This window comes from Peromyscus leucopus, chromosome 1 (genome assembly GCF_004664715.2).
Source record: "Peromyscus leucopus breed LL Stock chromosome 1, UCI_PerLeu_2.1, whole genome shotgun sequence".
Taxonomy (NCBI): Eukaryota; Metazoa; Chordata; class Mammalia; order Rodentia; family Cricetidae; genus Peromyscus; species Peromyscus leucopus.
Window position 1 is genome coordinate 76,965,863 of NC_051063.1, and position 281,634 is coordinate 77,247,496.

At 46.4% G+C, this 281,634-nt stretch overlaps 12 protein-coding genes, 1 long non-coding RNA gene and 2 other non-coding genes across 31 annotated transcripts; 6 read left to right on the top strand and 9 right to left on the bottom strand.

Moving 5' to 3' along the window:
- The first annotated feature begins 18,339 nt into the window (after nt 1-18,339).
- On the top strand, nt 18,340-26,993 carry Znf629 (zinc finger protein 629). Of its 2 annotated transcripts, none has more exons than XM_028885591.2 (3): nt 18,340-18,886; nt 21,253-21,359; nt 21,510-26,993. In XM_028885591.2, the coding sequence occupies exons 2-3, from the start codon at nt 21,287-21,289 to the stop codon at nt 24,041-24,043; spliced, it is 2,607 nt and encodes an 868-aa protein (XP_028741424.1). In that variant the 5' UTR covers nt 18,340-18,886; nt 21,253-21,286; the 3' UTR covers nt 24,044-26,993. The 2 variants fall into 2 exon arrangements, with proteins under 2 accessions (XP_028741424.1, XP_028741426.1); XM_028885593.2 differs by lacking the exon at nt 18,340-18,886 and adding an exon at nt 19,245-19,482.
- Nucleotides 26,994-29,947: 2,954 nt separating this feature from the next.
- Rnf40 (ring finger protein 40) lies at nt 29,948-46,267 on the bottom strand. The gene is made up of 20 exons (XM_028885589.2): nt 46,164-46,267; nt 45,852-46,055; nt 45,303-45,470; nt 45,086-45,227; nt 43,595-43,801; nt 42,996-43,117; nt 42,750-42,896; nt 42,591-42,665; nt 41,721-41,840; nt 41,456-41,635; nt 39,300-39,435; nt 38,175-38,296; nt 37,658-38,085; nt 37,460-37,577; nt 37,157-37,306; nt 36,772-36,984; nt 36,569-36,694; nt 33,206-33,346; nt 33,021-33,122; nt 29,948-31,094 (listed from the first exon to the last, which is right to left on the bottom strand). Exons 2-20 carry the CDS (start codon nt 45,981-45,983, stop codon nt 30,918-30,920), a joined length of 3,006 nt encoding a protein of 1,001 aa, XP_028741422.1. The 5' UTR covers nt 45,984-46,055; nt 46,164-46,267; the 3' UTR covers nt 29,948-30,917.
- Nucleotides 46,268-46,662: 395 nt separating this feature from the next.
- On the top strand, nt 46,663-52,271 carry Ccdc189 (coiled-coil domain containing 189). Its single transcript, XM_028885588.2, has 9 exons — nt 46,663-47,209; nt 47,485-47,516; nt 48,043-48,108; nt 48,515-48,684; nt 49,684-49,754; nt 49,913-50,029; nt 50,121-50,181; nt 50,259-50,348; nt 51,757-52,271. Exons 1-9 carry the CDS (start codon nt 47,000-47,002, stop codon nt 51,933-51,935), a joined length of 996 nt encoding a protein of 331 aa, XP_028741421.1. The 5' UTR covers nt 46,663-46,999; the 3' UTR covers nt 51,936-52,271.
- Phkg2 (phosphorylase kinase catalytic subunit gamma 2) lies at nt 52,039-63,331 on the bottom strand. 3 transcript variants are annotated; one of them, XM_028885586.2, is made up of 10 exons: nt 63,125-63,330; nt 62,649-62,761; nt 57,911-58,086; nt 57,592-57,646; nt 56,269-56,334; nt 56,019-56,182; nt 53,146-53,236; nt 52,906-53,059; nt 52,704-52,829; nt 52,039-52,611 (listed from the first exon to the last, which is right to left on the bottom strand). In XM_028885586.2, exons 2-10 carry the CDS (start codon nt 62,741-62,743, stop codon nt 52,318-52,320), a joined length of 1,221 nt encoding a protein of 406 aa, XP_028741419.1. In that variant the 5' UTR covers nt 62,744-62,761; nt 63,125-63,330; the 3' UTR covers nt 52,039-52,317. The 3 variants fall into 3 exon arrangements, with proteins under 3 accessions (XP_028741419.1, XP_028741420.1, XP_037066209.1); XM_028885587.2 differs by having other exon boundaries at nt 52,045-52,611; nt 62,649-62,870; nt 63,125-63,331; XM_037210314.1 differs by lacking the exons at nt 57,592-57,646; nt 62,649-62,761; nt 63,125-63,330 and having other exon boundaries at nt 52,045-52,611; nt 57,933-58,040.
- A 6,348-nt stretch (nt 63,332-69,679) lies between these two features.
- Tmem265 (transmembrane protein 265) lies at nt 69,680-73,520 on the bottom strand. Of its 2 annotated transcripts, XM_028885585.2 has the most exons (3): nt 72,947-73,520; nt 71,510-71,680; nt 69,680-70,171 (listed from the first exon to the last, which is right to left on the bottom strand). In XM_028885585.2, the coding sequence occupies exons 2-3, from the start codon at nt 71,675-71,677 to the stop codon at nt 70,010-70,012; spliced, it is 330 nt and encodes a 109-aa protein (XP_028741418.1). In that variant the 5' UTR covers nt 71,678-71,680; nt 72,947-73,520; the 3' UTR covers nt 69,680-70,009. The 2 variants fall into 2 exon arrangements, with proteins under 2 accessions (XP_028741418.1, XP_037066251.1); XM_037210356.1 differs by lacking the exon at nt 72,947-73,520 and having other exon boundaries at nt 71,510-72,019.
- A 61-nt stretch (nt 73,521-73,581) lies between these two features.
- Nucleotides 73,582-124,015, bottom strand: LOC114704376 (Snf2 related CREBBP activator protein). 4 transcript variants are annotated; one of them, XM_028885583.2, is made up of 34 exons: nt 123,929-124,015; nt 122,133-122,208; nt 120,716-120,978; nt 117,943-118,194; nt 115,705-115,890; nt 115,135-115,275; nt 111,568-111,790; nt 111,180-111,454; nt 108,983-109,076; nt 108,452-108,538; nt 107,277-107,459; nt 106,841-107,196; nt 106,561-106,738; nt 105,667-105,803; nt 105,266-105,435; nt 104,933-105,125; nt 100,700-100,836; nt 100,420-100,606; nt 97,099-97,268; nt 96,485-96,750; nt 96,015-96,302; nt 95,276-95,440; nt 94,819-95,004; nt 94,332-94,598; nt 92,517-93,994; nt 85,075-85,340; nt 84,735-84,937; nt 82,093-82,262; nt 81,739-81,935; nt 81,550-81,664; nt 81,244-81,363; nt 76,952-77,146; nt 76,714-76,797; nt 73,582-76,612 (listed from the first exon to the last, which is right to left on the bottom strand). In XM_028885583.2, the coding sequence occupies exons 3-34, from the start codon at nt 120,767-120,769 to the stop codon at nt 73,934-73,936; spliced, it is 9,702 nt and encodes a 3,233-aa protein (XP_028741416.1). In that variant the 5' UTR covers nt 120,770-120,978; nt 122,133-122,208; nt 123,929-124,015; the 3' UTR covers nt 73,582-73,933. The 4 variants fall into 4 exon arrangements, with proteins under 4 accessions (XP_028741416.1, XP_028741413.1, XP_028741415.1 ...); XM_028885580.2 differs by having other exon boundaries at nt 108,452-108,541; XM_028885582.2 differs by lacking the exon at nt 123,929-124,015 and adding an exon at nt 123,610-123,698 and having other exon boundaries at nt 108,452-108,541.
- On the bottom strand, nt 109,472-109,601 carry LOC114704442. The gene has a single exon (XR_003736259.1). It is a non-coding gene; the product is annotated as a small nucleolar RNA SNORA30/SNORA37 family (small nucleolar RNA).
- Nucleotides 123,323-126,126, top strand: LOC119088908 (serine/arginine repetitive matrix protein 1). 4 transcript variants are annotated; one of them, XR_005092667.1, is made up of 3 exons: nt 123,323-124,284; nt 124,546-124,652; nt 124,742-124,888. XR_005092667.1 is itself a non-coding variant. In XM_037210342.1 (2 exons), exons 1-2 carry the CDS (start codon nt 123,535-123,537, stop codon nt 124,591-124,593), a joined length of 798 nt encoding a protein of 265 aa, XP_037066237.1. In that variant the 5' UTR covers nt 123,323-123,534; the 3' UTR covers nt 124,594-124,888. The 4 variants fall into 4 exon arrangements, 3 of the variants coding, with proteins under 3 accessions (XP_037066237.1, XP_037066245.1, XP_037066242.1); XM_037210342.1 differs by having other exon boundaries at nt 124,546-124,888; XM_037210350.1 differs by lacking the exon at nt 124,546-124,652 and having other exon boundaries at nt 123,323-124,261.
- A 19,375-nt stretch (nt 126,127-145,501) lies between these two features.
- On the bottom strand, nt 145,502-145,670 carry LOC114704440. The gene has a single exon (XR_003736258.1). It is a non-coding gene; the product is annotated as a U1 spliceosomal RNA (small nuclear RNA).
- Nucleotides 145,671-160,110: 14,440 nt separating this feature from the next.
- Fbrs (fibrosin) lies at nt 160,111-173,631 on the bottom strand. 2 transcript variants are annotated; one of them, XM_028885579.2, is made up of 18 exons: nt 172,142-173,630; nt 171,673-171,852; nt 170,882-170,917; nt 170,762-170,791; nt 168,586-168,634; nt 168,196-168,496; nt 166,575-166,876; nt 166,178-166,380; nt 166,015-166,059; nt 165,728-165,823; nt 165,433-165,501; nt 164,597-164,626; nt 164,151-164,222; nt 163,681-163,798; nt 163,510-163,590; nt 162,395-162,478; nt 162,054-162,261; nt 160,111-161,936 (listed from the first exon to the last, which is right to left on the bottom strand). In XM_028885579.2, the coding sequence occupies exons 1-18, from the start codon at nt 172,589-172,591 to the stop codon at nt 161,342-161,344; spliced, it is 2,949 nt and encodes a 982-aa protein (XP_028741412.1). In that variant the 5' UTR covers nt 172,592-173,630; the 3' UTR covers nt 160,111-161,341. The 2 variants fall into 2 exon arrangements, with proteins under 2 accessions (XP_028741412.1, XP_037066267.1); XM_037210372.1 differs by lacking the exon at nt 166,015-166,059 and having other exon boundaries at nt 172,142-173,631.
- A 1,698-nt stretch (nt 173,632-175,329) lies between these two features.
- On the bottom strand, nt 175,330-180,624 carry Prr14 (proline rich 14). 3 transcript variants are annotated; one of them, XM_028885576.2, is made up of 12 exons: nt 180,488-180,624; nt 179,635-179,706; nt 179,339-179,507; nt 178,570-178,694; nt 178,310-178,499; nt 177,717-177,760; nt 177,419-177,624; nt 176,480-177,065; nt 176,274-176,343; nt 176,109-176,200; nt 175,799-175,870; nt 175,330-175,709 (listed from the first exon to the last, which is right to left on the bottom strand). In XM_028885576.2, exons 2-12 carry the CDS (start codon nt 179,655-179,657, stop codon nt 175,433-175,435), a joined length of 1,854 nt encoding a protein of 617 aa, XP_028741409.1. In that variant the 5' UTR covers nt 179,658-179,706; nt 180,488-180,624; the 3' UTR covers nt 175,330-175,432. The 3 variants fall into 3 exon arrangements, with proteins under 3 accessions (XP_028741409.1, XP_028741411.1, XP_028741410.1); XM_028885578.2 differs by having other exon boundaries at nt 177,419-177,528; nt 180,488-180,623; XM_028885577.2 differs by lacking the exon at nt 180,488-180,624 and adding an exon at nt 180,188-180,326.
- A 21,376-nt stretch (nt 180,625-202,000) lies between these two features.
- Nucleotides 202,001-209,059, top strand: LOC114704370 (zinc finger protein 689). The gene is made up of 3 exons (XM_028885570.2): nt 202,001-203,242; nt 203,439-203,552; nt 207,339-209,059. The coding sequence occupies exons 1-3, from the start codon at nt 203,035-203,037 to the stop codon at nt 208,592-208,594; spliced, it is 1,578 nt and encodes a 525-aa protein (XP_028741403.1). The 5' UTR covers nt 202,001-203,034; the 3' UTR covers nt 208,595-209,059.
- An 18,149-nt stretch (nt 209,060-227,208) lies between these two features.
- Znf688 (zinc finger protein 688) lies at nt 227,209-229,847 on the top strand. Of its 4 annotated transcripts, none has more exons than XM_037210397.1 (4): nt 227,209-227,505; nt 227,617-227,667; nt 227,798-227,911; nt 229,158-229,847. In XM_037210397.1, exons 1-4 carry the CDS (start codon nt 227,310-227,312, stop codon nt 229,667-229,669), a joined length of 873 nt encoding a protein of 290 aa, XP_037066292.1. In that variant the 5' UTR covers nt 227,209-227,309; the 3' UTR covers nt 229,670-229,847. The 4 variants fall into 4 exon arrangements, with proteins under 4 accessions (XP_037066292.1, XP_028741406.1, XP_028741407.1 ...); XM_028885573.2 differs by having other exon boundaries at nt 227,620-227,667; XM_028885574.2 differs by lacking the exon at nt 227,617-227,667.
- Nucleotides 229,848-259,318: 29,471 nt separating this feature from the next.
- Nucleotides 259,319-268,229, bottom strand: LOC114704373. The gene is made up of 4 exons (XR_003736256.2): nt 268,141-268,229; nt 266,459-266,549; nt 259,671-259,933; nt 259,319-259,436 (listed from the first exon to the last, which is right to left on the bottom strand). It is a non-coding gene; the product is annotated as an uncharacterized LOC114704373 (long non-coding RNA).
- Nucleotides 268,230-270,368: 2,139 nt separating this feature from the next.
- On the top strand, nt 270,369-273,151 carry Znf764 (zinc finger protein 764). Its single transcript, XM_028885571.2, has 3 exons — nt 270,369-271,068; nt 271,213-271,326; nt 271,764-273,151. Exons 1-3 carry the CDS (start codon nt 270,885-270,887, stop codon nt 272,675-272,677), a joined length of 1,212 nt encoding a protein of 403 aa, XP_028741404.1. The 5' UTR covers nt 270,369-270,884; the 3' UTR covers nt 272,678-273,151.
- Nucleotides 273,152-281,634: the final 8,483 nt, after the last annotated feature.

A 281,634-nucleotide genomic window follows, 5' to 3' on the forward strand; every position in this document is an offset into this window, starting at 1 on the left:
GCTGGGATTAAAGGTGTGTGCCACCACCGCCCAGCCTAAATTTTTATATATAAAAAACAACCAGTCATTTCTACTTTAAGTCCCAGAGTGCACACCTACTCATCAACAACTTTTTATTAAATCATATCAGGAAGCTGAGGGCAAAAATGGGTAGAAGGAATTAATCATCACCTTTGATCACCAACCCATCCTAGCAAGAAAGGCACCTCAGCAAGCAATAACCAGGCTGCCATTGTTCTTGTTCCCTGACCTCAGTGAGTCCCTCGCTCAACTAACAAGAGTGTGCCTTTCTAGACTTCAGATTGTTCCCCAAGAGTTTCTATTTCAAAGCCCCTAACAACAACGTCTTAACCTGTTTACTAACAATCTACATCTCTGAATTCTTTCTAAGGGTGGTGGTTGAATCATTAATCTGCTCCAGCAGCAATGGTTGGAAAAAGTCAATCACTGTTATTGTGAGTACCAGTAACACTGGCCAGTGAGGACTATAAACCCCCTTAGAATTTTCATACAACTTATAGATTATGAGGGACGTGGTGACCTCGAGGGCAATAAACAGAGCTGTGCTCAATAACAGCATGGGGTCCTCAGGAAATGGAGTCCTCCAGGCTCTGCCTCTCCAAGGCCCACCCACTGTGATTGTGCTGACTGAGCTGTTTTCCATGAGTTCCAAAGCTGCTTGCTGTTCCTCTTGCTTGGCCTGGACTTTTTTGTTTTTGTTTTTCGAGACAGGGTTTCTCTGTGTAGCCCTGGCTGTCCTGGAACTGGATCTGTAGACCAGGCTGGCCTTGAACTCACAAAGATCCGCCTGCCTCTGCCTCCCGAGTGCTGGGATTAAAGGCCTGCACCACCACCACCTAGCTGGCCTGAACTTTTTTATTTGGGAGTTTTTTTTAATTATTGCTTTAGTTTCATTACTTGTTATCAATGTGTTTAAATTGTTTGCCTTTGGGGGCTGGAGAGATGGCTCAGCAGTTGAGAGCATCTGCTGCACATCATGATGACTAGAATTCAGGTCCCTGGACCTGTGTACACATCTGGCATCCAGCACACATATGTAACCCTAGTTTTTAGAACAGAGACAGGAGGGTCTGTGGGGCTGCCTAACTTCCTGTTTATCTGAGAAAAATGCAAGCCCTGCATTGAGGGAACAACCCTACCTCAAAACAATGGGTGGAGGGTGACAAAGGTGGACGCCCCACACCCTCTTTTGACTTCTACAAATACACTTAAACATACGTGTATATACACTCACACATACACATATATAGACACATATCTAAATGAATAAAATCAATATTCTTCATTTTAATACTATATTTGTGTGAGTGGGTGCATGCATGTCAGAGTTTGCATATGGAGTTCAGGTGACAATTTGTGAGAATTGGTTCTCTCTTTTTTTTTTTTTTAATTTTTTCGAGATAAGGTTTCTCTGTGTAGCCCTGGCTGTTCTGGAACTCACTCTGTAGACCAGGCTGGCCTTAACTCAGAGATACACCTGCCTCTGCTTCCCTAGTGCTGGAATTAAAGGCCTGTGCCACAACTGCCCAGTCATCATGGTTATTTTTTTCTAAGAAGCAACTCTACCTTTCATTCTTCATATTTTTTTCATTCATCATATTATTCAAACATCATTAATTTCTTCCCTGATCTTAATTATTTCTTTCCACCTACTGAGTCTCAGTTTGGCTTGTTTCCAAAGCCCTACGGTATGTATCATTATTTATTTGAGTTACCGGTTAATTCCTTAAAACAGACAACTACTGCCACAGATGCCCCTCTTCCCGCCACTTTCACTGTGACTCACGGGATCTACGGTATTTTCATTTTCATTCATTTCTAGAATTCCTTCCTGACTTTTTGAAGCAGCCATGCTCACTCAGTACTGTGCTGTTCAACCTCAGGAGCCTTGTCCTCTAGGGTCTTTAGTTGGTTTGATGTCTATGATGATCAGATAGAATGCAAGCAATTATTCAGTTTTCCCATCCTTGTAAGGCTTCCTTGTGTCCTAGTAGTAATTTATTTTTGAGAAAGTTCTAAGGGCAGCTGAGAAGAACACATATCCTGCGGTATTTGGAACCAGCCAAATGCAGGATGCAGATGTCTGTCAGGTCTCACTCTTTCAGTTGTCTATTCTTGGTTGCCATGGCGACAAACGTTGAGGCCGCTTCCCTCTATTACTGTCCTGGGGTGAAACCCATTTTAAGTAACACTGAGCAACCTGTGGCTGGAGCCACATCTCAAACTGCAGCTGAATGCCAAGCTGAAGGGCTTGGGTCTGAATTCAGACAGTGACCACACAGTGGTCCCAAAGTTCTGTGGACAGGCAGAAGAGTCTATCTGGCGTCTCTATGAAGTAAAGGTAGAAACAGCCAAGACTGCAAGTGACACTGGTTTGTCAAGAAGTGATGAAGGGCTGGAGAGATGGCTCAGAGATTAAGAGCATTGACTGCTCTCCCAGAGGTCCTGAGTTCAATTCCCAGCAACCACATGGTGACTCACAACCATCTGTAATGAGATCTGATGCTCTATCATGTCCTTCAGGCAAACAAACAGAACACTGTTTACATAACAAATAAAATAAATCTTAAAAAAAAAGCCCAATTAAAAAAAAAAAAAAAGAGCTGATGAAGGGGAGGCCTGGGAAGTTGGACGAAGGCGATGATTGTCGGAACCCAGAAGTGGCTGACTGGCAGGTGGGAAAGACAGCTGGATATGAATGAGCAGGAATCTCTAAGCCCAGCACGTGGGAATCTGTGGTAGAAGCCTTGGCTACATAGCAAGTAGTCTTACAAACAAACAAACAAACAAACAAAGCTATCTTTTCTGAGCAGGGCCACCAGCCTCCTTAGAAAAAGTGACCACACTAACTCCCCACGATGCGGAGAGATAATGAGACCCTGAGCTAAATGTCCGGACACGGGCTTGGCTCCTCCACTTTCTGGATGAGTGACCTCAGCCATGCCAAGAATCAAACCTTACAGCCGCGAGGCCGGGACCACCTCCGTCTCTGGCTGACCACGAAAGGCGCCAGGGAGCGGCTCCCAAAGCTCGGATGGCAGCAAGGGTGAGCAGAGGACTGGAGCGCCCGGCCCTCTCTCCGGAACCGGCCCGAGGCCTCCGGTCCAGAGCCCCGCGGGCCCTTCGCTGTGGTGGTCGGAATCCAAGATCCTGCCCCGGGAAGCCGCGCTCCTCCCGCCCGCCCGCCCGGCCCCGGGAAGCCGCGCTCCTCCCGCCCGGCCCCGCTCCTCCAGCCAGGCCCGGGAAGCCGCGCTCCTCCGCCCGGCCCCGCTCCTCCGCCCGGCCCCGCTCCTCCAGCCAGGCCCCGGGAAGCCGCGCTCCTCCCGCCCGCCCGCCCGGCCCCGCTCCTCCCGCCCGGCCCGAGAAGCCGCGCTCCTCCCGCCGGGCCCCGCTCCTCCCGCCCGGCCCGGGAAGCCGCGCTCCTCCCGCCCGGCCCGGGAAGCCGCGCTCCTCCCGCCCGCCTGGTCCCGGGAAGCCGCGCTCCGCCCGCCCGCCCGCCCGGCCCCGGGAAGCCGCGCTCCTCCCGCCGGCCCCGCTCCTCCCGCCCGGCCCGGGAAGCCGCGCTCCTCCCGCCCGCCCGCCCGGCTGGCCGCTCTAGCTGCCGAGCGCCCGCGTCTCAGTGGGAATAACCCCTTCTGCTCCGCAGTCTGGCGCTCTCACTTTCTTCCAGGGAAGAAACAAGGTGTCCTCTCGATGATGCTGGGGCTACCTGTCTGGCTTATATCCCCGAATCGTTTCTGTTGAATTCTTCGGGCAAATTAATGCATCACCTCGCTTTTGAGACAGGGTCTCATGTACTGCAAGCCAGTCTGGAACTGAACTTCGGATCTTTCTGTCTCCATCTCCTGCGGTTTATGCGGTTGCTGGAGGATGGACTCCCCGGGCTTCATGCATCCTAGGCAAGCACCCTACCCACTGAGCTACAGCCCGGGTCCGACCCTCTCCGCTTTCTTCGCTGTAAAAGAATCACATCTGCCTTGAGGACTGATTTTAAGATTAGGCTAATTAGACCACTTGCTCCAAGAGCATAAGGCGTGCTGTGGGTGCTTTACAAATGCCAGAGCATGGTGGAGGACACCCTTGAGCTCAGCGCAGATGATCTCAAGTTCACAGCCGCCCTGATACTTTCACCGTTTTTATTACTTCAAAAATGAAGTACCGTTATGAAGAGTCAGCTTTGTGACATGATGAGAGTTGCTTGCTTTCAGCTTCCTGTGTGCCAAGGTCCTTATATATGTGACCCCTGTGACCTCCTGGGGCTCTGTGAAGTGTTGTTATTACTCGTACCTCATAGAAGAAGAATCTAGGATCAACAACCTACTGTCTGTCAGTCGGATTCCAACACAGCCGCTTCTTTCTGAACTGCATGCCTCATGTTCTACACTGAAGCATCCAACCCATGAGGTGGTTGGTCAGCATGGCTGTCTGTCTAGCCAGAGAAAAGGAAGCTGGAGTCACCTTATTCCTACAGCAGGATAAAAAGTCTATTGGGGGGGGGGTGCAATTGGAGAGGTGACTCAGAGCTCAGCACAGGCTTCTCTTCCAAAAGACCAGGGTTCAATTCCCAGCACCCACATGATGGCTTACAACCATCTGTAATACCTTCTGATTTTTGAGGCACCAGGCATGCACATGGTACACACACACACATACAAGCAAAACACTCATAGACATAAAATAAATCTTAAAGAAACAACCTATTGGAAAACTGAGTGTGATGTTCCATACTGTAACCCCGGCACTGGAGAGCGTAAGGCAGGATAGTCACAAGTTCCAGGGCCGCCCGGACTGCATAACAAGACCCAGTCTCAAAAAACAAAAATAATAAAATACATAAGTAAACTAAAAGGTCAGCAAGATGGCTCAGTGGCCCTGCTGCTAAGCAGATGAATAAGTTCGATCCCTGGAACCCACATAGTAGACGATGAAACACCTCCCCCGGATGTTCTCTGACGTATACAAGCTTGTGTGTGCACATGCGTGCATGTGTGTGTAACTAATAGAATTTTGTTAAAAACTTAGGGGCTGCCCAGGTGTGGTGGTGCACACCTTTAATCCCAGCACTCGGGAGGCAGAGGCAGGCGGAGCTCTGTGAGTTCGAGGCCAGCCTGGTCTACAAAGGGAGTCCAGGACAGCCAGGGCTCTGTGACACAGAGAAACCCTGTCTCAAAAAACCAAACCAAAAACAAATAAAAACCTCAGGAGCTAAGCTGGGCATGGTGGCACATGTCTTTAGTTACAGCACTCAGGAGGTGAATCTGAGTTCAAGGCCAGCCCAGTCTACAAACAGAGTTCTAGGACAACCAGGGCTACTCAGAGAAATCCTGTTTCAGAAAAACAAAAAACAAAACAAAACAAAAACAACCTACCAATCAATCAAGAAAAGGCTGGAGGGATGGCTTAGAGCTTAAGAGCGCTGTCTGCTCTTTCAGAGGACCCCATTTCAATTTCCAGAACCCACATGGCAATTCACAACAGTCTGTAACTCCAGTTCCTGGGAATTTGACACCCTCACACAGACATATATACATTCAGGCAAAACAGCAGTGCATATAAAATAAATAAATCATTTTAAAAATAAAACAAAATAAACTCCAGGGCTAGCTGGTTAAAAACACTTCCGCCACAATCATGAAGACTAGAATTTGGATCCCAGCACCCCGGTGACAAGCCAGATGTCCCCAAATGCCTACAACTCCAGCACTGATAAAGGACCACTGGGCTTGCTGACTCCCGGGCTCTAGATCAGTTAGAGCCCTGCCTAGGGCTAGGCAGAGGATGCAAGAGGCCGACCCCCAACACCCTGCCTCACAGAGGCACATACACGCACCTGCACACACAGACATAGACACAGACACACACACACACACACCTGCACACACAGAGACATATCACACACACACACCTGCATACACAGACACACACACACACTCCTGCACACACAGTTTAGGGAGGGGTGAGTCAGGGTTTCACTGTCTAACAATCATAGCTGTCCTGGATCTGGTTCTGTAGACCAGACTGGCCTCGAACTCACAGAGATCCACCTGCCTGTCTCCCAAGTGCTGGGATTAAAGGCGCGCGCCACCATGCCCGGCAATAAATAAGTATTTTTGAAATAAATGGCGCCTGCTCCAGTATATCACTACCCCTGCACAGAGGAAATTCTGGGACCCTGAAAGGTGTTTTCAGAACGCAGTAAAGCGCGGATTCTGTTCTGGTTATTGTTTTGTTTGAAAAGCCATGTAGTCATGACCAGTCTGGAATTGTAGAGCAAACTGGCTTCAAACTTGAGGCGACCCTCCTTCCTCTGCTGCCAAGCAGCTTCATAGCATCGTGGTCACATGTTCATCACTGTGTTCGGCCATGCCTGGAGCCCCTCATAAACTCTTTGATCCCTTACTGGGTCCGTGTTGCCACAGTTTCCTCAAGGAGGTGACGCTGAGGCGCTCAACTAAAGTTTGAGGGTCTTCTATGCTAATATACTAGCACTGTTCAAGATTGGACATTTCGTGGTTATTTTAATTCTTTTAATTTTAATTGAATGAGTATGAGTATTTTGCCGGCATGTACAGATGTGCACCAGGTGCCTCTCCTCCTGCCACAATACAAGCTATAGCACAGTTTGCCTGCTCATCCCTTGGTGGGCATCTGACTTCTTTCCACCGTGGGGCTGTAAGCAGAGTAGTCCTGAGCCTTCACAAGCGTGTGATTGTGTGGGCATGTTTTCACTTCTCTTGTGTGGAGAGCTAGAAGCAGAAATGCTGAGTCCTCTTCCTCCTCTTCTTCCTCCTCTTCTTCCTGTTTGTACCTTTTCAATTCATTTTTTATTTTCTGTGCGCTTGTGCTTTGCCTGCAAGTATGTCTGTGGACCATTTGTGAGTTTAGTGTCTGAGGAAGCCAGAAGAGAGTATGGGATGCCCTGGAACTGGAGTAACAGACATGTGTAAGCCACCATGTCCCCGCTGGGAACCGAACAGAACCCAGGTCCTCTGCAATAATAGTAAGGGATCTTTTTGTTTGTTTGTTTGTTTCTCTGTGTAGCTTTGCGCCTTTCCTGGATCTTGCTCTGTAGACCAGGCTGGCCTCGAACTCACAGAGATCCGCCTGCCTCTGCCTTCCGAGTGCTGGGATTAAAGGCGTGCGCTACCACCGCCCCGTGGGCTCTTAACCTCTAACAGCAAGAGCTCTTAACCACTGAACCATCTCTTTTGAGGGAGTCTCAACTTAAAAGTTCCTAAAACACTGGGCATGGTGGCGCACCCCTTTAATCCCAGGACTGGGGAGTCAGAGGCAGGCCAATCTCTGAGTTTGAGGTCAGCCTGGTCTATATAGAGATCCTGTCTCAAAAAAACAAAACAAGCCGGGCAGTGGTGGCGCACGCCTTTAATCCCAGCACTCGGGAGGCAGAGGCAGGCGGATCTCTGTGAGTTCGAGGCCAGCCTGGGCTACCAAGTGAGTTCCAGGAAAGGCGCAAAGCTACACAGAGAAACCCTGTCTCGAAAAACCAAAAAAAAACAAAACAAAACAAAACAAAACAAAACAAAAAACAACTTCCTAAGAAGGTTACAGAATCACTATAGGACTCAGCATTTCCGCTTCTAGCTATATGCCCAATAGAAATGAAATGAAAACATGCCTCCACACACAATTACAGGATTGTCAAGGTTCAGGACAGCTCTGTTCTCAGCCCAAAGGTGGAAATAAGTTAGATGCTCACTAAGAAATAAGCAGGTCAGCAGGCAAATTGTGTTATAGCTTGTATTTGGGTGGTGGTGGGGTGTCTTCTTTCTTTCTTTCCTTTCTTTTTTAAAAAAGATTTATTCATTTATTTAATGCACTGGTGTTTTGTCTGCATATATTCTGTGAGACAGTGTTAGATCACCTGGAATTAGAGTTACAGACAGTTGTGAGCTGCCATGTGGGTGCTGGGAATTGAACCTGGGTCCTCTGGAAGGGCAGTCAGTGCTCTTAACTGCTGAGCCATCTCTCCAACCCCTCCCTACCCCGCCTCTTTCTTTCTTCCTTTATTTCTTTTTTTCTTCCCTCCTCCTCCTCCTGTTTGTACCCCTTGCTGGCCTTAAATTCACTATAGCCAAGGATGTTTCAAGTTTTGTGGGGTTTTTTGTTGTTGTTTTGTTTTTAGACAGGGTCTCACTATGTAGCCCGGGCTAATCTGGAACCTGCTATGTAGACCAGGCTATCCTGGAACTCATTTCTAGAAGTCTGCTTGCCTCTGCCTCTCAAGTGCTGGGATTAAAGATGTGCATCACCACATCCAGATGACTTTGAACTTCTGATCCTCCTGCCTCCACCTTCTGGGTACCTGGATTACAGGTGTGTACCACACACCCATTTTACAAAATGCTGAGATTCAAAACCAGTGTCTCCTGCAATCTAGGCAAACACCCTACCAACTCAGCTCTAACTCCAGCCAGTGGTCAGGATCAGGCGTTTCCAGGTTCTTGACCTCTTAACCCTAAAACTGAAAATAAGGATCCTAAAAGTGCAAAGTAGCGGGTAGCTTTATTGAGAGCAAAGTGAGGGACAGCTCAGAGAGGGTTTGGCAAGGCTGGTAGCAGACAAGGGGACACCCATGGCTCCTTGTTACTGACTGTTCAGGGTTTCCTCTTATGGGGTTCAAGAGAAGGAGGAGTTTGCTCTCTAGGGGCAGAGTCACAGTGGGTCTCTGTTTTGGTTGATAGATTAGGTAGGTTTTTTTTTTTTTTTTCTTTTTTTAATAGAAACCTGAGAGACCAACTCCCAGGACTGCACCCAGGGAAATAAGAAGAATGCCTTCAGAGTATCCGGACTTAGGAATAGTTATTTATCTGAGGGAATAAGACTCACACACGTACTGACCAGACCAGTTGCTTTATTTTCTTTCAAGTTCTTCTTTTCCTTTCTCTTTTTTTTTTTTTTTTGTTTTTGTTTTTGTTTTTGTTTTTCGAGACAGGGTTTCTCTGCGTAGCTTTGCGCCTTTCCTGGAGCTCACTTGGTAGCCCAGGCTGGCCTCGAACTCACAGAGATCTGCCTGGCTCTGCCTCCCGAGTGCTGGGATTAAAGGCGTGCGCCACCACCGCCCGGCTTCTTCTTTTCCTTTCTTATATCCATCCCATCCAAAGGAAAAAAGTTACATCTGAGGGAGTGAGTAACCATGACAACAAGTTGCTGAGGAATTTTTGTAGGGAGTAGGTCTTTAATAGCCAGACTTAGCAAGCAGGTAACTGGCACCAAAGTTGCTTTGTGTCTGACTTTGGTTTCACAATTAGACATCTGGGAATTTGTTCTTGTGTATTATCTGGGAAGGTCTAACTTGTGAGGCATTTAGTCTAGTTTGAATTTGTTTTGAGGCCTAAAATAAGCTAATTGTATATATCTTGTCTAGACCTGAGAAGAAATTGCTGTTTTCTTTATGTCCGTCTGAGCTAGTGATAAAAAACAGGGCCTAAGTGCCTTACAGTCCTTGTGGGATAACAGACCTAATTAGACGCATATCCTAGGATATCTTTATTCATCAAAATTATACAGCTTAAGAAGAAATCATCTTTCTGACCATCCACAGATACATGTGTCCAAAAAGTACAAACCACACCACCAATGGGCTGTGGAAAGAACCCCACAGCTGTTTTTAGGGAATAACATGGTAGCACAAGAGAAAAACTGGTTACAGACAGAAGCAACCAGTTTTCAGAGACCGTGGTCCCATAAGCCTTGCTTAACGAGATCCCTTCATCAGAGCTACTCCTCTGGTGGGTTGCTGTCTGAACTGTCACTTGTCATCTACTGTGTGCTCTTGTGGCCTCTGGTAAAGCTGTTGCTACCAGCAGCTTTCAGCCTTTTCTACTGCACAAAGTCCCATCCCATAACACATCTGATTTTAATCACATGGATCCCCAATTATCCATGGGCCTAAGAGGGTAAGTTGGGGATTCCCTGTAGAAGTTTACCTAAGGATACAGTTTGCCTTATTGGGCATGCTCCCAAAACCAGCTCAGGCCAATGGGCCCTTGAATTCTTCATGCTCGGATATGTTGGGAATATATTAGAATAGAAACTGTCTAAATTTGGTTATTGATATGGCCAGAAAAACTTATGTTATTGTTCAGAGAAGGGTGTATAGGTAACCTGAGTCAGGTGGATCCAGGGAGTACGGAGGTTTCTAGGGATGCTGTATGGAGAGGGATCTGTGTGTAGTTCATGCAGGTGAAGGCTGTAGGCTGCCAAGCGCATTACTGGAAGAAGAGGGGAGGCTGTGTAAGTACACACCAAGTGAAGCCCCAAGATGCTCAATTATTCCTATGCCTGACCACCTTGCCGACTTTTGACTGAGGGTCGTTTATAGGAATTTTCTATTGATTGCACTAACATTGAGTTTTCTTCTCTGATTTGTATCCCTCCCCCCCTCCTCCTCTTTTTCTTTTCTTAAAGGCAGGGTTTTTCTGTGTAGCCCTGCCTGTCCTTAGAACTCACTTTGTAGACCAGGCTGGCCTTAAGATTCACCTGCCTCCGCCTCTGGAGTGCTGGGATTAAAAGTGTGCTCCACCATCGCCAGGCTCTTTTAATTTTTAAATGGGGTCTTAATGTACGTGGTCCTGAGTGTCAGGATTAGAGGCATGCATCACTATGTCCAGCTTCAGAAATATCTCCTTCATTTAAGAAAATTAATTGCTGGGTGGTGGTGGCTCACGCCTTTAATCCCAGCACTTGAGAGGCAGAGGCAGGCAGATCTCTGTGAGTTCAAGGCCAGCCTGGTCTAGAAATCGAGTTCCAGGACAGCCAGGGCTGTTCCATAGAGAAACCTGTCTCAGAAAACGGAAAAAAAGAAAGAAAAGAAAAATCAGTGAAATAAAGAAAAGTGTGATTAATAGTGCAACTGTGTAACCAGATGTGGAACTATGCAGAAACCCCGTAGTCAGACGAGGCCAAAGGAGGCAAGGTTCAACTGTTCTATAAAGGTAGGAGCTGGGTGTGATGGTGCACACCTGTGCAATCCCTAGCCCCGGAGGTAGGAGCAACAGAACCAGGGTCCAGCTCACTCTTGGCTACAGAGTGAGTTTCAGGCCAGCTGGGATGCCCCAGATCCTGTCTCAAAAGAGAAGACAAACAAACAGAATGTGGAAGCCCTGGGTTTGGAGTTAACAACCAGAACATCTGAGACCTGAAGATGCTAAGGTCTCACAGTGGTCTATCTACAGAGCCGAGCTCTTACCTCCGGCTGGAGAGATTGCTCAGTGGTTAAGAGCATTGGCTGCTCTTCCAGATGATTCAGGTTCAATTCCCAGCACTGGCATGGCAACTCTCAACTGTCTATAACTCCAATTCTAGGAGATCCAATGCTATTACACAGACATACATGTGGACAAAACACCAAGGCAAATAAAATAAGTTTTAAAAATTTTTCTTCTTTGCAATCCTTTCTCAGAAACAACTATTATTCACAAGCACCTCCTGCCCCTTCAGGAATCAGGTCCTACCAATTATTCCAATCAAGGCTCTTAGTCATTTTGCAGATGACTAAGGCTCAAAATGGTGATATGAATTGTTTCAGATCATACCTTGATGCAAACATTTGATTGAAAGATAACACACACAAGTTTTATTTTGCTTATATTTGTTTTTATTTGATAGTTTTTCTACAGCTCAAAATTATTTTGACTTTTAAAATTTGTGCTGTGTAGTCTCTCACACCTGTAATCCTGGCCAGGCTGGGGCAAGGTCATCGGTCAAAGGTCACCATGGCCAGCCTGAGCATTGTGACCCTGCTTCAAACAAATAAAACAAAAGAAGTAGCTGGTGGTGGTGGTGCACGCTTTCAATCCCAGCACTCGGGAGGCAGATGCATGCGGATCTCTGAGTTTGAGGCCAGCCTGGGCTCTGTAGATAGACCTTGTCTCAAAAAATTAAAACAAATAAATATTCTATAGTCACCCCCCACCCCCCACCCCCGCCAACTGCTGAAAGGCCAGCTTCCAGCAGGTCAGGAATTGAAGAGGAGGTTTGGCATTCAGTGGCTAATCATACAATAGACCTTTTTCTCTGAGGGAGCAAAACTTAATTTTCTGGGGCCGGTGAAAAAGGGGGAAACACACACACACACACACACACACACACACACACATACACACATACACACACACACACACACATACACACACACACACACACACACACACACACATACACACACACACACACACACACACACATACACACACACACACACACACACACACACACACACACACACACACACACACACACACACACACACACACACACACACACACACACACACACACACATACACACTCACACATACACACACACACATACACACACACACACACATACACACATACACACATACACACACACGCACACACACACACACACACACTCACACATACACACACACACACATACACACACACACACACACACATACACACACACACACACACACACACACACACACACACACACACACACACACACACACACACACACATACACACACACACACACACACACACACACGTCAGGATCTCTATTCTCCCTTACCTCCTTCCTGATGTCCCCTTGACACCTTTCCTTCTACGGTTTTCCTGGTATTTTCCTCCTACCCTTCTCTTCCCTTACAATTTATACACCCCAGCAAAACACTTCAAGCAACATAAAAATTACAAGGCGGTTACATTCTATTTTTTAGGTGAATGATTACAATGAATACAAGTAAAAAACAGCATTTCCTCGTTTCCCATACATGATTAAACATTTTACATATCCCAGGTGAAAAACAAATTATTCCCAAGGACCCACATACATTCATGTCCAAGCAACTTGTTACAGATTTACAAAGTGTAAGCAAGCAAGGAACTTTTCTCAACCAGTTCTTTTATTGGTAGGCTGTATTTTGTGATTACAAAGAAAGGATCAATCATTTTATTTATCTCAAAAGGTAATCCTATAAAAATTCTTAAGAGAATCACAAATCTAAACTTTTATACATATAAAACAATCAGTCATTTCTTTCTTTTCTTTTTTTTTTTTTACCACGCGTCCTTTCTACTTTAAGTCCCAGAGTGCACACCTACTCAATAATTTTTTATTAAATCATATCAGGAAGCTGAGGGCAAAAATGGGTAGAAGGAATTAATCATCGCCTTTGATCACCAACCCATCCTAGCAAGAAAGGCACCTCAGCAAGCAATAACCAGGCTGCCATTGTTCTTGTTCCCTGACCTCAGTGAGTCCCTCGCTCAACTAACAAGAGTGTGCCTTTCTAGACTTCAGATTGTTCCCCAAGGGTTTCTACTTCAAAGCCCCTAACAACAACGTCTTAACCTGTTTACTAACAATCTACATCTCTGAATTCTTTCTAAGGGTGGTGGTTGAATCATTAATCTGCTCCAGCAGCAATGGTTGGAAAAAGTCAATCACTGTTATTGTGAGTACCAGTAACACTGGCCGGTGAGGACTAGAAACCCCCTTAGAATTTTCATACAACTTATAGATTATGAGGGACGTGATGACCTCGAGGGCAATAAACAGAGCTTATTGGGGTCCTCAGGAAATGCAGTCCTCAGGCTCTGCCTCTCCAAGGCCCGTGCACCGTGTTGGGTGACTTCTAGCTCTGCCGGATTCCATGAGTTCCAAAGCTGATCACTGTTCATTTCGCATGGCTGTTCACGTCGCATGGCTCCCAACACCCCCCACCTGAGTTTTCCTCTGTTGATAATTAGGGAGCGCGGGGGTGTCCAGAGGGAGCTTCAGTGGCCTGGGGCAAGGGCTGGAAGATGGGTGCAGGTGGAGGCACCCAGGCCTGGGACAGCTGAAGGACTGGCTTTGGTGTAGGGAGATAGAGCCGAGTTCTGAAATGTGTTGCCGGTGGAGAAAGGGGCAAGTCCGGGAGACGGCAGGGGCTGTGTAGCTGATGTTGATTTCAGAATGGACCGCATTGAACAGGAGGTTTCTGAGGCAGAGCACACAAGGAAAAGCGTTGGGGATGTAGAGAGGAGTATATAGGCCTGGAGCCATTACAGGCTTCTTTTTTTGTTTGTTTGTTTTTCGAGACAGGGTTTCTCTGTGTAGTTTTGGTGCCTGTCCTGGAGCTCACTCTGTAGACCAGGCTGGCCTCGAACTCACAGAGATCCGACAGGCTTCTTTTGAGATAGTCTTTCCGTGGAGCCCTGGCTGACCTGGAGCTTACTATATAGACCAGGCTAAACTCAGACTTCCCAGGATCATTCTGCCTCTAAGGTTGGGATTGAAGCATGAGTCATTATACCCAGCTCCACTATAGGTTCCTTTTTTTTTTTTTTTTTTTGGTTTTTCGAGACAAGGTTTCTCTGTAGACCAGGCTGGCCTCGAACTCACAGAGATCCGTCTGGCTCTTCCTCCCGAGTACTGGGATTAAAGGTGTGCGCTACCACCGCCCCGGGCAGGTTCCTGATTTTTAAAAGTGCTTGGTTCTGGAATCCCTGCCTTGGGCATAGAAGCTCTTTTATTAGAGCATCATACACTGAAAAGAAGCCCCTAGCACACCTCATTGAGCACACACATCTCCAGGAGGGAGGCTCCATCCTTCCCCAGTGACGACCCCAGGAGACCACTCGCCTTGCAATGAGGCAGCAATCTTGGGGCGGACAGCATGCGTCTCCTTCAGCTTGAACTCTTGGCCCTTCCATCCCGCCCTCTGTGGTGCTGCTTCTGTGGAGCAGAGGGCTTGAGCACATGACTGTAGGCCCCCAAGTCCTCCAGACATGGTTTTGAGGCTCCCTGCTCTCCTGCCTACAGGCCAAGGGTCATGACCTTTAACTGCATAAGGTTAACTGATGCCCTCTTCTGGGAAAGGAAACTAATTCTTGCCACATGCTCAGACTAACACTATCTCATTGGGCTGCGTACCCCCTGACTGCTAAGGCCCATCCTCCCAAGAACAGGCAGCAGTATCCGTGGCCTGGGGGCACAGGACATGGACCAGGTCCAGTCCAGAACCCTGTACTCTCACAGCAACCTTGCACTTGGGGCGTGAGGTCAGTATTTAGGTCCTGTGGGAGGATGGTAAATCGTTTCTGAAATATGGCCAGTGGTTTGTCCGTAAAAGGCCTGGGAAAGGGTCCCTTTACCCTTCCCAAAGCCAGTTTGTGACAAGTGAGCATATTGAATGTATTCTTATTGTCGGGCCCCAAAGGAACCCAGGAGAAAAGGCTGAGGGGCCTCGTAGCCCACCAAAGTGCACACCGGCAGCCGGGCTCACTCAGCCCCTGTGGCCCTCGCTGCTCTTCTCCCCCTCCTCCTGCCCTCCACCTTCCCCCGGCTTCTCTTTCCTATACAACCCTGCCATGTTGGCTGCATGCTCTCTCGGCCCTCTTGAATCTCTCTGTGATCTTGTCTCCCTCCCTCCCTCCCTCTCTCCCTCTCCACCCCGCTCTTACCCATCATGACCTGGTTCAGTCTACTGGCCATATTTCGTCTACGTCTTTCTTTCTCTGCTCTGGACTCTGCGCTGCCTCTGGCTGTACATTCCCTCAGATCTACACTAAAATCCTTCTCCTCAACCATAACTTGGAGTGGGCATGTCCTCGCTCTCACTCAGTTACGCCTTTGGATTTTCCAGAGAAGCAGGGAATTCGGATGTGAATCTTGGGAGACTGTCTAACTGTGTTGTCCAAACTGGTCTCAAATTTCTAGACTCAGGTGGTCATACTGCCTCAGTTTCCCAATTTGGCTGAGACTACAGGTGCAAACACTACACGTCGCTTTTATGTACTGATTATTAAATGTAGCAATTAACCCAGCTAAACCAGAAAGCAAACAAACAAAGCTTCTGCTGGACTAATTAACCTCTTCTCTGCACCTCCAGCCAGCAGCTCTCGGGTTTCTCCCCGCCCCAGGGCTGGGCCCAGCTTTTGCAGTCTGTTCAACAAATTGAGCATGCTACAATAGTTGTGGGCCCTGGGGACACAGCAGTAAACTCTAAGGCAGAGCCCTGCCCAAGCAAAGCTGCAATAGCATGTATGTAGGGTGACAGGTAAAAAGGAACATTTGAGTTCCCTGTCACAGGATGTGAGGAACAGGGGAGGTGGGGAACCAAGGTGAGCAAAGGTGTGATTGTGTGGAGGAGTTAAGGAGACTAGAACCAGAGACAAGCTAGAGAAGTGCCCGGTGGAAAAGCGGGTAAGGGAGCTGGCGCTGGGGAGCCTGAAGCCACATCTAAACCCTAGATACCAAGAGAACTGCATCCCTTTGCCATTTCTGACACTTGGGTTGTTAGATACTCAGCTCTCCTATTACCACCCTGGTCTGATGCTCCTTTCCACATTCTCTTATGATTTCTTTATGCATCGCGCACATGTGTGTACACCATACATGCACTCACACACACACACACAGTCTGTTATGGGTCTGGGGTCTTTCAGAGATTCATCAGTCTATTAGTGTTTTGTTGTTGGGTTTTTTTTTTTTTGTTTCGTTCTGTTTTTTAAGACAGAGTTTCTCTCTGTAACAGCTCTAGCTGTCCTGGAACTCTATTTGTACATCAGGGTAGCCTTGAACTCACAGAGATCCACCTGCTTCTGCCTCCCGAGTGCTGGGATTAAAGGTGTGTGCCATCATACCCGGCTGGTTTTTTTTTTTTTTTTAAATAAATAAGAGGCTTTATTAAAAATTACTGGCCAGGACCACAGCAGAGACTTGGAATTTTCTGCCTATGGTCTGGATCCGATGTTAGTACAGTTTATAAAGGAAACACACACACACAAAGTTACAGTGTTTTTTCTCGGGGGAGGGGAGTCAGGGTTAGGGCATAAGCTCACATCCTGCCTTTGTGTAAGCAGTGCCTAATTTTATAACAGACATCCCGAAGGTGTCTTAGTTCTCCAGCAAGCAAGCAGTTTTTAAAACACCAAAGCGAGTAGTTAGTTACCAGGACCCATTGTCCTTCAAGAACAATAGAGGCAATTTCTTAATATTAGCTCAACCAGTCTGGGAAGTCATCTATCCTGGGCAAGATCGCTGACAGGGGCGGGAGGGGGGTACATTTCCCAAACTAGCCGCTTATAAACTGAAGCAATTTTCTCATGGATTCTTCAGGTAGAGCAGTCTTTAAATTTTGAACATGTTAGCCAGGCAGTGGTGGCACTCACCTTTAATCCCAGCACTTGGGAGGCAGAGGCAGGTGGATCTCGGTGAGTTAGAGGCCAGCCTGGTCTACAGAGTGAGTTCCAGGACAGCCAGGGCTACACAGAGAAACCCTGTCTCAAAAAACAAAGGAAAAACTTAAAAAAAAAAAAAAAAGAAAGAAAGAAAAAAAAGAAAGAAAGAAAGAAAAGAAAAAAAGAAAAACAAAGAAAAAAAACTTGAACATGTTATTCACTATTAACAAGTCAGTATTTATTTATTGGTGTTTCAACACAGGGCTCTCACTGTGTAGCCTAGGTTGGCCTTAAATTTACGGTGATCCTCCTGTCTCAGCCTCTAGAGCGCTAGCATCACAGCTCTGCACTCCCACACTGGGCCTGGAACTTTTTTGTTTGGTTAGCTATGGTTTAAGATGGCTCTGTTGTGTAGCCCAGGCTGACCTTGAACCCCAGCTCTTGATTCTCCTGCCTCAGCCTGCTAATGGTTGAGGATTACAGGTATGTGTCACGAAGCCTGACACTACTGTTAAACTTTTTGAGGGTAGAAAGCTCAACTCCTGTTCAACTCGGGTCTCCTCACTCCGGAATTCACTTAAAATGTGGACTTACACATTCTACCTCACACCTCAGGTCTTGATCGCCTTGTCTGTAAAACGGATGATTCAGAGTTCTCTCTCCGGATTGTGGTGGGGAGAAAATGAGACACAAGGTGGAGAATTTGGGGAATCCAGTTACCTGGGTCCCGGGAGGTCGTTGTGTTGTTTTGAAACAGGGTCTCACCATGTAGCCCTGGCTGGCCTGGAACTCTGTGGACCAGGCGGACTTTGAATTTGCTGATGCTCCTGCTTCTGCCTCCAGAGCAATAGGATGACAGGCATTCATCACAACCTCTGGCTTCCTAGGCTTTTGGAAGGATTGCCCTGCTGTGAATTGATACCTTACCCTGGGATGCAGGGAATAATGCTTGCCCACCGTCGCCAGGGACCCTACACTGACTTTTCTGCTGCCACCCAGGGTCTCAGTTTCCTCCTCTAAGGAGACAGGACGGGAGGAGGGGGGGGATGGAAGGGGTAGGGGGGTAGTTGGACAAAGGGGGTGGGGGCGGGGCCACGTAGCCCAGGCTAGTCTTGCCTGGTCTTTCAGCTTCTGCTCTTAGGCTGGACCGGGTCTGGGCCACCTAACCTTTGCTCCTCCTAGTCACTAGCTCAGGCATACCAGCCCCCTCCCAGGGTGAGTCCAAACAAAGGCCGGTCTCAGGGGACCCACCGCGGCCGAATCCGCGATCAGCTTAACTGGGCGGCTGGCCGAGCCGTTAGAGAGAGAGAGCACGGCCAGAAATCCAGGGCCCCTCGCCGGCCTCTGAGCTCCCGCAAAAGCCGATCTTGCGCGACCCCGCTAGACACAGGCAGAGGGGGCGTCACCAGCCGCCTTCCTTGCTTCCGCGCTCCCCTCCCCATTCTTTTCCCATGCTGTGGGAGGCAAAGGGTTAAATCCCATAGAGCTGATGTTCTGACTCCAGGCTAGAGGGGCCCGGGAAGCTGGGGTCACTTCCTGCTCCGTCCCAGTCACCCTGAACTGGTCCCCGGGTCCTCAGCCGGGAATCACCCCTGGAGCAGGACCCTGGCGTTCTCGGCGTCCAGCCGGTCCCCCGAGGCAGGGCACGGAAGGGGTTAAGTCCCCCGGGGCTGGCCTCAGTCTTCCGGCTTTTCCCGGACCCCACAGCCGTGAGTTGGGGCCGCCTGGGTTCCCGGGGTGGCCTGGAGGCCCGGGACAGCCGCCGGGGAACAATAGGGCCAAGGAGGCGGCGACGGGTGCGGGGCGCGGGCCGGGCCCGGGGCGGCGGGGGCGGCGGCCGGGGATTGTGGGAACCGCGCGGGGGCCGCCGCGGGGGCGGGAGGCGCGCGCGCGCCGGGCGAGCGAGTCCGGCCGGGGGCGGCGGGGCGGCCGCCGCTCCCCGGGACCCGGGAAGCCTGGGCGATCGCGGCGGGAGGGGACGCTGGCGGCGCGGCCGGCCTTTCGGAGCCGGGGATCGGGGTCCGGCGCTGCGGGCCGGGAGCGCTGGAGCCCGGGTCCGCCCGGGGCCGGGGGGCGGCGTCGAGGGCGGTCCCGCTGCCTCCTTGTCAGGGTCACCCTGGGCCGCGCGCACCTCCTCCGCGGGAAGGCAGCCGCCTCGGGCCGTCCTTCCCGCCTCGGGCCTCCCGGGGCCCGCGGGGGCCGGAGGCTGGCGCTCCCCGGCCCGGGCTGCTTCCCAGGACTTCTCGCCTCCCTGCCCTCGCTACTTCTTGGCTGTGGCCTTGTCATTAACCCTTTCCCTTCTAAGGTAGGCCCCAGAGTTGAAGTTTCTCGCTCAGTCCAAGTACCTGAGCTCCTACCGGTCCTCGGTCTGCTCAGCAGAGTACCTTTCCCCCCTCCGGGGAGGCGCCTCCAGTGGTCTCCATCTCCGCTAAAGACACAGGTCGGGGGAGACTGGAGATGACACTCATTTCTTCCATTAACTTCGGTGTCTGCGGCCGCTCCTTTGCACTGGTCAGCTAGCTGTCTGTGGCTTCAACGGCTTCACACACCAGCTGCCTCCTGGAGAGCTTTTGTGCACAAAGTACCCATCCACACTGTCACCCCAAGGCTAGGCCGTTCCAGGGATCTGTTACATGTGTAAATGTGAGCGCCCTCCTGCAGTTTGCTCCTGTGGCCCTGTTCCCTCTCCTGGGAAGCATCCCTGATTTTGAGCCCCAGGGGGCTCACTCTGAACTTGCTTTCCTTTTCGGACGTCCCTTTGCCAACCGATCGATCGTTAAAGACATTGAACCAAGTAGGTTTTCCGGGAGCAAGGGGTGTCTATGTCTAGTTCATTCAGTCATCCAGCGAAGTTTTTACTGGCCACCCGTCCTAGGCATGTGATAAAAAAGCATCGACCAACTGAGCGGGGCAGAAGGATGGGTCCCCGGGCGGGTCTGGTAATGGATGGCTTTGGGGAGCTCAAGAGACCCATTTTCTCCCACCTCATCACTGGGTCCAGCTGCTCCCTGGAATTTCTCCAGCCCATTCTCACAGTCGGGGCTCATTCGGAGCCTTACTCCTGGTTCTTCTGCCAGTAGCCCACAAGTTTGCGTCTCATGTGACTGTCAAGGTCACTGGGTGCTTTCGCACAGGGGCAAGCCAAACACAGAGCACTGCATGTGTGGTCTTAGCGCTGTTATTTTCCAGGTTGGGCCGGGGAGTTATCTCCCCCAGTGCTGCTGTACTAATCTCTAAAATGGACAAATGATCCCCGAGTCTCCCAAGGCAGGGAGAGAAGCAGGGACACCTGATGGTCACCGTGCCCTCCCGGTGGATACTTGCTCACCAGCCCGCCACCTTCCTTCCTTCCCCTTCTCCTTCATTTTGTTTGAGACAAGATCTCATGTAGCTGAGACTGACCTTGAACTTCTGATCTTCCTGTTTCTATCCCCCAAGCATGCCACCAAGCCAGGCATCCCTTTTCCTCTCCCTTTCCCTTCCCCAAGTCCCCAAGTCTTCTATAGGAGCCCCAACTTCAGACCTCACCTTCCCACCCCGAGGCTGACCCCCTTTCTCTGCTCAGATGATGGCAAAGCGCTCCAGTCTTGTGAGTCTCTGTCCCTTCAGGGAAACTTTTTTTTTTTTTAACCCTTTAAAAGCTGTCAGTCTCAGCTCTCTCTGGGGCTCATAAAGGAAGAGTTTATTGGTCTCAATTAGCAGTCCCATAAAGGAAGAAAATTGGAGTCTTAATGAGCTTTGTCTGATTTGCAAAATAACACGTTTCCAGGCCTCTGGGCATGGGATGTGTGGGGTGAAAGTCTGCCTCCCCTGTGAATGTTGGATAGCGCTCCAGCCTTCAATCTAGGTACAAAGGGTTATGACTGACGAGTTTTTAATTGACTCTTTCCATTCACTGAGTTACTTCATTGAGGTCTTAAGATCTACAGTGTTTGGAACCAGTCCTCTGGGGCACGGGGCTCAGGGAGAGGCGGTGCCAGAAAAAAGGGCAGCAGGCCACTGAGAGTCACATCAGCGGAGGCACAAAGAAGAGCACAAACCCAAGTGGAATTGTGTGGCCATCTCTCCCCACCAGAGTCCCTGGAACCTTCGCAGTCGGGAGCTCTGGGATGGAGCCCGAGACGGTGCTGTGGGGCCCAGATCTGGAGGCTCCTGAAGAGATCCAGAACAATGCTCACCCAGGTGAGGGGCACAAGGGACCGTGGCTCTGCTAAGACAGTGGCCCCGGCTCGGGGAGGGGCCAGACTCTGGGCAATCCCAGGGGAGGGAAGAGAGACCAGATGCCATGTTGTGAGAGGAGATGAGGGCTGGAGACTCCCTTTCTGTCTGTAGGTGCTGAGAGTGGGAATGAAGAGGAGAGCCCTCGGCAGGAAAGTTCTGGGGAGGAGATCATCCTGGGAGATCCAGCTCAGAGTCCAGAATCCAAGGACCCACCAGAGATGCCCCTGGAGAGCCCTTCCCAGGATGCCTCAGCCCCTCAGGATTCCCCAGCCACACTGGGTTCTTCCAACCCCTTAGACCACCAGACCCCTATGGACCCATCAGCCTCTGAGGTAGTCCCTTCCCCATCTGAGTGGACCAAGGCCTGTGAGACCAATTGGCAGTGGGGAACCCTGACCACCTGGAACAGCACCCCCGTAGTCACGGCCAGTGAACCCAGCCTGCGAGAGCTGGTGCAGGGCCGCCCTTCTGGGGCTGAGAAGCCATACATCTGTAATGAGTGTGGCAAGAGCTTTAGCCAGTGGTCCAAACTGCTCCGGCACCAGCGCATCCACACCGGGGAGAGGCCCAACACATGCTCCGAGTGTGGCAAGAGCTTCACGCAGAGCTCGCACCTAGTGCAACACCAGCGCACACACACAGGGGAGAAGCCCTACAAGTGCCCCGACTGTGGCAAGTGCTTCAGCTGGAGCTCCAATCTGGTGCAGCACCAGCGCACGCACACGGGTGAGAAACCCTACAAGTGCACGGAGTGCGAGAAAGCCTTCACCCAAAGCACCAACCTCATCAAGCACCAGCGGTCCCACACTGGCGAGAAGCCCTACAAGTGTGGTGAGTGCCGGCGTGCTTTCTACCGCAGCTCGGACCTCATCCAGCACCAGGCCACACACACAGGCGAAAAGCCCTACAAGTGCCCCGAGTGTGGCAAGCGCTTTGGTCAGAACCACAACCTGCTCAAGCACCAGAAGATCCACGCAGGGGAGAAGCCATATCGCTGCACCGAGTGCGGCAAGAGCTTCATCCAGAGCTCAGAGCTGACGCAGCACCAGCGCACGCACACCGGGGAGAAGCCCTACGAGTGCCTGGAGTGTGGCAAGAGCTTTGGCCACAGCTCCACGCTCATCAAGCACCAGCGGACGCACCTCCGGGAGGACCCCTTCAAGTGCCCCGTCTGTGGCAAGACCTTCACGCTGAGTGCCACGCTGCTGCGCCATCAGCGCACACACACCGGCGAGCGGCCCTACAAGTGCCCCGAGTGCGGCAAGAGCTTCAGCGTCAGCTCCAACCTCATCAACCACCAGCGCATCCACCGCGGGGAGCGGCCGTACATCTGCGCGGACTGCGGCAAAAGCTTCATCATGAGCTCCACGCTCATCCGCCATCAGCGGATCCACACGGGCGAGAAGCCCTATAAGTGCTCCGACTGTGGCAAGAGCTTCATTCGCAGCTCGCACCTCATCCAGCACCGCCGCACGCACACGGGCGAGAAGCCCTACAAGTGTCCCGAGTGCGGCAAGAGCTTCAGCCAGAGCTCGAACCTCATCACGCACGTCCGCACACACATGGACGAGAACCTCTTCGTGTGCTCGGACTGCGGCAAGGCCTTCCTGGAGGCTCAGGAGCTGGAGCAGCACCGCGTGATCCATGAGAGAGGCAAGACACCTGCCCGGAGAGCTCAGAGTGACAGCTTGCTAGGGCTTGGGGATCCTGCCCTGCTGACCCCGCCACCAGGAGCCAAACCCCACAAGTGTCTGGTCTGTGGAAAGGGCTTCAATGATGAGGGCATCTTCATGCAGCACCAGCGGGTTCACATTGGAGAAAACCCCTACAAAAATGCAGACGGTCTCATAGCACACCCGGCCCCCAAGCCTCTGCCGTTCCGCTCCCCCAGGTTCCCCTTTGGAGGCAATTCACACCCAGGTGCTCCGGAGGGCAGAGCGGACCCCCCAGGACAGTCCTTGAAAGTGCCAGAGGGTCAGGAGGGTCTCAGCCAAAGGCTGGGGCCACTGTCCTCCAAGAGCTATGTCTGTTCCCACTGTGGAGAAAGCTTCCTAGACAGGGCCGTGCTCCTGCAACATCAGCTCACCCACGGCAGTGAGAAGCCCTTTCTCTTTCCGGAGGGTAGGACTGGCCTCGGGGAAGGGGCAGAGCCCAGTCCCTTCCTAAGTGGAAAGCCCTTTAAATGCCCAGAATGCAAAAAAAGCTTTGGCCTGAGCTCTGAGCTGCTGCAGCACCAGAAAGTCCATGCGGGTGGCAAGTCCCGGAAGAGCTCGGAGCTGGGGAAGAGCTCCTCCGTGCTGCTGGAACACCTCAGGAGCCCCTTGGGGGCCAGACCCTACAGCTGCTCTGATTGTGGGGCCTCCTTCCTCCATCGACTAGCTCTTACCCGCCACCAGGAAACCCACACTCAAGAAAGGGCCCCCACTCCTGAGGACCCCCCTTCAGAGCCAGCTACCTTGTCCACAAACCAGGAAGATGAGGGAGAGGCCTCTACCCCCCCAAAGAGCAGCAGCCACAGGGAAGAGGAAAGTCCTAAAACTCTCTCAGAGGAAAAGCCCTATCTGTGCCCTGAGTGTGGAGACGGCTTCACAGAAGTTGCAGCTCTCCTCCTCCACAGGAGCTGTCACCCAGGTGTCTCCCTGTGAAGTAGATTTGGAGACCAGGGTCCTCTCTCTCCTGAGAAATTGTGGGGAAAGAAGGCCGACCCCATCAGATCATAGAAAAGTGGAGGGTCAAGAACCCTGGGAAGAAATAGTGCATTTGCATCAGCAAAGAGAAGCCTATGAGATTGTGGGTGGGAACCACTTACAAGCCGTAGAGAAGAACTGCTGGGCTAGAAGCCCTATAAATATGTAGGAAACAAAGCCCTTTAAGTCTGTAGCAGAGAAATCCTGTAAACCATAGTGGGGAAAAGCCCTATTAATTGTAGGAAGAGGTTCTAACACGTCTCTAGACAAACCCATAAAAGTGTATCAAAATCCTTATCAGAATCCTCGGGTGGGAGAGGTGTAGGGAATACAGTCAGCACTGACTGGTGAGGTGCCCTGGATGATGGAGGAAACACCTGAACTCTTCCTAGTATTTATTCTCTCCCGGCAGCCTTGGCCAGAGGAAGGTGCTCAGCAGGGAGCTTGTGTGGGAACTCAGCTGAGCTAGAAGAGAAATGGGGAGGAAATGACTAGGGGCTTCCAGACCCACAGGTGGGACAAGACTCCATTGCACTGGGGGATTTTGGTGAATCGTATGTACTAAGGGAAGGAAGACTGAGGGGGGGTAAGAGCCCCCCAAAATGACAAGCCATTTTAAGGGCTGGAGTTTGGGGTGCATAACAAACCTTAAGTGTAAGAGTATTGAGAAAATGTTGAGAAACCACCTCAGCTATTAGGGGAAAGTTATGTTTGTTTGAAGGGAAGCAAAGCATGGTGGAGAAACTGCAGTTGGGAGCTGGCCAGTTTCTCCTCCCTCTGGGAGCTTGTTAAACTTCAAGTGCAAGCAGATCCCAGTTCAGGCCGTCAGGGTTCTCCTCAGACAGGCAGGACCAGCCTCTCCCCAGCCCAGCTGGAGATGTCTACTCTGAGAGGCCTCTGGGCTTTCAAGGGGCCTCTGCCACATTCTCAGGTCTCACAGGTTTTACCTGAAATCTAACTGCCACAAGTCTTACTGCAGTGGCGTCCCGTTTCCTCGAATTCTGTCCTCAGTGGAGAGCCACTCGCTGCTAGTCAACTTCCAAAGAACAAATTCCTTCAGAGACTCCAGGCTTGTCAGTGCTTGTCCTCCCTGGACTTCTCCAGGTGCACGAGAGCCACTTGTGGGATCTCTGTGGTGACCAGGGATGGCAAGACAACACAATAGACAGACAGCTTTGGTTCACCAGCAACATGATCTAAACCTCAGGCTTTTGTGTGAACTCTCCGTAAGGCTGCCTGCAGGATGAGCCAGGCTGCACAGGCTGGATGTCCTGACACGGCACAGACTGGACCAGAGTCCCTGAAGAGACAATGGAAACTTGACCACCTTCCTCATCCCCAGTACTTGGATGGCCTTGAGATGGGGTGATCAGATTTGATCCTGGCACTGGGAAGGGACAGACTCCACCTGATTCTTTTGGCATTTCTCTCCTTAGCCAGAATCCAGTGGAGGACATGGAAGGATGAGAACCGCTCCCTACCACACCCATCTCCTCCTCAGACACCACAGGCTAGACACTTCATTAACCCAGCCAGACCTGCTCACATGAGCTCTGTGACGGAGCAGACAGTGGTCCTATTAAGTGGTTGAAGAAAAACGTGGGCAAGAAACATCTGTAACAAAGACCCTTTAAGATGGGAAGGACTCTCCCCCATATTTGGGTTGCAGAGGGGGTGTCCTTAGCCCAATGCTGGCATTAGTGACATTCTGTCCAGAGTAGGAGGACTAAGACACCAAGTGATACGATCTTTAGGAGTCCTGTGCCCTGAAGAGTGACCTCGATCCCCATAAAGCTGTGGAAAAGACCTCTAATTCCATTACCTAAAAGTTTAAAAGGTAGAGACCCATCATTCTTCATCTATCCTGTCCCCAAGTGGATGGCCCTCAAAATTTAAAGGACCAAAATTGAGAATACTGGGAGAAAAATGCCGGTCCTCCTGGTGAGAGGGAAAAGGCAGGCCTTATACAATTACAGAGAGAGCCTTCCTAGAGACCCAAGTACCAGCTAGGGGGAGCACCATGGAGTCAGGGAGGAGCCTGTCTGTATATTGACAGAAATGCTGGTAAAGGGGGTATCCCTATAAAATGGAGTAGATACTCTCCTAAGTATAAGCTGATTCGTCTCCTTCTAAGGTGGTAGCAGAAACTAGAGAGAGAGGCATCCTTTGTAAAACCAGGAGCAGATTCCCTCAGACCCAGGTCTGAAAGTCTGTCACTGCTGGGGGAGGCGGTCAGTGTAACATGGCTGACTAAACTATTGAGGACTAAGATGTAGCATATGTAGCAGGATGCTCACATGTCCTGGAGACAAGTGAGGGCTATGGTCTTGACTTCCGTTCTAAGTGGACCATGTGGATAGGTGGTGGACTGGGTTCCTAGCAGGAAAAGAGCAGAGCAGAGAGCTCGTGGTGAGACCTGTTCTCCTGGCCACCTCCCTCTCAGACCTAGCTACACCACAGAGGGAATCTGCTGCAGGACCCAGAGTCCTTGTCACTGGCTCAGGAAAAGGTCTCCCAGAGTTAAGTCTGGAAGGCATAATGGAGCCAACTCCACACTGGGCCAGCCCTCGGAAGTGCCCCAGCAGCCACGGGCAAAGGGGTACAAGCATTGGAGAGGGTGGGGCTGCTCTGCCCCAAGGGGAAACCTAGAGCTGTTGTTGAGTGTGGAGGTCAGGTAGAGCTCATAGAGGAACCGTGAGTCGGGGAGAGGACTTGAAACCATTATGACCCCCCAGTCCGGGGGAGTGGCTCCCAGAATCCTTTGCCCTCACAGAGGAAGCCCCGCTCACTTGACTTCTCCCTGTGGAGTGAAGGGAAGCCCCGTTTTTGAGTGTCGTGTGTCAGTGACAGTGTTGTGTCCCCAGTGTCATGTTGAGTAGTTGAAGAGAATAAAGGGAGTCAGATTTCCCGAGTGTCTTCTTCTTCCTACGTGTTCAGCCAACAGTGAGCTCAGAAGATGTGTCCTCTCCCGGAACTAGGGCCCATGAGGACCCTGAAACTCGGCATTGTCCCAAGCTTGCCCCTTTCCCAGGGCCCTGTGCTCCCTGGCCAGTGTTTGCTCGTGGAAGGTTGACAGGTTTATCGTGAGATAGAGAAACCATTGGTAAGCTGGATGGCTGCCTGGTGGCTCTGGTACTGGTTATTTTGGGCCCAGCACTGCAGCCTCCCAGTACCACAGGGAAAAGCTCCCAGGACCTAGCTCTCAGAGCTGCCAGCTACCTCTCTAGGGTCTCTGGAGTCCTGGGCCTAGCTCAGCTCTCCTGTGACCTGTCCTCTTTAGGAGGTCTGTGGTGCCCTGGCCTCGGTCTCATCCCCAGGATAGCCTAGAGCTTCTCCCCATGGGAGGGGCTGAGGCTCTAGGAGTGCAGCCACTTACCCGGGCCCACAGGAAGTCATGTGGGAAGTCAGAGTGGCCTGGTGGCCACCTCCACACCAGCCACTATTTTCTCCTCGTAACGGTTGGGCCTGTTGAGAACTAGGTTTCGTCTAAGGCAGGTGGGATGACTCCAAGGAAGTCCTCATGCCAGGCTGGCTTCTGTCTGTCCTACTGAGTCTGGCCCCCCAAGGGGCTGCCTGTGACCAACACTAGCCACAGCCTGTCTCTGGTCTGTTACGGACTCTTGCTGAAGACACAAAGGCCTATCCCTGACCTTTCTCTTTTTAATTTAAAAACATTTTTGATGTGTATGGGGTTTTTATTTGCATGTGTCTGAGCATCCATGTACATGCAGTGCCTGCCAGTGGAGTTACAGACAGCTGTTAGCCGCCATGTGGGTGCTGGGAATTGAACCCAAGTCCTCTGGAAGAGCAGCCAAGGGCTCTTCACCCCCGAGACATTTCTCTAGCCTTCTCTTGGACATTATTGTACCTCTAGCCCACATCCCAGAATAAGCTCTCTCCCTTTCTGTTCCTGGAATGGGCAGGTGGGCTGGGGAGGGGGACTTGCCTTTTCATGTCCCTGGAAGAAATAGACCAGTCTTTGTCCTGGAAGAGCTGGGCAAGGGACTCCAATGGGAGGGGGACCAGAGCAGTGACTGATCGAAAGGTCATGCCTGCCACAGTGAAGTGGATGGCATTTGGAGTAACTCCAGGGTCTAGGGGTCTTAGGAACAGGGGGTTCTTTGTATAGACGTCAGGAGTGGGGTGGGATAGAGGCGGCAAACAGTTGGGCATTGACTTAGAGCAGCAGGTCTCAACATGTGGGTCATGACTTTTTTGCATTGAAAAACATATGTACATCACGATTCATAACAGCAAAATTACAGTTATGAAATAGCAGTGAGCATAATCTTATGTTTGGGGTCACTACAACATGAGGAACTGTTGTAGTGAGGGTCACAGCATAGAGAAGGTTGAGAACCGCCGCTCCAGAGCATAGGGGAGCGATGGGGTGCAGCCGGGGGCGGGGCGACCTTGGGGAAGAACTGCAGGAGCTGGGTTTCAGTAGCTGTAGCCTGGGCCCTGGATAAACACCTCAGAGAAAGGCTAAGTGCAAAGGGAAGTCCGGTTATGGTTGAAAGAAGAGATAGAAGGCGGTGACCATGAGGCAAGCCCGCTAATGTGGCAGCCAAAGCCTGAGGTGCGTTCTGGGAGTTGTCTCCATCAAATGCTGAGGCAGCTTTAACTCCAGCTTGCCCAGAGTTGGCCAAGGGAGAATTCTGACTAGCAAAGAAAGCTTATTGGCCATTTAAGACAGATCCTGCACCCATGTGACAGACTGATGGTTTATTGTTTTCCCTGCCCTAAGGTGGCAATACTGATTTAAGGAAGTGGTATGCTCTACTTTATCCACCTCACATGGAGGTTTGAGTGCCCCAGCCCTGAGGACTTGCCTCTAAGGGAACGGTGTGCATTTACTTAAGGAGCCATGTGGCCATGACTTGGGAGGACGGATCATGCTGGAAGAGAACTGGGGACCAGCTGGCGCACAAGCCTCTCAGGCACTCCCACTAGCTCGGGTGGCTGTCTTTATGATGTCATACTTTGCGTTCCTCCCACCTTAACCACTCCAGTTGGGGCGGCTTTCTTGGTGGCCCAATGTCATCTCCCGGGGCGACCCGTGCTTCTGCGAGCGTGCCCATCACTGCCAGCTCCACGCCCGAGGTCACAGTGGCCCACATTTCTGTCTCCAGTCCACCTTGGTTCAGCCACTGCGACCCATCTGAAACCAGGCGGGGTCAGAAAGCAGAAAGGGCTTGTAGTCTTCACGAAGGCAAGACGGCAGGAAAGGCCGAAGAGCCCCCAAAAGGCACTGCTGTTCCTAAGCCTGAGGCCACTACCATGGTTATGACCGCCGCTTCCACACCCACCCCAACCCCGCTCAGCACCGGCCATGGCTCTAGTCCCAGGGTGACTTCCAGGAAAGCGCCGCCGGAATAGCGGACAGCACTCTGAATCCAGAAACAACACGCCACATGTTTGGGCAAACGTTCTCCAAGGGCCCAGATAGTGGCCAGAGCAGATTACAATGAAAAATCACCATGCTGAGGTGTGGTGGTTTGTGCGTTCGCAGAGTGGGGGGGGGGGGGGTAAAATTAAAGATTCGCCTGCCTTTGGCCAGCACAACAGGGAAACAGGACGAGGTAATGGACTACATCTCCCAGGATGCAACCCAAAAGCTGTTATCTGAATGGCCAATGACCGCCAAGGGCGTGGCCAACCCTTAACCAAAGGCTTCTCCAGTGTGAGCTGGGTTGCATCGCTCCTTGAAACAGGTCTCTGCAGATATGCCCGCCATTGTTCACTGGGGCCCAGTTATTGGGTGGACTGAAGCGGGTTCTCAAATGTGCCCAGTTCCCAACCCCAGATCCACACCAACCCAGGTGTAGCACCTAGACTTGTGTTTAGACCAAGTGGACTGGGTACTCGGCAGCCTAGGGTTGGGTATTTATTCATAACAATTAGCAGCCCATACACAACACCTCTAGAGTAGAGGCTGAGTCCAAAAGACCCTGTAGCTATCTGCAGGGCATCTGCCAGCTCCATGGGTCTTGTCCTCACTGCTGCGTCTGTTCAGGCAGGTACTGCGGGGAGTATCTGAGCACAGGCTAGCCACAGGACAGCAGGCAAAGCTCTCTACCTGGAATGACTGGAAGTGCTAGACTGTCCCTTCCCTCCTGGCAGGCAAGCCGCACCTCCACAATTCAGACCACCAAGGTGAAAGCAGGGCGGACCAGGCGCTCAGGGAGCAGCAGGGTGTGCGGAGAAGGGTCAAGAGGGCCCGGGAAGAGTGGCTGGCTAAAAGACAGCGATGACCCTGAATCAGCACAAGGAGGCGGCAGTGTCTGTATCTGCAGAGCTTCCCTGAATGGGCAGACACCCAAGGCTGCACCTTCTTCACACAAAAGCTACGCCAGGGTACAGGAAACTCCACAGGAGGGCGAGAGTCCTGCCCAGGCCTGGAGCCAAGTAGGTGAAGAAAGGCTCCCTGGGCCCAGGACCCAGTGCCAAGCAAAGGGTCCCTGGTCATCACTGAGGTCGTGTAGGCAGGTGGTAAGCCCTTTCCTGGTGGAGGAATTCCCCTTTAGGGGTAAGGATGGATCTGTCTCCCCAGCAGAAACAGAGTTAGGCCAGCTCCTAAGGCTCCAGTTGGGTGTTGTGAACCTGGGGAGTGCCCTAGGCTGCAGACCTGACATTCAGGAAAAGATGGTACTCAGCTTGGTCAATTCCACCTCTCCTGCATGCACCAATAGCCCCAAACCATCTAGGTACATAGGGGCTGGGTTCATGGAGTCTGGAAAGGAGGCTGGGGCCATTGCCCCTGGGGGAGTGGGGAGCTGGGGGCACAGCCCCTAGGGTCTATGGGTGTTTCAGAGTCCCCTGAGTTTCGGGTTCAGCTGATGTACACACGGTGGAAGTCATGGGCACCAAAGGCCGCGTTGCACTTGGGGCACTTCCTCTGGCGGGCCTCGTAGCGGCCGCGCACACACTCAAAGCAGAAAACGTGGAAGCACTTGGTGAGCACGGCGTCTTTCTTGCGAGTGTTACAGCAGGGGCAGGTCAGCCGCGCCTGGACCAGACAGACAGACAGACACCATGTTTAGAGCAACCCTGACAGTGTCCACACTCTAAGCTAACACCAGGAGTTCCAGGCCAGGCCCACCCAATGGCAGATGATTCTAATTCTGACCATAACTTCTGAAAGTGGGAACCCACACGGCATGGATGAGGAGTCAGGCTCAGAGACCAAGTTTCCAGTCAGAAAGGAGCTAAGAAGGGCGGCTCACAGCTGCAGCCCCAGGACTTGGGAGGCGGAGCCTGGAGCACTGCTGTAGTCTCAAGGTCAGCCTGGGCCACACAGTAAAACCCTGCTTCAAAAACAAGAGGAAACCAACCAACCAAACCCAAAGAAAATAAACAAAACGACAAAGCAGCAGAGCAGCTGGCTCTCCTGAGGACAGGGATCAGCCTGAACTCCTCATCTCTTCCTTGTTTGCGTTTTTGGGCAAAAGCCCCAACTGGTCCGCCTCTTCTCTGTGCCTGCTAAGCCACTACTGAACATGGTAGTCATGAGAAGCATGCCGCTCTACACTCATTTAGACCTACCCCGGTGGGACCCCCAAGATCCTGCTGTGGACCTTCTCTTAGCCTAACGCCTACCTCCCAACTGCCATTAGGAGGCCCTTCCTTCAGCTCCAGTCAGCCACTTCCTTGTGTCAGCCTGCATGGCGTGTGTCTGACCTATCTGGGGTCCCAGCCAGCTAGCCCAGCTCCCTCAGATCAGTGTTTCTCACTCTCTCAGGACTCTGCCAGCCATGAGCACTGGAAAGCCTTTTCAAGCTGTCCATGTCTGCCTCTTCCTCCTGACGGCCCAACTGCCACAAAGGGATCCCTCACATTACTGACCGTCACCTCTTCACTACAGTGGCCCAGGTGATCTGACCACCCTTGTTCCACCCAAGTTCACCAAGTCCTCGGAGCCCTGCACAGGGCTCAGGTCACGCTCCTTCCTCATCTACTTCCCATCACCTCTCTCCCAACCCTTGGGTGTCACTTCTGCCTGCCACTGAAATGTTGAGATTCCAAGGGGAGAAGACAGCCCTGCTCTTCTTGAAACCGCTGCTCTCTACGCCCAGCCTTTGGCGTTGAGTGCTTTCCCAGCCTCCCACGTGGGCTCAGAGGCAGGGTGTTCTCATCGCCCTTGAAACCACTCCCCAGCCACTCGTGAGGGGTGTCCACCTAGTTTTGCCACCCAGAGCCCGAGCCTCCCTGGTGTCCCTCGTCCTTCATTCTGGCCAGGTGACCTTCCCTGAGTCCGGCAGTCCACCTCCTGAGTACCGCCTGAGCCGATCTTCCGTGTCCGTGCCTCCTTCCCTTAGCCACGTGTTCACTTCTCACTCAGCGCACTGCTCTAACGACTTCCCTGACAGCCCCCCCCCCCCACCGCAGCTCCGTTAGCCCCACATCTGACCTTGGGTGGAGCTGAGCATACAGCTTAGTGGAGAAGCATGCTCTCAGCTTGGAGAAGGCCCTAGGTGTAATCCCAGGCATCACACGCTCCTCCACCTCCCCAAACCTGACAAATAAAAACCTCTTCTCTGCTTACAGGCTACCAAGCCTGCCCCACAGCCTTCAGGTTCTGCTGATGCTCCTCACCCATCTCTCCTCCGACCACATGGCTCATCCTGGGGCCTTTCCCTTCTCATAAGCTCTCTCATCCCCGTTCTTCAAGCTTGGGTGACAGGGCTACTCTGGAGACTTCCCTTGGGTAAGTCCTCCCTGTCTCCGACGTCTGCATCACATTCCTTATCACTGAGATGGCAGCATTACTATAAATTAACTGCTGGGGACAGGGTGCAATCCCTCTCCTGCCACATGGCATATATACAACCAATGCTTGGCCAGTCTGACTCCACAATCAGGGCCTTCTGCTCTCCTGTCTGATTGTTGAGCCCCAGAGACTAGCCAACCCCCACCAGCAGTCACCACATCCCACCTTGTACTCCTTGATCTCCTCCTGCAGGATCTCATCAGCATCTGCATAAACCTCCACCTTCCTCTGTTTCTCCAGTTTGCGCCGCAGCCGGGAAATGTCCTCCTGGAGCAGCAGAAGCCAGGCTAAGAAAGTGCATGCCTGCATGCCTCCCGCACCGTGACTACGGGCCCTCCCCAGGCACATACCTGAGCCCTCTTGAGATTGAAGCTCTCTTTCTCGCGGGCAGCCCGGCTCTCTGCCAGGCACGGCTGGATCTCTCGAAGCCGAGTCTGCACATGTTCCAGCTGCACCTTCAGGTCCTCAGCCAGCTGGGCTGCTTCTACAGCCTGAGGTGGGGGGAACAGGAAGGAGAAGACTGTATGCCCAAGCTTGGGGGCCAGAGTCCACAGATGACCCTGCCTTGTGGTGCTCGGCCTCATTTCTTCCTACTCTTTTCAACACAGCATCTTACTACAGTAGAGTGCTCCCTCTGGTCTTTGAGCCTCCTCCAGGCTCTTGTCTCTGTTGCTATCAACTCTGACATACTCACTCTCCCTTGGGACTCAGCTCTGAAATCACGTCCCCAAGGAGCGCTATTATTCTTTCACACAGTCTTAGTTTCCTTACTCAGACTGTCTGAACCAAGTGTAGTGGCAGGTAGTTGTTACTCCAGCAGTTTGGAGGTTGAGGCAGGAGGATCACTGAGAGCTCCAGGCCAGCCTCGAATACATTAAGAACTTGTTTTAAAAAGAAAAAGAGCCTGGTGTGGTGGTGCATGCCTTTAATGCCAGCACTTGGGGGGCAGAGGCAGGTTCTCTGAATTCAAGGCCAGCCTGGTCTCCAGAGTGAGCTCGACAAGAGCCAGGACTAACTACATAGAGAGATTATGTCTCAAAATCAAATGAACAAAGACAGACAAAGAGAAAAATGTGAGGGGTGAGCAGCATTACTTCTTTGTGGGATTACTGGTAGGGAGGTAGGGCTCACCCAGTGTTGGTGAGCACAAAGCCTGACATGTAACAGGGACATGAAATCCTGTTTTACACAAATGAATTCACCAGAAGACAATACCCCACTAGTTATGAAATCAATATTAATCTTGTCTTTTAAAAATTCTTTTTAATAGTTTATTTCTATTTTATGTACACTGGTGTTCTGCCTGCATTCATGTCTATGTAAGGGTGGTGGACCCTCACAGACAGGTGTGGGATGCCATATGGGTGCTGACAATTGAACCCGGGTCCTCTGAAGAGCGGCCATCTTCACACGGAGCCATCTCTCCAATTAATCCTCTATCTCAATCCACCTTTCAAACAAGGTCTCTAAAAATCACAGCCCAAGTTGGCCTCAGACTCGCTGTGTGGCTGAGGATGACCTCGACTTCTTGATCCCCCGCTGACCTTTCCAGGGCTGAGTTTGTAGGCCAGTTTATACAGTACTAGAAACTGAACCCAGGGTCTGATGTCTGCTAGGAAAGCAGTCTGCCACTGAGCGACATCATCAGCCCAGTTTTCTTAGGTTTCATATAAAGCCTGTACTCTCAGCACCTGGGAGCCTGAAGCAAAAAAATCAAGAGTTCAAGCTGGAGATGGCTCAGTGGTTAAGAACACTTGCAGTTCTAGCAGAGGATCTGGTTTCAGTTCCCAGCACCCACATGGTGGCTCACAGCCACCTATAACTCCAGTTCAAGGGTATCTGATGCGTCTTCTGGCCTCTTAAGGGCACCAGGCAAGCTTGTGGTACAAAGACATACAAGCAGGCAAAAACATCCATGCGCATAAATTAAAACCAGTAAGTCTAAAAAAGTGGCCATGGTGATGCATGTCTCTGACCTCAGTGCTCGGGAGGCTGACCTCTGAGTCTGAGGCCAAAGGCCACAGGCCAGCTTGATCTACATAACACTTCCAGGACAGCAGGCGCTAAACAGAGAGACCATGTCACTAGACAAACAGACACACACAAAGAGTTCAAATCTATCATGATCCCCACAGTGAGAAAACAAAAGCAAGCCAACTCTCAAGAAACCGCTATAGGGCTGAAGGGATGCCCTGGCTGCTGAAGTGCTAAGTATGAGGACCCGGGTTTGATTCCCAGAACCCACATTAAAAAAAGAAAAAAAGAGGGGCTGGAGAGATGGCCCAGCAGTTAAGAGCACTGGCTGTTCTTCCAGAGGACCTGGGTTCAATTCCCAGCACCCACATGGTGGTTCACAACTGTCTGTAACTCCAAGACCTGACACTCTCACAAGATATACATGCAGGCAAAATACCAATGCACATAAAATAAAAATAAATAAATCATTTAAAAAAGAAAGAAGAAAACGACTACCACCCTATCTATTTGAAGTTACCCAGTGACTTTTAATTATTATTTATTTATTTGATTTTTCGAGACAGAGTTTCTCTGTGTAACAGCCCTGTCTGTGCTGGAACTCACTTTTGTAGACCAGGCTGGCCTCAACCTCAAATTTTTTTTTTTAAATGACTCTATTGGGTGTATGTGTGTGGGCATACATGGCATGCCACACCCATGGAAGTCGTCACAGGGCAACTTGTGAGAGTTAGTTCTCTCCTTCCAAATAGATCCCAGGGATCCAACTTGGGTCATCAGGGTTAGAGGCAAGTGCCTCTACTCAACTGAGCCATTTTGCATGCACAAATGAGTGGTTCTAGCCCAGTATTCAGGAACTTGGCATGGATCTCAATCCCAGCTTTATTTGTTCCTGAACAAGTCAACTGACATTCCCTAAGCTTCAGATCCCTCAGTTATGAAACAGGGTGGGCTAAAGAGACTCACTGCTTAGAGCACTGGCTGCTCTTGCCGAGGACCCGAGTTTGGTTCCCAGCACCCACCTGGCAGCTTACACTTGTCTATAACCAGCTCTACCAGATGCAACACCATCTTCTGGTCTCCTGAACACACATGCACACAGACATACACATTAATTAAAAACAAAAAACTCCCACAGACAAAAACAGTAATCCTGGTAGGATTACTGTTAAGTTTAAAACAGCACCAAAAGAAGCTGGGGAGTTGGTTTAGCGGGTGAAGGACAGGCAATGCGAACGTGAGGCCAAATGTACTGTACTGGACCCCAGATGACCCATGGAAAAAGCGAGGACTGGCAGTGCATGTCTGTAACCCAGTGGAGAGGGGCAAAGCCCAGGGATTCACTCACTAGCCAGCTTGCCTAGCTAGAACGGAAAGTTCAGTGAGAAACCCTGTTTCAAAACCAAGGCTGAGAAGCAACTATGGATGATATCCTGATTACAATCCCTGTTCTTCAACCCTACCTTCATGGGAGAGAAAAAGAGATGGGGAGAGAGGGAGAGAGAGGGAGAGGGAGACACACACACACACACACACACACACACACACACACACAAATAAAATGGGATTAATCATGCCTGAGTACAAGGCCTGATAAATAGTAAACATATACTTGTGAGCTATCCAGGAAGCAGAGCCCAGCTTCACCCTGGGTCACCTGGGTCAGGATTGCCAGGCAGAGCTAGCGGGAAAGACATGAACCAATCATACACGTGCCATGCCCAAAGGCCCAGCCTTACCTTCCTCTTATTAAGCTCCAGGGCCTGGCTTCGCAGCGTCAGCTCCTTCTCCACACCCCCAAGGCTGCCTTGCAGAGCACGCTCCTTTTCCTCAAGCTTCTGCACTGTCAACAGCTGGGCATCCACCTGAGGACGGGAGGCCTCAGTACTGGGGTGCAGCCTCTGCAGCTTCACCCACAGGCGTCACACCACAGCTGCCGTACCTGAGACTTGAGGCCAAGAACCTGCTCGCCCAGTTCATCCTTCTCCTCTCGGAGCAGCTTGTGAATCTGGTTGGCTTTGATCCGCTCCGACATGAGCTTAAAGTTGGCGTCGTCCTTTTCCCGCAACTGCTGCAGCAGCCGCCCATTTTGCTCCTGCATGTCTTCAAAAGCCTGGCCTGTCACATCCATCTCTGACAGCAGGGCCTCCTCCTCCTGCAAGTGGGAAGGGAAGACAGGAAGTGGTAGATAAACAAGTTCACTGTTGGGGAACTCCCAAGAAAACAGCATGTGCCCAGACCATCAAAATGCCCCGCGCTAAAGGCACGTGACAGAGGGCTAAGGGAATCCCAGCACTTAGAAGCAAGGAGACCACAGGGCATTTCACCTGCTTGGTGGCACCCAGTTTGCGCTGCAGGTGTTCAATCTGCTCCTCTGCCTGCCGGATTCGTCGCAGGGCATCTTCATCAGCAATCTTCTTGCTTTCTCTTCGATCTCTTTCCTCCAGTTCTCGGATGCGGCTCCGAAGCTCATCCACCTGCATCCATGGGAGGGAAGCCCTCAAACACTGGTCCACACAGCAACACCACTACTAGCTTGCTTCGCATAGTGAGAGAAGAAGAAGAGAAGCTGACCCACGGCTCTGAAGCCCTGGGCGAGACTCTGCATGCCCCCCCCCCCGTGCCCTCACCTCAGCCTTGGCCTTCCGTTCAGCTGCCATGAGCTGCACCTTATCCCGCTGCTCCTTGGGTGCTGACTTGTACATGTCCAGCAGCAGCTTCATCTCCTTCTGGCTCTCCTGGGCCTTCCTAGAGAAGGGTACAGGAGGGGCTCTTAGTAAGAAGAGCTGAACGCTACTTGACAGGGAGGGAGAGCGACATGGCCTCACTTGAGCTCTGCTCGGAGACCCTTGAGCAGCTCTGACTCCTTCCTCTTGGCTTCCTCCACCTTGGCCTTTTCTCGATCAGTCCTCGAGAGAGCTGAGGCTACGGGTGGAGGCCCCAGGCTGGGCCCTTCCCGTTCCCGAAGTTCTCGCTTGGGTCTGGCCTCAGGTTCTCGGCCCCGAGGGGGCAAGCCCTGGGTCCCAGGGGTCAGGGCCTGGGCATCATCTTCAGAGGAGACCAGCTCCTCCTTCTTTACTGAAGACGCAGCGGAGATGGTTCCAGGCACTGAAGCCATCTCCTTTTTGCTGTCGGGGGTACCTCCAGGGCCTGGCCCACCATCTTCTTTCCCTGGGGCTAGGGCATTGAGGCCAGAGTCGTCTGGGTGGTTCAGGCTGGGAATGCAGTGGGAAGAGCCACTGGCTTGGGCCCGGAGCTGTAAAGATGGAGGAAAATAGGAACGAGGTGAGCCACTGCTCACTAAGATCTCTCGAAGGCTTTTCCCAGGCAGCTCCCTCTTCTCACTTTGCCAATCTCAGCCTGTACTTCTCGGAGTTTACGTTTATATCGCTGGGCATCCCCTTTTAGCTGGTGGTTGTGATTCTGGAGACTGCTAATCAGGTGGCGCATCTCGCGGTTGATGGGCCCTGGGAAAGAAAGTGGATACGTAGGACAGTCTCTTCCCAACTCTCCTACTCCCCAGAGGGGAGAGAAGCCGAGCAGAGCCAACACTCCCATTATACAGAGGGGGAAATAAAGCCTCAGAGAGGCTGGACACATGGCCCGGTGGTTAAGAGCATTGGTTGCTCTTGCAGAGGACTCAGAATCAATTCCCAGCACCCACATGGTAGCTTACAACTGTCTGTAACTCCAGTTCCAGGGGATCCAGTGCCTTCTGGCCTCTGTGAGCACCAGGCACACATGCATGAGGTACACAGACATACATGCATGCAAGCAAAATACTTATACACATAAACATCAGTCTCTTTAACCGGTGAAGTCTATGTGTAAGTGTTTTACTTACATGTATGTCTGTGTAGTGTAGTGTCCCCACAGGCCAGAAAAGGGTCTTGGATCACGGAGAATTGTGGGTACTGGAATCAAATCTGAGTCCTCTGGAAGAGCAGTCAGTGTTCTTCTCTCCCCGTCCCCCCACCCCCCAGAGGGTTTCTCTGTGTAGCCCTAGCTGTCCTGGAACTCGCTCTGTAGACCAAGCTGGCCTCGAACTCAGAGATCTGCCTGCCTCTGCCTCCTGAGTGCTGGGATTGAAGGTGGGGGCATCATGCTCGGTTCCTGCTTCACTTATTTTATTTTTCCTTCACTGTCTATCACCCCTCTACTGGACTCACTCCACAGTAGCAGAGATTCTTTGTTTATTGACAAAACCCTAAAACCTAGAACTGAGTGTGGCTCATGGGGAGTACTCAATAAACCTTTGTGAACAAATCTCTGAGAGAGAGGTCAGCAGAGCTCACAGGCGTCACCGGCTCAGCGACCCATCCCAGCTGCTAACAGCACTGGGAGTGGTACAGGTAGTGTGTACCGCCTTTTTTTCTGTGGGGACTGGGGCTCTGAGAAACGCTCAAGCTATTTGCTCTAGATAAACAGCCGAAAGGTTCAGGATTCCCTCCACCCAAGCCCACCACGTACCAGCCTGCTCGTTGGCCGCAAGGTTCTGTTCAAACTCAATGCGCAGCATCTCATACTCCTTGCGTACCTGGGCCAGGGTATCCTCCAACTGGATAACTTCTGTGCGCAATTTTTTCTGCAGCCCCAATTCATCACTCTGTGGGTTGAGGCATTAAAAACATGCAGCCTATGAAAATCCTACCCTCATACTAATGAAAAGACCTAGTTTTTGCTTATAAAGAAATAAAGCTGTCAGGTGGTGGTGACACATGCCTTCAATCCCAGCACTTGGGAGGCAGAAGCAGGCAGATCTCTGAGTTCAAGGACAGCCTGGTCTACAGAGTTCCAGGACAGTCAGGGATACACAGAGAAATTCTGTCTCAAAAAGAAAAAAAGAAATAAAGCCAGCACTGGTTACTTAATCTCATGTCTCTCAGAAAAAAAAAAGGACTCTAGTGAATGAATGTAAGACCGATAAATACACCAAGCATTATGGTATATGCCTTTCATACCAGCACTCAGGAAGCAATGGCTTATGGATGTCTTGCATGGGAGGCCAGCCTGATCTATGTAGTTAGTGAGTCCCAGGCCACCCAAGGCTATATATTGACACCTTGATAAAGAGATGGCTCAGCAGTTAGAGCGCTGGTTGCTCTTCCAAAGGACCTGTGTTTGGTTTTCAATCCACACATGGCAGCTCACAACCCTCTATAACGCTAGTCCCGGGGGATGCAATACCCTCTTCTGGTCTCTGCAGGCACTAGGCAAACTGCTGCACATACATATATGCAAGCAAAACACTTATACCTAAAAATAAAACTGTAAAAAAGGAGGAGGCATTGGAGAGATGGCTCAGTTGTTAAGAGTACTGGCTGCTCTTACAGAGGACCCAGGTTCAATTCCCAGGACCTACATGGTGGCTCACAACCATCTGTTAACTCCAGTTCCCGGGGATCTGATGCCCTTTTCTGGCTTCAGAGGAAACCAGGCACACATGTGGTGTACACATCAACATGCAGGCAAACATCCATATATGTAAAAACTTTAAATGATACATACACACACATATGTAACGTGCTTGGTTGGTTTTGTTTGGTTGGTTTTGTTTTTTAAATAAGAAGACATGTATGCAATCCTTATTCCACGTCCTGAAATATTCGACACTAATATTTCTTTTTGGATATCCAGCTCTATTTCTTCTAATGTTAACATGATTAAAAACTAATAGGAATAAACTGAAATTCATTCCCATTGCCATGCAGAGTTGCTGTTTTGCTCCCCAGAAAATGTGGGTAGAAACTGGACTCTGGAGGCTTTCCTTGTTATGTTCACTGCTTCACTTAGAGAAAATGTAAAATTTGACTGGAGACAAGTAACTGTAAATGCCATTACCAGAAAACATCCGAGTCATTAACACTGGGACTTCTGGAGAGAGAGCAGCCGAAGGGGCTCAGAACAAGCTCTGTCTATGTGTGGTCTTGGATCCAGTTAATACGCACAAGCAGAAAACTATGTTTCCAGGGTGCACCTGCCCTAATGCAAACTACTTTCTACCAGAACCAGATGCATGAAAAACAGAAAACAAAACCAGCTCCTTCCTGCAGCCATTAAAGCAGTTTGTGTTTAAATGGGCTTGTATTTTACTGTGTTACTTCACATCGGATTATTAAAGACACAGTAAAGGCGGCGGCCGCGGCAGCGGTTCATGCTTTTCATCGAACATAATCGTACACTCAGGAGGCAGAGGCAGGAGGATCTCATGAGTTTGTTCTTTGAGCCCAGGTCTTACAGAACATTTATGGTTATTATAATGGTACTTAAAAAAATATTTTGTAAAATAACGGAGTTAATGATTAAAATTGGAAGAAAAACAAAGATATACATCCCCCAGTCTCACCCCTGGCCAAGGAAGATTCTAGGCCCAAAGGACTCTTTTTTTTTTTTGATACAGGGTTTCTCTGTGTAGCTTTGTGCCTTTCCTGTAACTCACTTTGGAGACCAGGATGGCCTCGAACTCACAGAGATCTGCCTGCCTCTGCCTCCCAAGTGCTGGGATTAAAGGCGTGCGCCACCACAAAGGACTCTTAACAGATTCATAAGGACCCACGGGAGCTCAGGAATGTCCCAACCCTACAGGTCTAGTCCTCACCCCAGACCCAACTATTCCAACACCATACCTCCATATGCTCAATGTGTCTCAAGTGGGAGTTCTTGGAGGCCAGCAGCAGCCCCCTGGCCTCATCCAGCTGGGTCTTCACTTGCAAAGACTCATTGTAGAGCAGGGAAAACTGAGCCTGTAGCATGCGGTACTCCCCTGTCTCACGAACTACCTCCTCAGGAAGGCTCCGCAGGGCCACCTGGCGAGGAAGGCGTCCAGAAGGGTCCGATTAGCGCCAGGATCTGCGGCTCAGTCCAGGCCTCCCAGTCTCAACCACAGCCTACCTTGAGCCGTTCGTTGGTCCGGACAGCCCCCTGAAGCTCGGCCTGAAGCTTCTCTAGTTCCGCCATGCGGCTATTGGCCAGTTCCTGATTTTCTTCCAGCTCTGCATTCAACATCTCAAACTAAGGAGTGGAAGGGGCTGTGGTAGGCAAGACCAGGACGGGCAGTATGTCCCCCACAATCCCCATGCATTCCTCCCAGGCTCCCCTGTGCTGAGCACTGACAGAGGCAAACCAAGGGTTTGCCAAAGGCTCTGGGGAAATGGAGAAAATCAGCCCTGTACGGGATATCTTTCCTGTACTTTTTCTTTATGCTACTCATTACCAACTTATGTACTATTTATTACTTGTATGTTCCCCCGAATAGAACCTAACTTCCATGGGAGCTTTATTGCTCCCTCATACGAAACAGAGTTGGAGTTCATTAAGAAACCGATTAGAAGTATGGCAGTTCAAAGCCTATAATCTCAGCACTTGGGAGACAAAAGCAAAAGGATCAGTCACCCTCAGCTACACAGCAAGTTCCAGGCCAGCCTGGCCTATATCATGAGATCCTGCCTCAAAATCAAAGGAGCAAAACATAAAGTCTGTGCAAACACAGACTGAAGTCCAGCGTCAAGGCGGAGGGAGATGCTCAAGAGGACCGAGCATGCTCAAATATGCACAACGGCTTCTCAAGACAAAGTCAAGTCAAGCTCCGGCTGTCACCGGTGCTCTCTAGTCGCCTAGCTCCTAGCACTTAACTCCTGAAATTGTTTAATAACTAAGTATGTAAGTGAATGAAAGAAAAAGGTGCAGCAGGGAACAGTCTCGGACACAGATGCTTGCCCTCAGGGAAGGTCCAAGGCTGGACTGGAGGAATGCTGCGCTCACCTTCTGCATGCTAAGTGTGATCTGGCCTCCCTGAAAGCCCGAGGAACTCCCAGACACATAGTAGCCAGAGTTGAGCTGCAGAGAAAACAGACACAAAGCATGTGAGGGGCGGAAGTCAGAGTTCCAGAGTTCTCCATTTGGCTCCATCCGCTCGCGCACCTGCTCCAAGGCCTCTGCCAGGTGCTTATTGAGCTTCTGTTCTCGCTTGCGCAGCTTCTCAATGTCCCACTGGAGGTCCTCCACTGTCGTCTCCATCTCCAGGACCTTGGTCTCTGTTGATGTCACTTTATCTTGGAGCTCCGAGTACTGGAGGCAATGGAAAGTGGCTTGGTTTCCTGAGACCCTTAGGTGGCAAACCAAACCCTGCCCTGGTTCTAACTGCATCCAGAAGCCCCTGATCCCCACCTCCAATGAGATGCGGTGATGCTTCTCCTGCAGCTGGGTGGCCAAGTCCTGGAGTCGACGGTTCTCTCTGCCCAGCTCCCGGGTGCGCACCCGAGCCACCTCCCCAGGGGCTTCACTGTCCCCTAGGAATGCAGAGCCCAGGTTGAGAGTCAAGCCCTGGATAATCCATCCCGGAGTTTCCGCGCTGAGTGTGGTGCCCCAGCTGTCTCAGCAAAGCTAGCTCAGGAATAACTGCTGGGCTGACACTAGGTAGGGGGGCTGACGATAGGAGAGAGAAGCCTGCTGTCACAAAAAGCTTGGGTACTTGCCTCTTGGAACAGTGGATAACAGGCACCTTTGAGGTTTGTACAGTGTTTCAGAGAGCCCTCTCACTCGAGAGGTCTGACCCTACCAGAGACAACAGTTCCTCCAGTCATCTCTCTGGGGTCCCACTTCAGGGTCAAAGGTGAAATCCCCATCTGGAACTCAGTGGTTCCAACAAGAACAAGGCTGACTGTTCATTGGGAACTCTGTCCTCAAGGAATTACTGAGATCAGGGAGGGGACTCCTAGGCTGCGGGTGGGGACGGACTTCTCTAGGACAGTGTCTGCAGAACTAACCCCGGCTGTAGACGCGCTGACAGAGTTCTTCCACCTGCCGCTGGAGGCGGTCCGAGGCCTCCACCACCCGAGACACGGCAGCCTTGGAGAACTCCATCCGTCCCTGCAGCTGCAGCTCCACCTCCTCGTTGCTGCTGGCCCCCAGCGCCACCACAAAGGCCAGGGCTGGCTCACTGAGAGGGGTTCGAAACTGCATTGGCATGGGTTCTGGAAGGGACAGAGAACCCCCATAATAAAGGGAATAAAAGCAGCAGTGACCATCAAACTGTACCATGTTCCAAAGTGAGCTCTTCAATCTCAAGAGCTAATTAATACAGCCCGCAGTGTACTCTTGTCCTATCTTAACAGGGAGATACCTAAAATTTAAATAACTAATTTCCTTTCTTTTCTGAGACAAAACAGGATCTTATTTGGCCTCATTCAAGCACACAGAGATCCACCTGCTTTTGAGCCCCCAGGGCTGGAATTAAAGGCGTGCGCCACCATGTCTAACAATAGTTAATTTTCTTAAGGATCAGCAACATCACATCCTCAGAGAAGGCTCCTCTGCCTTCTCAATCTAAAGTAGAACCCAGCCTCCTACCACATTTATTCCTCTTCAGCAGCCCCAATTCTTTTTACTTACTATGGTTATATAGTTTCCTTTATGGCAAGAATATATTTCTTTCTGTTTATTTTGATCCCTCTATGTCTAGAATAAACCCATAATTACTACTGAGTATTCCTTTTCTTTCTTTTTAATTTTTACACCTGTGATCTGTTTAAGATTGCCAAAGACTCAAGTCCAGTTCAGTTTTGTTTTGTTTTTTAACAACAGAGGCTGGGCAGTGGTAGTGCAAGCCTTTAATTCTAGCACTCAGGAGGCAGGAGGATCTCTGAGTTTGAGGCCAACCTGGTCTATAGATGGAGTGCCAGGACAGCCAGGGTGACATAGACCTTGCTTCAAAAGACCATAACTGAATAAATAATTAGAAAAAAATAGGGATCTACCTGCTTCTACTTCTCGAGTGCTGGGATTATGAAGATCCAGTTAGAGTCTAAAACTTTGTTGTTACTCATCATTTAATTTTTTTTTTTTTTTTTGGTTTTTCGAGACAGGGTTTCTCTGTGTAGCTTTGCGCCTTTTCTGGGACTCACTTGGTAGCCCAGGCTGGCCTCGAACTCACAGAGATCCGCCTGGCTCTGCCTCCCGAGTGCTGGGATTAAAGGCGTGCGCCACCACCGCCCGGCTATCATTTAATTTTTTTAATTGTTTTTGAGACAGAGTCTCACCATGTAGCTAAGTAGCCATGGCTGACCTATAACTCTAGGAGAGAACCACCAGCTTCTGCCTCCTGAGTGCTGGGATTAAAGGTGTGCACCACCACAGCTGGCATGAAATCAACTTTAAACAGCTGTGGGTGGGGTGGACATTTCAGCAGATCAACATCAAAGCCACCTCCTTCTCCAGACTTTTCCCAGAAATTAAGGACCCCAGGGCTCTGGTCCTACCCCTCAGATCTGATGTCCCTGGGTCTGTTCGAGGGATAACATCACGGGTTAGCCCCTCCTGGAACCCAGCTGCCTCTGTTCCCGAAGACAGCTCTCTCTGGCGCTCATGGCATCGGAGAAGGGCTTCTACGGTTTCATCCAGCTGAAAGAAGAAAGAACCAAAGAGGTTATGAATGCCTCAGTGCCTTTTCCAGCAGGGCGGTCTTCGGGCATCCACCTGGGCCCAGTAGCGGTTGACAATGAGGAGCGTGGCGTCATCAGTGGCCTGCCTCTTTTCCAGTTTCTCAATCCTCTCCCGGAGCTCATCCTCACAAGCTTGCCGCTGCTCCAGCCGCTCCGCCAGCTTCTTGTTCTTGAACTGCAGGACCTTGGAATCCATCTCCTCCTACCAGGGGGAAGAGACGGCAGGAGTGTCAGGCAGTGAGCCATCACAGAGACAAGGGAGGGCGACTAGATTAAAGGGGAGCGGTATACTAAGGCTAGCTACCAGTGAAATCCAAAGACTCAGACATATACAGAGAGCTTCACATTCTGTTTCTACCACTATCTTTTTCCTAACAAGTTTTTTAACAAATCGCACGACTTATGGGAACATATTTATGTATGAGTAGGAGAGAACGACTCTACAAAGTTGTCCTCTGATCACACGTGTGCCATGCCCCCCCCCCCGCCCCGATGTGTGTGTACACACACACACACGTGCACACACAAGATTCTGAACGCTTTGGGCTGAGGCCAAACATGACTTTAGCAAAAGCCCACCAACCGTGGAAGAGATGCCCCCAAGACGAATGGGCTCGATTAGAGTGGTCGTGGTCTTCTCCTCGCGGGTCAGCTTCTTCTCTGGGGGTCCTGAGCCCCCGTCGCCGGCGGCGCGCTTATTGCTGAGGCCAGACATAGCGGCGGCGGCGGCGGGGCAGCTCCGGGCTCTCCGGGGCCGTCAGGCGGGCGGAGGCGGCACTTCCGTCACCTGCGGGGAACAGAGGGCAGAGCTGTGGACGCGCCCGGGGCTCCGGAGCCCCGAGCGCCCCGCGGGGCTCGCCAGCCGGACCCCGCCCCCGCTGGCCCGGGTCCGCACCCACGGTAGGGTCAGCCGAGCGCCACCATCTTGGACTTCACCGGACGTCACCGGCCGCCAGACGCACAGCGCAGGCGTCAGAGCCGCTCCGGATGTGGCGAAACTTATTTCCTGTTTCTATTGGTGGCTCTTGGTTCCGCCTCTTGAGTCTTCCAGTTTTTTTCGCGATCGACTGTATGTCTCTCAATGATTGGCCAGCAGGCTGTTCCCATAGTTACCGACACCGCAGTGGCCCTGTGCAGCCTAGCAGGTGAAGAGGTGGATCTGCAGCCGGAGACTTTACTGCTATTGAGAGACCCGGTTCACGACCACCTGTAACTCCCGATCGCCGTCTTCTGGCCTCCGTGGACACCCGCGCGCGCACGCACGCACACACACACACACACACACACGGTTTCTCTGTATAGCTTTGCGCCTTTCCTGGAGCTCACTTGGTAGCCCAGGTTGGCCTCGAACTCACAGAGATCCGCCTGGCTCTGCCTCCCGAGTGCTGGGATTAAAGGCGTGTGCCACCACCGCCCGGCCACAGTCTCTTTTTAATTAAGTCTTTAAAAAGAGTGACCCCTACAAGCAACTTTGAAGAGGCACGTGCAACTTGTTACGCATGCGCTCTATCTTCTCAATGATTGGCGTGCGCTTGTATTTTCTACTTTTCCTTAACAACGGTCACCGGGGAGACTAGATCGGGAAGACGCCCCCTGTGGATTGGCTGCCACTCGCTTCACCGCCTGTGGAGAACCACTAGAAGGGGCAGGTCCGGGCACTGCAGCGGGAGAGCTGGCTGTCCCAGATCCCAGGCAAGAGAGCGCCTGGCTGTGGCTCAGAAGGACGCAGAGATGATCAGCCCCACATCCAGCCAGATCATGGGTGTCAAGGTGCGGTCGGAATCTGAACAGCTCCCCAAACTGCAGCAGGAACTGGAGAGGTGTCCCAGCTCGGTGGGTGGCTTGGCCATGAGGACTGGAACAGACTTGCCGACCGAGTCCGCTGCATCGGCCACTACCTTTGTGGACCTGGCTGAAGACCCTGGAGCCAACTTATTCCCGGTGAGGGCCGGACAGAGTTGTCCACTAGTGAATATTTATAACAGGTTTCCTGGTGAGGCGCCGCCAGCCACTATGTTTACTAACGTTCGAGACATTTCTGGAGTTGCCGTGTTAATAGGCTGCTAAATAGTATTTAAAGCCCACCAAAACCAAGCCTCGCCCCCTTTACTACACATGAAATCCTAGCATTCTCAGACCCGCTAGACATTCACGACGGGCCATGGGGCCGCGTACTGTAATAGCTCCTCTTTCTATAAGCTGTTTCCTCTCCACAGCCGCCGCTACCCCAGCCCCGGATCTGTATGTGGTGAGTGTGGAGAGCCCGGGGGGGGGGAATCACACCTCTCATTTTTATTATTCCTTTAAGGTCTCCCCAACAGTCTTATCCAGCTGCCAGGGCACCCCAGTTTTACAGATGAAGAGACTGAGCTGAGAGATGCTCAAGGTGACTAAGTCACCAGTGTTCCAGGCTCCTCAGTCCAAGGTGGCAGTGTGAGAAGACAGACAAGTACCAAGCATGTAAACATGATGGAGCACTGTGCAGATTGATACCAAGACCCTGAGGGACTTCACCATGGTCACACACAGCAAGACAAGAACTCAGATTTTCTTATCATTGGATTTATAGATAAAAGGTTTCCTAAGGGTTCAGCTAGAGTCTAGATCCTAGACCATAACGTTCTTCACTTACAGTGGAAGTGAGGCCCACAAAAATGACTTAGCAAGTTAGCCAAGCCTCAACTCCTGATCCCCAATCCAATGCCCTAGAAGTCATGGCCCCATTGGGGAAGTTATATGAGCCATCAATAATTTGTCTCATCTTTTCCTGACAGGAAATACCTGGACATCCATTCTATGCACAGACTGGAGAAGGCAGCCACTGTGGAAGAGATGAGAGAGTATGGTTTGAGTTGGGAGAGACAGAGCTGGGGCGGGGGGGGGGGGGGGACGACGGGGGGGGGGGACGGGACACACACACAAGGAATGGCAAGGTAAAGCATAGAGTGTCAGGTGATGGGATGAGGAGAGGCTTGTGTCTAGGGCTGCAGAGGCAGCTCAGTGGTTAAGAGCACTGGCCGTTCTTCCAGAGGACCCCGGTTTGGTTCCCAGCACGCACATGGTCTGTAATTCCAGTTCCCAAGGATCCAACACCCTCTTCTGACCTCCCTGGGTACCAGACAAACACATGGTACACATACACACATGCAGGCAGAATACCCATGCCCACATAATAAAACTAAATCCTGAGGTGAGGGTGGGTGGGGGAACCCGGCTAGTCACTCATTCCTTCCTCTCCCTCCCAAGGGTTCTGGCTGAGCTCTTGGAGCTTGGCTGTCCTGAGCAGAGCCTACGGGATGCCATTATCTTGGACCTCTTTTCCCATGTGCTCATCTTCTGCCGCCAGCAGGGCTTTTCACTAGAGCAGACATCAGCAGCTTGTGCCTTGCTCCAAGATCTTCACAAGGCCTGTGTTGGTGAGAGGGAGGCAGCCACCGAAAGCTTTGAGCCCCAGGAGAGGAGGCTGGGCTAGCACAAGTGACTGTGGGAAGCAGAAGTAGGGAGACTGCCATCAGGGACTTTTGTTCCACTCTAACTAGTATTACTGTACCACGTTTTTATCACCTTTGAGGTCTGTTTCCTTATTGATAAATGAAACATATGTTAATAGTGTTATGGGTCTGTTCTGAGAAATATATAAATTGGGGGCTGGGGATGTAGCCCAGTTAGTAGAGTGCTTGCCTAGCATCTGCAAAACCCGGGGTTCAGTTTCAGCACTGTGTAAATCAGGTGGGGTGGCACACACCTGTGAGAATCAGAAGTTCAAGGTCATCCTCAATTATGAAGTGAGTTCAAGGCTATCCTGGGCAACAGGAGACCCTCTCTCAAAAACAAAGTACCACGAGGCAGTGGTGGTGCAGGCCTTTAACCCCAGCAGTTGGGAAGCAGAGGCTGGCGGATCTCTGTGAGTTCGAGGCCAGCCTGGTCTACAGAGTGAGATCCAGGACAGCCAAGGCTACATAGAGAAACCCTGTCTCAAAAAAACAAACAAAAAAAAAAAAAAAAAAAAAAAAAACCCCCCCCCCAAAAAAAAGAAAAGGAAAGGAAAAAGGAAAAACAAAAAAAAGAAAGAAAAAAAAAAAGAAAAGAACAAAGTAGCTTCCTGATGCCAGGTCTGGTGGGCTCAAGCCTGAAACCCCTGTGCTCAGGAGGCTGAGGCAGGAGCAATGCCATCAGTTTGAGGTCAACTTGAGTTACACAGTGAGCTCCACACTAGCCTGAAGTACAGAATGAAACGCTGCCTCTGAAACCTCCTAGGAAAGTCTATAGTGAGAACTTGATATTTGTTGAGTGAATGAACGAAACAAGCCAGGCCTTACTCTGAGATCTGTCCACTTCTGAACCCCCTGCTCTGCAGCAGTGGGGTGAAAGGGCAGGGGGCAGAGGGCTGACCGCTTCACCTCGCTTTCTTCCAGCCACCCCTTTGGGCAACGTGGAGGAATGCTACCGCTACTTTACCAGCAGCCTCTTTTGCCATGGAGTCAGGGTAAGGGCTAGCCCAAACCCCTGGTTTCTCCCACCACCTTCTTCCTCTGAAGGTGCCCTGGGGTCCACCCCTGCTCACAGACAGCTGTGCCTTTGGAGGCCAAGCTAGGTGGGCTTCTGGAGGCTGTCAGGGCACTTAACTCCTAATTGCCATCACAGCGGCCCCCTTTCAGCATCGACCTCTTTAAAGAGGAACAGCTGCTGGCGCTGGCAGACTATGTGGTCAACACCTACTTCCGCCACTTCAAGCTCTACAAATACGTCTTCACACCCCAGGTACTGTGTACAGGCATCGAGTGGCCCCGTCTCCCCTTCCTCTTCCGGCAGGTGCTGTCCTCTCAACCTCCCTCTTCCCTTGTTTCCCCAGGTTCGCCTGGACCTATCTTTGACTTACATGGGGCTACAGCTACCCAAGTCCTGGCCAGAGGGTAAGATGGGTACAGATGGGCCAGGCTGGGACTGTGCCGGGGCTGGGACTAAGGCCTCTTCCTGCTCTGGCGTGCAGAGAGAGAAGATGGTGAGGCCGCAGGAGAACAAGGAGCTTCTCCACCGGAGGAAGAGCCAGAAACCGTGACCCAGCCAGAACAACAGCCAAGTGAGCACCGTTAGGGGTTAAGGTGCCCTGGGACTCTGGGTCAAGGTCAAATGAAGGGTTTGGGTCTATTTGAGTTCATTGCCCTACACACACCATTTTGTTTTCAAAAAAACAAATACTGGGGGATGAAATTAGAGCCGTTGCTTAAGTATCTTACCCCAAACTGTGTATCCTCAGCCCACCCCCCAACCCTCTCTTTTGGGGACAGGGTCTATTTAGTCCTGCCTGTTCTGGAACTATGTAGATCATGCTGGCCTCAAACTCCTAGGGACCCTCCTGCGTCTGCTGCTTAACTGCTGAGCCATCGCTCCAGTCCCTGGTTTTATTAGAGACAGAAAGAGAATGTGTGTGGAGGTCAGAGGGCTTTGGGGGTCAGCCCTCCTTCCACCTCTGTGGCTTCTGAGGACTGAACTCAGGTGGTCAGGCTTCTAGAGCAAGCTCTTTACCCACCGAACCCTCCCGCCAACTCTTGTTTTATCTTTTTTCTTTCTTTTTTTTTTTTTTTTTGGTTTTTCAAGACAGGGTTTCTCTGCGTAGCTTTGCACCTTTCCTGGAACTCACTTGGTAGTCCAGGCTGGCCTCGAACTCACAGAGATCCGCCTGCCTCTGCCTCCCAGAGTGCTGGGATTAAAGGCGTGTGCCACCACCGCCCGGCTGTTTTATCTTTTTGAAACATGGTCTTGCTGTGTAGCCCAGGCAGCTTTGAACTCAAGACCCCCTGTTCAAGCTCCTGAGAGATGGGGTGGTTGAAATGCTCCACTATACCCAGCTAGGGACGTAGTTTCGGTTCTTGTGTCCCCTAAAATTTCTTGAGATTTGTTTCTTTTTATTCCATGTGTCTGGCTGTTTTGCTTACATGGGCATCTGTGTACCACATGTGTGCAGAACCCACAGAGGAGAGAAAAGGTCTGAATGCCCTTGGAACTGGAGTTACAGATGGTCGTGAGCGCCATGTGGGTGCCGAGAACCGAACCTGGATCCTCTGGAAGAGCAGTCAGTCCCCTGAACCACACTGAGCTGTCTCTCCAGCCCCATGTCCCTCTCTAAATAATTCCTTATGCCAAAGTCCAGATAACAGTGTGACTCCCAGGGTGTTGCTATGCGTAGAAAAGGTGACCCCACAAAGAGAATGACGGGAGAGGGCTTGACAACAGCAAGTACAGACCTGGCAATGCTAGGGTCCAGAATGCCTGCTTCCAAACATGCTGTGCATATTAACTCAATCCTGTGGTCAAAGAATAGGTACCATGCATGTTTTTCATGAGGAGGCTGCCTGATGTCAGACTCACGTGCAGTCAGAATCGGAATCCAGAGAGTGTATTTGGCCACTGTGCCCAGCTGACAGAACCAAAGCAGCACTCGGCATGGCTCATCCCCAGGTTAACCCCGTCCCCTCCTCTCCCTGCAGGTGAGGTGTGCATCCTCCAAACCTATATCAAGACCCAGCTGAGCAAGGAGCTGAGGCAGCTGCAGCAGCTGGTAGAGGAGCGGCTCAAGGAGAGCGAGGAAAGGATGAGCAGCAAACTGGCCGCCCTGGAGCGGCCCTCTCAGCCCCCGCCCAGCAAAGGCAAGGCCAAGACCAAGTGACCCCCAGCATCTTCTCCAATAAAGACCTGGCCAGAGCAACCCGTCCCCCGCCTTCACGGGCACCCTCGTGCTTCCCGGTGCAGCCGGACCGCAGACATGGCGCTGGCTGTCCCAGGCTCGTAGCAGTTTTATTTCAGATGCATCACAGACAGCGATGACAAGGCCAGGCACAGCGTGGGGAGAGGCTCCCTTCCACCTCAGCCCTGACCTCCCAGTCCAGGGTGGGTAGAGGTGGAGGGCTGGTTTCTGCGACGAGTAGCATTATCAGTGGTAGACTTGGCAAGGCAGGGCTAAGGTCTGAGACCCAACAGGCTGGAATGATAAAAAAAAAAAAAATCTCCTCCTGGAGAGTCCTGCTTTCTGGCTTGTCCGAGATGAGGTCCTAGCCCAGCACCTGTGCAGTCTCACCCTCTGTGATGGCGTTGGAGTCCCCTTCTTCTTCAGGGGCCACACCAGAGAGAGGCCTCGGAGGCTGGTGCTGGAAGAGGGCGGCCCGGTTCTGCTGCTCGCCCTTCTTCACCCAGTGCCCGTAGAGGCGGAAGGCACAGTTGTCGATGAGGCGCCGGACTGGCCGCAGGGCGTAGGGGTCTCTCAACAGTGCAGTCTTGGTTAGCGGTCGTAAACGGTGAGTGCTTAAGGCCACTCGTCCAGCGGCCAGTATTGTCCACACTGCCACCTGGGGAAAGGGACAGTATTTGCCCCACTAAAGCATCCAGCACAGGGAACAGGGCAAGGCCCAGGCGTAGACCCCGCCACTCTCAGGCTTACCCGGAACTTCTGTCGTGGTGTGAGGTTCCAGGGTTGGCTGCCTTCACAGCGCTCAAAGAAGGGATGCTGCAGGGCCTGCTCGGCCGTCAGGCGCTCCTCGGGATCCACCTGCAGCAGCCTTGAGATCTAGAGAAACCTTAGAGCATCAGAGTCAGATCCTGGGCCTTCCCTGGCGTCCTCTCACGGCCCCTCCCCTACTCACCAGATCTTTGACGGTGTTTGAACGATCATCCCACTCGGGGGAACTAAACTGGTATTGACCTTCCATGATCATGCGCAGCATTAGGATCTGGCGCCGGTGCCAGAATGGTGGTGAGCCAGCCAGAAGTGTGAACAGGATCACCCCACAGGCCCAGCTGAGAAGGAGACCATGGTTAGGCTGGCCTGGGTAACAAGCAGGACATGACACACAGAAGGGGACGGAAAGACGACACAAACTCACAGGTCGACTTCCTTGCCGTAGCCCGGATGGGTTTCATCCATGGAGCATCTAAGGATCTCTGGTGCTAGATACCCTGGAGTCCCACACAACTCTGGGGAGAGAGGGCAGAAGACCGAGGGAATGCCACCAGCCCTGCACAGAGCCTTCTCAGTTCTGCTGAGCCTCAGAGCAAGGCCATGTCCCTAGCTAACCAGCTCCATCCCTGCCGCCGCTGACAGGCCTGCCTAGGAATGCGCATACTCAGTTTGGGAAGGGACTTCAAGGCCTTCCTCAACCACATCTTTCCCCTCCTCCACCTTCAAGCCAAGCCAAGCTACACACTCCTCCATACATCTTGTTACCACGTTATTAGATACGTAATACACGTGAAAAGCAAAATTCAAAGTTTGGCTGCGTTACTTTCTGCCAAGCCTATTCTCCCTTTCATAGGCTCCACTCTGAGTGGCACCCCCACCCAGCCAACGGAGAGCAAACAGAAACAGGGGTTCTTTTTGATTCTTTTAAATTTGAAAGACAGGGTTTTTTTTTTTCTTCTAGGACCTAGGGTTTCATACATACTAATCAAGTATTCTACCACTGAGCTCTATCCCCAGCCTGGGATCTTTTTTTTTTTTTTTCAGACAGGATCTTACTGTGTAGCTTTGGCTGGCTTGGACCTAACTCATTATGTGGAGCAGGCTGCCCTCATACTCAGATCTGCCTGCCTCTACTTCCTGAAAAGAGAGCATGCTACCACGGCCGGCCGGCACAAGCCTGGAACTCCTTAAAAAGCACATATGGAGCGGGGCAGGTAGTCTCTGTTTAAAACCCTTCCTTGAGCTGCATATGGTCTACATGAACTATGCTGCTCTACAGAGCGAGTCCCAGGACAGACAGGGCTGTAGAGAGTCCCTGTCTCAAAACCAAAAACCCCACAAAACCCCAAAACCCTTCCTTGGTTCTCTATCATGGCATCAGGATTGGGTCTAGGTTCCTCCATCACTTACACAAATCTGTATTTTTGGTTTCTTTTTACCACTCAAAGGTAACAATTCTTTGATTTCAGAAATTCCAAACTATTCCATGTTGTACTTCTAAGAGAATTTAATAAGCCTAAATGGAAAAAGACTGGGAACAAGTATTTGAGAATCTAGCACATACTAAGAGCTCAATTAGATGGTCTTGAGGTAGACGTACTTTTCCCAAGCTTACTATCTTTCAGGAAGCAAGAAAGAAGTAGCAGAGTGTAAGCCATGTGATAAAAAAAATACAAAAACAGGGGAACTTCCCTGAGTGGAGGTTTAAGGTGAAACCCTAATCAAGCCATGAAAGAGGGTGAAGCAGGCAGGCAAAGGATTCCAAAGAGAGGTGTGTGGAGACCCAAAGGGAAACGAAGTACAGCATCCGCAAGTTACAGTCAGGCTGTGCAAAACCTGGGTGAGCGACTTGGGAAGTCATGTCATGTCTTCACGCCTAGTTATAGAAAGGAGACTCCGACGCTATTTATCTCCCGCTACTGTTGAGATTAGGGAAGTAGGCCACAGCACAGAAATTTGGTGTGGTATCTGCCCATGGTAAATGCCCATTATTTCATAGCTATTAGTACGTGCAGTGCAAAACCAAAAAGGGCAAGATAGCTTATGAATAGCTCTTGGAATTCTTACACTTGAATTTGCTTAAAGTTTTCCACCTGCATTAGAAATTGTGTGTGTGTGTGTGTGTGTGTGTGTGAGTGAGACATGTGTAGGCCAATGCTGACATTGGCCATCTTCCTCAGTTGTCTTTTACTTTATATATTTAGGCAAGATCTCTCACTTGAGCCCAAAGCTCCACTCATTCAGACAGTCCAATTAGCCAGTTTACTCCAAGGATCCTGTCTCCTTGCCTCCTACCTGCTGGTACTTCCATGGCGACTGCCATCTAAACTCTGGTCCTCAAACTGACAGGGTAAATGCTTTATCTGCTGGGCCATTTTCGCAGTCCCAGAAATATTTCTTTCTTCTTCTTCTTCTTTTTATTTATTTATTTATTTATTTATTTTTTTTAAGTATTTATTGTGTGTACAGTATTCTGCCTGCATGTATGCCTGCTTGCCAGAAGAGGGCATCAGATCCCACTATAGATGGCTATGAGCCACCGTGTGGTTGCTGGGAATTGGACTCAGGACCTCTGGAGGAGCAGCCAATGCTCTTAACCTCTGCGCCATCTCTCCAGCCCCCCAGAAATATTTCTTATCACGGTGAATGCAAAACATCGTGCGAGCTCTGGCTCCCAGGCCCCAGGTGAGATGCTCTACAGGGCTGGCTGGCTGCACAGACCAGGCCCTCCCAGCAGTGAAGCACCACACAGAGGTCTTGTTTTAGCTACACTTCAAACAAACTGCCGGGTCCTTCTAGCCCCACTCTTTCTTTCCTCCTAGGACAAAGTCCAGCTCGGGAGGCCCCCCCTCTGTGGATCCCTCAGGTTGAACAGTGTTCCTTTCTTCTAGCTTCCTTGGCATAGTCTTCTGCTTATCCATCTCCAATCTCCCAGGTAAAGAAGGCCACTGAGTTGCACAAAGCCTTTTTGCATCAAGAGGATACTCAGCACTGGGCGGTGGGGGCGCACGCCTTTAATCCCAGCACTCGGGAGGCAGAGCCAGGTGGATCTCTGTGAGTTCGAGGCCAGCCTGGTCTACAGAGCGAGATTCAGGACAACCAAAGCTACACAGAGAAACCCTGTCTTGAAAAACAAAAAACAAAACAAAAAAAAAAAAAAAAAAAAAAAAGAGGGTACTTAGCATGTGTTCACTTTATTTTCCTTGGCATCTGGGACTCAGTTCTCAACCTGGCCAGCCACCCTCAAGCATGGGTCTCCTTCCCTCCCAAGTCTCGAAAGGCACCTGGTCCCCTCACCTCGAAGCTTTTCACCAGGTTCCAAATGGCAGGAGAACCCAAAATCTGAAAGGCGGATCTGCATATTGTCGTCTAGGAGAATATTCTCAGGCTTCAGGTCTCGGTGTACAATGTTGTTGGCATGGAGAAAGCTCACTGCTTCCAGCAGAGACCTCATGATGGACCTGGGTGAGGCACAGACTAAGTCCTCTTCTGTTTCTCCCGGCACCACTCCCCTGGACATCCCAGGGGCATTGGGCTCTACCAGTACCTGGTTTCCTTTTCTGAGAGGGCCACCTTCTCCGTGAGATAGTCAAATAGCTCTCCTTTCCGCATCCTAAGGGAGGGGGGGAGGGGGAGAAGAGGCAGATGCACCCTATTGAGAAGAGGTCAAGGCTAGTGAAGAGAGAAACCTCTGTGGCCAGCAGAAGCATGGGAGAGAACATTCCAGGAGTGAGCTGCATTCCAGGGCAGTTTTTGACACAGTGGGTCAGTGGCTGAAATGTCCTTAATGTGCCATGAAGGGACACTTTTAGTAAAAAGAGTGATTTCTTGTGACAGTAATTCACAGGAGGTCTTTCTTATCTGAGAGGAACTATAGCTGTAAGAGACCTCTTAAAGTTAATATTTAGAACATGGGCCAAAAGTTCAATTAACACTTACCAAAAGGTAGAATGAAACTATTTTGGAATTTGCTATTTTATCATTCTTTAAAACTGAGGTCACAGCCAAGTGTGGTGACACACACCTTTATCCCAGCATTTGGGAGGCAAAGGCAGAAGGATTTTTGTGAGTTCAACACCAGACTAGCCAGGGCTACAAAGTGAGATCCTGTTTCTAAAAAACAAAACAAAACAAAAAACCAAAACCAACCCCCACCCAAAATACATACAAAAATAAGCATAATAAAATTGAGGTTATAATTACAATTCTGATCAACACTCAAAGCAGATTGTCATTGACCTGCAACATTTCCTATTTCCCCTGAGATTTCTGCAGAGGGCCATTTGACAGCTTCGTGAATGTTTTTCTGGAGGTCTCTGTTCATCTTTGGTATTGAGATGACTCCCTCCTCTTCCAGACACAGGGTCTTGGTACGTAGCCCACGCTGGCCTTGAATCTGCAATCCTCTTACCTCAGCCTCTGGAGTACTGGGATTACAGGCACGATGCCTGGCTAAAAAACACTCTTGAAATCCGTTGCGCTCTATCATATAACAGAACATCAGATCCAGATCAACCAAAGCAAAAGAACCCACAGGCAGAGGTGGGCAGCAGTGCAGTATGGTAACTGAGGAAAGACTGCTGAGTGAGGAACTTTTATAAGGAATTAGTTCATTGGTGAATACTTGGTGCCTAGTCTTTTCCATCCCAGTCATTTTATAACCATGAGGTGCTGGGACAGGGACCATTTTGATTGATCACTCTTGAAATATTTGCCTCTATCATGGCACATAGAAGAAGGCCTGCACCTTGGGCTTTCAGGGAGGCAGAGCAAGACGTAAATAGAGTGGTCCCTGCCCACAGGGCTGTAACACTGGGACCACACATGGAGGCAAGGAATAGGCTTCTCGGATGGGCGGGGTGATACTCACAGGTCAAACACCAGGAACATGAAGCTAGAAGACTCGTAGGAATCGATGAGAGTGACTGGGGAAAGAGGCAGAAAGGCAGAGAGAGATGGAAAGGATACACATCACAGGTGCTTTTCCACCCAAAGGCAGCACTAGACTATCATACTGGGAAGGAAGGAGTACCAAGGAGGCCACAGGGACCCAAAGACTGGCCGTTCTTGGAGGTAGAGAGTGAGGAGGAAGAGCAGAGAGGCCTACAGGCAATTCTAGGGTTTGGGTTAGGAACAGGGCTAGCAGACATGGGGGTGTCGACCAGCAGGGACAGGGAATGCAGCCTCACTGATATGGGGGTGGCCAGCGACCTGGCGAAGGATGTTCATCTCTCGCTGTGTGGCTTCCCGAACCTCCTCCAGCTGCTCAGGACTCAGCCGCTCAGCTGTCACCTCCATGATCTTCACCGCGAACTCATCACCAGTAGCCCGATGGACGCAGCGGCGGACCACAGAGCTCACGCCTCTAGCAGAATCAAATGATTGTCAAGTCAGGCCCCCCTACTCTCTTCAGCTTCCTCACCCTTTTTCTTTCCTCCCTCTCTTCCTCTCTTCCTTTATTTTAATTAATTAATTGCGACAGGGTTTCACTGTATAGTTCTGGCTATTCTGGAACTAACTATGTAGAACAGGGTGGCCTCGAACTCAGAGATCTGACTGCACTTGCCTTCCAAGTGCTGGGATTAAAGATGTCTGTCACTATATCCACAAGACTGAGTCTTGTTATGTTGCTATGTAGCCCAGCCTGGCCCTGAACTCAATCCTCTTGCCTCAGCTACTTAAATTCTGAGATCACAAGCAGGCACCACATCTGGCTTTTACATCCTTACCTCCATATGTAATCGAGCCTTTGGACCATTGTACTTGCTACACCAGACTCTGAAGACCTATGTGACGACAGCACTTGTACCAGAGGGACAAACCCTGCCTACAATAGCTTCAGTGTCCTCCGGCAGGTTCGTACCAACCAGCAAGTTGCCACACAAAGCCCACAGGAACTCCGGCAGAGAACTTGGGTGAAATACAGACTAGATCAGGCTTACACACTGAGCAAAGCTTTTCACGGTCCCAGAGTTTGCCCCTGGCAGGAAGTGGCAAGAAACTATCTCCAGTCTCCATCCAAACCCCAAACCTGCCTGTACCTTGTCACACTCTACGTGTAAGAAAAGACCTGTTAAGACTAAGACCTCGGGTGTAGGCCCCAAATCTGCCACCAGCTGATCCAGAATGACCCAATGACTCATCTGGACTTAACCTTCTTGTTCTTTTTTTGTTTGTTTGTTTTTGTTTTGTTTTTCAAGACAGGTTTTCTCTGTGTAGCATTGGAACCTGTCCTGGATCTCACTCTGTAGACCAGGCTGGCCTTGAACTCACAGAGATCCGCCTGGCTTTGCCTCCCCAGTGCTGAGATTACAGGTGAGTGCCACCACCACCCGGCTGGACTTTATCTTCTACAACTCTGAAACGTGGACAAAAATATCTCAACGGGATGTTGAAAATGTTAGTAAGATAGGGGCAGGAAAGTCCATTTGGCTTTTGTAAGAGGCACATGGATTTCCATGCGTGGGTTCTGTCATCAAAGCATTTCTTATGCTGATTTCCTGGCTGTCCTTTACATGGCCTTACCTGAGGTGTTCTCTTTTGCATCCATTGCTTCCTACACTAAGTCCCTTTGTTTAGAATCTTGTCATCCATATCACAGTAAATGGCAAAACACAAATTTATTGAGTGTCAGGTCAAATGTAGTGTAGCCAATGGGTCGTTATGTTACCTTTTGGCCATATCTTACCTGGACCATCAATACTTTCACCTCTTCCTACTGTCTTATTCTTGGTCACTTTATGGTCTAATTGGCATGTATGTATGTATGTATGTATGTATGTATGTATGTATGTATGTATGTATGTAGTGGAACCCAGGACCTCACACATGCTAGGGAAGCATTCTACAACTAAGCTACATTTCCAGTCTCTAGTCAACTCATCTTTAATAAACTTCATTTAAGAATCTTGTAATTTCAGGAAGTTCAAAGGCTCAAGTCATCTAGACAGACTAATTGCTACCTCCACCAATCCTGTGTCTGCTGTTCTCTGGTAGAAAGGAACAATTCCCTCCTCAAGCATCCCATAAGCCTTTTATTTTAATATCACTTATTCTTTTTTTTTTTTTTTTCTTTTTTTTTTGGTTTTTCGAGACAGGGTTTCTCTGTGTAGCTTTGTGCCTTTCCTGGAGCTCACTTGGTAGCCCAGGCTGGCCTCGAACTCACAGAGATCCGCCTGGCTCTGCCTCCCGAGTGCTGGGATTAAAGGTGTACGCCACCAGTGCCCAGCTTCCACCAAGTTCTTTTAACACTGTAGACTTTCATCCATGAACAATCTGATACACTTGGAAAAGTGATTTATTAATAGTATCCAAGCTGGGCATGGTGGTGGCCCACGCCTTTAATGCCAGTGCTTGGGAGGCAGAAGCAAGAGGACCTCTGAGTTCAAGGCCAGCCTGGTCTACAGAGTTCCAGGGCTACACAGAGAAACCCTGTCTCAAACAAGACAAAACAAAACAAAAAAAAAAAGAATGCAATTAATTTATTTGTAAGAAAGGCAAGATGTAAAAGAGGAGGAGAAAGACAAGTGGGGGTGCCTCTACAGGAATCTGGGGGTGCCACCTCTGATCTGCCTCCTCCAAAACGACTGTTTCCCTTGGAAGTGGAGTCAATATTTGATTCTTCCCTACAGCTCTTATGCTTTCTGCATCCTCCTTACCTTGTCCCAAATCCTCTGACACCTCAGGATTTGGATGTGGGCTCTTTTCCTTAATACACTCTGTGGTGGTTTGAATGAAGATAACTCCCCACAGGCACATACGTTTGAATGCATGCTCCCTAGGAAGTGGAACTGTTTGGGAAGGGTTAGGAGGTGTGTCACTGGGGATGAGCGTTGAGGATTCAAAAGTCTAGGGCAGGCCAAGTTTTGCTGTATCTGCCAGCTGCTTGTAGATAAGATGTAAGCGGGCAGGCACCGCTCCAGCACTGCCTGCCACCATGCTCCCTGCCAAGACGATGATGGACTGACCCTGCAAAACTGTAAGCAAGCCCCCAATTCAATGCTTTCTTTTATAAGTTGCCTTGGTCATGGTGTTTCCTCACAGCAACAGAACAGTGACTAAGACACAGTCTGTCCCCTGGTGACCTGCATTGGGTCCTAGAAGCTTTAAATATTTATGTGCAACTCACACACTATATTGTCTTTGATCCTTAATTTCTCATTAGAATCCTGGTTCCAACTACTTAATGACATCTCCATGTGATATCGAAATGTGTCTGCCAAGTCTAATGTCACACCCCTGTCTTTCCCAGGCCTCTGAACGTTTCACATAGCAGACCCTGCCAAGCTTCTAAGAGTGGACTCTCAGGTTTTTCTCTCTAGCTCATAGATATCTCCCCAAGTTCCTTGGTAGCTTCTTTGTAAGTGATTGCTAAATGGTCACATGACCCAGGACATGACCCAGCCTTGGCCCCTTTCAAGCTCTCCATTCTCCCTCCTCACAGCTGTTTTTTACATGTTGATGCCTCCCAAATTTATGGCTGTCAACTAGATTTCCTTGAGTTCCAGACTCAAACCCATTTGAAAATGCCATCCACTGGAGCATCTCAAACTTAGTATTTCCAAAATGAAACTCCTGATTTGTTCACTCCATTTCCCAATCTAGTCCTTTCTCAGTCTTCATTTCAGTAAACAGTACTCAAGTGCTCAAAACAAAACCCTAAAAGTCACCTGTCTTCTCTCCTTCCTTCATGACCTCTATCCAGTCTCCTTTGAAACCATGACCTGAACCTGCCCCTCCTCTCCATCTCTGCAGTCACCACTAAACTGCCACCATCACCAGCCCCTTTCCTATCCCACCTCTACAGAAAAGCCAGAAAGAGCTTTTTAAAAAGCTAAGTGTTTTAAGTGCCACCATATGCTAAAAAGTCTCCTAACACAATTATCCAACTCATGCCAAACAACAGCAAAATAGAAGGTGGATTCTGCTTTCACTCTCAGTTAACGGAGGTGCAGGAAGAACCCCGTCCCCGCTCACAAGCGCCCTCACATCATGTTACACAACGTGAGAGCAGGCAGTTGTGCTACAGAAGCCTCAAGTTCCTTATTGTGGCCTGAAGCCCTGCGGTACTCACTTCTCCAACTTCATTTCTTCTGTCTTTCCCGACTCTTACTGCAGTCTAGGCCCCTGCCTCGAGCACTGCACTAAGGGCCCCTCTAAATGAGAAGCCTCCTGCCTCAGCTCAGGACTTACCTGCTCTCATAATTCCAGTTCCTTGGGGCTGAGGAAGCAGCTCTGTGGTAAAGCACTTGTCTACCACGAATGGAACACTAACTTTGACCCCACAAACAGCCAAGGCCTCCTAAACCCCACGCTCCCCTGTCATTTTCTCAGAAGTCTCCTAAAGCTCCTTGTCTGTGGAGGCTTCATTGTGCTAATCCCTGCTGACATTTATTTTTCCCTAACCCTCGCATTAACCTTTATCTTGCTCTCATTCTCTGTCTCTACTGTTAGAATGTAAACTCCAAGACGCACACTTTATGGGTTGGTCCTGTCACCCCTCACCTGGTATCATTAATGTCTAACACAACATAACCAGTATACTATGCTTCTGAAACTAAAACCCATAGAGCATCTGGAGTGATGGCGACCACAGGAGCTTTTATACAGACCTCTACCCAGCTAGCTGGATACCTGGGAACCACCCACGTGCTCCTCTGAACCACTTTAACCGAAATGCAGAGTACAGGCATTGTCTACCCTCTCAGTGTTCAGCTTTGTGTCTGGCGCACAATCAAGTCTGGCGCTTCATTAAGTTTGTTGACTATATAAATGCATGGATTGGAGGGGGAAAGTGTTAACTCAGAATCTAGTTTAGTCACTGTTTTCCACTGACCACTTCCCAACTAGCCAGCCTTCAGAATGAATCGTTTATTCCTGGCTGGGATCCGACTTCGCTGAACCCCTGTATTCCCGGCCACGGCTCACCTGCCAATGACGTCCTTAGGGTCGTACTTCTGGTAAAACTCTCTGGCCGCAGCCCAGTCGGGCAGCTCATCCTCCGGCCCCACGTCCAACGTCATTCTGAAGGATGTGGGGGCCTGCGTGGAGGAAACGGAGGGCAGTGAGGGCAGTGAGGTCCACAGGTTCTGAGACGACGCACATCGTGGCTCCCGGGGGCGCAGCACCTGCGGCTGGGGCGCCAGGGTCCTGGGGGGTGGGGGTGGGGTAGGGGAAGGATCAGGACCGGGAAGACCGCACCGAAGGGCCTAGGGGGAAGGGAGGGTGGCAGGGCAGGGAAGGGGACAGGGAAGGGAGGGGGGAAAGGTGATTCGGAAGAAGGGGGGGGGAAATGGCACAAGTGCGGGCGGCTGTTACCGCGCAAGCGCACTTGGAGACCACTGGGAGGAGGCGCGGGGTCTCGAGCGGAGTGACTCGTGCGGGCAGGGGGAAGGCAATCTAACCTGGGCAAAGACCCTCAGCTGGCTGGCTCGCCCGCGTTTATTCCTCCGCTTTTAACCCGTAGGGCTCCCGCAAAGACTTAAGGCTCCGACCCCGTCACTGCAGCCAATGGGCCCCGCTGCTTGAGGACTAAGCTCAGAAACCCTGCCGATTGGAAAGTGGCAGTCCAATAGAAAGCCGGGAGTCCAGGGCAGGCGAGGGCATTGGAGCGAGAAGTTCCCTAAAGGTCTCCACCATAAGGAGGGGCCTCAGAAACAGCCAATCAATGCATGGCATTTGCTTTTATCCAGTGGTGCTGCAGGTCTGGAAGAGGACACGGAAGTTAGGTTACCGGAAGTGTGGCATCTCTGCAGTAGCTCACGGTCCTCCACTTCTTAATTTGGGACAGGGCCCTCTCAGTTTCCTCCAGGAATCCTCATCGTTTTGTTTTCGAGACAGGGTTTCTCTGTGTAGTCCTGGCTGTTCTGGAACTCGCGCTGTATAGACCAGGCTGGCCTCGAACTCAGCCACCTGCTTCTGCCTCCCAAGTGCTGGGATTAAAGGTTTGTCCCACCACCACCCGGCTAGAATCATCATCTTAATTCGGCTCTTTATTATAATAAGAGCCTGTTCCAAAATTCTTTTATTGTGGAAACTTTAAAATGCGTGTAGCCAGATGTGGTCGCTCACGACTTTAATCCCAGCATTTAGGAGGCAGTGGCAGGTGGATTTCTGTGGCCTGCTTTGTCTACAAAGTGAGTTCTAAGACAACCAGCGCTGTTATACAGAGAATCCCTATCTTGAAAAGCAAAATGAAACAGTATGTATACATAGGCAGCTTTGCTATTTGGTGCCAACTAGGACGTCATCCTGGGCAGCCGACTCCTCCAAGGCTACCGGTCTTGTTCCCAGAAACGTTCTGCTTTAAGTACATTATGTTGTAAGGTTCTGCCTGGAGTGACTTCAAAGCCAGCTCAGTCCTAAAACCCAGGCTCTGGACTAACAGCAATGAAAAAGGTAAAATCCTGATGTTACATTCCAGCAAAAGAGAGATGATAATCTTGTCTTTATTTTTTAGATAGTGTCTCACTATGTAGCCCTGGTTAGCCTCGAGTTTTCTGTGCAGACCAGGCTGGGCTGGACCTCAGCCACTGTCTCCTGAGTGTTGGGATTAAATGTGTGCAAGAGCTCTAGACTTCAGAATGATCTCTCAACAGGGGTTAACCTGGGGATGAGCCATGCCGAGTGCTGCTTCGGTTCTGTCAGCTGGGCACAGTGGCCAAATACACTCTCTGAATTCAGATTCTGACTGCACGTGAGTCTGACATCAGGCAGCCTCCTCATGAAAAACATGCATGGTACCTATTCTTTGACCACAGGATTGAGTTAATATGCACAGCATGTTTGGAAGCAGGCATTCTGGACCCTAGCATTGCCAGGTCTGTACTTGCTATTGTCAAGCCCTCTCCCGTCATTCTCTTTGTGGGGGTCACCTTTTCTACGCATAGCAACACCCTGGGAGTCACACTGTTATCTGGACTTTGGCATAAGGAATTATTTAGAGAGGGACATGGGGCTGGAGAGACAGCTCAGTGTGGTTCAGGGGACTGACTGCTCTTCCAGAGGATCCGGGTTCGGTTCTCGGCACCCACATGGCGCTCACAACCATCTGTAACTCCAGTTCCAAGGGCATTCAGACCTTTTCTCTCCTCTGTGCGTTCTGCACACATGTGGGTTCTGCACACATGTGGGTTCTGCACACATGTGGTACACAGATGCCCATGTAAGCAAAACTGCCAGACACATGGAATAAAAAGAAACAAATCTCAAGAAATTTTAGGGGATACAAGAACCAGTTCCTAGGTGGGCAGTGGTGGCGCACGCCTTTAGTCCCAGCACTCGGGAGGCAGAGCCAGGTGAATCTCTGAGTTCGAGGCCAGCCTGGTCTACAGAGTGAGATCCAGGAAAGGTTCCAAAGCTATGCAGAGAAACCCTGTCTTGAAAAAAACAAAACAAAAAACCCCAAAAACCAAACAAAACAAAAAAATAAAGAAAACCAATTTCTGAACATTGTCTCATTTCTATACGCATGATGGAGCCCTCCCTACACAGCACACAAAACCAATAAAAATGGAATAGGAGAGATGGATCAGTAGTTAAGAGCACTGGCTGCTCTTGCAGCTGACATAGGGTTGGTTCTCAGCACCCATACAGTGGCTCACAACAATCCATAACTTCAGTTCCAGGAGATCTAATGCCCTCTTCTGACCTCTTTGGGCATTAGGCAAGCATATGGCACAGATACCTACAGGCAAGTAAAACACTCGGATATAAAATAAAATTAAAAGAAGGATACAGAAGGTGGAGTTTATTTGCAATTAGGTGTGGTTAATGGAGAGTGGTGGCCACAGCCTAAGTTTAGAGACTGCAGACCCTGGAAGCTGGCTCCAGTGGCAGGTGTAGCAGGCTAAGGCATGAATCGCTGGCCTTGCTCAACTTGGCTTTGGGCCAAGCCAAACAACGCAAGTTAGTTCTGAGATCATTCAGGATGCAGGGGATGACATACATCAGCCCAAAGGTAGTGTCCTAGGAATGAGACCAGATGGCTCTAGGATGTAAATTCTGCAAGGGTACTGACCCTGTCTGTGCTACTGCACCCAACATTACTCTCCCGACGATTTGATTCAAATGTATTACATATTGCTAATGTTTTCAGAGTATCCTCTGCTGGGGTGGACTTCAGAGAGCCCACCTGTCCTCTGTGATAGTTTCCTTATATAATGCTAACCCCTGAATGTCTCAGACTTGGAAAACACCTGGAGGAACAGTAACAACCACAATGGAATAATTTCAACAGGGGCGTCCAGAGTGGTTAGAAAAAGACACTCTTAGAAGCCATAAAGCTTGTTAGATGAAAATCCTGGGGGCTGGAGAGGTTACGAGCACTGGCTGCTCTTCCAGAGGTCCTGAGTTCAATTCCCAGCAACCACATGGTGGCTCACAACCATCTGTAATGAGATCTGGTGCCGTCTTCTGGCCTGCAGGCACACATGCAGGCAGAACATTGTATACATAATAAATAAATCTTAAAAAAAAAAAGAAAGAAAAAGAAAAAGAAAATCCTGCTGCCAAGAATGGGCTGTATTCTCAGAGCTATTGCCAGGAAGGCCTCTGGAGCCCTGCAAATGATGAAGGCCACTGTCACTGCTGTTGGTTGCATCCCAAATCCGTCGTGGAAACATCACATTGGTTGTAGGATATGGAGAAATCAGGCAGGACTGAGCCATGAGCCCCATTCCTGCTAGCTAGCTTTTAAACAAACAAAAACACCAGGAGGTACAATGTGGGTGACAATGATTTCTGCTTATACCCATAAGTTACTGCTGTTGTCAGCCTCGGTTATTACAGGAAACTAAAAAAAAATTACTTTAAATTATGTGTATGCTCATGTGTGTGCATGTATGTAGCTGCCTGTGGAGGCGAGAGAACATCAGATGCCCTAGGGCTGGTTGTAAGCTGGCTAATGTGAATGCTGGGGACTCAACTCAGAATCTCTGCAAGGGTAGTATGGCTCTTACCTGCAAAGTCATCTGCCTAGCCCAGGAAACATTTTGCAGCAGGTGGTACTCAGCCAGTCAAGCTCCTGAAAATAAGTGACTGTTGCTGTGGCAATTCTCAGTCACAAATGGAAGACAAATGACCAGACATTGTTATCATCCATGCCATCCCCTCAAAACAAAACAAAACAAAACAAAAAAAAAAGAATGCCCTCAAAGAGGTGAAAAGAATGTATCAGCACTTAAGGGGTGGAATATTGTGCAGCTGTTCCAGCCTAACTAAAAAATGTTCCCCTCAAGAGAATGGAGGCCCTTAAGAATGAGGACGCTCAAAGGGTGTTAGGACTCATGAAGTCCTTCTCTTAAGTTATACAGTCAGTAAACAAGTGCTGAGGAGGAACCTCTTGGTCAAGGAGCTCCAGGAATGCAGCTTTCATGAGCAACTGTCCATGGTGAGGTGGGCTTTCCAATGACCTAGCTGCCTTTGTGTGACCCATGTTCCTGTAAATAACCCAGTAAACTCATTGGTTCATCATACTAGGCCTGAACTGTTTCCTTGGTCTGCTGGTGGTGTGCTCTCCAGGGTGAACATATCTGTTCCTCTCCCCAGAAGTACCACAGCATTATGGAACACTGAAGACCACCATGTGCTCTCTCTCATCAGTGTATGCATCTCTAATTTGTTTAGCTCTGCTCTTTTATGTTTTCTTTCTGAATTATGATAAAGTCACTCAAAAATTCTATTCGTGAGGCACATGGACTTCAAAAGACATGTCCAAGAGCCAGGCAGGCACGGTGATGCATGCTAAGTAGAGAGGTGGAGGTCAGCCTGGTCTAAAGAGTGAATTCCAGGATAGCTAGAGCTACATAGTGAGACCCTGTGTAAAAAACAGTGAGGGGAGCCGGGTGGTGGCGCACGCCTTTAATCCCAGCACTCGGAAGGCAGAGCCAGGCGGATCTCTGTGAGTTCGAGGCCAGCCTGGGCTACCAAGTGAGCTCCAGGAAAGGTGCAAAGCTACGCAGAGAAACACTGTCTCGAAAAACCAAAAAAAAAAAAAAAAAAACAGTGAGGGGGAAGGGGCAGTACAAGAGCATCTATAGTAGCATGGTATAACGTTCATGAATTGGGAACACCCCCACATGCCACCAACAGGAAACAAATAAATTATAATGTATTCATATAACAAAGCAACAAAACTACAGCTGTACATAATACTCACTACACAACGTTAAGAGTGAAGACAAAAATATATATGACTCCATCTGTTTAAAGTTCAATTTATTTTTATTTACATGTGTGTCCACAGAGGCTTGAGAGTACTGAATGCCCTGGAGCTAGAGTTTTATAGGTAGATGTGAGCTGCTGGATGTGGGTGCTGAGGACCAAACTTGGGTCCTCTGCAAGAGCAGTAAGTGCTCTTAACTCCTCATTGTTTTCTCCAAGCCATAATTATTTCTGAGGAAGGTGCTCTTGTATCACATTAAGATTCTTGTGTGCATGTGAGTATAGCTTTACGCATGAATGTTTTGCCTGCTTGTAAGTATGAGCACCACATACATGCCTGGTACCTGTAGAGATCAGAAGGCAGTGGAAACCCCTGGAATTGCCATTAGAGAGGTGGGAATCACCATGTAGACATGGGGAATGAAACCCAGGTCTTCTGCAAGAACAAGTGCTCTTAACTGTGGAATGTTTCTCCAGCCTTCATATGCATGCTCCCTCCCTGCCCCCTTTGTTTTTTGATACAGGGTGTCTTTGTGTAACAGTCCCAACTGTCCTGGAACTTGCTCTGTAACCAGGCTGGCCTTGAACTCAGAGATAATCCTGTCTCTGTCTCCCAAGTGGCCCCCAGCCTATATATACCACTTTAAACATTTCTTTTTCTTTCTTTCTTCCTTTTTTTCGAGACTGGGTTTCTCTGTGTAGCTTTGGAGCCTGTCCTGAACTCACTGTGTAGCCCAGGCTGGCCTGGAACTCAAGAGATCCACCTGCCTCTGCCTCCCAAGTGCTGGGATTAATGGTGTGCACCACCACTGCCCAGCTTATTTATTTCTTGATTGGTTGACTGACTGTCATCTCTCTAAAGCAAATTCAAGCAAAATTACATGTGAGAAGTCAGAACAGTGGTCACTTGTGATAAGAAATGATTAGAGGGTACTAAGGTCCCGCAGTGCTGACAACAACCCATTTGAATAGTAGCTTTCAGGTATTGGCTAAGCGTTAATTTAAACTGTACATTTGTCTGGAGTCTGCTTGTGAGTTATATTTCCAAACTTTAAGAAAATATTTAAGCTGAGTGTGATGGTGTACATCTGTAATTCTAGCAGGATTAATTCTGTAATTCTCAGGAGGCAGCAGCAGGAGGATCGAGTTCGAGGCCAGACTGGGCTACATGACCTTGCCATTTTAGGAAACAAAGCAGCAACACCAGTCAAGCATGGTGGTGCACACTGGTGACCCAGCACTGGCACAGCGACTTTGAGTACTCAGTCTGACTCAATACGCACACATATAGACCCTAGAAGTTTAAAATGTTATCAGGAGTCCCAGGATACAAATATAAAATATGCTTAATCACCTAACTGTCAGTATACAGGGCGGTTGTTCTTGGTAATCCAATTTCATTCCTCTGGAAGCAAACTGTCTGAATTCAAGCTACCTTTTCTACTTTCTAGCTTTAGGGTTTAGGACTCACAAATACCGGTTTCCTCAACTATAAAGAACAATGGTACCTACTATTGAGTCACTGTGAGGACTCAGAAGAAAGCAGCAGTGCCTGAAGCACAGCCTGCCAGTAACTACTCAATCAATGTGTGTGAGCTACTACTATGATTCCTGTCTGGCTTCAGTCATGGCTGACAGATAAGCTGGGTTTTTTCCAAGGGAAACTTCCCCATAAAAGTTAAAAAAAAAAAAAAAGTCCTAATCCTAGGAAGAGGTTAGAGGCCATCACTTAGATGCCTAGTCTTGCCTTTACCAAAGGCCCAAGAGAAAGCAGTAAAAAGAACAATTAGACAGTATTTCACCACCAAAAAAGGCTTTTATTACAAAACAAATTCTAATAAAATCAAGCCTGGTTTTCAACCCTTTCTCTGAATGGAGGCTCCTAGGATGGAGGGGTAGGGAGACAAAGCAGAGGGTAATGAAAGAAGAGAGCAGGCCGACCTCCCCGTGAAGTCTCAGGTGCTTTGAATAGCCTAGATGAGCTCTTCCAATGGTTCCCGAGAAAGGCAACGTCCTTCCAGACAGGAAGACCCACGACCCACTCCCGTCACCAGAACTGAGCACTGCCGCCGCACTGTTGGATTGGATCCAGGTCTTGACTGGCTCGCAGCAAAGGCCACCCAGGGTTACTCAGCCTGTGCAATGGTGTAGGAGAGTAGCCACAGCAGCAAGGGACCCAGAACAAGGACAGCAAACCAGACAGCAAAACTGGCCAGAATGAGTCTCCGGGCCCGGGCCCCCCAGTATATGGCCTCCTCCGACTGGCCTGCCTTATGCCGCTCTTCTGCCTGTGGGGGCAGGTTCTTGGTTAGATTCTCCCCCTGCTTCTGTCCCAAAGTGCCCACTGCCCTATTCCTCTTCTTGATCTGTAATAGCTCATATTCTCACACCCAAACATTTTACATCCTTTCGTTTGTCTTTCTTGTCTCATCTACAACACACTCTATTCATCGCAGTCCTGCCTACTTCTCAATTGGCTACAGTTAGCTTAGAACATTGCACTTGGGAATGTGCTTTTTAATGACTTTGGTTTGTTTTGTGGTATGATGGAATCAGGGCCTGGGCATACCAGCCAAGTTCTCTGTTGAACTACATTTTTGGACTCGAAAATACTTTTAAGTCCTTCTATTCCCATTCTTTTCTATCTGGAATTTAGAATTCTTGACTCAGTCTTATCCAGTCAAATCTCTCATGGTTCAATAGGCATCATCATTTTCAATCACAAAGGTTCCTTTTTTATGAGTTTGCCCCAGTGAAATTCTTATGGTGACAGAAAGTGTTTCTGATTGTCAAGATACATCCAGGGGGTGATATGATTCCAGAATGGTATTAAGTCAGCTTGAATAGCCTTCCAGTAGGCAAACATGTATGTTGAGCTTAGTAACAATGCACTTATCATGGGTAAGGGTCTGGGCTCAATTCCTAGCAATGCCACCCTGAACCCAAGCACAAAAAAGGGTACAGAGAATCTCTGACAACTACACTGCTTCTTCCAGATCCTGGATATTGCTCTTATCACTACTCAACTGTCTGCCTGTAGTTTTGCCCCTTGTGATTCAACCTCAAAGGAGGCTTTGAGTAGATCTTTCTGAAACACAAATCTGGCCATGTCACTCCTCTGAAATAATTTTTACATTGCTCTCTAGTATTCGAGATAAAGTCAAAATTCCCAAGTACAGAATTGGTGGCCCTCAGGACTCTAGATGTTTGATGTCAATTCTCAGTATTCCTCCTTGAATCCACATTTGTGCTCACTGCTGCCTTTATCTGGACTTCCTTTCACCTCAGGGACTCACCCTCTAAAAGTGATCTTCTTGTGGTCATCTTGTGAATGCTTTGATAGCCACTCACTCTAACAGATTTATCCTGTCTTACACACACAGAGACCTTTCCTTGTTCCTTTGTTTCTAAAGTACCTTTTGCTTCCCCTGTACCGCAGTAATTATCCATTTTTACAACTATCTCTTTCACAAGACATGGGTCCTTTGAAAACACTCTTATTCTTGTACTAAGCCCATAGCTAAGCATCAGTAGGTATTTAGTAACTGTTTAACTGTAGACAGATCAGATACACAAAATCACTTTCTTATACCCACCCCTGTACCCACAGGAATTTTATTCCTCACCTTGATGGCAAACACAAGGGCCATGACTCCCAGGCAAGAACAGCCACAGATAATGCTAGTAGCTGCCAAGTAGCGGAGGCGGAGCCAGCAGCAGTGGATAGGGGATGGAGAATGAGCAGCTTCCATGTTGCTCATCAAGCTCTCCGCTGCCTTCTCCTCGTCCTCCATCACCTGTGGGCGATACAGTCAAGGTACTTTTAAGCCCAACAAATGAGCTCTTGCTCTGGCGTGGTGACTCCACCCTTCTCAAAGCATGCTATCTACTGTTCTAACTCTATACTTAGGAATGCAGTCGTACTGGGAAATTCCTCCAGTGACTCAGGCCAGGAGACTAAATGCGTGGATGGAATCCTTTCCATCAGTTTAAGATTCTAAATCTTTGAAGGCAAGCACCTGTGAATATACTTGTATTTCAGCAAGTACAGAGAAGCATACTGAGAAACAGGACATGGAATCTCAAAACCTTTTGGGTAAGTGCCTTATTTTGTTTTGAGATATGGTCTCACTATGTAGCTCTTCCTGACTGGCCTGGAAGCATGTAGACAAGGCTGGCCTCAAATTCAGAGATCCCCTGCCTCTACTCCCTTGTGCTGAGACAATTTTTTTTGTTTGTTTTTTTAAACAGAGTTTCTCTATATAGTCCTGGCTGTCCTGGAACTCACTCTGTAGACCAGGTTGGCCTAGAACTCAGAGAAATCCACCTGCCTCTGACTGGAGTTCTGGGATTAAAGGCATGTGCCACCACACCTGACATGAAAACAGTTCTGGGGATGAAGGGAAAAATCATACAGTTCTTTTTTGCTGTTTAATAAAAACAAAAAACAAAAAACAACCCCCAAAAACAACTTAAAAACAAACTAACACCTAACCCAGTAGTAGTGGCAGACACTTATAATCCCAATTCTGGACAGGTGGAAGCAGAAAGATCGAGAGTTCAAGACCAGCATTGCTAGCTCAGAGTTTGAGGATAGGAGATCTTGTCTCAAAACAAAAACTAAAACACAACAACCAAAAAGCCCCAAACCCTGAACCTATCTTTGTTATGATGCCTTCTTGCCACCGTCTCTCTCCATTTTAACCCAGACCATACAACACAACCAGATTAGCAGAGAGTTCCAGTAACCTCACTGCCCATACAGAAAGCTGCATAGTGCCTTCTTTACTCACTCAGACCCTCTGTGCACATCAAAATACCTTTCTACCCTCATGTCCAATCATTCTCCTACAGCTTGGACAAAACTAAACCACCTGTGGTTCCCCATGCGCAAATAAAGAAAATGCAAAAAGAGTGAGAGGTGAGAGTCGAGCAAAAGGATGTGTAGCAAAGCTGCAATGTCAAGTTGAGGCAAGAACTGAAGCGCAGCACATGAGAAGAGCTCCAAGATGAGGGCCCAGGAGGTGAGGTCAGAAACTATCAACATGAACATAGACTCTTACCTGGCTATAGGCTTTGAGGGACTGTGAGTTTCGGCTCCTGCCTCAGGTTTGATTTGGCTTGGGTGGAGATGAAGCTGACTCATGGCTCCAAGCCAAGCCAAGGTAGAGTTGTGGGGCCAGCCACCATGTGAAGAGCCCAGGGAGCTGGGAAGGGGCATGGCCAACTCAAACCAGTTTGGCTAGATGGAGAGCAGAGGAGGGCCAAGGCATGAAGCAAATGGAGGATGCCTGCTTTCTGAAGAAAGGAGTGTAAGGAAGCACCTGAGCAAGGAGGTTGAAAGGGAACTCCAAGGTGTTGGAGAGCTGAGTGAGGGAAAGTTCAAGAGTCAGAGAAAAGAGTATGTCTGAGTGGTCTAAAACTGAGACTACGTAGCCTATCAGATCAGATTTGACAATCTTTCCTTTTCTTGACTGAGAGAGGGGTTAAGTTCTGCTTTAAAAGTATATAATCTTGGATTAGAGATCAGGTATGGGTCATTGCAAGAGGGAGGTGAAAAATTATGTCCAAGTCCCACCCAACCCTCCACCAGACCAGAAAATCAGAAGCCTCCTTACACGGATGCTTGTACAGAAACTAAGTTTATTATGTTTTCTTCTTTAAAAAAAAAAAAAAAAAAAAAAAAAAGGAAAAAAAAAAAAAAAAAACCAAACCCATCCCACCTCATTGAAGAAAAGCCCCTCCCCCTTTTCCCTAAGGGTTTGAGGCTGTGAAAGACAGCTGGGGAATCAAGTACAAGGGGGTGGGGACAGAGACTATCTTGCCACCCTTAACACTGCCCAGCTATGTAGGGTAGGAGAGAAGGGGGGTTGTGATGAGCCCCATTTCCATGACAACCAGTTACCTACCCCCTACTTTGGTGGAAAGGGAGACAGCCCCCTATGTCTCCCTGGAGGCTTCCCCCTCAGACTTCAAGTAGTGGTTAACAGAGTCAGGCCTGGGCATGGGGAAGAGACCATGGTGGGACACCTAGGTGAAGGGCTTACCACTCACGTCTTGGCCTTGCGACCTCTGTGACTAACAGTAGGGACAGATAGGTGGGGAGGAGCACTACTACGCAGGATACGCTGGTCCCCTTGGTTGGTGGTCCCAACGAGCCTGCGGGGACCGGTTCGGCGGCGTGGGGTTCCATCTCCTTCCTCCTCGTCACCTGAGGCTTCTGCCTCTGACTCCTCTACTGAACCCTCAGGCCCCAGGGGACTTGGGGGCTGCAAGCGGCCCCTCTTTGCCATCCCAGAACTCCCAACTGGAGCCCCTGACCTTTTGCGAGGCATTTTTTCAGTTTCTAGTGGGGGAACTAGAGACCCTGGACGCAGGCGGGTTGACCGGAACTTGGGAGTTAATGAGACCACAGGTGGTGTCAGTTCTAACCCACTCGGCCCACTATCTGCTAAATCCAGGTCATCCTGAATTACCGCCATCACCATGGACCCTTCACTCTTTCGTCCCCGAATGCCCTCTGCTTCAAGCCGTAGACGGGCCAGGCGGGTAAGAGGGCGGCTTCCATCCTCATCAGAGGAACTGCCTTCACTTTCCGCCTGGCCCAGGGGTTGCCGCCGCACCCCCAATCCACAACTCTCAAGGACAGAAGGGCTGTCGGTGTCCAAGACAGGGCCAAGGCTGGGCCGAGGTGATGGTGGATTCTTGGGAGGTCGGCCTCGCTTCCGCTTAGGTGGGGAGGTTGAAATAGTGACAGTGGTGACAGTGTTGGCGACAGCAGTGGGACAGGCTAGAAGTGGTGGGAGTGGTGTCAGGGGTGCTGGGAGGGGGAGTGGCTGTGTCCGGCTCTCTAAGTTGCCATCCCCTGGAGAGGATATGGTCCCAGGAATGGGCAAATCCCTTGCTTTAGGGGGACGCCCACGTCGTCTTTTTTCCACAGGTGACAAGATGGGCTCTGGTCTGTGAACTGGTTCAGGTCCGAGAGGCTGGGCCAGCCCAGGAACAAACTGGGGCCTGAGGGCAGGCTCTGCAACAGCAGTTACCGTCTCAGGCCCAGGGACTGGGTCAACCCCATTGGTTTTCCCCTTAGAGATGGATGAAGGTGTCTCATCCACCCCTCTCCCAGCATCTGCTGGAGACCTGTTCTTCTTGGGGGGCCTTCCCCTCCGACGTTTCACAGCAGGTGGAGTGATGGTAAGCTCTGCTTCTTCTCCATTCTCTGGGCTGCCCCCACCAGTCACACCCAGTTCAACGTGACGACAAGCTATGAAGGGATGCTGGGTTGGGGTGGACAGTGAGGATGACGGAGCAGCTTCACAGGGCCCACTGCTGGGAGGTGAGGATTCTGGCCCTGACATGCTGTGGGTGGATGGGCTTCCTGGACTGGTGTTAGCTTCAGATACCCCAGGTACTAGGGTGCTGGCAGTTCCCCGATGTCGCCGACGTCTCACAAGTTCTTTTTCTTCCACCACAGTTACCAGCCGTCCTGGCAGCTTTCGAAGCACTTTGGGACCTGGGGGTTGTCCTGCCCGGCCAGACCCCTGACCCCTGATTTCCACATCAGCACTGGTACGACGCCGTGGGGGACGGGCAGGTGAAGGACCCTCAGGAGAGGAGGTGGCTGAAGGTGAGGTGGATGGGGCTGTAACCTCGGCACTAACAAGTTCTTGTGGCTTTTCTGGGTTGGAGATTGGGATCTGAACCTCTCCCATTTCTTCCAAGTTCCTGTGAGCCTCCAACACCTCCTGAAGTGGCTCATCAGATGCTGCCGAGGGTGGGAGCTCCAGCCCATTGCTCTCACTCAGACTCGTGGTCAACCCCTCACCACCAGGGAGCAGTGTGGGACTAGTCCCTTCCTCAGGACCTGGCACCTCTTGATCCTGACCATTGGGGATGTTGTCAGCCTCCAGGGTTGAACTGGGTGCAGGAGTTAGAAGATTCTTCTCTGACTCAGGCAGAATATCAACAGACCCTGGCAAAAGATCCTTTGGAGGCCCAGGACTAACCAGGGAAGCCTCAGAATTGGTCATTCCAGGCAGCTCTAGAGACGCCACAGGTACCAACTCTCGTGCACACAGCTCTACTTCTGAGTTCAAAGGAAGGTTGGTAACCCCGGGAGAGATGGGCACAGGGAGGGAATCAAGTGGGGTTGGTGAAGAAGCGGTCGAATGAGAGGTTGGAGCGGGTGAGGGGGTACAAGTGGGTGGAGGGGTACAGGCAGAAGGAGAGATGCAAGTAGGAGAAGAACAAGCCGGAGGGAGCTGAAGCAGAGGTGCAGGAGTAGGCAAGATATGGACAGGAAGAATGGCTACTGGATTTGGGGCTGAAATGGGTATGGGAGCTGCGGGTAGGGCAGAAGTTACAGGGGGAGCGGGAGCTGGAGTGGGAGCGGGAGCAGGAGCATGTCGAGGCCTAGGCACTGGCCTGGGAATTCGTTCTCTCACAGGGCTGCACTGGGGAGGCATGGAGGTGTTGCAGGTAGGATGGGTGGATGTGACAGGAGTGTGGTTGGCTCCTTGAGTCTCAGCTCGAGCTCCACGAAGACGCTCACTGACACGAGTCCCCAGCCTCTCAGGAGCCTTGACTCTCTTACTGCGCCGGTGGCTGCCTCCACTAGTCCCACAAGACATCTCATCCCCAGCCCCCGATCCTTCCTCTTCCTCTTGGGGCAGTCGAAACACCTCCTCCTTGGCTTGATCCAGGTCTTTTCGGGCAGCTTCCACTTGCTCCTACCAACAACATAGCCAAACACGGTCAGCAAGAGGCAGAGCAAAGCAAGGCAGAGTAGAAACGAGCAGCTTCCACTGCCCCCTTCCCCAGAAAGACTTACTTCTGCCTGCTTGAGCTCCTCTCGGCTTACTTCCTCCAGTGAAGCCTCTAGGAACTTCATGGCATAGCGCTCAATGGGAGTCAGCTGTAGGGAAGAGGAAGTGGATCAACAGAAGGATCTAGAGCTCAGGGCCTATCACCATTATTATCACTAGGGAAGCCAGAAGAAGAAAAAAAGGTCTGAGCCCTGGCATAAGTTATGACAGATGAAGAGAAGTGGTAGCGGATCCAACACTAACCTGTTCTACAAGAGCAGCAATTTCCTGTTCAGCCCTGGACATCTCCTCCTCCTCAGCCCCAGGTCGACTGGCCTCCTCTCCCTCACCAGCAGGAAACACATCGTTCTCATTAAATTCTGCAAGCTCAGCCACTTGTTCGGCTTTGGCCTGGGTGGCTGCACGGATATCTTCTTCATCTTCTGCCCGGCACAATGCCTTCAAGGTGTACAGAAGAAAAACAAAGCATATACAAAATAAGAAATTTAAGAATTTGGAGGCCAGTAAAGTGGCTCAGCAGGTAAAAGCACTTGTCTAGCAAGCCTGACAGCCTGACTGTGATCCTCAGAACCCATACCGGAAGGAGACGGACTCTAGAAAGCTGCTCTCTGACCCCCATAAGCATGTGATGGCACACATGTATATAATGAACAATAAAGAAATTTTCAAGCCAGGCAGTGGTGGTGCACACCTTTAATCCCAGGACTCAGGAGGCAGAGGCAGGAGGATCTCTGTGAGTTCAAGGCCAGCCTGGTCTACAAAGTGAGTTCCATGAAAGGCTCCAAAGCTACACAGAGAAACCCTGTCTTCAAAACAAAACAAAACAAACAAACAAACAAAACCTTTCAAAGAAAAAAAAAGGTAATGGAGCTGGAGAGATGCCTCGACTCTAAAGAAACCTTACCACTCTTGAAGAGGACCTACCAGATGGCTTAATTCCAGCTCTAGGGGGAATCCAATCTCTCTGTTCTCCCACAGTACCTGCACTCATGTGCAAATATCCACTCATGGACATTACATATGCATAATTAAAAGTAAAAAGATTTTTTGAAACAAGAAAGTCAAAAACTTTTCAAGGCATGTTGCAGGTACATGCCCATAAACTCAGCCCTCGGGAGTCACAAAGAGCATTGCTGCAAGTCTGAAGTCAGCCTGCTCTTCACAGACTGTTCCAGGCAAGCCAGAGACATGTGAAAAGACCCTGTCTCAAAACAACACAAAATAAATAAAGTTATTTAGATCTTGTAATCACATTTTATTTATTTATGACAAGGACAACAAGGTCTTACTTACTATGTGACCCTGGTTGTCTGGAACTCAATGTGTAGACCAGGCTATCTTTGAACTAACAGAGTTGCATCTACCTCTGCTCCTGAATGCCTGCATTACATTCCTGCAGAAACACCTGAGGCAGCTGGGTATGGCAACACACACTTTTGATTTCCAGCACCGAGGAGGAAATGGTAGGTAACTTATCTGTGAGTTCTAGGCCAGCCTGGTCTAAATAAAGAGACCCCTGTCAGCCAAGCCTTAACAGTCAGACTCTATCTTAAGTAAAAATCTCTTAAACAAAAAACATTTGAATCCAAATTTATATAAAAACAGAATTATACCTGAACTCAGCAATGTTCTGCAACCAGAATTACCAAAGCAAGTCAATACTCAGCATATGATGGAATGGATTTCACTAGCTCTCCCACTAGGGAACAAATGACTAATTTATTTATTTATTTATTTTGTTAGTTATCTAAGTTAGTTAGTTTTTGTTTTCTTTGAGCACAGGTTCTGTTGTTGTTTTTGTTTTTTCCTAGAGCTGGGAATTGAACCTAGGACCTTATGCATGCTAGGCAAGTGCTCTGCCATTGCACTACACTCCCAGCACCCAAACGACTATTTTAGAACCTCCATCTCTACTTCCTTTCCTGTATAATTTAGCCTTAGAGTTTCTCTCTTTAAAAAAAAAAAAAAAAAAAAAAAGAGTAGGAATGGGTTGAGGGTGTAGCTGGTAGAATACTTGCCTAAATCATTGGTTCCATTCCCAGCAACAAAAACATGAAGAACAAAATCACAAAGTGAGAGGTGGACAGATGGCTCAGAAGAACACTTATTGCTCTTGCAGAAGATCCTTTTAGTTCCTAGAACCTACTTTGAGCAGTTCATAACAGCCTGCAGTAACAGCCTGTAAACTCTAGCTCCAGGGATTCCAATGCTCTCTTTTGGACTCTGAGCACCTATACTCATGTACATGTACGCACGCACGCACGCATGAATAATTAAATTGACATCAAACCCACTATGAGCAGCTGCCTATGGGCCACTGAATTAGCTTAGTGGGTAAAGGCAATGGCCACCAAACCTAATGACCAGAATTGTATCTTTGAAACCCACATTTTAAAAGGAGATTCCCTGACTCCCACAACTCCTACAAAATTGTCCTCTGACCCTCCACATGTAAGCTGTAGCATGTGTTTACCCTCCCCACACACAATAATTAAATAAATCTTAAAAAACAATGTCTAGAGCATGTGTTCAGTGACAACAAAGTATCTGGTAGGTAACCTTCCATGATGCTCTTCTACACCTGTAGTTTATTTTCCATTTTTCTAAGAATTATACAACATACTGCATGCTACATAATATACTGCATACTCTATAGCAAAGGCAGATGACCATAGCTAAGTTGCTTTTTTCATCAATCAATGGCCTCCAAGCTTTGAGACACATAATTACTACTTAGAGATGCACCCATCTCTCCATTAAATTTCAGTTATAAGGAAACAGGCAACACTTTTATTCCTTGATTCCATTAGTAAACCTGGGGATTCATTCAGTGGCTATTCTGGGTTAGATAAAGCAAGTACACCCATGGTGCTGAGTCCAGGGATAATATCAAATCAGATCTTGGCACATTCACCTCAAGTAAAACCCTCCCCCTTAGGCTCACTTAAAGGTAGTTCTGAAAAAATATAAGGGAAAAATGCTTAGAACCAACATTTAAGAAAACAAAAAAAAAAATGCAAAGAACAATATAACTACATCTATGGTTCTATGATTTGAATTATGAGTATTGTTCTGAAGAAGAGTTGTCAGTATTGTTGTATGTTCAATTGTGTTTACTATTAAAAATTATATGCATCTATTTAAAAAAATTATAGTTTAGTAGGTTTTGAAATGGAGGCCCAAGAATCCCCCTTTTAGATTTATGTACTATATGTGCAGTTTCCCTATATGTATGAGATTTATGTACTATATGTGCAGTGTTTCCCTGTATGTATGAGATTTATGTACTATATGTGCAGAGTTTCCCTGTATGTATGAGATTTATGTACTATATGTGCAGAGTTTCCCTGTATGTATGAGATTTATGTACTATATGTGCAGAGTTTCCCTGTATGTATGAGATTTATGTACTATATGTGCAGAGTTTCCCTGTATGTATGAGATTTATGTACTATATGTGCAGAGTTTCCCTGTATGTGTGTGCACCTCATGCCTTAAGGGGTCAGGAAAAGGTACTGGATTCTCTAGAACTAGAGTCACAGAAGATTGTGAGCCAGCGTGTAGGTGCTGAGAATTGAAGCCAGGTCCTCTACAAGAGCAGTAAGTGCTTAACAAACAGCTGAGCCACCTCTCTAGACCCTCCCTCCCCACTTTGAAACAGGTCTCTCTGTGTAGCTGTAGACCAGGCTGGCTGCAGTTCCTGTACTCCAGGAAGTAGACAATGTCTCAAAACAAACAAACAAAAAAAACCTTTAAAATCTGGGCTGGGAAGATAACTCAGCAGGTAAAGATACTTGCTAATTTAATTCCCTGGAATGCACATAGTGAGGAGATAAACCACAAAACCAAACTAAAAAAAACAAACAAAACCAAGCATCTCTACAGAAAACCACAACCAATCAAAATGCAGAGTCATGGAACCCTGTCCCAATGGATACATCCACAAAATAACTCCACATCTAAAGCTCAGGAGACATTTTGGAAGAGGGGGCAAAAATACTGTAAAAGCCAGAAAGATGAGGCAATTTGTTGTGAGACTGTGTCTCTTCGTAATGAGAGAAGCTATAACCATGAAGTCTCACCAATGGCTGCCTAAACATTAGCTGAACCAGGACAACTGCAATAGACGTGCCAAAGTGGATGGGGAAAGACCATGAGGCCACAACACTACACAAAGAACTACAAGCAACTAAGGAATGCTGAGAGCAGGCGGAACAGTCTTCCCCAGGGAAGAACACACCAATTGGTCAGCTCTGAAAACATACGTGAGTAATATTAAATGGACTGAACAGGTTGTACTTATGTATTTCGGAATATACATATAAAACCCTGTCTTGAAAAACCAAACCAAACCCCAAAACAACAACAAAAAACAAAAACAAAAGAAAATCAAACAAAACAAAACAAAAAAACCGCTGATTATAAAGTGGGAACTAGCAGAAGCTGTACTTTCCCCTGACATATTCAAATATAAATGAAAGCCAACATATATCTAAGCATCGGTGCTATTTTAGGATTGACCCCTCTTTTGTTACCTGCTCCAAAATATGAGTCTGCTTACTGGCCACAGCTTCCTCTTCCTCTTCAGGGACAGAAGATGCAGAGGAGCCGGGCGGCTCCTCCAGAGGCATATCAAACAACTCTCGGATGGTCTGCTGTTGGATATAACAAGGGAAGAGGTCAGCCAATGGAATATTACCTCTAGGCCAAAAAACGTTGAGGTATGGAAGTACGACTGAGAGACAGATCTGTGGAGGTCAAAGCACAGCTGTCTAGCAAACAAAGGAACTTTCAAGAACAAAAGTTCCCTTCTGTCTAGACTGAAGGGTTTTATTTTGTACCTGTTTAAAATAGGCTGTAGTGAAGTTGCCTCCCTCGATGGCCATGTCTCCCAACATTCTCTTCTGATTTGCCTTTTTTAGAATGTTCTCCTCTACTGTTCGTTCACTGATAAGCCTAGGAAATGGAAGTGGTGTAAACAGCCAAATATATCAAGGTATCCTGTATATAAAGAGGAAGTAAGGCAATACCTATAGATGTGGACATCCCGAGTCTGACCAATTCGATGACAACGATCCTGGGCCTGAGCATCCATGGTGGGATTCCAGTCGCTGTCATAAAAAACAACAGTGTCTGCTCCTGTCAGGTTCACACCCACACCCCCACTTCGAGTTGAAAGGATGAAGCAGAATATGCGTTTGTCAGCATTGAACCGTTCCATCAAGGCCTAAAAGGAAAGGGAAAAAAGATGGTATTTGGAGACTTATTCCTAAAACAAACCAAAGGCTTTTTAATTTTTAAGGTCCCTTCTCTAAGCTGAAAGCTTGAGAAAAAGAAACAGAAGCTGAGGGGAGTCTCTAGAGGGCTAAGGATGCCTCAGTTACCTGTCTCTGTTCAACTCTAGTAGACCCATCCAGACGCAAATATAGGTGACCATGATAGGTGAGAAACTGCTCCAACACATCCAGCATTCGGGTCATCTGGGTGAAAATGAGCACCCGGTGGCCCTCTGCCTTGAGCTGCCGCAACAACACTGCCAATGTTTGCAACTTTCCTGAAGAAATATGAAAGAGTATAAGTAGTTAGTTACACGATGATACAGAGAAAATAATACTAGAAAGCTACAGTTGATAGGTAATCAAGACCTTATGCAAAGGTTTCAACTAGTCCATTGAATAAAAACATTTAACTCTTCATTTTCTACTTTTTCTTTTCTTTTGTTTTTGAGACAAGGTTTCTCTGTGTAACAGCTCTAGCTGTCCTGGAACTGCTTTGTAGACTAGGCGGACCTCAAACTCATAGAGATCCGCCTGCCAGAAATTAAAGGTGTACACCACCAATGCTGGGCACAGGCTAGGATGTTAAGACGTTTAATGTTCCAACACATAGAAATGATGCTGAGGCTCAAGAAATTGCAAGAGTACTTGTTGCTAGTGCAGAGGAACCAGGTTAGGTTTCTCAGCACTCACACGGTGGATCAGAACCATCTGTAATTCTAGTTCCAGGGTATCTGATGCCCTCTTCTGACCTTCTTGGGCACCAGGCATGCATGTAGCACATATACATACACACAGGCAAAGCACATCAAATCAGTGAACCTAAATTATATTTTTTAATTACGACAAACAAAATAACATTTATATTATTTCTAGTGAGTAAACTAGAAAGAAGACCAATGAGTAAAGATACCTGCTGCCAAGCATGACAATTTGAGTTAGTTTTGGAACCCACATGGAACCAACTCCCACAGATTATCTTCGACTTCATACCTTGTGGTACCCACAGAAAACTAACAAAGTAATAAAAACTTCTGGTAGTGTTGGACACCCTGGAGTTACTTTATTGTCAGCTCAAGTTTCAATACATATGTGTGGTGAGGGGTGAGCTAGGGATTGTATTTAGGGCCTTGTGCATGCTAGGAAAGCACATGCCACTCAGCTGAACCTCCAGCCCAGTTTCAAAAGACCTGCAATTAACCTATTATGGTTTCAGACGTTATTTAAAATGGGGGTGGGGTGGGGAGAAGGAGGCTGCAGAGATGGCTCAATGATTAAAGTATTTGCTATGTACGCTTGAGTGCCTCAGTTTGAATCCCTAGAATCCATGTAAAAGCTGGGATGGGGGTGAAGACAGGAAGATATATATAGCAATCAATCATGAAACTGTATAACAACATGAAATTGCCAAAAAATAAATTTAATCAATTATAGAAAAAAGGTGGAGAGTGACAGAGAAGAATAATTGACATTGGCCTCTGGCCTCCACACTCAAAACATAGGCACATGCACTCACACATACAGAACAGACACATTATATACACAAGAAAATTTCTTTCTCTCTGCCCCCTGCCCCCAGACCAAGTATTACTATGTAGACAAGGCCTCAAACTTATCTCCCTGCTCAAGCTTTTCAGATGCTCAGATTACAAGCATGTACTACCATCCCAGGCAAAAAACGTATTTTTTGGTTTTGTTTTTAACTGAGCAAATATGAGTAAAAATTCATCTTTTCTCACATTCTAGGACATTTAGGAAATTGTCAAGAGTTTTGGCAGTTATCATAACACCATGCAAAAATCAGGAGAATAAATAGGAAGAGAGTTAAGGGGTAAAGATTTCTCTTTTCTTTTCTTTTTCTTTTTTCTTTTCTTTTCTTTTTTTTTTTTTTTTTTTTGTCTTTCTAGACAGGGTTTCTCCATGTAACACCTCTGGCTGTCCTGGAACTCACTCTGTAGACCAGTCTGGCCTTGAATTCATGGAGATCCCATGAGAACTGGGATCAAAGATGTGTGCCACCATTGCCAGCTCAGAATTTATTATGTAAACAACAAATGTTCTTGTGGTTTAAGCCACTGTAAAACTTGCTTTTGTTTCTTTCAGTCAAATGTATTCTATTAAATGAACGGTTCTTGTTTTTAACTGTGCAGGCTAATGTCACCACAAATCATTTCCCATGAACTTTTTAAGGCAAGCTATTGGTTTGTAGTCCTGCTAGGCCTGAAACTTGCTACATAGGCCATACTAGTCTTGAACTTGCAGTAATCTTCTTGCCTCTTTGTCCTAAGTGTTAGGATTATAGGTGTACACCATCATACGCAGCTGCCTTTTTCCATAACTTGTGGGTTTCTTTCAAGACAAGGTTTCTCTCTGCAGCACTAGCTGTCCTGAACCAGCTCCATAAACCAGGACTCAAGAGATCTGGCCTGCCTCTGCTGGGACTGAAGGTTCCTTCCATACTCTGCTCATTATCTCAAATGAAAAGCAAGATGACAAAAGTCTTGATAACCACTGAGTAAATAAATCAATTAACATCACATCCACTTAACTTCCACAAAAGCTACCTCTACGCTGCATCTCTTTGATGTAAATAGTCTTGACACTAAGAGTGCAAAATATTCTGGGTATGCAGAAGTTCAAGGTCATCCTCGGCTCCATAAGCAAATCACTGGCCATCTTGGTACACATGAGACATTGTCTCAAACAAAACTATGAAAATATTGAGGGTCCTGCAACAGCCAAGAACTCACCACAATCATACTGGATGAGTCTCAAGTCAGGGAACTGGGTACGCATATTACATACAATACGGTGCAAAGGACGGGCGCGGGGCCAGAGCTCACAGGCCAACTGCTCCTGGAAGGCTGCCTGGTGAGGGGCCATCCAAGGAGGTGGGTGGCAGGCATGCAGGGAAGGGGGAGGTGCCTCCACAGGAGGCATGACAAAGATGAACCTGTGAAAGGAAAAAAGCAAACAATGTAAAAGACATGACCCTGAAATATCACAGAAGTTAGCACCTTCATAAGCCCTAAGAACAACATCCACTGAAGACCCAAGACCCACTTCCCATCATCACTTAGCCCTGCCAACCTCTCAATGATTTCTGATAGCTGGTCTAGTCGCTGCTGGGGAAACAGTACAGCCTGATGGGCAGCCTCGGTGTAAGTCCAAAAGATGGGGTGGCTGGGGCCAGGAGAACGAGGGCTGATGGGGCTGGCAACAGGTTGGGGCAAAGTACAGAAATCCAGGACTTCAGTCCCATACACGGGTGCCAGGGCCCCATGAGCCTCACTAAGTTGGAAAATCCGTTCCAGGCGTTCAGATCGCTGCTGCTTCCGCTTTTCTTCCAGAGAATCCTAAAGAAGAAAAAACAAAAATTGGTGTACTCAAGAATTTTGAAACAAAACTATAATCTAGATTCTTATAGATGGAGTCTATAGTAATGAGATCTAAGGCACATACTGTGAGCTTTATCATTTTCAAAATTTGTCAATGAAAACTGCTGTTTTCTCAATGTCAAATGAAATCATCCTCTACAAGAGAAAACTCATCTTTCCTTGTATGCTTATTAAAGCAGAATTCCTGAACATCAAAATGAAGACCCACATATCCAACAATTTATAGCATGGCTGATTTGTGGCAATTTTCTTATGTAACATTCAACTTCAGGACATCTAACTTATTTTCTTGTAGTAGGTCCATGGAATGTGAATGAACACTTACATGCACACACACAAATAAATAAATATAATTTAAAGTCAGCAGATAGAGTCAGGTGTGCTGCATTTAATCCAGCACTCTTGAGGGGGTACAGTCTCAAAAAAGGGGGAAAAAAAAGATCAGGGGGTGGGAGCTGACTACAACAAAAAAAATGACAAAGGGAAGAATGGGAAAGCATGAAATAATGAGGGTATTCTTTTGTTTTTGAGATAGGGTTTTTCTCTGTGTAGCAATGGCCATGCTGAAACTCCATTTGTAGACCAGCCTGGCCTCAAACTCACGAGATTCTCCTGCCTCTGCCTCCTTGTGCTAGGATTAAAGATGTGGGCCATCACCACCCGGCTAAGGAGGGGCCTTCTAATGAGGAAGCAAAATCGTTCTGCATGATGGTGGAAGAAAGACTGGGAAAAAGCCAAGAAAAACATGAACGCTTCATGCTTTACTTAGGCGATAACCTAAATGATTTTAGATAAACATACTTTTCTGTATTTTGGGTACACTTAAAAAAAAAAACAAACAGATTTTCTGTAAAAAATTTTTGTTTTCTTTTTTCTTTCTTTCTTTCTTTCTTTTTTTTTTTTTTTTTTTTTTTTTTTCGAGACAGGGTTTCTCTGCGTAGCTTTGCGCCTTTCCTGGAGCTCACTTGGTAGCCCAGGCTGGCCTCGAACTCACAGAGATACGCCTGGCTCTGCCTCCCAAGTGCTGGGATTAAAGGCGTGCGCCACCACCGCCTGGCTTATTTTTCTTACATAATTTAACTTTAATAGTTCATTTCAAGTTCTGTCACTGTGAAAGAAATAAAATTCCATAATGTGAGGTTAGAAACTATACAGTACACATTAATAGTAATTAACAGTAATAGACACTAGTAGCAATACAAACAAATATGGGGTAGGGGTTGCCAATGAGAACTAGTCAAATCACCCACTGTATAAATAAAAGGCTATTTTTTCTTTTATGTACATAATTTTTACCTCAACCAAATAATCAATAGGGTACATAATTAAAATTCCAACTAGCATTATATGATAAACCAAGTAAGTTCAAACCAAATATTGCCTACAAACATTATAGAATACTTATAAAATATTCTAATTATTCATGCAAATTTGTATTTGAAGTTATATAGCACACATATAACTTAAGAGTCATAATTATCAAACTACTCCCATGCTCCCTGACAAGATAAACCATACCCCCCCAATACATATATTTTTAGTATTTTAGCATTCACAAACACATATACTAAGTATGTAGGACAGCACTATTTTTTTAAAGCATAACTTATCAGTGAATTCTTTAATGAATTACAGTAGGAACTGAAGATATACTCTGAAAAGTATTGACAGATATTTCTGGTCCTATAATTCTATAATCCTCATAGTGGTAAGACATATGGTAGATTTAAATGGAGTCAGACATCTCTTCATTATTCTGATCATTTTACTTCTAAACAGATACAGACCTTGGGTTTAATCACCAACACAAAAACAAAAACAATTTTAATGTGGTGTATATGCACAATTGGGTTTTATCCAGCTATAAAGAAAAGTCAAATTGTGAAATATGCATGAAAATGTATGGAACTAGAAATATAATGAGTAAGGTAGTCCAGTCTCAGAAAGATGTTACATGTTCTCTATCCTATTTGTGGATCCTCGTTTTGAAATTTTAAATTTGAAGTGCCTGTAGAGACCAGGAAGCTATAAGGGGGATAGAACACATGACATTAGAGCAGCCATTCCCAACATGTAGGTCATGACCCCTTCACAGGGGTCACATATCAGGTATCCTGCATCAGATATTTACATTATGATTCATAACAGTAGCAAAATTACAGTTAGGAAGCAGAAACAAAAATAATTTTATGGTTGTTTATGACTGTTAAAGGGTCTAAGCATTAGGAAGGTTGAGAACCACTGCATTAGAAGCAGAGACTATCAGGTACGGAAAGGGATGTGGGTGGGGAAAAGGGGAGAACAGAGGATAAAGGGAGAATTAACCAAAACTAAGTGTGAAGAAATCATAAAGAAACATGTAAGTTAATGTAAAAATATTCAGGGCACACATTCCAGGCCAGCCTCCTAAGCTCCAGAACAACAGCCAGGGCTACATAAAGAGATCCTGTTTCAAAATAAATAAAAATAAATGTGTGTGTGTGTGTGTGTGTGTGTGTGTGTGTGTGTGTGTGTGTGTGTGTATAATTAAGGGGTAAGAAATATGACCTAACATTTAAGAGGGCTCGCTCTACAACTGTGAGTACCTGAATTTGGATCTCAATACCCAAGTCACACACTAGTCAGGCACACTAATTAACGCCTGTGGTCACAGCACTGCAGGGGACCAACAGGAGAATTGTGAGGTTTGTTGGTTCCAGGCTAGCCAGGAAAATGTAAACCCCAGGTTCAGAGAGCACCAGGTCTCAAATTAGTGAACACAGTTAGAGGACCCTCGATGCCCTTTTCTTAACTCTCTTTCCCTGTCAAGCACACAAATACATACTTTTGTGTGTAGGTGTTTTGTGTGCACCTATGTCTATGGACCACGTGCATACAGTGTCCCAGAGGCCTGAAGAGGGTGTTGCATCCCCTAGAACTGGAGTCATGGATGGTTATGAACCACCCCATGTGAATGCTGGGAATTAAACTCCAGTCCTCTATAAGAATAGTGCTTTTAACAACTGGGCCAACGCTCCAGCCCATACACATTTGGAAAAAAAAAAGACAGAAAACAAGAAGGCATAAGCAGGTAACTTATTGCATGGGTGGATAAGGCTATTTCTAAAAGCCTTAGGCTAGTTATCAAATGAAATCTAGTTGCCAGGTATGGGATATCTACCTATGAGTTGATTGATGGTCAGGGAGAACCCAGAAGGCTCCTAAACAACACAGGCTGTTCTTAATGCTCTTGGTTTCCCTCAAGACAACATAGTAAGACCCTATTGCAGAAGACTCCACACATTTTGGGTAGGGCCTAGCTGTCATAGTACCACAAAATGTCCAACAAACTACTGGCAGAATAAAGTCAGCAATGGCCTTTTCTGGTTGTGAACCCTACAAGTTATAATACCAACATGCCAGGCAAGATGTGCCTATTAGTTTAACAGTAGTATGCTATGGAAGTATCCAATTACTTTCTGCTTGGGTTTGAGTCATCCTTCACAGGAAGGAGGTTGGTACTTTAAACCTGCCCAAAAGTCCGTGGCTGGGCTGGTAAAATGGTTCAGTCGGTAAACACTGTCACACAAGCCTGACTATGTAGTTGACAGTGCCAAGCTATATCCAAAACATTTCTATGTTTAGATCATCTTGTACTCAGATAACCACAATTTAATAACCACCCCACTCACGCTCATGTGAGACAAATTAAATTCAGTGGGCCACCAAGGATAAAACACAAACAAAAGACTTTAAAGTAGGAGGGGGTCTGCTGTGGAATAGACTATTTGTTTCACTACATAAAGATGTGTTGTTTAACTATGTAAAGATGTGTTGCTGTTTCCCTTGCCTGCCTAAGGCACCTGATTGATCTAATAAAAAGCTGAATGGCCAATAGCTAGGCAGAGGAGGGATAGGTGGCGCTGGTGGAAAGAGAGAAAAGGGGAACCAGGGCTTAGCCAGACAGATAAGGAGGAAGCAGGAAAGCAGGATGGCAGGACATAGGTGAGGTAAACAAGCTTCGGGGCAGCACATAGATGAATGGAAATGGGTTCATTTAAGTTTAAAAAAAAAAAAAAAAAGCTAGCTAGAAACAAATCTAAGCTAAGGCCAAGCATTCATAATTAATAATAAGTCTCTGTGTCATGATTTGGGGGCTGGTGGCCCAAGAAAGGCTGCTACAGGGAACTTGGGGGAAAGGGTTCAACAGGGTTGGGAAGGAATGCAAGATAGTTGTGGAGGGTGAGATGGCCAACACACACAAACACACCTTTTTTAATATCTATTTTTATGTGTATGGATGTTCTGCTTCCTATATGACTGTGCACCATGTATGTGCAGTGTTCACAGAGGTGGGTGTCAGATCCTCTAAGACTGGAGTTACAGATAGTTGTAAGCCACCATGTAAATGCTGGGAATTGAACCCAGGTCCTTTGGAAGAGTAGTCAGTACTCTTAACTGCTGAGTCACCTCTCCAGCCCACTACTTGTTATTTTTTAGGTTTAAAAACAGCTACAGAAAGGCTAATCCCAAAAATTTTGACAAGAGCCAGAAAATAAAATGGGGTGGGTGGGAACTTGCTAACAGTCACCTAGGTATCCTAGAGCTTAAAAGGTCAACTTATCAGCCTGAAAATTGGAAAGACCTTGATTGATTTCTTTCCTATATCTGCCCTTCTGGTTTGTCTTTAAAACTACCAAATTATTGTCAGACATGGTGGTACACCCCCCCTTTAAGCCCAGCAATTGGGAGGCAAAGGCAGGGGGATCTCTGTGGGTTACAAAGCAAGTTCCAGGACAGACAGAGCTGTTACATAGAGAAGCCCTTTTTCAAAAAACAAACAAAACAAAACAAAACTTCTACCTTTTGTAAAAGCATTCATGATGCTTATAGTTTTATGTAATTACATTATCTTCTTTTCACTGAACTGCAAACCTTATATAACATGGCTAATTATTTGGCATAAAAGTAGGTTCTTAATGTTATCACTGGAGATAGTTCTTTGGTAGAACTCTTGCTTACCACACCGACAGTCCTGCATTTGATCCCTGGCATGGAGAAGATGGGAAAAAAAACAAAAAACCTGGAACCCAGGTAACCATTCTGGGGGAAGAAGAGGAAGCCCACCCCAAGTCAAGAAATTATTTTTGATTGGTGTTGATGTTCACACTTTTATTCCTAGCATTTGGAAGGCAGAGAGCTACATAGTGAGACCTTGACTCAAAAACTACCAAAAACAAACAGAGAAGAAGCTATTCACAGTTGACAGCTGCTGGGAAAAACAATGTCAGTTTTGTCAACAGAGTAACACTGGGTCTATCAACCCCACTACAGAGCAGGCCCCAAGATCAGGAGGAGTTGGCCAACACAAATTAGCTCCACTTTGTGTGTGTGTGTGTGTGTGTGTGTGTGTGTGTGTGTGTGTGTGTGTGTCATGGTGGTGATGGGTTGTTACTTTTAACAGAGAGAAAAAACAATGAAGGTGGATGGGTGGGAAGGTCAAGAGGATCTGGTGTAGTTGGGGTAGGGTAAAGAACATAATCAAAAAAAATTTGGGGGGACTGGAGAGATGGTTTAGAGGTTAAGAGCACTGGCTGTTCTTCCAGAGGTCCTGAGTTCAATTCCCAGCAACCACATGATGGCTCACAACTATCTGTAATGAGATCTGGTGCCCTCTTCTGGCCTGCAGGCATACATGCAGGCAGAACATTGTATAAATAATAAAAATCTTTAAAAAAAAAAATTTTTTTTGTTGTTTTGTTTTTCAAGACAGGGTTTCTCTGTGTTGCCCTGACTGTCCTGGACCTCGCTCTGTAGACTAGACTCATCTTGAACTCAGAGATCTGCCTGCCTCTGCCTCCTTAGTGCTGGGTTTAAGGCGTGCACCACCATGCCTGGTGATCAAAATATATGAAATTCTTGAATAATAAATAAAAACGTTAAAAGAGAAGAAAAGAATTCTTAGAACTCAATAGTAGGCAAGCACAAGTGCCCAGGTTTGATCCCTAGAAAATGGAGAGGGTGGTTGACGACCTCCACAGTAATTTAAAATGGCAAATAATCTGAAGACATCTCTTCAAAGAACATACACAAACAATAAACACAATGTGACAAGATACAAAGACAGGCATCTTAGCACAGGTCAGAAACCACAGGAAGCAAACTGAGGCAGGAGGATCATGAATCTACAGTTAACCTAGGCTATGTAGTTAAGTTCCAGGCCAGCCTAGACACATAGTAAGACTCTCAGCATTAAATAGGGGGGATGGGGGGTGGGAGGGAATGTGGAAGGAGCAATGACTCAGAGTTTCGAGATTAAGAGTGCCAGCATTGGCTGGGCATTGTGGCACACATTCCAGGATAGCCAGCTAGCTACAGAGCTTTGTTGTGAAACTGTCTCCAAAAAAGTTGCCAGCGTTTACATCAAGAGGCTCAAAATAGCTTATAATACAGTTCAAGGGGATCAGATGCCCTATTCTGGCCTTAAAGAGCACATGCACACACATGCGCACATATAAAGATATATAACATACACAAAATAAACATTTTAAAAACCTTTTTTAAAAAGGAGGACTAATGCCAGACAGTGGTGGCACAGCACTGGGGAGGCAGAGGCAGGCAGATAGATCTCTGAGTTCGAGGCCAGCCTGGTCTACAGAGTGAGGTGCAGGATAGGGCTACACAGAGAAACTGCCTCAAAAACAAACAAACAAACAACAAACAACAAAAAAACCAACTAACCAACCAACCAAAAACACAAAAAAGAGAGAGCAAGCACTGGTGATATAGCTCAGTGGTGGAATTTTTGCTCAATAAAGAGTAGAGGTTTAACAAAGAAAAAACATCATCTCTGATAGGGAGAAAAAGACAGGATAAGATCTGAAGGGAATAGCTGGAACTTTCTGCTCCTGGGCTATTTAATTTTGTACTGTTGAGTTTACTCTTTGGTGCTGGATACAATCCCTAGCACCAAAACCCAAACTAAACACCCCCGAGAAAGTAAGACATTAATATTTCTGTTTTACAGACTGGAATACACACCCACAAAACAGGAGTCTTATCCAAATGTGACTTGGCCCCTGATAACACTACACTTTGTAACAACACTACAAGAAAAAACTCCATTTCCAATTCCTTTGTGAAAGTAAAACTTACCAGATAGAAAGGGGAACGAGGTGGTGGTGGGGGCTGGCGTCGAGGCCGGGGCCCACTGAACGAGGTAGCAGTGGGAGTGGGGCTGGGAGGACCAGATCGCAAAGTCAGTGTCTCAGGCTCATCCTTGGGAACAGACAGCCGGTTGACCATGGTGGCAGGCAAGGAAGCGGCACCAGATGCCGAAACGACGAGGGAAGACGCCTGGGAAGCTGGAGCCTGTGTTAAGGCTGGGGCCAGGGCTAACGTCTGGGTGGCAGATGGACCCAGAGTGGGCACAGGAACTGGGGCAGGGCTCAAGGTCAGTGTTTGCACCGAAGTTGGGACCAGGAGTGAAGCAGATGATGATGCAGGAGCCAAAGTCAGTGTGTGAGCTGGAGTTGGGCCTACTGGAGAACTTGGAGCCAAAGGGGGTGCTGGAGCCAGAGACAGTGTTTGAGTTGGACCCAGTGGTACTCCTGGTGCTAAAGACAGTGTCTGTGCTGGCGTTGGAGTCAATGACAATGTCTGAGTTGGAAAGGGGCCCTGAGGACTCCCTGTTCCCAAAGAATGTGTCTGAGATGGAGACAATCCACCAAGAGTTGCTAACGTTGGGGTTAGGGTCAATGTCTGAGAAGAAGCCAGGCTTGAGAGAGCTGATGAAGCTGGGGTTGACACCATAGTCTGAGTTGATGAGGGAGCCAACACAGGAGTTGAAGCTGATACCAGTGATGATGAGGGTAAAGGGGTTCCTGGCATTGATGGTGGTGTTACAGATGGAATCGGAGTCTGTGATGGAGCCAGAAGAGGGACAGAGCCTGGTGACGGAGCCAGAACTGACAGTGGAGCCAGAGGAGAAGTTGGAGAAGGGCCCAGGATTGCTGTCTGTGAAGCCACCATAGGAGTCAGAGAGGTGGATAAAGCCTGAGATGTAGAAGGTGCTGGAGCCAGAAGGGAAGCCTGAGCTGGAGCTGAACTTGGTGATACTGGGAAAGGACTGGTTAGAGCTGAAGCTGGCAGCAGGACAGGTGAGCATGCTGGGGCCACAGCTGAGTTCAATCCTGGAACATGTGAAGAGGTGGTAGCCAGCAACAGAGAGTGACCAGATGTCTGAGGTGGGGACAGGGCTGGAGTAGTGGCCAAACCCAGAGCCAAGGCTGACACTGACGGGGAAACCCCAGCTGACGCCAAAGGTGGTCCAGAGCCTGCTGAGACAACAGCCAGTGCTGGAGCCACACTGGTCAACAGAGCTGGACCTAAATCTGAAACAGGCAAGGGTGCTGTGATGGGGATGGTCAGTGGAGCAGAGCCTGGGGCAGACAGTGTGGTAGGGACAGAGATGGGAAGTGAGGATGACACAGGGACTGAGACTGTCGAGGACACAGGACTAGCAAGGGGAGAGGAATTGTGAACTGTCATCGGAGAAGAGGCTGGCCCAGGGAGTGAGGATGGCATGTGCAGAGAAGAAGAAATGGTCATGGGAGCAGCTCCAGGTGCCGATGCTGTGGAGACACAGAGGACAAGTTAGCTTCACGAAGAATTATTTTTCTGCTCCTGCTACTACCTGTCCCAACCCTTCCACTAACCCACAAGCTTCACCAATTTCCCAGAAACCCTTCAGTCCCACAATACGAGGTCAAAATTTTAAGAAGTAAGGTGGTTTAGCCTTTCTTTCTCTAAGATTCTGACAAATGTATCTTAAATAGGTCAAGGCTCAAGACTCATAGTAAATATGCTAACAAAGGGATCTTTTGTGACTTGACTAAGAGACCTTCAGGGCTACCAATGTGTCATTCATCTCTGATAAAAAATTTCTGGCCTCAGCCATTATGAACTCACCACTGACTTCAGGCGAAGGACTGTGGACCAGCTTGAGGAGGGGCCTCACTAGAGTGGGTGTTGGTATAGGGGCACGAGTAGTACCCAGAGTGGGTGTGGTCAGACGGCTAGGGGTTAATGTGGGGCGTGACGTCAACACAGCTGGAAGCCCAGAACTTGAAGGCCGAGGTGCTGGTGCCAGTGGTGGGACAGGTGTCAGTCCATCCCGAGGGGCTTGTCTTACTACAATCTTCACCACGCCTGTATTGTTCACCATGGATGACGGCACTGCAAGAGGAAGCCACATTGAGAGGAAGGTAGAAAACAAACAAAGAGACCCAAAGGATGCAAAAAGTCCAGGGGAAAGAAAAAGTGGCAGACAGATATTGGAGATACTGGCAGGAGACACAACACGGAGGGAAGGCTAGACACACAGTTGGCTCAGGACACACCTGAAAGGACCAAGGCCAGGTAAGGGCTGAGTAAATACAAAGGCCAAGAGCCTCACCCTGGTTAGCAGCAAGCGGAAGGCTGAGGCCAGTGGGGGCAGGGGTGGTGCTGGGGGTCGAAGAAGGCAGCACAGAGACAGGGGTGGGGCCAGGGGTCGGGGCCACGGCCTGGATCAGGGCCACATGGGCAGGCTGGCTGATGAGGTGGTGCTGCCCCCCTGCTGACACCAGGTGCACCACATTCCCTGGGTTAAGGGAAAAGAGAGAAAGAGAGAAAGAAAAAAAGAAAGAAGCACCTATCAGCCTGAGGGCAGAGGCAAGAGCAAGAGAAAGAATAGGCAAGAAGTAACAGCTCTAGAATTATCCTTTCCTATTTTTAGCAAAGACCCCTTCCAACCATTCCCTCTGGCCCTACCCACCAAAGCTAAGGAACATAAAGGCTGACATCTAAAGAGTCACACAAACAAAGACAGAGTAAAGAGGAAAAAGGCAGGACAGGGGGTGGGTTTTACCTACTTTGCAGCGGGCGGGGCTGCCCCACAGCCAGCTGGCGCACCTGGGCACCAGTCAAAGTCAGTTTGTTGCCCTGGATTTGGAAGGTGAGAGGTTTGCTTCCCCCGGCACTCGCCACTGGACGTTGTGCCAAGGAGGCCAACTGCCCGATGCTGACCACTTCTCCAGCTACAAACAGAGAAATCCTTATGCACACAGGACTCGTGCTGTCCAAAAGCCCATCCATCTTAGACCCCCACAAAGCACCTATCTTCCTGAGTCTAAACCTTCCTCCTAATTTATCACGCTCGAGAAACTAAGCCCCCCTGGGAGGGGCCTTTGTGTCCAGTGCCATTTGTCTGTGACTTCCTTCACACGCTCTGTTGGCTTGTGACCAGACAAACAATACTTCTTGCTCTGCACTATCTTTTTACCTTAATTTATTTGTCTCATGATTTTGCATCCAAGAGATGAAACTCAGGGCCTTATACATGCTGGGTAAGTAATTTACCACTGAGTTACACCACCATCCTCCAAATACTTACCTTGCTGAGCTTACCACTATTTACTCATCTATGGGCCATCTCCCCTATGGAATAAACTGTGAATTTCTTGACATCTCTTATTTATGATTTACCATTATCTAGCAAAACACCTAATGTGAACTAGCTGCCTAGAACTTGGTTTTCGTGCTTTTCCTACAGCTCTCTAGCATGTAGCTTTTTTATCCCAAGACCCTCAACACATAGGCCTGATAACTTACAGGGCAGACGAGCCTGCATTTCAGGAGATAAGATGAGGCGTTGTGGTGTAGAATTCGGAGCTGGCACTGCTGTAGTGGTAACAGTTGCTATGGTGGTGGAAGTGGTGGTAGCAGCAACAGGAGAGAAAGTGTAGCCTGGAGGCACTGTGAGGGGCTTCAACAGGCTAGAGGAGCCTGGAGGTGGAGCTGGGCTCAGGCGAACTGGGGCAGGTGGGGCTGGCTTCAGTGACAGGGTTGGTGTGGGAGGCCGTGAGGTCCCACTCATGACTCCCATGGGGGATGGCAACACTGCAGATACAAACATCTGTCAGATACATCTTGACAAACGCCTTAGCTGGGCTGCAAAATCCTCCATACTACCATTCCTTCTAGCCTACTGAACATTATGCTCCCTAATCCTTGAACTCTTTTAATTTCACTACTTTGTACCTAGAAGTAATCCCATTACACTTGGTTCCATTTTAACTCACCCTGGGGGAGAGAACCAGTATTTGGCTGCAAGGGAGACAAGAGAACAGGTCCAGGCGGCCGGGAAGCAGGAACAACTGGGGTTCCGGCAGGCGAAGCTGACACCATGAGTGGTGCTGGCAGCACTGGGGGGACTGGACCAATGGTGGGCTGGGCTAAGACCTCAGGGCCTGGAGGGGGGCGGACTGGGACAGGGCCAAGGGGTGCCCGTGGGCTGTTCACCACCACCACTGTACGGCCTTCTTGCTTGGGCACTGGCTGCAGCATCCTATTACGAAAAATTAAAGGGTTAAGGAGACACAGAAGGAGAATGAGTAACAAAAGAAACTAAGACAAGGCAGGAAGACTATACAAACAAAAAGAAAAAGGAAGAGAGATCCCCTTATGGAGAAAGTGGTACAGAGAACCGGAGATTACCAGAAAGTACCAAGAGAAAACAAACACATCAGCAACACAGGACTCCCTCTCAGAGCTCTCCCATCATTTGCTTCCCCAATCCCTTTACAGCAAGCACACTGAAGCAACCTGTATGAACTAACCTAGCTTACAAGTCTTTCTATTTCAATTCCTCCTTTTCTTTCAAGAAAGGCATCCCCTTATTCCTTAATGCATGTACCTGTTGACTTTCATCTTGACTGGCTTGGGTCGAGGTGGGGGATCAGGAGCAGTAGCTACTTCTAACAGAATGCGGCGGGAAAGACGGTGGCGGGGTAGAAATGTGTCAGCCTCATATCGAGAGACTCTACCCTCCAGGCCAATAAGATCAAACCGACCCATGTCAATGCGCTGCCACAAGAAGAAACACAAGGCATGTTATCAACGGAATCATTTTGGTAATGTCTTGGATATGACATCAAAAGTAAAGGTTAACAAAAGAAAACTGACAAACTGGAGTTTAATAACTAAACAACTGGTTTCATAAAAAAAAATCAGCAATGTCTTGGATATGCACACATTTCTAATGACATAAAAGTGATCAATAAGCACATAAAAAGATGCTGAAGATAATCATTAGGGAAATGCAAATCAAAATTACAATGAAATAATAATTCACATATTAACATAGCTATTACTTTAAAAAATCCTTTGGAAAGGATGTGAACAGAAGCCCTGCAACACTACTTGAAAGAAATGTAAAATATATAGCAGCAGCTATATTAGAAGTAGAATTATCACATGATATAAACTTTTTTTTTTAAACTGGCATTATTTCTTTCTCTTTCTCTCTCTCTCTCTTTTTTTTTTTTTTTTTTGGCTTTTCAAGACAGGGTTTCTCTGTATAACAGCCCAGGCTACCCTGGAACTCCATTTGTAGACCAGGTTGGCCTCAAACTCACAGAGATCCACCTACTTCTGCCTCCCAAGTGCTGAGATTAAAGATGTGCACCACCACTGCCCAGAACAACTTCATTTTTGAGCATAGATTCAAAATAGGAAGCAGGGACTCAAACAATTATCTATACATTTATAGTAGCATTAGTCATAAAAGCAGAAAGGTGGGCTGGGTATGGCAGCGCATGCCCCTAACCCCTGCATTCAGGAGGCTGAGGCAGAAAAGATCTTAGGTTCAAGGATGACCTGGACATAGTAACACCCTGTCTCAAACAAATTTTAAAAACTAAATTTATTCATTCAAAAGGCAAAGCAGGTGCCCACTGAGAGATAACAAAATAAAATGTAGCATTATCCACACAATGAAATTACTATTTAGTATTAAAAAAAGAAATCTGTCTGAGAAGAGCACCTGACGCCCTGGTTTGGCTTTGGCTTCTCCAACAAAAACTCTCACCTGGAATTCCTTGATTTCCACCCCGCTGGCCAGCCCTATAAAAACTCCCAGGCTGCTAGCCCCCACAGTGAGCCAATTCTTCAAAGTCAAAGTAAGGCTAGCATATATTCTGGAAGAGAAGTGAGGAAGTGAAGTGGACAAATTGTGGGCCTCGAGAGTTCTAGTTTCTGTCGCCCTCCCCTAAGCAGGACAGATAATTAGTGTGGAAAAGGAATCCTGTATACCGACTACCCATGCAGTGAGAGGGCACTTCATTCCACTGCAAGGGACATTAATGTCCCATCTCAGGAAATTGCCAACCCTAGCCTCTAAGCTACAAAGGGAAAACCAGGTTTTCTCCACCCGCAGTGGAGAAAAGAGGGAAGGACTAGGCAGAGTTCCAGGTTTCTTAATGAGTCATTCTCAAGGAGCACTATTTAAATGTATGATGGGAATGAAAGGCTATTATTGAAGTTTACATCCAAAATGGCTCCATGATTCTGATGGAGGTCCCAGGAGTAACTCTGCTACCTTCACTCAGTGGTTGACTCTGAACTAGGGACTCATGGGTGATCTGACAGCCTGCCACATTTCCCAGGTTATTTGTAAATATGAAAGCCAGTATCACTTTGCTGGAGCTCAGACTACAGGCTTTTTTTGCACTTCAAGAAAAGAGTAAAGGAGCCGGGTGGTAGCACACATCTTTAATCCCAGCACTCAGGAGGCAGAGGCAGGTGGATCTCTGTGAGTTCGAGGCCAGTCTAGGCTACAGAGTAAGTTCTAAGAAAGGCACCAAAGCTACACAGAGAAACCAAAGAGTAAAGGAAGAACATCTCCAAGGAGCTACTTCTCTCCCTCGCCTCTCTATCCAGTTCACATCTGAGACTGTAAATACATGTTAACAGAGTGTTTTGTGGTGATCTTTTCTCTATTCTCTTGTTAACCACAGCCTATTATCAACATCTTATTTGGGGGAGGAGGTGTGATGTTGTACATAAAGCTTGTTATTTATACTGCTACTAAACACTGGGATTACAAACTATGCCACTATGATCTGAATGATAAAAATACCCCCACTTTTTTTGGTATTGGGAGCAGGGTATCCAAGTCTCAGGTATTGCAGGGCTAGACTAAATCTATATGGTTGAGGATGCATTTGAATTTTTAATCCTCTAACCTCCACACCTCACAAGTATGGACCAGCGTGTCCAGTTGATATGGTGATGGGGATTGAACTCCATGTTTTGTGCATGCTAAGCAAGCATACTCTCAGCTGAGCTATACTCCAGGCCTAACATTCTCTTTTAAGAAGGTATATTAACTTTAAAAATGGGCTGGGGGAGGACTTTTTACATATGCTACAGTGTGGAAAAACAAGTACTTGATGACTTTATTTCATCAAGTACTCAGAATAGTAACAGAGTAGACGGGTAGATGTCAGGGGATTGGGGAAAAGGAAGAGATGTTCAATAGGTACAGTGTTTCAGCTTCAGAAAACAAAAGCAATTCTGAAGATGGATGGTGGAGATGACTGTACACTATAAATGCCCTTGATGTTACTGAAGTGTAGACTTAAAATAGGTTAAAATGATAATTTTGTTGACTATATTTCACTATTACAAAATTAAGGGATTCAGGTTCATGGCACATGTCTGTAATCACAGCATTTAAAAGGTAGAAGCAGAAAGATAGGAGTTTGTGGTTATCCTGGAATAGATGAGACCCTATCTCAAAAGGTGGGAACGAGCAAGCCTGGGTACATGCTTTTGATCTCAGTACTGGGGAGGCAGAGGCAGGAGGATATCTCTTCAGCGTGGTCTATATAGTTCCAAGGATACATAGTAAAATCCTGTCTCAACAACAATAACAAAAAGGTGGAAGGAATAAGAAAAAATAGTATTTACTAAATAATAATAGATATGCCAGACATTTTCAAAAAGTTTAAACTTAATTCTCAGGCACATTGCCTATAATCCCTGCTTTTATGGACAAGGAAGCTTAGGCTTATAATTAACTTGCCAAAGGTCACATGACTAGAAAATAATGAAGCTAGGAAAATAGTACTGAGTTGATGAAATAAATCATGAATATGCAAAAGGTCAGACCCTAAAGAAGAGATAGGAAGGAAGTTTGGATAAGAAAGCACTAACCTTAGGGAAAACTACATACCTGGAGTGGGTGGACATCAGTGGCCCTTAGCACCAGAGAGGCGGTGCTAAAGCAGATGCCTGGGGTGATGAAAGGGGAGGTAACAGGTCGAGGGTCAAATAGATTTGGATGATTGCAGACTTTGCGCAACTGCATCAAAATGTTGATGACACTCATGAAATGGCCTGTAGCTAGTGTCTCCTTAGTTCTGGGGAAGAGAGGAAAAATAAATAAGGGACATTCTAACAGCTCCCTGGATTCTAACCCAGAGTATCAGGGTCTACCCTCAGTCCTCCCTTACGTGGTCTGGGCCATGAAGTCATCATAGAGACAGCGTTGGCGCTTGGAAAGCCGGCATCGAATAACATGCTCATACTTTTTGGGCATCTGCTTCTCAACATCCACCTTAACTCGGCGAAGCAAAAAAGGTCGCAGAACCTAAAGGCAAATAAGCAGGGTGCTAACTAAAGAGTGGGTGCTAAGCTCCCCAAAGTCCATCTAGATGGGTCCCAGCCCCAGAATAGGCAGAGTACTGGTTTAATCCACCAGCAAACTGTCATCAGGCATGTCAGATACCAATTATACATAGATACAACTCTTCCTTTCATGTAACTTACTGTTTACAGAGAAGACAAACACAAAGATAATTATACCACATCATACAAGAGCGAACTAACTTTGAGAGATGACTCAAATTACACTTGGAGGAGTGACTATTTGTTACATGACTGCAAAAATAAGTCAGGCATGACAGCCTGTGTGACTGTAATACCAGCGCTTTGGAAGAGTGAAGCAAGCAAATTATTTGGACCCAGGAATTCAAGACCACTCTGAGCAACTTAGTGAAATCCTTACCAAAGGAGTAATATAAATAAACAAATAAATAAATATCCAGGAGAGAAACTGAGTAAAACTTGTAGCTCTGTGCAATCAATATACAACTCAATGAAAGAGAGTACTCTTAACATGCCTAAGGCCCTCGACTCAATTGCCAATGCTTTAGGGGGGAAAAAGTGGCCCTGACAGTCTAGAATTCTAGAGGCAAGTAAGTATCTGTAATCACAGGGTATAAAAGAGCAAAGGCAGGCTGATCTCTGTGAGTTCAAAGTCAGTCTAATGTATATATGTAGTTACAGGACAGCCAGGGCTATGTAGAGACCCTGGCTCAAAAAAAAAAAAAATTGCTGGGCAGTAGTGACACTGGCTTTTAATCCAAGCACTCAGGAGCCAGAGGCAGGAGGATCTTTTGTGAGTTCAAGGCCAGTGAGTTCCAGGATGGCTAGGGCTACACAGAGAAACTCTGTTTTGAAAAATAAAACAAATCTCATAGGACATAATCTTCAATATATCAATGAAGGTAAGAGTACCAGTTTTGAAGGGTATTGTGGTGCACACCTTTTGAGTTCCAGGACATCCAGGGCTACTCAGAGAAACTGTTTGGAAAAACCAAAACAACAACAACAACAACAAAACTTTCCTGGTTTCTAACTTGGTTTTGTAAAAAGATGGTATAACTTACCAAGATAGAATGATAAACCAGAAATATGTGCTGACAACAAAATGAATTCAAGAGAAGCTATCAATTAAGAGAAATTATCAATTAAAGATCCTATATACAGCTGGGTGTAATGGCACTTGCCTGTAATTCCAACACCTGGGAGGCAGAGGCAGGAAGATCTCTGAATTCCAGGCCAACCTGGTCTACAGAGCTAGTTCCAGGACAGCTTAGGGCTGCTACACAGAGAAACACTGTCTCAAAAAAAAAAAAAAAAAAGAAAGAAAGAAAGAAGAAAAAAAAAATCAAGAAATATCCTATATATTACCTACCCACTCAGGACTGAGTAACCTTAAGTTCAAGCCTTACTTTGGCTCCACATCAAAATCCTGTTTCCATTAAAAGGGGTTGGGGGTAATGGTTGCACACACCTTTCTTTAATCGCAGCACTCAGGAAGCAGAGGCTGATGGATCTCTGTGCGTTCAAGGCCAATCTGTTCTATATAACAAGTTCTAGACCAGCCAGAGATACACAGAGACTGTTTCAAAAAGAAAAAAGGGAGGGAAAGCAAGCAAAATATGGCTTAGTGGTTGAGAAAATGTACTGCTCTTGCAGTCTACTGGAGTTAGGTTCAGAGCATCCACATTGGGTGGCTCACAGCCATCGACACGTGCCAGGAGGTTTCAAACATTCTGAAGACTCCTGCTCATACCTAAGTAAGATCATATTCTCTCATCCTCCCTCTCCCTCTCCCTCTCCCTCTCCCTCTCCCTCTCTCTCTCTCTCTCTCTCTCTCTCTCTCTCTCTCTCTCTCTCTCTCTCATACACACACAGCCAAAAAAAACCCCAACTTAAAAAAAAAAATCATTTTATGTGTGCACAGGTGCTTTGGCTGCACATATATAAGGGAACATGTATGCCTGGTGCTCACAGGTCCCAGATACCCTGGACCCGAGTTACAGATAGGGAAGAGAACCTGGGTCCCATCAAAGAGCCACTTGTGCTCTTGATAACCGAGACATCTCTCTAGCACCCCATTATTCTTTTGGGTTTTTTCTTTTCTTTTTCTCTTTCTTTCTTTTTTTTTGGAGACAGGGTCTCACTATGTAGCTCTGGCTGTCCTGGAACTCACTATGTAGACCAGGCTGACCTTGAACTCACAGAGATCTATCTACTTCTGCCTCCTGAGTGTTGGAATTAAAAACATGTGCTACTATGCCAAGCAATTTTTCTTAAATCTATTTTTGTTGTTTTGAGACAGGGTTTCTCTATACAGGCCTGGTTACCTTGCAACTTACTATAAACACCAGACTGTCCTCAAACTCACAGAGATCCACCTGCCTCTGCCTCTGAAGTGCTGGGATTAAAGGTGTGTCATAAAACATTTGTTTGCTTATTTAAAAAACAAAACAAAGCAAAAACAAACAAACAAACCAAAAACCCAAAAAAAAAAAAACAGCTGGGTGTGATGTCACCCACCTTTCACCCCAGCATTAAGGAGGCAGAAGCAGGCAGATGTCTGTGAACTTCAGGCCAGCCATCACTAAATATTGAGACTTGTCTCAAAAGCAAAAAACAGCTAGTCGGGCTGGAAGGATGGCTCAGGGGTTAAGAGCACTGGCTGCTCTTCCAGAGGTCCTGAGTTCAACACCCACATGGTGGTGCACAACATCTACAGTGGGATCTGATGCCCTCTTCTGGAATAAAGGCATGCATATATACATAAAATAAATGCTTTTTAAAAATAAATAAATAAAAGCAGCTAGTGAAAAACAGAATTCAAGTCAAGTCATCTAGAAACTTAAGCAATTATAAACACAAATGAAAGAGTTATTATCACATAGGCAATAGTCAATGCTTTGGGAATGAGTATGCTCGTGAAATACATAGATGAAGTGGATAAAACAGCCAGAACAAAGGGGGAGAAATTACTCTGTGTTTAATAGTGCATACTGCTCTCGTAAAGGACTGAAGTTCAGTTCCCAGCACCCTTGTTATGGGGTTTACAACTACCTGTAACTTCAGCTCCAGCTGCCTTCTGGCCTCCACAAGCATACACATATGTACAAACACACATACGCACATAAAATAAAATTAAGTTGTCTAGAGGTGATGGCGCACGCCTTTAATCCCAGCACGTGGGAAACAGAGGCCATCCTGATCTACAGAGTGAATTCCAATACAGCCAGAGCTATGCAGAGAAACCCTGTTTTGAAAAACCAAAAGAAAAAAAGAAAAGAAAGAAGGGGAAGGGAGTTTGCAAAATGTTGAAATATAACTGTTAAAAAGCTTGAAGAACCAGAGACAACCTCCACCCCAAAGAGCGAGCCATGAGATAGAGGTCAGTGATAGAGTATTTGCCTAGCATGTGCAGCAAGGCCCTAGATTTAAGTTCCAGTACCATGAAAGGTGTAGTGGCACACGTCTTTAATCTCAGTGCTCAGGAGGCAGAGGCACATGCAGCTCTGTGAATTCAAAGTCAGCCCACCTAGTCTACATATGGAGTTCCAAGGCAATCAGGACTACATGAAGAGACGCTGTCTCAAAAAACAAACAAACCCCAACAAAACACATTAAGTCTAGAATGGGGCTAGAGATGGCTCAGAGGTTAAGAGCACTGGTTGCTCTTACAGAGAACTTGCATTGAAGTCTCCACATTACATGGTGGCTCACAACTGTCTGTAACTCATTACCAGAGTATTCACGCTCTTCTGACTTCCTTCCTTGAACACTAGGCAAAGTGTATGATAAACATAACATATGCAGGAAAACACTATACATATCAAAATAAAAACCTAAAAAGTAAGTTTGTTCAGATAAAGAGAAATCATAGCACATTATCAAGACCCAAAGAAAATAAGAAAAAAACATTCCCAAGTACAGAAAACAAAGAGTGACTAATGCAAGGCTGCTCAGCTTGGCAATGATTATGAACATTACAGCTTGACAACTTAGTTCACCCTAGCACTGACTTCTCCCTCTAAAGCTTTACTAGGTATTGCCCTTAACTTTTACTATACAAACAAGGCAGGCCCTACCTTGTGAAGGCGTTTGACCAGACCTTCATTATATTCTTGGCTTCCCTCAATCATGCCAGTTAGAGGGTTAGAGAACCATTCCTTGAACTCTCGATGAGACTGGAAGACATGTGGCATTAAAAAATGCATCAAGGACCACAGCTCCATGAGGCTATTTTGCAAGGGAGTTCCTGTCAGGAGCAGGCGCCTCTGGCTGTAAAGGGAGAAGGAATTATGATAAGGACAATCTGGAAAATCCCAACTTTCTGACCACCCTTAATATACTTCTTAACCCAGGCAGCCAACCCTTCATGCCAAGACAACTCTCCCATGAATGTCTATATTCATCTTTACCTGTTGAAGTTGAGCAGTGACTGCCACCGTTGGGACTTGAAATTCTTGATATTCTGAGCCTCATCCAGAATGAGATAGCGCCAGTTCTTGCGACGAAAAGCCTGGTGATCCTGTAGCACCAGCTTGTAAGATGTGATACACACATGGAAAGCATTGGGCTTGGTCCAGCCCTAAGAGGTCAAAGAGAAAGCAGCATATTAATGAGGGAGGGAAAACACACAGAAAAAAACAAAGGGAAAGGGAAAGTGTGTTCAAGTACTCAAGGAGAGAATTAGGTTGGAAGAAATGAAACAGTACCAGTAAGAATGGAGCAATAGGAAAATGAGGCAAAGGAATTCATATGAAGAAAGGATCTAACTGAAGGACATCAATGAGGGAAGTGATGACAGAGAAGATCAAACCTGCCGCTTGAGCTTCCTCTCTTTCTGAGCTCCATAGTAAGTGAGGATTTTAAAGCTGGGACACCAACGTTTCAATTCCATCTCCCAGTTCAACATCACGCTGGTAGGAACAATGATTAAATGAGGACCCCAGTTACCTGTTTAGCAAAACAAAAGGTGTATCAAGATTATGAGAACCTTGCAGCTCTGTATAGCCCCAACCATCCTGGAACTGGCTATGTCTGTGTCACCACTGTCAGGGTGCACCCAAAAAAAAATTTTCTAACGCACTATTTTTTTTTTTTTTTTTTTTTTTTTTTTTTTTTTTGGTTTTTCGAGACAGGGTTTCTCTGTGTAGCTTTGCGCCTTTCCTGGAACTCACTTGGTAGCCCAGGCTGGCCTCGAACTCACAGAGATTCGCCTGCCTCTGCCTCCCGAGTGCTGGGATTAAAGGCGTGCGCCACCACCGCCCGGCACGCACTATTTTTTTTAAAAGATTTATTTATTTATTATGTATACAGTGGTCTTTATTATGTATACAGTATTCTGTCTGCATGTATACCTGCAAGCCAGAAGACAGCACCATATCTCATTACAGGTGGTTGTGAGCCACCATGTGGGTGTTGGGAATTGAACTCAGGACCTCTGCAACAGCAGCCAGTGCTCTTAACCACTGAGCCATCTCTCCAGCCCCCCTTGCAGCTCTGGTTCCTTAAACAAAACCCTGATCAGCATCTTCTAATGTTGTGTAAGACTTCAGCACCCATGCTGTCCTCCTTACATAGTTACTGATAAGACTCAATAAGCTACCGAGACTGCAGTAAGAGAACAAATATTTCACTCTCCTACAGCAAAATCACCACTAAATGAGATCCCCTACCAGTGATCAGCCAAGAGGCACCAAGAAGAAGCTACCTTTCTCACAGGCCAAGTGAGCAAGCAAGGAGATGGTCTGGATTGTCTTCCCCAGTCCCATCTCATCTGCAAGAATGCCATTAAGCTTTTTCTCATACATAGTAACCAGCCAGTCAAGGCCAATGTGTTGGTACTCTCGGAGCTGGCCCCGCAGAAGAAGTGGAATAGGTGTCTTCACCTAGTACAGAGGAAATTATCACACATAGTAGAAATGAGGCACTTGTTAGTAGGAAACAGTAAAGTCAAGATATGAGAAAGTAGAACTGTAACCTATAGATACCTGGGTAGTGGCCAAAGTATAACCCTTGGGCTGGAGACTTTCAGCTGCCGCAGCAATATCAGTAATTTCTTTCTTGGGCCCTAGAGTGGTGGTGGGACCTGGGGTCGGAGGCCCACTGCCCCCATCTGCCTCACTCCTTTCCTCATCTCGAGCAAGCAAGTATTCCACCCCAAAATCATCATCATCATCGTCATCATCATCATCTCCCTCATCCTCCTGTTCTTCATCTGCTTGGCTTTGTGACCGAGCATCCTCAGATTCATCAGACTCAGATTCTTCTGACCGTGAACTTCCACTCATTTCTTCCTCCTCCGACTGTTCATCTTCCTCATCCTCACTCTGCTCTTCAGCAGAATCTAAATCATGAGACCAAAGCTTAGTAAGCTGTTCCTCTAACACCCACCCTCCCCAGTCATCCTCTGAACCACATACTTACCTGACTGACTGCTACTATCTTCTTGAGCTGCCTCTTCAACTTCTCTTGTTTCCTCTAGTTCACAGTCATAACTATTGGCTTCAACTTCCTCTTCCTCTTCGCTGTTTCCAGAGCCTGGAGCAGAGGTATCATAGGCATAGGCCCCAGCATATTGTTGCAGTAGCTCCTCCATAGAAAGCTCACCTGATAGGGAAAAGAGAAATAAACATTTGGTTCCTTTACAAGGACTGGGAAATAGTTATTGGAGTGGTACTTGTTTATTTTATCTAAGCTCCATCTCCCAGGCCCAGATCTTTGGGAGAGACTACAGATTTTACCTTTAGCATCAGCTAATAAAACCAATCCTTGTAACAACCATAGTAAGTGTGGCATTCTCTTGATAAGGACAGTCAGTGCCTACCCTTGTAAAAACAAAACAAACAAAGAAAAAACAAAAACACCCAAAACTTTTTTTTCACTGATGGTAACTTATTATCTGTTAGTAGCACACAAACCAAATATTAATTACTCAGAAACAACGTTTCTATAGAAGTGGGTAATGGTACAGGCCATTCACTGGGGGACTGTGGACGTTTAATCTTCAGGTTTTAGACTTTTTATCTTCTTATTCTGCAGCTGCTCAATCTCCTTTTCATGGTGCCTACTCACACCATCCCAGTGTTTTCTCAAGGTGGTCTTTCATTTTCTCTTAGAAGTTTCAATCCTCTGTAGGCTTTTCTCTCTTTCCAAAGGCCCCACTGATCTCTCAGAGAGCGTGCCCTTGTCCAGGCTCTCCTATCAGTCTGCGCTCAAGCCTCAGTTGGCAGGATCTTCACTCCCCAGATACCAAGCCACCTCCAAGCCACCAATGCTGAGCCCACCACTGCCACCTGAGCTGCTGGGCCGCCCTTCTGACATTCTGGACAAACGGTACTCCTCTCCTGCTACAGTCCCTTTCCTTCAGCTCTCAGACCAGTGAGTTCAAACTCCTATGGCAACCACACATCACTTTACTTGTAAGTGCCTTTCATTTACAAACCTGAGTTCTACCTGAGTTACATGAGAAGCATAGGTAATAATCAGTAGCTGGAGCTACAAAGATAAAAAAAATATCTGACATCATCTATTTACCCACCAATGTTCTGCAAAGCAGAGACAGAAAGGAGATTTTCAGTAAAATATCTGCTATATGTCACCTTCTCGAGCCAACTCGCTCAGTTCCATGGCATGGTCCACCTCTCCCTCTAACTGCTCCTCAGCCGCTATGGTGTCCTCTTCATCCTCTGCTACAAAAAGAGAATGGAGTTCCCACTGGTGAGCCCAGAAGGACAGTTCCAAAACCATAGTCTCTCTCTCTCTCTCTCACACACACACACACACACACACACACACACACACACACACACACACACACAGTTCTGGTTAAAAACTCAATGGAAAACAAAACAAAGACATAAATGTAGGAAAGGAATTTGTAGGGAAGAGGGAAGGCTGACAGGGGTGGGAGGGGGGAAACCAAAATGCATTATATACATGTATGGAAATGTCAAAGAATAAACCTAATTACAAGAGAGCAGAGCATTTTGACACATGCCTTTAATCCCAACACTTGGAAGCAGACACAAGTGAATCTGAGTTCAAGGCCAGCCTGGTCTATAGCCATGGATACATAATAGACCCTGTCCCAAGAAAACAAACAACAACAAAAAAGATAAAACTGGTCTGACCTTCATCTTCATTAGCAGTAAACTCTTCATCATCTTCATCAGGATGCCAACGTTGTTGGTTGCACTGTGTTACAGAGGAAGGTGGAGGGTTTACCTGTATGGGAAAGGGTAAAAAAAGTGGGAGGACTTAACATTTGAGCATGAAGTTGGGGTATTGTGGCAAAAGCCTTTAATCCTAGCATTGGGAGGCAGAAGCAACTGTAAACTCAAGACCAGCCTGGACTACACAGTGAGTTCCAGGACAGCCAGAGTCAAACAACAACAACAACAACAAAAAAGTCAGGCTTGGAAGCATACACCTTTAATACCAGTACTTGGGAGGCTAAGGCAAGGTGTCTCTGTGAGTTCGAGGCCAGCCTGGTCTATAAGGCAAGTTTCAGGACAGTCAGGGCTATTACCCAGAGAAATCCTGTCTCAAAAATCCAAAAACAAGCAAAGAAAAAGGAAAAAAGAAAAAGAAAAGCACAGAGTTCAAGATCAGAAAAGCATCACTGTTCCCTTGAGTAACAGCTGCCTCTGGTACAATATCAGGGCAAGGATGTTTTCAAGGGTTTTCTCTCAGCACCAGCTACCAAATCCTGACCCCACTGACTTAGGGAGGACCTGTGAAAAGTGCTAGGAAAGAAATAAAGCAGGACCACATGTGGTGGCTCATATGCCCTTAATCCAAGCACTCCAGAGGCACAGCTCTTTGAATGAGGCCAGCCTAGACCACACAATGAGTTCCAAACCAGCCAGGAATACAAAGTGGGGCCATCTCAAAAAATAAAACAAAGCCAAAAAAGAAAAGGAAAGGAAGGAAGCAAGGGGACCATCGAAATGGCTAAGTGGTCATCAGCAAGCCTAACAACCAAAGCTCAATCCCTAGAACTCATGTAAATACAGGTGAGAATCAACACTACAAAATTGTCCTCTGACCTCTACATGTATACCCACAAAGACAAAATTCCAGTAATTTTTTTTTAGGTCAGTCTAGTCTACAGGAATGCCAGGACCATGTAGCAAATACTCGACTCAAAAAATAAATAAAGAGAATAAAATTTAAAAGTAAGTAAATTACAGGCTAAGAGGATGCCTTATTGGTTAAGAACACTTGCTACTCTTCTAGAGGACCCCAGTTCAATTCCTCGCACCCTTATCAAGCAGCTCATAACCATCTGTAACTCCAGGTCCAGGGGATTCAAAGACTTTAGCCTCTGCTGGCATCTACTCATGGACAGAGACACACAAATCTACACGTAATTACAAATAAAAAAGCACATGACAAGTTTTTAAAAATAACAATAATTTTAAAAAGACCCTTAACATGCAGTAGGACCAATGGTACAAAGGTCCAAAAGAGATTATTTAATTGATTGATTTTTTTTTTTTTTTTGAGATAGGTTTTCACTATGTACCTCTTGCTGTTCTGGAATTCACTATGGAAATCAAGCTGGCCTCCAAGATCTATCTGCCTCTGCCTTCTGAGTACTGAGGTAAAGGTATGTGACACTACATTCAGCTCCAAGAGATTTTTTAAGATGACCATCACAATTCCCGAATTCACATCACCTAACAATTTATATATGTGTGTATACATCTATGTTTGGATGTTTGTGCAAGCTTGTGGAAACCAGAATTCATTGTCTGGTGTCTTCCTGATTTGGCTAGACTAGCTAGCCAGAAAGCCCCAAGAATGCTCCTATCTCTGGCTCTTAATGCTAAGATTCTTGAAACATAACATTGCACATACCTTTTTTATATGGGAAACCGAGGATCGAATTCAATTACTTTACCAACTAAGCTATCTCCCTAGCCCTACCCTAGCAAATGTAAAGTACAATAAATGCTTCCATTATAATTCTAGAAACCTTGCCAAGCAGTGGTGGCACATGCCTTTAATCCTAGCACGCAAGAGGCAGAGCCAGGCGGATCTCTGTGAATTGGAGGCCAGCCTGGTCTACAGAGCGAGATCCAGGATGGGCACCAAAACAACACAGAGAAACCCTGTCTCGAAAAAAAAAAAAACCAAAAAGAAACCTTGCCAATAGCAGGCTGCAACTTGACCCAAACCGTCATCTTCACTCACAATGAAACCCTAATTGTCTTTAATGTGAATTCTCAAAACCAGGGATCAACCTAAGCCCAGGATTTCAGAGCTGAACTCTCCATCTATTTCCCCTCTGAATCTTTCTTTCTGTAGCTCTTCTGTATATACCTCCAAATCCTGAGACGGTTCCTCGTCAACATTTTCTTCAGGCCCATCGTTGGTATCGCTGTCCTGAGACGAGGGTGTCTGAGAGGGGCTGGAAGGTCCACCCAATAGCTGAGGGGGCAGGGAACGGAGCAGCTCTTCCAGTGGCAGTTCTCCCTCATGGCGAAGCAGTTCAATCTCACGCCTCTGCGTCTCTGCATCATTGCCCTCCTGCTGTTCTTCAACCTCAATGGTCTCCTCATCATCCTCTTCTTCCTCTTGGGGTTGGAAGTCCCCATCTGTAGCAGGAGAACAAGGTCACAAAGTCCACGGGCCCTGCAAGCCACAGGGTGGGTTTTCAGCTCTGGAAAGGGCACTTGGGAAAAGCAACAGGACCAAAGAGCACACACACCTTCATCATCCAGCCGAGAAACAGGGGGTGGAGGACTGGATGCTGCTGAGGAAGAACCGAGACAAGGGGACGAGGCAGCTTTGCTGGACGCTATCGGCTGGTTAAGGCTCTGAGACAGAAGGTCTGAATACTTCTCAGTTTGTCCCACAATGAAGTCCAGGTGCAGGTCCAAGGCTTTCTTACGTTTTTCTTCAAGCCGGGACTGTTGTTTAAATTGTACCACCTACCATAACCACAAAAGGCATCATTAATGCATATATTCACTTGTTTATACACTCTTTTAGCCAACTATTTAGGGACACTACCTTTACGGCAGGCTTTGGCCTGGTCATTCAGAAAGAAAAGCTAAAAAATTCTTAAGAGGCTGGTGATTTATATAACACTTCTGAAAAAAACAGAAACTGAATAAACACAAGGGTCAACTTAGTATCGAGTAGCTGGAGAAGATTAGCAAATCTATTTGAAGTTGGACTCTTAAAAAGAAAAAAAAGTGGTTGGGCAGTGATGGCACACATATTTAGTCTCAGCAGAGCAGGCAGATCTTTGAATTCAAGCCCAGCCTAGTCTATGGAGTGAGTTCCAGAACAGCAAGAGTTACACAGAGAAACCCTGTCTTGCAAAAACAAACATAAATAAACTAACAAATAAATAAAAATAGAGTATGTGGGGCTACCAGTGGAGCTCAGGGGGAAGACACATGCCCAACATGAACAAAGCCCTAGTTTGGATGGGGTGGAATGGGATGGGGGTGGGGGTATCTTCTTTAACTACTAACAAGGCGAGCAACAGCAGTACAAAGACCACGAGTAAATGGTCAAGTATGTCAACCAACCTCAAATTAAAAAAAAAATTCAAGCCAGGTGGTAGTGGCACATGTCTTTAATACTAGCATTCAGGAGAAAGAGAAAGAAGCAGACAGATCTCTGAGTTCGAGACCAGCCTGGTCTAGGGAGCGAGTTCCAAGATAGCCAGGGATACACGGAGAAACCTTGTCTTGGAAAATAAATAATAAATTAAAAAAAAAAAAAAAAAAAAAAAAAAAAGCTTGGAGTCAAAACACAGTGACCAAAGTACAAATGTAGCAGCACAAGGCCCTGGGTTAATAAAATTAAAAGGTGACGCACACCTTTAATCCTAGCACTCAGGAGGCAGAGGCAAGTGGATCTCTGTAAGTTGGAGGCCAGCGTGGTGTACATAGTTCCAGAACAGACAGGGCTCTTCAGAAACAGTATCTCAAAAAACCAAAACCAAAAACAACAACAAACAGTAAAAACATGAGGTTGATAAAATATCTTAGTAGGTAAAGGTACTGATTTCCATGCCTGACAACCTGAATTCAACCCCCAGGACCTGCAGAGTGGGAGAGAGAGAGCCAACTCCCACAGGTTGTCCTCCGACCTCAACAAATCCGCTGTGGCTTATGTGCATATACCCGTATGAATAAATGCAATTTAAATAATTTAAATTTTTAAAAAATGGGGCTGGGGGCTGGAAAGATGGCTCAGTGCTTAAGAGCCCTTACTTCTCCTGAAGAGGACTCCAGTTTAATTCTCAGCACCTACATCGGGCAGTTCACAGCTGCCTTCTAGTTCAGCTCTAAATCCAACATCTCTGTCCTACAAGGCCATTAACCTCATGTGCGGATCATATACTCATATACAGATACATTTAACTGAAAAATTATGAAAATAAAGGTCTTTTCAAGATTGGGACTAGAGAGATGGCTCAGAGGTTGAGAGTATGTACTACTCTTCCTGAGGACCTGAGTTTGGTTCCCAGCACTTATATGAGGTGGTTCACAATAACCTCTAACTCCATTTCCCAGAGATCCAACTTGCTCTGGCCTTTATGGGTACCTGCATGTATGTGGTGCACATAAAATTCATACAGGCACACACACATACATAAATAAAACCAATAAATCTTTAAAGAAAAAGTTTCTACCTCTAGACATAGTATCAAACAGCTTTAATCTTCAGCTCTCTAGAGGTAGAGGTAGGTAGATCTCATGGTCAGCCTGGTCTACACAGAAGTTCTAGGCTAGCCAGAGATAGAGAGACTCTGTCTCAAAACAAACAAAAGTCTAGGCAGAGTGGCTGAACCAGGATTTCTGTAAATTCAAGGTCAGCTTGAGCTACAAGAGTTCCAGGCCAGTCTGAACTATAGTGAAGAACTTGTCTCAAACACACAAAGGCAGGATGGCTCAACATCAAGCCTGATGGCCTGAGTTCAATCCTTGGGACTCACATGGCAGAAACAGAAAACACTCCCACAAATTGTCCTTTAACTTTCACCACCGGTGACATGGTGTGTCCCCCAAACCCAATACTCAATAAATAAATGCTAATAAAACATTGTGTGGCTCCAAATAATTTCAAGCCTAGGTGTCATTAGATGGCCCATTCTCAGAACTCAGGAGACTGAAGATGGCTCCATACCATCATAGGCTACATAGGGAAATTCTGTCTCAAAACTACAAAGCAAACATTGCAGCCAAGAATGGAAACTGAAGAAAAGATGAGTTCAAGACTAACCACCAAGATACTATACTCCTATAATCCAGCGCTTGAAAGGAAACAGAGGCAAAAGGATCAGCCTCTGCTACACAGTAAGTTTGAAGCTAACCTGTTTTACATGAAAGTCTTATTTCAAAAATAAACAACAAAGCCAGGCATGGTAGTGCACACCTTTAATCCCAGCACTCGGGAGACAGAACCAGGAGGATCTTTGTGAGTTCAAGGCCAGCGTGGTCTACAGAGTGAGTTTCAGGACAGGTTCCAAAGGTACACAGAGAAACTTTGTCTTGAAAACCAAAAAGCAACAAAAAAGGATACTTAGAAAGTGAGAGGATCAGGAGTTCAAGGTTATCCTTAGCTACATAGCAAATTTGAGGCCAACATGAGTTACATGACACCCTGTCTCAAAACTGGAAGAAAAAGAAAACCAACCTCTGAAATGCAGAAATACCCCTATTTCAAACAACACAGTGTGACAACTATTTATGTGGTAATTTTACACAGTATGCATCACAAACGATCTAGAAATATTTATATCTGTTCATATGTCATATGCATTTTATATACTGGACTTGAGCATCTACAGATCAGATGCCCACAAGAAATTCTAGAACCAATCACACAAACACAAAAAGGGAAAAGCGGGCTTCAGAAATAATTACAACTTAACATATAAGCAGAAGAAACTTTAATGGCATAATCAGGTAAACAACAAACAAGTTTTAGAAAAAACATACTACACACCCTACAAAGAGTAGATGGTCTAGGAGTCAAGGAGTCCTACTCATCCCAAAGATACAACACATATTTTGTCACTAGAAAACAGATCAATGGATGCTACACCCAAAGTTTTAGTTGAGTAGATAGGAAAAGGAAGCCAAGAATTCCTTCCTCCTTGTGACATTCACTGATGGAAAGGTCCAATTTACGGAGAAATGTCATAGAGTTGGAATTGCAGTGTTCAGTTCCTCAGTAAACTTTGGTCAGCCCTATCAACACGCCTTCCTCTAACCTAGTCCAAGACCATCTTTTGTCCAATCTCATTGCTCACCTTCTCCACATTGCTCCAGAACTGCCTGACATCCTTGGCCATGGTAGAAGCAATTCGGCGCAGCTTGGCCTGTTCTTCTCTCCGAGCTCGCTCCTCTTTTTGTCGCTGCTCTTCATGGTGCCGGATTACCATACGTACCACCTATAGAAATAAACACAGTATAAAATCACAGTATAAAATCAATCTCCTTGTCCACCCAATCAAAGACAAAGACAATCAAGGACAAGAAAACCCTGATGTTACTACAGCTTGAAGCACTAAAAAGGGGTTTATAATTTCATCTGCTTCCCTTCTACCTTCCACATAATTCACCCATTAAAGTTTCTTTTTCCATTTTTTGGGGGGTGTGGGAGGGGTAGGGGGTGTTCAAGACAGGGTTTCTCTGTATAGCTGTGGGAGTCCTGAAACTTGTTCTGTAGACCAGGCTGGCCTCAAACTTACAGATTTGCCTGCCTCTGTGTCTCCAGTGCTGAGATTAGAAGTGTGAGCTGCCACTACCACTTGGCTAACCATTAAAGTTTCAAAAGCACCCCTGAAAAATATATGAACAGCTGAACAAACAGGACATACCTTCCGGGCCACACCTCGTTTCCATCGGCGCTCCTGAGCAAAGTCAGCCGAGAGCCACTGCATCTCTTCACATAGATAGTCCCAATGGCCTTTAGGACGGGGAGGCTCTGGCACTTTAGGTAGCCTTTTCAATGACCAGAATCCCTCCTTTCGAAGTTCAGCAATTCGAGTTTCAATTTCAGCTTCCTAATGAGGGGTAACGACATTGACTAAGAGTTTCTGGACATGCAAGTCATCTCACTGCCATGGCTGAATTCCTGGCCCCTGAATGAACTCTGTGTTTTATGCTCCTACCAATTCTACAAGGTAATAGATTCTGTTGAGAGGTGGTGTGGGGAATATCTGGGAAATCAAATGAGTTTCCTGAGATCATACAGCTGGGAAAGAACTGGGATCAAAAATAGGTCGTGAGATTTCTTAGAAATATGATTTCAGTTCAATTTATATAACTGTGTTTGTTTGGTTTGGTTACTGTTTTTTAAAATAGCATTTATCTGTGTAACCTTGTCTGTCTTAGAACTCCCTTTGTAGACCAGGCTGGCCTCGAAGTCAGAGATCCACCTGCCTCTGCCTCTCTCTGCCCCTCTCTGCGCCTCTGCGCCTCTGCCTCTCGAGTGCTAGAATTAAAGCCATGGGCCATCACTGCCCAGCTGTGTTTATTTTAAAAAACATTATTTTGGGGAAAGAGAGCTATAGTTTATACTCAGCAGATATAAGGCTCTCTATTTAATCACTAGCATGGAGGGATAACATGACAAATAGCAGATGGGGTACTTGTCACACATAATAATTTTAGAAAAACTTACTCTATGGGAAAAACACTGAAGATATACATAATCAGATTAATAGTGGTTGCCAATAACAAAAAATTCCCTTTTTTACTAAAAGTTTCTATAATTCATTAAATTTCTGATTAAGAACATTAAATCATTTGAATTTTTTCTTTAACAAGTAGCTTTAAAAAAATTTAGAATAAACCAGGTGTGTGTTAACACCTGTAATCCTAGCACTCTGGGTGCTAAGATGGATGAGCCAGAGGGAGTTACATACTTATATGTTCTAGATTTAGGGCAGCCTAAACTAAAGTTAAGATCCTGTATCAAGCTAGTGGATGGTTATGGTGGTACTGTGTTCCCCAAAATATTGTGCACCCTAATAAACTTATCTGCGGTCAGAGAACAGAACAGCCACTAGACACAGAGGCCAGAAAATGGTGGCACTCACACCTTTAATTCTATCACTTGGGAGGCAGAGATCCATGCAGATCTCTATGAGTTTAAAGCAACACTGGAAACAGTCAGGCATGGTGACTCACGCCTTTAATCCCAGGAAGTGATGGCAGAAAGCAGAAAGGTATATAAGGCGTGAGGACCAGGAACTAGGCAGGTTAAACTTTTAGGCTTTAGAGCAGCAGTTTCAGCTGAGATCCATTTGGATGAGGACTCAGAGGCTTCCAGTCTGAGGAAACAGGATCAGCTGAGGATCTGGCAAGGTGAGGTGGCTGTGGCTTGTTCTGTTCTCTGACCCCAGATAAGTTTATTAGGGTGTTGGGGAACACAATACCACCACAGATGGTAATGTATGCCTTTAATCCCAGCAATCAGGGAGGTAGAGGCAGGTGGATTTCTGTGAGTTCAAGGCCAGCAGGGTCTACAGAGAAACCCTGTCTCAAAAACAAAACAGAAAAAACAAAAAACAAAAAAAACAACAAAAAAAAAAAAAAAAAAAGGAAGAAAGAAAAGAAAGGAAGGTGGGAAAGAGGCAGACAGAAAAGAGTATCAGGAGTTCAAAGTCATCCTCAGGTACAAAGGGAAGCCAGACTAGGAAAGTAAAAACTGTGTGTGTGTGTGTGTGTGTGTGTGTGTGTGTGTGTGTGTGTGTGTGACCATGGAGCAATGTTTGCAGTATGTTTGGACACCACTTGATTGCCTGGTGCACATTGGAGACAAGAGGGAACTGGACCCCCTGGAACTGGAGTTATAATTGTAAGCTGCTAGGTGGGTACTGGGAATGGAACCTCTGGAAGACTAGCCAATGCTTTATACTACAGAACCACTTCTCCATCCCTCAAAGAAAGGAGGGGGAGAGGGGTTGGTTGGCTTCAGGCATTATACTCAAGACAAAGAAGGAATCCACACTCTAAACCCATGGCTAAAAACAAAGACACATAAAATACCCATGGGATAGAGTTAAGACAGACAACTCCCATGAATCTTCATGGGCCTTCCCAATACATACATGTTTAGCTTGTTCTGCAATTTCTGCATGGCTCTTCTCCCACTTTGGGCCCTTGTTGACCAGGTCAGCAGCTTGGGATAAGCTGAGCCCCTCCAGAGGAACTGTGGTACCATCTGGCGGGCCTGGAGGTCCATCCAGAGAGGAATCTTGGGCTATATGTTGCGGGGAGATACCACCTGCCCCACTAGAAGCTGGAGAACTAGATGAGGCAGGGGATACAGGATTGCTCCCTGTCATGCCGTCCGACACCATCTAGAAAAGGGGAAAATCACGGATAAAAAGGATGCTAAGCATTGTGCAAAATGTTTTAAGTACATTTTTCTATTCCATTTTACAAAGAAATGAAACAAAAACAAAATAAAAAAAATCCCTGTAGTGTTAGGCATCACTCTCATTTTTATCAACACAAACACTTTGTTGGTTTGTTTTCTTTTGGGGAGCGGATGGAGGGAAGTTGTTAAGAGTTGAAGACAAGGTCTCACTATGTAGCCCAGTCTAGCCTGGGATTTACAATCCGCCTCACATGTGCTGGATTAATAGGCTAGTGCCACAACATCAGGCTTGGAAATGAAGTTTTTCTTTAAGCAAAGTTATTAAAATGGTAGAGCCAAATTTCTAATAGATAATCTGACATGTAAGACATACATACTGATATACACAACTGCCTAAATTCAAGATTGCCACTACATGGCTAGAAGTATAGCTCTCAAAAACAAAAACTTGTTTTCTAAGACAACTACAATGCATAATTTCTTTTGTTCTTTTTTTCCTTGAGACAGTCTTACTACATAGACTAATAGAGATCGGTTTGTCTCTACCTCGTGAGTGCTGTGTACAAAAGCATATGATTTCAAATTTAATGGTCCTTTTAGAACCTTAATTTTTTTCCCCCCAGACAGGATTTCTCTGTGTAGTCCTGGATCTCGCTCTGTAGACCAAGCTGGCCTTGAACTCACAGAGATCGCCTGCCTCTGCCTCCCGAGTGCTGGGATTAAAGGCGTGGGTCACCACACCTAGGGAACCTTGATTTTACTCCTAAGTACAATAGATTCACCTATGCAATAAATGTGAATTCACTTCAAATAATAGAAAAAAATAGGAAAAAAAAAAAGCCCCCAACCCCCCTTCACTGAAGATGCAGGGAATGGAACCCACACATTACAAAGTACTGAGTATAAAAGCAATAATTGAAAACAATGTCCCAGCCAGGCAGTGGGGTCACACACCCTTAATCCCAGGACTCGAGAGGCAGAGGCAGGTGGATCTCTGAGTTCAAGTTCAGCCTGGTCTACAGAGCGAGTTCCAGGACAGCCAGGGATACACAGAGAAACCCCATCTTGAAAAAAAAGTCCCACTGAAATATGGCAAATGAACTCACTCATGAAATTCACTATAAAACAGAAGTCTAAGTGCCTCAAATTCCTACCCCAGCTAAATGGTAAAAGACTACATATCAAAATTTCCCAGAAGCTAAAAAAAATTCTAAGTATCAAATCCACTGGAGCAATGACAGAGTGCTTACCTACCAGGACTGCCAAGCTCTGCACTCAACTCTCAGAAACATATTTAAAGCCCAAAGGGCTATGGCTCAATAGTAAAGAGTCTGCCTTAGCATGCACAAGGCCCGAAGTTCAAAGGCCAGTACAGCAAATGAACAAACTAGCAACTGAGTTATCTATGGTGGTACAGGTTTACAACCCTAGGACTCAGGAGGCTGGGGTGCATAAGGAAACTCGCAACTCCCTCTCCTTCCTTTTTAGATAGGGTTACCATACACCTCAGGTGAACCTGGAACTCCCTATGTAGCTAAGAATGATCTCAAAATTCTTATCATTCTACTTTTACCTTTCAAAGAGCTGGGATTACAAGTATGTGCCACCATACAACTGTACATACAGTACTGGAATCAACCCAGGGCCCAACCCTGAGCCTTGTGCATGACGAGTATTATACCAACCAAGCTAAACCTCAGCTCCACAAGAAGCCCTGTCTTATTAAAAGGGGGAAAAGCCTATTAAATGCAAATGTAGAACTAATTAATTTAAAAAACACACTTTCCCCCTACTCCACATTCCCACAATATGAGGAAAGAAATAATGTCTCACTTAAGGCTTATCCTGTTCTAGTTCCAAATGAAGGTAAACTATTCTCAAAGCCTACAGTCTTAAAAGCATTTTGCCTAGTCTCCATTTCCAGCTTAGCCTAATTTAACCACTTTAAGAAAGAACTGTGTTTTTTTTCCTTCTTTAAAGACAGGGTCTCACTATGCATGTACTTTTTAATTGGCCTGGGACTCACTAAGTAAACCAAACTGGCCTTGATCTCACAGAGATCTGCCTGTCTCTGCCTCTGAGTGCCAAGCTTAAAGGCATGTACCACCATACCCTCAAGATCTCCACTCTTGGAAATCAGCATTATGTGAAGTAGAAAGTAAGTATCTAAAGCCAGGCATGATGGCACATGCCTTTAATCCCAGCACTTGGGAGGCAGAGACAAATGGATCCAAGTTCAAGGCTAGCCTGGTCTACAGAGTGAGTTCTAGGACAGTACACAGAGAAACTCTGTCTTGAAAAAACAAATTAAAAAAAAAAAAAAAGTAGAAGAATTAACTAACAGGCTTGACATGTTACAGTCCAATCTCTCTGAAAACTAAAGACAGTCCAAACTCAACTACTCAGGTAGATAATAAGACCTGCAACACCACTTCTGTCTCAAAAACATTAGTCCATTAGTCCACAGAGAATAAGCGAAGGAACCCTCCCCACTTTCAAACCTGTGTCTGTAGGATTGGGAGCTGAGAGTGAGCAGGGGAGGGGCTGCTCTGCATGGTCCCACTCCCAGGCTCCTTGCTGGATGCCTGAAGAATGACTGGGTTATTATCACCACTGCTGCAGGCCGAGGGGCTGGTGTCCGGCTGCAGGGCATGCTGGGAGCTGGCCTCATTCTGGGCCACCAGCCACCGGGACCTGCCTTCCAGGGCCCGGGGCCCACCAGGGCGTCCCAGCCTCCGCTCAGGTCCACCAACCTCTGGAGCACCTATAGTTGGATTAAAAAAAAAAAAAAGTAGGAATAAAATTAAAGGCTATTAAAACAGTTGTTTTCTGAGACAGATAGATCTTATTACACCATCCAGACTGGCCTGGGACTTACTATCTATCCTCTTGCCTCAGTCTTCAAAATGCTGAGGTTAAAAACTGTTTCCAGCTCGGGAGGCAGAGGCAGGCGGATCTCTGTGAGTTCGAGGCCAGCCTGGTCTCCAAATCGAGTTCCAGGAAAGGCACAAAGCTACACAGAGAAACCCTGTCTCGAAAAACCAAAAAAAAAAAAAAACTTTTCAGGGATATGGAGGTAGCTCAGGTGGTTGAGTGATTATCTAGCACACATAAAACATGGGTTCAATCATGTTTTATGTGTGCTAGATAATCATAATTTATGCTTCAATCAAAGCATAAAACTAGCAGGGTGGCATGCACCTTCAATCTCAAAGCATGGGAGGTAAAGGCAGAAAGATCAGAAGTTCAAGGTCATCCCTGGTTACATGTGAGTATGAGACCTCAAGCTTATGTTTCCTCAGCATTTACTATGTGTCAAATACTTGGAAGTACTTCCCTTAGCTAGAAGAGGTGGAACATATTTGGGACACTAAGATGAAGAGGATCGTTTGAATTCAGGCATTCAAGATCAGCCTCAGTCATATGAGATCTCATTTCAAAAGAAGAAATATGCTGGGTGGTGGAGGAGCACACCTTTAACTCCAGCACTCCAGAAGTAGAGGTAGGTGGATCTCTGTGAGTTCGAGGCCAGCCTAGTCTACAGAGTGAGTTCCAGGACAGCCAGGGATTCACAGAGAAACCATGTCTCGAAAAACCAAGGGGGAGGAAGGATATGTCAGGTGTGCTGGTTCATACCTATAATCCCAGCACTTAGGGGGCTAAGGCAGGAGGACTGCCATGAATTCAGTTAGCTTGGGTTAGAGACTGAGATCCCTCCCCTAAAAAAGAAAACCAACAGGGGGTGGGGGTGGTAGTGCTGAAGCTCCACTGTTCTACCTCCACCGTCAACCCCCACGGAAACACATGCATAGATCTCAAGTTTTCCAAAGTAAAATCCACAATTAACCTATTCTCATTATCACATAGTGTTTCTCCATTCACATAAGCACACAAAATTGTATCTAAAGGTGAGCTCACCTGTGTGAGCAGAGACCACACCCCCTGTGAAAGTCTGCACTTCCACGGTGCCCTGCTGTAATGAGGGAAATCACACCTAAAACAGTAGAGGAAAGCAGCAGTGAGGAACCAATCCACATTTGTCAATACCATCTCAGTGTACTTACACCAGCTCTCTGAGACTTTTAAAATACACCCAAAGTCAGTTCACATAAATAGTAGGAAAAGCTCATGCTTCAGAAAAAGAAAATAAATTGGGTTAGGTTTTAGTTCATTTAGGCCTGGGGGGTAAGTCTGGAGAAATGTCTCAGCGGTTCAGAGTGTTTACTGCTCTTGCAGAAGCCCTAGGTTTGGTTCCCAGCACCCACATGGCAGGTTACAACAGCTTTAACTCCAGCTCTAGTGGATCCAACCTCTCTTCTGGCCTGTTCGGACACCTGGCATGCTTGTGGTGTGCATACATGCAGGAATTCACAAATACACACAGAAGGAAATTAACTTTTTAAAAAAGTGGTGGCAACAAATGCAAATCGTGTTTTGTGTAGAGAATTTCACAGGGTTGTACGTTCTTGCTGGATAAGGGTAAGGGCAGAGAGGAACTCAAACAACAGAAAGTTTTAAAAGCTGAAGTACTTTAAGCTCCAACCACCAAATGACGGACAGAAACACCACATCCACAAGTTCACAAAGCCTGCTGGATGTCTGACTGCCTGCTTGCATTTTCAGTGGACTCAACAGGAACGGAGTTAACAGGGTGGAGTTCCCAAAAACAAAAAGTTGGTCACAAGAAAAGGATCCTTTGAAATCTGTACACACGGGACGAAACATCCAAGGAACTTTAGAAAGAGCTTTTTCAGCCGATGTAAGGAAGGCAGGCTCCAATGAGACCCATACTCCGGAAACAAGCAGGGTTCAACTAAACGAGGCCCGGAAGTGTTTGCCCGGTTAACTCCTTCTCTAGGCGCAGCGCTGCCTCGATTCGCCCTCCACATTCTGGGGACCGGAGGAAGTCCGAGTCCAAGACGCCTGAACTCTTGACCCGGGTCTTCACTAGAGTTTCCCAAGACCTCTCCGAAGTCTGACCCAGCATGACCCCCCGACCTGGGCCCCAGCTCTCACCCCCCCCCCAGGCGGTAGCCCCGCCCCCGCCGGTGGCCCACCCCACCCAACGTGCGCGCCAGGCGGGGGAGGGGCTCGCGCGCGCGCGCGCGCGGCTGGAGGCGGAGTGAGCCGGCGGCGCGCACGGCCTGGGGAGGGGGGGGGTTCCCGCCAGAACCCAAACCCATAGACCAGGTCGCAGGACTCGCAAGTCCGCGCCCGCCGGCGCCCTCACACCAGCCGACCGCAAAAGGGTCGAGGGAGGACGGGTTGGAGCGCCGAGCCTGGGTCTCCCCTGAAGGGATTATGGTGGGCGTGCGCCCGGATGCTTGGTCTCATGCACCCTGTCCTCTTCCTCTCCCCGGAGGGGAGGCAGGTCGGTGGGCGGGCAGAAGCGCACCTGGGTCCGTCCTCTCGGGGCTTTGCTCGCTCACGCACGCGTGCGCAGAAGGGCAGGAGGGCGAGGAAGGCGCGCCGAGACCCGGGGCCACCCGACCTGACAGCCGCCGCGCCGCCCCCCACCCCCCCGCGACGCGCGCTCGGTCTCCCTGGGCGCGCGCCGGCCGCCTCGCTCACCGGCCCCCGGGCACCGGCTGGCGGTGCGCGCGCAGCACCCCGGGAAGGTGGGGGGGGGGGAGAAGGCGCTCGGAGGTGCGCGCGCAGCCGCCCGCCAGGGGAGGGGGACGTGCGCCGCCGCCATCTTGTCTCCCTCGCCTTACCTGCGTCCTCGGGGGCGTGCTCACCGCCCCCCTCCCGCCGAGGAGGGGGGAGGGCCCCCTCTGGGTCGCCGCCTTCCCCGCCTCGAATTCCCCTCAGGGCCGCCGTGAGAGCCACCCCCGAGCTCGCGCCGCTCCGAGTCACGCCGCGGAGGGGCGATCAGTCAGTTGGAGAAAAAGGAGCCGCGACTCCCGGCGACCCCGCCGCCGCCGCCGCTCCCGAGGCCTCACCAAAATGGCCGCCGCCTTCTCGGCCGCTGCCGCCACTACCACCACCACCACCACCAAGGCTCGTTATCGCTACCGCCGGAGCGGCCCGTCCTCTCGCGATACACAGTAACTGGAGGCTGGAGGGGCGGGTAGGTTCGCGTGCTAGCGTAGGGCTCTTGTCTGGAGCGCAAAGCAAGATGGGAGATGTAGTCTGCTCCCGGGTTCCATGCTCGCCCAGCACGCCTCGGCGGATCCGAAACCACGGAAACGCGTGGTGCGAGTGGGAACAACCTTTGGGTTTGGGTTTTTTTTTTATTTTTATTTTTTTTATTTTTGCAGATTAGTCAGTGACATGAAACAAATTAGTTGTGGAGTTGGGCCTCCAGTCGCTTTTTTTTTTTTTTTTAAAGACAAGGTCTCACCATTTAGCAGTGGTTGACCTGGACTCGCTATTGTAGATCCAGCTAACCTTAAACTCAAGAGCAAGAGATGCTCCTGCCTCTGCCTAGGACCAACGGTATGCGCCACCACTACCAGCTGTAGTCTACTTTGTAGCAGTGATTTCCCAAGATGTAGCCTCCAAACATCTGTGCCATTGGTTTGCAGGTTTCCCACACATTAAGAACCCCTTTGAAAGGCTGAGAAGATAGCTCAGCAACTAAGAATATTGGCTGCTGCTTCTTACAGAGGACCAAGGTTCAGTTTCCAGCACTCATATTCCAGAAGTTCATAAACATCTGTAACTCCAGTTCCAGGGAATCGGGCACCCTCTTCTGACCTCAGAGAGCACTGCACAAACATGGTGCACAGACATACATGCAGGTAAAACACCCGTACACATCAAATAAAAATCCTTAAAAAAATGCCTTTGAGAATCTGATACTCCTTCTCCATCTTAAGGACCTGTTTATTGTCAACAAGAGTTCCAAGAAAGATCTTGAGCCCTTGATTACATAGGAAGACCCTGCCCCAAGACATAACTAATAATGAAGAAAGCTTGTGGGATAAAAATAAAAATAAATCGAAGACGGACATCGGAGAAGCCATTGTGGACAGTGGGGAAATGGCAGTTGAATAGAGACTGGAAGAAAGATTCTTCACAGCTAGGTGTGCTGATATATACCTATAATCCAAGCACTTACTGGTAGAGGCTACACACACACATACACACACACACACACACACACACACACACACACACGTTAATATTCTAAAGTTCAAGATTATCCTGTCTTAAAAGACATGTATATAGTCTTGTAGTAAGTATGTGTCTGCTTTTTTCAATTTAGGACTTTGTAAAAAGTTCAGTGTGTGTGTGTGTGTGTGTGTGTGTGTGTGTGTGTGTGTGTGTGTGTGTTTTACATAATTAGAACACAGGACAGAGGATCAGGGTTTGATTCCCAGCACCCAAATGGAAGCTCCTAACAGTCTCGTAACTTTAGTCTTAGATCTAACACCCTCTTCTGATGCACAGACATAACGTTCAGGCAAACACTCATAAAATAAAATAAAATCTCAAAATTAAAGTCTAATATGAATTATCAGCAAAAAAATTCCCCACATTGTGTCAGTGTCCTGCCCAGAAGTAATCAGTTTGAGTCCCTCATATTTAAATGATACCATACTGTATATTGTTTTATACTTTGCCTTTTCAGACTTGATATATATAATATCTGGAAATATATTTGTAGATAATGGGACTAGGTGTGGCATTCACCTTTAATCCCAACACTCAAGAGGCACTGGCAGGGCAAATCTCTGAATACAAAGCCAACCTTGTTTACATAGCAAGACCCACACACACACCAAAAGAAAGAAGGCAAGAAGAGATAAATGTAGGTAATAGAAAGAGATGGTTCAGTAGTTAAGAGCACCGGCTCAGGCCAGAGGACCTGAACTCGGTTCCTAGGACCAAGAGAGCTTGCAAACATTTTTAACCTCTTCTGGCCCTGTCACTAAAAGCACAAGGTGCATAGACATACACACACAAATCACACATACACATTTTAAAAACCTTTTAATAATTTTTTAAAATTCTGAGTGTGGTGATAACGTTAATCCCAAACATTCAAGAGGCAGAAGCAGGGAAATATAGATATCAAGGCCAGTCTGGTCCACATAGTGAGTTCTTTGTTTTAAAAAGACCACAGACCTGCCTTCAAACACAATAACTTCAAAAAAGAGGCTGGAAATATTGCTCAGTACTCAAGAGCACTTGTTCTTACAGAGGACCTGGGTTCAATTCCACGCATCCACATGATGACTAATGCCATTCATAATTCCAGTTCTTGGGGATCCAAAGCCCTTTCCTCTGGCACCAAGAATGCACATGGTGCACATACATACATGCAGGCAAAACATTCATAATCATATAAAAATAAACTTTTAGCTGGGCGGTAGTGGCGGACACCTGTAATCCCAGCACTCAGGAGGCAGAGGCAGGTGGATCTCTGTGAGTTCGAGACCAGCCTGCTCTGCAGAGCTAGTCCAGGACAGGCTCCAAAGCTACAAAGAACCCCTGTCTCGAAAAACCTAAAAAATAAATAAATTTTTAAAAATTTAAGGGCTGGAGAAATGGTTTAGTTAAGAGCACTAACTGCTCTTCCACAGGACCTAAATTCAATTCTCAGCACCCATATCACAGGTCACAACTGTAACTATGAGATCCAACACCCTCATGCAAACATACATAAAGACAAAATACCAATGCACACAAAATAAAAATAAATTATTTTTTAAAAATTCAATAGGGGATCAATAGGTAAAGATATGTGCCACCAAGCCTGACAACCTGTATTTGATGCCTGAAACCCACAAAGTGAAGCACAATCCTAACTAGACTTACCAATGAAAACCCAGAGTCAAATCAAGGGTGAAAGCTCAAAGTCCAGAGAGGCCACATTCACTTCTTACCTCTCCAAATCCTCTGGCCAAATGCGGGGAGATCCCGTCTCTATGAATCCTCAGACTGAACATGCCCAAGAGCCTGTCTGCACCTACCTTATATGTCTGTCTCCACCTCTCTAGTACTGGGATTAAAGGCCTGAGCCTCCCATGTGCTGGGATTAAAGGCCTGAGCCCCCCCCCCCAAGGGCTGGGATCAAAGGCTTGAGCCTCCCATGTTCTGGTATTCAAGTTGTATGCCACCACTGCCTAGCCTCTGTGGTTAACTAGTGGCTAGTTCTGCCCTCTAATCTCCAGGTAAGCTTTATTTGTCAGAACACAAACAAATTATCACACATTTCCCCATTTTTGTCTAAACAAAAAGTAAAGGTTTTAACTAACATAAAATAACTATATACAATAAGTACAGTAACAATGCAAATATATACAGGCAATAATTATATTAATAATGTCTAGTCTATTGGCATTTGACAAACTCAGGGAAAATATTCCATTATCTTCTTGGTGAGTCCAAAATGTTGTACCTAAATCACTTTCTATCTTAACTTGCATTACCAACCCAAAGCTGTCTTTTTTGTTTTGTTTTGTTTTTTGAGACAGTGTTTATCCATATAGTTTTGGTGCCTGTCCTGGATCTTGCTTTGTAGACCAGGCTGGCCTTGAATTCACATAGATCCACCTGGCTCTGCCTCCTGAGTGCTGGATTAAAGGAGTGTTCCACCACAGCCTGGCAAAGCTATCTTTTTATGTCTTTCAACCTTATATAGTTTACACCTCTTTTGTGAGTTGTTTTTTTTTTTTTTCCTTAATCTGGTAACAAGGAAAACTATAACTTAAACTATCTGTTCTTCAACTCCATCAGAGACCTGAGAAGGATATAATGTTACCTGAGTAAACAGGAAGTATACTGCAAACAACTTCCAAAAATAAGAAATGACAGAAACAGCTGGCTGCCTGGACAGTCACCCAAGGTTCCTCTGTAATTCTGGGGCATCCATCTTTGGCCTACAAGTATAGAATATCTGACAGACTTTTCTGTAAAGCAGGATATTTGAAGGACTGTCCCACCTTGTCTTGGCAAGTTATGCAGTCACTTTTCTGTCCTGCTTGTCCAATTTGGATAGCATACTGTCAGCAGTTGAAGCAAAAGCATTTTCTTGCCCAGTGGTTAACTTTTGCCACAAAGAAAGGAAACTCCATATGGAGTTTCTTCAATGCCCATCACCATGTAGATTGGTGATGCCAGGAGCAGACATGTCTCATTGTCATAAAAAAAGAACTTACATGATTAAAACATCTTAAATGCCATATTCTGTAGATCTCTGAAGTGTTTCAAGACCACCTGTCCATCTAAAATATCTGTTTGACCTTAAAAGCATGCCTAACATGACTACAAGTTTGATTGCTATAGGTGACTACTAACCTTTATTAAACATACCTAACATGACTACAAGTTTGATTGTAACAGGTGACTAACTACTAACCTGCATTTCTTTATTATCTTAAATACTTTGTAATAATAACTTTCAAGGACTGGAAATTTACATTACAATATAAAATGAGCTGTATAGGTACAATACCTTGAATAACAGTAGAAACGTATGCACAGGACTTTCTAACTAAACCTTAAATTTGTATCAATTTACAAAAAATCCATATCAATGTAAAATATTTAAAACTAGTAATTTTTTGGTTTAAAACTAGATTTAATAATCTACCTTTTTAATCTTATCATTTTTATAACATAGCCAGGCGGTGGTGGTGGTGCACACATTTAATCCCAGCACTTAGGAGGCAGAGCCAGTCAGATCTCTGTGATTTCGAGGCCAGCCTGGTCTACAGAGTAAGATCCAGGACAGGCACCAAAACTACATGGAGAAACCCTGTCTTCATGGAAAACAAACACACAAAAAATCAAATTTGTATCAATATATAAAAATCCAAGCCAATGTAAAATATTTGAAACTAGTAATTACTTTTTAAAATAGATACAATAATCTACCTTTTATCCTATGTCTGTATCTACCATTTTTTTTTTCTTTTTAGAACAAGATCCCTGAATCTAATCTCTTTTGTTCAGGTTTTTTTCCTGATCATTACCAATAACAACCTGTAACCAACCCATTACCAATAACAACTTGTAACCAACCCCCCTAAATGCTGACAAACATCTATACCCATTAAACAACCAAAAACCATCCACCCTACCTCTTGGGAATGTGGGCAACGTGTTCTTAAAATTATAACCTACTGTCTGGGGGTGACAGCGTCTTTAGGGGACCCTGAAAAAATGGGATAATTGTCAAGTCCTGGGATAGTTAGGTACATCATTGGTTGTCCAGTCTGTGTAATGGGAATGTGCAGGGCTCGTCTCAAGTCCTGGATATAGCAGTCAGTGAGGCTGGATCATCTCAGCCAGCCACCTTGAAATTGTCCTGAGCAGTTTGTAGTCCAAAGCTAATCTTTAGGTGGTGTTTGTCAGCTTAGTGGCATTACCATAGTCCAGGTGGAATCATGATTGTGAGGCCCCATCATCTTTTTGGAAACTTCAGAGATTGCTGTTAGGAAGTTTATCATTCACTGAAGAAAACTTAAATATCTTTAATATCAAAACAAAAAGTTTAAATTTTAAGATAGTACCACACCTAAAGAAATGTTTTAGGGGGCTGGAGAGATTGCTCAGTGGTTAAGAGCACTGGATGCTCTTCCAGAGGACCTGAGTTCAATTCCCAGCAACCACATGGCAGTTCACAACTGTCTATAACTCCAGTTCCAAGGGATCCAACACACTGACAGACATGCAGGCAAAACACCAATGCACATTAGATAAATAAATAAGTAAATAAATATTTTAAAAAAACAAATGTTTTAAAGAGTCAAAACCAAAGGATCATGAGATTAGTGGCAATAGAATAGTCTTTTTTTTCCCCGTCTTTTGAGACAGGGTTTCTCTGTGTAGCTTTGCGCCTTTCCTGGAACTCAGTCTGTAGCCCAGGCTGGCCTCAAACTCAAAGAGATCCACCTGCCTCTGCCTCCCGAGTACTGGGATTAAAGGCGTGCGCCACCACCTGCCTGGCTAGAATAGTCCTTTAATTTTGGTTTTCTTCTGTCACATATCAGGTGGCTCTTCTGACATGAGACAGAGATTTTGGATTTTACTCTAACAAGCATGCTTGGGTTTAGAGAAGGACAGAGCCATGCTCCAACTCCAAAACCAGCTTTAATTTTTAATTGAACTGGAACTACAAAAAGACCATTTGCATTATGTGTCTGTAGAGAAGAGCAGGAACAAACATTTGGGAAGTTTTATGAAATTCTATACTGTGAAGATGTGATATACCAATAAGCCCATTTATTCTTTTTCTTGAGACATTTTTTCTGGATGATTTGTCCTTTTTCTTCATATGTCTCATTTGTTCAGTGGTCTTCAGATTCCTTAGTTGGTTGCCTTCATTTTTTTCTGGAAGGACAAAAACAAAACCTTGCTCCAACCCTAATTTTTGGGAGTATTGCTTAATCCTAATGGCTCTCCCGGGGGAGGAGGTGAGAAGGCACAGCATCAATGGCACAGACACCGGGTGTCAGTTGAAGGCAAACAGTAAACTAATTCATTTAATAATGGGGAAGGACTTATATACCCTCCCAGCACCCAGTCTGTGTCGCAGTCTTGTGGCATTGCATGGTAATCCCTCATTGGCTGATCACAATCAGGAACTTTTAGAGTGACCAGGATCTCTGACAGCATCTGTTGCTAGGCCCTCAGGCAGACTTCAGGTTGGCTCATAAGGAAATATGTTATGTGCATGCCTTGGCAACTGGTTTGAGCCAATTTCCTGGACCCTATGGGCCTGACCTACTACAGGGGAGGTTCCCTTTTGGCAAGTTATATCTGATCAAATGAAAAGTATTTGTTAGTCTTATAAGTTAGTTTAGATTGAATGGTCACACTGTTTGATGAACTATCACTTCTTTTCATCAAGAGGTCTCTCTTGTTCAAATCTAATCTTTATCAATTTTGATGGTATCCATAGCTTCTCTCCTGTCAAAACAAAAGCAAAACTTTTCCCCCAGTGTAACACATATTCTAGTTTCCATTCTGAGGTCAGTGCATCTTTAAAGTATACAGGCTGATTTTAATTCAGAAGTTTTTTTCTATTATCCAATGTCTCTCCTCCGCTGTTGTTCCTTTCTCATTAGCATTTAGAAAATTCAAAGTTAATAAAGCATTATACAGTCTATTTCTGGAGGTCTTTATTACCCTTTTCTCTTTATTAAGCATATCTTTTAGAGTTTGATTAGATCTTTCTATAACTGCTTATCTTGTAGGATTGTGTAGTATACCTGTAATGTGCTTTATGTTGTAATATGCAAGAAACTTTCACTTTACTAGAGACATATGCTGGAGCACTGTCAGTCTTAATTTGTACAGGTATTCCCATGATGGCCATGACTTCTAATAGATGTGGAATCACAGAATCAGCCTTTTTGGAACTCAAAGCAGTTGCCCATTGAAATCTTGAATATGTATCAATGGTATGGTGTACATATTTTAACTTTCTAAACTCTGAAAAATGAAACACATCCATCTGCCAAATTTCATTTCTTTGAGAACCCTTTGGGTTACTTCCTGTAAGTATAATTATAGTTTTCCTTAGTTATGATAAAAGGTAAATTAGATATGAAACTTTAGACTCACAAAGATAGGACAAATGATAAAGTACTTTCTTTAATTTTGCCAAATACAAATAGACTAAATATTGTAACTGTAATTCCTGCTTGATAATGGTTTTGTTGTATGTAATTTTACTATGTTAAAATGAAAATGTTCCATTTTGTTTAGACAGCAAAGGGGAAATGCTGTGGGATGGTCTTTTTGTATCCTGTGAACATGAATAAAGCTGTTTTGGCCAACAGCCAGGCAGAAAAAGGTTAGGTGGTACATTCAAACTGAAGATGGAGATGAAGGGTGGAGTCAAAGAAGAATGAAGTTGAGATACTCCAGGCAGCTGCTGAGGAAGCAAGAGATATAGAAAATGAGGTAACAAGCCATGAGCCATGTGGCTAAACATAGATAAGAATTATGGGTTAGTTTAAATGCAACAGCTAGTTAGTAATAATCCTGAGCCATTGGCCAAACATTTAAAATTAACATAAGCCTCTGAGTGGTGCATCTGTGTGGTCACTACACGAGTGTGTGGGTTCACGTGGATCCGTGGAATGAAGACACAGAGGCATCTTAAGAATGAATCCAGCCTATCATGGCTGCAGGGGGTCCAGCCTGGAAGGACTGAAGCACTCTTCCCTTCACCTAGGTCATGTTTATTTACTCTTTTTACAGTTTAGATAAGTTAATTTCCATACCTTCAAAGCAACCCAAAAGGAGCTCCCAGAGACCAAATGCCAGGTGCAAATTACTTGATTTCTCAGGTACCTCGGTTTTCTGGATCAAGTTTTGCATAGGCCTTTGATCCTTGGGGGACTCTCTGATCCTTGACTCTCAGACAAGATTCACCTAGGGTGATAAGAGAAACAAAAGGTGTGGCATAACAAAGGAAGGATTAGGGCTAGGTGCTGCTGTCTGGAGTCAAGCCAGGAGCTCAGCAGGAATGCACTACAGAGTGGTTATTCAGGAACTGGCAGGTAGGAGAGAACTGTCTGTCTACAACAAGGTAGAAAGAGAATAGGGGCTCTGCCTCAGTTGGTAGTGCTTGCCTGACATGCGTGAAGCTTTGGGTTCCATCCCTAGTGTCCTTTTAAAGCAGATATAATTGCATATACAGGAAGTGGTGGCAGGAAGATATGAAATTCAGGATTATCTAGCAAGTCTGAGACCAGCATGGGCTACATGAAATCCTGCTTAAAAAATAACTACCCAGTTGGTATAGTACTTGTGTTGGGTGCACAAAACCCTGGGATGATTGCCAGTGCTGCATAAATGTGGTGTAGTAGTGTATACCTGTAATCCCTGTACTTGAAGATGGAGGCAGGATGATCTCTGTGAGTTCAAGGCCAGCCTGGCTGACATTGTGAATTCCAGGCCAGCCAGGGATATACAGTGAGACCCATTCTTAGAAAAAAATAGAGGGTAGGTTGTGGGCAACTCAGTTGGTAGAGGGCTTGCTTCAACTGGAAATGGTAATCCTAGCACCAGGGACATGGATCAGCAGTTCAGAGTTATTCTCAACCACATAACAAGCTTGAGGACAGCCTGAACTAAAAGAAACCCTAACTCAAACAAACACAGTTATGGTACTCTATGTCTGTAACTCTAGTACTCAAGTGTTAGAGGCAAGAGGATTTCAGCAAGTTCAAGGCCAGCCTGGGTTATGTAGATAGATTCAGGACAGAATGGGCTAAGATTACACACCCATAATTTTTTTTTTTATGTGTGTGTTTTGCCTGCCTGTATGTCTGTGCCTCACACCCATGCCTTGTGCCCAAGGAGGCCAGAAGAGGGCATCAGATTCCCTGGAACTGGAGCTACAGACAGGTGTGTGAACTGCCACGTGGGTGCTGGGAACCAAGCCAGGGGTTTGGTTCATATCTTCCTGCCACCACCTCCTGAGTGATGGTATATGCCGTAATAGAAGTTTATGCCATTACATCTGGTGTTTTTGTTTGTTTGGTTGGTTGTTTTTTGAGACAAGGTCTCTCCATGTAGCTCTGGCTGTCCTGGAACTCGCTCTGCAGTCCAGGCTGGTTCGAAGTCACAGAAATCTGCCTGCCTCTGCCTCCTGAGTGCTGGGATTAAAGGTGTGCACCACCACTATCCAGATTATATCTGTTTTAAAATGATACTAGGGATTGAACCCAAGGCTTCATGCAAATAGAAGGTAGGGGTATAAAGATCAGGAGTTAAGAGTTAAGGCTAACTTGGGTTTTATGAGACCCTGTTTCAACCCCACTCAAAGCAACAATGAAAGAAGCCAGGGATGGTGGCACACTCCTATAATTTTAGCACTTTTTTTTTTTTTTTTTTTTGGTTTTCGAGACAGGGTTTCTCTCTGTAGCTTTGCGCTTTTCCTGGAACTCACTTGGTAGCCCAGGTTGGCCTCGAACTCACAGAGATCCGCCTGGCTCTGCCTCCCGAGTGCTGGGATTAAAGGCGAGCGCCACCACTGCCCGGCTAATTTTAGCACTTTTAAGGCTGAGAAAGGATCAAAAGTTCAAGGAATATCAGCAGTCTACAAGCCAGCTGTGATGGTCTTTTGCAACCAGCATAGATAATTGATGAAGACAGTGCAGTTTGGCTTGGAGGATAGTCCTGTACAAATATCACATCTACAGGGCTGGAGAAAGAGGCTCAGTGGTTAATAGCACCTACTGCTCCTCCAGAGGACTCCGTTTTGGTTCCCAGCACCCACGTGACAGTTCACACACCTGTCTGTAGCTCCAGTTCCAGGGAATCTGACGTCCTCTTCTGGCCTCCTTGGGCACAAGGCATGGGTGTGATGCACAAACATACAGGCAGGCAAAACACATACATAAAATCTAAACAAAACAAAGCAAAACAAAACATCACTATATATCCTTGAAAGAGGTCTAGATATATCTGTAATGTATCCTCTTCATATATGTAATGCTTATAATGATATGCAATATTATTACTATAACTCCATACTTATGGATTTTTTTTTCAGTGTTAAGCCTGTGCTCTACTTGAACTCTAGTCTCAGCCCACTATTTTACAGTTAACTATTGTGAATTTCTTCACTACTTCAGAGTCTAAAAGATATTTATTGACTGTTGACTTCCTTTTAAAATGAATTCTGTGTGTGTGTGTGTGTGTGTGTGTGTGTGTGTGTGTGTGTGTGTGTGTGTACACGTTCCTGTGAAGATGGGTGTAAATGTGTGTGGGTGCACTTGCATGTGTGCACAGGAGGAAAGAGGACCATGTCGTACAGACACATGGATGTGGGTGTGAGGATATAAATACTGATTTATCAATTTTGCAACAGGACTATTTCTTTGTTAAGGGTAACTCCACTCATCTGCATCACCAAGAGCACAACTACTCATTCACAACCTAGTTCTGAAGTAGGAAAAGAGAAGCTGGGTCTGATGGCAAGTATATAATCTCAGCACTCTACAGACTGAAGAAGGATAGAAAATTTGAAGCCAACAACAATAGAAAAAAGAAACCAGAGTATAGTTGGTGAGTGCTGATGCACACCTATAATCCTGCAACCCTGAGGTGGTAGGAACTGGAGAATCACTGCAGAGTTCAGCCTAGCCAGGACCACATATCAAAACAAAGAGTGCACGCAGCGGGGGGTGGGGTGGGGGTGGGGTGGGGGGTGCTGCTGTTGACTTTAATCCCAGCACTTGGGAGGCAGAGGCAGGCAGCTAGCTCTCTGAGCTAGAGGCCTGTAGCACTAGCTCTAATTGGTCTTAATAATAGAAACCTGAAGTCACATATTGGGGTAAATGCTGAGAGATCAGAGAAGTAAAGGAGACAGTCACTAGAGAGACTTCTTTTTTTTTTAATGCCGAATGACATTTGTTGAAGGAGGGAGGAGGTCTTAAATACAGGCTTACAGCACAATGGGAGAACCCCGGAGGGTAGAAGTTTGCTACCGATGTTTTACATTCTTGCATCTAAACTGTTGAAGCCCGATATGCAGGATACACAGACAAGGAACTTCCCTTAAGCATTCAGGAGGGTGGAACCTGGCAGGAAATTAGCATAGGGAGGATATCAAGGTCAAGGTCAGCAAGCAAGGCAACAGTTACCCAAAACGGGGGCCATAGCCCTACAGGTCCCCTTTTTACTAATAAATGACCTTCTGACTTAGGTTGTGTGGGACATCAGCAGGTCACCTTAGGCCACACAGGCGCTCTGTCTTTGGTTGGTGAGCGCCCCCCAGGCATTACCCATCTCTGAATACTCATTATATACAGACTCAATCGTGTGTGAGCTGCAGAGTTAACTGCTGCCAAAGATCTCAAAGTGGTGCTGGGCTTGCAATCTGTGTGTTCAACACAGAAAAGACCAACAGAAGTCCTAACCCACCCATAGCCAATAGGTTAAAGGCAACTGAGCCATTCCCTTCCTTAACGAGCCTTACTGCAAATTGGAGTCCTTGTAAGATGGTATCCTAAAAGCAAATGGAACTTGAGTTTATAAATTTATAATTTTCAAAGCCAATCAAAATGTATATAACTACTGAATTAAATTTATCATGCCCAATAGAAGGAAGATTAACTAACTGTGGTAGCTACTTTTGCTGCCAGGGTCTCTACTGTGCTAGCTGTAGTAAGCAATTATGAAATGGTAATTCCAGAAACAGTAGCAGCAGTGGTCGCCACTGCTGTAACAGCAACAATGGCAGCAGCGATGTCAAATTCTCTTCTGGAGCGTGTGGACATCTACTGGCATGGATGCAACTCCAGGAACACGGACTGCCATCCCAGCACAACTTAAGCTGGCAGCTCTGCAAAAGAACAACTAAGAACCATAAAGAAAAAACAGGCAGCTTACAAGGAGTAGAACTAATTGTCTCATAATGGCTACATTCAGGTTCATAAATTTTAAGATATCTTCAAAGGGGGCTAAATGAATTTCAGGAGGCCAATAAATGTTGCACAGAGCCACTCCTGAAAAGCAAATACTACACTAGCTTGAAGAGGATTGTGAAAATGAAAAGGCTTAGCTGGCATGTTACTGTTAACAAATGGAGGTCAGTGACCTTCAGGGCTATCCTTAATCTCCAAGGTGTCTGGGTGACACGTTCTCAAACATACTTGAAAAAGTACTTACCATACATTCATTACCTTCTGGAGAATCCAACCACATGGCTACAGTTCCTAGGCTTACGTTAATGCTTGCCAAAGCTGGCCATATTGGGCTCTCAATCCCCATTGGCATCAGAAGGGGAGAGTTTCATGAAGGCCCAATAGGTCTCTGCCATGTTGGGCTTCAGCAGCAGCCACAGAGTGCACACAGCACTCAGGAATCCAAAGAGAAACCTCATTGTCCTGAAGAAAGACATAAACAGAACCCCGGGCCCACACCAGCACCAGATCAGGTCCCCTCCAAGTGCCAGTAGAAAGATCCTTCCTAGAGAGACTTCTTACCTCTACCAAATACTCAGCCCAAAGGAGGGGGTGAGCTCCTGTCTCTACCTGCCTTATATTCCTCTCTCTGCCCAGCCATATCACTTCCTATCTCCATCTCCCTAGTGCTGAGATTCAAGGCATGTGCCTCTCAAGTGCTGGAATTAAAGGTGTGTGCCACCACTGCCTGGCTTAACTAGTGGTAGCTCTGCACTCCGATCTCCAGGCAGGGTTTGTTAGAGCACAAACAAAATATCACCACATTTCCCCCTTTTGTCTAAAATAAAAGGTTATAACTGATAAATGAAAACTATATACAATAAAAATAACTATATATAATATATATAGGCAATAAATACACCAACAATGTCTAATCCATTAACAGTTGACAAATTTAGAGAAAATACTCCATATCTATCCTATCTTGGTGAGTCCAAAAGGTTACACCTAATTCACTTTCTATTCTAACTTGCATTATCAAAATTATCTTTTAGTGTCTCTCAACCTCATACACTTTACACCTCTTTAGTAAATTTCTTTTCTGAATCTTGTAACAAGGAAAACTATAACTAGTCTTCAACTCCATCAGAGACCCAAGAAGGAAATAATATTACTTGAGTAAGCAGGAAGCTCAAGCAAGTGACTTCCAAAAAATGTGAGAAATGACAGAAATAGCTAGCTACCTGGACAGTCACCCAAGGTTCCTCTGTAATACTGGTGCATCCATCTTTGGCTTATAGGCCTAGCATATCTGACAGACTTTTCTGTGAAGCAAGATATTCTGAAGAGCTGTCCTACCTTGTCTTGGCATAGTTCAGCAGTCACTTTCTTTTGTGTCCTGCTTGTCCCATTTGGAGAGCATGCTGTCAGCAGTTGAGGCAAGGGCATTGTCTTGCCCAGTGGCTAACTTTTGCCACAAAGAAAGGAAATTCCATATGGAGTTTCTTTGATGCCCATCATCTTCTCCAAAGTAGATTGGTGCTGCCAGAAGCAGGCATGTGTCATTATCATTAAAAAAATGAACCCATGTTATTAAAACATCTTAAATGCCATATTCTGTAGATCTCTGAAGTGTTTGAAGACTACCTATCTACATAACATATCTGTTTGACCTTGAAAACCTACCTAACATGACTACAAGTTTAATTATAATAGGTGACTAACTACTAACCTGCATTTCTTTAATATCCTAAATAATTTGCAATAATAACTTTCAAGGACCAGCAATTTGTATTACATTGTTAAATGAGATGTATAGCTACAATACCTTGAACAAGATTAGAAATGTAGGTACAGTATGTTCTAACAAAAATAATCTCAACTTTGTATCAATATACAAAATCCATAACAATGTAAAATATTTAAAATAAGTAGTTGCTTTATAAAAGTAGATTCAATAACCTACCCTTTTTTGTTGTTGTTTTTGAGACAGGGTTTCTCTGTGTAGTTTTGGTGCCTGTCCTGGACCTTGTTCTGTAGACCAGGCTGGCCTTGAACTCACAGAGATCCGCCTGCCCCTGCCTCCCAAGTGCTGGGATTAAAGGCATGTACCACTGCCACCCAGCAATAACCTACTCTTTTTTCCTATCATATCTATATCCCCCTTTTTTCTTTTTAGAGTAGATTCAATATTCTACCCTTTGTCTTATCATTTCTATATCCCCATTTTTCTTTTTTTCTTTCAAAACAAGATCCTTGAATCTAATCTTTTTTTTTTAAACCATTACCAATAACATCTTGTAATCAACCTTCCTAAACAATGACAAATATCCCTAATCCATTGAACGACCAAAAACCACCCAGCCCACCTCTTGGGAATGTGGGTGTCATGCTCCTAAAATTACTTCCTGCTGTCTGGGAGCAATGGCATCTTTAGGGGATCCTGAAAAGAAAAATTTGGGCTAATTGTCAAGTCCTGGAAGAGGTAGGTGTATCAATTGTTGTCTAGTCTCTGTGTGATGGGAAAGTGAAGGGCTTGTCTCAAGTCTTGGCTAGAGTAGTCTGTAAGGCTGGATCATCTTAGATAACCACCTTGAAATTGTCCTGAGCAGTTTGTAGTCCAAAGCTGATCATTGGGTGGTGTTTGTCAGCTTAGTGGCATTATCATAATCCTGGTGGAATCGTAGTTGTGGGCCCATTATCCTTTTGGAGACTTCAAAGGTCTTTGTTAGGTGTGGTCATGGTTCACTGCCAAAAGCTAAAACATTTTAAATGTCATATGCAGCAGATCTCAAAGAGGTTAAAGGATCAATATTTGTTATGTACATCCAGAGTACAAAAACTTAATTCCACTGGCTGGTGGTGGCACACTCCTTTAATCCCAGCACTTGGGAGGCAGAGGCAGGTGGATCTTTATGAGTTCGAGGCCAGCCTGGTCTATAGAGGAGATCCAGGAAAGACACAAAACTACACAGAGAAACACTGTCTCGAAAACAAAACAAAACAGAACAAAAAACTTAATTCCTAGTTACCTGATAGAGACTCAAACTTGATATCATGTACAGGAAGCTAGATGAAGCCTTTTTCTAGAATTAGTTAGTACTCTATATGATCATTAATATCATGATAAAAAGTTTAAAAATATATTATTAATCTTATAAATTTTGAGATAATAGACATACTCTATGAAAAAGTTTTAAAGAGTCAAATTAAGCTGGGTGGTGGTGGTGGTAGTGGCGGTGGTGGTGGTGGTGGTGGTAGTGGCGGCGGCGGCGGCGGCGGCGGCGGCGGCGCATGCCTTTAATCCAGCACTTGGGAGGCAGAGCCAGGTGAATCTCTGTGAGTTCGAGGCCAGCCTGGTCTACAGGATAGGCACCAAAACTACACAGAGAAACCCTGTCTCAAACAAACAAACAAAAAGTCAAAATAAAACCAAAGGATCATGAGATTAGTAACAATAGAATAGTCCCTAAATTTTATTTTTCTTCTGTCCCATGTCAGGTGGCTCTTCTGACATAAGACAGAAATTTTGGATTTTACTTTTAACAAACATGCTTGGGTTTAGAGAAGGAGAGAGCCATGCTCCAACTCCAAAGCCAGCTTTAATTTTCAATTGAAAATGGGACTACAAAAAGACCATTTGTGTTATGTGTCTGTAGAGAACAGCAGGAACAATCATTTGGGAAGATTTATAGAATTTTATCTTGTTTGAGATATGATATATTAATAGGCCAATTTTCTCTTTTTCTTGAGACTTTTTTTTTCTGGATGATTTGGTTTTTTTTTCTTCATATGTCTCATTTGTTCAGTGGTCTTCAGATTCCTTTGCTGGACGCCTTTATTCTCCTGAAAAGATAAAAACAAAACCTTGCCCCAACACTAACTTTGGTGAGGTTCCCTTATGGCAAATTATATCTGGTCAAGTGAGAAGCATTTGTTAGTCATATATATTGGTTTAGATTGAACAGTCATGCTGTTTGATGAACTATCACCTCTTCTAATAAGAGGTCTGTCCTGTTTAAATCTAATCGTTATCAATTTTGATTTATAGTTTCTCATGAAAAAAATTTTTTAATAATTTTTTTTGAGATAGCATTTCTCTGTGAAACAGTCCTGGCTGTCCTGGAACTCACTCTGTAGACCAAGTTAGCCTCAAACACACAGAGATACACCTGCCTCTGCCTCCCAAGTGCTGGGATTAAAGGCGTGTGCCACCCCTGCCTGTGACTCCTGAAGTTTTTTGTTCTCTCTTCTATAGCTGTTCTATCATGTTTTTTTTGTTTTTGTTTTTTACAATAGGCATTCGGGTTTTTAATTGCTCTGGGAAGGAGTTTCCTCCAGGATGACAGGAAATGATGAACTGAATTTGACATGGGTGCCTCAAGGCCTCTCAAGGGTTACCTTCACTGTCCCTTGTTGATATACATTTACTGGTCCAATGTTGTCCTTTGCCACACCTTCTGCATACTCCAGTAGGGAGAGGCATTCTGTTTGGATTATTCTTAGAAAAAACATTATTTCTATGAATGCCCTTTTTAAGATCCCTTTTTAGGTGACCTTGTTTACCGCAATTGAAACATTGATATTTCAATTTTTCTTCAAACCTCTAGAAATCACCTCTCCTATTCAAGTATCATCATGGTTATGAGATTCAATATTGATTGTATCTCAGATCCATTCCTCTAAGGGTGCTGATCTTGCCATTAACAGCCTAATTACCCTTTGCATTGTTCATCAACATTTTCAAAAGCCAGAGATTCAGTTATCATTTGTCTAGCTTCTGAATTTGGTATCATTCTATTTACTGCTGAAGTCAATCTTTGTAAGAAATCAGTGAAGGTTTCTTTGGGGCCCTGTATAACTTTAGTAAATGACTCAATTTTCTTTCCTAATTCTTTGATTCTGTCTCAAGCATTCAAATCTGCTACATGGCATAAAGCCAGGTGTGGTCATCATATAGAGATTGTTTTTGTACATTAGCATAATCTCCCTCTCTAAGAAGTTGGTCTTGGGAGATTTCTATACCTCTAGCCTAATTCATTGTTCATAGGTTTTAGTCTTATCTTTTCACCAGAGCCTCTATTATAATTGAGGACCAGGCTCCAAGACTGCTATAACCAAGTCTCTCCAGTCTTGAGGGATAATTCTATTATAAGTTGACCATGAGTTTAACATCTGCCTCACAAAAGGTGAATGCTTGCCATATGAGACTATTGCTTCTTTGAATCTCCTTAAATCTAACATTTCCACAGGAATCCATTCAGCTCTTACACAGCCTTGTGGATATCTATCATTTGGCAGTTTCTGTAAAGCTCTTGGATAAATTAAAGTTGGTTGTTTGAAACCCTGAGGGTGTTCCTCTCTAACCTTATAATGCAACACTGAGATTGGTTCTTTAAATTCCTCTGTCTGGGTCTAAATATCTCTATGTTCTGTTTTAATAAGTTTCTCTAAAACTTGTATCTTGGCACTTATATTAACAACTTTTTAGTGATAAGCCAATAATGCTTATAATTGACATTAAATAAATCTCATTTAAATTAATTATCCTCTCATTTAATTGTTCTATTTTCAAACTGCCTAGCATATTATCATACAGAGACCTAACTGCCTCCATTGTAATGGTGTTTCCCATTTTTAATGAGGGAAAAAACCCTCTCTCTTTTAACTAATTCGTCCCTTTAAGAAATCTCAATTGTCTCACCAAATTTGCTGACAGTGACCGTGAAAATGTGAGACTGAGTGCTTCTGCATAGAACAGTAGAAGCCCAAATGGGTGTCAAGGCAGCTATGTAGTTTGGCAGCAGCCCAAGGAGGGGTCCAGGGAAAGCCCACAACCCACAGGGAGAAAAGAAGCCAAAGAGCTAGCTGTCTGGATGAGGGAACATGTGAAAGCATCTAACTCATGTGGTGTTTTGGGCCAAATGCCTGTGTATGGAATTTGCTGCAGAATGGCTGTAACAGAAAAATCCTACACTTGCTCAGAGGCTTAGGGGAAAAAGAGAGGAGAACCTAGCAGGCAGGGTAGTGACTCTGGCCATATGCAGCTCAGGCCTGTGTCGGTTGGCTGCAAAGCCACAGGGAAGTGTTTTTGTTTTTTTTTTTTTTGAATTCATGCCCCAAAAGTTGGATGCCAGATGTAGTGTGAATTCTAATTGGTCTTAATAATAAAATCCTGGAGTCAGATATTGGGGTAAATGCTGAAAGATCAGAGGAGTAAAGGAGTCATCCACTAGAGACTTCTTACCTCTACTAATTCTGCAGACCAAAGGTGGGTGGTAGTGGTGAGTTCTTCTCTTCATCTGCCTTATATTCCTCTCTCCACCCAGCCATATCACTTCCTGTCTCCCCCTTTCTAGTGCTAGGATTCAAGGCATGTGCCTCCCAAGTACTGGGATCAAAGGCGTGAGAGCCCAAGTGCTGGGATTAAAGGCGTGAGCCACCACTGCCTGGCTTCTATGGTTAACTAGTGGCTGGCTCCACATTCTGATATCCAGGCAAGCTTTATTTGTTAGAGCACAAATAAAATATCACCACAGAGGCCAGTCTGGTCTATATAGATCTTGTTCCAGGGCTACACAGTGAAACCCTGTGGTGGTGGGGCTTGGACAAAGATACACAAAATAGGCCTGGGGAGAGGTCTTGGTGGGTAAAGTGCTTGCTTTGTAAACATGAGGACCTGAGTCTGGGCCTCCAGCATCCGTATAAAAAGCCTGATGCAGTGATATGTATCTATAACCCCAATACTGGTGGGTGAACACAGGTAAGTCCCAAGGACTGGCAAGCCAGCCTAGCACAAAGGGTTAATTCCAGGTTCAGTCAGAGACCTTGTCTCAAAAATAATGTAGAGGGGCTGGGAAGATCAATGATTAAGAGCACTGGTTGCTTTTCAGAGGACCTGTGTTCAATTCCCAGCATCCACAAAACAGCTCACAATGGTCTGTAACTCCAGTCTTGGGATCTGACTCCCTCTTCTGTCCTCTGTGGATACCAAGCAGGTACGTGGTACACAGACATACATGCAGCAAAATACTCATACACATAAAAAAGAGTCTTTAAAAATATGGTAGACAGCAAAGGATGACTTCCAATGTAACCTCTGGCTCCTACTTGTTCATGTGTCTATGTGAGCACACTCATGCATATACCAGGAGTGAGGGAGGTGGTGGCATACATAGAAACACTCAAAAGTGAGATGACATGGATCAGATCTGGACACCTAACAATCAAATGAAATGGTCAAATCCAGTTCTATAAAAGGAAGCCCGTTGTAATTATTTAGAATAATCATGAGTCTTATTATTTAGGAGGCAGTTAACCATGCTTCAAGTGTTGAGAAGCTGCTTGCTCCATTCAAACCAACCAGCTTTTTTTTTTTTCTTCTTGTCTCATGTATCCAAGGCTGGCTTCAAACTTACTATTCAGCTGAAGATTACTTTGAATTTCTAATCCTCCTGATTGCTGGATTACAGGCATGTACCACCATGCCGGTTTTTATGTGATGGTCTCACAACTAAACCTAGGGATTTGTGTGTCTCTAGGCAAGTGCTCTATCAACTGAGCTACACCTCCAGCCTCTGCATTCTGTAGCAGTTTTGATAAATTGTGTGTGTGTGTTGCTAGGAAATAAACCAAAGGTTGTACTATACGGTTAAGCTATACCCCAAAATTAAGCATAATATTCTGTGTAGGTTTCTTTTTGAGACTGGGTGTTGCTCTGTAGACTAGGCTGGCATGAATTCCCCACTCTTCTCCGTTTACCTTCTGAGTACAGAGGTAGACGTGTGTCACCATACCTGGCTGCCTATCCTCTCCCCAACACCAGTAAATGTTGAGACTGCAGGCATGCACCACCATGCTCAGCTCCAGATATATATATATATATATATATATATATATATATATATATATACATATACATATACATATACATATATATGGATATATATGGATATATACACATATATATGTATATGTATATATGCATGCATGTATGTATGTATGTATTTTTTTTCTGAGACAGGGTTTTCCTGGCTGCCCTGGAACTCACTTTGTAGACCAGGCTAGCCTTGAACTCTCAGAGATCTGCCTGTCTCTGCCTCCCGAGTGCTGAGATTAAAGGCATGTGCCTCCACACCCAGCTGCATATTTTTTTTTAACGTTTTTGGCTTTTCGATACAGGATTTCAGGGTTGGGGATTTAACTCAGTGGTAAAGTGCTTGCCTAGCAAGCCCAAGGCCCTGGGTTCGGTCCTCAGCTCCAGAAAAAGAAAAAAAAACAATTGATAAAGGGTTTCTCTGTGTAGTTTTGGTGCCTGTCCTGGAGCTCACTCTGTAGACCAGACTGGCCTCGAACTCACAGAGATCCGCCTGGCTCTGCCTCCTGAGTGCTGGGATTAAAGGCGTTTGCCACCACCGCCCAGCGTTTCTTTGTATTTTTAAATAATGTAAAAAATAAGTACCAGAGACAGACTAATAGTATTAAGAATTTTTTCCCCTTTATGGAACATCAAGAATTCTTATAGTAACTCCATTGAGATAGGTTTCATTTGCATTCCCATTTTGCAGAAGGAACAAATTTTTTTTTCTTCAGAGATGTGAAGTCACTTGTGTTCAGCGAGTCAGCTCCGGGTTCATTAACTTCCATTAAGCTGAAGGATCCTGAAGAAAGTGAATGGGCAAAGACAAGAAGACTACTTCTAAGACCTAGGCCAGAGCTCCCACTGACTCTGGGAGCACTGTGGGGCTTGATGAAGGCATTTGTCAATCCCACCCGACACTACCCACTGTACTGGGGATAATGACTGCTGGAACTGCTGGAAAGGTCAGTGAATTGGCCATCGTGGCCAATGATGACTCAGTCTCAGCATCAGACATGGTAGCCTCCCAGAGGAGCTCAGCTAGCTCATTGTTACCATAGAATCCTTTGTAAAGTATCCATTCTGTTCCCCCAATTCTTCCCCCACCCCATGGGAGAGTGCAAATACAGTCCCCCCACTATCACAAATTATGCACTCAAGTTTCTTGAATTTGAGGAAATCGCAGGAGTCAGCAAATCCAGAGTGCAGTGTGATAAGCCTCACCCTGGGAAAACCACCACCTTTGTGATCTTGGTATCTCCCTAGCTAGGTATCTTTTTTTCCCCCCTGAGACAGGGTTTCTTTGTGTAATCCCCTGGCTGTCCTGGAACTTGCTCTGTAGACTGGGCTGGTCTCAAACTCACAGAGATCTGTCTGCTTCTGCATGCGCCACCCCTGCCTGGCTCCCCAGTTCTTATTCCTGAATGTTTTGGGGGAGGTAAAAACTTATAACTGGGGATAGGGATTTGGCTCAGTCGGTAGAGTGCTTCTCTAATATACGTAAAGCCTGAGGTTTGGTCCTCAACACTGCGTAAGCTGGGTGTTACGGTGCACGCCTGGACTCCTCAGCCATACAGTGAGAATGATGCTAGCTTTCAATACATGAAACCCTGCCCCCAAAATATGTCATTATGCCAGGCATGGGTCCCACCTTTAGTCCCAGCACTCAGGAGGCAAGCAGACTTCTGTGAGTTCAAAGCCAGCCTAACCTACAGTGTGAGCCTGTCAAGCAATTGTCATTATTTTAAAATTTGTACACACATTTCCTTTTTATTATCACTTTAGAGTATTTTTTATTTTTTAATGATTTATTCTTATTTATATCTGTATCAGGGTGTCAGATCCCTTGGAGTTACAGATGGTTGTGAGCTGCCATGTGGGTACTGGGAATTGAACTTGGGTCTTCTGGAAGAGCAGACAGTGCTCTTAGCCATTGGGCCATCTCTCCAGCCCCAATTATCATTATTATCATTATCATCATCATTATTATTATTATTTTGGTTTTTCAAGACAGAGTTTCTCTGTGTAACAGCCCTAGTTGTCCTGGATCTCGCTCTGTAGACCACCTGGCCTCAAACTCACAGTGATCCACCTGCCTCTGCCTCCCGAGTGATGGGATTAAAGGTGTGCATCACAACCCAACAATTATTATTTTTTAAGACAGGGTTTCACTATGTAACCCTTGGCTGGCCTATGACTTACTATGTAGACCAAGCTGGCCTTGAACTCTTAGAGATCAACCTGCCTCTGCTTCCTGAGTGCTGGGATTAAGGAGTGTGCCACCATGCTTAGATTTTTAAAATTATTTTAAATTATGTGTGGCTGCATGGGGACATGTGGACATGACCGTAAGTACCCACAGAGGCCAGAGGCATCAGATCCCCCAGGAGCTTGAGGTAACTGTGAGCTACCTGATGTGGGTGCTGGGAACCAATCTCAGGACCTCTGGAAAGGCAGAAAGTGCTCTTAATCACTGAGCCATCTCTCTACCTTCTATATTTCTTTTCCTTTCTTAAATTTAAAAAATTATTTTATGTGGAAGTATTTTGTCTGCGTATATGTGTGTATACCACCTGTGCCCAGTGCTCTTAAGAGGCCAGAAGAGGGGCTGGAGAGATGGCTCAGAGGTTAAGAGCACTGGCTGTTCTTCCAGAGGTCATGAGTTCAATTCCCAGCAACTACATGGTGGCTCACAACCATCTGTAATGAGATCTGGTGCCCTCTTCTGACCTGCAGGTGTATATGCAGACAGAACACTGTATACATAATAAATAAATAAATCTTTACAAAAAAAAAAAAAAAAAAAGAGGCCAGAAGAGGGTGTCAGATTCTCTTGGACTGAAGTTACAGATGGTTGTGAGCTGCCATGTGGGTGCTGAGAACTGAACTCAGGCCCTCTGAAAGAGGAGCCAGGATTCTTAACCTCTGAGCCATATTTCCAGCCCTCTATTTTCTTCTAAAAGTACATTGGTCCAGGCATGGTGGCACATGCCTTTAATCTCAGCATTTGGGAGGCAGAAGCATGCAGATCTTTGTGAGTTTGAAGCCAGCCTGGGCTACAGAGTGCTGTGGGATGGTCTGTATGTCAAATTGCTCTGATTGGTCAATAAATAAAACACTATCACAAATTATGCACTCAATTTCCTTGAATTTGAGGAAATTGCAGGAGTCAGCAAATCCAGTGGCCAGGCAGGAAGTATTGGTGGGACTAACAGAGAGGAGAATTGAGAGAACAGGAAGGCACACTTTAACCTTGCACTTGGGAGGCAGAGTCAGTCAGATCTCTGTGAGTTCCAGACCTGCCAGGGCTACATAGAGAAACCCTGTGTCAACAAATAAAATGGCAGAGGGCAATACAACACACCTGACATTGACTTCTGTCCTCTACAGACACAAGAGAGAACCTGAAGGAGAAGTGACTATAGGTGAGATCCTGGAATAAGGGACAATGTGCAAAACCTAAGGAACTCTGATTAAACATAAACTTTAGTTCATAATAGCATTGTTTTGATGAGTCAGTTCTATCACACCAGTGTGAGATGTTCACTGTAGTGTGAACTGAATGTGCTGACTTTGAGAACTTTGCACATTTTCTTTGCAGTTGTTGTAAAATGAGGGTATGGGAGCTGGAGAGGTGGCTCAGTGGTCAAGAGCACTGGCTCCTCTTCCAGAGGACCCAGATTAATTTCCCAGCACCCACATGGCTGCTCACAACAATCTCTAATTCAAGTCCCAGGGGATCTGAAGCCCTCTTCTGGCCTTTGTGGGCATCAGGCACAAACGTAGTATATAGACATATATATGCAGGTAAAATACTCATAAAGTAATAAAAACTTAAAAACCAAAACACTGAGTGTGGTGGGGCATACCTTTAATCTCAGCTCTTGGAAGACAGAGGCAGGTGGATCTCTTGTGAGTCTAAGGCTAGCCAGAGCTACATAGAGAAACACTGTCTTAAAAAAAAAAAAAGGCCAGGCAGTGGTGGCAAACGCCTCTAATTCAAGCACTCAGGAGGCAGAGACAGATGGATCTCTGTGAGTCAAGGCCAGCCTGCTCTACAGTGCTAGCCCCAAGAAACCTTGTCTTGAAAAAGGGGGTGGGAGGGCGGAGAGGAAATAAAAGGATATACAGCTGAGTGGTGGTGGTGCACTCCTTTAATCCCAGCACTCAGGAGGCAGAGGCAGGAGAATCTCTGTGAGTTTGAAGTCAGATCTCATCTACAGAGTTCCAGGACTGTCAAGGCTACACAGAGAAACTCTGTCTTAAAAAACAAAACAAAACACAAATTCCGATTAAGTTTGATTTCCTTATGTTGTGTGTGTGTTCCAGGTGTGTCTTCAGAAGTCAGGTTGTCAGAACAGGGTCTGACTTCACCACGTGCTCCGGGGAGCAAAGGCTGTGGTAAGCCCTTTACTCATAGACCCATCTCACCAGCCCTGTCTTTTGTGTTTTGTAGAGTTGCTAGAGATCAAAGCACACTATGAAAATGCTAAGTTGCTGAGAACTTGACTTGTTTCCTTTGTATGTGTGGCGTAAGGACGGAACAGAGTGAGGGTTTGACATGATAGGCCAGCACTCTAACACTGTCTGCACTGCCATCTTAGAAAACTTAGTTGTAATCCCTTTCCCAAAGGCATTCTTCATCCCTGCTTTCCTTAAGCCATGCCGTGTCTCTGAACCTTAACTTGCCCATCTTTCCAGTACTGGGACTTGAACTCAGGACCTAATGAATGCTAGGTACTCCACCACTGAGCTACATCCACAATTTACCCATTTTGAAATAGTGAAATTATAGCTGGAGAGTTGGCTCAGTGGTTAGAGCACTTATCCATCTTGCAAATGACCCGTTTGATTCCCAATACCTACATGGAGGCTTACCACCTCCTTGAGCACCAGGCATACATGTGGTGCAGTCATACATGCAGACAAAACACTCAAACACATAAAATAAAAATAAGTAAAACAAAACAAAAAACAGTGAAATTATTTTCTCTCTCTCTCTTTGTATTTTGGTCATGTAGAGGGGAACCATAATAGGTAAGTGCTCTACTAATTTGTTATATCACTACTCTATTTCTGGTTTGTTTTGTTTTGAGACAGAATCTCATACAGCCCAGGTTGACCTTGAGCTCAGCTATATAACCAAGATCGACCCTGAACTTTTTGTTTTGTTTTTGAGACAGGATCTCACTATTTAGGCCTGGCGGGCCCCCACCCTGCTCTATAGGTCAGGCTGGCCTCAAATTCACAGAGATCTACTCTGCCTCTGCCTCCAAAGCCCTGGGATTAAAGGCTTCACCACCATGCCTGGCTTGACCTTGAATTTCTTTATTCTTTTACTTCTACTGTCCAGTGCTGGGATTGCAGGGACATACTACTATGCCTGGTTTGATGTGGTGCTGGGATTGCAGGGACATACTACCATGCCTGGTTTTATGTGGTGCTGGGATTGCAGGGATGTACTACCATGCCTGGTTTTATGTGGTGCTGGGATTGCAGGAACATACTACCATGCCTGGTTTTATGTGGTGCTGGGCAGTCAAGCCAGTTTCCTGAATGCTATGCAAGGGTTCTACCAATTTAGTTACATCCCTGGGGCTGCCTCATTTCTTTCTGATCTTCTAAACTACAGCCAGTTTCATTTTGCTATGTACTAAGTTCTGTGCTAAGCACCTGTTAGTTACATGCATTAATTATCTCCTGTGTCAGAGGAACCTGTGTTAGGGTCCTCACTTCCCCCCAGAAACAGACTATATCTAAGCCACAGAACTGGCAAGCAGCGGAGGACCGGAGTTAAAGCTTTCAGCTCCCTTCCCTCTACAACCTGAGAGAGTCTGCCCACCTCAAAGCCAATGTTGAAAGATTGCTTCCCACACAGACTGCATGTAGGTCAGCAGTCTCTTTCACCATGGCTCTCAGATCTGCTTCTTGAGTTTCTAATCAGAAAGGCATTGCCAGGAAGGAGAGCAATCATTAAAAATAGACTACATTTTCATTCATGTGTGTGCAGGCAGGCATGCCACTGGACATGGAGACTAGAGGACAACTTTTGGGAGTTTCTCTCCTTCTGCCATATGGGTCATAGGCATGAACTCAAGTTCTCAGTGGCAAGAGCTTTTTATTCCCTGGGCCATCTCATTCCCCCTTCCTTTTTAAAAAACATGTTTTGTTTTCTGTGAGTATGCATGTGTGTGTATACCCACACATCTTTCAAGAGTTGTTTCTGTCCTTCCACTACACCGGTCTGGGGCTTGAACTCAGGTTGGGTTTATCAGCTAGTGACTTTACCTCAAGTGCCACCTTACAAGCACAACAATCATCCTTTGGACACTTTCTTACAAATTCATACAGAACAGTGGGGCTTCTGGGCACACATTTTTTTTTTTGAGACAGGGTTTCTCTGTGTAGCCTTGCGCCTTTCCTGGAACTCACTTGGTAGCCCAGGTTGGCCTCGAACTCACAGAGATCGCCTGGCTCTGCCTCCCAAGTGCTGGATTAAAGGCGTGCGACACCACTGCCCAGCTTTGTTTGTTTCTTAAGACACAGTTTCTCACTGTAACTCACTCTGTAGACCAATAGAACTCACAGAGATCTGCTTGCCTCTGCCTCCTTAGTTCTGGGATTCTTTTTTTTTTTTTTTTTAAAGATTTATTTATTTATTGTGTATATAGCATGTATGTCTGCAGGCCAGAAGAGGACACCAGATCTCATTACAGGTGGTTGTGAGCCATCATCTGGTTGCTGGGAATTGAACTCAGGACCTCTGGTAGAGCAGTCAGTGCTCTTAACCTCTGAGACATCTCTCCAGCCCCCAGTTCTGGGATTCTTGCATGGGCCATCATTCCTGGCTGTGGGCATACATTTTTAATCCCTTGTACTCTGGAGGCAGAAGCATGCAGATCTTTGTGAATCTGAGGCCAGCCTGGTCTACATAGAGATGCAGGACAACCAGAGCTATATAGTGAGGCCTTATCTCAAAAACCAAAAACAAACAAACAAACCCAAACAAAATTCATACAGCAAGAATCTAGGTGAAACTACTCAAGCTCTGTATGTTGATGTTGGAGAAATGGCTCAGCCCATGGTTAGGAGGACTTGCTGCTCACGTAGAGGACCTGCCCACACATGGCAGCTCACAACCCTCTATAACGCTAGTCCCAGGGATGCAATACCCTCTTCTGGTCTCTGCAGGCACTAGGCAAACTGCTGCACATACATATATGCAAGCAAAACACTTATACCTAAAAATAAAACTGTAAAAAAGGAGGAGGCATTGGAGAGATGGCTCAGTTGTTAGGAGCACTGGCTGCTCTGTCCTTCCCCCCCCCCCCCCCGTAAGACAGGGTTTCTCTGTGTACCTTTGGAGCCTGTCCTGGAACTTGCTCTGTAGACCAGGCTGGCCTCGAACTCACAGAGATCTCCCTGTCTCTGTCTTCCTCACTGCTGGGATTAAAGGCATGCATCACCACTGCCCGGCACACTTGTTCTTACAGGAACCCAGGTTCAATTCTCAGGACCCACATGGTGGTTTACAACCATTTGTAACTCCACTTCCAGTGGATCTGATGCCCTCATCTGATCTTTGAAAGCTCCAACTCTGCATGCTGTGCACATACAAATGTGCAGGTAAAACACTCATAAAATAAGTAAATCTGTGGCTGAAGAGATGGCTCAGTGATTAAGAGCACTGGCTGCTCTTCCAGAGGACCTGGATTTAGTTCCCAGAACCTACAGCAGCTCACCACCATCTGTAACTCCAGTCCTAGGGGACCCAACACCCTCTTCTGGACTCTGCAGCTCCAGGTACACACATGCAGTACGCAGACATCTTGTGGAAATATTAGTTTAAGATGTGTTGCATTCTTTTATGTTGCATTTGTTTAACTCTGTAAAGCTGGGTTATTTTGCCTGTCTAAAACACCTGATGGTCTAATACAGAGCTGAACAGCCAATAGCGAGGCAGGAGAGAGAAACAGGCAGGACTGGCAGACAGAAGAGGGACTCAAGGAGGGAGAGGAGGAGCAAGAAAAGTAGGAGGGAAGGAGGCCAGCGGCCAGCCACAGAGAAAGAAGGAAAGAAAGACATATAGAATAAAGAAAGGTAAAAAGCCCAGAGGCAAAACATAGTTAAAGAGAAATGGAATAATTTAAGTTAGAAAAGCTGGCTAGAAACAAGCCAAGCTAAGGCTGGGCATTCAGAAGTAATAAGTCTCTGTGTATTTATTTGGGAGCTGGGTGGCGAGCCTCCAAACAGTTAAAACAAACAAACAAAAAAACCAACCACACAGACATATCTGTAATCACATAAATAAATGAAATTTTTTAATCTAAAAAAAAATAAACCCAACAACAAACTCCATCTCAATCAAAGCACAAGTAGTTCATGTCTGTAATTCCAGCACATGGGAAGCAAATGACGAGTTCAAAGCCAGACCCAACTATTGAGGTCTCCTGCTTTGAAAACAACAGCTGGGTGTGATAGTTACCCCAGAACTTGAGAGGTGGAAGCAGGGGGACCAGGAGTTCAAAATCATACTTGACTCCACACCAAGTTCAAGGCCAGTCTGCGCTACATGAGAGCCTGTCTCAAACACAGGGACACACTGGGGAGATGTGCCAGCGAGTAGAGCGCTTGCTGCCCAAGCGTGGGGGCAGAGTCTGGGTCCTGAGCACTCGCTCACAGTCATACCCCGGGACGGTGCTGTCCAGCACTGAAACAGCAAACTCCGACTCAAAAAACAAAGTAGAAAAACAATTACGGGGGATATTAACATTAACTTCAGACCTCCAAGGTACTGACAGAGGGAAGCCCACTCATTCACACACACACACACACACACACACACACACACACACACACACACACACACACCAAAACCCCTGCAGCATTTGCTTACTATGTCCAGGACCATGTGTAAGATTCCTAGCAACACAAAACATAACTGTAACCAAAACAAAAAAAACCAAGTGAAAAAATAATTACATCCTCATACCTTGCTGATAGAAAATGGTGGTAGCTGCTTTGGAAATAAACCAGTTCAGCAACTCCTACAGTCTGTATCAGATCTACATTCTCAGGAATATTGAAAATTTGTTCATATGAAAATTAATATGAAGTCACAGCAATATTACAAGTCAAAGGGCAGAAACAATCCAAACATTCATGTACTGAAGAATAAACAAATGTGGTATAGACATAATACAATGGAATGCTGTTTGGTAATGAAAAGGTAAAACAATGCACATTATCTTGATATCATAATGCCAAGTGAACAAAGCCAGTTATAAGACTAGGTGGATTATATAAGAATTATATCTGAAGTTGTCATTTTATTTTTAAACTAAAAAAAAAAATTATTTGGAGACAGGGTTTTGATATGTAGTCCTGGCTGGCCTGGAAGTTGCTATGTGGACCAGGCTGGTCTTGAACTCATCTACCTCATCAGTTTTGGGATTAAAAATATGTACCACCACATATTTGGATAAAAATATATTTTATGTGTGTGTGTGTTCTTGAGTGTATCCATGTGCACCACATTCATGTGTGAGCCTGTAGAGGTCAGAAGAGGTGTGGGTTTCTCTGGAACTGGAGTTATAGATGGTTGTGAGCCACCATGTATGTGGATGTTGATCCTGGGTCTTCTGCAAGAGCAACAAGTGCTCTTAACTGCTAAACCATCTCCTCAGGCCCTTAAATCCCCCCACCCCACATGGTCTCATATATCCTTTGCTGGTGTGGAACTCTATGTATTTGAGGATAACCTTGAACTCCTGATTATGAGTCCTGGGATTAGAGACATTCACTGTTCTGTATGTTTTTGTTTGTTTGTTTGTTTGTGTATGAGTGTTTGCCTGCACGTATGTCATTATGTGAATGCCTGGTGCCAGGAGAGAGGGCATTAGATTGCTTGGAACTAGAATTAAGACTATTGTGAACCTCCATGTGGGTGTTAGGAACAGAACCTGGGTCCTCTGTAAGAGCAGCAAGTACTCTAACTATTAAGGCATCTTTCTAGCCATTAAAAAATTATTTTAGGGGTTGGGGATTTAGCTCAGTGGTAGAGTGCTTGCCTAGCAAGTGGAAGGCCTTGGGTTCGATTCTCAGCTAAAACAAAACAAAACAACAAAAACCAAACAAAATGACTTTGTGTGAGAGTGCACGTAAGTGCAGGTACCTATCGAGACTGAAGGCATCAAATCTCCCAGGAGCTGAGAGAGAGGTTGTGGGCTGTCGACATGTGTGCCAGGAAGCAAACTTGTGCCTTCTGGAAGAGCAGTATGTGCCCTTAACTACTGAGCCATCTCTCCATCCTCTTACGCCTACTTTTATATAGTGCTGGGGATAGAACTCAGAGTCATTCATGGAGTCAAACACTATTCTGACTGAGCTACACCTTGAACCCTGACTCCTTCAGCTTGCTCTAATGGTTCACCACTGTAATACTTGATACCAGGACTGTACCAAAACACCTGGTATGGGGTACATGGCTGCATTTTTAGTTACTAGCAAGAGTCCAAACAATCTTCTGTATTTTCATTGAGCTTCAGGTCAGTGACTTAGACCCCACCCACCCAGTTTTAGATCTGGTTCTGAGTCAGAATAACCTTAATCCACTTTTTTTTTCAAGATAGGGTTTATTTCTTTGCTTTCTGACTTTCTTTCCAAGCTAAGGTCTCACTGTGTAGTCCAGGGTGTCCTTAAATTTATAATCCTCCTGCCTCAGCTTCCCAAATGCTGGGATTACATGAGTACACTACATACACACAACTAGCTTCCAGTCAACTTGTTTTGTTTTGTGTATACACATTTGCACGGAGGCCATAGGTCAGACTCTGATGTTGTTTCTCAGGAACTATCACATTTTTTGAGAAAGGGCCTCTCACTAGCCTGAAGATCACTACACACATGGCTCTTTTAACATGGGCTCTTGAAATTGAACTCAGGTCCTCAAGCTTGCATAGTACACACTTTACTGAGCTATCTCCTCAGTCACTTCAAATTGCTTTAAAAAAATACTTGAGCTTAAAACAAGGGCATATATTTATAATCCTAGTACTTGAGGGGAGCAGCAGGAAGACCTGGAGTTTAATATTAGTGTTGGCCATATAGTCTCTGAAAGCAAACAAAGCAAGAACGTATATAACTCAGTCAGTAGAGTACCTGCCTATAGTGCACACAAATCCCTGAGTGTGTTTCCATGGATCCGTAAAACTAGGCACGTTGGTGCTACAAGTTCAAGGCTAGCCTGGTCTACATGGAGACTTCAGGTCAGCTAGAGTGGGAGACCTTGACAGAGAAAATAGTTGTTCAAGGTCATTCTCAGTTATATATTGAATTCAAGGCCAGTCAGGGATACAAGTGATTCTGCCTAAAAACAAAAAGCTTGTATTTTACAAATAATAACATAACATAGAAACAATATTCAAGGGCAAGAGGGGTGGCTCAATAGTTTCCCAATCCCCGATGGGAGCTCGAAACCACCTGTAATGCCAGTCTCAGGGTTCTGATGCCCTCTTCTGGTCTCCAGGAGCACTGCATGCATGTGGTGGACAAATATACATGCAGAAAAAAATACACATGGAAAAAATCATTTATATTAAACAACAGTATATTGCTCAGGATTCAAGATTACATGCCAGGCGTGGTGGTGTACACTTTTAATCCCAGCATTGGGTAAGAAGAGGCAGGGGGGATCTTTGTGAGATGGAGGACACCATGGTCTATATAGTAAATACCACACCTGCTAAGACTAAATAGTGAGACCCTGTCTCAAAAACACCAACCCCACTAGCCAGGAAGTGGTGGTGGTGCACACCTTTAATCCCAGCACTTGAAAAGCAGAGGCAGGTGGATCCCTGTGAGTTCGAGGCCAGCCTGGTCTACAGAGCGAGTTCCAGGACAAGCTCCAAAGCTACACAGAGAAACCCTGTCTCAAAAGACAAAAATCAAAAAACAAAAACAAAAAAATCCAGCTCCCCAAGATTGAGGATTATAGAACTTTCAGCTGGATATGGTGGCACATGGGAGCCCGAGGCAGAAGGATTGAAAATTTGAGATCAGCTTAGGCTACGAAGAGATTGTCTCAAAAGAATAAATAAGACGTATATATGTATGTGCGGGTTTTGTTTTAAATTTTGGCTTGCCTGGCATTCACTATGTAGAGCAGGTGGCCTTGAACTCACAGAGACCTCCTGCCTCTGCCTCCTGAGTGCTCAGAGTAAAGGCATGTGCCAGCACACTTGGAGCAAAATTACATATATACTCTTTATTTTTATTATTTTAAATTGTGTATGTGTACATCTGGGTATGTGTATTTGAGTGCAGGTGCCCATGAGGCCAGAGACTCTGGAGGCAGAGTTACACACGGTTGTGAGCCACCTAATGTGGGTGGCTGGGTTTAACTCTGTTCCTGTGGAAGAGGAGCAAGTGCTCTTAACTGCTGAGCCATCTATTCCCATTCAAAATTACAAACACACGCGCGCGTGTACTCACACACACACAGAGGCTATTTTGCTGTGACAGTTTCACAATCTGCTGGCTTATTCTGTAGTCTTAGCTGGCTTCCAATTCATAGAGGTCTATGTGCTTCTGCCTTCCAAGTGCCGAGATTAAAGGCATGTGCCAATACACCCAGCACTATGTATGGGTGTTTTGCCTGCATGTGTATGTGTACCACATTCCTGCATGGTGCCCCCTAGAGACCAGAAGAGACTGAAGTTAGAGATGAGTCTGAGCTGCCATGTAGGTGCTGTCAATTGAACGTGGGCCCTCTGCAAAGCAGCATTTCTATTTGTTTCTTGAGATGGTTTCTCTGTGTATCTCTGACTGTCCTTGAACTCCACCTGCCTCTGCCTCGGGACTGCTGGGATTAAAAGTATGCATCATGCCTGTGCTCTTAACTGCTGAGCCAATTCATCAGCCCCCAAATATTCTTAATATTCTTTTGTATTTCAAGATAGGGCTTTTCTGTGTAGCTCTGGCTGAACTGGAATTCACTCTGGCCTCAAACTCACAGAGATCCGCCTGCCTCTGCCTCCCGAGTGCTGGGATTAAAAACATACACCACCACTGCTCAGCATCTTGATATTCTTAATAGCTAGTGTGCTAAGGTAGTTCTAGAAAAAACCATTTCCTAACATCAGTCCCTCTATGGGAACTAATTTTGGCCTAGTTTTCCCTAAATGTTGCTAATTCTTTCTGGAGTTGCCCTGAGCATGGATCAAAGCTTGCAAAGAGAAATCAATGGGAATGGTGGCCAGGAGACTAGACAAAAAAGGCAGCTCTTAAATTCTCTGCATTCTCAGCACCCACATTGGATAGAGGCTCACAGTCATCCTAACTCCAGTTTCAGAGAATCTGACATCCTCTTCTGGCCTCCTGAAGCACCAGGCATGCACAAAGTACTTTAATTTTCTTCACAGTGTTTGTTGCTCTTTTCTCATAATGGAATGCCAAGTGCCAGGTAGGCTGGGATTTGCCCCCGCTACTAGTTTAGGGCCTGGCACAATGGATGAAGTCAATGGCGGTTTAAAGAAAAAAAGACAGCTCAGACTTGAAATCAAGGTAAGAGGAAAAGGGAGCTCTCTGAACTGGGTGCTGGTGAGGTGGAAACAGAGAGGGGTTGGTAGAAATCAGACATATAAGGACCCCAATTGGGGTATCAGAAGTATATGTGGAAAAACACCTGGGAAAGGTTGGATATAGTCTGGTAGGTATTTTACTAAACTTAAGTATGGTGACCCAAGTGTATAAACCCAGCTCTTGGAAGGCCAAGGCAGATGACAAAAGGCTAGCCTGGGATACCTATTGAGACCATGCATGAAACATGGAAAACAAGCCAAGTATAAGATGGAGGTTCAAAACTGGTTCAATCTCATTTTTCAAAATATTTTAAGCAGTCAGAAAAATAACTGGAGGAACCAAGGCCTGAAAACAGTGGTTTTCATCAGAATTAGTGTGTAGTTTTAGATTTTTTGTATCTCCCCATATACCCCCGAGTTTCTAACTTTCTTTACCTTTGCAGTGTACCCACCCCTGACTTGTTTCACAGGCACTGAGGACCTTTCCATCCCAGGGCTCTGCGGACATATGCTGGGCAAACACTACCAGTGAGTTCTGTTTCCTGGGGCTGGGCCTCCTACGTACCTGTGCAATCACTCCTGCCGCCTTTGCTTATCAAGTGCAGGTCACAGGCATCGTCATGCTTGGCTTTTGTTTTTTCTTCTTTTTTTTGAGTCAAGAGTCTCACTGAACTCAAGAGAACCCCTGCCTCTGCCTCCCAAGTGTTGGGATTAAAAGCATGTGCCCCTACTTAGAGCTTTAAAAATTTTATAGTTGCTGGGCGGTGGTGGCGCACGCCTTTAATCCCAGCACTCAGGAGGCAGAGGCAGGTGGATCTCTGTGAGTTCAAGGCCAGCCTGGTCTACAGAGCGAGTTCCAGGATAGGTACCAAAACTACACAGAGAAACCCTGTCTGGGGGGGGGGGAGGATTTATAGTTTTAATTTTTTAGTTTTTTTATGTGTACAAATGTTTTGCCTGCAAAGATTTGTGTGTACCATGCACACATGTATATCAGAAGAGGGCAATGGGGGCTGGGGATTTAGTGGTAGAGCACTTGCCTAGCAAGTGCAAGGCCCTGGATTCAGGCCTCAGCTCTGGGAAAAAAAAAAAAAAAAAAAAAAAAAGAGGGCAATGGATCTTCTGGAACTGAAGTTACAGACCTGCTGGAAATCAAACCTAAGTCCTCTGCAGGACTAACAAGTGCTCTAAACTGCTGAGCCATCTCTCTCCAGCCCAAATTTTTACTATGTTTTTGCTTAAGTTTTTAAATAAAATTTATTAGTGTTTTGCTTGTGTATGTATGTCTGCACCACACAGCTGATGCTCTCAAGAGGCCAGAAGAGGGCAATGAATCCCTTGGAACTGGAGTTATGGATGGCTGTGAATCATTGTGGGTGCTGGCAACTAAACCCAGCTCCCCTGAAAGAGTTGTTGTTTGGAGACAGGGTCTCACTATGTTGTTCTGGCTGGCCCCTAATTATCCACATAGAGTAGGATTCCCTGATTAAAGGCATGTACCACCATGCCCAGCCCTGCAGAGCTTTTTTCTTTTCTTTTCTTTTTTCTTTCTTTCTTTTTTTTTTTTTTTTTTTTGATAGGGTCTTAACAGTGTAATTCTGGTTGCCCTGGAACTCAACTTTGTAAACCAGGCTGGCCTTGACTCAGGGATTCACCTGTCTCTGCCTCCAGAGTGCAGGGATTTAAGGCGTGCACCACCATGCCCAGGCATACAGCTGGCTTTTTAAACAGGTTTTCTCAGCTGGGATTATGAGGTACTTTCCCTCTGTACTTTAAGTTCATGTGTTTGTAGTGACAATGTTGTTTTGGCAAAAATGATAATCTGTGAAAATTATGAGTCTTTCTAACATGTATGCACAGATAAACACAAAGAGAACACACACCAAATAACTGATAGTGACTACCCCTGTGGATGGTTCAATGTCTTTCTGCACTGTTTGAATCTAAAAAGTCAACACCCATCATTAACCAACTCACCCATTCAGAAGTGGCAGAGCTCCCCAGGTAGGAGGGAGAGGGAAAAACCCTCCATCAGGACATGGCCAGTATTGTCCTCATTCCTTCCTCATTCTAGGACCCAGTCCAACCCATTCCAGACAACTCACACAGACTGAAAGAGGAGCCGGGGGATGGGGGTGTCTCATTGTAACACTCATTTTTATATAAATATTCGCAAGTCATGTTACAGAATAAGCCCCACTGGGGAAAAAAATCAAAGTTCCGGTTTTGTTAAACTGAGCCCTGCCTTCTAGTTGGGCCCCAGCCTGGAGGTGCTGCTGCTTTGGGAAGGCTGGGGCTGCTGCTGGGAGGCTGCTGAAGAAGCTGCCTGTGTTGCCCACCCCTGAACCAACCCCCTTCTTTGGTGTGTGTTTCATGGTGACCTTCTCTGGCCACCTCTCCCTTAGTTTGGGACAGGGTTCTGTGGAACAGGGTCCAGAAGTCCTGGGGGCACTTGGAGATAGGGTGGTTGTAGTAGGGACTGAGCCATAAGAGGAGTCTGAGGCTTGAAGGCTGAGCCTTTTAGAGCTGTGGGCCACACAGAATGATTGGGAACCTGGGCTGACAGCCAAATAGTGTTGGCCCTTCCCTCCAGCCTAGATTCCAGGTCCCTTTCCCTGTTGGTCTACCTCCTGCTGGACCCTACATACCCAGGGTCAAGCCCTGGGTTCCTGCCTGTCCCCTCCAGGCTCTTCCCCTGGGACACCCTCCCCCTACAGAGAGGCCAGAGGCTAGGAACACAGCACCAGTCTGAGGATTTAATTAACCAGGAAGGGGATTGTTGGGAGGGGCACCCCTGTAAAAATGTACAAAAGGTCTGGGGGATTTGTGGAAGGGGTGATAAATATGTACATGGAACCCCTTTTCCTTTAGCTCCTCCTTCCTCAGCCCTAGGAGGGCATGGGAATTTGGGTGTTAGGTGAAAGGGAGCGGGGGCACTTTGGCCTCTGGCTTAGTGAGCCCTTGGGGAGGCAGGCCAAGGGCCTAGAGGCCCTTAGAGGGGGCATTGGTGCACCTTAAGTCATGAGCCATAACCTCTGAAATGACCCCCTCAAGCACTCATGCGCGTGTATGCGCGCATACACACATACACACACACACACACACACACACACACACACACACACACACACACACACACACTTCTCTCTAGAGGCTTATGACCTCTGTCCTCCCAGTGACCCCAGAGTCCACAAGATACTTGACCTTGTGGGGGGGTTGGGGATTCTATTCCCAGGTCCATGACTTCAGAGATGGCCATGAGATCGTGACCTTTGCCTTCCAACCCTGGCTTAAAAACTTCAGCCCTAGGACTTTGTCACAAGGAATGGGGAAAGGGGGTGGAGCTCTGCCCCTGCCCCTCACCTCTCCTCACCTGTCAGCCCGGGCTGGGCCAGGGGCCCTAGGTGGGGAACTGGGCCGAGGGGCGGGCACAAGAGGTGGTGGTGCTCCCAAAAGGGCTCCTGGTGGGGTCTTGCTGAGAAGGTGAGGGGTTCCTGGAGTCGCAGTAGGTGGTGGAGGAGGAGCCAAACGGCTGTACAGCAGGGAATGAGTAGGGTCTAGACTATAGAGGCGGGCAGCAGCCATGGCCCCTGGTCCAGTCAACTCCTCACCTGCCTCATAAAAGCGCGGTGGCCTGGCCAGGCGTGGGGGCCCTGCCAACCAGGTTGGCTCTGGGAAGCCTGCACAGCGCTCTGGCAGACTAGGACCAAGAAAAGGGGGTGGCCGGGGCCTCTCCAAAAGCAAGTGAAGGCCCTGAGGCCCAGTGGTTGCAGCAGCAGCGGCAGCGGCGGCAGCAGCAGCGGCTGCAGCAGCGGCAGCAGCGGCGGCGGCAGCAGCAGCCTCTTCTTTCCGCTCTTCCTTTACCCGCACAGACTCTTTGGCTGGACGGGCTCCTTCCTCGCCAGCCCTGGCCTTAGGAGTAGCAGGAGAAACTCGCAGCTGGGGCCGTGAGAAAGGGAGGTCCCTGGTGGGGGAGGTGGGCAGGCACAAGGAAGGGGGACAGAATGAAGGAGTTCCTGTGGCTGACAGCCCTGCAGTGGGGTGGGGTGGGGCGGGGGCTGCAGTCATGTGGAGGACATACCTGTCCTTCTCCTCCTTGGTGACAGAGGGCTCCCTTCGCTCCACAGGCCGCTCCTTGTCTGAGCCCGGTGTCCGGGCAGTTTCAGGGGGTCGGACCCAAGCAGGAAAGGCAAGAGGACTGCGATGCAGGCGGCCCCACGGGTCTGGTGGGGAGGCAAAGGCTGGTGGGGCTCCTGGGCTTTCTTTCTGGGCAAAGACGGCGCTGGAGTCTGGGTAGAAGGTGAAGTAGAAAGTGACAGGGGCCAGGAGGGACACTCCAGAGATAACCGCACAGGCCCCGCAGGAGCATACAGCCCGTAGTTACAGTCCCACCCCCCATTTCCCACCCTACCCAGCACTCACTGAATGTGGGGCTGCCCAGGCCTCCAAAGGCCCCGTTGGAGAGGGCAGCCAAGGAGGCGAAGCTTGTGGGACGCACAAAGGGATCTGTGGGCGGAAAGGGAAACTGGTCAGAGCACAGGGCAGCCAACTTAGGGCAGGCCCAGAGAAACGGTGAGAAAGAGGCAGGTCAGTAAGGAGGCCGGAGCCCTTAGTGGCTTAGAGTTCTGGTATTTGTTCTTGGAAACAGGGTCTCGCTACATAGTTGTGGCTGGCCTGGAACTCACAGACATCACCTCCCTCTACCTCCCCCAGGGCTGGGATTAAGGGCATGTATGACAGCTCTTAGTGATGTAGTTACAACACCCATGGACTGAACAGCTCTTGTGCCAGGCCAGCGACTGCTGTTTAACCCCTTTACAATCTCCTAAGTAAAAAGGACAGTTCCCACTTTCACATGACAAGACAGGCTCAGAGACGTGAAGTGACTTGCTGAAAGTCATCTAGCTGTAAAGTACCACCTGCCTGGGGCACCTCTAACTTTAAAAGTCAAATTCTTATCTGTACTTCCACTCCAGGTATCCGAGACCTCTTGGCAGCTCTCAATTCTACAGCAAACTACTAGCCTGGCATCACCCTATCTGTAATACCTTCTCAGCGTGATTCTAACTTCACACATATCCTAAATCTGTCAGAATTAACTAGTTAACTAGCCCACCCCTCCATGGGAACCACAATCTTCTAGCCAGAAACACCATTATCTGGGTTCAACTCTTTTTTTTTTTTTTGCCCACCTATACCCCAAGAAACTTTCAAGTCCCCTAGGCCAATAACCATGCTCTCTCTCCCTTAGGCCTGCACAGCCTCCTCCTCCACTCTCCCAGGTGGAACACTATCCTCAATTCCTGGCGATTGCAGAGACAGAAGTAGCAGCGGCAGAGTGGGAACCGTCCTGCCCTTCCAGACTCTCCACAGAAGAGGGAATCACAGCCCAGAGTAGGGAGAGTGACTGCCTAAGGTCACAGAGCAAATCAAATCCTATCTACCCAACCTGAGTTGTCTCTTAGGTCTGGTTCCCATCTCTACTTCCTGTTACTAAGAACAGGGCATAGGAAGCCCAAAATTCTCTTGGTTCTTACCAATGTGGGTGCTGGGGCTCAGGAAGGGTCCATGGGCCCCTGGAGCTGTTGTGAAAGGATTGGCTGCAGCATGGACGGCTCCTGGGGCAAAGAGGTGGGAGATTCTGTGAGGATGAGTGGGAGCAAGGTGGACATTGGGCTATAGGCTATGAGGGGGCTGGCCAGACTCACCAGTCGCAGTGAAGAGGGAGGCCGGGTGGGAGAGCTCCTGCCCAGGGGGCAGGGCCCCATAGGGCCCTGGAAGGCAGGGCAAGAGGTCGTTCCGAAAGTCAAGCTTGTGGGAGTCCCCCTGCATGGGACATAGGGAGAGGAGCAGTGAGGAGCTAGGTCTGGTCTCCATTTTTTTTCCTTTTTATGCTATTCTTAGACTCTGACTCTCACTCTTACCCCTAGTTTCCCTCCAAGGGCTAGCTAGTACCAGAAGGAGACTTAGGTACTTTCTACTACCTCTTTTAGCATGTTCTTTAACCACACCAATACCTGGGCAGAGAACCCAGGTGCTACAAAACCGCTCAGCAGTGATGGGGACAGGAGGAAAGGCTTCTTGTTAAAACTGTTCTGAGCTTGGTGGAGGGTCACTACCCAGAGTTCAGACACCCCGACTCTCAGACCCACTCTCCCTAGCCCTCCATGCCCAGTACCTTCATCTTCTCCTGGTGTCTCAGGATCATGTAAGCCACACGCACGTGCATGGCACACCACTTTCCTGGTTTCTGCCGCCCCAGGATGACCAAAGGGAAAGGGAAGGAAAAATGTTCACTCATCACCCATCCCAGGCCTGGCCCTGGGCCGAGCTTTGCCACACAGCATCCTCAACATCATCCCTACAACTGAGGGATGACCAGCTTCATCTTAAAGCCTAGGAAACTGAGGCTCAGAGAGATCAACTGCTTTGCCCAAGGTCCCATGGCCAGTTCTATCAAAGCCCAGGTTGTGACTTCAAAGCCCTGTCCTTTCTATTGGTTTACTTCTGGCTGCCTTCACATCTTCAACTTCATTTTTCCCAAGCGGGACCCCACCCCCCTCAGCCAAACACCCTGAAACCAGCCCCCAGCCTCATGCAGCCTGAGATCCTCACCAAACTCACCCTCAAAGGTGGCCGGAAATGATCAGGGATCTGGGGATGGTAAAGGAGAGATTGGAGGCGATTCAGACCTCTTCACTGACCTGAGTGTCCCATCTCTACAGCAGCACCCTTCCCACAATCTCCCTGAGACTGCGCTCCCTCAGACCACTCAGCAGTGTGACAGCCCCTCCCATTGCTCCTTCCACTCGAGGCATTGCTCCTTCCACATGAGGTTTCTGAGCCAGACCCTAGGGAAGTACCCGCTTGGGATGGCTAGATAGGACAGGTTTCTCTACCAGAGAGCAGTCTGTCTGTCCTCTAACAGCTTCATGCATGGGATCCTTAGGGGAGGGAACCTTTTGAGGAAGTCAGAAAACTTAGTCTATCCTTCAGGAAACATGTTCCATACTTTCTTCAGTGTTCTCAGAGCGCTGGCATCTGAGACATGTGGGGAGCAGGGGAATGACTCTGGTTACTTTATAAGTTTATCTTTTCATTGTTTCCTGGTATGATGCCACTTGGGGGGTGGGGGGGAATCCTGTGACTGACATTTGAAAACTACTACAAAAACCACTGTCTTGCTAGAGATGTAACTCGGTGGTAGAATGCATGTATGAAGCCCGAAGTTTGATCTCCAGTACTACCAAACAAAACCCAAACACAAAACTACTGCCCCACTCATTACTGTGTTCTTGGGACACTGTCCTTAACCTTTTACTCCTCATGCCCCAGAAGACGGTTCTAGAAAAGTTCTCTCCTTAGGCTCCTGAGGGTGGACTGCAGGGAAGAGCCAGGAACTCACCCTCCTCTAGTCAATATACCTTCCGACTCCCCCAGGGCCTGCCCTGGCCCCTCACCTGTGCCCCCTTCTGGGGGAGCCCGCTCAGCACTGGCCCCAGTCGTGGTGGCAGCTCAGGGTTCGTGTTCTGGGAAAGGGGAGTGGAGGGGTCAGACAGGAGAGCCAGTGCCACGTTAAAGGGTCTAAGAACTAAGCTGGGTGATGGGACAGGAGAGGGAGCGTGGCTTTGCAAAAACCTGGGTCCAGAAGGAAGGGCAGGAGGCTAGACACAGTTTTGGGGACGGGAGGAAGGTATACGGGTCCAGGATGTCTGTAAGGGATGGGAAGTAGTAGTTTCTGGGTCAGGAGCTCACCTTGGGCTGGAAGGCCCCCTGCAGGGAGCCAAAGGAGACAGCTGGCGGGAGACCCGGAGGGAGCCCGGGCACAGCGGGAGGGAAGGCCATGTACGGCTGTGGAGAGAAGGGCACTGGTCCAAGCAGGGAATGGAGGTGCAGCACAGGTCTGGTCTATCCATCTTTGGAATCCCCCCTAACACCCCCAAAGAGCTTTCCCAAGCTCGGGGCTCTTGCTTCTGGAGTGGAAGACTGAACTCCACTGATGCATACATTCCCACACATCACACGCCCTCACACACACTCACATTATGTCGGAAAAGGCCTTCCATCTTTCCTGGGTATTTCTCAAACTAGGGAAGAGAAGGGAAGAGTAAGCTGCCAGCCAGGGACCCAGGATCTTCCTTCCCCTGCAGGAGACGCCCTCCCTTAGGCCTCTGAGCCTCATCAGCAGCCCAAGGAGGAGCTCACCATATGGCCGTGGGGAGGCAGCAGGCCCGGGGGGTAGGGGGTGAAGTGCTGGTGGGTGTGCTGGTGGGTGTGCTGGTGTTGGTGGTTGTGCTGGTGGAACTGGAAGGCCAGGGGCCGGGCCGAGCCCCCTGCCCCCACCACCTCAGGGCCACCCTGGGCATTCAGGTAGCGAGAGTTCAGGTCCTGGCCGATCAGGTCCTGCTCTGTGGGAGGGGAGGGGAAGAAGGCTTTAATATCTGGTGCCACCAAGTCAACCTCTTTGGGCCCAGGTGACTGGCCTTCCCTTTAGTCTTGAGCCACTCCCTCCAAAGGCCCTTGGTCCCTGCCAAAGCCAACTGAGCCCATGCTTGGGGCCATGGCCCCCCACCACTCCACCCTGCCAGGACCCCAAACTCACCAGAAAGGGCGTTAGCGGCTGAGGCCCCAGGGTGCCCTGGCACCTGCAGCAGAGGTGGGGGTGGGGGCAGGGTGGGGCCAGGGGAGACCAAGGAGGGGTGGTGGGGTGGTGGTGGTGGGCGCAACCCATGGGGAGGAAAGCTGTGGGTGGACAGAGGCAGGGGCAGTGAGGGCGTCGGGGGCCGGTGGGTGAGCTGCGCGGACGAGGAGGAGGCAGATGAGGAGGAGGAGGACGAAGAGGATGATGAGGGGGGAGGCTGAGCCACGGGAGGGGCCGGGGCCTTGGGGGGCGGCCGTGAAGAGCTGGGGAGAGAAGTGGGGAGATGAGTGAGGGGGTGGGAGGTGCTAGCTCTAACAGGAGGTGGGTCAGAAGCCTGGGTGATGCTGTGGCCTTGGTTCTCCAATATGGGAGATGGTAGAACTTGGCCCCCAGGGACTCCCTGCAGAGAACCAGTCTCAGGATAAGATGCCTCCCACACCCAACAACCCCTTCTCCTCTTTAGATCTGGCTTTCACAAAGATGCCTCTGTCATGTCTTGCCATTTGACTTCCCCTTTTCTGACTAAAGCACAGCACAGCACAGAACATTCATTTTGATGCTTAGTTACAATGGGCCACCAAAGTTCCCACCCTAAGACAGCAGAAGCAGCACCACATTATCCTGTCCTGTCAATCAGGTAGCCTGAACTCTATGCCCGTCTTGCCATGAACACCCTGGGTGACCTTGAGCAAGTCACTGCCCCTCTCTGAGCCTTAGTTTTCTCAGTAATAACAATGATGACGACGGCAAACAACAGTGAGGAACCCACAGCAGTGTCATTGACTCTTCTTACCCTTGAGTGAGTACTTACTGTGGGGCAACTGCTGGCCTCTGCTTTAGAGCCAGTGCAGGTCTCCAGCATGTGGCACCACCTTCCTTCCCCAGTGTTACTGTAGCCATGCAACCATCTGTACTATACCAACTCCTTCTCTAGAACATAACTCACTTTTTTCTGCCCTCATCTAAGCAGTAACATGTTAAATCAAAAAGCTGAGGTATTAATCATATTTTCCTAAAGCAGCTAACTTTAAATATTTTAGAGTTTACCAAACCAAGACCTGAAATCACTCCATGTCCCGCTAATGACGAGTGTACACACTTTGGGAAACACTGCATTCACTTAGAATCAACCCCCAGAACAGCTTTAAGAAAAAGTACTATTATTTCATCTCATAAGAGGAAACTGAGCTCAAAGAGGCCAAGTGATTGTCAAAAATCATACAGCCAGTAAGTTTAGGCAATGCAAGAATTTAAATCTAGGTCTGACCGACACCAAAGTCAGCACTGGTAACCATCACGTCAGTATTTCCCCAAGTATGTTCCCAACAACATTATCTGTAGCAGATGCGCCTTACACAAAGTTCTCACCAGCAAACACAGTTTCGAAAAGGCACAAACTGAATTCCCTTGTACATGAATGTATAAAGGGCTCAGCTAAGCCCTGCAGTCATCTCTTTACATTTATTTTCCCCAATGTCACTCCAACTTTCCAATCTCAGAATCCTCTCCCAAGCCAGACTCATTCCACGTCCCCATCACAGAATGTAGCTCTTGCAGATCAGATCAGACCCTATACACTCACCTGCCAGTGCTGAGGTCCAGGCTGCTGCCATAGGGAGAAGTTCGGAGGCCGAAGGGTGAGACCCGAAGCTGCAGCTGGGGCTGGGGTGGGGGTGGCAGACTGGGGGTAGCTGGTAAGGGTGTAGGGGATGAGACAGGAGGCCGAGGGGCTGGTGGAGGTGGTGGTTCCTTTGGGGGGAAAGGCACTAGCAGCGGGTCGGGCCCTGGGGGCTGCTCTTGGCTCCGCTCCAGGCCCGACACTTTAGGGACCACAGACAGTTTTGCTTCACAGTTCCCATTGAAGGTGCCATGAGGACCCGAGGCTGTGAGGGCAGGATGGTAGACATGCTCAGCAGAGGTTCATGCTCACCCATGTCCCTTTCATGCTTTCATCCCAGCCCTTAGGACCAACCTTTGCTGGTTGAGACAGTAAAGGAAGGGTCGAGGTCATCATCGGAGACCTGGGAGAGAAAGGTAGAGGAAGGGTAGGTTATTAAGCCTCTGGAGCCTGCTATGAACTGGTGGTGGTAGCAAGTCTATCTCATCAGCCTAGCTATGATCCACTGGAATGTGGGCTTTAGGGGGCTTAGAGGAGGAAGTGGGGCACTGAGGCCAAAAATCTGCTATGCCAGGCAGGGATGGCAGAGATGAGAGCAGATCAAAGCTATGTCAGCTAAGACTGACTGCTGGAGGGCTGCAGGAATGGCTGAGTGGTTAGGAGCTTGTATTGCTGTTAGGGAGGATCCAAGTTAGATTCCTAGTACCCATGTCAAATAGCTCACAACTGCCTGTAACTCCAGTTTCAGGGGAATCTGATGCCTCTGGCCTCTGCAGGCACTGCACTCACTTGTATAGACACATATACATAATTAAAAAGGAATAAGATAATCTGTTTGCTTGTTTTGAGACAGAGTCTCACTATACACCCTTGGCTGGCTTCAAACTCACAGAGATCTATCTGCCTTTGACTCCTGAGTGCTGAGATTAAAGGTGTACATTACCATGCCTGGTCCTAATAAAATAATCTTTTTTTTTTTCCTTTGGTTTTTCGAGACAGGGTTTCTCTGTGTAGCTTTGCGCCTTTCCTGGAGCTCACTTGGTAGCCCAGGCTGGCCTCGAACTCACAGAGATCCACCTGCCTCTGCCTCCCAAGTGCTGGGATTAAAGGCGTGCCCGGCTAATAAAATAATCTTTAAAAAACACTATCTGGCCTGGAAATCTGTATGATTTGTGAATGTTAGCAAAACAAAACAAAACTCTACACCATCTTTAAATTGGTTATATTCTCAGAGCTGGAGAGTCCTTGTTAAAACAGACTTGAGGGCCTTTTGACAGTGGCCCCCCATCCCATTCTCATGTGACAATAATTAACTAGAATTGGATAGTGACCACCCCCTTAGGTGGACTACAATCCTCTGGCTCACCACAATCCCTGTCTAAAAACTTTAAGAGAAAAAAATCCACACACATTAGGGTATATAAATGTAGCTACTTATAGGAATAAAGAGGTAGAACATTACCTCCAAGGGCACATTATTTTCCAAAAGTTACTAATAAGACACTGAAACAGACTGGGTAGTGGTGGTGTACGCCTTTAATCCCAGCACTCAGGAGACAGAGGCAGGTGGATCTCTGTGAGTTCAAGGCCAGCCTGGTTTACAGAGCTAGGTCCAGGACCGGCAAGGCTACACAGAAAAACCCTGTCTTGAAGGGGGGTGGCGGGGGAAGGAAACTGAAATAGACCCTTCCAGGATGAGTGCCTACCCTGATCAACCATGGTCTGGTGCTCTCACTGCAAAAGACTCAAATTCTACAGACAGACCTGATGGCCAGAGGGAGGGGCATTCAGTTCCAGACTCATTTTGGACTCTTGGAGAAAGCTAGGAAAGGCTTCAAAGGCTCTGAGAAGGACGCTAGACCAATAGGCAAACTTTCAGTTCTCTGGTTACCTAGCCACGCCCACCATTAAAAACAACGGGTGGAGGGGCAAGAGTATAAGTTTGGAGAAACAGATCAGCAGATGAGAGCCCTGGCTCTTCTTCCAGAAGATCCAGGTTCAACTCCTACCACCCACATGGAGGCTCACAACTGTCTGTGACTCCAGCTCCAGGGGATCTGACACCCTCTTCTGGCCTTCTCAGGCACTGCACACAGGTGATACGCAGACATACATGCAGACAAAACACCCATACACAAACTAAAATGAAAAACAAAAACCAAACCAACCAATCAACCAAACAAACAAAAACCCAAACCAAATAACAGGGCCAGGCCAGCAAGACCAGTCCGCAGGGAAAGGTCTTGCTGGGAGGCCTGATGCTGTCTCTGAGTCCCACCCTGGGACTACATGGAGGAAGGAGTGAACTGCCTCCTGAAAGCTGTCCTCTGACACACACTGTGGCCTCACCCCTCACCCCAGCACCTCCTTCTTCCCTCCCTTCCTCCTCAGAACTTAATCCTGGTTCAACATAACCAACCCATGGTCCCACTCAGGGGAAGGATGTCTGCTGCTTGTCCAAGCTCTGTAAGCTGCAGACTATTTTAACATCGGTAGCGATGCCCACCCAACAATTCCCAGCCCCACTCACCCTCTCATCCAGATCACTTTCTGCGTCACACTGAGAAGGAAAGAGAGAGACATCAGGAGACAGAAGAGGAGTGGGACCCACGGGGGAAGGGAAGGGCCATGCTAGGTGGATAGCACTTACTATATATCCAGCTTCCAGAGAGTGACGGGAGAAAGCCTGAGGAAGACCAGAGTCCAGAGGTAAGGGAGGCTGACTGACCAGGAAACTGTATAAAGCCACAACTCCCAGCAAGGCATTCAAGGACACTTAAAATCTAATCTCAATCACTTTTTCTAGCTTTTTCTTCGGGTACTTCCCACCTCCATTCCCAACCTCTAACTACTTTCATAATATAACAGGTTCTCACGTCTTACATTTTGTTCAAAACAACTTTTCTTCATTTCTTTCCTCAGCAAACTTCTGAGTCTACTTTGGGGCCCAAGACATTCTAGGGGGCTTTCCCTAACCACAACCCTCTGCCCATCCCCCAGACAGAATGAGTGGCTTCCTCATGTGGGTTTCTGCAGCACTTCTAGATCTTTCCCAGATCACTGCCTTGTACAGCTGCTCAAAATGGTCTAGGTGTTTGCTTGTTGACTGTTTCTTTCTCCCTAGGCTGCCACCAGCTAGAGGGAAGGGCAGGGACATCTAATTTATTTATAATTCAACTAAGTGTCTTTGATGTCCTTGAATTATCGGCATGTTTGTAGTATACACAGCACAAGTAAAAGCAAGTGAGTTTGACCATAGTCAAGTCTTTGTCGGCCCGGACTAGAGGGGCTGCTGTCCAGTCAGCTCTGCCTTCCTCTCTGCTCTTAGAAACTGGGATTACTGTTCAGGACGGGCAGTTTCGATGCTCATGGAAAACCAATCTACATGAATGATACTCTGACAGAGGAATTTTGGAAGACTGGGATCTGGGACAGGCTCACCTCTTTCCGTCTTCGCTTATTGGGCCATTTGCGGGGCCTATCCCCAGAGGGCCGGCCAGGCTCACGATCTGAGCTGTCTCCTGGCTCCCCAGTGGCCCCACTGGAGCCCCCCCTTTTCCGTTTCCCAGAATGCTTCAGCCGATGTTCCAGTCGCTCTGGGGGCTGAAGAGATGCATCCTTCTGTAGAAGAGGAGGTGGGACTGAAGTGGTTGGAGAAAGAAAAGCTCCCCAACTCTCTAAGGGTGACCAAGCTACTCAAATGCCTCTCAGTCAGGGTAACTTAGGTAGTCCCCAGAGACTAGCTCTACCTCCTCCCACCCTGGGTGGGGCAGAAGCCAGGCCAGAGGAGCCGGTTGCTCTGGTTTGGGGTGTCACCACTGCCCCCTCAACCCCATGCACTCTGACGGCTGTGTCCTCCTCTGCCCTCTGACCCTCCTCCCAAAGACCCCCAAACCCTATCAGGACACACCTGCAAGGCCTCAAGACTGGCAAAGCTAGCGATGGCAAAGCCATCGATCAAGTCTTCCTCCTCTTCCTCCTCCTCCTCAGGCTCCTCCTCGGCTTCCCCGTCGTCTGCGGCCCCCTCGTCCTCTTCCTCCTCTTCCTCTCCCCGGCTGCCCGAACCGGCAGGCCGCTTCCGAGCTCGCGGTCTTGGGGGTCGAGGCCTGGGTCGGGGCCGCCGCCGTCTCAGGCCCCCAGGCCGCTCTCCCGAGGAAGCTGACGACCAGGGCCGGGCGGGCGGCGGCGGCGACGACGAGGATGAAGAGCCGCGCGGGGCGGCCAACAAGGCCCGGGGCGCGTCACCGCCGGGACCACGGCGGCGCCGCTGCTCCCGATCACGGTCTCGCCGCGAGCAACGTCTGCGCCGCCGCTCCCCCTCCGCTGCCCAGCCCGGGCCTGGGGCCGCGGCCGTCTCCATGGTGACGGCCCTCAGCGCCGCATCCGGAGGCGGCGGGGCCCGGCGCGGCCTGTGCACAGGCCCGGGGTCGCGAGCGCGGAGCTGGCGCTTGCACAGGGACAGGAGAGCTCCGGCTTCCTCTTTGAGACAGGATCCGCTGGCCCCTGGCTTGCCCCAAGGCCAAGGCCCAGAGAGCCGGCGCCGCCCCCGGGGCGACAAGCCTGAAGGCCCCCCCTGTAGGGCTGGCGGGGCCGCGACGACGAAAACTGAGCGGCCGTCCCTTTAAGGCGAGGCCTCAAACTGTCCAGCCCCCGGCCCCTTTAAGACGACTCCACCGTGTCCGGCTGGTCTAGTGCGGTGGCGGCCCCGTGCCAGGGGTCGAGGCAAGTCTCCCGGAGGAAGAGGAAGGGCCACCCCTTTAAAAGGGGCGGAAAGCACAACCTCCCCTTTAAACGCGTCTTAAGTCCTCCGGCTGAAAGAGGCCACCCCTTTAAAGAGTCCGGAGGCTTTCAAACCGCGGGCCGTCCCTTTGAAGAGCTCGCAGTCCAGTTTCCAGTCCGCCACAAGCTGCCACTTCCCCTTTAAGGTGAATTGAAGGAACTTCTTGCGTGGGGCAGGCGGGAGGAAAACTCCACTCGCCCCAGTTCTTCCAATAGGCGTGTCAGCTTCGGCAGGTTTCCCCTTTAAGGCTGGCGTCGCAGTCGGCCAAGTTCGGTGCCCACCCCTTTAAGGAGATTTAAAGAGGTCTACGCCTCCGGGAGCCTTGAAAGGTGCAAGGGGGCGGAGCCTGCCTTCCAAAGCCCCGGATGTGAGGCAACGGTGACGGATGGAGCGTCTCTCCCTGTCCTCCGACATAAAAGACTCTTCCTCCTTTCCGCCGTCCCTGACTGACTTGTGTCGAGAAGGATCCGGAAAGGCCGCTGGGCCGCGAGGAGCTCCACTGTACCCTCCGGTTGTCCTCTTTGGAGTCTCGGGCCTCCCGTCCGCCAGAACTTCCCTGCCCCTCCTCCCTCTTCCTCCTCAGCCAACGCCTCCTTCCTCTCTCCGCCTCCGCCCACTCTCCGCCTCCTTCCCCCTCCCCGTGGCTCAGGCGTTTATAGGTTGGCAAGTAGACGTCAACGCGGGGGGCGGAGTCGAAGTCGCGGGAGTGCCGGATGTAACCGCCCCCAGGTCTCGGATTGGCTGGTCGGACTAGCCCCGCCCTCCCCAGGTCCTGGGACCCGACTGGTCCGAAGTAGGCGTTGGAGCGGTCCCGTAGGCCGCCCGCCTCTTCCTGCTCTCCGGTGATTGGCCGCGGCGCTGGGAGGCGGGGCCTGCAGTGGGAGGGCGCTGGCCGCTGGGAGGCGTGGCCGCGGGGCGCTTCTCCGGCGGGTGGGCGTTCCTTCTCCTTCTGCCGGTTGGCGTTTCGCGCAGGCGCGGGGCGGCAGCACCGCCTGCCGGTCTTGGGGCGGATCGCTCGGTCGCGGCGTCTCGGCGCCCGGAGGCTTCGAGCGGTGGCCTTCCCTTCCAGTGCTCAACAGTAAGACACACCTTGCATTCGTGTGTGGAGTACTCTTTCACGTTAACTCACTTGGTCATGAGTTCGAGGTAAATATTTGCTATTTGCTTTTTTGCTTTTTCTTTCCTTTTTTTTTTTTTTTTTTTTTAAGTTTTTCGAGACAGGGTCTCTCTGTAGTTTTGGTGACTGTCCTGGATCTCGCTCTGTAGACCAGGTTGGCCTTGAACTCACAGAAATCCGCCTGCCTCTGCCTCCCGAGTGCTGGGATTAAAGGCGTGACCACCACCCCTGGCTGTTTGCTCCATTTTTATCGAGGGGATCTGTATACAAGCAGCCAGCATTCTAGCTCCAGGGTGAGGGCCCTGGCCACTGTCCGGCCTTTATGTGACTCTGATCTCTGGTTTTTTTAATGTATCATTTTGTGTGGGTTCGGACCTGATGTGTGTAGGGGCGAGTGTCATATATGCAAGCCGAGGCTCAAGGACAACTTTGTGGAGTCTTACCCCTTTCAACTTTTTTGAGGGTGCTGGGGTTCCACTTCTGGTTACTAGGCTTATGTGCCAAGCACCTTTTATCAGCTGACTAGCTCACTGGCCCTGGCTGTTACCGTCATGTGGACATTTCCTTGACAAACTCACCTTGTCTTCTCGTCGAGGAATTCCCTCATGGGGCTTGTACTGGTCCAGTGTCTGCGGTAGATTGTCCTGGGTGGGTGATTACAGTATTTGGGAGGAACTCAAGGCCTTAGCCTGTTCCACAGACTTTTCATTTCTGTGCTGGAATTGAATATGCATGGGGGCATTTTCTGGTTTGTTTTTTCCTCCATAAATATCACCTCATAAAAGAGTTCTCAAGAGCATCATCTCTGGGCTGGAGATGTAGCTCGGAGGTACAGCAGTCTAGGTTTGATCCCCTAGCACTGCCGGGGATGAGAGTGGGGTGAGGAATCGCTGTGTCTACCCTCCTGTCTGCAACCCTTTTTTTTTTTTTTTTGGTTTTTCGAGACAGGGTTTCTCTGTGTAGCTTTGCGCCTTTTCCTGGAATTCACTTGGTAGCCCAGGCTGGCCTCGAACTCACAGAGATCCGCCTGGCTCTGCCTCCCGAGTGCTGGGATTAAAGGCGTGCGCCACCACTGCCCGGCTGCAACCCTTTTTTCAAATTCTCTGGCACTGTCCCCTTTCTCTACTCCTTTGGTGAGCAACAGAGAAACGTGAGCTGGTATAACTAACTGATCTCAAACTCTGCTGAAGACACAAAGGAATCAGAAACATATTGAAAACTTTATAGAAATATAGAGAAAAAATACAATTGATCCAGAGATTTACCCCCTCCCTGAAGGATGGATGGACAAACAGTTGGAGCTCCTAGAGCTGACAGGGATGTTCCCTGTCTGTCTCCTCCTCCAGGAGCAAGGCATCTAGCTCCTTCAGCCGCTCTTGCAGCAGAGGTCCCACATCCTGACTGGGTGCCCGGCTGGGAGTAAGGGTCCTGCCAGCTGCGGCGCGGACCCCTCGTGATGGTCGGCGGGACCGAGGACGGCTGCTGTCCCGAAATTCTACAGCCCGTCGGAGTTTCTTAGAGCTGGTAAAAATCAGAGTCCCATTGCGCTCCCGGGGTTCCTCAAAGATGGTCTCAAAGGTCCTGGGCCAGGCAGGGAGGAGAAGGGTTTACCAGCATGCTCCCTGGTTCAAACAGCCCTCTACTTCCCCCAGACCTTCCAAGTTTCTCACCTTCTGGCTGTGGGCGATTGGTAATTCTTATTGGTATAAATTTCTTCCAAAGTGAACTCCTTCTTGTTTAACCTGGAAGCAGGAAGCAGAGGGCACTGAGAAACTTTGAGCAGGGGGGCCCTGAGAAGGCATGGGTAAAGCCCGACTGAATTGCAAGAGTCAGAAGTGACATCTGAGGAAGTTATAAGCACAAGCCACATCCTTGCCAAACTTAGTCTTCCAGGCTGGACCACACTCCCTGAGAGGAGACAAGGCTGTACTTCAGGAGTAGGAGTTACCGAGGCAGCTCCTTGCTCTCCGAGCCTCTCACCTGACTGGTCGAGGCAGCCCCATCGGTGTGAGGTTTGGTTGTAGACGGACAGGCGTCCTCCGTATTCTGAATCTAGAAACCTTTCCCATGGTCTGCAAAAATGGGGCAGAGGGTCACAGAAGGGCAAGGACTCCGGCCTCAGCTCGCTCCTGTCTCTATCATTACCTTGGTCTCTGGGTCAGAAAACACCTTGTCCTTTGAGGCTTTCAACTCCTTCCCCTTGGTTGAACCCAATCTGCAGAGATGGTCAACAGTCAGGGACAAGGGAACACACACAGCAATACACCCGTCTTCTGTCACTGGCTACTGAGCAAAGGAGGCCAGGCTCAGGCTGTGGCCAAGGCTTCCAGAGGGTTTATTGAGAGCACTACCTGGGTTCTGCTGCTTCGCAGAAGAAGGCAGTGGATGCAGTGGATGAGCAAGATGTAGTGAGAGAAGATGAGGCGCCCACTCCTCCAAGAGGGAAGACCTCTTTCCGGAGACAGGGCCGAGGAGGTGCTGGGATCCGGGCCATCTCCCCACAACCCACAGTATGTCTCCGAGGCCTGGACTGGCTTGGCTGGGATGGAACAGGAGGCCAGGTACAGCTACCTGGGCCAGGGGGCCCTAGATCAGGGCAGGAGTAGCTTCGGCCCAGAGATAACTTAGGGACAGATGCTGGGGAATTGTCCTGAGTCCGCCACTGGCGGATAGGGGGCCGGGGGCTGACAGATGCAATTCTCTCAGTAGCCCTGGACTGCTCGGCCTCTGAGATAGCAATCTTCAACTCCAATTTCATGGGAGGTGATGGGGGTGGAGGCTGTGGTGCTTTGTTAGGCGTGAGGAAGATGTCAGCGAAGCTCTCAAGCTTGGATCGGACGGAACGGAAGAGAGGGGCCAAGCCCCAGGGACTGAGACGGGGGCGTAAAAGGCTGGACGGTGGTGGGGTCAGTGGGGCCTCCAGAGCAGGATCTGGGGCTGAGGAAAGGAGAGGGTCACAGGTGGGCATTCCTCACCCTCGGGTGATTTAAGCACCACCTCACAAGCCTCAGTCTCTTCCCCAGACACTAACCTGCCTCTAGATGAGTGAACCTGCTCCTAAAGTCCTGTAATTAGGATTGCCTAACACGCACTAAACCCTGGATTTGATCCCCAGTATTGCAAAGCAAAGCAAGAACCCCTCAAGTCCCTGAGGTCCAAATCCCATTTTCGTACATCCTGCTCTACCCTGGGAAGGGGTTAAATCCCACCCTTAGTTCTGCCCCTGGTGTTTTAAGCTCACGTTGGCTACTCCAGACTTTTGAGTCTTACTCCTCTATTCAAGTCCGTACCTGGTAGTGGGCTCTCGGGAGGGTCAGCAGGCAGAGTGGACGGCTGGAATGGAGGTTCTGGTTCTCTGGCTGCAGGCATTGGCTGATGAACTTTTGTCACAGGCTCAGCTCTGGGGTGAAGGGACAAAGTAAGAGATGGGGATGCTTCCAAGTCCGGCTCCCTCCTGGGCCAGTGCTTCCCCTGGCCTTTAAGGCTTCTGAAGGTGCTATAAGGAAGGAGTAGACAAGTAACTCCTGATGCCCCCAGCTAGAGATGTCTGGATGATAGCTTTGATAATCCCTTCCCCAGCCCTCTTACCTTTGTGCTGGGACAATGAAGTTGGGCCTATCTTCAGCGAAACCCTGGATATAAACAGGGAGGTGTTACGGAAAAGCAGGAAGTCATCTTTGGCCTCCCCAGCTTCCCATGTTTGGTTGTACAGAAAAGATTTTTTTCTTATATGCTTTATTCAGGTAGTTTATTCTAGCACAAAAAATGCTGTCATTGGGGTGGTGGCACAAGCCTTTATCCCAACCCTTGAAAAGTAGAGGCAGGCTCTACATTGGGCCAGCGTGGTCTACACAGCAAGTTCTAGGCCACCCAAGTCTACATAGTGAAACCCTGTCTAAAAGGAGGGGGGAAAGGGGACTGGAGCGATGGCCCAGCAGTTAAGAGCCACTGCTGCTCTTCCAGAGGACCCAGGTTCAATTCCCAGCACCCACACGGCAGCTCACAACTGTCTAACTCTTGTTCCAGGGGGCCAATGCTCTCATATATGCAAGCAAAACAGTGCACAAAAAATAAAAATAAATTATTTTTAAAAATTCTGTTGTCCTGTTTTACAGAAATCCACCCCCAGCCTCATGTTTGCCCTAGCTCGACCCAGCTATCTTCATCATACTTTCTTATACCTCAACTGGCTGTCTGGGACTGGCAATGTCTTCCAGGACCACCACCAGGGTGGGTTGGGTGACCTGGTCTATCTTTTGTGACGGGCTCTCTTCTGGGCCAGGGGCTGTCCTTGACCTCATCCTCGAGGTGGGAGAGGCGTGGTGGCTGCGGCTCAGGGGCTCTCGGCACAAATGCAGTGGGTCTGGAGGCCTAGAGGAAGAACGGGGAGATGAGTGGGCCCAGCTGCGTCCAGCTCACTCCCTCTCCATGTCACACTCACCTGGCTTCTAAGTCCCACTTGACCTGCTGGGGGCCCGGGGAAGCAGGTGACTGTCTGCAGACCGAATCCTGATGATTGTTGAGATTCTTTGAGCGGGACGTGTCCTCTTGGTATGCCAGGGGGACCTAAGAGGAGGAGTCGTTAAAAGGAAGCCAAGCTGGGCTCATGCCTACAATCCCAGCACTTGTGAGACTAACACCAAGAGGACTTTGAGTTCCAGGCCAGCCTGGGCTAAAAGGTGAGACCCTGTCTCAATCAGACAAAACAACAAAGAGCAAAGTAATGGAATGGGCCAACTGGACAGGACCTTCTGTGTCTCAGTGTCCCCAGTCACAGAGGAGACGGATTTTGGCTAGAGTTCACTCAGATCCCTAAAGGAAGTGATTTGGGCTGAATTAGGGGTGAGGTATTAGAGTCAGGAGATACAGGTGGGAAATGTAAATGAACGAATCTTCAACCCAGGCTCTGAAGAAATGGAAAAAGAGGTGACAGTTTTCTCATGTCATGTAGCCAAAGACACCACCAGCGTATTTCCCAGGGAGACAGGACAGTCAGAAGAGTTTCTCATCTACGTAGTAGGATGTGGTTCCAGCTCAGTGGAGGGTAGGGGAGGACAGACACAGTAGTGACCCCAGAATCATGCAGAAGTCTTGCATTAAGGAGACTGCCTTGAACGCTGGCATTAGAGATCTGGTCTAACTTTAGTAGGGAGCCTGGGCGGGGGTGGCGGGCAGGGAAGAGAGAGGGGTCTTTAAGTTAAAGGGCTCACCCTGTTTGGAGCCATGACATCTTCCAGCACCACTGCCAGGACCCGCCGAGAGGCCTTTTCCAGGGGCGACGGGGACCCCAAAGGCTGCAGCCTCGGTCTTTTCGGGCTCCTGGCTTCCCATAATGCTCGGGCTAGGGGCTGGCGGCACAGGCTTGACCGTCTAGAAGGGCTGGAGGGTGAAAGAAGTAGAAGACAGTTGCTTGAACCGGTTGTTGGCTCTGTAGTGGTCGGGTACAGCCGCCAGGACCCCTGTGTCCCGGGCTTAAGACAGGCGGGCGGGCGGGGTGCGCTCTCACCTGGAGTCCCCAGGCAAGTCCATGGGGAAAGCGGTGGTTCCGGGGAGTCCCTGGGGAATCCCAGGCTGCAGCCTGGGGCAAAGGGGGGACAGGGGAGTGGGGAATGAGATCCAGCTCCTCCCCCGGGGTTCCGCCCTTCATGGTTCGCCTGTGGCTCCCGGTAGGCTACAGGCCCTTCCTTGAAAGGGCGCCCCCAGCTGGCCGCTCGGAGCCGGGTCCTCCCGCTTGCAGCCGCCTTGATCACTCGGCCCTGCCTGGCACCTGCCGAGACTAAATTGCGGCGGTCACAGCTCTTCCGCGGCTCGAGCCTCCTGAGACCTTTGTCTCTGTAGATGCCTCTCTGAGGTCCTCAGGGATCCGCTGGGATCCCGGTCCTGGGAGGCTCCGTTTCCGCTAGATTCCTCGGTGATCCTGGCCCCGCCAGGCAAGGGCTCCAGAAGAACTGCTCCACATACTAGCCGCCCTCCCTCCCTCCCTCCAGATCGCCTAAATTGGATCTCTATGGAAAGAATCCGACAGTGCGGTTCTTCCAATCAGAAGCCGCGCGACTCGCCTCCTCCCACTGTGAGCTTCGTCTTAACTAAGTTCCACTCGGGGGAGGCCCAAGCTCATCGGCGAGCTCAGTCCGGATTCCGGGGTGCACACTGTCAAACCGATACCCCATTCACGCCAATCCCGGAAGGTCCAGCCCACCGGTCACATCCCACCCCAAGCCCCCGCCCCGCCTGGATCCCCGCCCCGCGTCCTCGGAAGCCCGGGACCAGATGGCTCGAACGTCTCCTTCCCCGCCCGCCTCTCTGCCCTCTCTCCAGCCCGGTCCCCCCCACTCGCACCCCTCCCCTGCGCCGCTCACCGCAGCTTTCCAAGGATCCCGGGTTTTCGACAGCTCCCACCTCCGGCTTCTTTAAAACCAGCCTTACGCAGCTCTGTCCAACCGTCAGAGGCCTTCTTCTCTGTGTCTTGGGCACCGCCCAATCGCCGGCCCCGGTCTTCCGGGGTTAGGAGAAACTACGTGAAACCGCCAGGCGGCCATGATATCTAGGGGCAAGAAGTTAAACTGGGACAGCACCGCCATTGTAATTGAGGGCAGTAAGGCTTGAGCACCAGTCGGCCGAGTAGCGTCATTTTTCAAAGACCGGTCAGCGGTCGGCTACTATGACAGGTTTCTTGATGTATTCGGACAACTGTAGTGAAGCTACAGTTTCTCCACCTTTTGAAAACCTTCTTCCGTATTTTTTTTTTTGTTCCTATGCCAGTAAACATCGAGTGCTGATGACTTGAGAAATCCCCATTCTCTTAGGTTCCTCGGGGTTGAGGATCTGGGAGTGAGGGAAAGAGGGGCGTGAACCCTGAAGATCCAAAGTTAACGATTAGGGCCGGTGCGTCCTCTGGCTTGTTCGCTTTCTGGAGAGACTGGGCAGAGCCTAAGTGGGGAGAATGCTATGAGCTTCATTCTCTGGCGTGTGTGTTCACTTCTTCCTAGAGTGCCGTCTGCAGGTCACTTGGAAGGTTGGTTCAGTAGAGGCTCCATGGCAGGAGACCGGTAGCCAGCCTGGGGTTGCCCGGTGGAGCAGGCTCAGTGTCCTTCCTATTCTGGGCTCGCAGAAGTAACTCTTTGAAGAGGAGCCAGTCCTATGGAGGGTGTCAGGTAGTTAGGAATAAATGGTAAGGAATAGAATGCTAATGTCTGGAGAGCCTGCACTAATAGACCCTTTATTAGGAGCTGGACTGTTGGTGGGGAAGAAGTGGGCATTGACTGGCGTTTTGCACTATGGATGTGCCTTCACCACCTAACCAAAGCCCCTACCTTCCCTAGGATTCCCGGTTCCAAACCAGTGTGTGTGTGTGTGTGTGTGTGTGTGTGTGTGTGTGTGTGTGTGTGTGTGTATGTGTGTGTGTGTGTGTGTGTGTGTGTGTGTGTGTGTGTTGCTATGTGTATGTGGAGGCCAGAAACCATTGTTGGGTGTCTTCCTCGATTGCTCACTTTTTTTTTAAAGAAAGAAATTACTTTTTAAAAAGTATGTTTATTGCTGGGCACTGGTGACACGTACTTTTAATCCCAGCCCTTGGGAGGCAGAGTCAAGGTGGATCTCTGTGAGTTCAAGGTCAGCCTGGTCTACAGAGCAAGAGCCAGGACAGCAAAGACTACACACAGAAACCCTGTCTCAACCTGCCCCCCACAAAGGGTGGATCTTCCCACTTCAAAAGACTTAAGAAAAAAAACCCTCACAGGCGTACCTAGCCACTTGGGTTTTAGTTAATTCCAGATGTAGTCAAGTTGACAATGAAGAACAGCCGTCACAGGGCCCAGGATGGCTGGAAACTCACAGCAATCCTCCTGCCTTAGCTTTCCAAGTGCTGGAATTACAGGTAAGCACCACTATGTATGGCTAATTAATACTTTTCTTGAAATATTCACATATCATACAATTCACCCATTCAAATGTACAACGAAGTAGTGTTTAGTCCTCAGAGCCTTGAGAAAATGAAAAAATAAATGGTTTTTAAAACTTAAATGTGATTTATTTACTGGGGGCGGGGCATGCCGTAGCATGTGCAGAGAGGTCACAGAACAACTTGAGGGAGTCCCTTCCTTCCACCCTGGGGATTTGTCAGGTTTGGCCAGCAGGTGTCGATCCCCGCCGAGCCACCTCAGCAGCATAGTCTCCGAGGACAAAATGCCACTGCAATTTCAGTGTCTCTCCTCTTGGCCATGACTTCTCCCATTCGTCCCTCATGCAGTCCTTAGTAAGCCAGCTACTTTCTTGTTTGCTGCTGGGGTTTTTGTTTGTTTGTTTGTTTGTTTTTTGAGACAGGGTCTCCGTGTAGCCCTGGCTGTTCTGGATCTCGCTCTGTAGACCAGGCTGGCCTCGAACTCACAGAGATCCGCCTGGCTCTGCCTCCCGAGGGCTGGGGTTAAAGGCGTGCGTGCGACGACGACGACGACGACGACGACGACGACGACGACGACAACGATGCCGGGCCACCCTTGCCCCCCATCGCTGTTGTCCTTTGAAAGGGCTCCCTGGTGTGCTGGTGTTCTGCCTGCCTGCATGTCTGGGCGCCATGTCCTGCACCTGTCCACCTTCCATACAGTCTGATTCTGGACATTTTTGTACAAATGCAATCATAGAATGTAGTCTTTTGTATCTAACTTCTTTTGGTAATATTTTTATTTTATGTGTGTGGATGTTTTGTCTGCATGTATGTGAGTGTCCTGTGTCCACAGAGGCCTGAAGAAGGCATCACATCCTTAGAACTGGATTTAAAGACGGCTGTGAGCCACTATGTGGATGCTGGGAACTAAACGCAAGTCCTCTGCAACAGCAGCAAGTGCTCTCAACCACACAGCCCATCGCTCCAGTCTTAGCCTTGGCAGTGTTTTTTTTTTTTTTTAAGGCACCATTTGTTGCAGGATATTTGTTCACACTGAGATTGCATTATATACTGGAAAAACCTGTTTCTAGTTGTGGTGTGGCTCAGCCCTAGTACACAATTTTAATCCAAGAGCTTTTTGTTATTGTAAACAGGATTAAATAAAGTCAACTATAGATCAAGAGGCAGACAGAGCAAGCAACCAGTTGACAGGAAGTGAACAAGAAAAAAAACCATAGAGAGTAAGAGGGAGTCAGGACAGGTAGACACACAGGAAGTAGGAGGGAGGGACATTGAGTTGGAGGAGTGCGTCTTGTTTGAGAAAGGTCTCCTTCTGGGAAGTTAGAGGAGGAGGAAGGTCAGCTGGGTACTTTCTCTGCTTCTCTGAGCTAGCAGGCTTTCACCTCAGCATCTGGCTTCCGAGTCTTTATTGGTAATCCAACATTGAGATTTTGTCAAAGACAACAACCATTTAATTATTCATTATTTATTTATTAATTTAAATTAGTTTTTCAAGAGAATTAATGTATTTATTCTTCTGTCATATATTAAACCCTAACCTCAGTTGCCCCTCTGCCTCTCTTCCCAGCACCCTCCCCACCTCCCCTTGCCCCCAGATCCACTCCTTCTCCATTTCCCTTCAGAAAAGAGCAGGTCTCCCAGGTACGTCAAGCAAACCTGCCATAACGAGTTACAATAAGATCAGGCGCATGCCCTTCTATCAAGGCTGGACAAGGCACCCCAGGAGGAGGAAAGGGGTTCCAAAAAGTCAGAGACAAAGCCAGGTGGTGGTGGCGCATGCCTTTAATCCCAGCTCCAAAACCACACAGAGAAACCCTGTCTCAAAAAACAAACAAACAAAAAAGTCAGAGACAGCCCCTAGATCCCACTGTTAGTACCACATGAACACCATAACTATATGTAGAAGACCTAGGTCAGACTCATACGGGCTCTCTGATTGCTGCTCCAGTCTCTATGAGCCTCTATGAGCACTGGTTAGTTGATTCTGTGGGCCTTGTTTTTGTGGTGTCCTTGACACCTCTGGCTTCTACAATCCTTCCCCTTCTTCTGAGGGACTCCCTGAGCTCTGCCTATGTTTGGCCGTGAGTCTCTGCATCTGCTCCTATCAGGTGCTGGATGAAACTTCTCTGATGACGATTATGCCAGGCTCTGGTCTACGAGTGCAGCAGAATCTCATTAGGAATCATTCACTGGCTTTTTTTTTTTTTTTTTTTTTTTTTTTTTTTTTTTTTTTTTTGCCAGTGGTGTTAGGTTCTATCCTAGGTCTCTGGGCCATCCAGCCTCTGGGTCCTGGCCCTCCAGGCAGTGTCAGGGGTGGGCTCCCTTTCGTGGCAAGGGCCTCAATCTGGACCGGTCATTGATTAGCCGCTCCTGCCATTTCCGCACCATCTTTAACCCAGCATGTCTTGCAGGCAGGACAAATTGTAGGTTGAAGGTTTTGTGGCTGGGTTGGTGTCCCAGTCCCCCCCCCCCACCTGGGGGCCTTGCCTGGTTACAGAAGATGGCCAGTTCAGACTCCATATCCCCCATCACCAGGAGTCTTCACTAGGGTAATCCTGGTAGATTCCAGGGAGCTTCCGATCCAGTTGTCTCTCCCAGTACTCTCTCCCTCCATTCCCCCTGCACCTGATCCCTCCTAGTCCCATCCCCACCCACCCCCAGCCCACACTCGGAATCTGTTCTCTTTCCCCTTCCCAGGGAGATCCATGTGTCCCCCTTGAGCCCTCCTTGTGACTTAGCCTCTCTGGGTCTGTGGATTATAGCACGATTATCGCTTAAAGGTGTGCATGATCAAGCCTCGTTGTGGAATAATCTTTTTGAACACTGTGAATATGTGTTGTGGAATATTAGTTTAAGATGTGTTGCATTTGTTTATGCTGTGGAATATTTGTTTAATGATGCAAAGATGTACTGCATTCTTTTATGTTGCATTTGTTTAAATCTGCAAAGCTGGGGCTGGAGAGATGGCTCAGAGGTTAAGAGCACTGACTGCTCTACCAAAGGTCCTGAGTTCAGTTCCCAGCAACCACATGGTGGCTCACTACCATCTGTAATGAGATCTGGTGCCCTCTTCTGGCCTGCAGGAATACATGCTGTATACACAATAAATAAATAAATAAATAAATAAATAAATAAATAAATAAATAAATAAATAAATAAATAAATCTAGCTAGGCAGGAGAGAGGGATAGGCGGGGCTGCCAGGCAGAGAGACCTAAATAGAAGGAGAAATCTAGGCTCGGGAGGAGAAGAGAGGGAGGAGTGAGAAAAGAAGAGGAGGAGGATGTCAGGAGCCAGCCACCCAGCCACAGAGTAAGAAGGAAAGAAAGATATGTAGAATTAAGAAAGGTAAAAAGCCCAGAGGCAAAGCTTAGAAGAGAAATTGGATAAGTTAAGTTAGAAAAGCTGGCTAGAAACAAGCCAAGCTAAGTCTGGGCACTCATAAATAAGTCTTCATGTATTTATTTGGGAGCTGGATGGCAGGCCCCCAAAAGAGTAAAAAATCCCAGGCTGGAGAGATGGCTCAGCGGTTGAGAGCACTGACTGCTCTTCCAGAGGTCCTGAGTTCAATTCCCAGCACCCACATGGTGGCTCACAACCATCTGTAATGAGATCTGGTGCCCTCTTCTGGCCTGCAGGGACACATGCAGGCAGAATACTGTATACATGATAAATACATTAATTAAAAAAAAAAAAAGAGAGTAAAAAACCCCACAAAACCAACAACAAATATGTGTCACTTGGATTGGTTTAATAAACAACTTAATGTCCAATAGCTATGCAGGATTTTGGGGGCAGAGAGAACTCCAGGAAGAAGAATAGCAGAGTTTAGAGGAGATGCTGGCACTCAGAGGAAGCAGCATGGGCAATACAGGGTAAAGGTGATAAAGCCAGGAGGCAGTAAGTAAGTTAATAAAAATGGATTAATTTAAGTTGTAAGAGCTAGTTAGAAACCAGCCTAAGCTATCGGCTGAGCTTTCATAATAAGTCTCTAGGTCGTGATTTGGGAGCCAGCAGGAGAGACAGAAAAATCCACTAACAAAACCTGGCTTACAGCCGGGCGGTGGTGGCGCACGCCTTTAATCCCAGCACTCGGGAGGCAGAGGCAGGCGGGTCTCTGTGAGTTCAAGGCCAATCTGGTCTACAGAGCAAGATCCAGGACAGCCAGGGCTACACAGAGAAACCCTGTCTCAAAAACTACTGCAGATGCCTTATAAGTAGAGTATCATAGCATTTATCATTGTGACTAACATCATTTAATACCCACAGTGTTCATCCATGTTCAGTATGTGCCAGAAATTACCTTCTATTTTAAGTTGGGTAATATTCCATTGTACATTTTTATTTTGTTTATATATTCAACTATTGATGAGCCCTAGGTTGCCACCATGTTTGGCTACTTACATAATGCCGCTAAGGACATAGGTACACACATATCCCTTTGAGGTTCTGCTTCCAGCTTCCTCCCCTCTCCCCCACAGGCTCTCCTTGTTTATCCCACGGTGACCTTGAACTCAAGACTCTCCTGTCTCATTCTCCAGAATGCTGTGATTACAGGCATGTGCAACCATGCTCAGTAAGTCCCTTTGATGCGCTCTCAGAAGTGGAACTTCAGAGGGTAGTGACACTTCTTTGCTGTCTCTTGTACATTGTAAAGATTTGTCACTCGGATTGGTTTAATAAAATGCTGATTGGCCAGTAGTCAGGTGGGAAGTATAGGCAGGGTGACCAAACTAAGGTTGATAGGAAGGAGAAGGGTGGAGTCAGAGAGTTGCTGGTAAACACAGAGAAACACGATGAGAATGTCTTACTGAGAAAAAGTACCAAGCCATGTGGCTAAACACAGATAAGAATTATGGGTTAATTTAAGTGTAAGAGTGAGCTAGTAACAAGCCTGAGCTATCAGCCAAGCATTCATAAATAATAGTTAAGCCTCTGTGTCAGTTATTTGGGAGCAAGTGGTCAGGACAGTCTGTTTATACTTACTTAAAGGTCTGATGACCTAAGTTTGATCCTTGGATCCCACAAGGTGGCAGAAAAGAACAATTCCTCTACGCTACCCCCCCCCCAAAAAAAAAAAACTTTAAAAAAGAATTTCAGTGTGAGCCAGTATGAAGTAGAGTTGGAGCTTATAAAAAAATTGAAAGGTACCCAGGAAAATTACAAGGTGCACCTGAAAGTAGGTCATGGACTTCTAATAGGAAAGTCACACAGTAGTGACATAAACCATTTTGGTGGCACTCAAGTTACATCTCAAGGGGTTGCTGAGAAGCCTTTTCCTACCAGTCTGTTCTGGTAGAGATCATGGGCTGACTCCATGATGCACTGGATAGGATCACCATCTGACAAGGTAAAAACGTGGGTTAAGGTGTGTGGGGACAGGGGTGGGATCTGGCGAGACAGCTCAGCAGTAGGAGCACTGACTGCTCCTCCAGTGAGAGGACCTGGGTTCAGTCTCAGCACCCACACAGCAGCTCACAGGGGTCTGTGACTCCAGTCTCAGGGGATCTGACACCCTCTTCTGGCCTCCCAAAGCACTGCAGGAATTTGGGTGGTGCACAGACATCCATACACACAAAAAAATTAAGACCAGGATGGACTTGAACTCAGAGATCCTGTCTCTCTGCCTCCTGAGTGCTGGGGTCAAAGGTGTGCGCCATCACACTTGGCTAAAATATTTCTATATAAAAGAATATTGTCTCCTTGTTGTTGGCAGCTTTCATAGCAGATGTTAATTGTGTTGGAATTCTTGCACCTCAGTGAGAGGCTTCAGTCAGACTTGGGAATGAGGACTCTTTTCTTTCCCCTGCCTCAGGAATTTTCCTGTCTTTCTATCATGCCGCAGGTTTTTTTTCTTCCCTTAAATAGAACATTGCTGCTTCAGCTTCAGCAGATGGACCTTCTCTGAATAAAGGTCCCACAGAGGCCTTGTGCCCTGAATGAACATTCTCTGGTGCTGCTGTCCGTCCACACACAACTGCCCCACCACAGCCCGCAAAGACAATTTCATTCTCCCCGTCTCTCTCCCTTCCTTCCTTCCTTTTTTTTCTTTTGCTTTTTGAGACAGTCTCTCTTAACACAGTCCTGACTATTCCTGGAACTCACTATGTAGACCAGGCTGGCCTCAAACTCAAAGAGATCCAAACTCTCTTGTTTTACAAAAAGCAAGAGTAAGAAATGAAAATTGAAGAAAGAAGAATCAAGAATCTTGAAGAAGCCAGATGTGGTAGTGTATGCCTGTAACCCCAATATTTGGGAGGAGGAAGGGGGAGAATCACCATGCATTCAAGGCTGGCCTGAGGTACATAGTCAAACCTTGTTTGAAAGGAGGAGAAAACTTTACCCTGGATACAACCTGTTTAAGGGAGTACTCACCATGGAAGTATGGCAAGACCTTGTGGAGTGACTTGGAGCCATAAGTGCAGGATCTGCAGCTGGACAATGCTTCAGGGATTCTTGGCTACCAGGCCATAATGTACCCATGCTCAGAAGATACCTTCTTTCCTTCTTTCTTCCCTTCTTTCTTTCTTCCTTCCTTCCTTTCTTTCTTTTTCTTTCTTTCTTTCTTTCTTTCTTTCTTTCTTTCTTTCTTTCTTTCTTTCTTTCTTTCTTTCTTTCTCTCTCTCTCTCTCTCTCTCTCTCTCTCTCTCTCTCTCTCTCTTTCTTTCTTTCTTTGTTTCTTTCTTTTTGAAACAGGGTTTCTTTATGGCTCTGGATGTCCTGGAACTCACTCTGTAGACCAGACTGGCCTTGAACTCACAGAGATCTACCTGCCTCTGCTTCCCAAGTGCTGAGACTAAAGGTGTGCACCACCACCACCCAGCTAGAAGATGCCCTCTTTGCTCTGGCCGAGACCCCAGCTTATAATACTATACTTTTTGATTCATTTTTTAACAGTGCTATTGATGGAATCCTGGGTCCCATGCATGCTATGCACGCATTATACCACTAAACTACACCCCCTGGTCCTTGTACCTACTTCTGTCAGAGAGCTCACCTGGTCCAGTGCCCGTTTCTTCATACCGCAGACAGCCTTCACCTTGTGCCAACTTTGGCTGTATTTTCCACCTGCACCTGTCCATGCAGAGATGCAGATGTGTGCAGACTGTGGGTACCACTGTGCCGACCTTTCCCTTCTGGCCAACCACCGTCAAGCACTTTCACCATCATTGCCACCGTTGCCTATAATCGGCCACTCACTATGCAAGCTGGGCAACTTCCTTCCTTCCCAGCTCATAAACAAAGAGAGATGCTCTTCTGGTGACTTAACCACGGGCAGTACATCTGCCACAGAGGCACCTGCAGCCATTCATAGGCATGTGTGGGCACAGGTGACGAATAGGATTAGATACACCCTATGCAGAATTCAGCTTCTTTCAGCCACAGGCATATGACTGATGAGAGGTTGTTATGGTTTGAATATGAACTGTCCCCTGTGGGCTCAGTGTTGAATGTTTGGTCCAAAGCTGATGGCGCTATTTTGGCAGGTTCTGGAAAGTGTTGTGGAATATAACTATGTAAAGATGTGCTATATTTGTTTATGTTGCAGAATGTTACTTTAATGCTGTAAAGATGTGTTACATTTGTTTATGCTGCACTTGTTTAATGATGTAAAGATGTGCTGCTTTGCCTGCCTAAGGCACCTGATTGTTCTAATAAAAAGCTGAATGGCCAATAGCTAGAAAATGGAGGGATAGGTAGGGCTGGTGGGCAGAGAGAAGAAATAGGAGAGAAGTGTGGGAGCCCACAGAGGTTTCCTAGTGAGATCTGAGCTGGCTTTACCCAGAAGGACTGCATAAGAGGGTGATTGGACCATGGGCCTGGATACCAGGTGTTTGGAAGGGGCTGCACTTGGCTGTATATAGCAAGGGGTGGTGGTTTCTTTTGCCTCGCCCCTGGGCATTGTTATAAAAAGCTCTTTTGAATAAAGTTCTGGGCCATTGGGTATTGACCTAGGTCCTCGTGAAGCTATCCTGTGTTTCTGTCTTTAATCAGCCAGGTCTCTCTTTCTACCTAACATTTCTTATCCCTCTTTCTTCAAGAGTACCGTGGGAAAGGTGGGGGTAGGATCCCCCACAGATGGTGCACAATGTGGGGCATAGGTTCAGGGACTCCCACAGAACAGGGACTTGGCAAAAGGAGAGTAGGGGGCACCATGGGAGCCGGGATGGGGGGCATGCCCGGTAATGAATTAATGAATTAAGTTGAGGCGGTGGTATTCTATTTTTCAGGCGTATAATTTTAAATATAAAGCAGAGTAGTTCAAGTTAAGCTGAAGTAAGTAGTTAAAGTTAGGTCTCTGTTTCTATGTCTCGCTCTTTCTACTAAAGTAAGTCATAAGTTTAGTTTGAGGAACGTAGGCTTAGGTGTATTAGGGTAGAATAAAGTTTAGGTATAGGGATACTGTATAGGCTTAAGTAAGACTTTAGTATAAAAGAAATTTAGAATAGTTTTTTCCCCAGAGCATGGACGGGACCTGGGGTGCACAGGGCAGCACCCAGGACCTAGCAGCCACTGCGAACTTGGCAGTCCGAGTGGCTTCAGAAGCTCCAGAAGCTGCCAACAACAGCTGACGCCAGAGCCAGAGCAAGTGGCAGCAGCCAGGCATTGGAAGCGGAGACCTGCGGGGCATCAGCGCAGTGCAGGGTGACAGATGCTTGAAACAGCGTGAGCATCGAGGGTCTGCAAGCCTTCTGCCGTGAAAAGGCCACGGTGAGGAGTGGATAGAGTACAGTAAAGACTTTGGACCCCAGCTGCCGGAGCAGGTCTGTCTCCCGGAGCCGCAGTTCCTGGCGGCTGGAGACCGGCAGAGACGCTGCGGGAGCAGCAGCTGGAGGGCGGCTGAGATGTGCCCCTGCGTGGAACAGCAGTGAGAAATGCCGAGGTGATGGAAGCTGTGTTCCAGGCTGAGCTGCAGAGACACTGGAACCACGGAGCTGCCCTGGGGCTACATTCGGCCATGCAAGCGGAGCAGCACACGGAGATTTCTGGGACCCAGGGTGCCGAGTTCAGGGCCGCCGGTGAAGCCGGTAATGGGACCCGAGGAAGCTGTAGCTCTGTGGTGGCTGGGTTTCCTCCTGGACCCTGGCTGCTGAAAGCAGCGGCTTGTTTGTAGCAGGGGAACCTCTTGAGCCCATGTAGTGTGAGGCGATTGAAAGCCTTCAAGCCTCAAGACTGGGATTGTAAAAGCCTGAACAGAGCTAGCAGCTAAAGCCATGAAGTTTCTGTTTGCTGGCTGTCAGAAGTCTCTTTTGGAAGGACTCTGTCCCAGCCAGCTAATAGCTTTTGCCCTGACGCAAAAATGGCCTTAGGGAAAGGTTACAGACTGCACAGCACAGCGGAGGCAGAGAGCGCAAGTTTCAGAGAGGCTGAACTGAAAAGGTTTGGCTGTGGGACTCCTCATATATGGAGCGGTTTGCTTCAGGGTCATTATGACTCTGACAGCTACACAAAGACTTAAGGGCAGCTGACGAGTCAGACCCTGGTTTTGAGTGCTCAGAACTTTAAGACTGATATCAGAAAGCCTTCTGGAATTTTAAGACTGGTGATAGAACTGTGTTTTTAAACTATTCAGAGTTAAGAAATGAGATGGAGAGGAGTGATTCAACTGGACAATTTTGACTTCACTTACACATAGAAAGTCTACTTATGGACTGTTTTGTGTTAAAAATGCAACAGTTTAATAGAACTGTTTATGTAAAAATGGAACTGCTTTATGGAACTGGTTTTGTGTTAAAAATGGAACTGTTTAAATGGAGAAGTTTGGGTTCTTTCTACTCAGGTTCAAGATACATTTTAAAAACTATAAAGAAAAGGGGGAGTTAATATTCCTCAGTCTATTTAATTATAAAAAATATTTTCTTGTCTCTTGAGTGGACTGATGTTAACTTGTGTTAATGTACCCTATGTTTGTATAGTTCTATTAAGAAATTGCTTTTGGATTTTTGCTAAAGTTTTTAAAGTCTTAGTGGTTATACTGAGAGTATTGCTTTTGTTTTTGTTTTTTGAGACAGGGTTTCTCCATGTAGTTTTGGTGCTTGTCCTGGATCTCACTCTGTAGACCAGGCTGGCCTCAAACTCACAGAGATCCATCTGGCGTTGCCTCCTGAGTGCTGGGATTAAAGGCATGGGCCACTGCCACACTGCAAGAGTATTGCTTTTGTATGAAGGTTTGTAGGAATTGTAATTGCATATAATAATATTTATGTTAGAGTTATTATGTTAACCTGTTGATATTGATGCACCATGGTTTGGTGAAGCTAAGGGAGTCTTTAAGTTTAATGCAGCTGCATCAGGAGTTTATTGATTTATTTGATGTGGTTGCATCAAGAGTTTATTGATTTAAAAAAGTGCTTGATGCAGCTAAGATTTCTATAGATATCTTAGACCCATTCAAAAAGGACATTCCACTGGAGAGGTGGCTCAGAGGCTAAGAGCACTAGCTTCTTTTCTAGAGGTCCTGAGTTCAATTCCCAGCAACCACATGGTGGCTCACAACCATCTATAATGAGATCTGGTGCCCTCCTCAGGTGTACAAGCATACATACAGGCATAACACTGTACACTTAATAAATAAATAAATAAATAAATAAATCTTTTTTTAAAGGGACATTCCATCTTTATCATCCTTTACTCCTTTACTGGGAGATGTGGCAGCCTTAGGAAGCAGGAGTATTGCTGTGGTTATTCCAGCTACTTGCAAGGTCTTAGTGAGAACCTGAGTCAGAGCTGCATAGAGTTAAGCTTTGTACCCCTACTTGAGATTTAAAATATTAAGAAGGGGGACCTGTGGGAGCCCACAGAGGTTTCCTAGTAAGAACTGAGCTTGCTTTACCCAGAAGGACTGCATAAGAGGGTGACTGGACCATGGGCCTGGATACCAGGTGTTTGTAAGGGTCTACACTTGGCTGTATATAGCAAGGGGGGGTCTTTTGCCTCACCCCTGGGCATTGTTATAAAAAGCCCCTTTGAATAAAGTTCTGGGCCATTGGGTATTGACCCAGGTCCTCGTGAAGCTATCCTGTGTTTCTGTCTTTCCTCTCATTGGCTAGGTATATCATTCTATCTACAAGTTTTTCATCCCTCTCTCCTCAAGAGTACCATGGGAAAAGTGGGGGGGATGGGCCTCCACAGAGAAGAGAGGAGAGAGAAGAGAGTATGAGGGAGAAAGAGAGGGAGACACTGGCCAGCCAGACATGGAGTAGAACATACAGAATTTAAGAAAGGTAAAAAGCCCTGAGGCAAAGCATAGATGAAGAGAAAAGAGGTTAAATTAAGTTATAAGAGCTAGTGAGAGAAGCATAAGCTAAGGCCAAACATTCATAACTAATATTAAGTCTCCGTGTCTTTATAGGGAGCTGGTTGATGGCCCAAAGGAAAGCCTGTTACAGGAAAGTTTAGAAAGTCGGACCTAGCTGGCAAAGTAGATTGTTGTGGGTGGGTTCTTGGGGATATATTGTTCCTGGCCCCTTCCTATTTCTCTGTTTCCTGTCTGATGTGAACTGAGCAGCCTCCTCCTCTACATTTTCTTACCTCCATAATGTTCTGCTCAAGTGCATGAAGCCAAGCCACCATGGACAAAACCCTTTGAAATTGTGACCTGAAATAAATTCATCCTCCCTTGTTTCTATCAAGTATTTAATCATAATGATTACAAAAATAACAACTTGCTGTGGAATATTCCTTTACACTGTGTAAATATATGTCACTGTGATTGGTTTAATAAAAAGCTAAATGGCCAATAGCTAGGCAGGATTTTCAGAGCAGAAAGAATGCTGGGAAGGAGAGTGGAGATGCCAGGACACAGCAAGCAGCATGGCATTACAGCTCAGCTTTTGTAATTAATAAGAAGTCTCTGTGTTGACTATTTGGGAGCTGGAAAGGCAGGACAGAAAATCTGCCTACAAATCGTGACCAACATCCAGCCATGTACCTACACATAAGACCTGAGAAGGTTTTAAAAAAAGGTTCTAAACACATAAATCCGGAGCCAAACATGGCTTCCTAGGCTCATGTCTCTCATGCCTGCCATGGTACAGAGACATATCTCCTGGCCGCCATGAGCCACCAGCATGCTGCGTGGCAAGTTTGGGGTTTTGCTCATGCAGACAGAATAGGCTACAGATATACAGTAAGGACAGATCCAGACAGAAATTCTAAATAGGTTAGAGTGTATTTAAAAATATACACAGGCTTGGGAGAGGAAAGAGAAAGAGTTATACAGTCATAGATTAAAAATATAGCTTTAAAGTAATAAAGTAAAAACCTTAAAAAGGGAGCAAAGTAATATAAAAGAAAAATGCCATGTAAAGTTGGGAAGTACACAGAGTCTGGATTCTGTATGTTATTGTGTTGTCTTTAGATTTTATGATTGCTAATGAAGGAACAGCAGCTTCTAAGACACATTGGATTATGGAAACTGCTAGATTAAACCAACCTATATATTTAAATGTCTTGACTTTAAAAAAGAAGCAAAAATAATGTTACTTTAGGGAAGAGGCTTTGCTTTTACATCCACAGGAAATGGGAGGCTGTGGATTCATTCCAGGTTAAAGATGATCAGGTTTCATCAAAGAAGACTGTGGTGATATTTTGAACAAATAAATTTGTCTAAAGATCAGAGGACAGAACAAACCACTAGATTAAACATAGAGACCAGGCAGTGGTGGCCCACACCTTTAATCCCTGCACTTGGGATCACACACCTTTAATCCCAGCACTGGGAAGGTTGAAACAGGAAGTGATATGACTGGGCAGAGAAAGGAATGTAAGCTGGGAGGAGACAGGAACTTGGCTTTTCCCTGCTCTTGCAGATTAAGGAGTTGGTGAGGTAAGAATTGGTGGTTGTGGCTTGCTCTGCTTCTCTGATCTTTCAGCTTTCACCCTGATATCTGGCTCAGGGTTTTTATTAAGACCAATTATGATTCATGCAACAGAAGACCCCCTGAAATCCTGACTACAGACATAAAGAAATAAATCTAGAAGAACTACAAGACACGTGATGTATACTTTACCTGCTCAAACACATAACAAAAAAAACTTTGGCTGATTTGTATACAATGCACAGTCTATACTTGTATTAATGCAGATATGTATGTTACCTTAAAAAGTTTATGTATTTTCAGAGCAAGGGGACCAGACCAGACACCAATAAAGACAGATGGCCCAGATGATGGAACATCTCAGAATGCCTCTGTTGCAGTTTGTGAGTTCTGCATCCGGAACAGCTTCAAGGCTGTTGGCTGAGATGATCCAGCCTCATAGACTACTCCAGCCAAGATTTAACAATTATCCTGATTTTCTCAAGGTTCCCCCCAAAAAGGAAGTAGTATAGAGAACAACACCCACATTCCCAAAATATTGGTAATGGATATTTGTTATCATTTAAGGTAGGATGATATCAAGTTGTTATTGATAATGGTCAGGAAAAAAAACCTAAACAAAGGGGTTAAATTCAAAGATATCTTTGTGAAAGAAAAAAGGGGGATATAATATAGAAATGAGATAAAAAGATAGATTATTGAACCTACTTTCATCCAGAAAACAACTACTAATCTCAAAATATTTTACATTGGTATGGATTTTGGTTTATCAATACAAATTTAAAGTTAATTTTGTTATAATATATGTATGTTTCTACTCTTGTTTGGAGTATTGTATTTATGAAACTCATTTAAAAACAATGTATATTAAGAAATACAGATTAATAACTAGTTATCTATATGACTATAAGTCAAACTTATAGTCAAGTTATATTTTCAAGGTCATAGACAGATACAGTTAGATAGATAAATGGTCTTCATATACTTCAAAAGACCTACAGAATATGGCATTTAAAATGTTTTAATAACCTAAGGCTTTTCATGACAATGAGACATGTCTGCTCCTGGCAGCACCAATTTACTTCAAAAGATGATGGGTATCAAAAAACTTCCATATGGAGTTTGCTTTCTTTATGTCAAAAGCTAGCCATTTGGGCAAAAAAACTGCATTTGCCTCAATTGCTGACAGTTACTGTCCAAACTGGACTAGCAGGATGCAAGAAAGGCAACTGCCAAACTTTGCCAAGATAAGGTAGGAAAGTGCTTCAGATTTCCCTGCTTCTCAGAAATGTCTGTCAGATATACTAGGCCTGGAGGCCAAAGTCAGATGCCCCAATGTTACAGAAGAAGTTTGGGTGACTGTCCAGGTAGCCTGATGTCCCTGTCATTAGGTAACATTTCACCCTTCTGGGATCTTTGACAGAGTTGAAGATTAGACAGTCATAGTTAAAGTTTTCCTTAGTTATGATAAAAGGTAAATTAGGTATAAAACTTTAGACTCACAAAGATAATAGGGTATTTTCTCTGAATTTTCCAAATGCAAATGAATATTTTAACTGTAATTCTTACTTGATAACTGTTTTTGTTACATATTGTTTTACTATGTTAAGGTTAAAAACCTTCCTTTTTTAATTAGACAAAAAGGAGGAAATGCTGTGGAACAATCCTGTACACTGTGAATATGTATTACTCTCATTGGTTAATAAAGACTGACCTATAGCTGGGCAGGAAAAGATTAGGTAGGAGAGCCAAACTGAGAATGCTGGGAGGAAGAAATGTAGAGTCAGAGAAGTCATCAGCCAGACAGAGGGAGCAGGAGATGAATATGCTGTGCTAATAAAGGTACCACCATGTGACAAAAATGTAGATTAAAAGAAATGGGTTAATTTAAGTTGTAAGAGCTACTTAGGAATAAGCCTGAGTTTTGGCTGAGCATTTACAATTATTATTAAGTTTTCGTGTGGTTATTTAGGAGCACTGCTGAGACAGGAGAACTCTGCCTACAACAACCCTTAACTTGTACCAGGTATGGGGAAAGGTTCAAGAAGATAGATGCCCTGAAAGCCCTCCAGTTCACCTGTCTAGCAAAACAGAGGTGAAAGTCGTGGAGATTTCCTGGATAGTCCCTGTACCAGGTTTCATCCTTCAGGTCGGTTTCAGAAATGTGGCTGTGGCTGGCATAGGTCAGGGGCTGTGAAAGAACTCATAATGAAAGATATGTTTTGGAGAAAGGCATAAGTCAATATGCCTGTAGCTGAGCAGGAGGGGAGTGGGGGAGAAGACGAATTCTGTGTAGGGTGTGCCAAACCCTACTTGCCACCTGCACGCACACATGCCTATGCATGGCTGCAGGAGTTGCTGTGGCAGGCGCGCTGCCCATAGTTAAATCACCAGTAGAGCATCTCTGTAGCAGGCTTTCTTTTGGGCCACCAACCAACTCCCTATAGAGACATGGAGACTTAATATTAGTTATGAATGTTTGGCCTTAGCTTATGCTTTTCCCACGAGCTCTTATAACTTAATTTAACCAGTTTCTTTTCATCTACATTTTGCATTGGTGCTTTTACCTTTCTTTCATTCTGTATGTCCTACTCCATGTCTGTCTGTCTGTCTGGTGGCTGCCTGAGTGGCCCTGGTATCTATCCCTCTCTTTCTCCCTCATTCTCTCTTCTTTCTCTCTTCTCTTCTTTCCTCCTATTTATTCTCTCTGCCCACAAGCCCCACCTACCCCTCTACTGTCTAGTTATTGGCTGTTTAGCTTTTTATTAGACCAATCAGGTACCTTAGGCAGGTAAGGTGAAACAGCAACACATCTTTACATAAATAAATGTAACACATCTTTGTGGTGATATATTGTATACCCTAATAAAATTTGCCTGAAGATCAGAGGACAGAACAAGCCACTAGATTAAGCATAGATGCCAGGCAGTAGTGGCACACACCTTTAATCCTAGCATTCGAGAGGCAGAGATCTGTCTGGATCTCTGTGAGTTCAAAGCCACCCTAGACTACATGAGATTGACTCAGTCTAGGGGAGAAACAGAGTCAGGCAGTAGTGGCACACACCTTTAATCCCAGTATTTGGGAATCACACGCCTTTAATCCCAGCACTAGGAAGAAAGTGATGGCAGAGCAGAGAAAATACTCCATATCTATCCTATTTTGGTGAGTCCAAAATGTTGTACCTAATTCACTTTCTATCCTAACTTGTATTACCAACCCAAAACTATCTTTTGATGTCTTTCAAACTTATACACTTTATACCTCTTTAGTGAATTTCTTTTCTGAATTTGTTAACAAGGAAAACTATAACTATCTAATCTTCAACTCCCTCAGAGACCTGACATGGCAATTATATTAACTAAGTAAGCAGTCTCGAACAAGCGACTTCCAAAAAATGTGAGAAATGACAGAAATAGCTGGCTGCGTAGAGAGTTACCCAAGGTTACTCTGTAACATTGGGGCATTCATCTTTGGCCTACAGGCCTAGCATATCTGATAGACTTTTCTGTGAAGCAGGATATTCTGAAGGGCCTTCCTACCTTGTCTTGGCAAGGTTCGGCAGTCCTTTCTTTTGTGTCCTGCTCATCCATTTTGGACAGCATCCTGTCAGCAGTCGAGGGGAGGGCACTTTCTTGCCTAGTGGCTAACTTGCCACAAAGAAAGAAAACTCCATAAAGAGTTTCTTCACTGCCCATTATCTTCTTTGCAAGGAGCAGACATGTCTCCTATGTTTTATGTTATTAAAACATCTTAAATGCCATATTCTGTAGATCTCTGAAGTGTTTAAAGATGACCTGTCTATTTAAAATATATTTCTGTTTGACCTTGAAAACATACGTAGTATTACAAGTTCATTGTAATAGGTAACTAACTACTAACTTGCATTTCTTTATATCCTAATTAGTTGATAATAACTTTCAATGACTAGCAATTTGCATTACATTGTTAAATGAGTTGTATAGGTACAATACCTTGAACAAGATTAGCAAATTGTATACAGTATGTTCTAACAAAAAAAATCTCAAATTTGTATCAATATACAAAATTTGTATACAATATACAAAAATCTTGTCTGAGAGTTTTCTGAAGGTGCAAAGCCTATGCAAAACTTGGTTGAGGAAGAACCCAGAACATCACGGGTAATTCTTGACTGAGAATTTACATTTGGCATTGTATCTTTGGGGAACTTAGATAAGAGGTTTGGGGATATGGAAATTAACTTGCTAAAAGGTGTAAATTGGAAAACAATAAAATTTAAAGATGATGGGACCCCACAACAATTCCAACAGGATAATGATAATGCCATTAAGCTGACAAACACCACCCCAAGATCGGCTATGGACTACAAACTGATCAGGACAATATCGAGATGGCCTACTGAGAAGATACAGCCTCACAGACTACTCCAGTCAGGACTTGTCCATAATTCTAAATTTTCTTTGTATCCTCATAAGACTACTATTGCCCCCAATCAGCAGGAAATAGCCTAAAATCCACACCCACATTCCCAAAAAATGGATTATGGATGTTTGTCTTTGTTTAGGAGTTGGTTAAAAATTCGCCAATCTCTTCCTAAAAGAAGGGCAATATAATATAGAAACATATTATATAGAAATGATAGGATAATATGGTAGATTATTGAATCTACTCTGAAAAAAAGAGGATATAGATATGATAAAAGGTAGATTATTGAGTATACTCTAAAAAAGATATAAAAATGATAGGATAAAGGGTAGATTATTGAATTTACTCTGAAAAGAAAAAAGGGAGGTTATGGATATGATAAGATAAAAAGGTAGATTATTGAATCTTCTTTTAAAGAGCAACTACTAGTTTTAAATATTTTACATTGGATTGGATTTTTGTCAAATGTTTATGCCGGGCGATGGTGGCGCACACCTTTAATCCCAGCACTCAGGAGGCAGAGCCAGGCGGATGGCTATGAGTTTGAGGCCAGCCTGGGCTACCAAGTGAGTTTCAGGAAAGGCGCAAAGCTACATAGAGAAACCCTGTCTCAAAAAACCAAAAAAAATAAAAAAAAAAATAAAATAAAAATTATAGACTGGACATTCTTAATGTAATTCTTGACTGTATATATTATATATACTCATTGTACATACTTTTTCTTATATTAGTTATAACCTTTTATTATTTTAGACAAAAAAAGGGGAAATGTGATATATTGTATACCCTAATGAATTTTACTTGAAGATCAGAGGATAGAAAAAGCCACTAGATTAAACATAGAAGCCAGGCAGTGGTGGCGCACACCATTTTTTTAAAAGATTTATTTATTATGGCCAGGCAGTGGTGGCACATGCCTTTAATCCTAGCACTCAGGAGGCAGAGGCAGGCGGATCTCTGTGACTTCAAGGCCAGCCTGATCTACAGAGTGAGTTTCAGGAAAGGTGCCAAAGCTACACAGAGAAACCCTGTCTTGAAAAAGACACACACACACACACACACACAAATTATTTATTTTGCATACAGTGTTCTGCCTGCAGGCCAGAAGAGGGCGCCAGTTTTCATTACAGATGGTTGGGAGCCACCATGTGGTTCCTGGGAATTGAACTCAGGACCTCTTTAAGAATAGCCAGTGCTCTTAACCACTAAGCCATTTCTCCAGCCCAGTGCTATGCATACTTTTAATTATAGCACTCAGGAGTTAAGACATAGAAGGATCAGAAGTTCTTGGTCATCCTCAGCTACATGGTGAATGTGAGGCCAGCCTGGACAGCATGAGGCCCTGCCTGGAAAAGAAGAAAAGGCAATCATTGCTTTCATTAATAAGTAGTTTTTCTACTTCTTCCTAGGACGGATATTGCTTGTCCTAGTCTGGGTTTATGGTGAGGTGATCCCTCAGGCAAAGGTCTGGGTCCAGGCAGTCTAAAATCAGAGTGTGCTAACATTTAAGGCTGCATTTCTAGGCACTGACACTCACTGAGCATGAACCATGGAGGAAATCTTTGTAAAAATATTTATTTTATGAATAGGGGTGCTTTGCCTGACTGTGTACCACAGGTGTGCCTGATGCTGGTGGAGGACACGATGTCAGATGGTTGTTAGCTACCATGAGTGTACCAGAAACAGAGCTTGGGTCCTCTGCACGAACAAGGGCTCTTAACCACTGAGTCATCTCTCCAGTTCTGGAGAAATTTGTCTTAAGGCTTTTGGCCCAATGTAGAGTTGTTAGTGCTACAGAGAAGACATCCCAGGTTCAGATTTCATTCCTTCATTGCATAACAGATTTTGAGCAAGATGATCAAGATTTGTGGGGGTTTTGTTTTTGTTTGTTTGTTTGTTGAGGTAGCCCATGCTGGCCAGGAACTCACTATGTAGACCAGGGTGTCCTCAAACTCAGATCTGCCAGCTTTAGCCTCCCAAGTGCTGGGAATTAAAGGCATGTGCCACCACACCCAGCTGTCTTATGTTTCTTGTTGTTTTGTTTGGGGAGTGGGCAGTACAGGTAATTAAATTCAGGTCTTTGTGCTGTGGCCTTGTGATAATTATCCACATAAGGACTCTAGACAGTAAGTTTCAGACAACATCTACTCTAGAATTCCAGGTCTTAAGTTGGCTCTCAACAGCAAAAGCACAGACATCTTTGTGTGGCCTCTTAACGTGTGGATCTCCTCCACACGTCTCTACAGTGGGCAATCTTCCTTACAGTTTGTCCTGATATTTATACAAGGGTTTGGTTTCACACCCAGTCCTGGTTATCCATTTTTAAAAATACATATATATTTTTTAAGATTTATTTATTTATTATGTACACAGAAAAGGGTGCCAGATTTCATTACAGATGGTTGTGAGCCACCATGTGGTTGTTGGGAATTGAACTCAGGACCTCTGGAAGAGCAGTCAGTGCTCTTAACCTCTGAGCCATCTCTCCAGCCCCCTAAAAATATTTTTATCCAGCACTCGGGAGGCAGAGCCAGGCGGATCTCTGTGAGTTCGAGGCCAGCCTGGGCTACCAAGTGAGCTCCAGGAAAGGCGCAAAGCTATGCAGAGAAACCCTGTCTCGAAAAACAATATATATATATATATATATATATATATATATATATATAACTTGAGCCTCATGCATGCTAGGCAAATGCCCTACCACTGGGCTACATACCCTTCCTTCAAAAACAGGTTCTCACTGTGTTGTCCATGCTATCCTGGAACTTGCTGATGGCACAACTGCACTATTTAGGAAGGCAACGGCGGAGACGTGACTTCCTGCTTCCTTACAAGTGAAAGGACTAGCTAGCCATTTGTTTTTGTTCCCCCTAGCAATTAAATGTGCATTCCAGGTTTGGGGATTTAGTTCAGTGGTAGAGCGCTTGCCAAAGGCCCTGGGTTTGGTCCTCAGCTCCGGAAAAAGAAAAAAAAATGTGGAAAGAAAGAGTAAGCACAAAGCTATTAGTTTCGCCTCCAAACAAAAGTCAAACTTCCTAAAGCATTGGAAGGTGGGTCATTCATTTCTATAGACTACTTGGGAGCTGCCCCGGGGACAAGGTTAGTCAATTTACCCTTACAATCATTCAGTTTTACCAGAAGTGCCATTTGTGCCTCAAATCGTTATCACTGCTCCCTTCTTTCCTGGGACTTTTCACAATTCCAGGCTGTGACTACTTTATGGTCATAGAAAGCAGCTGTTCAACAGATCCCTGTTGACGCTTTGTGACTTTCCCTAGGGAGACATGTAGAAGCGTCTTCTCCAGCTAGGGCAAACAGACACTAGAGAACATCGAGGGGAGCCTCCTACTCCCCACACTTCTCAAAACCTATTTAGGGACGCTCCCTCCACCTTCTTGCCCTTAAGAATCCGTTGGCTTCATTCAAACGCGCCGCCTTTGCCACCACCCAATCAGAACGTCCGATCTTCAGCTACCGACCAATGAACGAGTGCAATAGGCAAGGGGGGAAAAAGTAGGCATGAAGCCATCTCGCCGCGCCATCACACTTGAGGGCAGGGAGGTTAAGAAGCCGGCATGGCGCTCGGGTCAATAAAATCGATAGCTGGAGGCCGCCTGTGTTCCAGGCAGCGGCGGCGCAGGAGCAGCGCCGCCATCTTCCCCGAAGGCATCTTCCGGTGCCTCTCACCCAAGTTGCAGCGCGGGTTTCCTGAATAGCGGTGTGGTCTGCGGCGGGCCGCTGTCCTCCGGGCCTTCCCGGCCGGGCTCCTAGGTCCGATGGCGCCACCCTCGGCTCCGCTCCCCGCGCGGGCACCCGGAGAGGCCGGACCTCCTCGGAGGAGGAGGGGCAGGAGGCCAAGGGCCTTGAAGTTCGCGGACGTGGCCGTGTACTTCTCCCCGGAGGAGTGGGGCTGCCTGCGGCCCGCGCAGAGGCTGCTGTACCGGGAGGTGATGCGCGAGACCTACGGCCTCCTGGGCGCGCTCGGTGAGGCCCGGCCCCATCGGCTGACGCGGGGCCGAAGGGATGGTGGAGCTTGAGGGCGGGCGGGGTGGCGTCGGGGCAGGGACCCAGGGTCCTGACCTGCCACCGGCTGGTTAGGGGTGGGGGCAGAGCCTCGTCATGTGTTTTTTTTTTTAGCATCCTTTCCCGAGGCCAGCCCTGACTGGTTCTCCTTCCCCAGGATGTGCAGGTCCCACACCAGCTCTCATCTCCTGGCTGGAAAGAAATACCGATGACTGGGAACCGGCCGCCCTAGATCCGCAGGAGTACCGGAGATGGGCGACCTTCCAGAGAAGTGAGTGAAAAATGCCCACCGAGACCCTGCAGCCCTCGTGGTTGACTCCCTAAACTCTGTCGACCCAAGCTTGAATTTTGGCCTGGTTAGGGGTGACCGAGTTGCGTGTACTGTAGTTAGCAAACTAACTCCCTGCAGTCTTCCATTGACATGAATGAGTCACTGAGCTTTGAAAAAAGATCCAGCGTCCCAGGGTCTGGGACCTAGCCTCCATTGCACCGAACTCGGATCCTCTTGACGAGTAGGAAGAGCCCTCAACCACTGAGCCAGCTCTCGAATCCCTGGTTCACTCTTGAATTTAAAAAGGAAAAGAAAAGGCCCATTGATTTGAGTGTGCGCCTAGGCTGTGAACTACTGCATGAAATACACTCCAAGGTCTTTAACGTTGGTTACAGCCGTGGATCCCAAAGTGCTTCTAGACCAGCGGCTGCATATTTGGGAGTTGTATGAAGTCAGAAGTTTCTATGTTGTAATAAACAACATGACCAAAAGCAGCCTGGAGAGGAAGGGGTTTATTTAATTTACATTTTCATATTACAGCCCATCATCAAAGAAAGTCAGGGCAGGAACTCCAGGGCAGGAACTGAAGCAGAAGCCATGAGGAAGGCTGCTGACTGGCTCCTCCCCTGTTTTCTTATATATCCAAGAACACTTGCCTAGGGATGGCACCACCCACAGTGGGCTGGGCCCTTCCACGTCAGTCACTAATTAAGGAAATGCAAGCTTGCCCAGAGACCAGTCCGGTGAGGGGATTTTCTCCGTTGAGTTCTCCCTACACGACTCTAGCTGTGTCAAGTTGACATAAAGCCATCCAGCACAACTGACCCCTTTTCAACTTGACACACAGACACATCCTGTTAACCACAACCTTCCCTTTCTAGTTCATACCAGTGTCTCAATTCAGACACTCCAAAAGTTGGGTCCCCTTACAGTGTCCAAATTCTCTTCCAAAAAGTTTCTCTAGAATATCCAAAATCTCTCTAAAGTCAAATACAGGTTCCTGTAAAAGTAATAATAAGAACAATAAGTTGCATACTTTCTTATTCCAAATAGAATAAATCAATCAAATAAAATCAAAGCAAAACGAAAGCCCGCCAGTATGAAGCTCTCAAGGTCAGACTTGTGAGATTCCCTATCTTTGGGGTCCGGGGGGCTTGGCAGTGGCGTTTCTGTGACTGTCACCCACTGGACGTGCGGCTTAACTAAGCTGAAGCCGGCTCCACAGCCGCTGCTGTGGGTGGTGCTTGGTCTGCTGTGGTAAATGGTATCTGCAAAACGCTGGGGCTACGCCTTCACCCATCTCCTCTTCTGGGCCCCCTTTAGAGATACTGACCCTGCCACATCCTCCCAAGCTTCAGTGTCCCTCCCTGACCCCTTCAGTCATGAGGTTTCTACCTCAGCTGGAGCTGCACATTCCCCAGTGGTCTCTGCTTGCCTGTCAAAGTGCCAAGCGATCGTTATTCTCCATGACCCTTTACGCCTCCAGAAGTAATATGACCTAGGGAACTTACACATAACCAAGTTCAGCTGCCAGTGTGAGATGCAGCCTTGGCCCCATAATGGACCACAGCTCTGTGTGCTGACCTTGAGGAAATACTCCCAGATTTATGATCCTTGGTGATACTGGTATTTTTTTTAATCATGCTGATTTCTCAGACCTAGCTGACCAGCATTAATTGTCCTAGCTAAGCAAAGGTTTCTCTTTAGTGCTTCTTAATTAAAAATGTAACCGGGTGGTAGTGGTGCAGGCCTTTAATCCCAGCACTTAGGAGGCAGAGGCAGTCTGGTCTACAGAGTGAGTTCCAGGACAGCCAGAATAATAGAAACCCTGTCTCGAAAATCCAAAAAAATACATACATATATACATACATACATCCTCACATCCTCACATCCTCACATAAATGGTCTTGGTAGTCTTTAAGGAGTCTCAGACTCCCCGGAACTTTACACGCCAGGCCTCCATCGTTGGCACTGCTCTCGCGTTATCTCCTAAGCTCCCACGGAATAGCCCACGGCACTCTGAGCACTCGGCTTTCCTGCTCAAAGTTGCCAGCACCCTCCTCCTCAGAACACGTGGTTAGGTGTGTCACAGCAATACCCCTCCCGGAGCCACTCTGTCTTAGTTAGGGTTTCTATTGCTGTGATACACACGGTGACCAAAACCAGCCAGGCGATGGAAGAGTTCATTCCCTCATGCTTTTACATTACAGGACATCATCAAAGGGAGCCAAGGGCAAGAACTGGAGCGAAGGCCATGGAGGACTGCTTATTGGCTTCTTTCTCTCGTGGCTTGCTAAGACTGCCTTCTTATATACCCCAAGGCCACCTGTTCAGGGATGGCACCAAAAATGGGCTGGGCACTTCCAACATCAATCACTAATGAACAAACATGGACCACAGGCCAACTTGGTTAAGGCATTTTCTCAATCGAGGTCCCCTCTTCCCAAATGACTCCAGCTTGTGTCAAGTTGACATAAAACAAATACAGGAATGCTTTTAAAATGCAAATTTTGAGGCGGGGAGGCGGTGGCGCAAGCCTTTAATCCCAGCACTTGGGAGGCAGAGGCAAGCGGATCTCTGAGTTTGAGGCCAGCCTGGGCTACCAAGTGAGTTCCAGGAAAGGCGCAAAGCTACACAGAGAAACCCTGTCTTGAAAAACCAAAAAAAAAAAAAAAAAAAAAAAAAAAGCAAATTCTGGGCTGGAGAGATGGCTCAGTAGTTAGGAGCACTTCCTGCTTTTCCAGAAGCCCTGAAGTCAGATCCCAGCTTACAACTGTCTATAAGTCCAGTTCCAGGAGACCTGTCACCACCTTTCATGAAGAGATCCTTAGAATACACACTAAGTGGGAAAAAGGACAGTGCAGTAAAGTGTGCAAAGTTCTATGCTGTGTGTCACCTTTTACGTAGGGAAGGTGTGGGGAGACTGTATGTATTTGTACTGCACCGTAAACCTTGTAAGGCTACCTTAGAGTGCCACCCCCTGGGTAGAATGCCGCCTCCCATGCGCATGTTCAGGGTTGATCTCCAGCACTGCATAAATGAGGTGTGGTACCTGCTCTGATGTTAGCGCTTGGAAGCAGGAGGATGAGACGTTCAAGGTCATCCCCCCCCCCCCCCCCCCGTTACATAGTGAGTTGGGACCCTATCTAAACAAACAAACCCCCAAATACTGGAAGAAAGGAACAGTTTCTACAAGGTTGTAGGGACAAAGGTTTCTGTGTACCCCATAGAGCTACCCCCTTCTATAAAAACATGCAAGGTTTTGTGTTTGATCGTTTTTAAGGACAGTGTCGTGCATCTTAGTAAAGTAAAGCTATGTAGCCAAGGATGAACCACTTCATGTGGTGCAGGATGCAACCCAGGGCTTCATGAATTCCAGGCAAGCACTCTGCCAACCAAGCCAACCCTCAGCCCTCAGACACTGTTTAAAAATCAGCTTAGGGGGCTGGAAAGATGGCTCGGAGGTTAAGAGCATTGGCTGCTCTTCCAGAGGTCCTGAGTTCAATTCCTGGCAACCACATGGTGGCTCACAGCCATCTGCAATGAGATCTGGTGCCGTCTTCTGTATACATAATAAATAAATAAATCTTTAAAAAAAACAGCTTAACCCCCCACCCCATCTTACATGAGGTGGATGAGGAGCTCTACATGCCTTCCACATTTGCAGGCCACCCTTGGCTCACTGACACCAACAGCTGACAGGATCTGAGTGGATTGCTCTTGGAACCTTTACCGTTACTAGGCAAGCATAGGAGTCCAGTATTTAATTTCTCTGTTTCCCGGTAGAAACCCGAACCAGAAAGAAGAATGAGGAGAAGGAAGTGTTCCCACCTAAGGAGGCCCCCCGAAAGGGGAAGCGAGGGCGGAAGCCCAGCAAACCGCGCTTGGTTCCCAGGCAGACATCCGGAGGCCCTATCTGCCCCGACTGTGGCTGTACCTTCCCTGACCACCCCGCCCTGGAGAGCCACAAATGCGCCCAGAATCTGAAGAAGCCCTACCCTTGCCCGGACTGCGGGCGCCGCTTTTCCTACCCGTCCCTGTTGGTGAGTCACCGGCGGGCCCACTCTGGCGAGTGCCCTTACGTTTGTGACCAGTGTGGCAAACGTTTTTCCCAGCGGAAGAACCTGTCCCAGCACCAGGTCATACACACGGGCGAGAAGCCCTACCACTGCCCTGACTGCGGCCGCTGCTTTCGACGGAGCCGGTCCCTGGCCAATCACCGGACCACACATACGGGTGAGAAACCTCATCAGTGCCCTAGCTGCGGGCGTCGCTTCGCCTACCCATCCCTGCTCGCCATCCACCAGCGGACACACACGGGAGAGAAGCCCTACACCTGCCTCGAGTGCGGCCGCCGCTTCCGCCAGCGCACTGCCCTGGTCATCCACCAGCGCATCCACACAGGGGAGAAGCCTTACCCCTGTCCTGACTGCGAGCGCCGGTTCTCCTCCTCCTCCCGCCTGGTCAGCCACCGGCGCGTGCACTCTGGGGAGCGGCCCTACGCCTGCGAGCACTGTGAGGGCCGCTTCTCCCAGCGCAGCACGCTGCTCCAGCACCAGCTCCTGCACACGGGCGAGAAGCCCTACCCGTGCCCGGACTGCGGCCGTGCCTTTCGGAGGAGCGGCTCCCTGGCCATCCACCGCAGCACCCACACGGAGGAGAAGCTGCATGCCTGCGAGGACTGCGGCCGCCGCTTTGCCTACCCCTCGCTGCTGGCCAGCCACCGGCGCGTGCACTCGGGCGAGCGGCCCTATGCCTGTGACCTGTGCTCCAAACGCTTTGCCCAGTGGAGCCATCTGGCTCAGCACCAGCTTCTGCACACCGGGGAGAAGCCGTTCCCCTGCCTCGAGTGTGGCCGGTGCTTCCGGCAGAGGTGGTCTCTCGCTGTCCACAAGTGCAGCAGCCCGCACATCCCCAATGGCAGCCCTAGACCTGTTCTAGCAGGGCCTGGCCAGAGGAGGAGTGTGCCCTTTAGCGTGACGAAGACTGTGGGAGGTCACTTATGCAGGGGTTCGGAGGTCATACAGAGCGGGAAGAGCTAAAGCCCTGGTCCCCGCCCGGCTCCACGTCCGGAACTCCAGTGTTATTCCACCACACTGGCTGCCTTACAGCATGTCTAGAACAGTTCCCAGGAGAGGTGACACCATTTGATTAAAGTTTTCCAAGCTAACCCATCTTAAAATACTGTGGGTGTCTTCCCCCAGCCTCTCAGAGCTGCCTTCTTAGTTCATGTGTATAGGTCACAGTCAGGCAGGAGAACCGCGTTTGTAGAGGGCAGAATCTCCCCTGCTGTCTGTTTCCATGTCCTGTGAAAAGTCACCCCTGCCAAGTGATCGGTCATTGCTGAAAACTGACTGGAGTTCACTACCTCACGTGGCAGGTCATTTCCTTGTGATGGTGCTAATTTTTAGAAGGCTATATACTGCATTCTCCTTTGAAAACTTGGCCTAGAATATGTTTAGTGCTTTATCCACATGGTGGCTCTTCAGAAAACCTAATCACAAGTACTTTGTGCCCAAGTTTGTTTTGTGTGTGTGTGTGTGTGTGTGTGTGTGTGTGTGATGGTGGTCTCACTGCCTCAAGTGGTCTTTAATTTGTGGCTTAAGTGATTCTCACACCTCAATCTTCTGAATAGTTGTGGTGGCTGGTGCCGCCACATCTGGCTCTGTTCAAATGTTTTTTTTTAAAGGTGTATATACATATTTTAACGATTTATTTATTTTTATGTGTTTGAGTGTTTTGCCTGCATGTCTGTCTATGCACGGTGTTTGGGCTTGGTGCCCAAAAGAGGCCACATGAGGGCATCATATTCCCTGGAACTGGAGTTGTGAGCCACCACGTGTATACTGGGAGTCGAACCCCAGGCCCTCTGGAAGAGTAGCCAGTGCCCTTAACCACTGAGCCATCCCTCCAGCTTTGGTCAGTCATTCTTGAAGAGTGACTCAGTTCCCACATGTGAAATCTCCAAGCGTGCTGTTTTCAGTGCCTCTTGTTAAGGGTCATAGGAAAACAACAGTACCGTGGTATGCACCGTGGACTCCTCCAGTCTGTTGTAACTGGGCACTGACATGGGGGATGCCAGAGTATTTGTTGGGTTTCAGACCTCTAAACGCCCTAAGATTTCTTCTTAGAGATGTGATAAAACCAAATCTCCACCACATTCCGAAAATTAGTTCAGGTTGGGTCTGAGGCATCAGCACAGTAAACCGAGCAGTTTGATTGTTCCTTTTTTTGTTTGTTTGTTTTGTTTTTTGTTTTTTTGGAGACATGGTTTCTCTGTGTAGCCCTGGCTGTCCTGGAACTCACTCTGTAGACCAGACTGACTTTGAACTCACAGAAATCCAGAGATCCACTTGCCTCTGCCTCCTGAGTGCTGGGATTAAAGGCATGCGCCACCGCCCAGCAAGAGGTTTGATTTTAAGAAAAAAATGGGGGACTGGACTCTAGCAGCAAGAGGGGACAGGAGCCTGAGGCAGGTAGCTAGTGGCTGGGAAAATCCCTGGGAACTGGGTTTTATTTTTTCCCTGGTTTTCACCAAAATAAGGAAACAGCATGGAACCTTCCATGGGGCCCCATTCAGCTTTTGCTCGTAATTAAAGTGAGGTCATTCAAGGCACCCACCTAATCAGGTGCTCAGTAAAACTTTGCTACTTTTTGCCCTCAGCAGCTGCACCAAAGTGGAATCTCTATGACTTATAATACTCCAACAACATCATCCTCCTGTGGTTGCTTCTTCCTATAGTGCATCTGATCTCAGCATTAGGTGGGGAGCAGATGGAATGCGTTGTTTGTTATTACTTTTGTTTAGATGTTTAGCAAGCTGATTGTAACCGTTTGTTTCTTCGTGGATAATGAGTGCCCTCTGGGCAGGGGCCTTGCCAGATAGTTTCATTAAAATATTTAATGGGTAAATTCTGCTCCTTCTGGAATTACTCTTCACAAAATGTGAATCTAGTTCTTTGACTGAGAAGAAATTCACTGTTATGATGGAGATTGAATCCCTTAGCCCAAGGACCCTGCCTTTCCCTAGCCAGGACCTAGGATGTCTGCCAAGTCTCCATTGTTGGAAGTGCCTCTATCCATTACCACCGACTAGTGAAGTCATTCCTCATACAGGAATTTTACAGTGCTTCTAGGCCCAGGTTGTAACTTAAAAACTTGAAAGCCACAAGGGGTGAGGGTGGGGTGGGGGGTGGCGCACGCCTTTAATCCCAGCACTTTGGAGGCAGAGGCAGAAGGATCTCTGTGAGTTTGAGGCCAGCCTGGTCTACAGAGTGAGATCCAGGAAAAGGCGCAAAGCTACACAGAGAAACCCTGCCTTGAAAAAAACAAAAACAAAACAAAACAAACCTTGAAAGCCATCACGGCTAACTTCCATCATGTCCATGGAGAGCAGGGGTAAGAATGTTACAGGCTTCTTCATTGCCAGGGTCCATTCCAAATGTAATTCTGGCCCCTTATTCAGTGAGGGTTCCAGCATCTTCCCAATAAATTCTCTATAAAATACATGGAAGAAATCACAGTGCTGTTGAGAAGGGCTGTGATCCACGATTCCTTGCCTACGCCAACCTCAGTTGCTCCTCTGGTGTTTCTGATGTCAACAGATATTCTTAGCAATAAGTACCTTTTGTCCACCAAAGACCACAAGGTGTCAAGAGACTATCCACACCCCGCTGCCCTCTCCAGGTCCCCTACTAGTGTACTTGTTCTCATCAGTTCCTGGGGGAGTCCTCCATGTGCAAAGTTCATCAATGAGAGCTGTGCCTGGATTCTGTCCACTTTGACACTTTCTATTATTTATTCTTTTGACAGGGTTTCTCTGTTTAGCCTTGGCTGTTCTGGAACGCTGTAGACCAGACTGGCTTCAAACTCACAGAGATCTGCCTATCATTGCCTCCTGGGTGCTAGGATTAAAGGTGTGCACCACCATCACCCAGCTAATATTTACTCTTTTTCTTCCTAGATTTACGAGAGTCCTCTTGTCTTGCACACATACTCTCTAGCCTATAAACATACTAAGATCTGTCTTTAAAACAATTTTTGAAAGAATTTTCCTTCTGTCCTGTCTCCATTTAGTTTCTGATAAATTTTTTTCTTTTCTTTTCTTTTTTTTTTTTTTTTGAGACAGGGTTTCTCTATGTAACAGTCCTGGCTGTCCTGGAACTCACTTTGTAGACCAGGCTGGCCCCAAACTCACTGAGATCCACCTGTCTCTGCCTCCCCAGTGCTGGGGTTAAAGGCGTGTGCCACCACCACCGGCCTGGTAAATTTCTTATGCAACAGTGTGTAGCAGTAATCTTAAAGAGTCTTATTAATAAAATCAAACCTGTGCCAGGTATTGGGGTGAACTGGAAGATCAGAGAACCAGAACAAGCCACAGCTACCTCACCTCGCTGGATCTTCAGCTGGTCTTGTTTCCTCAGACTGGAGGCCTCTGAGTCCTCATCCAGAATGGGTCTCAGCTGAACTGCTGCTCAAAAGCCTGAATGCTTAACCAGTCCAAATGTTTAACCAGGCCAAATGCTTCTAGTTCCTGGTCCTCACGCCTTATATATCTTTCTGCCTTGTACCACCACTCCCTGGGATTAAAGGATCGCTTTCTGGGATTAAAGGCATGAGTCACCATGCTTGGCTGTATCCTTGAACACATGGATTACTGCCTGGCTCTGCCTCCCAAATGCTGGGATTAAAGGCATGTGCTACCACTGCCTAGCCTCTATGTTTAATATTGTGGCTGTTCTGTCTCTGACCCCAGATAAGTTTATTAGGGTGCACAATATTTCAGGGAACACAATACCACCACAACAGTGCATTCTATTTTCTGCACACTACATTCACTGATGCACTGTAGTCTGCAGCCAACTGTAGCAACACCACACTGATAGGGTGTTTCCGATGTGCCATGCACTGCATTAAGCATTGTATTAGTCAGGGTTCTGTAGAATCACAAAACTCAGGGAATGAACCTCTCTCTATATGTGTATGTGTGTGGCTGCACTCCCTTGGGCTACACCTGGCCCGCCTCCAGAGAGTAGCACCTAGCCCTAATCCATCTTTTGTTTAGCAGACACCTTTTGTTTTTCTAGTTGCCCTATGTGAATCTTGTCTCAGAGTCTCCCAAGAATACAAAGACCTATGCAATACTTGGTTCAGGAAACCTGTAAAACCGTGGTACCTGATGAGTTGAGGAATTTGCACTTGGCATTCTATTTTTGGTAGCTCCTTTCAGGTTTTGAACATATGGAAATCAACTGGCTAAACTGTAAATACAGAGAAAAATAAAAATGCTTTAGGTGAAGGCAAGTGTTTCAGTCCTTAGAGACTGGATCCCCCCTGCAGCTGCAAAAGGCTAAATTCATTCTTAAGGTACCTCTGAGTTTTTTTTCCACAGATCCACATGAACCCACACGCCTGTGCCGTGACACTTCGCAACGTGTGTGTGTGTGTGTGTGTGTGTGTGTGTGTGTGTGTGTGTGTGTACATGTATTATGGGAATTTATTGGAATGACTTACAGGCTGTAGTCCAACAATGACTAGCTGTGAATAGAAAGTCCAAGAATCTAGTAGTTGCTCAGTCCCACGAGGCTGGGTGTCTGAGCTGGTCTTCTGTATATGTTGGAATCCCGAAGAAGCAGGTTCCATGCCAGTGAAGGAATGGATGTGCTGACAAGGTGAGGGCAAGCAGGAGAAGAAGGAACCCTTCCTTCTTCCATTGTCTTTAGATGGGCTTCCAGAAGAAGGTGTGGCCCAGATCAAAGGTGTGCCTTCCTGCCTCGAGATCTGGATTAAAGGTGTGTGTCATCCTACCTCAAGATCCAGATGAAAAGCCTGCGTCTTCCTGTCTCAGTGTCCGGATCAAAGGCATGTTATCTTCATGCTTCAAGATCCGGCTCACAAGTGTGCCCTTTTCTGGATTATAGTTCATTCCAGACATAGTCAAGTTGACAACCAAGAACAGCCATCATAAGCACGGTATGTGCATTCCCATCTATGTTTGCAAGAAAAGAAAAACCTGGTGTGGTGATGGACACCTATAATCCAGATACTTCCAGCTGCATTGACAGAGGGAGGCAGAACCATCAGTCCAAAGCCAGCCTCGGCTACATGATAAGACTCTCATGTCAAAGTGTGTGTGTGTGTGTGTGTGTGTGTGTGTGTGTGTGTGTGTGTGTGTGTGTGTGTTGGGGGAGTAGTGACGCGGGCCCTGGGTACCCCAGTACTGGAAAACACCCAAACAACAAAATGGATGTTAGGAAATGTTCCTCTGTGACATCCCCACACATCAGAGTTTGGCAGGAAAAAAAAATGCAAGGTCCTGCTCTCACATTTGAGCCATCCACAGGTCTAGAATATCTGCCCCCCCCCCAACATTTTTATTTTATGTTATCCTGGGAATTAACCCAGTACCTTGTTCAGGCTAAGTAGGCATTCTGTATTCTAAACCTGAGCCACATTGCAATTCTATGAATGAGGGGAGGATGTGTTCCCTTCATAAAGGACTATGCTACTTTGGCAAAAAGCATGCTGTGTGTCTTTCCAGCTTGCAAAAGGCATTGCAGCCACTTAACTGCGGTGCCTCAGTGTTAGAAGAGGGTAAATAACTAGACTTTTCAGTGATCATTGGGCATTGGATCTAAACTGATTGTAAATCTGAAGTTCTCGAATGCTGCTGCATTCTGCAGAGTGAACTCAGCAGATGTGGGTTGCTCAAAGCCTGCACATTCCAAAGAAAGCTCATCTTCAAGACCAGTACTCAGTCTGCTCCCGAGAATGACTTCCAAACCCTTAAGATATTTTAGGCAATGAGAGCAGTTTTGTGTGTTTGGAGTCTTGACGCATGCTGTGCCAACCTGACTAGATAAACGTATCCTAATGATATTTATTTGCTCACGGGTCAGAGTGAGGAGACAGCAGTCTAAGAAGCTGAGGTCATGCACCTTGCCTAGGCAGACAATAGAACCAACACTGTTGGCGAAGGTGTGGGTGAGGCAGCCCCAAAGTTGTGAGCATGGGAGAGCTGTCCCCATTACTCATCTGTCATGTGGCAGCTCGGGTGGGGGAGAAATCACACCCCCCACACCACATGTGGGAGACTGGCCCTGAGGCCATAGGATCGGGGGACTTGTCTCTGGCCCTCATCAGTGCAGCACTTAAGAGAGTGACCTCTGCACCTTGCGCATCACAGTAGAGCTGGCCCTGAAGGTGTAGGAATAGGAGAACAGACCCCGAGGATGTGAAAGCGGGGGTGGGGTGGGGGTGAGGAAGTGGGGGTGGAGGGGTATGGGGGGCAGGACTGACTCCACCCCTTGATCATCAATGCAAGGGGTGAACTAGCCAGGGCAATGCTGGAGAGCTCCCCCTGGTGGTAAAGACGGGGGAGAGCTGGCTGTTGATATCTGACCCGCCCCTTGAAATCCCACGTGCCTTGGTGCCGCCCTGCGTCCTGACATCAAAGCCTCATTTTAAGTAAAAACCCCTCCTCTTCCTCTCTTCCACCTTTGCCCCTTCCCCGCCTTGAGGTGCACACACCTCCGCTTTCCCTCTCTTCTCTTTCGTCCTGTCCCCGTCTTTCCGTATCTTTCTCTTTATCTCCCATTATAATAAACTCGTTTCTGTGAGGATGCAGCACCTGGATTGTGAATGAATGTCCACCCGCCGCCGCTGCTGTCATGCCCGCATGGCATGTCTCACTCCCTGCAGCCCTGCCGCTGCATCTGCCCAGCATGCCAGCATGTTTTCCCTCACCCGTGGGATACCCTGGCCAGCTGCGGTCCCCCAGGTGCGATATCATAACATTGGTGCCATGAGGTCTGCAGGCAATCACTGCTCTCTCCTGCCTGCCAGCAGCCTGACAAGCTCTGGGACCCTGTACTGCCCACCATTTTTCCTGGCTGGAGCACTGTTGAGGACTCTTCACACTATCGGTTCGGTAAGATTCCTCCTTCCCATTCTTCCATTTCCCCACAATTCAGGATTTGTCGTTGTCTCTCGAAGTTCCGGTGTTCAGGTTTTAAGCCCTTCGGCCCCTGTCCCTATGTGCCTGCACATGGAGACTGGCTGTGCCCACTCAATTCCACGGCCCATAGACTTTGGTACACGGTCCATTGACGATCTTGCGCCATCCATTGGCCCTCGCTGACCCTCTGGGACACTGGAGGTCAGTCTGCTGGACTTTGACCTCACTGGGGAAAATGCACCTATTCCTCCTATGCCCAGCTCCTTCCTCGTCCTCCGCCCCACCATGGCTGCTCACACCATGCCACAGCCCCGGGGGGGCGGGTCCCCCCTCTCTCCCGCCCAGTTGCCCTGCTACATTCCCAGGCCCCTCTGAAGCACCACCTCCGAGCTCCAATTTATTAACCATAAAAGTTTCCCATAAAATTTTTTTCTCCCTCTTTCTTTCAAAAAGTCTATTTCCTGTTGCAAATGTGCCTTATCTGTTGTTTATTTTAGGGGGAAAACCCCCCACATGACCACGTGGTCAGGCACCATATTTGATAAGGGCAATCGTGATTGGTCTTTAATAAGGTCAAAATAGACCTGTCCGTGGCTGGAGCGTGGGTGGGGCACCCGGGGCTCAGGTCATCCGTATGGGAGGAGGTAAGGAAATCGCCTCTTGCTGCATATTGTTTTACAGGCCGAGGAAAATCCTCCAGTCTTGGCCTAGTGTTCCCTAGCTGCCACTCTTAGGCTGGAGTGGATGGGCCCAAGAGACCTATCCTCCCCACATGCTGGTGATATAACCAACTTGCTGGCTCATTTTAAAATTCATATAAACTTCACAGGATCAAAAGAAATCATTGGGTCCATATCACAGAGGTCAAAAAAGCTCCAGATAAATGAGTTTTCAGTTTTCCTCACCCGTCTATTCCTGAGGATGGTATTTCCCTCCTGGTCTCCCTTTTCCAATTACTAAGGCCAAGAGGTTCCAAACAAATTCATAAAATTTTCACTCTTGTCTCTAGTTTGTGTCTGTTTCAGAAGGCTTCCATCTGGCTGACTGACAATCCAGGCATCGGCTACTGACTTCAGCCTCTGAGACAGGGACCTGCTGAAGGCTGGTGGTGGACCAGTCCAGCCAAAATATAATTATTTCTTGTTTCTACAGCTACGTCAGATGACCACATACTTCTGATAAATGCCCCATTGCCTGGGTTCCCTCCTTACCTTTGACTAGCCACAGTCCTGACACCCTGAAACCTGTTTCAGCTTGAAGCAGTTATGGAGAATACATCGTCCTGTGTTCCCTGTTCCCAAGAGAGGGCTAGAAGGCAGGGCAAAGGTAAAAAACCCTGACATAGGGGACAAATGACCATATGACCATTGACATATCAGGGAACTGGACCCAATGTTGTCAAGTGATATTTATTAACTAAAATGGTTCTGCAATAGAATGGGATATTTGACCTTCTTTATGCAGAACCAGGGAGGTAGTGTATGACCTTAAGAAATAATTATTTCTTTAAATTTTTTTGTTTTTGTTTTTTGAGACAGGGTTTCTCTGTGTAGCTTTGCACCTTTCCTGGAACTCGCTTTGTAGACCAGGCTGGCCTCGAACTCACAGAGATCCGTCTGCCTCTGCCTCCCAAGTGCTGGGATTAAAGGCATGCACCACCACTGCCCTGCTTAATTTGTCAGTTTCATTATTAGTAAAAGATACTAGACAATTTTTGCTGGGTCTATTCCTGCTAACTGATAAAGTCTCAATTTTCCTTTTAGGATCAACTCAGAGACCTTTTCCACATAAGTTTTAAATTTTTTACTCTGTTTATGAGGTAACAAGATTCACTCTAAGGTAATATCTTCCCTCTACATTAAAATTCCTGTAGGAGAATAATTAGAAGGCAAGATAACCAGAATTCAATGAAGCTCTGGATCCAAACTATCCACATGAACATCCTGTAATTTCTTTTCCACCAAAGCCAATTCTCTCTCAGCTTCAGCTGATAATTCTCTTGGAGTATTTAAGTCCTTGTCACCATTTAAGGTTTTGAACAAATTAATCAGTTCTTGATTTTCTACTTCAATAATGGGCCGTAGTTTGGAAATGTTTCCTGCAATCTTTGAAAGTCATTAAGAGTCCATAATTGATCTCTTCTAATTTGTACCTTTTGGGGTCTAAATTTTTGTAGACCTATTTCATATCCTAAGTAATTAATAGAATCTCCTTTTTGTATTTTTTCAGGAACAATTTGTAGTTCCCAACAAGGCAAAATTTTCTTCATTTCTTCAAACATTTTCTCTGAAGTATCTACATTTGAATCATCTAGTAAGATGACATCCATGTAATGGTAAACTATAGATTGAGGAAATTGCTTACATATCATTTCCAATGGCTGACTTACAAAATATTGGCACAGGGTGTGGCTATTTAACATTTCCTGTGGGAGAACCTTCCACTGATATCTCTTAACAGCCTGAGAATTATTATAAGTAGGTACTGTGAGGGCAAATTTTCTTTGTCTTTTTCTTGTAAAGGTATAGTGAAGAAACAATCTTTTAAATTGATAACTATAAGAGACCATTATTTAAATAACAGAGAAGACAAAGGAATTCCAGACTGTAGAGAGCCCACTGGCTGAATCACCTTATTAATAGCTCTTAGATCTGTTACCATTCTCCAATGTCCAGATTTCTTTTTAATAACAAATAGAGGAGAATTCCAAGGGCTGGTTGATTCTTAAATATGCTGAGCATTTAGCTGCTCTTGTATCAGGTGTTCTAAGGCCTGTAATTTCTCTGATTTTAAAGGCCACTGCTCAACCCATACAGGTTTGTCCATTAACCATTTTACAGTTGGGGATGTTGGTGCCTTTGAAAGATCAGCAGCTGTTGTGCCCTATTCTTGTACAAACTGAATGGTCAGTGACTGTTCTAATATTTTCCCCAGAAACATAAGTTAATTTATAGTTTATTTCTTAGATTGGAGGAATGTTAATCTGGGTATTCCATTGTTGTAACAAATCATGTTCCATAGATTCATGGCTATATGAGCCACATACGGCTTTAATTTTCCTCTCTGTCCTTCTGGCCCTATACATTCGACCCATCTTGTGCTCTGTTTTACCTGAGATAATGTTCCAATCCCTAAAACCTAAACATTTACCTCCTGAAGAGGTCAATTTGGATGCCAAGATCCTGGTGCAAGTATTGTTACATCTGCACCTGTGTGTAACTAGACCTTCAATGACAACATCATTTATTCATATTTTAAATTTTGGTCTTTGTTCAGTTATAGAAGTTTGCCAAAATATTCACTTTATGGTTTCTCCTGAATTTTTATTCTCTCTTCCATAGCTGTTCCATCATCCAGAGCAATACGGTTCCTTACAAGAGGCATTAGGTGGTTTTTTTTGTTTGTTTGTTTGTTTTTCCAGATAGGTTTTCTCTGTGTAGTTTTGGTGCCTGTCCTGGATCTCGCTCTGTAGATCAGGCTGGCCTTGAACTTATAGAGATCTGCCAGGCTCTGCCTCCCGAGTGCTGGATTAAAGAAGTGTGCCACCACCTTCCGGCAGCATTAGGTTTTTTAATTGCTCTGGGAAGGAGTGTCTTCCATGATGACAGGAAACAACTGAATGGAATTTGAGATGGGGGCCTGCGAGAGGCCCCTCAAGGCATTTCCCAATGGTAAAGGGTTACCTTGACTGTCCCTTGTTGATCTACATTCATTAGTCAGATGCCTGCCTCTGCCATATCTTCTGTATACTCCAGAAGGGAGGGTCATTTTGTGGGATTATTCTTAGAAAAAAACATTGTTTCTAGGAATGCCTTGTTTATAATCCCTTCTTAGGTGACCTTGTTTGAAACACTTGACATTTCAATTTTTCTTCCAGCTTCTGAAAATCACCTCTCCTATCCAAGTATCACCATAGTTATGAGATTCAATATTGACTGTATCTCAGATCCATTCCTCTAAGGGTGCTGATCATGCCTTTAACAGCCTAGTTACCCTTTTGCATTGTACATTAGCATTTTCAAAAGCCAGAGATTCAATTATTATTTGTCTAGCTTCTGAATTTGGTATCATTCTATTTACTGCTGAAGTCAATCTTTGTAAGTAATCAGTGAAGGTTTCTTTGGGTCCTGTATATCCTACTTCTTCAATTCTGTCCCAAGCATTCAAGGCTGCTGCGTGGCATAAAGCCTGGGTGTGGTCATCATATAGAGATCACCTTTGTATATTAGCATAATCTCCCTCTCCAAGAAGTTGGTCTTGGGAGATTTCCATACCTCTAGCCCTACTTTGTTGTTCAATGGTCTCAGCCTCATCTTTCTACCAGGTCCTCCACTGTAACTGAGAACCAGCCTCCAAGACTGCTGTAACCAAGTCTTTTCAGTCTTGAGGGATAATTCTATTACAAGTTGACCGTGAGTTTAACATTTGCTTCACAAAAGGTGAATGCATGTCATATGAAACTATAGCTTTCTTGAATCTCCTCAAATCTAACATTTGCACAGGAGTCCATTCAGCTCTTACACAGCCTTAGGATATCTATCATTTGGCAGTTCCTGTAAGGTTACTGGATAAATTAAGTTTGGCTGTTTGAAAACCTTAGGCTATTCTTCCTTTAACCTTATAATGCAGTGCTGAGATTGGTTCTCCTTTAAATTCCTCTCTCTGGGTCTGAATATCTCTATGTTCTGTTTTAATAAGTTTTTCTAAAACTTGTATCTTGGCATTCATTTTAACCAACTTTTTTAGTGATTAAACGAAAATGATCAAACATATAATATTTATAATTGACATTATATAAATCTCATCTAAATTCATTATCCTCTCATTTAATTGTTCCATTTTTTAAAAAAGATTTATTTATTTATTATGTATACAGCATGTATGACAGCAGTCCAGAAGAGGGCACCAGATCTCATTACAGATGGTTGTGAGCCACCATGTGGTTGCTGGGAATTGAACTCAGGACCTCTGGAAGAGGTCAGTGCTTTAAACCTCTGAGCCATCTCTCCAGCCCTAATTGTTCCATTTTCAAACTGTCCAGTGTATTATCATACAGAGACCTAACTCCCCCCATTGTAGTAGTTTCCCATTTTTTTAATGTGGGGAAAAAACTCTTTTTACTAATTCCTCCCTTTAAGAATTCCCAATTGTCTCACCAAATCTGCCAACAATGATGATTCACATGTGAGGCTGACTGCTTCTGTGTAGAACAGTAGAAGCCTGAGCAGGGTTTCAAGGCAGCTACTTAGTGTGGTAGCAGCCTGAGGAGGGCATCCAGGGAGAGCCCACAACCCACCAGGAGAGAAGTCAAAGGGCCAGTCATTTCCCCAGGGGAATGTGTGAAAGAAGCTGACTCCAGTTTTTGGAGCCCAAAAATCTATGAAGTTTGCTGCAGAGAGGCTGCAACAGAAACTTAGCCAGCAGGGTAGGGACTCTGGCCACATGCAGCTCTGGCCTGTGCCGGTGACTGCAAAGCCACAGGCAAGTGGCTTTTTTGTAAATTTGCATCACAAAAGTTGGGATGCTAGACATAGCATGAATCATAATTGGTCTTTAGTAATAAAAACCCAGAGCCAGATATCAGGGTAAATGCTGAAAGGTCAGAGAAGCCGAGCAGCCAGCCACTAGAGTTCTTACCTCTATGAAATCCTCAGACTGAAAGGGGCAAGCAAGCTCCTGTCTCCACCCTGCCTTATCACTTTCTCTCTCTGCCCAGCCACATCATTTTCTGTTTCTTCCTCCCAAGTGGAGATTAAAGGTGTGTTCCACCACTACCTGGCTTCTAGTTTCTAGCTCCACACTCTGATCTCCAGGAAAGTTTTATTTGTGAGAGCACATGTGGGGGTATTGTGTTCCCCAAAATATTGTGTACTCTAATAAATTTATCTGGGGTCAGAGAACAGACAGCCACTAGATACAAAGGCTAGAAAATGGTGGCACTCACACCTTTAATCCTAGCATTCCAGAGATAGAAATCCCTCTGGCTCTCTGTGAGTTCAAGGCCACATTGGAAACAGCCAAGCATGGTGACACGCCTTTAATCCCAGAAAGCCAGCCTTTAATCCCAGGGAGTGGTGGTAGAAAGCAGAAAGGTATATAAGGCGTGAGGGCCAGAAACTAGAAGGTTTTGGCTGGTTAAGCATTTGGCTGGTTCAGCATGTGGCTGGTTAAGCATTCAGGCTTTGGAGCAGTAACTCAGCTGAGACCCATTCCGGATGAGGACTCAGAGGCCTCCAGTCTGAGGAGACAAGACCAGCTGAGGATCCGGCGAGGTGAGATAGCTGTGGCTTCTTCTGTCTCTCTGATCTACCAGCATAGACCCCAATAACTCGCCTCAGGTTTGATTTTATGAATAAGAACTTTTAAAATTCCTGCTACAAGCACAAACAAAATATCACCACAGAGAGGTATAATGAATGGGGCAAGTCTAACTTCACATCCTCAATTCTGTGATTGGTGGCACTCATCTTTGCAATTCCTGCAGGGATACTATAATTGTTTTTGACTTAATATTCTCTTAGGTAGAAGCAGCTCTAATGGGTGCTAGAGGTTAGGGGACAATACAGGGACTCGTCTAGCTGCTAAGTATGTCCATTTCTTTCTTTCTTTTAAATTTCTTTCTACAATTTATGTGTATATGCCTTGGTGTACATATGGAGGTCAGAGGACAGCTTATAAGAATCCATTCTTTCTTTTCATTGTGTGAATTCCAGGAATTAAACTCAGGTTGTTTGGTTTGGTGGTAAATGTCTGGTTGTTTTCACTGTTGTTGTTTGTTTGAGTCAGGGGTTTGCTATGTAGCCTACGTGGCCTTGAACTCATTATGTAGCCCAGGCTGTCTTTCAACTTGAGGTGTTCCTCCTTGCCCAGCTTCCCAGATGCTAGGATACAGGCACCACCACACCCATGGTGTCAATCTCAATTTGCATCCTGGAACTGTGAGCCAGACCTGAGCTAAAGCTGTGTTGATTATCTGACCTCCATAAGCCCCACCCTAACCACAGTGCCACAGTGAAGCTTTATGTCTTCTTTACAAAGAGATTAATTTTATGTGTATGAGTGTTTGTTTGCATGTGTGTGCAGTGCCCATGGAGGCCAGAAGGGGGAGTTGGATCTCAAAGAATGAGTTAGAGATGACTGTGAGCTGCCATGTTGGTGCTGGGGACAAAACCTGAGGATTATCTTGAACTCCTTGTCCTTCTGCTTCCACATGCTGGTGCTCAGATTACAGGAGCAAACCATCACACTTGGACTGAACCAATACCTTGTGCTTACTAAGCAAGTTCTCTGTAGAACTATATCCAAGTTCTGACCTACTATCTTTTCATTTTTATTTTATTTATTGTTGTGTAGGTGTACATAACATGTCTGGGGACATGTGTGGAAGTCAAAGAACAACTTTGTGGAGTTGGTTCTCTCCTTCCATTTTTTGACATTGTTGGGACAAGGTCTCACTATGTAGCCTGGCCTGGAACTCAGATTGTAGACCAGGCTGGCCTTGAACCCACAGACATCTTCCTGACTCTATCTCCAAAGTGCTGGAATAAAATCATGCACCAACACATTTGGCTTCTTCTTCCACTATTACGTGAATTCCAGGGATTGAACTCAGGTCACCAGGCTTACACAAAAGCACTTTTTACCTGATGATCCATCTGATCCCTCTCCCATCAATATCTTAATACAATCTTTCTAAAGAGGAGTGCAATTGAAATATAAAACATGACTGAACTTTGAAAACAGTTAAGTGAAACAAGGCAGATACAAAAGAAACAAAAATCACGATTCCCTTCATGTAAAATACCCAGAACAAGCAAGTTTAGGAGAGATGGTTCAGGGGTTAAGAGCACTGGCTACTCCTCCAGAGGTCCTGAGTTCAATTCCCAGCAACCACATGGTGGCTCATAACCATCTACAAAGAGATCTGGTTCCCTCTTCTGGTGTGCAGGCAGAACACTGTATATATTATACATAAATAAATCTTAAAAAAAAAAAAACCAGAACAAGCAAGTTTAGACAGACAGTAGATTAGAGGTTTCCTTTGGGGCTAAGGAAAGCCTTTTAGAAATAAATATGTAGTGGTGACAGTTGCACAGCATTGTGCACACACAAAATGTCGTTGAACTATAAAGTTACAAACATTTACATTAGGGGCTAGAAAGAAGACTTGGCAGTGAAGAGAGCTGGCTGCTTTTCCAGAGTACTCAAGTGAGGTTCCAAACACCCACACAGTGGCTCATAACCAGTTCCAGGGAATCTAAGCCTTCTAAAGCCGGATGGTACCAGGCACACACATGTTGCCCATACATACATGCAGACAAAATACTCATACATATAAAATAAATGGATCTAAATTTTTAAAAATGGGCTCAACTGGCAAAGTTTCTTATGCATTTGTAAAATTTTTAAATTTCATTTACCTTTTAGTCTCTCTCTCTCTCTCTCTCTCTCTCTCTTTCTCTCTCTCTCTTTCTCTCTGTATGTGTGTGTATGTATGTGGGCACCATGGCATGAGTATGGAGGTTAGAGGCCAACTTTCAAGAGTTGGTTCTTGCCTACCATGTAGGCAGACGTTTCTTTCCTGCAGCTGCTCTCAAATAATCACTCAGAGACTTAATATTAAATTACAAATGCTGGGCCGATAGCTCAGGCTTGTTACAGCTAGCTCTTACACTTAAATTAACCCATATTTCTTATCTATGCTTTGCCATATGGTTTGGTACCTTTGCTCAGTCTGGCATGCTCATCTTGCTCTCTCTGGGTCTGCTGATGACTCAGCCCCTCTTCATCCCAGCATCCTCAGTTTGATTGCCCCACCTACCTTTATCCTGCATTGCTATAGGTCAATCAGATTCTTTATTAACCAATGAGAGTACTACATACTCCTAGTGTACAGAAGGATTATTCCACAGCACTATTGTGTGGGCTACACGGACTGAACTCAGCACCTTTACCTGCTGAACCTTCACTGGCCCATTCTTACACATTTTTTAAAATCACAGTTTGAAAAATAATATGATATACTCAGACCATCAAATTTGATACTGAATGGGTGACTAAAATAGAAAGTGTAAGTAAAGTCTATCTCAATGACGATGTAAATGTGTGAACAAATGTGTAGCACTGAACAATAGACAGAAAGTGCTAGGAGGTTGGTGAGATGTCTTAACAGGTAAAAGTACTTGTCCTCACAGAGAAACCCTGTCTTGAAATCCCACCCCCACAAAAGAAAGAAAAGTGCTTGTCTCTGATACACACACACACACACACACACATACACACACACACACACACAAATAAATCTCAAAGAAGAAAAGTTAACCACACAAAATAAGTTGGGGCAGGGGCTAGGAAGATGGCCCAATCAGCAAGTACTGTAAGTAAGTATGAGGACCTGAGTTCCAATTCCATCACCCACAGAAAAGCTGGATGCAGAGTGTGTATGTGTAACCTCAGCATTGGGGGAACAGAGGCAATCCCTAGAGCTCACTGGCCTTGGGAAAGAGACAGGCAATCCCTAGAGCTCACTGGCCAATCAGTTTAGCCAAATCAGTTTGCTCCAGGTTTAGTAAGAGATCTTGTTTCAAAAAATAAGATGTGAGCCAGGTGGTAGTGATGCACACCTTTAATCCCAGCACTTGAGAGGCAGAGGCAGGTGGATCTCTGTGAGGCCATTCTGGATAGCCAGAGGTATTATACAGAGAAACTCTGTCTTAAAAAAAAAAAAAAAAAAGTGAGGCAGCAAGATGGCTCCGCTAGAAATGCACTTGTTGCTAGTCCTGATCATGTGAGTTTGATCCCTGGAACCCACTTGGTGAACAGAGAGGACTGTTTCTTCCTCTGATCTCCATCCATGCAGGACCAGGCTTTTTCTTTTGGGCCACCAACCAGCTCCCAAATAATTGCACGGAGACTCCTTATTAGTTATGAATGCTCAGCTTAGCTTAGGCTCATTTCTGGCTCGCTCTTTTCACTTAAACCTGTTTCTCTTTGTCTACCTTCTGTCTCGGGGCCTTTTACTTTTCTTCCCTTCTATAACTCACCTTCACTGCCTCTTCACAGCAGACTTCCCCTGTCTGCTGGCGGTGGCTGCCTGACTTGTTCTGGGTGGGTTCCCTCTTTCCTTTAGTTCTCTTCTCTCTTCTTTTTTCTTTCCTAGATATCCTCTCTGCCTGCCAGCCCTGCCTATCCTCCTGCCTAGCTATTGGCTGTTCAGCTTTTTATTAGACCAATCAGGTGCCTTAGGCACATCTTTACTAATTAGACACACATCCTTACATGATAAACAAATGCAGCACAAGCATCTGCATCTGTCCTAAGCAGGACAGATCTTTGAGGCCTCATTGCTAAAATCTGTAACCTTTTGGGGGTGGGTGGTTCGGTAGGTGCTGCTGAGTACTGAACCCAGGGCCTAGGCAAGTGCTCTCTCACTGATCTACATACCCTATCTCTTCCCTGATTTCCCTCTCCTTCTTCCCCCCATCTCCCCCTTTCTCCCCTAGGCCCCTCTCTCCAGGGTCTAGCTTAACTGACCATGCAGGCCTTGATGGATCCCCTTGCCACCCCCTAAAGCCTTTACCACCAGGTCCAGCTCCACTCAACTTTAAAAAACACAGAGTATAAAGGGCATACCTTTAATTTCAGTGCTCAGTAGGCTGAAGCAGGTGGATCTCTGTGAGTTCAAGCCCACTCCAGCTTACATAGCAGGTTCCAGGCCAGGTCTGGATCTATATAGTGAGACCCTGTTTGGAAAAATAAAGTACAGTTATCATTATTCCTACTCTATTGTGGTAGAGAACACCAGAACTTATTTCTTGTGTGAGTGTGTGTGTTCGTGTGTGGTGTGCATACACGTGTGCACATGCCTGTGGAGGCTCGAGCTTGACATTGTGGTATCTTTCTTCAGTCACTCTCCAACTTCAGTTTTTCACGATTTTGTGTGCAGAGTTAAGCATATGAAACAATAAACTTATTTAGCTTTCCATTAACGCCTATACTCCACCTCTTACGAAATTGTTACAGCCAGGAGAGGTGGAACACTCCTTTAATCCCAGAAACAGAGGCACAGGCAAGCAGATCTCTGTGAGTTCAAATTCAGTCTGATCTACGTAGTGAGTTCCTCTGTGGACACGAACTTGGTTTCTAAGATGCAATGCCCAGGTTTCACCAGGCTCCAGAAGCTGACCACCAGATTCCACCGGGAAGACCCGATCTCAGGCACCAGGGATGTCCTGGTCCTCAGAATCGTTGGAGATGTCCCGCCATTCCGGAGCCAATTGCAGCACAGCTGCTCCTTGCGGTTACAGCCAATCATCTGCCGCTGCGATTGCTCACAGAGGTCGTTGAGGCAGCAGGTGGCCCGTCTTTCTTGAAGGCCTCTCCTCCCCACACACAAAGAAACGAACACCAACCCTACTGACGCGGCCATTGTATTTAAGGGCAAATGGGCCGCTGCGGGCCGCGGAGGTCCGAAAGGCGCCATATCTGCCAAGCTGCAGAAATGGCGCCTTAGTGCGGTCCATGGCAACTGAAGCCAGGCCGTCGCCATATTTTCTAAAGGCATCTTCCGGGTTCCTTCACCCGAGTTGTGTCTCCGTGCGAGCGGCTGTGGAGTGAACTATGGGGCATTGCTAGTCTCCGCCGGAGCCCTGCAGCCCTCAGCGGCCACGCTGCCCACTTTCTTCCGCTCCCGCTGGGGCGACCCTGACCAAGGGGCGTGGCAAGGGCGTGGTTTCCCGGGGAAGCCGGGGCCGGAAGCCGGAGGCTGGGGCGGCCAAGCCGCTGCCGGGGCAGGAGCCCCGATGGCGCCACCCCCGGCCCCGCTGCTGGTGCGGATGCCCGGGGAGATCTGGCCTGGTTTCAGGAAGCCTGAGCTCGTGAGCTTCGCGGACGTGGCCGTGTACTTCTCCCCGCAGGAGTGGGGCTGCCTGCGGCCCGCGCAGAGAGCCCTGTACCGGGAGGTGATGCGCGAGACCTACGGCCTCCTGGGCGCGCTCGGTGAGGCCCCGGGTCAGAGCCCCGCCCCCCATCCTCTTCGGGGGTTCACAGGGGAGAGGCTGTAGACCGACCAAGTGCATTGTGAGCCCTAATCCCGCACTTTTCCACCAGCAGCATCAGTCACCTTCCATTCCCAGGGCTTCCTCGGGAGTCTCCATTCAGGCAAGAGCATCGCAAACCCTGCCCAGGTTGATTTGAGCATACGTTCCCAGGAGATGCCCTCACCCTAGTGGGATGCCATCTGCCCGGGACAGTCGCTCAGGCCAGCACTGTGACCCCTGTTCTCTCTCAGGGTTCCCGGGCCCCAAACCAGCTCTCATCTCTTGGATGGAACAGGAGAGTGAGGCTTGGAGCCCCGCCGCCCAGGATCCTGAGGAGGGGGAAAGCCTGGGAGGAGCTCCGAGAGGTGAGGGATTGTCTCAGGTCCTGCATCTGTTTGTCCGGGGGTTTCTTCTCTAGCAAAGTGTTCTTTCAGATTCCCCATTCCAGCATCCCTACAGAATTTCAAGAGTCAACTCATTTCCCACTTTTCAAAACCAAGGCTGGTCGTGATGGCATACACCTTTAACCCCAGCACTCAGCAGAGGCAGGTGGATTTGAGGCCAATCAAGGCTACATATAGTAAGACTTTGTCTTGGTTAGCTGCCCTCCAAAAAAAAAAAAAACCTAAAATGCCCCTAAAAATCGAACTGTTTTCAGGTCTGCCTGTCATATTTCTCAAGGCGTAGTGTTACGTGAGAAAAATGCCTGTACAATGACAGCTGCCTCGTCTCCCATCGCTGCCCCGAATCGAAGAAATCTGAAGCAAATATGGTACCTCATCTGTAAAAGTACCACTGTACCCACAACAACAGCAACAACCCCCCCCCGAATACAAAATACAACAGTATCTACTATTCATTGAGCATTTACTAAGTTATCAACAAAGTTATCAACAAGCACGTACGTATTTAATCCTCCCAATAACCCTGTGAAGTCCTGAAACAGCTGTTTTCCCATTTGACACATGAAGAAGGAAATTTTAACTGCTCGACTTTCAACAAAGCCTTTTCGTTAGCCATTGGACAGTGTATTCTGGCACTACCTGGGTAAATGCTAGGGTAGTCTCTGCAAAAGTGTTGTGTTTTATTGAGACTTTTAAAAAAAGATTTATTTTTATTATTTTTCATTACATGTAAATGTATATGTCTGCATGTGGGGATGTGCACATGAGCGCAGCTGCCTGAGGAGGCAGGAGACTGCCTGGTGTGGAAATTATAGACGATTGGGAGCTGCCTGATGTGGGCTTTGGGAACTGAACTCAGGTTCTTTGGAAAGGCAACAAGTGCTCTTAACCACTGAGCCATCTCTCCAGCCCCTGCTTTTTTTTTTTTTTTTTAAAGCCCTGGCTGGTCTAGAACTTTTTATTTAGACAGGGTTGTCCTCATACTCACAGAAATCTACCTGCCTCTGCCTCTGAAGTGTGAGGGTTAAAGACGAGCAGCCACCATACCCTTCCGTACTGTTTTGGGTTTCTGAGACAAAGTCTCACTCTGTGGGCCTTGCTGGCCTCAAACTATTGGCTATCTTCCTGCCTCGGCTTTTTCCAAATGCTAGGATTATAGTTACTTCCCTAGTGAGAGTTTTAAAACTGTAATTAATTTGTTTCCCAGGAGACACTTCAGATAAGGAGGAGGGCTGCAAGGAAGGAGCCGAGAGGCCTGTGGAGACTTCTGCTCTGTTGCAGTCGAAAGAGGTGGTTGAACATAAGACTTATTCCATGGCTCCCAAGTCCTCTGCAGGGGTACAGCCACCTCCCAGAGCTGTCCCAGGCCAGGTAGCAGGTGCGCAGCTTCCTGCCCAGGTACCCAGCACAGATGTGCAGGACAGCCAGCGGCGCCATGTGTGTGTGGACTGTGGGCGCCGCTTCACTTACCCGTCACTGCTGGTCAGCCACCGGCGCATGCACTCGGGTGAGCGGCCCTTCCCCTGCCCAGAGTGCGGCATGCGGTTCAAGAGGAAGTTTGCCGTGGAAGCACACCAATGGATCCACCGTTCCTGCTCAGGGGGTCGCCGTGGCCGTAGGCCTGGCATCCGGGCTGTGCCTGGAGCCCCAGTCCGAGGTGACCGGGATCCACCAGTGCTCTTTCGGCACTATCCAGACATCTTTGAGGAGTGTGGGTGAGCTGAACAGCTGCCTGCATCTGGAGAAGAGCATGAGCTTGGCACTAAGAACCGACGGAGTCAAGACTTGGGAAATGAAATACATCACTTTGACTTTTCTCAAGGATCCCTTGTAAACTTTTAAAAAGAAAAGTGCCTGTAAAGATTCATATAGATTAAACCTGACCCCTGTTCCCCTCCCCAGTGTTTGTGTTTTGAAAAAAAGGACGGGGGAGCTGGATTGGGAATGTGATTCAGTTGTTAGAGTACTGTTTTAGTCAGGGTTCTCAAGAGGAGCAGAACCGAGGGGATGAGTACACACACACACACACACACACACACACACACACACACACACACATACACAGAGAGAGAGAGAGAGAGAGAGAGAGAGAGAGAGAGAGATGGTGTAAGTATAGGTAAAGAGCAAGAGGCAAGAGGATGAACTAACTTCTGAAATGCCTTTGTTGTGGAATATTACTTTAACTATGTAAAGATGTGTTATATTTGTTTGTGGTGCATTTGTTTAATGAGGTAGAGATGTGTTGCTGTTTTATTTTGGTTGCCTAAGACACCTGATTGGTCTAATAAAAAGCTGAATGGCCAGTAGCTAGGCAATAGAGAGAGAGGCGGGGCTGGCGGGCAGAGAGAATGAGTAGGAGAGAAGAGAAGAAGGGAGAAAGAGAGGGAGGTGCCTGGGGCTAGTCAGCCCAGCAGCTGACGGACAGACAGACACAGAGTAGGACATACAGAATGGGAGAAAGGTAAAAAGCCCTGAGGCAAAACACAGATGAAGAGAAACAGGTTAAGATATAAGAGCTAGCGGGACAAGTCTAAGATAAGGCCGAGCATTCATAACTAATAGTACATCTCTGTGTCATGATTTGGGAGCTGGCTGGTGGCCCAAAAGAAAGCCTGCTACATGCCTTTTTATCTTGTTTCCTACCAGAAGGTGCCACCCACAATAAGATGCCTTTCCAAGTCAGGACAATTCTTTAGGTGAGGCTCCCCACTCAGATGGTTCTAATTTGTACAAGTTGACATTCAAACCAACCATAGTAATTCACCCTTGTCAGCTTGACACATATGTGGCATTTAAAAACCATAATCTTATGTAGGCATGTAGCAGGTCTATGTTTGGACCGTCAACTCTCAAATAATGACGCAGAGATTTCTTACCAGGTATGAAAGCTTGGCCTTAGCTTAGGATTGTTCCTAATTAGCTCTTAAACTTAAATTAACCTGTTTATATTAATGGAGTCAAATTTTTTTCCTGCCTGACAGTTCCCAAATAACCAATATGGATATTTAATATTAATTACAAATGCTTGGCTGATAGCTCAGGCTTAGTACTAACTAGCTTTTATAACATAAATTATTATTTCTGTTCATCTATGTGCTGCCAAGTGGCTTGTGGCTTTACCTGTCTTCCAGCATGTCTTGCTCCCTCTATGTCTCCTGGTGACTCTTCTGACTCTGCTCTTCTTTTTCCCAGCATTCTCCTAGTTTGGCTTTCCTGCCCAGCTATAGGCCACCCAGCTCTTTATTAACAAATGAGGGTAAAACGTATTTACAGTGTACAAAGATTGTTCCATGGCATTTTAATCTACGTTCTGCCATGTGACTCCTTACCTCTCCTCAGTACTGTAGGTCTGACTTCCTCTAAGTCTGGCTGGTGAATTCCCTGCCTCTCAGATTCTTCCCCTGAGTTCCTCTCTCCCAGGAAGTTTCTGCCTATCCTCTCCTGCCTAGCTATTGGCCTTTCAGCTCTTTATTAAATCAATCAGAAGATGCCTTAGGCAGGTGAGGTAAAACAGAGACATCTTCACATAGTGTGGTCAAATATGTAACAAGTCTTTCTCTGTCCTGCCAGGCAGCTCCTAAATAATGACATGGAGACTTATATTAATTATGAAATCTCAGCCTATAGCTTAGGCTTGTTCCTAACTAGCTCTTATATCTTAAATTAACTCATATTTTTTAATCTACATTCTACCACATGACTTTTTACCTTTCATTCTAAACCTCTGACTTGTTCTGCATCTCCTGGCATCTTCTGTGCACCTAGATTCCTCTTCCTATCTCTGCCCGGAAGTCCCACCTACACCTCCTGCCTAGCTATTGACCATTCGGCTCTTTATTAAACCAATCAGAAGGCACCTTGGCAAAGACACATCTTTACAATATAAACAAATATTCCACAACCCAATTATCTTGCAACATAGGCACACATGCCTATACAATACATGTGTAAATATGCATTTTGTTCTTTGAGACAGGGTCTCAACATGTAACTCTAGTTGGCTTGGAACTCACTATGTAGACCAGGCTGGCCTCAAACTTACAGAGATGAACCTGCCTTGGCCTCTTAAGTGCTGGGATGAAGGATGTGTGCAAATGAACTTTTTTAAAAATAGAAATAATGCTAAGATACACACAAGCTGGAAGAGTTTTTCCTATATGTATTCCCACAGAGGGCAGAAGAGGACATTGGATCCCCTGCAACTGGAGTTTAGGACATTGGTTAGCTGCCATGTGGGTGCTGGGAATTGAACCTGGGTCCTCTGAAAAAGCAGTTAATGTTTTTAACCACTGAGCCATCTCTCTGGCTCAAATAAGTAAACATTTTTAAAGTAATAAAAAAATCTTAAGAACTATAACCTTATCCTCTAAGTCTCATGTTTGTTTGTTTGTTTCCTTCTTTTTTCCTTTTATTTTATTTTACAATACCATTCAGTTCTACATATCAGCCACGGATTCCCTTGTTCTCCCCCCCACTCTTTTTTTTTTTTTTTTTAGCTTTTAAAAGAAGCATTTATTTGTAGTATGTGCATTACAGGAAACACAACACAAGAAGCCAAGAACAGCCACCCAGTCACAAGCAGCTCATCTTGATGTGTCCTTCTAGATGCTGCAAGTGTACACACATTTAGGGAATTGAGATTATACAGTATGTACCATGCTTTTCCCCACATTGCGAATATTCACCAACTAAAAATCCCACACTTCATGAGTATTTTGATAACCAAGAATACACTATGTTATTTCAGCCTGTCAGACAAAACTGTAATCCTGTCTTCCTTGGCAATAAAAATGTTATAGAAGACAAAAGTGGCAGCAGGCCTCTGGATAGAAGTACTGGTGAAGTTACAATTAAAATTCTGCACTCCTCAATGTTCAGCTTACAAGAAAACAAAGCCACAGACCACATGAAGTACAGTATTCCTAATTTTATCATCAGATCTATATACTAAAATATGAAGAAGGCATGTTCCTGTTCAATAAATGTATTCCTATGGAGTAGCTGAAGATGCACCTACGTACGGCAGGGCTCCTCAGGATGTCAGTCTCAACACAGCACAGCGCTGCAGATCTCGCCCTGTGAGCCTCCCTCTGCCCCTCCACAGTCAGCCTAGCAACATGAATTAACTCACACTGTCCAGACATGGTTTAACAGTTCTATGCTCAAGAGGAACCTTTTCTGTCAATCTGTCAAGCCATCCCTTTAACCATACGCTCTCCTTTAGGACATTTATGAATTTCAGATGTTGTGGAATGAACTTGGTGCACAAGAAACACAAGTATCTTACCAGAAATGCACATATGGATCCCTGGGTACAGCTGTAACTGTCTTCTAGATGTGCTGGTCCTAGCAAAGAGCCCTTCCCTCATCCATCCTCTTCTCTGCACAACTCCAGTTTGGGATGATTCTAGTGAGAGTATTACAAAGGTCACCCCAGAAGACAGCCTTTCGAAAAGACTAGCAGGACATTTATAGTGACTATTTTGCTACTTCTAACATCCCTTAGGCACTGGGACTTACCTTCTAATACTTGGCAACATTAACTGAAATGCACACATGAACAATGGCTAGGGGAACCAGGAACCAACCAACAGATAAAGGAACTTACTCTGCACTAATCTTTCCCCTATCCACCTCCACCACCTGGTAACAGCATCTGCTCAAAGACCAAGGTTAACAATCCCATTCCCCCAGTGTAACCATTCCTATGAAATAACAATCGTTAAAAGATGTCAGTAACCCTCTATTTTTACCATGTTGTGCATTTTTTGTGTTTATGAATTAGCATATGCATGTGGGCACATGCATGCCACTGTGCTTGTATGAAGGCTAAAAGACAATTTGTGAATCAGTTTTCTCCTTTTATCATGTGGATTCTGGAGATCAAACTCAGGTCACCAGCTGAGTGGCAAGCGCCTTTACCTGCTGAGCCACGCTACCAGTCCATTATGCACATTTTCTTACTATTTTGAGACAAAGTCTGTGTGGCCCTGGCTGGCCTGGAACTCCCAAGGTCCACCTGCCTCAGCCTAGGATTAAAGGCGTGCATTACCACAGCAAGTCTATTATGCACTTAAAAGTCTAAAGACCAGAGGTTTCCAGTAACATTCCGTTTCCCCGACATATGTACAGTGCAGTGCAGTAAAGAAACGGCACCAACCTAACACACTTATAAACAGCAACGTTCTGGTCTAGAACCTCCCCCATCTCTCTTAACCCAGGGGTCAGGTTTATGTAACTGTCATGTTTTTGTGGGGATATTAACAATTTCACTTCCTAAGTGGTTTTAAGGGTTTTTTTCCTACAAATTTTAACACAACTTTAAACTGTGTCTTTTCACTATTTTGTCACACATTGGCAGCCTCTGTACCATATAGGAAGATTAGGCACTACATATTTGGACTTGTCTGTCTTCCGCATACACGATATATCACAAAATAAGACACACAGGTAAAAGGGACAATGGCTAATCTTGCATTACCAAAACTTACATTAACGTTAGGCTCTTCATACACTTTGTTTCCTCCTCCCTCCCAAATCAGCACAAGTCTGTGTTGCTCAGAACTGGTTTTATCATTCCATCTCCAAAAGACAGCATTTCACCATGAGTTTAAACGAGAATTTACAACATTTTATTTACTACATCTGCCTTTAACATACTTTGTGAACTTCTTTTTTTTTTCGAGACAGGGTTTCTCTGTGTAGCTTTGCGCCTTTCCCGGAATTCACTTGGTAGCCCAGGCTGGCCTCGAACTCACAGAGATCCACCTGCCTCTGCCTCCCAAGTGCTGGGATTAAAGGCGTGCGCCGCCGCCGCCGCCGCCGCCGCCGCCGCCGCCGCCGCCGCCGCCGCCGCCGCCGCCGCCACCGCCGCCGCCGCCACCACCACCACCGCCCGGCTTGCTTTGTGCACTTCTAAACACCTAGAAGGACTAGATGTTTCAGATGAGGACATAAATTTGTCCCCTATATATAAAGTAGTGTTGAAACCAGTATCTTCTGCCAAGAGCATTCTGGTCTCCGACCTTCTTCTTCTCCAGCCCCTCCCCTGTATCACGTGACATGGGTACTCGTCACTTGGATACTTCCACAACTCTCTTCAGAAGACAACCTTGCTGTGAACTTTAATAGAGTACACAGAATGTGTAGTTCACTAACTCTACATTTGTCATACGTTGGCAACCTCTTCAACACCTAGAAACTAGAGATCCTAAAATGAGGACTCCTTTGTCCAGTTTGTACACTGTATACAGAACAGCAACGTTAAGTGAAATGCATCTAACAAAGGGAGTGATGGGTAAGCTAAAGATGTCTAGCACACTAAGGGAGTCTTTTCGAGGTTTCTTCCCTCCCACCTCCTCAACCCACTGAACAAGTACAGCTGGTCCACTGTTCTCAGAGGTGGGGTAACCATTCTATTCTAAGCACAGTATCTCCAGTTTTTCTTTCTTTCTTTTTTTAAAAAAGATTTATTTATTTATTATGTACACAGTGTTCTGCCTGCATGTTTGGTGAATGCCAGAAGAGGGGACCAGATCTCATTATAGATGATTGTGAGCCACATGTGGTTGCTGAGAGTTGAACTCAGGTCCTCTGGAAGAGCAGCCAGTGCTCTTAACCTCTGAGCCACCTCTCCAGCCCCTATCTCCAGTTTTTTAAAACTATTTACACAAAATATTATTCTACTACTTCTACTTTTAAATGTGTCAAGCACTTTTAAATATGTAGAAACACTAGGTATTTCATGTAAGACCTTATCTGCTATTCACACTGCACTGGTAAATAACTGTATGCAAAGCAATGTTTTTCTCATACTATAAATATAATCCACTTTAAAATGTTCCTCAAAAATCCTTAAAAGTCCAAATACTTAAAAGTCTCACATTTCAGCTGGGTATGGTGGTGTATGACTTTAATCCCAAAACTCAGGAGGCAGAGTCAAGCGAATCTCTCAGTTCAAGGCCAGCCTGATCTACAGGGTGAGTTCCAGGACATCCAGGGCCACATAAATAAATGTAGAGGAAAAACTAGAAGGGCCATTGTACCTGGCATTTACTCTGGAGTGATGGCCACTTAGGCCATGAGGTAATCTCTTGTATATAATCAGTGATTGTTATCTGAGATTTATGGGGTTGCTTTTTCTTAGGAACTTCAGAGCCTTAACATGACCTCAGTCATAAGACATCCCTGGCAAACCTGGAATTTTTTTTTTTTTTTTTGGTTTTTTGAGACAGGGTTTCTCTGTGTAGCTTTGCGCCTTTCCTGGAGCTCACTTGGTAGCCCAGGCTGGCCTCGAACTCACAGAGATCCACCTGGCTCTGCCTCCCGAGTGCTGGGATTAAAGGCGTGCGCCACCACCGCCCGGCCTCTGGAATTCTTATAATGACTGTGTTTGCTTAGGTAATGGTTCATACATACAATTCCTAGATCAGCTAAGAATTTTTGGTATGTGGGAATTGACTTGCTAAAAGGCCTTTTGTGTAATAATCAATAAAAGAGCCAGTCCATCAGAGGCAGGTTCCCCCTGCTGCTGTTGCTAAGGTTATTACATCCTGCAGTGTCTCTCTTGTCCCTTATAACTCAGAACACCAACAGATAAACTTTGTCTAAAAAAACAAAAACAAATCCAGAAACAAAACAAAACAAAAACCACACACACACACACACAAAAAAAAAAATCCCACCTAAAACCAAAAAGACAGTGTCAAATCTCTTAATTGTAAACTTTAATGATTATCATAGCAAGTTACATTTACTGTGTTATGGTACCAAGTAAACATCATACCAAATAAACAATCATACAAAAGCACAATCAAATTAATCAGAGAAAACACCAAATCTTACAACTCCAATGACCAGCATCTGATTCATCGTACTGTTGAGAGCTAGGCTGGTCCTGGACTTTTGCTGAAGCACTGATGTATGGAGAAGGAACTTAGTTCCTTATGTAGAACCCAGAGCACGCTTGGTAAGACCAGTAATGGTCTGGGACCAGGATGCTGTGGGATGTCTTTCTGTATGCTATGAATATATGTTGCTCTCATTGGTTAATAAATAAAGATGTTTGGCCAATGGCAAGGTAGAATAAGGTGAGGCGGTACATTCAAACTGAAGACTGAGATGAAGAAGGATGGAGTCAGAGCAGACGCTGTGAGCTGCTGCCAGGAGAAGCAAGGTGTGAGAGAACAGGTGATGCCACGAAGCCACGTGGCAAAACATAGAGTAATAGGAATGGGTTGAGTTAAATTGTAAGAGTTGCCGGCGGTGGTGGCACATGCCTTTAATCCCAGCACTGGGGAGGCAGAGCCAGGCAGATCTCTGTGAGTTGGAGGCCAGCCTGGTCTACAGAGTGAGATCCAGGACAGGTGCAAAAACTGCACAGAGAAACCCTATCTTGAAAAAAAAAAAAAGGAATAAATAAAATAATAAAATACTATTTAAAAAATTGTAAGAGTTAGTAATGAGCCTAAGCCATAGATCATACAGTTTATAATTAATACAAAGCCTCTGAATGATTATTTTATAAGCGACTGCAGGACCTTGGGTAGGAAAGATTCATCCAGAGAAACTTCTGGCTACACCAGGACCTTTACCCTGGAGTGTTGTGGAATATTACTTTAATTATGTAAAGGTGTGTTACATTTGTTAATGTTGCATATGTTTAACTATGTGAAGATGGGTTTGTGTTTCACCTTGCCTGCCTAAGGCACCGGATTTGATCTAATAAAAAGCTGAATGGCCAATAGCTAGGCAGTACGGAAATAGGCAAGGCTGGCAGGCAGAGAGAATGACGAGGAGGAGGAATCTAGGCTTGGGATAATGAGAAAGAGAGAGAACAGGGAGAAAGAGAAGGAGATGCCCAGGGTCAGCCAGTCAGGCAGCTGCCAGACAGACAGACATGGAGTAGGACATTCAGAATGAAAGAAAGATAAAAAGCCCCGAGGCAAAATGTAGATGAAGAGAAACAGGTTAAATGAAGTTATAAAAGCCAGTGGGACCAGCACAAGATAAGACTGAGCATTCCTAACTAACAACAAGTCTCCATGTCTTGATTTGGGAGCTGGTTGATGGTCCAGAAAAGCCTGCTACACAGGATCTGTGTTTCAGATTCAGAGAACTCAACTTTAGCATACTAAGATCTCAACAATGCCCCCCCCCCTCACTCCTCCTCCCCCACCTGGCTTTGAAGGGCTGTGTTTGTGTTTATCAGTCCCAAGGCCACAGAGCTAAGTGCTAGGTCTGTGGTGCACTTGAGAGATCCTGTGTTTCCTTTGTGCAACATTGCTTGATTAACTTCTTGCTGAATTCATCCCATTGTATTGTAGCTTTCTGTTGACTCTGCCTCATCACCCCCAAAACACTGTATGTAAGATGCTATATTTCTTACTAAACTTATTTACACGCGCCATGAGCTTGTTCAAGACCTCCTGATCTCAAATTTTCCTCTTCTTTTTTTTTCTCACCCCCTGGTCCTCTCTCTCAGGAACCTGTTACTGAAGAATGATGTATTGTTTCAGGTCAGAATACAATCTTCTAGGGTCCAAAGGGCTTGGATATCAAAGTTGTTTGAGGAATGTTTTATGTCCCGTAACTTAAATATGACAATATAGGTTACAACACTTTACCTCTAGTATTATTACAATTGATGTTACATTAAATGTAATTGTTTGAAAGAAAATGGCCCCCATATGCTCACAGGGAACGGCACTGTTAGGAGGTGTGGTCTTGTGGGAGTAGGTGTCACTTTGTTGGAGGAAGCTTGTCACTGGGGGCAGGCTTTGAGGTCAGATGTGCAATCCATGCCCAGTGTGGCACTCTCTTCCTGCTGCTTTGGATCCGGTTGCAGGATATTTGTTTACACTGAGTGAGGATGTGAAGATCTGTCATTGTGATTGGTTTAATAAAGAGCTGAATGGCCAATAGCTAAGTAGGAGAGAATAGGCAGGATTTCCAGGAAGAGAGAGGAACTCAGAGCGTTAGAACCTAGGCTCACAAGGGAGAGACACCAGGGAATCTTAAAGCAAATTGGATGTACAAAATGGGAGAGAGAAAAAAGCCACATGGCAGAACATAGATGAATAGAAACAGGTTAATTTGACATATAAGAGCTAGTTGGGTACAAGCCTAAGCTAAAGGCCAAGCTTTCATAATTAGTAATAAGTCTCCATGTCATTATTTGTGGGCTGGTGGTCCAAAGGAAGTCTGACAAGAAAGCATACTACAGGATCCAGATGTAGAACTCTCAGCTACTTCTCCAGCACCATGAATGCCTGTGTGTCGTCATGCTTCCCACCATGATGACAATGGACTAAAGCTCTGAACTGTAAGCTAGACCCAATTAAATGTTTTCCTTTATTGCTGTGTGGTCCCAGCACTTGGGAGGCTCACACCTTCAATCCCAGGACTTGGGAGCCTCATGCCTTTAATCACAACACCGTCAGGAGGTGGAGACAGGAATATAAAGCTGGTGGAGACAGGATCTCAGCCTCTTTTTGGTCTGAGTATTCGTGGAGGTAAGAAGTGACTGTGACTGCTCCTTTGCATCTCTGATCTTTCAACTTTACCCTGATATCTGACTCCTGGTTTTTATTGATAAGACTAATTGGGATCATGCTTCAGCTGTGGTCATGATATCTCTTCACAGAAAAAGAAACCCTAAATAAGACATTAAATAAAACCACAAATATCTACTAGATTATATACAAGAATATCTTTCAAAAATAAGACAGAAATGTGTCAGTGACAATCCATGGTCCTATAGCTGGTCACATTACATAGTTCTGAGCTGGGCAGTGATGGTGTACATCCTTAATACCAGTACCCAGGAAGCAGAGGCAGGTGGATCTCCCAGTTTGAGATCAGCTTGGCCTACAGAGTGAGTTCCAGGACAGCCAGGACTACACAGAGAAATCCTATATCAAAACACCTCCCTCCACAAAAAAATTTACAGTTCTGTAGCTGGACACATGGCCTTAGCTGGTATTTATAATTATCATCCCCTACTACCCATTCTGTAGTTCCTCCACCCTCAGCCACACTTCAGCAGTCCTTGCTTTTTTTCCCCCTTCAGTTTTTCAAGACAGGGTTTCTCTGTGTAGTTTTGGTGCCTGTCCTGGAACTCACTCTAGACCAAGCTGGCTTCAAACTCACAGAGATCCGCCTGGCTCTGCCTCCCGACTGCTGGGACTAAAGGCGTGCACCGCCACCACCCAGCTTAGTCCTAGCTTTTTTACCTGGAGGGGTGACCCATACTTTCATTCCTGAAAGGCCTGAGTCATTTATCTTCCTGTTGGGATTGGGCTGTTGTAATTTCCCACCGACTTTAATCATGGACATGGTGGTCAGAAGGATGACCTAACTTCTAATTCAACTGGATGTTTGCTGTGTCTATTTCTCCCTCTGGAACCAAAACTTCTAAACCTACAGGGCATACAGTCTCGGAATAGAAAGCAAAAATTTTCCTAGTGGGTCACTAGGAGTGATAGTGAGTGGAACCATTCCCATTTCCAAGCTGTGATTCCTGGATTGGCGAATCCTGGCTGTAGGAGTGTTGTTGGTTGTTTTAACTCTTTGCTCTTTGGCTTCTTGGGGCGCTGCCACTCATCTCCCAAATAAATACACACAGAGGCTTATTCTTAATCATAAATGCCTGGCATGTTACTTGCCAGCTTTTCTTAACTTAAATTATCCTGTCTACCTTTTGCCTCTGGGCTTTTTCCTTTCTCTTAGTTCTGTAAATCTTACTCTTACTCCATGACTGGCTATGTGGCTGAGTGACTGGCCCCTGCCATCCTCTTCTCCTTGTTATCTTGCTCATTTTTTATTCTCTCGGCCTGTCAGTCCCGCCTATCCTTTCTCCTGCCTTACTATTGGCTGTTCAGCTCTTTATTAGACCATCAGGTGTTTTAGACAGGCAAAGTAACACAGCCTCATAGAGTTAAACAAATGCAACATAAGAGAATACAATACATCTCTGCATCATTAAACAAATGTTCCACAGCATAAACAAATATGATACATTTTAAAATAATTTTCTACAATATAGGAGAAACAGTACCATATATTGGATGCTAATATGTATAGCCAGAGCATATACAGCCTTCTGAAGGACGCTGCTCTAGTCCTGCAGCCTATTTCCATGCAGCTGGTGTTTTATCTGTGTCTTTAGAAGGGCATTCCACTATTCTATCAACCCAGCTGCTTCTGGGTGACGGGAAACATGGTGGTACTAGTGAACTCCATGTACATGAGCATGCTGTGCTCATGAACTTTCTTATTTGTGAAGCAATGCTATGTGGAATACCATGACAGTGGATAATGGTGTGGAATAATCCTGTACACCGTGAAGACCTGTTGCTTTCATTGTTAACAAAAAGCTGATTGCCCAATAAGCAAGGCAGGATTTTCAGGGCAAAGAGAATGCTGGGGAGAAGAAGGGCAGAGTCAGAGGAGAGAAACACCATGAGATGCAGAATGAGCAGGATGGGAAGGAAGTACACACCCAAAGTAAGTGAATCTCAGGGCAGCACATAGATTAATAGATATAGGTTGGTTTAAGTTGTAAGAGCTGACTGAAGACAAGCCTAAGTTGTCTGCCAAACATTTATAATTAATAATCAGTGGTTATTTGGGGAGCAGCTGACAGGGCAGAGCTGATCAGTGGTCTAGACAGAAAACTCCACCTACAGGATAAAACATTCTATAAGTCCCTGGATAAGTTTTAGCAGAAGTGTTTCATTTAGGAAAGGCAAACCCATCTGTCCCAGTAAGGACAAAGTATTGTCCCCTGTTGAATGATACTTTGTTTGTGTTCTGACAAAGCTTGCCTGGAGATCAGAGGGTAGAGATAGCCACTAGTTAACCATAGAGACCAGGCAGTGGTGGCACACACCTTTAATCCCAGCACCTAGGAGGAGAAAGCAGAAAGATCAGGAGGTCAAGGCTACCCTGGGCTACATGAGATTGAACCAGTCTAAAAGAGAAACAGGGCCGGGCGGTGGTGGTGCACACCTTTAATTCCAGCACTAGGGAGGTGAAGACTAGAATATAAGGTGGGTGGAGACAGGATCACCACCCCATTCAGTATGAGGATTCCTAGAGGTAAGAAGTCTCTCTAGTAGCTGGCTGCTCTGCTTCTCTGACCCATCAGCTTTCACCCTAACATCTGACTCCAGGTTTTTTTTTTAATTTAATTTAATTTTATTTTATTTTACAATACCATTCACTTCTACATATCAGCCACAGGTTCCCCTCTTCTCCCCCCTCCCACCCCCTCCCCTTACCCCAGCCTACCCCCATTCCCACCTCCTCCAGGGCAAATCCTCCCCGAGGACTGCGATCAACCTGGTAGACTCAGTCCAGGCAGGTCCAGTCCCTTCCTCCCAGACTGAGCCAAGTGTCCCTGCATAAGCTCCAGGTTTCAAACAGCCAACTCATGCAATGAGCACAGGACTTGGTCCCACTGCCTAGTTGCCTCCCAAACTGATCAAGCCAATCAACTGTCTCACCTATTCAGAGGGTCTGATCCAGCTGGGGGCCCCTCAGCCTTTGGTTCATAGTTCATGTGTTTCCATTCATTTGGCTATTTTTTTCAATAATTGAGTAAAACCGAAATTTATTATAAGCCACAGTCGTCCTAGGGACCTCCATGCTATATATATAGCCTCTATGGTTCTATGGGTTGTGGTATGATTGTTTTTTATTTTATATCTAGAATCCACTTATGAGTGAGTACATACCATGACTGTCTTTCTGGGTTTGGGTTACCTCACTCAGGATGATTTTTTCTAGTTCCATCCATTTGCCTGCAAATTTCATGCTTTCATTGTTTTTCTCTGCTGAGTAGTACTCCATTGTGTATATGTACCACATTTTTTCCATCCATTCTTCTGTTGATGGGCATCTAGGTTGTTTCCAGGTTCTGGCTATTACAAATAGTGCTGCTATGAACATAGCTGAGCATGTATCTTTATGGTATGAATCAGCATTCCTTGGGTATATGCCCAAGAGTGGGATGGCTGGGTCTTGAGGTAGTTCGATTCCCAATTTTCTGAGAAACCGCCATACTGATTTCCACAGTGGTTGTACAAGGACTCCAGGTTTTTATTTGTTAAGACTAATTAGATTCACACTCCAGTCCCCTCTGTATGGAAGTGGTCCAGTGTAATCAACCTGCCACCAAGTGGATGGTTTGTCACTCCTGGGAATGGTATCATATTGAGGGATCACTTGTTGGCTCCTGCTGTTGGCAGATTTGACACTCAGCAGCAACTATAACCAAAGTAGGTTTAGTAAGCAGAAATCCATGTTGTTAAGCCCACACATACGTAGCCTCCATTTCTGTTACCATGGCCACATTGTTCATGAGCCCATTGGGTAGTGAACAGGAGTTTCTGGGGAAGGAGGCTGATTGTCCACAGAATGGGTTATCATATTTACTTGGTTACTGAACTTCCCTTCTTTTGAAGTCATATTTTGATGACCATTTACAGGGGACACAATTACCTTCACATTCTTTGCCCATGTGGAGAGGTCTATTCACATCTTCCCCAGATGTCTTTCTCACCAATTTTCCAATCATGCAACTTCTTCCAAGTCGCTGACCATCCAGCCAATCCATTGGATACAGCCCATGAATCAGTGAACAATCACTCATATGGCCATTTATCCTTCCAAATAAACTGTAATACCATGTGTACTTCCCAGAGTTCTGCCCACTGTGAAGATTTTCCATCACATGCATCTTTCATGGTTGTCCCAGAAAGGGTTTGCAGTGCTGCAGCTGTCCACTTCTGGGTCATACCTGAATAATGTGCAGAATCATCAGTAAACCAGGCCCTAGTCTTTTCTTCCTCAGTCAACTGTTTGGATGCTTGGCAGCTGATGGCATTATAATTGGAATAGAAGCCATAGACATTTGGGAAACTTCTTCATGCAACTTTCTTGTGTCCTCAGGACCTGCTCAGGCTTGATCATGTAAATACTACTTCCATTTGATAATGGATTGCTGCTGTACACATCCTACTTTATGAATTGGTGGGTCGGATAACACCCAGCTCATCATGGGCAGCTCAAGGCCCCATAGTAAACCTTGTAGCCCACTGTCAAATGTTCAGTTTCCACTAGGGCCTAATATTAGACTAAGAGCTGTCTCTCAAAGGTGAATAGTTATCTGCAGATGACAGTAGAGCCTTCCTTCAAAATCCCAAAGGTCTCATCTGTGATTCACCTATGGTGGCCTGTCAAAGGCTCCCAACAGCATCCCTATCTGACACTGATACCTCAAGTACTGTTGGTTCTGCTGGATCATGTGGCCCAAGTGGTAGAGCAGCCTGCACAGCCTCTTGGACCTATCAACAACCCTTCTGTTCCAGGTCCCACTCAAAGCTAGCAGTTATTTGGTATATGGGCTGGAATAACATACCCAAGTGAAGAATGTGCTGTCTCCCAAATGCAAAAAGGCTGACTAAGTGTTGTGCTTCTTTCTTGGTGGTGGGAAGAGCCAGGTGAAATAGATTATCCTTCACCTTGGAAAGAGTATCCCTGTATGCATGCCCTACACCACTGGCCACCTGGAAATTTCACTGAGGTAGAAGGCCCTTGAATTTTGGCTAGACTTCTTTTCCATCCTTTGATGTGCATATATGTTACCAAGTCCAAACTTGTTGCTGCTATGGAATAATCCTCTTGTACACTGTGAAAGATGTGTTGCTATCATTGTTAATAAAGAACTGACTGGTCAATAGCTAGGCAGGAAGAGATTAGTCAGAAGAGCCATGCTGAAAAAAGGTACTGCCATGTGGTAGAGCATAGATAAGAAATATGGGTTAATTTAAGTTGTAAGAGCTAGTTAGTAACAAGCCTAAGCTATTGGCCAAGCATTTATAATTAATAATAAGTCTCTGTGTGGTTATTTGGGAGCTGGTTGGTGGGACAGAAAGGTCTGCCTACAAATGGTGCCCAATGTGGGGCAATGTATATCCACATAAAACCTGAGAAAGCTTAAGAAAAGGTCCAAGCACACAAAAATGGAGCCAAATATGACTTCCTAGTCTCACAGGCTCATGCCAGCCACAGTACAGAGATGTGTCTCCTCGAAGCTGCCTGCAGAATGGAGCCAGTCACTAGCCACCATGTGCTAGAGCCATGCACTAAGCAGAGTCACACCAGTGGCTGATGTAACAATTTAAGATTTGTCTCATGCAATCATAGAAAAATACAGATGCTCAGTAAAGACAGATCTAGATGGAAGAAACCTCTAAATGGGTTACAATGAATTAAAAAATGTACACAGGCCTGAGAAGGAAAGGAGAAAGGGTATAGACAGTCATAAAAAAAGAATAGTCTAAAATTAATAAAGTCCTTAAAAAAGGAATAAAGTAATATAAAAGAAAAAGGCCATGTAAAGATGGAAAATACACAGGGAGTCTGAATCCTTTATGTTATTGTGTTGTCTTTGAATTTTTTGATTACTGATGAACAAACAATAGCTGCTAAGAGACATTGATTGTGAAGGCTGCTGGATTAGACCAACCTATATATTTTAAAAATGTCTTGACTTCAAAATGTAACTCAAAAGATGTGTTGCTTTGGGGAAGAGGTTGTGCTTTTGTTCCCACAGGAAACAGAAAACTATGGATTTGGTCAATGTTAAAGATGATCGGGTTTGTTTAAGTGTTAGAGGAAGACTCCCTGAAAATCCTGGCCACAGACATAAAGAAATAAACCTGCTGGGTGGTGGTGGCACACGCCTTTAATCCCAGCACTCAGGAGGCAGAGGCAGGTGGATCTCTGTGAGTTTGAGGCCAGCCTGGTCTCCAAAGCGAGTTCCAGGAAAGGTGCAAAGCTACACATTGAAACCCTGTCTCAAAAAAAAAAACAAAACAAAAAATTAAAAAAAATAAACCTTGAAAAACCACAAGACAGACATGTAATGTATATTTTAGCTGCTCAAACATAAAACAAAAAATCATCTTTGGCTGACTCTGTACAACACACAGTCTATACTTGTATTAATACAGAAATGTATGTTACCTTTAAAAGCTTGTGTGTTTTCAGAGCAAGGGACCAGACACCAATGAAAACGGATGGCCCAGGTGATCCAGCCTCTCAGATGCCTCTGTTTCAGTCTCCTCAGAGTTCTGCATCCAGAACAGCTTCAAGGCTGCTGGCTGAGATGGTCTAGCCTCACAGACTATTCTGGCCAAGACTTAACAATTATTCTGATTTTCTCAAGGTTCCTCCAAAGATACCAGTGCCCCCAAACAATGGGAAGTAATCTAGAGAAAACAATGCCCACATTCCCAAAAGATGGTTATGGATGTTTGTCATCATTTGGGGGCGTTGATTACAAGTTAGTATTGGCCAGTCAGGAAAAACTAAACAAAAAATTAAATTCAAAGCCTCTTTCTGAAGGAAAAAAGGGGGATATAATATAGAAATGTTGAGATAAAAGGGTAGGTTATTGAATCTACTTTAATCCAGAAAACTATTAATCTCAAAATATTTTCATTGGTATGGATTTTGGTTTATTGTTACAAATGTAAAGTTATTTTTGTTATACTGTATGTATGTTTCTACTTTTGTTTGGAGTATTTTGCTTATGTAGCTCATTTAAATATGTAATGTATAATTAAGAAATACAGGTTAATAGTCATCTATAATAAACTTGTAGACATATTAGGTATGTTTTCAAAGTTAAACAGATATATTTAGATAGATAGATAGTCTTCAAACACCTACAGAATATGACATTTAAAATATTTTAATAACACAAGGATTTTCTTGACAATGGGATATGTCTGCTCCTGGCAGCACCAATTTACTTCAGAGAAGATGATGGGTATCAAAGAAACTCCAGCTGGAGTTTGCTTTCTTTGTGACAAAAGCTAGCCACTGGGTAAAGAAACTGCCCTTGCTTCAATTGTTGACAGTATGCTGTCCAATCTGGACCAGCAAGATGCAAAAGAAAGTGACTATTAAACTTTGCCAAGACAAGGTAGGACAGTCCTTCAAAATTCCCTCCTTCTCAGAAATGTCTGTCAGATATATTAGGCCTGTAGTCCAAAGATGGATGCCTCAATGTTATAGAGGAAATTTGGGTGTCTGTCCAGGCAGCCAGACATCCCTGTCATTAGGCAATATTACATCCTTCTGGTGTCTTTGATGGAGTTAAAGACTAAATAGTTAAACTTATAGTTTTCCTTAGTTATGATAAAAAGTAAATTAGGTATAAAACTTTAGACTCACAAACATAAGATAAATAGAGTACTTTCTCTAAATTTGCCAAATACAAATGGACTGGCTATTGTAACTGTAATGCTTACTTGATAACTGTTTTTGTTCTATATAATTTTACTATGTTAAAGTTAAAACCTTTCTTTTTAACTAGACAAAAAGGGGAAAATGCCATAGAACAATCTTTATTGTACACTGTGAATATTTGTTGCTCTCGTTGGGAAGAAGAAAGGTGGCATCACCAGTGGATGCAGAGGAAATAGACATGCAGAGAAGTAAAAGCCACGAGTTATGTGGCAACACAGATAAATAGAAATGGGTTAATTTTAGTTTTAAGAGCTGGTAGGAGAAACCTAAACTATAGGCTGAGCTTTCACAATTAATAAGAAGTCTCGGTGTCATTTTTTTTTGTGAGCTGGTGGCCCAAAGAATAGTTTGTATACATATGGTGTCCAGTGTGGGGGCTTGACTATTCAAACACAGGGCCTGGGAAAGCTAAGAAAAGTTCTGGACAAGGAGCTGGATGTAGGTGGCTTCATAGTCCTGCAGTCTCTCAGGCAGGCTGGTGACAAAACTTCAAAAAAACTCCCTGCTCAGGGGATTCTAATTTGTGGCAAGTTGACACTAAAACCTGCCTAGAATTTGTGAAACTCAGGGTTCTGAGTGGAGCACCTCAGATATTCAGTGTGGTGGACACATCTGGAATTCCAGCTCTCTGAGGGTGAATGCAAGAATCTCAAGGTCATGCTTTGCTATACAGCAAGCTCAATAAAGAAGAAGGAGGAGAAAGAGGAGGAGGAGGAGAAGAAGAAGAAGAATTTATTGTTGATGTTGAGCGTTGGGACACATGTCTGTTACCCCAGCATTTGGGAGTGTGAGGTTGGAGTTCAAGGCCACTTGGGACTATTTAGGGAGACCTTGTGGCCAGGGGAAACAAGGGCTGAAGATGACCCTAGCTGTGGTGAAGTATTGTGTACCCTAATAAAATTTGCCTGAAGATCAGAGAACAGAACAAGCCACTAGATTAAACATAGAGGCCAGGCAGTGGTGGAACACACCTTTAATCCTAGCACTTGGGAGACAGAGATCTGTCTGGATCTCTGTGAGTTCAAAGCCACCCTGGACTACATGAGATTGACTCAGTCTAGGAGAGAAACAGAGCCAGGCAGTGGTGGCATATACCTTTAATCCCAGTACTGGGAAGCACACATGCTTTTAATCCCAGGAAGTGATAGCTAGACGGAGAAAGCTATCTAAGGCATGAGGAAACAGGAACTAGAGGCTTTTCTGCAGAAGCATCCCTTTCAGCTAGGGGCTTTTTTGGCTGGAGCCTATTGGGAGAGGACTCAGAGGCATTCAGTCAGAGAATTCGTGGAGTTGGTGAGGTGAGAAGTAGCTGTGGCTTGTTCCTTTGTCTCTCTGATCTTTCAGCATTTACCCCAACATCAGGCTCTGAGTTTTTTTATGATGAGACCTTTAGAAATTCATGTTACGCCTAGCACTACAAAAAAAAAAAAAAAGCAAAAGGGAAACAGAACAAGATCCTGGATTCTCTCGGCATTGCTTTCCACACAGCTAAGACCTTCCATCAGCTCAGGAAGCATCCTCTCCTTCCTTGTTGACTTTAGAAGGAAGTGCTGAGGGAGACGAAGGTCTAGAGTTAGACCTAGTGGAGGGCATGGTTGGATCCAGCATAACTGTTACCAACAGGAAGCCCAACAGTAAAGATGGGAAGAGTTTGGGCAGTGTGGCACACACTAGTCTCCACAACTCCCCCGGGATCTGCTGTTGAGCCTCTGCCCCCCTGAGCCTCAGTTCCCTCAGATCCTCAGTAAAATGAAGATTAATAACAGATGCCTTGAAGAGTGGCTGTCGAAATCTGAAAATTCAATAAGATAATATGTATGGCATAGTAGATGTACAATAAGCATTTGTTTAACAAGTGAATTATTGTCAACATTTTACATCTTAGAAATGTTAGAGGAATGGCATTAGGAAGATGGCTCACTAGTAATTTTTTTTCTTCTCAGAACTAAGGGTTGACTAGAGGGCCTGGTGCTTGCTAGACAAGCTCTCTACCACTGAACCACACCCCAGCCTCCCCCCAGCCTCTTTTACGTTTTATTTTGAGATAAGGTGTTGTGTGAAACTTTTCCTGGGGAGACATGAACAAACATCTCATGCCAGGTAGGGAAAAACAACAGACCAATGTGGTGGTAATCTAATTACACTGAAATGTGATTTTGATTGTATGTTAATAAATAAAGTTGCCCGGGGGTCAGAGCTATTAGAGCCATAGCAAGAGTGTGTCGGTGGTGGCACATGCCTTTAATCCCAGAAAGCCAGCCTTTAATCCCAGGGAGTGGTGATATAAAGCAAAAAGATATATAGGGCGTGAGACCCAGAAACTAGAAGCATTTGGCTGGTTAAGCTTTCAGGCTTTGGAGCAACACAGTTCAGCTGAGAGCTATTGGGATGAGGACACAGAAGCTTCCAGTCTGAGGAAACAGGACCAGCTGAGGAACTGGTGAGGTGAGATAGCTGTGGCTTGTTCTGTCTCTTTAAATAGAAGAACAGTCAGGAAATAGGGCTCTCATTCGGGAGGCTGGGACACCGCAGGCGGAAGGGTGAGATTTTGGCTCTGAGCTCTGACCTCTCGGCTTTCTCTTTCGCATTGTTTCTGTGTTTCTTATTTGGTGGGACGGTTGGTTACATCTATAACTGGCGCCCAACGTGACAAGAATCCATTAAAAACCGCTTGGCTTGGCAGCAGGTCCGCTTTGCCGCAAGAGCGGCAGACCGGGCGGCCGGCTTCCTAGTCCGAGCTGCCGGCTACTGCCGGCTTCCTAGTCCGAGTGGCAGCTTCTAGCCCGGGCTTAGGTCTGTGAGCAGCTTGCTTAAAGCCGGTGCTACAAACAACTCAGACCTGCCCTGCCGAACAGGGCCCTGCCTGTAAAGCCAACGCAAGTGGTCAGAGTTTAAGGAAGTCAGACCCAAGCCTTGACTGCTTGACAAGCCGTGGCTGCATTTAAACTTTAGCCAGCTACACTTTCTTGTTCTCTCTTTCTCTCTCTCTCTCTCTCTCTCTCTCTCTCTCTCTCTCTCTCTCTCTCTTTGGATTTACACCTGGGACACTAGGTGGCTGTTTTGAAAATCCCCTCGGATTTCTACTGTTCTACGCAGATTTAATTCGCTGGGATTTCTACTGTTCTACGCAGATTTGGTAAGTCATAAAGGAAACTATTTAAAAGACAATTTTTTTCCACATTTAAAAAAAATGGGTTTTATGTGTACATTGGAAGAAAATTGGTTTTTGTTCGAAATATTAGGCAGTCTGACAATGGAACAACTATATGAAAAGATTAGTATTATGGGAATTATGCACTTTATCACCATGCTTATTCTCATTTTACAATTTAAAAAGATAGTCAATTTAAGTGCCAGGATAACAGCTTTAGAAGATCATAAGGTTGTAGAAAGAAAGCCTGTTTTCACACAGTCACCCTCAATTTATCCAATTAACAGTGAAGTTGTTTCAAATTGGGATCATAAGGTTGTAGAAAGAAAGCCTATTTTCACACAGTCACCCTTAATTTATCCTGTAACTGTACAGCAGATGCCTGATCAAATGATGGCTACACAAAATACTTGGGCTCCAATTGAAATGTTGGATTTAAAAAGGTTTAAGGAGGCAATAGTATCTTATGGCATGCATTCCCCATATGTAAAGCAAATGTTAAACTCTTGGTCAACATATAATAGGATAATACCACAGGACTGGCGGGACCTTGCACAAGGTGTTCTGGAACCCAGCCAGAGACTTCAATTTCTGACTTGGTTTAAGGAGGAGGCTAAAAATATAGAAAAACAATGGAGGGATAAAGGAATACAAGTTTGCCAGGATCAGCTTATGGGAGAAGGTCAATATGCTTCAGCACAAACACAATGTTTATATGATGGCCAAACCCTAATTTTATGTCGAACGGCAGCCTTGAATTCATGGGACAGAGTTGAGGAACCAGGAAAAAAATCTGAGTCATTTACAAAGGTGAGGCAAGGCCCAAAAGAGTCTTTTACAGATTTTTTACAAAGACTGGCTTCAGCAGTAAAGAGAATGGTCTCAGATTCAGAAGCTGGTGAGGCAATAATTGACTCTTTGGCCTTTGAGAATGCGAATGCAGCATTCAAAAGAATAATCAGGCCATTAAGGGCAAGATCTGCACCTATGGAAGATTGGATTAGAGAAACAATTAATGTTGAGGTTGATGAGCATGATGATACGTGGGTAGGAGAAGTAATTTCAAAAGGTTTGAGGAATGTTAGATGTTTTGGGTGTGGAAAGCAAGGACATTTTAAAAGGGACTGTAAACAGGTCATTCCTAGAAGCAATGTTTATTCAAGGAACAAGGGCAACAGAATGCCCCTTCCTTCTGGAGTATGCAGAAGGTGTGGTAAGGGAAAACACTGGACCAACGAATGTAGATCAACAAAGGACAGACAGGGTAATCCTTTGCCTCAGTCTTCGGGAAACTCCCAGAGGGGCCTCGCGAAGGCCCCCAGTGCAAATCCAGTTCAAACCTTTCCTGCAGCTATAGAGGAAATGCCTGCTCTGGAGAGCGATTAAATAACCAAATGCCTATTGGAATAAATCATGCTGGTCAGGTTGATGAAACAGAGAGAATAGAAAATTTAGGAGAAAACATAAAGAAAATTTTTTGGCAAACTTCTATTAATGAACAAAGACCAAAATTAATGATAAAAATAAATGGTGTTTTGTTGTCTGGTCTGGTAGACACAGGTGCGGACGTTACCATAATTGCACCAGAATTTTGGCATCCAACTTGGCCTCTTCAGGAGGTAAACGTTCAACTGTTAGGAATTGGGACATTATCTCAGGTGAAACAGAGTGCAAGATGGCTCGAATGTATAGGTCCAGAAGGACAGAGAGGAAAATGAAAACCATATGTGGCTAACATAACTATGAACCTGTGGGGTCGAGACTTGTTGCAACAATGGGATACTCAGATTAACATCCCTCCAAACTCAGAAACAAATCATAACCTAACACATGTTACTGAGAGAAATATTAGAAGATATTATTCTAATGAGTGGTCACCAGCCATCCATATTATAGAAGAACAGGGCACAATAACTGATGATCTTCCAAAGACACCAATAGCTCTACCTTTAAAATGGTTAACAGACAAGCCTGTATGGGTCCACCAATGGCCTTTAACAACAGAGAAACTCCAGGCTTTAGAAGAGCTGGTAGAAGAACAGTTAAATGCTCAGCATATTGAAAAATCAAGTAGCCCCTGGAATTCTCCTGTCTTTGTTGTTAAAAAGAAATCTGGCAAATGGAGAATGGTAACAGACCTTAGAGCAATTAACAAAGTAATTCAGCCAATGGGCTCTATACAATCTGGGATGCCTTTGCCTACTCTGTTACCAAAAGGATGGCCTCTCATAGTTATTGATTTAAAAGACTGTTTCTTTTCAATACCCTTACAAGAAAAAGATAAAGAAAGATTTGCTTTTACAGTGCCTACTTATAATAATTCTCAACCGGTTAAAAGATTTCAATGGAGGGTCCTCCCACAGGGAATGTTGAATAGCCCAACTCTGTGCCAATATTTTGTACAACAGCCATTGGAAGTGATACGTAAAAAATTTCCTAAATCTATAATTTATCATTATATGGACGATATTTTACTAGCTGACTCAAATGCAGATACTTTAGAAATAATGTTTGAAGAAGTAAAGAAAATTTTGCCTTGCTGGGGATTACAAATTGCTCCTGAAAAGATACAAAGAGGAGATTCTATTAATTATTTAGGATACAAAATAGAGCTACAAAAAATTAGACCCCAAAAGGTGCAAATTCGGAGAGATAGATTACAGACTCTTAATGACTTTCAAAGATTATTTGGAGACATTTCTCATCTACGAACTATTGTTGGGGTAAAAAATGATGAACTGACTAATTTGTTCAAAACCTTAGAAGGTGACAAGGACTTAAATAGTCCAAGAGAATTATCACCTGAAGCTGAGAAAGAATTAGCCTTTGTAGAAAAGAAAGTGCATGAAGGGCACGTGGATCATATTGATCCAAAGCTGGATTGCATTTTGATTATTTTACCTTCTAGACATTCTCCTACTGGAATATTAATGCAGAGGGAAGATATTATATTGGAATGGATATTTTTGCCGAATAAATCAAATAAAAAATTAAAAACTTATGTGGAAAAAATCTCTGACTTGATTTACAAAGGAAAACTGAGACTTCGTCAATTAGCAGGCATAGACCCAGCAGAAATTGTCGTACCATTAACTAAGGAGGACATTGAAAAATTATGGACAGAAAGTGAACCTTGGCAAAGAGCTTGCAGTAATTTTTTTGGGAGAAATTAACAGCAAATATCCCAAAAGCAATAGAATTGATCTTATAAAGAGAGCTGATTGGATTTTGCCTCGAATTGTACGGCAAAAAGTTCGTACATTTTATACAGATGCCAATAAAGAAGGAAAGGCAGGTTACAAATCAGAAAATTTAAGTAAAGTGGTTCAAAGTCCGTATAATTCAGTTCAAAAATCAGAATTGTATGCTATTCTGTTGGTATTAATAGATTTTTCAGAACCTCTCAACATAGTAACTGACTCTCAGTATGCTGAAAGAGTGGTGTTACATATTGAGACTGCAGAATTTATCCCTGATACTTTAGAATTAACTTCATTATTTATTCAATTACAAGATACAATCAGGAAAAGGAGTCATCCTTTATATATAACTCACATTCGATCCCATACTGGTCTGCCAGGCCCTCTAGCACAAGGCAATGATGAGATTGATAAATTATTGATAGGAAATGTGCTGGAGGCCTCAGAATTTCATAAAAAACATCATGTTAATAGTAAAGGTTTAAAAAAGGATTTTTCAATAACCTGGCAACAAGCCAAAGAAATAGTAAAGAAATGTCCTACTTGTTCCTTCTACAATCAAACGCCATTACCAGCAGGATGTAACCCAAAGGGTACTCAGAGAAATGAAATCTGGCAGATGGACGTGTTTCACTTTGCAGAATTTGGAAAATTGAAATATGTACACCACACTATCGATACTTATTCAGGATTTCAATGGGCAACTGCTTTGAGTTCTGAAAAAGCTGATTCTGTAATCACTCATTTGCTAGAAGTTATGGCCATCATGGGTATACCTGCACAAATCAAAACTGACAATGCTCCATCATATGTCTCTGTTAAAATGAAACAGTTTTTTGCTTATTACAATATAAAACATATTACAGGCATACCACATAATCCTACAGGTCAAGCAGTTAGAGAAAGATCAAACAGAACTCTAAAGGATATGCTAAATAAACAGAAATGGGTAACAAAAACCCCCAGAAATAGACTGCATAATGCTCTTCTAACTTTGAATTTTCTGAATGCCAATGAGAAAGGAACAACAGCTGCAGAGAGACATTGGATAATAGAAAAAACTACAGAATTAAATCAGCCTATATACTTTAAGGATGTACTAACCTCAGAATGGAAACCAGGGTATGTATTACATTGGGGACGAGGTTTTGCTTTTGTTTCTACAGGAGAAGATAAGCTGTGGGTACCATCAAAATTGATAAAGGTTCGATTTGAACAAGAGAGACCTCTTAATTAGAGGAGGTGATAGTTCATCAACCAGCATGAACATCCAATTTAAACTAACTTGTATCAATAACACATGCCTTTTCATTTAATCAGATAATAACTTGTCAAAAGGAAATATCCCCAAAATTAGTCTTGGGGAAAGGTTTTTGTTTTTGTCTTTTAGGAGAATGAAGGTTAAGGAATTTGAAGAAAACTGGACAAATGAGACAACTGAAGAAAAGGGACAAATCATCTATCCCAAGAAACAGAGTGAAACGGTGTATGGGTATATATTATCTAAAAAATTTTTATGTCTTCCTAAATGTTTGTTTCTGCTTTTCTCTAAAGATTTAACACTATTGGTTTTCTAATAGTCCCAGTTCAATTAAAATTTAAAAGCTGACTTTGGAGTTGGAGAATGGCTCTCTCCTTCTTTAAACTCAAGCATGTTGTTAAAAGGAAAATCCAAACTCCCTGTATCATGCCAGAATAAGAGCCATCTGCTATGGTACAGGACAAAAGCAAAATTAATTAAGGGACTATTCTATTACTAATCTCAACTCTTTGATTCTATTCTGATTCTTTAAACTTTTCTTAAAGTATGAATTTTATATCAAAATTTACAAGATTAACATATAAAGATATATAGATATATATACATTTTAAACTTTGTTAAGATATGAATGGTCATATAGAGTACTAACTAATTCTAGAAAAAAGGCTAGCTGCATATATATGTTTTTGTGTTCGAGTCTCTTATCAGTTTTCTGCAGGAAATCATGGCCAGGCCTAACATCAACTGAAGTCTCCAGAAAGAAGATGGGGCCCCACAACAACAACAATTCCACGTGGACAATAATAATATCATTAAGCTGACAAACATCATCCACAGATCAGCTTTGAACTACAAGGTGCTCAGAGCAATTTTGAGATGACTAGCTGAGATGATCCAGTCTCAAAGACTACTTGAATAAGGACTTGAGATAAACCCTGAACTTTGGCATTATACACGGACTGTATAATGAAGGATATAGTTACCTCTCCTAGAATTTGACAATTAACCTAAAATTTTTTCTTTCAGGATAAAGAAAACTTCGCCCATACCCAGCAGGAAGCAATTTTAAGAATACGACGCCCACATTCCCAAAGAGGTGATGTGGGGCGGGTGGTTTTTTGGTCCTTTTAATGGGTTTTGGGTCTGGGATAATTTTCAGTATTTAGGGGGGTTGGTTACAAGTTATTGTTAAGGGTTAAGAAAAAGGCTAAGCAAAGGAGATTAGATTTAAGGTTTTTGTTTAAAAAAAAAAGAAAGAAAGAAAGAAAAGAAAAAGACAATTACTAATACTTTACATTGGATTGAATTGTTTTATATTGTATACAAATTTGAAATTGATATTGTTAGAAAATGCTATATGTATATTTCTAATTGTATTTATACCATTCATTTAACAATGTAATACAAATTTCTGATCCTTGAATGTTATTATTACCAACTACTAGGATATAAAGAAATGAAAGTTAGTAGTTAGACATTACAATAGAACTTGTAGTCATATTAGATATGTTTTAAAAATTGAGCAGAGATGTTTTAGACAGGTCATCTTCAAACCCTTCAGAGATCTACAGAATATGGCACTTAAAATGTTTTAATAACTTAGAAAATTTTTCTTTTTTGAGACATGTCACCTCCTGGCAGTACTAATCTACTTCAGAGAAAATATGGGCATTGAAGAAACTGCATATGGAGTCAACTTTCCTTGTGGCAAAAGTTAGCCACTGGACAACAAAGTATCCTCAAATCAACAGGACAAAATGGACAGACAGAACACGAAACAAAGGACTACCAATTCCTGCCAAAACAAGTGTGGTTATGGCTTTATCAAAAGGCATCTTCTGAGGCCAGGACAATATGGCCCCATCCCTGAAGTGGCCTTCGTATCCGGAAAAGGTACGGTGCCCTTTTCTTCGAAGGCAGCTTAACAGGCAGAGGGCCGATGGATTCTGTTGTACAATGGAACAGCAGCTGAAAGCTCATGCCTCTCAAAAGTAGACTGGCATTTAATAAAGGGATGTGGAGAAGAAGGGGATGCTGAGATGAAGCCATATATACACAGCCAAGAAGAATGGACAGCTGAATTTAAAAACTGTCAACAATTTCCAGAATTTAAAATCCTGAATTATGACAGGACACTAGTGGAATTCAGGTGTTTCTGGTACATGGACTGCTCTCACCCAATGTGAGATTGAACTGTTGACCTTGTGTACATCCTACTTCACAAATGAGTCTGTCAGATACACTAAGCCTATAGGCTGAAGATGATGCCCCAACACTTCGGAGAAACCTCAGGTGACTGCCCAGGCAGCTGGCTGTTTCTGTCAACTCACAAATTTTTTGGAAGTTGCTTGCATGCACTTCCTGTTTTTTATTTTTGTTAGCTAATATTATTTCCTTCTTGGGTCTCTGAGGGAGTTGAAGATTAGTTAGTTATGGTTGAAGATTAGTTACTTATAGTCGAAAATTAATTAGGATAGAAAGTGCATTAGATACATCTTGGATTTACCAAAATAGGATAGATAATGGAATTATTTTCTCTAATTTGTCCAATACCTGTTTAGGTATTTATTATTTGTATATATTGTATATAGTTATTGTACTTTTGTATATAGTTTTTCTTTTGTTAGTCATAACCTTTTGCTTTTTTTTTATTAAAATAGAAAAGGGGAAATGTGGTGGTAATCTAATTACACTGAAATGTGATTTTGATTGTATGTTAATAAATAAAGTTGCCCGGGGTCAGAGCTATTAGAGCCATAGCAAGAGTGTGTCGGTGGTGGCACACGCCTTTAATCCCAGAAAGCCAGCCTTTAATCCCAGGGAGTGGTGATATAAAGCAAAAAGATATATAGGGCGTGAGACCCAGAAACTAGAAGCATTTGGCTGGTTAAGCTTTCAGGCTTTGGAGCAACACAGTTCAGCTGAGAGCTATTGGGATGAGGACACAGAAGCTTCCAGTCTGAGGAAACAGGACCAGCTGAGGAACTGGTGAGGTGAGATAGCTGTGGCTTGTTCTGTCTCTTTAAATAGAAGAACAGTCAGGAAATAGGGCTCTCATTCGGGAGGCTGGGACACCGCAGGCGGAAGGGTGAGATTTTGGCTCTGAGCTCTGACCTCTCGGCTTTCTCTTTCGCATTGTTTCTGTGTTTCTTATTTGGTGGGACGGTTGGTTACATCTATAGACCAAAGTCATGACACCACCAAAGTCCAACGTGGCAAACTAATGAGTTTACTAGGGTCACTTACAGGAATATGGGTGAGGGCTCTCTTACAGGAGCAGGACAACTCAAAAGCAACTACATCACCAAAAGTCTGTCCCAGCACATGACAGCTTGAAGTCTGGAGCTCTCTGCAGGACCTGTAAGCAGCTGGACAGGATGGAAAGTCTCCCCTCTTCATCACCCCCTACTGTTCATGTGACCTTGGGGAATGAGAGGGTAGTCCCCGAGGTTGGTGGCCTGTTTACTTCCTGAGTCTTAAGGAGCCCCCCCCTTATATAGAGTATTTCCAGTTAGGACTTCTTGAGTCTTATGGAACCTCACTTTAGAACTGTATGAGTCATATATATATATATATATATATATATATATATATATATATATATATATATATATGTATATATGTATATATATATATATATATATGATAGCCCTCCTATTCCTCCCATGTACCTCCCTTGCTCTTTCTCAAATTCATGGCCACCTTTTCTTTAACTGATGTTTGTGTGTGTGTGTGTGTATTTTATATATATATATATATAAAATATATATAATATATAATATATATTATATTCCTAAATATTCCTGTTCCATTTGTATAATGTTACTTATGTGTGTTCTCAGGGTTGATTTGTATTGGATGACCAATCAGTGTACTCTTCTCTGGAAAAGACTATTTCTCCTCTCAGAACTCCCCAGTTGTCTGTAGTTCTTTATCTAGGGTTGGGTCCTCATAAACATTCCCCCTTCTATGTCTATTGGTGCCATCCTTATGAACTGTCATGTTCAGACATCTGTATTGATGAGACTTCATGAAAGAAGCTCCCAACAATACAATGCCAAGTGCAAATTCCTCGATTCATCAGGTACCACAGTTTTCCAGGTTTCTTGAACGAAGTTTTGCATAGGCCTTTGTATCCTTGGAAGACTCTGAGACAAGATTCACATAGGGCGACAAGAGAAAGAAAAGATGTCTGCTAAACAAAAGGTGGACTAAGGCTAGGTGCTGCTCTCTGGAGCCCAGGCCAGGTGTAGCCACGGATCCTCCTTTATTTTATACAAAAAATAATTCTCTTGAAGGTTATGCGGCCTCATAGCAAATGCAATCTTTTTTCTATCTATCTGTCTTACAATCTCACGTAAGTAGACCAAAACACATTTAAAAGTCAATAAAATTACTATTGCTAGAACAAGAGCAACATCTGCTAGGATAAGAAATCTATTAAAGTGATTCACAGGATTTAATGAGGCTATGGTATCTGCAAGACTTACCATAATGTCCTTTCCTGTCATATCAGGTAACTGTTTTTGCAAAAGCTTCTTTAATTTCTTTCTGTAAATAATAAACCATTTAAGGAGAATTAGGGTGACCCAATAAATGCATCTTAACCTTATCCCAATCATACTTACTTTCATTAAATCTTAAGGGTGTGTGATACATAACAAGAAACATTCCAATCACATTTTAATTTTATCTGCTCCTTCAAAATATCTAACAGATCCTCTAACAATACAACAGTTTGCTTTAACTCAGCTAATTCATTTACTATCTCATTATCAATCTTACTTTGTTCAGTCCAAAGTTCTTCTGAATGTCTCTGCCAGTCTCTAATGAACTCAGCGGTTTGGATTTCTTTATGAAGTGCCACTCCAGCTGCTGCTGCCGTATCTGTCAATGCAGTGATCCCCATAATAACTGCAACCACCAGTCCAACCGTTCGATGTGTTCTTTTTAATATTCTTCCAGCAAGCTTCTGTACCAGGATCATCACAGGAGAGTCTTGTCATGGCCTTGACCACTTCACTGGTATCCTAATTGCTGGCCTTGCTCTGAGAATAAATAAATTTTCAAAGGTCAAATTTTAAAACATACTAGAATCAACACAGGTATGAAAGGTATAGCATTCACAAGTGGTGCTGTAATTACTAGGGTGCCATTGTACAGTGTACAGGCTCTTTCAGTAGCAAGAAAGGTAATGGTACACGTGCCATAAAAGGATGGCTTTGATTTAGTCTAAAAGACAAAGTGCACTTATCATCATTAATCTTTAATTTTCCTTCCCACGCCTTAAGAGGGTGGGAGACACTTGCCAATTTCCACAAGTTAGTCTGAATTGAATTGCCAAATTGCAGGAGAGGGCTTGCCATTCCAACTCCATGCCACTGAATAGGTTCATTAACAGAAGCACTGATTTCCACAGTGTTATTTATTTGCAGCGCTATTTACTGTGTGAGAGAAAACATGAGGTACAACAAAAACCCACTATAAGAATTTTTATTAGGGGAGGGAAAAGAGGGATTGTGCAACAGGCCTATTAGAAATGAATGGTATGGAAAAAGAGGCAGGGGAATCAGTTTTATAAGTCCCCCCCAACCCCCCCCACTCCCACCCTCACCCCACCCCCCGCTGCCCCATGTGCATATGGGCTTCTGTAACTATGCCACACATGTGCATAGATTATGTGATCAAGCCGGGCATGTATTATGTAGGAAGAACACAAGGCCCTGGGATGACTAAGCATCTTGCCCTATTGCTGGACAGTCCATTCAAACTATACCATTTCCATCTTAACTCTGAGTGAGAATATTTTCCTTGAGGGGAGTCATAGAGCTCCAGTCAATGACGTCTCTCTTGGAGATATTAATTAGCACTCAAGATTTTTCACTCTCATACTATTGCTAATGTACCCAGTCAGATTCCTTGTTGGTAACCCTCATCTCACAGAACGGTGCCCTGCGCCCGGGATCCTATTCCGAGGTTTACTCTACCTACAACTGCCTACTTTTCCATTTGCCCAGCTACTGGAATGCTTCACACAACACTAGCTGCTTTGATTGGTGAGTTTCCCCTTTACCAGGCAGCATAAACAGTTCCCTGGATCCATGGGAACGACTGTCGATCATCTGGTGTCCCTCTGGTGTCCTCGGGACTGGAGGAACCCCCTTCCATGGCCTTCAATGGCTGCAGTTGGCTCCCATTGCAGGCTTAAATCTGTAGCCATTCCCCGTGACTGTAGTCTGAGATGTTCTCACTGTCGGACCCTCGTCCTTGGGCTGTGTATATCCTGTCCCTCATTCTCTTGCTTGCTGAAGCACTGAATGACTTGTGCCAATTGCTGATCCTCGCTTGATCTCAGGGATGCCTGAGATTGTAGTCTTGGATCATGTTTATTTATTTTTATTTTTTCTCTCTGCTGTAGCCATGGGAAACAAGGCTTCCAATTCTATTAGTCCCACCTCTCCTCTGGGATGTCTTCCAGAAACTCTTAAGTCTCTCAGCTTAATGCCTTACTTAAAGACCTCTAAGCTTGTTCACCTGTGCACTAAAAAAATGGCCTAAATATCACTTAGATAACAATAAAAATGGCCACCTAATGGCTCACTGGACCCCAATATTTATGGCAATTATCTAACTTCTGGCAGCAAACAGGCAAATGGAAAGAGTTATCTTACATCCAAGCTTTTTTTTTTTTTCTTCACCTTGGCTCTAAACCCTCCCTTCCTGATTCCTTCTCTCCTGCCCACGTGCTCCTAGCTGTGCAACCTGAACCTGAGGAATCTCTGACTACTGCTCTGGACCCTGTAAACGAACCTCCACCTATCCGACCTCCCGCTCCTGCTCCTTGGGCGTCTGCCCCTTTGCTCCTCCTCCTGTCCGATACCAGGCCCTCCAACTGCTCGACTCTGGCTCCAATCACTTGTTCTTGAGCTGCCAAGGAGCCCAACTCCAGCCATGCCAGCCTGGCAACCATTCTCCCTTTGTGAGAGGTGGCCAGGGTGGATGGACGGGTTAAGGTTCACATCCCTTTCTCCCTCATAGAACTTTCTCAGATAGAAAAAAAAAAAACTGGGCTCTTAAATCTCTAACCCTGCTTCCTTTATTAAACAAGTCCAATATATTACCCAATCTTATAGCCTCACCTTTCATTATATATATATATATTTATAATGAAATATATATTTATAATGAAATATATATATATAATGAAATATATATATAATGAAATATATATATCTTGTCAATAACCTACTCTCTGAGGAGCACAGACAGGTTTGGGAGCAGGCTAGGACACATGCAGACAAGATTCATCAAACTACAGGGCCAATGATGGGATTATAATAACCCAGATGGCTCTCTAGCTAGGGATCGGTTTACAACCTGCCTCCTGGCAGGTCTTCATAAGGCTGCCCTCAAACCAGTAAAATATGAAAAGCTAAAAAACATAATTCAAGATAAGGAAGAAAATACATCTCATTTTTTAGAATGGCTTACAAAGGCTCTCTTACAATATTCGAGTCTAGATCCTGAGAGCCCAGCGGGCAGACAGCTCCTTATGACCCACTTTATCTCACTGAGCTTCCCCAACATAAGGGCTAAACTTAGGAGAGAGGGCCTCTGACCCCACAGGCCCTTAGAGGTGACATTTAAGGTGTACCATGGGAGAGATGAGAAAGCCTGTAAACAGAACTGCCAAATGCTGGCACACGCTATCCAACCAGCCACCCAAGGGCCTCCAGGCCCCTGGTTGAAATTTGGTAGAGAAGGTCCCTGGGCTCTGCCCTGCCCCCACATGGGCCACCATCCGGGCCTTGTCCAAAGTACCACCAAGAGGGACACTGGTCAGTTGACTGTCACCCCACCCCCCGCACCTCATGGCATGGGAACATCAAACGAAGACCACCCTCCAGCCGATCTCCTAGGCTTGGTGATGGACGATTGAAAGTGCCCTGTTTGCAGCCCGACCACAGTCATCTCTCACAGGGAACCCTGGGTAGCCATTACAGTATCGGGGTGATCCATTTCCTTCCTTTTGGACACTGGAGCCACTTACTCAATCCTGAGGGAGTTTGAGGGTCTCACCTCTCCTCATCTCCCTATTGTTGGGATATGGAGACAGACTTACCCACCTCACCAGACTTCACCACTCAACTGTATTTTCAGTTGTGCCAAGCTGTCCTGTGCCCCTTTTGGGAAGAGATTTTCTAGCTAAGGTAGGAGCTTTTATTTCGTTTGTTCTTCCCATTTGCCTCACTCCAGACTCATCAGCAGCTCCTCTCTTCCTCCTTCTAGCCACCCAGCCTGCTAGTTCTAACATTTCATTTCCCTTGCCAGCCTCTCAGGTGGACCCCAAAGTCTGGGATACCCAGAACCCTCCTATTGCTAGGCACCATCCCCCTATTATTATCCAGTTGCAGGACCCTACCAGGTACATTTCCCAGCCTCATTACCCTCTCTCACTCCAGAGCCTTAGGGGACTTAAGTCTATCGTTTCTGACCCTCTCAGAAAAAGGCATGTCCCAGATTTCTCTCTCTTTCTCTTGCTAACACTAAACAGTAAAATTCTGATAGCAGAGTACTAAACATTATAATATCATGGCTACCAGCTCAAGATTTTTAAATTCCCTGTGGCTGCTTCTTAACATGTTTAAAAATTCTTCCAAGCTCCAGAGCCAGCTTGAATTCACCTGGACAGGTCAGAGCCACTTCAGATAAGTACAATTCAATCTTTCCTGGTCCTGGGACACCTCGGGGGCCCCCCAAGATAAAATTTTTTTTCTAAATTTCTTCTTCTGCCTCACCAGCACCTTGTTGGACCCAAACAGTCAGATCCAAGCAGCAACGAATGATTACACAGAGCAGCAGAAGGCAATGGATGATTCCCAAGGCAGCGGAGGACAATCAACCATCTCAGGATGTCCAGCTACCTCAAAAGCCCCCTTCAAAAGTTAACTGACATCCACCAAGTCAGCTAGAAGCAGTTTTGGGGGACACGGCACCCCATTCCCGTTTACCCGCCATTTTTTTTTTTTTTTTTTTTTTTTTTTTTTTTTTTTTTATAAAAACAGAGTCTGGAATGTTAGAACTCCTAGCCACTCCCCCAGCTACATGACTGCACATGCACTGTCCAGTAGTCAGGCAAGATGCTTAGTCTTCTTAGGGCCTTACATCCTACGTAATCTATGCCCTGCATGATTACATAATCCATGCACTGTGTGATCACATAATCTATGTGCATGCATGATGCAGCTACATAAGCCCATATGCACATGGGGGGACCTATAAAAGCGGGTTCCACTTATTCCTTCTCTCTCTTCCTGCACGGTCATCCCATAGGCCTATGCACACCCTTTCTATTCCCTTCCCTTAATAAATTCTTATAGTTGGTTTTGTTGTGCCTCGTGGCTTCTCTCATATGGTGAACAGTGCCACTTAATAAGCATAACCTCGGCCCTAACTTAACATTTTCCCTGGACTATTTTGATGTTAAAAGATTTATAATACATAGGCTGACTCAGTTCAGCAGTTCTTTCCACAACTCAATGCTGTTCCTGTTTCATTAGCATTTGAAATTTTTAAGTTAGTAAGGCATTATGCAGTCTATCCCTGGGGGTCCTCATATCCCCCTTCTGTTTAGCAAGCATCTCTTTTAGATTAGATCTCTCAACAATTGCTTGTCCTGTAGGATTGTATGGTATCCCTGTAACATGTTTTATGTTGCAACACGTAAAAAAAATTGTTTCATTTTATTGGAAATATAAGCTAGGGCATTATTGTGGGAGCCCACAACTGACTCAGTTTCCCAGTTTGAATCTGAAGTCTATTCTGAGTCAATCGAGTTCAAACTTGTTTGCTCCAAGGCTGTGAGAAAGTTCTGACTAGCCCACAGAGTCTCCTTGAAGGGCTGTGAGAAAATCCTGATTAGCCCACAGAGTCTCCTTGAAGGGCTGAGAAAGTCCTGATTAGCCCACAGAGTCTCCTTGAAGGGCTGAGAAAGTCCTGATTAGCCCACAAGAAGGAACACACCATCTAGCTAGATGTGGGCTGCTGATGCCAGCCACAGGTACATTGAGATGGAAAAGAAACTGCCTGCTCCTTGATGCAAGGCAGGATAGATAGTGGCTGAATGCCTGTGCTGTGCATCGTTCTACCTCTGTCCTTCAAGACTGTGTATAAGCTGACTGTGAAGTAAACTCGGGGCTGTCCGGCATTGACCGGCAGACCTCTCGACTCTTTTCTGTCTTCTTCATTGTCTCTGCAGTCCGCTCGCCTCTACCCAGCTACCCAGCTGACTGTCGGCAGGCCTGACACATTATCAGTCTTAATTTGTGCTGGTATGCCCATTGCAGCCATTGTTTTTTAATAAATGTGTAATTATAGAGTCAGCCTTTTCAGAACTTACGGCAGATGCCCATTGGAACCCAGAATAAGTGTCAATGGTGTGATGAACATATTTTAATTTTCCAAAATCTACCCAATGAAATACACCCATTTGCCAAATTTCATTCCTTTGTGAACCTTTAGGATTATTTTAGAAACTTTTTCATATAGGCTTTTAATTTTTTACTCTGTTTGTGACCTAAGAAAATCTATTCCTAAATATAATCCTCTCTCTGAATAATGAGTCCAGCAGGGGAATGGTTTGAAGGTAAAATTACTAAAACATACCTCTTTGTGAGGTCTAATCTATCCATATGGGCATTTTGTAATTTTCATTCTACCAGGGCTAATTCTTTTTCAACCTCACCTGTTAACTGTCTTGGACTGTTTAAATCTGAGTCACCTTGCAAAATTTGAAACAAATGAGTTAATTCTTGAGTAGACAATCCAATTGTAGGCTGCAACCAGTTAGTATCACCCAATTATTTTTGAAAATCATTAAGAATATGCAGTCATGGGCTGGAGAGATGGCTCAGAGGTTAAGAGCACTGACTGATCTTCCAGAGGTCCTGAGTTCAATTCCCAGCAACCACATGGTGGCTCACAACCATCTGTAATGAGATCTGGTGCCCTCTTCTGGCGTGCAGACATATATACAAACAGAACACTGTATACATAATAAATAAATAAATAAAAAAAAAAAAAAAAAAAAAGAATATGCAGTCAGTCTCTCCTAATCTGTACCTTTTGTGGCTAAATTCTCTGTTTACTTAATTTATAGCCTAAATAGCTAAAAGAATCTCCTCTTTGTATTTTTTTCAGGAGAAATTTATAATTCCCTATAGAGTAAAATTTTCTGTACCATATTAAACATTTTTCCTAAGGTATCTGTATCAGAAGCAGCCAATAAAATATCATCCATATAATGATAAATAATAGACTAAGGAAATTGTTTATGAGCCATTTCCAGTGGTTGATTTACAAAATACTGACATAAAGTTGGGCTATTTAGCATTCCCTGTGGGAGGACATTTCAATGATATCTCCTTACTGGTTGAACATTATTATAACCAGAAATTATAAAAGCAAAATTTTCTCTATCCTGTTCCTGTAAAGGGATAGTAAAGAAGCAATCTTGCAAATCAATAACTATAATAGGCCATTTTTTAGGTAATAAGGTAAAGGAATCCCCTTACCTTCCCTTTGACTGGTTGTGGTTTTCTGTGATGGTCTCCATTTGCTGCAAACAGAAGTTTTCCTTGGTGAGGGTGAGGATCACACTAATCTCTGTGTAGAAGGACAAATACTTAGAACGTAGTTAGTGATTATGCTGGGTTAGTAAAGTGACAGTTGTGGGTTCTCCTCCAAGATCCATGGCTTCACTAGCCCTGGGCAGTTGGCTATGTTGCCGGTATCAGGCATGATTCCTGCTTGTTGAGTGGACCTAAGTCCAATTAGAGAACCGTTGGTTACTGCCAAGGAATATGTGCTACTACTGCACCTGTGGGTATTATACCCTGCTGGTCATTGGTGTAGCTCACAGATTCATAGCTGGGTAGGACTATTGATTACTCAGGGTCCGAGAATCTGAGCTTGCTTTACCCAGCAGGGCTGCATAAGGGGATGATTTGACCACGGGACATGGTTACTAGATGTTTGGAAGTGTGCTTTGATCTAGGAAGGGGGAGGTCTTTTGCCTCTCCCCTTGGCATTGTTATAAAAAGTCCTTTTGAATAAATGGAAAAGGCCGTTGGGTTTTGATCCAGGCCCTCCCAAAGCTATGCTGTGTTTCTGTCTTTCCTCTTGATAGGTCTCTTTCTATCTGATGTTTTCTTATCCCTCTTTCCTCCTCATAGGAGCCCTTGAAAAGGTGGGAGCTGGCTCCCACACTTCCCTCCTTCGGAAGCTTGCATGGTGCTTTCTGATATCATGTATTTCATTCCTTTGAATTAACTTGTATGGAGTTCTAATCTTTAGACTCTGGGAATCTGATAATGAGAAATATGCTCTGTGTTGAGTGGATTTTAGATTTTATTATTGAATTTTTTTTTCTTTTTGGGTTTTGGAGACAGGGTTTTTCTGTGTAGTCTTGACTGTCCTGGATCTCACTCTGTAGCCCAAGCTGGCCTCAAACTCACAGAGATCCCCCTGCCTCTGCCTCCCGAGTGCTCTGATTAAAGGCGTGGGCTACCATGCCTGGTGCTCTCTGACATCTTGAAATGTAGTCCTCAGGGAGGCTTTCAGGTCAGATCCAGCTTGGGTCCTTGTATCCGGTGTTTCAAGTGCAATCCTGTTTCAGCAATAGGGATTTACTTTCCACCTCTAGGGGGCAGCCAAGGACAACAGCACTAGCCTATAATGTTTTGAGAGTCTCTGGGACAACCCTGACCAACAACTCAAGAGAGGGCTGCTCATGCCCGGTGTTGGGGGCTTTGTTAGACGGTCTATGACTCTTGCGGGGAGGATCTTTCAGGGAGCATAGTTAGCGCAGATGAGAAAGTTTCATTTAAGCTATACACGTATATATAGACACAGATTTACGTGTATTATAGGTGTTGTGAGTTAATAGTTAATCTATGATTCCTTATGGCCTCTTCAGACACCCTTACTGTTATCTTACCCTCCTTCTGTATTTAGCGCCCTCTCTCCTCCCTGATCAGAACCCCCTCCCATTCTCCCCACTTCCTCACTTGTACCCACTATTCCCCTCTCTGTTGCTCCCCACCCAACAATGGTCCCTTTTTACTCTCCTGGTTTAAATGTACTTACTCCAGGTTATATACTCATATCTGATGATTTGGAGCTAGGAACCTCAGAAGAGAGAAAACATATGAGCTTTGTCTTTCAGGGTCTTGATTAACTTACTCAATCTACTTACCTGAAATTTTCATTTTTCTTTATACAGCTGAATCATGTTCCATAGTATATCACATTTCCACTATCCATTTCTTTTCTTTTTTCTTTTCTTTTTCCTTTCTCTCTTTCTTTTCTCTTTTTCTTTTCTTTTCTTTCTTTCTCTTTTTATTTTTCTTTTTCTTGAGACAGGGTTTCACTGTGTAACCCTGGCTGTCCTGGAACTCATTCTGTAGCCCAGGCTGGCCTAGAACTCACAGAGATCCACCTGCCTCTGCCTCCTGAGTGCTGAGATTAAAGGCATTCACCACCACCGCCTGGCCCCATTACCCATTTCTAAGTTGAGGGGCATTTGGATTGTTTCCACTTTCAATGAATACGGCTCAGCAAGTGCCAGGTATGGTGGCGCACGCCTTTAATCCCAGCATTCAGGAGGCAGAGGCAGAGAGAGGGAGCTCTGCTGTGGAACAATCATTTGTGCACTGTAAAGATTTGTCACTGGAACTGGTTTAATAAAACGCTGATTGGCCGATAGCCAGGATTCTTGGGGCAGAGAGTATGCTTGGAAGAAGGGCAGAGTCAGAGGAGTCACCAGTCACCTGGAGAGGAAGCAGGACTTGCAGGAGAGGTAAAAGCCACGAGTCTCAGGGAAGCACATAGATGAACAGAAATAGGTTAATTTAAGTTGTCAGAGCTAGTTAGTAATAAGCCTGAGCAATCGGACGAGCATTTATAATTAATATTAAGCCTCTGAGTGGTTATTTGGAGAGCAGCTGCTGAGACACAGAGAAACTCTACCTACAGATCTCTGTGAGTTCAAGGTCAGCCTGGTCTATATAGTGAGTTCCAGGACATCCAAAGCTACACTGAGAAACCATGTCTGGGGAAGAGAGAGAGAGAGAGAGAGAGAGAGAGAGAGAGAGAGAGAGAGAGAGAGAGAGAGAAAGGGAGGAAGCAAGTAAGCAGAAACCGTGGCTGGCTGAGCAAATATCTGTGGAATAGGGTGTTGAGTCCTCTGGGCATGTGTCCATCAGTACTAGAACTGGGTCATATGGTAGATTTATGATCAGGCTTTTCAGCTGGTTTCCAGAGCCCTGGACCAGCTTGCAGTCCCGCCAGCACTGAGTGAGGGCCCCCTTTCCCTGTGTCCTCTCCAGCACTTGTTGTGGGTTGTCTTGTTGATTTGTGCCATTCTGACTGGGGTGAGGTGGAATCTCAAAGTTGTTTTGACTCACATTTCTGCAATTGCAAGGGATGGCGAACACTTTCTGAGATATTTCTTAGACATTTCTATTTCTTCCCCTGAGAACGCTCTGTTCAGATGCCATGCCCATAGTTTGAGTGGGTCATTTGTGTTCTGACTTTGTTTTTTTTTTAGTTCTTTGTAGATTCCGGGTAGTACACACCGTCAGATGTCCAGCTGGCAGAGATTCTGGCCGCAGAATAACATCGGATCATCCGACTGAAACTTAAAATGCCAGAAGGGCTTGGGACGATGTGTTTCCCTTTCTGAGAGACAGCAACTGACAACCCAGAATACCACTCCCAGCAAAGCTCTCTCTCATCGTGGTGTACCACAAGTGTACTTGGTTGTATGGTCAGTGCTGGTGGCCTCCCAGAGCGGAAGCTTCATCTGTCACATAGACCTCGCCACGGTCTGCCAAGGGAACGTGTGTCTGCCCTACCTTCAGCTTTGTATAGACTCAGTGAGCAGAAGCCTGATCTTGATCCAGCGTATTTGCAGAGGCATGGTAGCAAGACAGGGACAATTATGGATGCATGGGAAGGGAGAAGAGGCCTTGCCCTGAAGTCTGGCTGAAGCCTCTCCCCAGCTGAGGAGCAAGAATTCCAGCCAATGTGAATGATGGCCACATGGAGATAATATTCCCTTCATAAATAGGTAGGTTTATATTAAAATAGCAATGAACGAGGAGACTTAAAGCCTGAATGTATATGTCCTTGAGTAGGGCCTCATTCCTCTCTTGGATTTTTGATGGGACTCTCACAAACAGCCCAGAAAACACTGATGGGTCATTCTCTCATGAAAGTGAAGTCTAGATGAGCAGGTGTACACTTTTAAAAGACTAGAAGTGAGCCACTGTGAATGTCCCAGGTGTTCCGGCTGATCAAGGAACAGACCTGTGATGTCTCATCTCGCAGAAGCATATTCCTCAACTAGTTTGAGATTTCTAGACCAAGTTGGTGAAAATCCCCTAAATGAAAGCCCGCTTCATTTTCTGCCTTCTTATCAATGGCCTTCTCTCCACAGGCTTCCGGCTCCACAATACACTGACCAGGAGCAAAAAACGAAGCACCGATTCACAGGCGGCTTCCCCCCAGCTGACCTCGAGAGGGCTGCGGGTCCCCAGAGCCTGTACCACGCCCAACTGCATCGTGTCCTCACTGGCAGGGAAGGCCCCGCCCACGTGGGCCTGTCCGCCTGGGACTTGTCCTCAGACTGGCACTTGTAGACTCTGTGGCCATTTTGGATGAGGGCTAGAAGACAATGACCCAGAGAGACCGGTGACGACGTAACCCTGGGCACAGCCGCTAGGGAGCCCTGATCGTGAGACCCCATTTTTACGCAGGCGTCCTCAAGAACTGATTGTGTACCTGCTACTTTCCGCTTTCAAGTTTTGCCCACATTAGGGTGCGCACGGAGCTGGTTTCTGTCCCTTCTCGGCCCTGGTACCCGACCGCGGATACCTGGGGCTGGGCAGGCGTCCCTGGGCGCGCTGGGCTGGCCCGGGGCCGAGCCGGGGGATCCCCATGGCGCAGCTGCTTGCCCCAGCAAGGCCCTCGGCTCGGCCCGGGTTCGGGAAGCTCGGGGTCGTGAGCTTCGCGGACGTGGCCGTGTACTTCTCCCCGCAGGAGTGGGGCTGCCTGCGGCCCGCGCAGAGAGCCCTGTACCGGGAGGTGATGCGCGAGACCTACGGCCTCCTGGGCGCGCTCGGTGAGAGCCTTTCCTGCCCGCCTGGGCTCGCCCCACGCGTGACGCCGTGGGTCCAGCGGTGGAGCGGGGAGCCCTGGGAACTGGAGGCAGGGACCAAGTGGGTTGGCCTCCCCGCATCGCAGGGTTTGCTTTCTTTCCCTCCAGGAGGCGGAGGCGCCAAGCCAGCGCTCATCTCCTGGGTGGAGGAAGAGGCGGAACTGTGGGGACCTGGTGCCCAGGATCCAGCGGTGGCCATGTGTCCGACGGAAGCAGACTCAGGTGAAGGACCGGGCACTCCGGCTTTGGGGGACTTCTCAGTAGCCGGCCCGTTGTGGTGCCTTCTGGTGACTCCACTTGCCTGCCTGGCAGTTTTCTTCCCTGAACTGTTTTCTTGGCCACCGTCATTATCCCTGGCCCCTGGCTTCACCTAGAGAGGGGCTGTGATTGTGCCTGTGCGGTACTCTCGCTGTGGGTCCCTGCCGGAGGCGCCTTCAGTTCTTTCTTCCTGTCCACCTCCGGCAAGTGCTCAGCCCTCTGGACTTGGGGTTGGGGACCTCACTGATGCCCTGTGTGCTGCCTCTGGACATCCACGCACCCTGCATGCTCAGATGCGGTGGCTTCGCCCCTCCAGTGCCCTGTCTGTCACCATGTGGGGGGTGTGGGAATCAAGGAGCAGGATGAGTCGGAGTCTGAGCTTTTTCTTGGTCTCCGAGCAGATTGCAGACCCGAGGAAAGGAAGAGACCAAGGGAAGAGACTGAGGCAACCCAGAAGACATTTCCTGCACAAGCTGGGCCGAAGAAGCCTCACCCCTCCTTTGCAGGACCCCCTTGCAAACTGGAGCTGCTGTCCAAGGACACTCACCAGGGCCACCCCCCTCTTGGTGTTCACGCCACTGCCCCAAGAGCAGATCGGCGTCATGGCTGCCGTGTGTGTGGGAAGAGTTTTGCCTGGCGGTCCACGCTGGTGGAGCACCTGTATACTCACACGGGGGAAAAGCCGTTCCGTTGCCCTGACTGCAGCAAGCCCTTCGGCCGGGCTTCCTCCCTGAGCAAGCACCGGGCCATACACCGAGGGGAACGGCCACATCGCTGTCCCGACTGTGGCCGGGCCTTTACGCAGCGCTCAGCCCTCACCACCCATCTCCGTGTCCACACTGGAGAGAAGCCCTACTGCTGTGCTGATTGTGGGCGCCGCTTCAGCCAGAGCTCCGCGCTCCATCAGCACCAGCGGGTGCACAGTGGCATGACCCCCTTTCCTTGCACAGACTGTGGCAGAGCCTTCGCCCACGCCTCAGATCTTCGGCGCCACGTGCGCACGCACACGGGTGAAAAGCCTTACTCCTGCCCTGACTGTGGACGCTGCTTCCGCCAGAGCTCTGAAATGGCAGCCCACAGGCGGACCCACAGCGGCGAGCGTCCCTACCCCTGCCCTCAGTGTGGCAGGTGCTTTGGCCAGAAGTCAGCAGTGGCGAAGCATCAGTGGGTCCATCGGCCAGGAGCTAGGGGTCATAGGGACAGAGAAGCCAATCAGTTATCTATATCCCTGGCCACAGGCCAAGGGGACCCTGATCCACCTGTGGGCTTCCGGCGCTATCCGGAGATATTCCAGGAGTGCGGGGGATGGTCTTAAAAGCCCCAACGTAGAGAGTGAAATATACACACTGTTGGAAGCCCAGAGGCTTGAACCTATGGCATCCTCTGGAAGGCACAGAAGTTCTAGCAAGGGCTGGTCCTGGGGACAGAGTACAGCCTTGTGGGTGGTTACCAGCTGCCTTTGCACACACACTGATCCCACTGCCCGAGGCTCTGAGGGACGCCCACTAGAACGCTAGGAGAAGCAAGGCCCAGAAGGATTGAGAGGCTTGAAGAGAACCTTGTTTAACCCATTGCCTCGTTAGTGCCGGGGCTGAAGCAGATGGCTGTGTGTGAGCTGAGCCAGCTGCATTGTCAGGGGTTATTAGTTACTGGTCAGAGCTGGGTGTGGTGGGGCACGCCTCTGACCTCAGCACTTCAGGGGTAGAGACAGGAAGGTCAGGAATCTGAGTCCAGTTTGGGTTACCTGAAACTTCATCTAAGGTAAATAAATAAATAACAAGTGAAATTATCTGAGGTTTAAAAGTCAAAGTATTTGACACACAAAAGAAGGTCCAGGTTTCTAGCTGCTCTTGAAAAATAAAACAAAAACTCCAAAAGATTGAGCCAACCAAGGAAGAGAGAACACTGCATGTACTGGGTGTGGAGCACATGCCTGTAATTCCACCACCTGGCAGTTGGAGGCAGGAGGCTCAGACGTTCAAGGTTGCCCTCAGTTACACACACACACACACACACACACACACACACACACACACACACACACACACGGGTTGGGAGTGTCTCAGCAGGGCTACAACTCCCTTGACCTGATTTCAATGGTGCAAGGAGAGAGCCATTTCTTGAACATTGTCCTCTGGAGATATTTAGGTTTTTCTGACTCAGAGAGAGTATGTGTATCATTGGATGGCCGAGAGGAGGAAACAAAACAAAAAACAAACAAAAACAAAGTTCATAAGCTTTATTTCAGCTCTTCCCTTGTATTTTGTGGTTTTCAAAGTACTTTCTTTCTATGACCTTGTTTACCTCTCCTAGCTGCCTGAGAAAGGAAGCAGTTTGAACAGGAAGCCTAGTCAGGAAGAGGCACATGGGACCAGATATCTGACCCTCTTTATTCACTCTGCCTTTGCCACCCATCTGTATGTCCACTCAGGAGAAGCCAGCTAGCCAGCAGCTCCTGAATTTGGAGGGAAAGGCCCTGAAAGTTTTGCCCAGTCGGAGTCTCCTCACCTGTTTGAACTGGAGGAAATCTTAGCTTTTCTGTCCCTTTGTGGTCAAAGACAGATTACAGGAGGCCAAACAACCTGCCTAAGATCACACAGTGAAGCTGTAGGGTTCGCAGTCTACTGCTATCTGTTTAAGAGAGAGAGACAGAGAGAGAGAGAGACAGAGAGAGAGAGAGAGAGAGAGAGAGAGAGAGAGAGAGAGAGAGCACATGCAGATGCCTGTAGAGGCCAGAAGAGGGTGTTGGGTGCCCTGGAGCTACAGGCAATTGTGAGCTACCTGATGTGGGGTGCTGGGAACCAAACTCTGGAAGTGCCATTCATTAACCTGTGAGCCTCCTCCTTGGCACACTTTTTAAGAGACATCTTGGTATCTGCTAGCCTCCCGGCAGCTGAGACTGAGGTGAGTGTTAATCTTCCCTCCTGCTGACTCCACATCACTGGTGAGTTCCTGCCAGGACGAGGGAAACACCTGTGGGCTGATTACTGAGGTGTCTGTGGCAGGAGGATCACAAATTCAGTGCAATCTGGGCTACTGTCCCCAAAAATGTTTGTACACACTGCTCATCCAGAGGACCTAAGTTCAATTCCTCGCAGCACGTCAGATGGCTTACAGCTGTCTGTCACTCTCACTCCAGGCTAGGGCCTCTGGGGGCACTTGTGCTCACGTGCACATACTGACATGCAACTAAAAATAAGAGGAGGGGCTTGGGAAGATAGTTGTCATAAAGTACTTTCTAAAGCCTAAGGAACCAGATTAAATCCCAGCACCCACCTAAGAAAGTCGGGTGGCAGATAAGAGTCTCCCTGGAGCTCACTGCCAAGTCTGGCCAGCCTCATTGGTGAGCTCCAGAACCGTGAGAGACCCTGTCTCGGAGAAGGCAGACCTGGTTCCTGAGAATGACATCTGAGGTCTGGCCTCCTCCACCTGCACATATGCACACAGGCCCACATCCCCTCAAACACGCTTCCACACATTATTACTATTATTGTATGTTCGTGCACGTGGATATCAGGACGGTTTCAGAGAGTTCGTTCTCGTCTGTGGGTCTGTGTCAAGTTCACATCATCAGATTTGCACGAAAGCACATTTACCCTCTGACCATCTGAGAGCCTACACTTACAATTTTAAAAACTTACATTTGGCATCTGAGGATGTTACTTCATAAAACATCTTTTTTAATCATTGCAAACAAAACAAAAACAAAAAAGCATTGCAAACCACACTTAATCACTACTATCATTTGTTTTTTGGGGTTTTTTTTTTGTTTTTTGTTTTTTTGTTTTTGTTTTTCGAGACAGGGTTTTTCTGTGTAGTCTTGGTACCTTTCCTGGAACTCACTCTGTAGCCCAGGCTGGCCTCAAACTCACAGAGATCCACCTGCCTCTGTCTCCCGAGTGCTGGGATTAAAGGCGTGTGGCCACCACTGCCCGGCTATCATTTGTATTATACACTTTCCAAAATTGAAGCCTGGAGTTTATGGTCAAAGTCATATTGATATGTTGATTATTTTGTGTGTGTGCGGAGGACTGTACCCAGTGTTATGATACTGCATGAAGGAGGCCCCGGCTGGCCAGCCAGGGCATCCCATGCGCGAGGGAAAACATGCCCGGCAGATGCAGCGGCGGGCTGCGGTGCATAGACAGTCACTCACACCCCGGGCACTGCATCCACGTGGAAATGAGTTTATTATAATAAAAAGATTCGAGAAAGATAAGGAAGAGGGAGAGAGAGAAGGGGAGAAGAGAGGGTGGCGAGGGTGCATACCTCGTGGAAATGGAGAGAGGGGGAGGGGCAGTTTTCTTTTTTAAAGGGGACTTTACATCAGGAGGCTGGGCGAGTCTCCCAGGGGGAGTTTCCAAGGGGCGGGTCAGATTACTAATACCCAGGGGCCTCATGAACTCTGCATTGAATGACTGGGTGTCCTCAGCCTGGATTTGTAGTTCTTTAATGTGAAATGACTCATTTAAAGGGCTGGAAAGATGACTCAATGATTAAAAGCACTTTTCTTGAAGAGGTCCTGGGTTTGAGTCCCAGCACCCACACGGTGGCTTGCTGCCATCCACAAATCCAGTTTTCATGCTGTCGTCTGGCCTCTGAGGGCACCAGGCACACACTCATGGTGCACACACTTACAAAGCGAAGTACTCCATCAGTGAAAATAGGTTTTTCATTTAACCGGGACATGGTGGAGTCTGGATTCAGCACTGGGAGGGCTGAGGCAGGAGGATTTGAGTTCAAGGCCAACTGTGCTACAGAACGACACCTGTCTGAAAGAAGTCAATCACTTGGAGCTGGGGCTATGGCTCCGTATTTGACCCTTGTGAGCATGTGGGTGGCCCTGGGTTTGTTTCCCAGCACAAAGTAAAAGAAAAAGCTGCTGGGTGTGGTGGTGCAGGCATTTAGTCCCAGCACCTAGAGGCAAAGGCAGGTGGATCTCTGTGAGTCGAAAGCCAGAGTCTGTATTATCTTTCTCCAGCCAGTACTGTATCCTTCCTTGACTTTATTATCTTATTCTCCCACACGCCTGCCCATTCCTGCATGACAAAAGATCTAAATAACGATAATAGATGTTATGAGGAATGCTGGTGAGGTCCTGCAGAGTCTCACAATAAATGCTGTTCTGTAGATATCGGAATCACCCCTCTGTGCCGTGAATCTCCTTACATATTCTACCTGCTCATGACTTACTCACTTAGCCATGAGCTCAATTATGCTATCAGATCAACGTTTACAGGATGGCAGCTAACCTTTATTACTGATTAATGACCCCCGAAGTCCAGGGTAGTGATGCGGGCAATTCACACGCCAAACAGAAGCCACAGAGTAAAAAGATGAAGCCTGTTGACTTAGTAGAGAAAGAAAAACACGAAGATTAAGATCAGTGATACCATCCACTAGGGCAACACACACCTCTAAACTCAGCACTTAGGAGGTCCAGGCAGGAGGCCAGGGGCTGGAGAGATGGCTCAGAAGTTAAGAGCACCTGCTGCTCTTGCAAAGGACCCAGATTCATTTCCCAGCACCCACAAGATGGTCTATAACCATCTGTAACTCTAGTTCCAGAGGATCTGATGCCTTCTTCTGACCTCCTTGGGTACCAAGCATGCACTTGGTACACATACATGCAAGCAAAACACTTACACCTAAAATAAATGACTAAATTTAATTTAAAACAAAACAAAACAAACAAACAAACAAACAAAAAAAAAAAACAGGCCAGATTTAGTTACAAAGGGAGTAGAGGCTAGTCTGGGCTAGATGAGACCTTATCTCAAAAAAGGGATGGTAGGGGGGAGAACTGGAAAGGTAGTTTAGCGGTGAGAGCGCTTCTTGAATAAGTCTGAAGATCTGAGTTCGAATCCCTAACTCCTATGGTAAGTTCTGGAAACTTGAGACTCTTCTCAAAGGAAGAGGAAGGGACAGAGGCGGTGGCAGCTCATGCCTGCAATCCCAGTACGGAAGGATTTCTGGAGTTCCAGGCCAGCTTGTGCTACAGAGCGAGACACTGACACACACACACACACACACACACACACACACACACACACACACACCAATTCAATTAATAGAGATAGAAACATCAGAAGACCATGACAGCCTGATGACGTTGCCTGTGATGTTGGAAAACACGTCCTTGGTCTCTCTTATCACCCAGGCATTGCACCATCTCACAGACTCACAGGGTGTCTACAGTACAACAAACACTGGAGTGAAAACATCAGGTAGCTGTTACTAATGGATTCTTTTGCAATTGTCCTGTTTTGTTTTGTTGTTGATCTCTTCCTATGTCTGATTTATAAGTTAGACTTTACCATATGTGTGTACGTATGTATTCATAGGTGTGGGAAGAAATAGTACATGTAGGATTTGGTACTATCCTCATGCTGGGCACTTCCTGGGTTCTGGAATGTGATTCCCTATGGAGTAAGAAGTGCCTACTGTGTACTTTTTGGAAGGAACATCATTTGGGAGCAGTGGTCCACTCCTCCCAGTTTCCCCCAACCTCTCCTCTGCCCCCAAATCCACTACTCCCCTGTTTCCTTCAGAAAAAAGCAACTTACCTAGTATTTTTTAACTCTCTCTTTTTTTTTTTTTTTTTGGTTTTTCGAGACAGGGTTTCTCTGTGTAGCTTTGCACCTTTCCTGGAACTCACTCTGTAGCCCAGGCTGGCCTCAAACTCAGAGATCCACCTGCCTCTGCCTCCCGAGTGCTGGGACTAAAGGTGTGCGCCACCGCCACCGCCGCCGCCGCCGCCACCACCACCACCACCACCACCACCCGGCTTTAATTCATTCTTGTAATACAAAAATTCCTTCTGAGTGTCCATCTCTTTTTCTCTAACATCTTTTATATGTCCCTTTTTGTTTGCCTGTTTGTTTTTGAGATAGGATCTCACTATTCATCCTTAGCTAGCCTGAAACTCACTCTGTTAGCTTCCCATTCACAGAAAGCTGCCTGTCTCTGCCTCCTGAATCCTGAGATTAAAGGCATGTGCCATCTTACCCAGTTATATGACTTACCTTTGGAAGTGATTCCCTTTTAAAGGAATGCCCTTTTTATTCGTTACAAATTTAGCTTGTGTCTAAAGTCTAGATCCCTTTTGGACCTAGCATATGGTCAATTTTACTGAGTCCATCATGAATACTTTTGAGGCTGTTTTTGTACAATTTGGATAAAGAGTCGACCCAAATCCTTTAAGTGTGCCACAGGAGAGTTGATAGGGTGAGTAGTAGTTCATTTGAGAAGGACAGAAGTCAAGGTATGCCAGATCCTTCCAGGACCATCCGGAATTTGAGTCAACCAAGCCATTCCAAGAACTGGAGCTCAGACTGCTGTTGGAAGTTAGGTCTCTACTGAAGGGCCGTCAGTCACATTTGTAGGGTGGATTTGACCTGACAAGAAACAGCTCTAACAGGCTGGTTGTTAGAGGTAGGAATTTAGTGTGTCTTAACCTTTCTAATGGCAATATCAATGACCCAATTGCTTGGACACAGTTAATATTCTTGTTTTTTTCATACTGGCAAGAATCCTATTGCTTTGGCTATAGGGGTTGTGCCTCTAGAGATATCTCCACAAAAGGAAATTCCCTTTGTTAGTGTGGAGGGGATCTTTCTGGAATAAGCTCTCCAAAGACACCAATGAGAGTGGAAAAGGAAACGTCGCCAGTGAACCGAAGCCAGGGCTCCTGGAAGCCCCGGTCTCCAGTCCAGTTTGCATTCGCATTATAGACTCTAAAACCACAAGGTGGGGTAGGCCAGCAACTGAGATTTTACAGACATCTATGAGGCAGTCAGCAGGTTGTTAAGGGCAACGACCCAGTGATTCAGCTATTCCTCCTGGTCATTTTGTTCCAGGTAAAAGGTGAAGTCATGCTTGGCAAATAGGCAGGACAAGCAGTGCTCTAAGTAAGGCTCCAAATAGGACATAAATCAGGATCTAATAATTGGTCTTTTCTGCCTTATTCTTCAGTAGATTAAAATAGAGCTCCTGCTCATGCTTGCAATCCCAGGATTTGGGAGGGAGGCAAGAGGGTCAGGAGTTCAAGGTTAGACTCAGCTATATAGAGTTCAGGAACTACATTCTATATTCAACCATGTCTTTACAAACAAAATGGGGCTGGTTTAATGGTTAAGATAGCTTGCTGCAGCTGGGTGGTGGTGGTGGTGGCGGCAGCGGCGGCGGCGGCGCACGCCTTTAGTCCCAGCACTCGGGAGGCAGAGGCAGGAGGATCTCTGTGAGTTCGAGGCCAGCCTGGTCTACAGAGTGAGATCCAGGACAGGCTCCCAAACTACACAGAGAAAGCCTGTCTCGAAAACAAAACAAACACAACAGAGCTGCTCTTGCAGAGGACCTGGTTCGGCTCCCAGCACCTACATGGTGACTCAAAACTGCTTGACTCTAACTCGGGCAGGGTTGTCCAACACCTTCTGGACTCAGTGGGCGCTGCATACACCCCTCCACATATACATAATTAAAAATTTTAAATCTTTAAAAAATATCTAAATGCCAAGGGATTAAAAATATGTTATAACAGTGACAGTTGGCAGAAGTGTCAGAGCTGAGCACTAAACTGCCCGTGTACTTGAAGATGCATATATTATAATATATTATGATGTATTATAATATTATCTATTATCTAGAGTCCGTATGGACGTGTCTGCAGTAATGGACACAAACCTCAGCTGAGAAATGTAAATCGAAAAGTATCTCCCGAGAATCCTGGATGTGTTATCTAAGGTAGTTGACAAAGTCCACCAGCTTCAGCTCTCACTCATTCGTTCTTCATTTGTCAGACGCTCACCGTGACTTTTAATATTTAGGGGTCACTCTAAAGAGTCCCTTACAGCACTGTGTAACATCTTCCTTTAGCAGAGACGGATCGAGCAGTCTTTGTCCTTCTTAAGGATTTTGTGTATTTATTCACTTATTTATCTATTTGAAATGGATTGTATAATGCAAGCCTCTGAGTGTTGATTGACAGGTCACCTGGAAGACGTACACAAAGGGGCAAGGTTGGGGAGTCAGATCACGAAGGGCAGAAGGGCCGGGCACACCTGTGGAACTGTGCTGGGTACAGCAGAGATGACACAAGATACGTGAGAAAAATCCTCTGGCAGCCCGGGCCTGTAAACGGTGAAACGACTGCTGAAGAATGAGCAAAGGCCGCCCTGTATGTGTGGGGAAAGAGGTCCGCAGGCCCCCAAACCACGGCTAGTGCCACAGCTCTTGCTTCATGGAAGAACTAGAAGAGAACACTCTCTGGGTGAAGATACACCAAGCTCTGGTTGCAGGGCCCAGAAAACTCAAGCGGGGACAGATCTTCCTGCTGGCCAGCTCCCGTGGTGCTGAATGGTACCACTCAGGCCGCTGTGGGAGAACGATGGCCAACAGTCTGCTCTGTTTTCCTCTCCGTGCTGTGATGAACACCATGGCCAAAAGCAACTTGAGGAGCAAAGGGGTTTATTTCACCTCACTGCTCACCGTTCATCATGGAGGGACGGCAGGGCAGGAACTCAAGGCAGAGACCTGGAGGCGGGGACTGAAGCAGAAGCCATAGAGGAAGCCTGCTTACTGGCTTCTTCTCCATGTCTTGTTCAGCCTGCCTTCCTAGACCACCCAAGGCCACCTGCTCAGGGTTTGACCACTCCTAGTGAACTGTGTGGAGAGCTGGACCGACCCAAGACTTTCTCAGAGGCCCCGATGAAAGGACAAAGGGAACATTAGTTCTGTGCCCTTATCCAGGAATGGACTTGGCAATGCCAGTCTGAGGCTGGAGACAGACAGTGCCTGGGAGGAGGCAAGGTTGCAGCTTCTGGGGACCTGAATTTTTCCCCAGGGCTGTGGTTATCAGTCGTTCGCCAGATGTGTCTGAGGTAGCCTGTGTTCTCTTTGTCAATATTGTCTGACTTAGCGCTCTGCTGATCTTGGCCATCTCACCCTGCTTCCTACTGACAAATAGTATATATGATACTATCCTCCTCCTCCTTCTCCTCCTCCTCCTCCTTCTTTTTCTTTTGAGACAGGGTTCTCTGTGTTTCAGCCCTGGCTGTCCAGGAACTCCATCTGTAGACCAGGCTGGCCTTGAAGTCACAGAGATCTGCCTGTCCCCGCCTCCCAACTGCTGGAATTAAAGGCACATGCCAACACACCTGACAATGCTGTACTTAATAACTTGCTTGACATAAGTCATCAGCAAGACCTCCTGGTCCCGGCTACTGCCTTTGTCATCTTTAATCCTCTTCCCTGGTCCTCCCATCGAGCACCTAC

Coding starts and splice junctions, on each gene's coding strand:
- Tmem265 (XM_028885585.2), bottom strand. CDS start 71,677: ATGGAGGACGAGGAGAAGGCAGCGGAGAGCTTGATGAGCAACATGGAA. Junction 70,172..71,509: donor CCCTTGTGTTTGCCATCAAG/GTGAGGAATAAA, acceptor CTGCCCCCACAG/GCAGAAGAGCGGCATAAGGC.
- Znf629 (XM_028885591.2), top strand. CDS start 21,287: ATGGAGCCCGAGACGGTGCTGTGGGGCCCAGATCTGGAGGCTCCTGAA. Junction 21,360..21,509: donor CCAGAACAATGCTCACCCAG/GTGAGGGGCACA, acceptor TTCTGTCTGTAG/GTGCTGAGAGTGGGAATGAA.
- Znf688 (XM_037210397.1), top strand. CDS start 227,310: ATGGCGCCACCCCCGGCCCCGCTGCTGGTGCGGATGCCCGGGGAGATC. Junction 227,506..227,616: donor CGGCCTCCTGGGCGCGCTCG/GTGAGGCCCCGG, acceptor CTTTTCCACCAG/CAGCATCAGTCACCTTCCAT. Junction 227,668..227,797: donor CCTCGGGAGTCTCCATTCAG/GCAAGAGCATCG, acceptor GTTCTCTCTCAG/GGTTCCCGGGCCCCAAACCA.
- Rnf40 (XM_028885589.2), bottom strand. CDS start 45,983: ATGTCTGGCCTCAGCAATAAGCGCGCCGCCGGCGACGGGGGCTCAGGA. Junction 37,307..37,459: donor AACGGAAGGCCAAGGCTGAG/GTGAGGGCACGG, acceptor CCATGGATGCAG/GTGGATGAGCTTCGGAGCCG. Junction 31,095..33,020: donor AGGAGATCAAGGAGTACAAG/GTGGGATGTGGT, acceptor TGTCTGGTCCAG/GCGCGGCTGACCTGCCCCTG.
- Fbrs (XM_028885579.2), bottom strand. CDS start 172,591: ATGGAGACGGCCGCGGCCCCAGGCCCGGGCTGGGCAGCGGAGGGGGAG. Junction 171,853..172,141: donor CCAGTCTTGAGGCCTTGCAG/GTGTGTCCTGAT, acceptor CCTCTTCTACAG/AAGGATGCATCTCTTCAGCC. Junction 162,262..162,394: donor CCTGGGCAGCCCCACATTCA/GTGAGTGCTGGG, acceptor CCTTCTACCCAG/ACTCCAGCGCCGTCTTTGCC.
- Znf764 (XM_028885571.2), top strand. CDS start 270,885: ATGGCGCAGCTGCTTGCCCCAGCAAGGCCCTCGGCTCGGCCCGGGTTC. Junction 271,069..271,212: donor CGGCCTCCTGGGCGCGCTCG/GTGAGAGCCTTT, acceptor CTTTCCCTCCAG/GAGGCGGAGGCGCCAAGCCA. Junction 271,327..271,763: donor TCCGACGGAAGCAGACTCAG/GTGAAGGACCGG, acceptor GTCTCCGAGCAG/ATTGCAGACCCGAGGAAAGG.
- Phkg2 (XM_028885586.2), bottom strand. CDS start 62,743: ATGACGTTGGACGTGGGGCCGGAGGATGAGCTGCCCGACTGGGCTGCG. Junction 58,087..62,648: donor CCTAAGGACGTCATTGGCAG/GTGAGCCGTGGC, acceptor TGATTCTGCTAG/AGGCGTGAGCTCTGTGGTCC. Junction 56,183..56,268: donor CTCTCAGAAAAGGAAACCAG/GTACTGGTAGAG, acceptor TGCCTCACCCAG/GTCCATCATGAGGTCTCTGC.
- LOC114704376 (XM_028885580.2), bottom strand. CDS start 120,769: ATGCAGAGCAGCCCCTCCCCTGCTCACTCTCAGCTCCCAATCCTACAG. Junction 77,147..81,243: donor AGACTCATATTTTGGAGCAG/GTAACAAAAGAG, acceptor TACACCTTGAAG/GCATTGTGCCGGGCAGAAGA. Junction 76,798..76,951: donor TTGCTGCTCTTGTAGAACAG/GTTAGTGTTGGA, acceptor TCTTCCCTACAG/CTGACTCCCATTGAGCGCTA.
- Prr14 (XM_028885576.2), bottom strand. CDS start 179,657: ATGGACTTGCCTGGGGACTCCAG. Junction 179,508..179,634: donor GACTTGCCTGGGGACTCCAG/GTGAGAGCGCAC, acceptor TTCACCCTCCAG/CCCTTCTAGACGGTCAAGCC. Junction 177,066..177,418: donor TCCCGAGAGCCCACTACCAG/GTACGGACTTGA, acceptor TCCTTTCCTCAG/CCCCAGATCCTGCTCTGGAG.
- LOC114704370 (XM_028885570.2), top strand. CDS start 203,035: ATGGCGCCACCCTCGGCTCCGCTCCCCGCGCGGGCACCCGGAGAGGCC. Junction 203,243..203,438: donor CGGCCTCCTGGGCGCGCTCG/GTGAGGCCCGGC, acceptor CTCCTTCCCCAG/GATGTGCAGGTCCCACACCA. Junction 203,553..207,338: donor ATGGGCGACCTTCCAGAGAA/GTGAGTGAAAAA, acceptor GTTTCCCGGTAG/AAACCCGAACCAGAAAGAAG.
- LOC119088908 (XM_037210342.1), top strand. CDS start 123,535: ATGCTTGGTCTCATGCACCCTGTCCTCTTCCTCTCCCCGGAGGGGAGG. Junction 124,285..124,545: donor ACTGGAGGCTGGAGGGGCGG/GTAGGTTCGCGT, acceptor TTTTTTTTAAAG/ACAAGGTCTCACCATTTAGC.
- Ccdc189 (XM_028885588.2), top strand. CDS start 47,000: ATGATCAGCCCCACATCCAGCCAGATCATGGGTGTCAAGGTGCGGTCG. Junction 47,210..47,484: donor CTGGAGCCAACTTATTCCCG/GTGAGGGCCGGA, acceptor TCCTCTCCACAG/CCGCCGCTACCCCAGCCCCG. Junction 49,755..49,912: donor TCTTTTGCCATGGAGTCAGG/GTAAGGGCTAGC, acceptor TTGCCATCACAG/CGGCCCCCTTTCAGCATCGA.